The following is a 288,358-nucleotide window of genomic DNA, read 5'->3' as shown; positions in this document are numbered from 1 at the left end:
CCGGGTGCCAAACGTTAACCTTGATTAGATCCTGATTTAATAAAAGAAGAAAAAGCTATAAAAGATGGTCATGAAACAATTGGAGACATTTTAATATAGAATGAGTATTACATAATATTATGAAACTATTATTTTTCTCAGAGATAATGGTGGTGTGATTATTTAGGACAATGTCTTTATTCTTAGGAAATGTACCTTGCCATAGCAATATTTAGAGGCAGTATCATGATATCTGAAAATAACTTTCTATTGATTCAGTAAGAAAAAAGGTAAAGCAAATATTGCAAAATGTTAATATTTACTGAATCTATGTGGAGAGTAGTTAGGTGTTCTTTGACCTACTCTTTCAAGTTTTTCATTAAAAGTTGGGGAGAGAAAGCAATGGAAGAAGCCACAGGGGAAAATAGTATATATGACTATAAGAAAACTTTAATCCTCTTTAGCTGTGGTTAATTTGGACTATCTTTATAGTTTTCTGTATTTTCCACATGAGCAGATACTATATTTATAATAAAATATATTAAAACTTAAATCTCGAGATGAATCTCCAATACCTTTCTAGAAGCACAGTGTGGCAGGCTGTATTTTCTCAAGATACCTGCCTCCCTATATTTATCCCATCTGGTGGCTTTTCTTACAATGAGACTGACACTTCTCCCACAGAAGGGTGAGCTCTATGTTCCCTCCCTTTGACTCTTGGCAGGCTTGTGACTGCCCCAAGCACTAGAACTTGGGAGTAAGTCGTAAAGTATGCGACTTTGAAGGTTAGGTCATAAAAGAGATGCAACCTCCATCTCTTTCCCCCTCTCTTGGGATACTTGGCCTTAGAACTCAGCTGTCACATTGTGGGGAAACCCAGGCCACATAGTGGGGTCTACTGAGGACATTCTTGCTGACAGCCCCAGCTAGCACCCAGCCATGAGCAAGCATCAATTGCTATCATATCATGTGAGTGGATGATCCTTCAAATGACCCCAGCCTCTGAGTCTTCCAGGTGATGCTCTGGACGTTGTGGATCAGAAATCAGCCATCTGTTCCGTGCCTGGTTTGAATTTTTGACCATGGAAACAGTAAGCAATAACACAGGATATAATGCATGATATAATGCATGATTGTTATGCAGCCATAATAACACACAGGGACTGTGAAATCTTCTGAGGTAGAAGTGTGTTTGTTATTGCTTTAGAAAACTGAGTATGTCTTCTGCGGGAGAATGATCAAAATGCCTTGTACTTGCGTTAATCTTCCCGGCCATCACCTAATCAGATGTAGTCTCTCTTCAGAAAAAAATCATTTAAATGTTGAAAATGAATGTCTGGTTACTGCAGAGAAGCCTAAAAAGGACATTTTTAGAACTCAGACTACTGAGGTTGTCCTTTTTGTCACATCTCTGTGCCAATAACACAGGAAGGTAGAGGCTAGATTTTCTTAGTTCTCCCTCTCAAGGATGGTTCTGAAGATAGGCCGCAGAAGTAAAGTGTTTTCCAGGGCAGTAAAAATACTCCATTGTTTCTGATTCATTAGCTCCATGGCAACTGAATCAGTTTTCACAGCTATGGTTAGATATTTTGGTAGGCTGTTGTCCTCATGAAATAAACAATTTCACCTCAAGTCAATCCCTGTTAATGAGTGTATATTATATATTTCACAGATGGGCTCTATGAAACCAACCAAACTGCACCGAAAAGCCCAGTTTTGAACAGTCTTCACCTTTTTTCCCAGAAGTCTTTCTTTAAGAAGTTTCATGAAGCATTTGTAATTGCTTTTCCTGTCAGACTTCACACATTTTGCCATGTCATTATTGAAGAAAACGTCATCACATTGTAACACTTCCTCTTTTCTGTTCAGACAAAGAAATTGTAAACACATGAGCAAAAAGGGAACCATAATTTTATCTGAAACACTAATACATTTAGAGAGTGAACAACAATGCCACCCTAAAATTTCTCCGTGACCCAAATACATTCTGCTCTACTCATGCAGGGTTTATAAAAGCCCCAGAGAACAACTTACTTCCTTTCAATGATAAATCTATACAACATCTGCTTGGCCATTGCACGACAAGTTAGTTTCTTCATTTCTGCCCACTAGTTCAGGTCAATTTTCAATAGTTCAAGAAAGCTATCTATCCTCCAAAGAACAGTATGAATAGTTGCAAAAGAAAAAGATCTATGAAGATCTTTTGGGGTCAAATATTTTTATTTCATTTATCATTTTCAAAATGCTCATTATGAAGATGAGCCTCCTGACTTGATTCACTTATTGAAACTCATAGTAGGGTCAGTTGATGGCCAAGAAAATGATCTACTTCAAAACCATGGAAGAAAACTCTTAAGAGTATACACTTAACTCAAAATTGCCATCTTTAGCAGTATCATTAAAAAAGAAATGATATACATGTCATTCTTCTAATTATGCATAACACTACCTTACAAGTTCTGTACGTGTCAAAAGCCACCTCCAACTGCGCCAGCCTATAATCTTTTTAGTCCATTTATGTGGCAATCTTGTGTTGCTACCTATTGTTTTATGTGCACGGAGGTACTTAATAAAAGCTCTTTAAAGCAATGAGTACAAACATTCTACCTTTCTATAGTGTGCATGCCTTTAAATCCCAACCCGCATTTTTTCTGCTCTCTACCACTTCCATTCCATAAAATGTAGGGCCATTGTTGCATAAGCTATTTGTGTCCAAGTGAGTTGCTTTAACAGCTCTCTCCACACTCACAGGCAGGTTCTGCTTCTCTGCTCCAGACCCTGAGGGAATCTTTCCAAGATGCTTCCCTTCTATTAATGGACATATTCCCCCTTGGTAACTCTGCTTATGGTCCTTTTGCTTCAGACCCAATTTTCACCCATCGCCCTCGTCCCTCTGATCGGTTGAAAGATGCTTCAGACTCTCTTCTTGGCTGCAGTCCCCGGGTGCCACTCCCTGCCGCCTGCCCCATTTCTCTGTCCAGTCCCAGGCTGGGAGGGAACTTCAGACAGCTTGGATTTAGTGGTAAAGGCTCTGACTACTGTGACCACAAACTCCAAGGTGGACCAGCCTGGTTAGCAAAGTGTCTACCTCACCACTCCCCTCGCCACTCAAGGGAAAAGAACTTCTCAGGAAGGCAGAGGCACAAAGTAACATCTCAAGGGCACATGAAGTTAGTTTAGTCTCTAGCACTTTGCTTTGCATAAATATTGGTTGTCATGGTAGATGGTGGAAATGACGATCCCTGCTACCTGTACCTTTGCAACCTCAGGCAAATCTAAATTTCTCTCTCTCTCATTTTATTAAATTTTTGGGGGTGGTATTGTTTAATACATTTATATAGGTTTCGAGTTTACAAATCTGTAATACATCCTCTGTATATTGCATTGTGTGTGTGCTGACCACCCAGAGTCAGTTCTCCTTTCATATATTCAACCCCTTTCACCCTTTTCTACTTCTTCCCCAACCCCCTTTCCCTTTGGTGAGTTTTTGTTTGTTTGTCTTGTTTGTTTGTTTGTTGCTTTCAGTTTTATATCCCACATATGAGTGAAATCATATGGTTCTTAACTTTTACCATCTGACTTATTTCGCCTAGCATGATATTCTAAAGATCCATTTATGTTGTTGCAGATGGCAGTATTTCACCTTTTCTTATGGCTGTGTAGTATTCCATTGTGTATATGTACCACATTTTTATCCAATAATCCATCGAAAGACACTTTGGTTCTTTCTATGTCTTGGCCACTGTGAATAATGCTGCAGTGGACATTGGGGTACATATATCTTTATGAATAAATGTTTTTAAATTTTTTGTATAGATTTAAAGAAGAGGGATGGCTAGGTCATATGGTAATTCTATTCTCAATTTTTTGAGGCTCCTCCATACTGTTTTCCTTAGTGGCTTCTCTTTAGGGATACTCAAGCATATGAGGTCGGACAATTAAGTTCGCAAACTTTCCACCATGTAAGTGCAGGGTGGAAAGTTCACAAACTTAATTGTCCGACCTTCATAAGTTCCTTCTCCATTTACTTCATAGGGCAATCAGTGTGGGGCAAGAAGCCACAAAGCCCTGTCTACAAATTAAAGCAACACTTATATTACAGGCTTGGTCTTCACGACAGAAGGGAGGCAGCTGACTAATGGTGTTCAGGTCAGACTTCCTGCACCAGCTGGGCTTACACATACGGTGAGTGCACATGAATGGCTTGGGCTCTGTGCCCGTCATCCCTGGGGCCTGGTTGTCCAGCAATAGGAAAATGGTGAGGCCGTGTGACTTCTTTACATCTGTGTTCACCATCCCTCAAGTGCCCCCGTCAAGCTCTCCCTTCTTTTTCTCTGCAATCTACAATGGGCCCTCACTGGCTTCCCGAGTAGGCCCTTTTCAAATCTATTACCTACATTCCAGCCAGAGGAATCTTTCAAAATGCAGACGGATCCTGTCACTTCACCCCTTTCCCATGAGGGGAAAACCTTTCAGCGCTTCTTTTGTGTTAAGATGAAGGCCACGTTCCTTCAAAAAAAAAAACAAAAAAAAAAACAAAACCAGCCTGCTCTGGGCTCCTTCCGTTCCCACAGCCCGAGTTAGTGCCGCCAGCCTTTGGTTTCTCTGCTCCAATCTCACTGGCCTTGTTTTCGTCTCTCATATGCACACATATGTAATGTTTGCCATGTGGGAAAAGCACAAGAAATTTTTAGAGTAGATAGCAGAAGGAGGTCAGGGAAACTTTCCCTGAAGAAGTGACGTTTGAGCTGTCCTCTGAAGGGGTTTGGTCAGGAAGACTGTGATTGACAGAGAAGCAAAGTCCTGCACGCAGGAGAGAACTTGTCTTATTTGGGGAATTGAAAGAAGACCTGTGTGTGGGTGTGAGAGCATGAGGCGGAGTGGACACCAGACAAGATGTAGGGAGCTTGGTCTTAATCCCAAGAACAATCATAAAATCCTGCGTGATCGTAAGCAGGCTGCTATGGATTGAGGGAAAGGCCAGGAGGGAAACAAAGAATATCTTTAGGAAGAAAGCTAGGCAAAAGGGTGGTTTGGATTAGGGGAGAAGGAAGTGGAAATGGAGAGAAATGGGTGGATGGAAAGAGTATTTTGGATTTGGGAGAACTTGATAATGGATCGGAGGTGGAGAGTATTCCCAGGATTCTGGCTTGCACACGTCTCTCTATTGCATTTATAACCAATTACCTGTCATTGTCATCTTCCATCCTAAACCTCATCAAGTTCGGGGACGTCGTCTTCGGCCTCCCACATCTAGGTACACAATAAATGGATGAAGAATCTCTCTCCCATGACTGGCAGTTCTGCAGTTCCTAAGTCACCCAGAAGGTGGCAGCACGTGACAACGAGCCGGGCACTTTTTCTGTGACCTGAACTTTGTCTCCCCGCAGCCTGGGATTTTAACCCCCTTTGGGAGTTTTTTCCCACATTCCAAATTCCCAGAAAAGAGCTCTTTCTCCAGCCATTCTGAAGCTGCCTCAGTGGAGGGTGTGACTTAACCAGGGAACTTTTCATGTGGGAGCCAAGGCCTGAATTGACTCAGTCATTCTGTGGCTAGGGCCTCTTTATTTTCAGCTGCGGTGGTTGGGCACACAGGCTTCTGTCGTCACGGTTCTCCGCCTTTCACAGAGCACTCAGGCAAAGCCGTCAGGGCCAAGCCGGACATTTCTTCTTTCTTCCCGTTGCTCCAGCCGGGGCAGCAACGACCAAGGTCATCTAAGCTAGCCTGTCTCATTTACGTCAGGGGAAGGTGGGAAAAGCCCAGGGAATGCACCCCCCCCCCCCCCCCCCCCCCCCGAGTTAGAAGGTGGGTTTGGATCTAGGAAAGGGGAGTTAGGATGAGCATGGTCAGAGAGGGGAAGACTCATTCTGAAAGGAAACAGGTTGAAAATACGCCAGTGAAATCACTGATTTATCAAGTAAATATAACCCTCTGGGTAAAGCAAGAGAAAGACAGGGGCTAAGTGCCAGGGTGACAAAGGGTGTCGACTCCGATGAAGTATCAAGAACAAAAACCCAGTGAGGGACACAGCAAACTGAAGGTCAATTGAGGGGACACATTACCAGAAGGAACACAAGGCCGAATCCAGAACCTTCTCCCCAATGGCCGGGTCTGATTTCTGTAGACCGGTGTAAAGGTCTGTGGCCACATGTGACAACACGCTCAGGACTTTGTCTCCATTGCTCAGATTCTTGGTCACTGACAGAACGCCGTGTGAAGGGTTTTACTCTGTACAATAAATCACAGGAACTCCCATTCACATCAGCACTCTCCTCTGCTCAAAATCTGACTGCTTTAAACCCCTTTTGTTCCCCACCCTCCTACTTCTGCGTCTGACTTCTTGGTCTGTAGAGAGTAGAAAGAACTAGTGGTTCCCAGTTTCAGGAACCCCAATCTCTCCTGACTTCGTCCTATGTCCCTCAACCTCGGGCTCATTTCCTAAAGTGTCATAATTTCATTTCATAGCTTTATTAATATTATCGTATTATATTTTAGTGTATGTTATATATTTGATGATTTTTATTAATATCATTTTTATCTTAATGCTTTAGTCAGTTCAAATCAACAAATAAGGGATCAGAATCTGCTCGGTGAGTGGCCCATCCATCACTTAATTCAAACATGCATACTTTAAAAGTATGACATATGTATCTGGAATCAGTCATTTGTTCCTTCATTTTGAACGCTCGTGCTCATGGGTCACCCCTAACTGGTCTTACGTAAGTTCCATACTTGGGTACCCTGGCCAGAACTGCCTGCTAGACTCTCCTCCACGTCTGTTGGCAAATGTGTCCCCAGCCTTGTATCTGGTCATTGGTATGTCATGTGCTCCAGCCACCTAGTATGGGCCAAGCTCTATGCTAGACACTGGGAATCCAAAGATAAATAAATCATAGTCCGGAGCCTAAAAGTGCCCACAGTCTAGGGGAGAGGGCAGTGTGCTGAGTGCGATGGTAGAGGTAAACACAGTTTCCCATGGGAGGCTTGGGAGGAAGGGACCTAGAGCAGGTGACACTTCAACAGAGTTAGGCAAGCGAGGATGCAGGGGAGGGGAAGGATATACCAGATCAAGAATTCCTGGTGAGAGGAGTTGTAATTTTAACACATTTGGACAACGGCTAGTCATTCAGTATGAGCTCAAAAGACAAAGCCAGGAAGTGATAAGAGATAAGGCTTGAACCGAAAGATCTTGTGACCAAATCATAAAGGGCCAGGCTAAGAATTTGTTACTCTGAAGACTTTGGACTTTATCCTGAAGGCCTTGGGGAGCCCCCTGAAGGCTTGTAAACAGCAGAAGGAGCTAGAATTGTCAAGCTGGAACTGACAAGAAGGCCATGCAGGTCTCCAATTGGATGGATGGTGGTGGTATTTGCCGAGATAGGGAACACCAGGGGGATCAGGTCTGGGGCAAAGATTTGTTTGGGGCAAGTTGAGTTCAAGATTCTCTGAGATATTCAGGAGGAGATGTCCAGTAGGCAGTTGACTATGCAAGACTAGAGTTGATAAAATCCACTTGAATCTCACACCCATTAAGATGGCTAATATCGAAACACTAGAAGTTAACACATATGTTGGGGAGGATGTGGAGAAATTGGGTCCCTTGTGCACCGTTGGTGGGAATGTAAAGTGGTGCAGCCATTATGGAAAACAGTATGGCAGTTCCTCAAAAAATAAAAATAGGACTATCATGCAATCCAGCAATCCCACTTCTGGGTATATATCCCAAAGAATTGAAAGCAGGGTCTTGAGGAGATGACTTACCTGCCCATGTACATAGCAGCCTTATTCACAACAGCCAAGGGGTGGAAGCAACACAACCGTCCTTGACAGATGGATGAAAAAACACAGTGTGGTCTATACACACAGTGCAATATAATTCAGCCTTAAGAAGGAAGGAAATTTTAATACACGCTACATCATGGATGCAGCTTGAGGACATTATGCTAAGTGAAATAAGCGAGTCACAAAGGATAGATACTATAGGTTTCCAATTATATGAGGTACCCGGAGTGGTCAAACTCATAGAGACAGAAAATAGAATGGCGTTGCAGGGGCTGGGGGGAGAGGGAATGGGGAGTTATTGTTTAATGGGGACAGTTTCAGTTTTGCAAGATGAGTAAGAGTTCTGGAGCTGGGCCGCGGTGATGGTTGCACAATGTGAATGTGCTTAAGGCCACTGAACTGTACACTTAAAAACAGTTGTGATACAAAAAATAACCCAAAAATGGTTATGATGGTAGACTTATGTCATGTGTATTTTACCACCATTTTTTAAAAGGGCATTTGAGTCGCAGATAGCGGTTGGGGAATCTTTAGACTACATAGATGGCAATTGAAGCCGTGACCTCACTGAGGTGAAACTCTCATAGAGAAGAAAACTATCAGTTGTGGGATTGGCAGAGAAAAAGGAAGATGCAAAGGGGCCTGAGAAGTAGCAGCCAGAACACAGGTGGGACAACAGGAAGGAGAGGTATGAGGAAGTGGAGGGCGGGGACAGGTCTCCGGGTCAGAAGCCGCAGACCTGCCAAGAATGAGGATGGAAAGGAATCCTGTGTTCAACAACAAAGAGTATTTGTGACATAGGTGAAGGCAGCTGCAGGGGAGACGTGGGAGGAGGATCCAGATGACAAAGGGTGTGGAGTACATGGGCTGAGGAAGTAGAGAAGAGTTTAGCGTCCTGGAAGCTTGGCTACAGAGGGAGGAAAGAAGGTGGTCAGGCGGTGGATGCGGTAAGTTGAGAACGAGACCATTGGCTTTGCACCTTGCTCTAATTTCATGCTCACGCACCATCCCTCTGCATATATCCGGATTCCAATGCCCACATGAACACCTGGCCCACCAGCCAGAGTCACTCTGATGTAAGAGACTGGCACTCTAGTTGCTACGCCTGCCATCCTCTCTAGAATTTGTTTAGCTGAAGGATGCTTGCTGGTCTCCAAAACAGCTCTGACCAGATCAAGTGTTCAGAAGGGCCCAGCTCAGGAGATTGGTCTGCATGGCGGTCTCCACGTGTCCATGCTACATTGCCCCTCTGGGTCTTCCTTAAACTGTCCTCTGCCTGAAATGTGGTCCCCGCTGACACCCACAACTTGGTTTTAGTCTCACACATCCGTCTCTGAGACGCAGTTTGGGTTTCACTGCAGAAAGCCTTCCCAGGCTTTTCCTCTCCGGCCCGTGATGGGTGCCGGGCCCCTCCTCTGTGCACCCGCCACAGGGATCCCGTCTCATGAAAGACTGTTTGCCACTTTGTATGGTGGTTCTATATGCTCGTTCCCCGCACCGAGCTGTGAACAACCAGAGAGCTTCTTGTTTTTGTAGCCTCTGCTTATTGTAGGTACTCAACAAATGTTTATAGAATGAATGAATAAATGGCAATAAAAGATTAGGTGGATGTTGCCTGGTGAGCAACAGGGCAGGAAACCCATTCTGAGAAAGCAGTACATACTGAATGTTTGCCGCGTGCACCTCAGGTATGATGGGTAGACAAAAAGGTAGGGACTTTATCCTTAAAAAGCGTGTGCCTGGGAGCCCTTTTAAGCATGTCTTTCATGTTTGGAACAGGAATGGTAGTTATATTTGGCCTCTGTGCTCTCCAAATTATTTGTTCATACTTGAGGGTGGCACATTGTGCACAATAAATCTTTGTGGAGTAGATGAATGAGCCTTTATTACAGGACTTATAATACGATTTGCTAGTTTTTATGTGCGATTTCCTCCTCTAGACTGTGAGCTTCTGGAAGTCATGGATTGTGTCACACTCATGTTTGTTAACAGAACGTAGCACAGAGCTTTGCATATAGTAGGTGTCACAATGTTTATTGGCTACAAGAATTTCTAATCGAGATATGAGCAAGGCACTCACACCCACACACACATGTAGTCGACACTCTTTTTCCCGCCCCCAATGTGATGTTTTTCCATAGGAAAACAGGTGAGAAATCCATTTCTTGTTATTGGTTTTTAATGGGCCTGAATGCTTCTGCAGGTTTCCTTGGCAGTTGGCCTTAGCAGCAACGGACAGGCTTCCATTGCCATAGAGAATCTGGGAAGAAGCACCACCGGTGGGTGGGGTGGTTGGGGAGTGGGTGCCCCTGGTCCTCATAAAGCTTGTGTGTCTGAGCGTTTCTCTGAGAGGTGGGGCCCCTACGGTATTGAGACAGACCTGCCTGTGTGGGGGGCCGCCATATTGCATCACAGCTGTGTACCTGGAGGTGGGGGTGCAGGAAGGTCAGCTGAGGCTGCCCAGCCAAGCTGCATGCTTACGTTTATGAAATCCTCCAGTAGGTACACAAAAGCGTGCCCAGTGGGTATCCAGTCTAAATTCCCCTCTGCTGGTCCTCTTCTGCATCCAAAAGAGCTCCCCTGTGCCCCTCCATCTTTGTCCGGCCTGCAGGGGCAATGGGTTTGTCTCAGCAAAGACGAGGTTCTCAGGTGGGCTTAAAAGGGGAATATTTTATATTTTTCCTTTACTGATGGATGGAGTTTATCAAAAACAGAAGGCAGGTCTGCAGTGCCACAGTTTATCTCATTTTGGAGATTCTAAATGTTGCCACGGGGGCTGGATCAGAGCAAAGATGTCAGCCCCTCCTGCCTGCTCTGTGGCCAGCTCACCACCGCATGGCGTTGTCCTCTCTGGCAACCAGCCCTCCAGCCTTGACACCTCCATCGTTTCCCGACCCTAGGAACAAGCACTAGTGGCCCCTGAGCCTTACTTCAGCACATGTCCTTAGGCCTCCCAGCTTTGATGGGTGACACCAAGTACAGTCCAAGGTCATCAGGGAGGGGAGTGCCCTTGGTGATGGTTGTCTCTTCTAGGGCTTCCTGCCTTTGGCTCCAGTTCCACAAAGAGGGATGGGAAAGCCTCACACTTGAATGATCTAGAGCCTGATTTCTCTTGGACTAACTCGATTTCTTTCCTGCTCTCTTCAGAAGGAGGGTTGTCCCAAAGCATGTTGTGTTTATTCCCAAGGAAAGGAGCTGGCTTCCTCTTCAGCTAGTTTTCTGCTCTTTGTTATTTGTAAGTTCCAACTCTCCAGCCTCCAGCTAGGCAAAGTTATTCTTAGTAGCTACATGGAAACCTCATAGTCACAATGTTTTCTGATAAAAGAACGAGGGCATTATTTGTTTAAAAAAAAAAAGTGTTTCAGAAATACTTGCTTCTCTCTGTGCTAACTGCTCCCCTCTGTTCTCCTACCCTCTCCCAGCTCATTGCCATATGTAATCATTGCCCAGCATTAAAAATAAAACACCTTCAATAAACACATGAAAGGATGCTCAAAAAAAAAAAAAATAAATAAAAAAAAAAAAAATAAATAAAACACCTACCTTGTAATTGGACACAATGTGACCAGTTATTAATTTTAGGTGGTGGAACTATGGCTTTTCAAGTAATATTTAGACTTTTCAGTAACTTTTATATTTACCAGAAAAAAAGAAACCCCCTGCAATAAATTGCATTCCATGCTCTTTCCCGTGGCGGTTGGTGGTTCTGTTGCTATCTCAGTTCCCAAGCTGTGAGCAGGGCCGCACTGTTTCCTTTGAGCACAAGGAGATCTCAGTGTTCCAGGCCAGTGTTTCTCCCACCTAACAACCGCCACTTGCCAACCATTCTTGCTGGACCTGGAAGTGAACCACTGATCCTAAAGATTAAAAAACAAAATAGGGAGATATAGTGTCCCCAGGGACCGCTCTGCTTCACTCTACTGTGGATTACCAGCTTTGCTCCAGTTCCCAGGCTCAGGAGGGGGACAGACCCGCTAACGCCACTGGCATGGTTCAGACCAAGATGACATGGGCTTGACACTTGAGGGAGCTGAGGGTGCAGGATGACACAGGTGTTTGATTCCAGAACTTCCAGGGTTCACTCAACTTGGTCACACCCTCCTTTGCCATCTGTTAACTGGCAAACTGGATCTCTGAGTCTTCATTTAGAACAGGGGTTCTCAAGCTGACTTACACATGCATCAGAATGACCCGAGAATTTGTGAAAACACCGATTTCTGTACTCACCCCCAGAGTTCCTGATTCGGTAGGGATTGGAGCGGGGCCTGAGAATTTGCATTTCTAACAGGTCCCTAGCGGATGCTGATGACACTGTTTGGGGATAACACTTAGAGAACAACGGGTTTAGAAGAGATGGCTGGTGGTTTTATCTGTGTGCTGGGGTGAAAAAAAAAGGTCAGGTGAGCAAAGGAAGTGGTGCTTTGGTACAGGTCTGTGCTTCTAGGTGTGGTTATAACTTAGCAGCTCACCGTTTCCACTTCTCTGTGCTCCACACATTGGGGAGCGGGGCTGGTTGAGAGGGGGTGCATCAATGTGGATCTCCACCCAGAAGATATTTTCTCTGGTCTTATGGTGACGCCTGCTCACGTTGGAAGTGAACTTGCAGTTTGCATTTCCAGGGTGTTGCAAGTTTACCAAGATGTTTCTCAAAATGTTTCATAGCATAACTGGTGTTTGAAGCCATGTTTCAGGGTATCCTGATTCTACCTCCTCTTCCCTCTTCCTGTTTCCATGGCATTTTTGTCCCCCACAAATTGGTTGAGTATCTGGTTGTCATCTATCTATGTCAGCCATCCACTGCCATGGAGAACCCCTTTTTTGGGGTTCTGCAGTAAGCCTCGATGCACTGTGGACCAGCTACCTGCGTCCCCAGAATTCTTGGAGTTCAGACGGTTTTCTGCTGTGATTAGCGTTGAGTTATTGGTGACACTAATGGAACCAGGAAGTGGAAAAATCCCTAATATGTGTGTCCTGTGTGTTTGGAGAAAGGGGAGTACGTGGGGTGGGAAGAGGCAGTCTTTGTTTTCAATGCTCATTAAATTCCCAAAACAATCTCCACTTGCAACGTTTAGCACTGAGAGGAAAATCCCCAAGTACATTTTAATAATCTAAAAGCTTGAGCAGCAGGAGCAGAGGGCAAAAGGGTTGTTACTATACTACAGTTTTCTTATGTAGCAATAAAATTTAGTTTTTGTTATGGGACTTTATTTTTAGAGCAGTAGATAGTTTCTACATAGAGTTATGGTTTAATTTTTATACTCTGTATAATAATTCGCTGTACACATACTGTATTTTACAAATACTTCTGGGGTTACCAAATTCTCATATATTGGAAAGTTCAAACAGCGTCTATCTTAAAAAATAGTTTTCTCTTACTTTGCACACTTTGGGAGTGTTTTAGAAACCTTTTTGTCCTCCCTTGTGCTTTTTTCAGGTAGTCCAATTAGACACTTCATTACTTTCTCCCTACCAGGGATCTTAAATCTGGGGCCATTTTTTTTTTTCCTGAACTATGGGGACCATTTGGTAACTTATCTAGAGAAACAGATACATTATAACATTTGCCATGAAAAAAATTGAGAGTAGTGAGTGGTCCCCAGACTGGGTTACATTTGTGTTTTAATGCACCTTGCCATTAGATGGTAGTATAGTAATAGACATAACAATTTGGGGGCAGAGACGCGGTCTCTTTCTTCACCCATTTAAATAAACTCAGATCTAAGTTGATCTAGTACAACCATCAGGCCCTTCTCAGGCCCCACAGGGTGGAATTAGGCCCGAGACCTCTGTCCTAAGTGAGACTCCAAGGAAAGTGTGTGTGTGGGGGGAGTGCTGTAAACAGAATTTACTTTTGATTACAGGAAGCCCTGCTACCTCCAGATCTGGGATAATTATCATTTAAACCTAACAATGCTTGGATGGGGTTGGAAGTGTTATTCTGAGACTCCTCAGCACAGCTTTTGGCTTCACTACTTTTCTAAATTTGGATGTTGGAATATGTAATTCATCGTTCCTCTCTAATAGAACGGCTGTTTTTCCAACATTCAAATCAGATGCATTTCTTTAAATTAGAATTTAATTTCCCTTTCCTCGTGTTTCTACTCTCCTAAGTTGATATTTAAAAAGCAAGCTGTTTGTCAACTTCTCTCCCACATCATTTGTGACCTGGGAAAGAAAGAAATGGTTCTTCTCGGGTTCTGTCCCTCTTCAGTTTCAAGAGTCCACTGCCCTCTGACACTGGTGTCCTTCTGTCTTCTACAGTGAGTCATAAGGTGTCATTATCAGGGATTTTATGCCCCAGAGGACAAAAGAAAATCAGGTCAAGGGGACTTGCATGGAAATTTAAACATTTTTAAGAATGCCAAATTTGGCTTAATTTCTAACATAATTGAAAGACTCTCAAACAGTATTATACAAGTTAATGGGCCTATCCATGGTGGGTAGAAAAAGAAAAAAAAAAACCAATTAGACCTAGTTTCAGTGAAGGTAATGAGTCCAAGAAGAAAACAAACCTGGAGAAAGGGAAAACAAAGTGGAATTGATGTGTAAGTGTTCCTACGTTAGGAATCAAGGTGCTGGATTCTCGAACGGCCCTGAGGAGGGTAGACTCCTGCAGCAGTTCACCTGTGTGGGGGTTTCTCGCCCCCAGCCTGTCAGTGCTCCTCTAGGAACCTGGCATTTGCTGGGTCCTGGCCACGGGCTGCTGTCCCGCTGTTTAGTTACAGGCTTCCCTCTGTTCCCCTACTCTCTCCGGGGAACATCGCAATTGGCACAGTCAGGAGCTGGCCCCCCACACCCTGAGCCTGGGGCACTCCCCAACCCTGGCCTCGTCCTCTGAGTTTGGTCTATCCGTGCAACTCGGGGGGCGGGGGGCGGGGGGGAAGCTGTCCAGCCAGATGAGCCAAACCTACCGAACACCTACCAAGAAGGTTTCCACTGTCCCCAGGGGCTACTGAAGCCCCGTCTGTTTCCTCCCCGTGTAGTGGCCATCACTGTCCTCGATTCTGCAGCCTTCAAAGCCAGAGGGTAGAGCACAGCGGTGGTGCCACCGAGGCCACTCTGCTTGTGGGGCTGGCGTGCCCCTCCATGCTTCTGGTCCCTGCAGAAGACCTGTGGGAGCTGAGACTTCTCTAGGCCTGAGTGTGGGGGATCCCTGCCTCGAAGGGCCACTGTCCAGCCGCCCCAGCTGTGTTCCTACTGGAAGGACTACAGGCCACTCCTCGCCCCCGTCAGTTGGTAAATTACTTTTCCTAGAAAACAGGTGCTTCCTCAGGCCCTGAGAACTCTATTGTCCTGCCCTTCGGCACATCTTTGCCGGCCACTCCCAGGGATAGTCCTACGTGAAGGGCAGGCTTCACTCTTCTGCCCTCTTCTTTATTGTGGCTCTAACTGCGGGCCTTATCTGTCCGCTGTCACGTGAAGTCTCCAGATACAGAAAACTATATAACAGTTAAGATTTATTGCATTTTACGATCGCATGTGGTGGGTATGCTGGTAAATGTTTAATAACCAGCTTTGGGTGGGGAAGGAGGAGAAGACTCTAACTTGTGGCGTTTGCTCATGTCCATGGTGTAGATACTCTCACCGGGGCCGATTTCAAGCTTCCAATGTGATATCACGGAACTTGGGTGTTGGGAAAAGCTGGACACAAAGAACTTTCCCACGCAGACACGAGCCGACTCTACATACCACCGATGGCGCACTTTATCAGAACTTCTCAGCTCATCTGGTCCAAATCCTGAACCGACTTCTGTGAGGTGGGGAGGGCAGATATTATTTTCATCCTGTAGATAACCACTCTTATGTGTCCCACAGAGGTGCTGGGTTCAGTAGGACCGCAGGGCAGTTCCTCGAACAACGTCCTTTAGTTCAATGTAGTTTTGCGCAACACCCTTTTCTTGGTAACATTGATGAGATGCCGTGGGAACTTAACTCTTGTTTCTATCCATCAGCCTGGGGTAAAATTGACACTTCGTGATATGTCATGTCACTTAAAGTCACAGAACCCATCAACGTTAAGGGAGGATTCACTATGTATTCATTTGAGGCATGTGAGTCGAAACACCGGCCCTATGCAGATTTTCAAAGGAAAGAGCTGAAAACTGGTTTTCACAGCCCTTAAAAGCTTTCATCCGTGAAAGGATATAGAAGGATGAAGAAAACAAAGAAGGGGATTTGTGAGGAAAGTCGTGATTGCACTGCCCTCCCTGAGAGGGGTGGGGCTGGGAGAATGTTACCTCCTTGGCATCAAGTCTTGCAAGAGAAGAGCCTGCCTTTGGGGAACTGAGAAAGCTATGGCAGCCTTAGCAGAGGGAACAGGCAAAGAAAGAGAACATAGGGCTTCATTTAGGAAAGAACTGCCCTCCCATAGAGGAGGGACCTCATGGGGCCTCATGATGGCGGGAGCAGGTGAGGAAACACCCTAAATTTGACCCAAGAGTTGGCCTGAGAAGGTGAGGGAATGAGGGAATCATCAGAGGAGAATGTGTGTGGGGGGAGCAGCCAGGAGGAGGATGGATGGCATCAGGGTGCCTAAATGAGATGAAAACGAAAAAAAAAACAGACGCAAGAAAGAGAGTCCCTTTAACCATCTGCCAGGCCCTTCGCCTGGTACGAACCGTATTATTATCCCTTGGCTTCTGCTGAAGTGAATATGACAGTGTTAATATTCTGGATCCTTGGTCCAGACACCCAATTTCTGAAACGAGACTGTGCTTTGTGATTTAAACGTCTGCCCATAGAATGATCTAATACCCCAGAGTGAGCAGAAAAATTCTGGAGTCCATGGCATTTCATGTCATGGCAGGAAAAGAGCTTTCCTCGTGGAGTAAATTTTGAAGGTGCAGCGGGCAACAAAAATAGAGCTGCTTTTGGATCACATCCCATGAGTGGTGCTGGTCCAACGTGTGGATTTGGTGGTTAATGGTGAGTGGCAGTCCTCTGGGACCTGCCTGATCTGCAGGGTTCTCTGGGGTAGGGTTACTTCAAGGACTGAATTGTAATTAAGGCTGAATTTAAAAATGCATCTTTGAATAGGACGATACTTTTGTAGATGGAGTGATTGCCTGAGTCAAAATTCCATGGGACAGATTCCCACTCTCCTGTGTAGTCTATGCAAAATCTTCCCAGCCCCTTCCATGACTCAGAAGGTTGAGGATTGCCTCCTCACCCCACCCCTAGTCTCCTTGAGAAGCCAACACTAAAACTTACCACACTAACCAAATTTTATCGTGTGGTATTTCAGAGGGTTAGAATGAGATATAGCTGTGCTTGCAGGTGGCTACTGGTTCCAGTTTGGAGCATTTGCCCCCAGAGGTACATGTTGTCCGTAGAGAGTCTGATAAAAGATGGTAATGGAAAGCTGCATTAACATGCAACATCCTCATGCGTTCTGCCAGGATCAGAGGTTTGGAAATCTTTGATTCTGTGTCTTATCTGCAGCACAGTCCAAGAGCCAGAATTTTTGCCACTTTCCAGGGGGTACAGTGTTTGCACATGCAAACTTGTGCGTGCGTATGTGCTTGTGTGTGTGTGTGTGTGTGTGTGTGTGTGTGTGTGGCCGCTGTCACCACGGGCTGCAGCTGGTGTTGATGGTGTAGAAGCGCTGAGTCACTCTGGCTGTTCAGTGGCCCTTACATCACGTTCCATTGTCCTTTCTTCCTTTCTAGGCTTTTAAGGACTCTTTCATTGTTTTTGTTTTGTTTTGTTTTTCCCTCTGGCCTCTCCTCATTAGGAAATTGGGGTGTAAAAACTAAGAGGCACTGGGGTGTCTGAACAAAGCTCTCCAGAAGGACAACCATCCCTGCTGAGAACACCCAGCCCCCCCCAGATTCTCGCTGGGGAGGCGACCCCCCAGCACACAGAAGAGGTGGCCAGGGTGCTGCAGGGGGGACCCTGGCTCATTTTTCTGCAGCTCTCCCTGCTGTGCTAGTTTGAACTGGAGCTGATGAGTTTAACAATCTCTTTATACATTCTGAATCCAACCTTCTTCATGCCCCGTTTTAGCACAAGTGTAACAGGTGGTGCTAATTATCTGTTACATACATTCTTGGAGAGTGCCATGCAAATTTGTTTAAATGACGATTTTGACCCAACAAGCTTGTCATTTTATTGAAAAAAAAAAAAGGTTTTGGTTATAAAAATACCTATTATTATGGAAAAATTGGGGGGAAAAAACAGAAAAGCATAAAGGATAAAATAAGAGCTGGCTCAAAATGAAATGCCCAGATGTCCAGACTGTTTGTTAAAGGAAATAAAAATTATCCATAATCCATCACTCAGGAATGATCACTGTTAACATTTTGATGTATACTTTTCCAGTATTTTTATGTATCAATTGATATGTGCATATGTTTTTACATTTTATTTAAACTGAAGAATATTTTGTGAATATACTGTTAGGTCACCAAACCATATTCTAGAAGTGCTACAAATTAGTACAGTATCAGCAGATAGGGCTATATCTTTATTTTATTTACTGTCACTTCATTTCGATTTCTAGGATCTTTCTCTTGCATAGATAGCCTCATCCAGAGGTCCCCTCCCTTCCTCCCACTTCTGCAAGGTTCTGTAAAGCATTTTCTCCCATACCACACCATCTCTTCTTTGTTTGCCTTCTGAGAATCCTCAATGTGCATCTATCTGTGTCAGGGGTTCTCAAAGCTGAGGGTGCATGGGAATCACCTGTAAGGCTCAAAAGAGGGTGCTGGGCTCCATCCCCACCCAGGGTTTCAGGCTGAAACCCTGGGTGGGAATGGAGCCCAGCACCCTCTTTTGATTCAGTGGGGATGGCTGGGCAAGTTCCCGGCTCATGTGGCCTGTGTAGGTTCACTACTGGGACCACTGATACCGGGGAATGGATAAATAATTTGATTAAGCCTTTTCCTCTTGCATTCTTTGGCTCCTTGTTCTTTTTCCTTAGGGCACTTATCTCGTCTCCAAAGCCTTGTTTTCAACTTATGATATGTCCTCCTGGTGTCACTACAAAGGACAGAAGCGCTTTCTTAATGGAGGATTGGAATTAAAGGGTTTGAAGAAGCCCCCCAGAGCCCCTGAGAGTAGAAGCCAGAATGATATGTCCTTCGCTGTCACCCCATCACATTCTCCTAAAGAGCTGGCTCCAAAGGAAATGCCCAGATGCCCAGACTATTTGTTAAAGGAAATGACACATTATCCTCTTCCCAACATCTGGTAATTCCTGAAAGAGTCAGGCCCTGATAATACTGTTGACTCTAGAAGCCTGTGTCTTCTTTCCCGAGGGATGGGGGCGCTGAACCAAGGAGGACAGAGGCTATTTTCGGAGTCAGCCCGAGGGGCCACCTTGAGGAGGGGTAGAAGGGTCACCAGCAAGCTGTTCTTGAGCCGGGAACGCAGCTTCCTTCCTGTCCAGCCCTGGATTCTTAAGTTTCAGATCTGTCGTAGAGAGCCGAATTGATTTAAAAATGCCATCACAGGCCGGAATGGCTCGACACTGTGGCAGATGGACTGATGACATGGGGAGAAGAGATTTGGCAGAGCACGGTGTGTTGAGGTCGCAGCAAAGACGAGCTGTGTTGGCTGAGTGGCTGTCACAATGTGCAATGGTGGCTTAGTACGTAGTGTCCGCCTGCGCCTTGGCTGGGAAATGCACGTGTCTTTTCAGCCCTAAGACATCCCCTGGAGGCCAAATGCAACATGCAGAAAGAATAGGGGAGGGGTGAATGGGGTGCCTGGCTTCCCCAGGTAAATTGATTTCACACAGGTGAGGAGAAGCAAAGCATTGAACCGAATCAGAGATCTGAGGAATGGTGTCTCTGGACCAATGGAGCAACCTGAAGTCCAGGTCTGAGTGAAACAAGTCCTGTTCTCATTAAATTAGCACAGGGCTGGGGAGGGGGTGGGGAGGGTGGGGGGGTACCTCTGCCTCCGGATCTAAGGGCGTTTGTTGTGCCAGGCCTTTGTTTTGTTCCAACCAGGGTCCTCTGGTGAAAGCATCCTGGGAATTCGGCCTGCAAATAGAAAGGGCAATTCCTTGTGTGGGTTTCCTGTTTAGGTCTGCGTAGAAACCCAAAGGCTCGCTTGGCCTCATAAATCCTCTAGACACTACTGATGTAGATGCTCTGGCTGGACGCCATGGGAAAACTGCACAAAAATAGAAGAAGGGAGGAGCGCGCATTCACTCTCAGAATTCTGGGTAGGTTTCAGGCTTCATGGTTTGGGATCTGTAAATAGAGGGGGTTGGGTGACAGGAGATGATCATTAAGGTCCCTTCCAGCTTTGGCTTTCTCAGATTCCATTTCCCTCTCAAGGGTCCCCCAGAGCTTGTGCCGTCCAGCTCAGTGATGGGGGTTTGCTGAGCAACTCGCCAAACAGAAGCAGGAGGAAAGTTTCAGGCAAAAAACAGGAAGTTGCCCTAGAATGTCTTTTCGGCTCCTTCATAGAAAGAAGGTACTTTTGAACGCTGGTAATTCCCAGACTTTCCTAAACCCTTAGTTTATTCCAAATAGGACAGATACCAGGCTCAGGAGTATTGCGGGAGTCTTGTGGCTGGGTTTTTGGCACAAACCAGGTTCACAGAGCTGACCCCAACGTGGTAAATACAGTGTGTGTTAGGAGACATCACCCACGTCAGGATTGTTTTTTACTTCCTGTTTCCTTCAATTATCTATTTTGGCCCAGCAAGCTTGTTACTTTATTGAAAAAAAATGTTTTGGGTTATAAAAAATATCTATCATGGAAAAATTGGGAGAAAAAACAGAAAAGTATAAAGGATAAAAATTATCTAAAATCCATCACCCAGGAATGATCAAATAGACATTCTGACTTGTTGGCTTCATGGAAGAAGCCATGTTTTCGTACTTATTCTGTGACTGGACCCTCAAGTTCTGTGGCAGATTCCATTTGGAGTTTAACCAGACATCAGGTCAGCTGGGAAAGAGATGGGGCAAGAACAGGGTTTCTTACCAAAGTTTCTTGGTCAGCCATGCTTTGTTCCAGTGAGGACATTCTCATTGTCTTAAACTATACTTCCTGTGTTCTTCTACTTTCTCATTTGTCCTTGTTTGCATGATTTAAAATTTTTTTCGTGTAGAACTGTCCTTTTTACAGGGGAAGTACTGTAAAAAGGAATATTGAGTAACATGAAGTTAATCTCCTTAGTCTGTTCTAGTAAGTTAATTGGATTTTCTACTTGAATGTGGATAAACCCATTTATGCAGCAACATTTCTCAAGACAAGATTACTCCCTTATGAATCCAGCATCGCTCAGTTCTCAGTTCTCTCAGATATGAACTGGGATGTTTGTCTAGGAACTTCACTGCCTCGAACCTGTTCTTACAGGGGAATAAATCAGTGAAGGGAAAAAGTCCTTGCCAGGTCCCGTTCTGTTATTTCTTTTCCAAATTTTGCTTTTATATATCTGAAATGCATTCTCCCCCCACGCCCCAAACTGATACTGATCTGGTTCCTCAAGAATGAAGTGGGAAGATTAAACCATGTGACGTTCTAAGTTTTCTGGGTCAGGCTTCCTTAGAGCACTCGTCTTAGAAAATGTGTTTTCAAAGGGGATTCTATGGTCAGATGTGTTTGGAAATGCTGCCATCTTTGAAAGTTACATTGCCCTCTAATGTGTTAAAAGCTCTGAAAATTTATGCAGTAAAGAAACATGTTCAACTTTAACTCAGCATTTCCCAAACTTATCTAAGAAAATCTCTTTTTATATTGTATCTACAGCAGCTGTTAACAAATGGAGGACTAAGTATTCCATGGGACACATTTCGAGAAATTCTTCTTTCAACCAAAAAGAGTTCACCATTCTATATTTAGCAGCTGAGTATATATCTATATCTATCTATATCTCCCTCTCTATCTCTATACCTGTATCTATCTATAGCTATAGCTACACCTCTACTCTTATCTATCTATCTATCTATCTATCTATCTATCTATCTATCTATCTATCTATCACATGTAATGGAAATGTTTCTGTTCTTTTCAGAATTTTAATAGCATAGCTATGAAAAATTTTTATAGAAAAATATTAGAAAAGGCACACCAAAATTTCAATTGTGGCTATTGATGGCTCATAGAATGACATTTTTTTTTCTTCTTTCTAGTTTTGTTTCCCCACATATTTTCCACAAGAAACATAAATTATTTCTATATTTGGGTGAAGAAACAAAATAAACTTTATCTTTAAAAAAGAATCAATATACAAAGATCTTTTTATTTGTTTTTGAGGGAGAGTTTTTTTTTTTTTTTTTTTTAAAGAGGGCACAGCTCACAGTGGCCCATGCGGGGATTGAACCAGGAACCTTGTTGTTAAGAGCACCGTGCTCTAACCAACTGAGCTAACCGGCCACCCCCATTTGTTTTTAAGTGAACATATCCATCTCCCTACAGAGAAGACATTAGATGTATCCTCCCATTTCCAGTCATTTATCCTAATTTGCTTGGGGTTTGGGACACTTGTGTTTTAAGGTCCTCTGTGTCTGTCCTGGAAGGATGCAGCTCCTTCAGATTTAAGAGAAAGTAAAGCAATTCACACCTGACGGGAGGGTCATTCAGAGGGAAAGAAATGGCCCAACCAAGCCCACCAAGTTGTTACTGGATCACTTGTCCACAAAGGAAAGGTGGGCATACCTGTCGGAAACCTTGTTGCAACCAATGAAAATTCCTTCTCGTTGACTTGAATGGAAGATGAATTGATTAGAAGAGTATTGTACAGCTCACAGAATCAGTGGGAAGGCTGGGGAACCAGGCGATGGAAATGAATACAAATCCAGGGAGACAAGGCACGGCCAAGATCTTGCCACCAGGATTGTCTGCTGTGGATGCTGCCACTGGTGCTGTCACTACTGGACACTTGTCATAAGGCTGCTGGGCTCTGCCGCCCCTGAACATGCGTTGCCATGCTGCGGGCCACCGAAGTCCACCACAGCCGCTGCAAACAACTTCTGCCTCCCCAGAGGCCTCAGGTCTCAGGTGGGGCTTCCGATAGACTGAACCCAGTTGATGTGCTAGTTTCCTCGTTGCTGCGACAAAGATAGAAACACTGTGCCTTCTTTGGCTTCTAACGTTGGAAGTGGAGTCCCGCCTTCCCTCTGCTCTGGGGTTCTCCCCAGCTGGGAAGGATGTTTAAAGTCTCAGTAGCCAAAACGATAAATATGCACAACATTTTGATATTCTGTCAAAGGGCTGCTAGGACCTTGGAGAGTTAGGGGCGAATTGGGGGCAGCCGTGTTCAGGGGTGAACTCACCCTGTCGGAGCTGCATAATGTGTGGTTTTCCTTCAACCTGGACTCCTAAGATGGGAAGGCTTTTACCAGATTTCTTGATCTATTTGTAGAAAATCTGCCCCTCAGAATAACTGATCTCTCCTAATGAAAACCACGCTAAGTAATAAAATAAGAATTACCATTTTTCAGAGGAACCAGAATGCCCATCTGACTGTGAGGCTAGAGTTTGTCTCTTACTCTGGCAGACACCTGGGTTGTCTGTAGGGCACTGACCAAGAGAAATGAAAGAATAACAAAACATTAGAAAGATTTTTTTTCTGTGAAGAACTTACAGGTTAAGGAAGATGATTAAATAGATTGCTGTTACCTCAGAGAAAGACCCATGTGTAAACATGGATCTTTTATTGACTTTCTTATTCAGGAACATAGCTTTCTGCTTGCAAATGTCCAAATGTTGGGGTTGAGTCCAGAGACCAAACGGTGAGGTCCAAGGAGAGAGTCAGTGCTGCTGCGGCTGCTGTCGGATTCTTAGATGCCAGACCCAGAACTGGGCTGTGTAATTGGTGGGGTTGACCTCTTCAGAGTGCAGAGTCTTAGGAGAGGGACTAGAAATCAGTGATTAAAACTTGAGGAACATCCCTTTGGTTTGGAACTGATACGAATATGCTCACCTCAGACTAAGTGAGGTATACTTTGAGAACCTCAGGAGCTGACTGTATGTAATGTCTATGTTAGTATAATGTTCTACAGTGAGTTGCTCCTCTTTTGCTTCTCAATTGTCAGGACACTTGAACAGCTTCCATTGTTGACGGGGTCCTTTTGAGGGTTGTCAGTACGTTCATAGGGAAAGAGTTTCCAAGCTCAGATAATCAGACTCTTCATTCGGATCGGGACCAGGAATATGCCTCCCAGAAATGCAGCAAACAAGAACACCAACCAAGTTCATTTCTTGAGGTAGAATGCGTTCTTGCATGTTGACACTGGGGTTTTAATCTCCCTAGGCGTGCATGCTAGGAGAAGAGCAGATCTCTAGGAATATCTGCTCCACCTTCGGCAGGGTAGCTGCGTGCGGGCAGACAGCCACCCGGAACTGAATCCCCCGTAGAACTGAATTTCACTGATACAGGGGAGATTTAATGGTCAGTATACAAGAACATCAAATGGGTCCTGAAAACTGAAGACATGATTAAGAACTCAGGGGCTCTCTTGGCACTGGAGTCCCGTCCATTCCTAGGAATGTTGAGATGAACCCCATCGTGCCCCTTCTGTAACTGCAGCATTTTGCCAAGGAACTCTCTGGAGGACAACGGTCAAAAGGGGATACATAGAGGGATTTGAGTGGAGACCGTGAGGGATGGTGGAGGGATGTCTCACTTTCCCTCACTGGAGAGACCGTTGGGAATGGGTAGTAGGTAGAGTAGAATGGAATCTCTAAGTATCCAATGTAGGGACAGTGTCATTGCACCTTTGACTGTGTCCTTGGGTGACTGGACATTGAACAGTGAGCCTAAGATCTCAAGGAAGGGACTGATAGGGCAAAACTGCTAGAGACCAGGGAGGCTGGAGGCAGAGGCTGGGCTCGTGCTCTGTGCAGCGCTTCAGATCTCAGGCGTGGGCCCAAGAAATGAGTGGAGACCCCGAGGAATGTCTTTGTCCTCAGTTGCATTGGAAGGTGGTGTGCGGAACCAGACAACTTGTGTTTAATCCTAGCTCTGCACCTTTTACTAGCTCTGTGACTTTGGAGGAATTACCTCCCCTCTCTGTGCCTCAGTTTTATCGTTTGTAAAAGGGCGAGAAGAATATGACCTGCCTCCCAGGATTCTCAACGAGTATTAAATATGTTAATGCACGTAAAGTGCTTAGAAGAGTGCCTGGCACATAGTGACTGTAATCAGGCAATTGTGAGGTAGGCGTTAGGCTTCCATATGATCATTGATGGTCAACATGCACCAGAATGAAGGTGACATTCTTAATCTACAGAGCTTGTGGGTGACATCCAGGTAAAACTGTCACTTAGATTAAGCTCAGAAAATGCCACAGCCTTTTCCTTCAATGTGACTGAAGTTCATCAAGCGTCTCTGGGGTGGAAATAATTAACCTACATCTATAATATTAACAGATTGTTAGTGTAAACATCATAGCAAATGCTTTGTTTCACGAAAGCCTGTTCCAAGCAGCACAGCAATGTGGTTGAAATGCAGCCATCCTGGGTCTTACTATTAAGATCCTTGAAAATGGACTTCTCAAGAGGGGGAGTGCTGTCGTTTCTTGTAGTGTTTCTCACCCAGAGGTCCCCAGGATTTGGGGAGAACGTAAGAATTTTTTAATTTAATTTTCATGGAATATAACTTTAGTTCGTTAATTCAGTTGTTTCTCAAAGTAGGGTCTGTGAGAATTTTTTTCCCCTGAGGTATCAGAGTATTAATGAAATTTGAGGAATGTTGGTGTAGTGGAGAGGACATGGGCTTTGAAATCAAATAGGTCCATGGAAAATTCTGTCTTTACTATTTACTTGCTGGGAGACCTTGGACGAGTTCCTTGGCCTCTCTGAGCCTCGCTTTGCTCATCTGTAAAATGGTGACAATAGCTACCCACCATCTGGTTAAGAAGAGTGCATGTAGATTATTCAATACATAGTAGAGGCTCGTAAAGGTACCTCCCAACCTTTTGCCCATTTTTCTTCTCCCTAAAGAAGGAAGAGAGTAGTTATTCTGCCTTCTTGAAGGAAAGTAAGGAGAAACTCCATTGAGATATTGAACAGGTTTTGTACTGGAGACGCAGTGATTCAGACAGTGATGGTGTGGCAGGCTGAATAACGTTTGTCATCCCCGTCTTCAAAAAAAGATAGCTATGTCCTAATCCCCGGAACCTGTGAGTATTACCTCATATGACAAAAAAGGGCTTTACGGATGCGATTAAGGTAAGGATGTTGAGACAGGCAAGTTATCCTGGATTATCCAGGTGGGTCCTAAATGCAGTTAGGAGTTCCTCATAAGAGGGAGGTAGAGGGAGATTCGAGAATAGGCAGAAGAGGAGAAGGCAGTGGGACTAGGGAAGCAGAGATTGGAGTGATGTTGCCGCAAGCTAGTGAATACCAGCAGCCACGGAAGCTGGAAGAAGGAAGGAATGGGTTCTCTGTCGGAGCCTCAGGAGGGAGTGCTGCCCAGCCAACACCTTGATTTCATACTTCCTGTCCCCGGAACTGTGAAAGAATAGGTTTCTGTTGCTTTGAGCCACCAAGTTTGTGGTGATTTGTTACCGCCGCAGTAGGAAACTAGTACAGATGGTTGGCATGACTCTGTAAAGACAGAGTAATATGGAGACGGATTGGAAATGAATTGTACTCATGGCAGACATGTAAGAGCTCCCAAACAAGCATTTCAATTCTCCTGTCTAGTCCTTGACGTCAAGGCCACCAGATATGGAGAAGAGAAAATTCTTCTATTATTCATTTTCACACTGTGGGTTGAGACCTTAGTGGGCTGTGAACAGCATTTTTTTTTTAATGACTTAGGATAAAATAAAAAGTCTGACACTTAATGCCCTTGTCATTATAAACCACATGCTTTCCCATCCTTCCTGTGTGCAGCCATGGTCTTTCTTGTAGTCTCTTTCCATCCGTTGCCATCTTGCTTCCGTGTTCCCAGGGCACCGAGTGCTTTCCTTTGTTCTGGTCTTCACTCATCACGTGGCAGCACATACGGCTCATTTGTTCAAGCAGTAGGTTGTGAGTCCTACTGTGTGTCAGGCCCCGTGCTGTTAGCTGGTCCTATCCTAGTCTCCTCACTAGACAGCCGTTTCTCTGAGGAATAGTGTTTTAACTCTGTATGTCCAGTACCTCGCTCATTGCCGGGCCCTCTAAAAGGCACTCAATACTGTGATGAACTATGGTTTTAGTTTTTAGAATTAATCTTTTAAACAAATTCAAATGGTGGTTGGGGGAACATCATCTGGTGTGGTGCTGCTGGGCTTGGGACAGGACGTTGCTCTGTGGGGACAGGCCTGACAAGCAGAGACTTTCTAGAAGCGTGGCAGTCCTCCATTTGGATTTTGGTAGCTCCTCAGTAGAATTGGACACATTTCCCTCCTCTTCAGGTCATCCTTTGCCACAATCCTGACCCATTCTAGAGTAGGAATCACTGGACTGATAAAGAAATACAAGAAGTGCTTTGTGAACCTTGGAGGCAATCCCAGATGGAGAAGATAGCCGAAAACAAATTTCGGTCATGCAGAAGCATTTTTACAAATAGAGGATGCCTTACCTTCCCAACTTAGGCTCTTCTGCTAATTTAGTGTAACATCATCATGTCCTTAAAACATCAAACACGAGAGCCAAATTATATACAGCAGTGTCTTAGGCAACAACCATACGTGTAAAATATAGACGATGATATCACTGTAGACCCAATATAATTACACCCTTGCGCGTAAACCTTACTTATCTTTCCTTCTTGGCATTCAAAGCACACAATAGACATTATCTGGCTGTTTTCCCCATAAATTTTGTCAGGTAGGTAAGGAGCAGGAATCGTGACTGTCTTCATTTTATATATATATACACACACACACATACATATACATATATATATATATATATATATATATATATATATATATATATATATATATATATACCGGGAGTGCCAAAAATGTAAAATATATGCACATGACTTGTATTCATCTTTTGTTATTGGTATACATTGAGTATTACAATTTTAATACAGTTTTTTCCTTTCTTAAAATGTGTAAACATTTTTTGGAACCTTCTGTGTGTGTGTGTGTGTGTGTATGCAGCTTTTCTCAGAATTACTTGCCCAAAACTCCACTGGCAATAAGAGCAACTGGGAAGAAAGTGACTGGAGTCTTAATTTAAAAAACAGAACATCCTGTTGAGGCAACTTCAGGTCACAATACTGGGATATTTCTAATTTCAGGCATTCTTGGAGCACAGGGACATAAAGTGTTATTTCCCTTTATTTGTGGGTATATAGGAAAGAATGGGATAGCAGATAATTTAATTAAATGAATTCAGCTGTTGATGCTTTTAAGGGTTCAGCATCTATAGGGAGATTCATATATATTTTCTTTCCATGATAGCAGTGGCATCAAGCATAGCTCAATAAAGTAGGGCCAGCAACAAAATCTGGCACACAAATATGATTCTGTAGCAGTTTTTTGCTATTGAAGATAATTCTATAATAGTGATGAAAACATTTAGAGATGTAAACACTTAGGTCTGAATGGGCATACCCGTTCTGACATTAACTTGCTGAGTAATTTTTGAGCCAGTCTCCTAATCCTAATATCTCTGGGTCTCTCTCTCTCTCTCTCTCTCTCTCTCTCTCTCTCTCTCTCTCTCTCTCTCTCTCTCTCTCTCTGCAAAATTGGCACAGTATTTACCTTAATCTGTAGCTATGAGAATGAAAGAGATCATATATGTAAAGTGCTTTATAAATAGTAAAATGCTGTAGAAAAACAAGGTATTATGAAGATTGGACCACTGAAATTGTAGGTCCTAATACAGGTTATATTTTCTTCCAATGGGATCTATTTCCAATGGGTCATCAGTGCAAGGAGCATGGCTTTAAATCTGTAAATTATTATCTCCCTGAAAAATCAGGAGAAAAGAAAATGAAGAGGGGAAAGGAGGCCCGGAGCTATAGATATATCAAAATTTAAAGAATGTGTCAAGTATGAACTCTAGTCTATATAGTGGAATTCAAGTATATATACACGGTAGGGGGCAGGAAACTTGGAAAATAAAGCTTTCCTATGCCTTCTGGAATGTGGCCCTTTTGTTCAGGATCTAGGAGGTAAAGAATTCCATAGGAAGTATTTGTTTAATTAATTGTGGCCAGAACTTAGCTGTGGGTAGGCCAGATGCCATCATGCAATGTTATTGCTTCTCCAACCAAGATACATGCATACTTTAACCCAAGTGCAAACCCACAAGATTTGAACTCCTAACCTTTAAAATACAAGGCAGCTACTTTGGCCACCAGGCATCCCAGTTCTTGTTTACCAGTACTGGGAGTTCTCATCAGACAGAGCCCCATTGATTCCATGGCCCTGGCAGGGTAACATTGAGAAACTCAAAGGAATATCCATTTTAAATAGTGTCTGTGGCACCAAAAGGATTCTGGGCCTCTGCATCAGACCCTTACCTCATGGCAAAATGTATAGGCTTCCAGAATTAAATGACCGTCAGGTTGGAATGTACATGCTTCTATTTTTCTGTAATGATACATTGTGAGGAGAAAGAGGACAATTTTCTTGGATATTCCTCTATAACCAGTGTACTTGTAGTGGTTGGTTTTCGTTTACAAAACTATCCAAAACAGACCCAGGGTCCACTGCCCTCTCCGGGTGCCAGGACTCTGAGGGCACATAAGCCATTTGTCCAAGGACTGTAACTAAAATCAATTATCATTCTTTTCACTCGGCATGTGTTAGCCTCTTCTCAAAGCAGTCAGAAACTGGACTGCAGTACCTCATTCATTCTCTGAAGTAATGTAGTGATAATGTAAGACAATCAATCCTCTAAAATATAATCTTACACTTCAGCTCCACCTACAAGTTGAAAGAATTTCGTAAGGAAAGAAAGAAAAGGAAAGAAATGTGTCTGTTCCTCCCATCTGACTATGAAAAATCCATATACTGTAACTTGAAAAGGAAAAATAAACATAGTCCATGAAATTCTGTGGCAAAAAGGAATGAAAATGTTCTTAAAAAAAAAAAAAAAAAAGAAAAGAAAACGAACTTTATTCTCTGCAGGTTTAAAGGCAACCTTTGCCAAAATCTGCTTTCTGGAATCTTTCCTCTAGACCTGGCTCCTACCAGCAGGGTTGGCTGCAGGAGAACAGCTTGGAAGACTGGTTTGGAATGTGTGAATGTTAAAATCAGACATTGTTCTCTTTTCTTTCTAACAACAACAAGTCTTTGGTTTTGGCTATACATGTGCTGGGTTTTCCAGTTTCTTTTCTTGCTGCAGGTCAGAAGTACTGAGTGGATCTTGATATTATCAGTTCATTTTCTTTCTGACCACCACTTTGCCCTTCCTCGCCATGCCCCTGAGAAGCTAATAAGCACTGTTTCCGTACTGAATGAAGAAATGACTAAGTGAGTATGAAATGACTCGTGAAAGGCCACACAGCAAGTTGGAAGAAGATTCTGGATTGGAACTTGGAATTTCCATGTCCTCCCCAGGTCTGTAAACCAGGTCCACTAAGCTAAGTTTTTCTGAGACGTTGAGGCCCACAGATGCATGTTGATCCACAGGCATACGGTGAGACTTCAAAGTGGGGGTCAGCACTATGCAGAGTGACTAGCTATGGAATAGTGTAATAAAATAATTATCACTTGCTGGGACAGAGTAATAACTCAGAATTGTTTTACCATGGATTATTCTAATGTATAACATATTATAATTCTGGTAGGACTGGGGTACTATTTAGCCTAATCCCAGACACGAAATATATTATAGGGGCTATGTCTCATATCATGTATCATATGTCACCTACTTAAGAATAAGACACAAGAAATAACAGAATCAGTGATTATCGTATCATGGGGAACTATGTTTTCAGGAAGCACTACTATACAAAAATCATTGAACCTGTTGTTTTCCATGTCTTGTTTTTTTAGTAGATGAGATACGATATATAAATGAAACATAGTAGAAGTCTCATTGTAGAGATATAGGTCACATAGCAGCTGTTGCTACTGAAAAAGCTGTTCCCAGGAAAAAACTGTTCCCAGGGTGCATGCAGAATTCATTTTTTCTGGAACTTAGAGGTAAGCTGATCTCCTTGTGTGTCAGTGGCACGTAGAACCATTCAGGAGGAAATTGTGAATGTGCATCGCTAGAACCAGAGAATATGTTGAAGAGTCTACTTATGGGAGCTGAGAGGCTGAGAATTCTCTGAAATTAGTACAGAAAGTTTCTGATACCAGGAAGATTTACCGGTAGAGGAGGCCATGGGATGTGGGTCAGTGTGGCATACAATAAAGGATCACTAGATGACGAAGAATCACTGGGTGACAAAGTAGGTTAATAAATGGGCCAATGACCTTAACAGAGACCTCACCAGAGAAAGTATGCAAGTGGCAAATCAGCACATGAAAAGATGCTCCCCATCATGCCCTCAGGGAAATGCAAATGAAAACATCAATGATATACCACTACACACCTATTCGAAGGGCCAAAATCCAGAACACTGACACCATCAAATGCTGATGAAGATATGGAGCAACAGGAACTCTCGTTCCATGCTGGTGGGGATGCAAAATGGTGCAGCCACTCTGGAAGACAGTTTGGTGGTTCCTTACAAAAGTAAACATACTCTTACCATAGGATCCAGCAATCATGCTCCTTGGTATTTACCTGAAGGACTTGAAAACTTATGTCCACACAAAAACCTGCACATGGAGGTTTCTAGTCCCTTTATTCATAATTGTTAAAACTCAGAAGCAACCAAGATGTCCTTCAGTAGGGATGGCTATATAAACTGTGGTATAGCCAGACGATAGAATGTTATGTGGTGCTAAAAAGAAATGAGCTATCAAGCCATGAAAAGACATGGAGGAACATTAAATGCATATTGCTAAGTGAAAGAAGCCAGTCTGAAAAGGCTACATGCTGTATGCCTCCAACTATATGACAATTCTGGAAAAGGCAAAACTGTGGAGAAAAGAAAAAGACCAGTGGTTGCCAGAGGTTGGAGGAGGGAGGGATGAATAGGTGGAGCACAAAGGATTTTTTAGGGCAGTAAAATTATTCTGTATGATATTACAGTGATGGACACATGTCATTATACATTTGTCAAAACCCAAAGAGTGTACAACATCAAGAATGAACACTGATACAAACTGTGGACTTTGGGTGATGATGATGTGTCCATTTGTCAGTTGTAACAAGTATTCCATTCTGGTGGGGGTGTTGATAGTGGGGTCGGCTGTGCGTGTGTGGGCTCAGGAGGTATATGGGAACTCTCTCTACCTTCTGCTCAATTTGCTGTGAACCTAAAACCGATCTAAAAATTAAAGTCCATTTAAAAAAGAAATAAGAAAAGAGAGATGGATAAAACCCCTGCCCTAATTGAGTATACTTACTAGCATTCATTACTCTTAAAAAGCGGGGGGAAAATCCATAACTATTTTTAAAACTTTTTTTTAAAGTTGTTTCTAAAACTTGCTGTGCTGGGTGTGGGAAGACCAGACAGGTATCTCCTTACAGAATGGTGCCCACCTACAGCCACCCCTGCCCAGGTATACCATACAGGGCTCTCACAATGCAGTACCCTTGATCCACAAATCAACTAAGTAGGGATGGCTTTAGATCATTAAAATTATAAAAACAAAATAACACAATCTTTGCACCAGCATGGTCTTAAAACAAGTTAAGTATAAACCCATTGTTTTACAAATGAAAATACTGGGGCTCTGAGAAATTCAATAAATTAAGAGTAGAGTGAGTTTAGTGATAGAATGCATTCGCAATGTATCATCTCAAAATGCCTTAAGAAGAATGTGATATTAGGGTTCCTGCTTTGCAGTTGAAGAAAATGAGAGGCTAAGAAATTTGCTCAGGTTCCTACAGCAAGTTAAATGGCAGAATCAACTCAACTCCAGAGCCTGTGGTCTAATCTCTATACTAGACTTCCTCCTTTAGCACTTGACTTCATGAAAATAAATTTACTTGGTGGTAGTATTATTTGATCATTTGTTTTGAATTTTCATCATAATTAATAACTTAATGAAAAGGAAGTTCATCCTTTTCCTTGGATTTCTAGGCTCCCTGTTCAGGATAAAATATCCCAACTTTATATTGCTCTAAGAGTACTGTCATCAAAAGAAATGTGAATTTTTTCTTTTTTTTGTCACAGCATTCTAAAAGCTTCAGTGTCAACAGCCATTTGTGTCCTCCCTGTGTACACATCCAAAATGTATAACCTAAAGAGGTTTATCTGAAAATCGGATGTTTTGTTCATTCATTCATTTATTATTTCTTTCAACAAATATTCACTGAGCACTTACTATGGGCTAGGCCTTGGGTATACAACGAACATAACAAACATGGTCTTTGCCGTCATGGAGTTCACCATCTAATGGGCAAAGATAGACATCAAATAAGCAAACAGAACAATATTTAGAATTACAATATTCTGAAATAAGAGTGTTAAGAACCTAAAACAACTTGTGTGGCCAGAGGGTAGTAACTGAGGAAGACAGTGCTTAGAGATGAGGTTGGAGAATTCAACTGAAAGTTGATCGTGTAAGCCGTTGCGGGCCATGGAAAGATGTTTTCTATTAAATGCAGCGGGAAGCCAATGAAAGTTGTAGAGTGTGTTCTGGCCACTGTGGGGAGCATAAGAGCAAGGGGCAAGAGAAGAGGCGGGGATGGTGTTTAGGAGTTCAGCTGCAGAGAGATGGACAGATTTGAGAAATATTTTGCAAGAGGAATCAGTAGTGTTTGGTAATGTGTTGGCTGTTATAAGCAAAGGGACGGGGGCGTTTGCAAAAATGACTCTAGGTTTGTGGCTTTGGCAAACGAACAGATGGTACTTGCATTTATTTAGATAAGAAAGATGGGAGGAGGAGGATCAAGAGTTCAGTTTCGGACAAGTTAAGTTTGAGTTACATCTGAGGTATCTGAGTAAGCAGTTGGATATACAAGCCTGGAGCTCAGGAAAAAGGTCTGGGCTGGAGATAAAAACATGGGAGTTAACAGCATTTTGGTGATATTTAAAGCAATGAGACTGGATGAGATCACCCTGGGGGGAAATGTAGAGAGAAAAAAGCAACAGGCTCTAGAAAGAGTGCTGAGAGTCTCTAATAATAGAGGCAGAGGAGAGAACGAAGAGCTGGTGGTGACACTTAGATTAGCCTGAGCATGGGAGAGAGGAGAGGACAGCATGGCTCACCGGAAGGCCGAGAGGAGACTGTTTCAATTACAGTGCAAACAACTGTGCTGAACGCTGCTGAGAGGGCAAGTTGAGGTCTGTTAAGTATCTATCGGATTTTGCATTATTGCAATAGTGTGCTGAAGCTTACTCTTATCCACCCAATAAAAACCCATTGTGGGCATTTCCTCCCAATTCTGTGTTCAGTGATTGACATGTTGGCAGTGTGAAATCAGCCAGTGGGAGTATTTATACCATGGAAGCTGGCAAACACTATAAATTTGTTTTTCTTTTCTTGGTGAGCTGATTGTTAAACAGGTACCAACCAGCATGCCACTGGCATTGTGACTCCATTTGTAATAAGATGAAGGGGAAAATGGCCTTCTCTGCCCTCTGTGGTCCCATCAGAAAGTTTTCAGAACATTTTTTCATGGGAATGAATTATCTTCAAAGAAAGCAGCTGAGTTTCTGAATTTCCTTTGAAGTGGGCTTCTACCTTTGCCATAGGACTCTCTAACGTCTTAGCCTTTTAGTCACTAACCTTCCCCAATTTAATGCAGACCAACAGGAAAAATATTCAGTGTGGTCATATGAATAATTTCTTCCAACTCTGAGATGCTATAATTCTGAGTTGGCTGCAAGAAATTCCAAGAAGCATAAGCAGTAAACCACATTTCATTTACTCCTGGGTTTATTTACTTGGTTAAAAAAAAAAAATCATTAGAAGATTCCAGAATTCAGGGGCTAAGAGATGACATTTACCCCATCTTGCTTTTTCATTAAAGAGAAAACGAAAACAAAAAATCCTTGTTATTCTATGAAAATGTAGATAAGAAAAGTAAGTGAAAAGCTTGCAATTTTCAACATCATGACAACTGAATTAAATCATTTGATGATAAAGCTAATTATTAGATTATCAGGTGTTAAGATAAAATCATTTAAAGAACTATGCTTTTAATATTATTTTGGTTGTGACATGTAGTGACAGACTAAATCCTGTTCTTCTCTAAAAGTGAACTAAAGATTGGACTGAATGCATTGCAGTCTTCAATTCACTAAAGAAGTTGGCATAAGAACTTAGTTCAGACAGCTCTAAAAGTTTGTTCTTTTACATATCTTTCTTCCAAACACATAGCATTAATAAATGAAATTTATCAAGCTTAAAAACTAAATAAATACTTCTGTGGCCCAGAATTGGGACAGAAATACAAAGCTGAGAGCTAAGTGGAAGCCACAAGCTTACTGGGCTCTAGGTCTGGAACCAGGCAATATGAGCTAGAGTCTGGCTCTTCCAGGGTAAATTAAAATAAAAGAGTTCCGTGCTGAGATGGGAGACTGAAGCCAGGCTCACTGCTTGAAGCCAGAGTCAGAGACAGGCTCCTCCTACTCCTGAAAGGAAGCTGAAATAGAAGCTATGCCTGCCTGGGGCTACAGTTTAGGGGACTTACGGGAGATAGAGGACCCAGATATAACCGTGGGACTAGGTCCACCTTGAGCAGTCCATTGCCTGGGTTGGTGCCTGTGTCTGTGTTGTCCTCAATATTACTGTGGGCTGGATCTCTGAAGCTCTCAGGGGCCCAGGGAGCCAACTGCAGAGTAAAGGCAATCACAAAACCACCAGACGGGGAGGGGAAGGCACGCTGTGTGTTGTGGGAAGAAGAGAAAGAGAGACGGAGGGAATGAAAGCTTAGTCTCAAAATGAGCTTCTCAACCAAAATCCAAGGCTGGAAAGACAGCCAACAAAATAACAACCACCAAAATAAGAACATAAATTTCTTCCTGTTGAAACTAATTTTATGGAACCATCTTAGAAAAGGTCTATGTGTAGAATGCTCCAAGAGATAAACGAAGGCAATAACTTCCATGAAAAAAAAAAAGAGCAAGACGTTATGAGAGAAATGCCAGCATAAATGAAATCAGCATGTATGGATACTGAGAAACAACAACTAGAAATCTTGGAAATGAAAAATTCCAAGTAAGTAAAAATCCAGTAGTTGAAATAAGCTCTAGATTGGTAATAGCTAAAGAGAAAATTAGAGAATTGAAAAGGACACTGAGGATTTCACCCAGGTACAGGACAGAGAGAGACAAGAGATAACAAGAAATGTGAGAGAGCTTCAACACACATCTACAAGGAGTTCCAGAAAATGAGAATGAAAGGAATGCTAGAGAAGCAATTTGGAAGAGGTAATAGCTAAGAATTTTCCACAGTTAAAGGAAGATCTGCGATCTGAGATTGACGGGTCATATAGAGCTCCAAGCAGGATAAACATAAATTCACATACCTTAGTGCAACTGTATAACATCAGAGATAAATAGAAAACAAAAGTTATTAGAAAGAAGACATATCATAGGAACAAGAATTTGACTGAAAGCTGACTTCTCATGGGCAGAAACTGATGCCAGAAGACAATGAAGTCAAGTCTTTATAGTGCTGAGGGAAAATAGCTGAGAACCTAAAAATCTTATACCTCTTTAAAGTATTACTCAACAGTGAGAGCCAGTTAAAGACATTTTAAAAAATACAGTGATTCAAGTATTTCAACTCATAGACCCTCAGCAGGAATATATTTCAGGAAAAACAAAAGGAAACAGGTTGAAAATAACACAGAAATTGATAAACTAGATTAGTAAATTTAATTTTCTTACAAAACCCATGACATTTATTAAAAGGATGAACTCTAGACAAAATTTTAGACAAAAATAAAAAAGCAAGGGAGAGGGTGGCTGTTTAGCTCAGTTGGTTAGAGCGTGGTGCTAATAACACCAAGTTTGCCGGTTAGATCCCTGCATGGGCCACTGTGAGCTGCGCCCTCTTTAAAAAATAATAAATAAATAAATAAATTTTTAAAATGACTTTCAAATAAAAGCGGCCAGGGGTAAAGGCTGAGAAAAAACTGAGGATTATTCAATGGGAAGTGCTAAGATCAGTGTCATGTCAGGAAAAAGGATAAAAATACTGAATAACTTCAGATGTTCTTAGAAAATGGAATAGTTAAGTGTTATGTTAAAAATTTTAAGAAAATGACTAAAAAACTATGTCTAAACCAGCAGAAGAGGAAAAAGGGAACATAGAAAATATTTTTAATGCAAAAGAAGGCAAGAAAAGTGGAAAAAGTAAAAGGATGATAAACATAAAATGAAAAATGAAGAGGGTTAAATGGGGCTGGCCCGGTGGCTCAGGTGGTGGGAGCACGTGCTCCTAACTCAGAGGTCGCCAGTTCACTGACCACACAACTAGACTGAGAAACAATGGCTTGAACCAGAGTGGGGGAGCAGGGAAGCGGAAGAAAGGGGGGGAAAAAGAAATGAGAAAAGGCAATAGAGTACTACATTAAAGAATGGAGAAAGGTGGGTTATTTGTTTTCTAGGGTAGCCATAACAAAAGTCAATTTCTATTGACTTAAAACAATAGAAATTTATTGTTTCATAGTTCTGGAGGCCAGAAGTCTGAAATCAAAGTGTAGGCAGGGCCGTGCTCCCTCTGAAGAGGCAGTGGAAGGAACTGTTCCAGATCTCTCTCCTGGCTTCTGGTAGCCGTAGGTATTCATTCCTTGCCTTGGAGAGGCATCACTTGAATCCTGCCTTCACCTGGCGTTCTCCCTGTGTGTCATCACATTACCTTCCCTTTGTGTCCAAATTTCACTCTTATAAGGTACACTAATCGTGTTGGATGAGGGAACTATCCGACTCCAGTATGATCTCACAACAACTTAACTAATTACATCTGCAATGACTCTATTTTCAAATAAAGTCACATTCTAAGGTACTGGGGGTTAGGACTTCAATATCTTTTTTTGGGGAAAAGGGGGCCACAACTGGACACATAACAGAAAGCATTAATAAAAATAAGAGCACAAAAGGCTGAAATAGGAAACAAAGTCATAATAGAGTAAATAAATAGAACCAAAAGTTTTAGTGCTTAGAAAAAAAATCGAATGTGAATAGCAGTCTTTAACAAGGCTGATCAAGAAACAAAAAGGCACAAATAATATTTGGAATCGTAAAGAGGACACAACCACAATAGAGAAGTGAGTTTCAAAATCATACATCATTGTACTACGAAAAAGAGGACTGTAAGTAACATTAGGCCAACCCGTTTGAAAACTTAGATAGCATGGATAATTTTTCTTTAAAATATACATTAGTACATAATTTAATGCAAAAATTGAAAGCCCCATTTGACATGTGAGTTCTTATAGCAGTCTTTCACTTTGAATTGTTCCTGACTAGATGTTAAACTCTATCTTCTAGAGTTCATGTTTTAGAAAAAGAAAATAAAGCAAAAGTTGAACATGCAATTGAATTTTGTCAAACAAAAGCTAGTTCCACTCACTCAATTTTGGTGCCTAACAATTAACCTTAGCTGGTTAATTTCATATAGTAATGACCGTCGTCTATAGCCATAAATCAGCATAGAAAGAGTGACATCAGTCTGGATTTAAGGGCTCCTGTACAAATATGGGCATGGATTTCAGCCATATACTTAATACACATTTATTTTTAAAGCAAATTCTATAAATCTTGGAGAGAGTAGCACTTCAGTCTATTTAAAAAACTTGGATGAGTAGATGATCACATAATATCTTTTTATAATAGCTATGTCTCTTCCCTTGGTTTATATTGAAGTCTGTTTTCAGGTTGTTAGATGAAGAGTGAGGGATTGAGAAATGTGTCCTTAGCCAGTAGGGAACTGTGGGGTTAGAAAAACAATTTCTAGGGATTTTAAATTTTAACTGTTGAACACATACTTTAGGATATTTGTACACACAGAGCATATATTTTTACCTACTCTAATTTTTCTGTGTGGAAATATATGTCTATCTCTATCTATCTATATATATATATGAAAATGATAATGGAACTACTGACAGATGCTTTGGTGCAGCTGCAAAATGGAAATATTTCTCTCTATGTATCCATATTCACTCTAGAGAGAGATCCACAAACCTGCTGAGCTGGTATTTCACTTATGCACTATTTTCTATCTGCTTCTTAACAAGAGATTCCACATTCCACATATGATCTACATTTTAACTACCATGTTCTTGGCTTTGCTCTTTCCTCTTCAGCTTTAGCTTTTAACAGCCTGTTTAATAGTGATTTCTCAGCTTAAGACTTTGAGTTGCTTTTCTTCCCCCTCAGAGATGTCCTGTAATTTTATTTGTTTCCTGAAGTGTGGCTCTCATTCATATTTTCCATGAATGATAGCCTTTCCCCATAGGGGACCAAATTAGTAGAGTCATTCTGCAGCTCCACTTAAAAAACATATTTAAATGCAAATATAATTGCTTTCATTCCTTCTGCTTTGCTTCTCATATTTGATCTAGCAAGATGTTACCAAATGAAACCACAAAAAACTCTGAATAGCCAAAGCAATCCAGAGAAAGAACAAAGCTGGGGGCATCACACTTCCTGATTTCAAACTATCCTACAAAGCTATAGTAATCAAAACAGTATGGTACTGGCATAAAAACAATTCATAGACCAATGGAACAGAATTGAAAGCCCAGAAATAAATCTTTGTGTACATGGTCAACTAACATTTGACAAAGGAGCAAAGAATACTCAGTGGGGAAAGGTCAATCTCTTCAATAAATAATGTTGGGAAAACTGGATAACCACATGCAGAAGAATGAAACTGGAGCCCTATCTTATACCATTCACAAAAATAAACTCAAAATGGATTAAAAATTTAAACAGAAGACCTGAAACCATAAAACTCCTAGAAGAAAACATAGGGAAAAAGCTCCTTGACATTGGTCTTGGCAATGATGTTTTTTGAATATGACACAAAAGCACAAGCAACAAAAGCAAAAAATAATAAGTGAGACATCAAGGTAAAAAGCTTCTGCACAGCGAAAGAAACAAGCAATAACATGAAAAGATAACCTATAGAATGGGAGAAAATATTTGCAAATTATGTATCTGATAACGGGTTAATATAAAAAATTTATAGAGATCTCATACAACTCAAGAGAAAAAAATCCTCCTATTAATAAATGGACAGAGGAACTGAATGGACCTTTTCCCAAGGAAGACATACAGATGGCCAACAGGTACAGGAAAAGATGCTTATCATCACTACTTACCAGGGAAATGCAAGTCAAAACCACAATGATCTATCACCTCACACCTGTTAGAATGGCTGTCCTCAGAAAGAAAAGAAATAACAAGTGTTGGCAAGAATGTGGGGAAAAGGGGAAACTTATCCACTGTTGGTGGGAATGTAAATTGGTACAGCCACTATGGAAAACTGGAGGTTTCTCAAAAAATTAAAAATAGAACTACCATATGATCCGGCAATTTCCACTTCTGGATGTATATCCAAAGGAAAAGAAAACAGAATCTCGAAGAGATATCCACACCCCATGTACATTGTAGCGTTAGTCACAATAGCCAAGACATGGAAACAACATAAGTGTCCGTCAACAGATGACTGGATAAAGAAGATGCAGTATATGTAGATTATTCAGCCATGAGAAAAAAAGAAATCACAAAAGCAGAGACTAGAATGGTGGCTACCAGGGACTGGGTAGTGGGGAAATGGGGAGATGTTGGTCAAAGGGTCCATACTTCCAGTTATAAGATTAATAAGTTCTGGTGATATAATAGACAGCATGGTGAGTATAGTTCACGACACTTTACAGTATACTTGAAAGTTGCTAAGAAAGTAGATCTTAAGCACTCTCACCACAAAAAAGAAATGGTAATCATGTGACGCGATGGAGGTGTTAGCTAACGCTGTGGTGGTAATCATTTTACAATATAGAAGTGTATTATATCAACACATTGTATACCTTGAATTGACACAATGGTGTATGTTAATAAAAGCTGGGGTGGGGTGGGGGGCGGAGGACATTACCAAAATTTAGCTCTTGTTTCTGCGATGGTGGCTTTTCATTTTTGAAAACAAAATTTTTGGAGATGTCGTAAAATTATGTAATGTCCAGGAACAAGTTATGAGACAGCTGTATTGTGGTTGTACTTCAGTACTAACTAGACTATCCAATTTCCTGCACACACAAACACACCCGTCTATCCCTGTACTTTTGTTTGCATTGGTCACTCCATCTGGAAATTGATTTCTCCTTTGGTCCTCTTACTCAGTTGATAAACTGAGGCCGGGAGCCTGACTGACCCAAGGTCACAGTTAGTTACAACATAATTGAGCCTACAAGATTATCTCCGGATTCTTGGTTCCCAGGGATTTTTCCGTCATACTGCACTGCCTTTGCAAGGTTCAACTCAATGTCTGATTTCAGAAGCTTTCTTGAAATCTCCAAATAGACGTAATCTGTCCCTTATTTGAACGCCTACCTGCTATAATTGTAGCCTTGTTTGTTAGGATGCTCACCACTTTTTATTTTGTATTATGGTTATTTGTGTACACATCCTTTTTACCCTCTAGGTATCAAGCTCCCTGAGTACTGGAATCTGCTTTATTCACTCTTGTGTCTCTCATATCACCTAGACTTGTATATTAACTCAATGTATATTTATTACATCAATTAAACCCCTTTTGGATTTTGTACACCTTGTGGCCACAGAAAGACTATAGAAACCAACTGGCTTGGAAATTCTTTCATGCTTGGCTCACCTGCCTCTTTCTTTACGCTCCCATGGTTCTAGGCTGCCCTGTTTAAGAAAACATTCTGTAATGATGAAAATGTTTCATATTTGCACTGCCCAATGTAGTACCACTAGCCACATATGGTGCCAGTTTTATTGTAAATGTTCCATAAATACTGATCAGTTGATTGATTGAGGGTTGAGAAAAGGAACCTAGTATGAGCAAGACAGGACAGTTACCTGAGACACAGGGAAGGAGGCATGTTAGTATCTTAAGATTTATTTAGCACCCTAAAAACGAATGGACTTTTAGAAATTATTTCTCTCATTTCCCATAACGGTTTTGCATATACCCCTTAGTATTATTTTCCAGTCATCTAGGGAACTCAATTCAAGACCTTTTTGTGAGTACCTATGTGGCAAAAACTATGTTATCCATTTTGAATGCTTTCCTTCCTAATAGAGTCTTCTATCAAAAGAACTTGCTAAACACATTGATGAGCTTTATTGTAGAGAATTTACTGGGAAATTTTGAGAGGTTGCTAGATGCCCAAAACAGCACGTTTGGTGGAACCAGGGTTAGAATTTGGCTGTAGGTTTGTTTCAAACCTCCTCTAGAAGGTAGACTCTGGAATGTGTACAATGCGATCCCTCTTTGATGGAGGAGGACATGAAGGCAATGCCTCAGTGCTGTACCCAAGTCAAGGAAAGTACTTTGGTTCACCTTTCCTTCTTCCCTAAGTACCCAAATTACAACTTCAGCAAGACTGGGCTCCTGCAGGAATCTCGCTTATGGCAAAATTCCTGCTGACCACACCCTGTGTGAGACCACAGTGAGTCTTTAAGGGGTTCTGGCAAGAGGACTGAGTAAATTAATCATAGCTGCAAAGTTAGAAGGCCCAGCCCTGGAATTCTTTCTCCTGCTGAGCCATACTGCCTGCCCGCCTAGACTCCGACCACTAGTTCACGGTGCCCAAATTGTGAAAAGAAAATAAGGAGCCAGAGGGAGTTGTCCTTACGGGACAAGAATTTTAGCTGGCAAATGTTAATCCCATTTTTTCCAGCTATTTTGACATGTGTTATATAAGGGGCCCAATTCCAAGACAAAAATAAAATAAAATAAAATAAAATGCTTCTGACTACTGAAGTGCAAACATAGAGTAAATTAGATCTGACTTTTCCTTTTAACCTTTTAGTTTTGTAGGATGGATTTGTTGGAGCAATTTTTTTTTTTTTTTTTTTTTACTTCCCTTCAAGCTGCAAGTCTAGTATGCTATCCCCCTTACTATCTATTGTTCGTTTTTATTTCTACTAATTTCCATACATTTAAAATATGTTTTCAATTTGCTGAAAATACTTATGAATCATATGCACACATGCATATGTACAATAAATCACTTTTATGGGACCAATCACATCGCATTCTTTTGTAGCTCGCACTAGGGTTCAAATTTTCAATGCCTCAGCCCAGTTTTAAGCTGCAACTTCATGTTCACAAAATAGGTGGGTCAAAGGTCCAGGTAATGTTTACAGGCTCTTGACCAGATACATCTAGATTTAGTCCTGAGTAACACGGAGAAAATAACTTCTGTGTCAGCCCCATTTATATCAGGACTAATAATGAAAAGGCACTTGGTAGTCTGGACCTACACTGCCCAATATAGAAACAACAAAGGTGACTTTGTTGGCTTTGTGGTTATGGTATAAAAATGCCATCAAAATGCTGATGAAACTCAAATTATACTTCCATGTCTGACTTCTCTTAACTCCAAGGTCATGCATATCATTTCTACTTGAGTATCTAATAATCTTCTCAAACTTGACCTATCTGAAAAAGAATTCATGACTCCGCACCACTGAAATTAGTTCTTCCCTCAGTCACCCCCATTTCAATTAATGGCATCCTCATTCAGTGGTTGGTCATTCTGCGCGTTTTGACAAATGTCTATCGCCCTGTAAACACTAACTAGCACAATTAAGTTATAGAGTAGTTCTATTACCCTAAAACATATCCCTGTACTTCTCTGTAGTGACTCCTTCTTTCTACCTCTAGTCCCTGGCAATCACTGATCTATTTTCTGTCCCTATAGTTTTGTCTTTTCCAGCATGTGGTATAAACAAAATCACACAATATGTAGTCTTTCTAGTTCTTTCACTTATAGTGCATTTGAGATTCGTTCAGTTCATGTTGCTGTGTATTTCAGTACTTCGTTCCTCTTTATTGCTGAGTAGTATTCCATGGTATGGATGTACCATAGTCTGTGTATCCATTCACCCACTGAAGGACATTTAGGTTGTTTCCAGTTTTGGGAGATTATAAACAGAGCTGCTATAAGTGTTCATCTATGTACTTTTGAGTGAACAGATTTTCATTTCTCTTTGGGTAAATATTCAGCAGTGGCATTGCTAAGCTGTATCATAAGTATATGTTTAACTTTATAAGACTCTGCCAAACTGTTTTCCAGCATGGTTGTATTATTTTACGTTCCCACCAGCAGTGTATGAGAGATCCAGTTTCTTTCTAATCTCACCAACATTTGTATTGACATTTTTAATTTTAGCTGGTCTAGTTGATGTGTAATCATATCTGTTGTGGTTTTAATTTGCATTTCCTTAATGGCTAAAGATGTTAAACATCTTTATTTGCCATCCATATACTTCTTTATTGAAGAGTCCAAGTCTTTTTGCTATTTTCTAATTGGATTGTTTGTTTTTTAACTGTTGAGTTTAGAAATTTTTTTTTCCTTTTACATCATCTGGATATAAGTCCCTTGTTGGATATGTAATATACAAATATTTTCTCCCAGTCTATGCCTTGTCTTTTTTTATTTTTATTTAAATAAATCTTATTTCTTAGAGTAGTTTCAGGTTTATAGCAAAATTGAGCAGAAGGAACAGAGATTTCCCACATACTCCCAGCCCCAGCAGATGCATAGGCTACCTCATTATCAATACCTCCTACCAGAGTGGAACGTTTGTTCAAATTGATGAATCTACCGAGACACAACATGATCTCTGAAAGTTCATAGTTTACTTTAGCATTCACTCTTAGTGTTGTACATCTCATGGTTGTGGACAAAGGTATAATGACATCCCTGTCTTGTTCCTGGTCTTAATGGAAAAGCTTTGAACTTGTCACTATTTTAAGTATTTGTTATGTGTAGGTTTTATGTAGATATTTTCTTTTATCAAGTTGAAGAAGTTCCCTTCCAAATCTATTATACTTTCCTGAGAGTTTTTATCATGAATGGGTACTGGATTTTGTCAAATTCTTTTTCTGCCTCTATTGATGTGATCATGTGATTTTTCTTCTTTAGTCTTGTTGATGTGATGCATTACTTTAATTGATTTTCAAATGTTGAATCACCCTTGAATACCTGGAATAAATCCCACTTGGGGTATAATTCTTTCTATATATTGTTGAATGTGATTTGCTAATATTACATTAAGGATTTTCACATCTATGTTCATGAGAGATACTGGTCTATAACACTCTTTTTCTTGTAATGTCTTTGTTTGGTTTTGGTATTATGGATTAGGTATTAGGTATTCCCTCTGCTTCTTTCTTCTGACAGAGATTATAGAGAATTTGTAAAATTTCTTCATTACATGTTCAGTAGAATTCACCAGTGAACCCATCTGGAACTGGAGCTTTGGAAAGTTGTTAATTATTGGCTCAAGTTCTTTAAAAGATATAGATCTATTTGGATTATTTATTTGTGTTTGTGTGAGTTTTGACACATTATGTCCTTCAAGGAATTGGTCCATTTTATCTATATTATGAAATTTGTGGGCATAGAATTATTCTTAGTATTCCTTTGATATCCTTTTAATGTCCGTGAGATCTGCTTACTTTGGATTTAATTGGCTCTTCTTTTTCTGTTTTCCTAAGGTGGAAGCTCACATTGTGATTTTAGATCTTCTTTTCTAATACATGCATTCGCTGCTATAAATTTCCCATTGCACATTTCTTTCTATTGAGATATCCTCAAGTTCAGAGATACTTCCCTCAGCCTGTCCACTCTACTAATAAGCTTATCAAAGGCATTCTTCCTTTCTGTTACAGTGTTGTTGTTTTTTAAAATCTCTAGTATTTCTTTTTGGCTCTTCCTTAGAATTTCCATTTCTCTGCTTCCTTTGCTCATCTATTCCTGGATTCTGTCTACTTTATCATTAGATACTTTAGTATATTAATGATAGTTGCTGTAATTCCCAATCTGGGATGCCAACATCCCTGCCATGCCTGAGTTTGGTTCCGATGCTTGCTCTGTCTCTTCAAATTGTGTTTTTTTGCTTTGTATTACGCCTTATAATTTTTTTCTTGATAGCTGGTCATGATGTACCTAGTAAAATAAAGTGCTGTAAATAGTCCTTTAATAATATGGTGTTGAGGTATTGGGGTGGGGCGGAGGAGGGGAAGCATTCTGAAGTCCCATGATTAGGCCTTAGGCGTTAGTGAGCTTCTGCCTCGGGATGGTGAGCTGGCAAATGCACGTCAGTTTCCTCCTCCCTCCTTAGGTGAGACAGGGCCCCTAGCAGGGGCTGGAGGTGGGAACTCACTTCCCCGAGGTGAGTTGGGCTCTGATGGGACCCCAGCAGGTTAGGCTCTCATTCAAGTGTTTCTCCTGAGGAAAAACCTTGTGAAGAAGAACTGAATGCTCTGCTTCTATTACAAAATGGTTCCTTTTCTCCCCTCCCCCTGCCAGAAGCACGAGGGACTTTTTCTCTGCTATTCACTCTGAGCACCTTGTTGAGCTCCTGAAGGCACAATTCACGAAAATGTGGGGGCCTCCCTATGATTGGGTCGCCTTGGAGCTTTTGTCTCTCAGACTTGTTCACACTGAGCCTCCAGTAATTTGACAATTGCAGTTCAGGTTTCTCTACCGGGCACTGGTTCCCACGGAGGGGATTCTCAGTATTCTGTCTCTCCGATTTTGTGGGCAGCAGTTTGCCCTGTGACCTCACTTCTCTTATGGATCGAAGAAGACTAGTTGATTTTTCAATTGGCTCAGCTTTCTACTTGTGGCTGGGATGGAGGGGCGACTTCCACACTCCTTACGTGGGGACCTGGTTGGGCCGTCTTTTAATCCTCAAAACAGTGTTTCTCAGAGAGCTGAAATTCTTAATTTTCATGAAGTCCAATTTTTCAATGTTTTCTTTTATGGATCAAGCTTTTGTGTGTTGTATCTAAGAAATCTTTGCCTGACTCAAGGTCACAAAGATATTCATCTGTTTTCTCCTAGCAGAGTGATCTTTTTAATGTGTAAATCAAACCATATCACTCCCTGGCTTAAAGCTCTCCAAGGGTTTTCCCTCACATTTAAAATAAAATCTAAACTCCTAATCCTGGTCTACAAAGCCCTGCATGATCTCGCCTTCTGCTGCTTCTTTGATCTCAACCTCTTGCCCCTTTCTCCCTCATTCACTCTGCTTCCAGGCACATTTGCTTTCTCGGCTGTTCCCTACACTTTCCTTGGAGGCCTTGTACTTGCTGTTACCCCTGCCTGGATCACTCCCCTCTTAGATCACGACTCGCTTCTCAACCCTTAGGACGCTGTTCAAACACTACCTCCTTGAGGAGGCTCCATTTGGCCAAGCTATTTAAAATAGAACCCCTCATGCACTTGTGATCCTATCTGGGATTACTTTAGGTATTTATTTGACACCCCTTGCCCCCCCTCGTTTTTTTTTTTTTGGCTTATTTGCACCTTTAAAATGTAAGTTCTTCAAAAGCAAGGGGTTTTCTGTTTTGTTTACTACTGTATACCCCGAGTCAAAGACAATATCTGGCACAGAGCAGATGCTCAATAAATGTATGTTGAAAAAATGAATTACACATTACTGAAAACCACATCTAATACACTGGGAAGCTCAAAATAGGAATCTTGGGATAAGGGTGAGAGGGAGACTGGGACAGGGTAGGGCTTGTTTTGAAGCAAAAGAAGAATGAAAGGTTTCAGTGGGATTATTTAGATGAGAGCGAGCCTGCTGAGCCGGGGTACAGCCAGTTCCAAAGAATGGTGACCCGTGCATGATTCCATGTGCATGATTCCATCGTCTAATCAGAATCCAGGAATAGAGCTTCTGTACTTGAAGCCCATGGCTTTCTTCTAGGGCAAGATTTCTTTCAGGACCTTGAGCTGAGTGTAATTTCAGGAGCCCTTCTGAACTTCAAGTTTTATTGCCTCAATTTAATTATTGACAGGACAACATCTTTCAATCCACAAAGAAAGATAAAAAGTTTTTAAGGAGTATTGGCATAAGAATAGACATATAGCTCAATAGATAAAATTGAGACTCCACAAATAAACCCTTACACTTAATGGTCAGTTGATTTCACAAGAGCACCAAGACAATTCAATGGGGGAAAGAAGAGTGTTTTCAACAAATGGTGCTGGGACAACTGCATATTCACATGCAAAAGAATGAAGTTGGACCCCTACCTCAAACCATGCACAAAAATGAACTGAAAATGGATCATAGACCTAACTATAAGATCTAATACTGCACAACTCTTAGAAAAAAGCATAGTGGTAAATCTTTATGACCTTGGGTTTCTTGATATTATACCGAAGCACAAGTGACAAAAGAAAATATATATAAATCAGACTTCATCAAAATGGAAAACCCTTGTGCTTCAAAGGACATCATCCAGAAAGTGAGAAGATAACCCATAGGTGGGGAAAAAATTTTATAAACCCTATATCTGATAAGAAACTTATATCTAGAATACATAAGGAATTCTTACAACTTAACAATAAAAAAAAAATTCAATTTGAAAATGGGCAGAGGATTTGAACAGACATTTCTCTAAAGAACAAGTGGCCAACAAGCAAGATGCTAAAAATGATTAGTTATTAGGGAAATGCAAATCACCCACCAGGATGGCTTTAATAAAAAAGAAGGACAATAACAAATGTCAGTGAAGATGGGGAGAAATTGGAACCCTCATACATTGCTTGTGGGAATGTAAAATAGTGCAGATACTCTGGAAAACAGTTTCACAGTACCTTAAAAGGTTAAACATAGAGTTACCATAGGACCCAGCAATTTGACTTCTAGATATGTGTCCAAGAAAAAGGAAAACACATGTCCACAGAAAATCTTGTAGGTGAATATTTAAAGTAGCATTTTCCCTGTGCTGTACACCTGAAACTAATATAAAATAATATTGAATGTCAACTATAATTTTAAAAAATATATAGTAATGGGATGTAAAGTACAGCACAGGGAATATGGTCAATGGTATTGTAATAGCCATGTACAGTGTCAGGGGGTAGTAGACTTGGTGGGGTTATCACTTTGTGAGGGGTGTAAATGTCTAACCATTATGTTGTTTTGTACTCCTGAAACTAATAATAAAAAAAGGAAAATAAAAAATTGTAATATAAAAACATAAAGTAGCATTTTTCATAATAGCCGAAACGTGGTTTATTCATTCATCAGTTGTTTATTCATTGGTTAATCATCAACTGATGAATGAATAAACAAAATGTGGTATATTTTGTTTGTGAGCAATGGAATATTATTCAGCCATTAAAAAGGAATGAAATATTGATACCTACTACAACATGGATGGGTCTTGAAAACATTATGCTAAGTGAAAGAAGCCAGTCACAAAGGACCATATATTGTATCATTCCATATATATGAAATGTCCAGGATTGGCAAATTTGTATAGAAAGAAAGCAGATTAGTGGTTGCCTAGGGCAGGGAAAGGGTTAAGAGGGGGTTCGGGAGGTGATAGCTAAAGGGTATAGGGTTTATTTCTGAGGTGACAAAAAAAATGTCTGAAATTAGTTTGTGGTGATGATAGCACAACCCTGTGAACTTACTAAAAGCGATTGAATTGTATACGTTACGTGGACAAATTGTACGTTATGTGAATGATATCTCAGTAAAGCTGTTAAAAAATGTTTTTCTCATCGACACAGACAATAGTTTAGTGGTTACCGGAGGGTAAGGGGGGAAGTGGGTGGTAGATGAGGGTAAAGGGGATCAAACATAGGGTGATAGAAAGAGAACTGACTCTGGGTAGTGAACACACAATATGATATATAGATAATGTATTACAGAACTGTATACATGAAATCTATGTAACTTTGCTAACCATTGTCACCCCAATAAACTTTAATTTAAAAAAATGTTTTTAATTAGAAATACCTGGTTTCGGTATCACATTCCTCCACCATTTACCGATCAACCTCTCTGTGTTACACACTGCAAATGCCAAGAGAGAGAAAACCTAACGCTGCCCTTGAAGACCTTAACTCACGGTTAAGTAAAACACCCAAGCACTTAAACAGAGAAGTTGAAATTCAAACCAAGTGCTACAGGAAGGCAGGACAGGGTACTATGCCCAAGGTCTTGGAGAAGATTTCTCAGTGGAGGTGATGTTGAAACTGAGATAGGATGGATAAGTAGGAGTTTGCTAGACAATGAAAGAGGAATTGGGGACGGGGGATTTCAGGCTCAGACAACAGTGCATGTGAAGACGCAGAGTCACAGGAGAGCTTGGAGTATTCAGGGAATAGCAAATTCGTTTGTCAAGAGGGTGCGTTGACTGGGGGTGGTGAGAGATTAGTCAGAATGATAAGCAAACCGAGGTTGAACAAACCTTGTATACCATTTTAAGAAATCCCAACTTTACCTTTCAAGCAAAGGAGAGCCAAGCAAAAGAGATACATAATCAGCCTCTCAGAAGGAAGGTAACTCTGCAAACAGTGCAGTATGGAGCTGAGCAGGAGAGGCCGAGGGCGGGAAACCAGTTCAGAGGCTCTTGCAGATGACAAGGGCAGTGACACCAGGCATGGTGGCTTGGCCATGCTCAGGGAACACTTCTGAGCTAGATTACAGAATGTGTGCAGTGGGTTTATTTGGAAGAGAGGGAGGAGTCTGAGAAGACCCTGGAGTTTCTAACCCTAGAGGCAGAATGGCTGGAGACACAATTCACTCTGTAATGATGTGTAGGTGGGAGAGCAGGTTTGGCGGGGGGATAACATGTTCGATTTTGAACATGCTATGCTTCAGATCCCTGCGGGAAATCCAGATGGAGTGTCCAGGTGGTTGGAAGTCTGTGTCTGGAACTCAGGAGAGATATCTGGGCCTCAGACACAGATTTGAGGATCTTAAGCCTATAGATGGACACTGAAGCCTTGAAGTGGCTGAATCATCCAGGGAAAATATTTAAAGTCAAAACAAGAGAGGCCCATGTGTGGGACCCATTTAAAATGCAGGTTGATGAGAAGAGCTGGTGAAAGAGACAGAGGAGGAACTGTCTGAGACAGGAGGAGGGGTGATGAGTAGGGTTTGGAGCCATCCCTAAGGAGAGAAAGGAGGAAGAAACTTAGGAAGCTGAAAAAGTACATAAAAATGGGTATTGAGTCGATCAGGATGGGGGCGGGGATTGGGAGCAGGAGGGCACCAGCCATAGGGGGGCTGAGCCATTGCCAGGATGGGATAAAAGGGTATCCAGTGCAGAGTTGGGAAATCAGAGCACATCTGCCGTCTCTACTACATTGCCTAGTGTTGTTCTTTCTAAAATCATGTTTTGAAATTTTTTTTTTAATTTAAATTTATTGGGGTGACAATTGTTAGTAAAATTACGTAGATTTCAGGTGTACAATTCTGTGTTACATCATCTGTAAATCCCATTGTGTGTTCACCACCCAGAGTCAGTTCTCCTTCCATCACCATATATTTGATCCCCCTTACCCTCCTCTCCCATCCTCCACCCCCCTTACCCTCTGGTAACCACTAAACTATTGTCTGTGTCTATGAGTTTTTGTTTCTCATTTGTTTGTCTTGTTCTTTTGTTGTTTTTGGTTTATATACCACATATCAGTGAAATCATATGGTTCTCTGCTTTTTCTGTCTGACTTTTTTTGCTTAGCATCATACTCTCAAGATACATCCATATTGTCACAAATGTTCCTATATCATCTTTTCTTACCTCCGAATAGTATTCCATTGTGTATATATACCACAACTTCTTTATCCATTCATTTATCGAAGGACATTTTGGTAGCATGTTTTGAAATTTTTGTTACAAGAATCCTTAATAATAAACAAGCAGTCACCTTTTGGATAGTGTTTCAAAGATTGTAGGAAAAAAAAATGCCTTTGAACGTTTATAGACCCTCGCCCACGGAAAAACCAAAAAGTTCATTTAGGCTGAGAATTCTAACACAGACATGGAAATACGTTCAAGTATCCTTTCTCTTGTTGTTAACATTCATGTAGTTGTTTCTTTACTCCTTTTTCTGCTGTCTTTTTCTTCCTGCAGATCCCTCCGCACTTGGGGGGTTGGCTTTTATTACCTTTAATTGTGTGCAGCCCAGAAGCAGATGCTCCCCATGGAGGTATTTTGTCTTGTGCAGCCACACATGTGGGGCTAAACGGCACCAGATGACACGTGTCAGCACTGCTTCATGTGCTTCCTGAAGATCCACGTGACCAACTTGCTTATGAAAAAGCTTCATTTCCAGGAGACTAATTAATTACAGGATTAATGTAGCCTTATTTGTGGGATGAAGTAAAAGAAGTGGCTCTTTGTGGCCTACCTTAGGCTTAAACACAGATTGGCTGTGTGACCTTGGCGAAGTCGTTGCAACTTTTCTAGTCTCCGTCTACTTATCTATCACATTCAGTGGTTGGATAAGAATCAGTGCTTGTGGAACTTACCTGATGACAATCATCTCTGAAGGTTCTTTTTAAACCTATAAATTCTAGGCGCCACCCCAGACCCACTTGGCTCAGTCTTTGGGAGATGAGCCAGGAAGCTGTATGTTTGACAAGCACTCTCTAAAGTCCCTCCCAGCTCTGTGAGTTTATCTTTCTATGATGCTGGTTTACATCGGGGCAGGAGCCTGAGTGAACTGGAGTTTCACCTTGAGACTGTCCTGGGCATCACTGCTGGGAGGTTTGTTGGAGGTGGTGGGTAGAAGTATGGGTAAGGGTGCCATTTATATGCTGGCCATGTATATGCATGTAGGGCACTTCGGCTTAATTAAGGAAGAAGTGACAAAACAGTGGCTCCTGCATTTTTATCTCCACTTCCTTTGCTAACCCCAGAAGTGCCCCTTTGGGGAAATGGGCACCGTGGCCTGGGGGGAGAGACTGCTGAAGTAATGAGGAATGTATTCTAAATGACGGGCGTTGTGCTTTGAAAACACAGTGATGTCATTCAGTATTCTCCCAAAGAGAGAGGCCGTTCTTTTGGTATTTCAGTTCATTTAGAACGGTGTCACTCATTAGGGCCTCCCAAAGGCTCCACTCAGAATAGTGTCTTTAAGTCCCCACTTGAGGACCATGAAGCCATTGAAATAGGCATCATTTCTACTCTGTCTCAGCTTTCCATCAAACATGTCAAAGGGCAGACAAACAGAGCCACACAACATCAGGAGAAACATAAACGGAGACCCTGCCCAGCAAATGAACATAATTGGAAATATTGACATTCTGAACAAGGATTGGTACTTGTTCTTATGTTCTGGCTTAAGAGGGTTGGAGCCCATCCAGGGGTACAGGATTCACTACTCTGTGCCAACAGAGATTGGATTATTTCTTCGCTATCCATCTCCCTGTCTCCAAATTTGGGATTTCAAATGTATTCATGAACCCTTATTAAGTTTCTTCTATTTTCTAGGAGGTACACACTGGGGACACACAAAATAAGACACCTTCTTGCCTTTGCAGGGCTTGGCAATGAAAAAAGTTGGGAAAATGCAAGAAGAACTTTTCACTCAGAAACTATTGGGGATCTTTCTTATGAAATTGAAAGAACCAAACTCCCAAGAAGCATGCAAACGTTTAGACACTATTTAAAATCAGCGTGGCCTCCAAGCTTTTATCCAGGATTAGTTAAAAGCCCAAGCTAGCTTATTCCATGGGAATTGCCATAATTGTCTTACTGTAAATTAATTGGATATTTTTCTTTTTTTTTTTTTTTGTGGGTCAGATGAGTTGATCTCATTTTGACTAGAAGCTGTTCTTTCCTTCTCTTTGTATTTGTAGGAAGCTGCAGGCCTAAGTAGATCAGTACTGCAGCATGGATACATATGGATAGCTGATGTTTCTAAGGCATGTTTAGATATGAAAGATTCTGGATGCAATTCTGTCAGCGGGCACAGATGCAAACCTGCCCTGCGTCTGTGTTCAACTTTTCTGACTTTAGAGGTCATCTTTTAGGAACAGCTGAGTCTCCCGCTTATTGGTCTCTTAGAAGACCTGTTATGAAAATAGTTAATGAGCCAGGGGCAGAGAAAGTAGACCTGGAATCCTGCAAACATCCCCCAAGGACGTAACAGCTACCACAAACCAACATCTTTATACCATCTAACTGTGCTCATGGCAAGAAGCTGCCTACTGAAGATTGGCTGTATTTGGCCGAGGACATAATATAAATTTTTTCCATATGTTGGCTGAACCTTTATGGGCCTATAATTTGATTTTCTGAGATGTAATTTGGTTTCACTTGCTGCTTTAATTCTAGATTTGCCTCCCAGCAAGCAATAAGTTGGGTCTTACCCCAGCCTTGTCCAACGTCTTCCCCTAACCCCACCAAGCTGGTAAGATACCTCTTCTCAGAGCTCCCAAGATACCTTTTGCATTTCACTACTACTGCTTTTTCCTTATTGTTTGATAACCATAATTATCTTTATTCATCTGACTTCAGTACTAGATTGTGAGCTTCTTGAAGGTAGCAACGTTATGTTGTTTATCTCTTTCTTGCTTGGCACATGGCAAATGTTCAACAAATGCTTTTTAAATAAGTGATTGAATACGTGAATGAATGAATGAATGATGTAAGGATAAATACATCACCAGATACAGTGGATTTTAGTGGTTCTGTTTTGGTGCTAAAAATTCCGCTCTCTAGGGGCAACCAATTATCAGCTGTGGGTGTGTGTTGAAAGTGATTTAGATCCTATATTGCATGTGATACTCAATTTGAAATATAGACATACCAGCTAAATTGGTTATAAATTGAGATTCTGTGTCATGGATCCTATTTTGGGAAGATGAGTTCTGGAGAAGGTGTAGTGAAGGGAAGACGTGTTAGGACATCAAATAGAGGGTTGTCAGGTAGAGCAGGGAGAACACTGGGTCTCTGACCCAGTGGGGTTGAGACCTGGGGTTGAGAGAGTGGGGCTGAGGCCTTGGGAAGCAATATGGGAGGCAGGGTAAGACAGAGGGAAGGGGGTCTGGGAACCTTCTGGATTGGAGATTTATGGTTCCCAGGCATTTGTCAGGTCATTGGAAAAGAAGTAGTGTTTAAGGGACTGCTGGAAGTAGCCTAGAAGCACTTGCACTGGTGCCCGTGGGGACTGTCACAGCTGTCACCAGGTAGTGCAGAGCTGCGGCCACTCTGTAGCTCTTTCAGCCAGGAATAGGATAAGTGCCGGCCATCACCTGCCACACTGAACACAGCAATTTCAATCCACTGAATTTAATGAAAAAGGAATTTCTAAACCTGAAATTGAGAATCTCCAGGCAATTATTAGGGGTTTAATTCCCTGCTTTATTTATTTTCTAATGCTGAAATTTGGCAGACTTTTTCCTTTTGCCACAGGATGCAGAGTTCTTGTATTAAGAAAAGACTACACGACTACACACACACACACGCACACACACACACATACACACACAGAGTCTCTGATGTCTAGCTGCTTACAGTTGAAACAATGATTTTGACCCTGAAAAGAAACCCAATATGCAAAGAGCAGATATTTGACCCTGAATAAACTCTGTGTATGTTATGGTCAAGTCAGAACCGGAGAAAGAAGAATGAAGTTTACTTCTTGAAAAGGAAGTGGTTCCAGTGAGTAAAAATAATTCTGCAGGGAGTCCTATGAAAATGGCAGGGATTTTTTTTTTTTTTTTTTTTTTTTTTTTTTTTATGGTCAGGATTTTTATCCAAAAAGTAAATTATCAGGACAAGTTAAAGCAGACTAGAAGAATTATCAAACTTCTGTGGGGCCTGCCTGTGCGTGGTTAAAATATAATTTAACACAGAACAACGTATGTTTTCTTGTTGCAGAGTATCTAGATGACTTTGCTTCATGATTGTCCACATTTCTGTTTTAGATAAAATATTGGGAACCTTCCCTGCTGCTGTAGCCTGTTCAGAGGCAGCCGCCTGCTGAGTGGGATTGTGGCAGGAGGTCAGATTTTATCTGGGGTGGCTACCTGTCCCCCTGATCGGTTGTTCTTAGATCTCAGTGACCTCAGAACTTGAATCATTCCTGCCACTTTTACTAATAAATATCTGACCCTATTGTGCTTCCAGGCATCAGGCTATCCAGCCTGTTTTCTGTTCCATGTACTGAATGCTGTTCAGAAACCACACTGGGTTTGTTGCAGAGAAAACGGTCTTATTTCCTTATATTTTTAATGCCAAAGCATGGGTTGGTAAAAGAGGATTATGCCAGACGAATGTTATTTTCTTCTGTGCTAAAGGGACAGGATATATGGTGGCAGGTGGTGGTGGAAGGAAGCATACTATGTAAATAAGATGGTTGAGCCTATGTCACATCAGATTCTAAGCCGGAAGCTGAGATACTGGTGATATTATTACCCCACTGAAAATTCCTGAACAGTGATTATCAGTGACTCCTCAAGGACATCCTCAGGGGTTAGTTCTTTATCAGTAATTTAGATGAAGATATTGAAAGTGCTTATTAAATTTGGAGCGGGCCCCCATTTTCAGGGATGGGAGACTACCAACTTGAATATTAGGAATAGAATGCCACATAACTTAAAAAACTCAGAACATTTGTGTATTAAAAAACAAAATTGGCTTTCAATCTCAGCAGAGACCGATGCATATGGAAATCTTTAGGAGTCAGACATACAGAATAGAGGGGACATTTGTGACTCTAAAGAGTCACAAATGTAGGAAGGCCTGCTTCCATGTCAGAGGGGACCACCAACTAAATGAGTTAGTGATGTCCTCTTGTAACTGCAACAACTTATCGTGACTCAAGGATACATTAAAGGGAGCACGCCATTCAAAGACAAGACATCCTTTCTCCATGGTGTTCAGCATTATTAGTCCTTGGAGTTTTTTGTTTTGTTTTGTTTTTTGTGTTTGTTTATTTGTTTGTTTGTTTGTGATCCCACTTTAGAAAGAGCAAATACTCTAGAGAAATAGCGGTGATGACAGAATGACAAACAGAAGAAAGAGGAAACTAATAGCTACTCAGATTTAAAATACTGCTTTCAGTGTCCATTCCATGAGGTTAGGATCTTCCGTGTTATTTTGGGGTCTCCTCTGCAGGGCCACATTTTACAACTTTGGAACTGACTTTTACTGAATAATGAAAAAATAGGTAAGCTGATGGGCTAAAATTAGGCACTAATTATTTGCGAAGCACTCCTCTGTCAGGTTCTCCTCGTGCTTGCCCTACTTTTCTACGTCCCTAGCTGTGGAGACATTTATCTTTTTTTAAACAACTGCAGAATCACAACAGCACTTTCTTGGCCTGAAATTCAGGCTTCTTTTGTAGTGATTCTAGCGAATTACGGCTCCTCACTCAAGTGCTAAACCATAAATACGGGAGGTAGCAAAGCTGAGGTTCTCAGCCAATATTTCTGGCAATCGGATACGCCCAGCATCAGTGAGTTTGAGAGCGAAGTCGATGGGCCCAGTGGAGCTGGTTTGGGCGAGCGAGGGCTGCCTCTTCTGGCCTCTACAGTGTCTTGGGCTTCCCTTTATCACGTCATCTATTACCCTTTCCTATTGTGCTTTTCTGTGTATACGGTTATGCTTTAGATCAGTGCTTCTCAGTGCTTCTCAAACTTCAGTGTGCGTTCAGATCACCTGGGGATCTTGTTAAAATCCAGATTCTGGTTCAGTAGCTTTGGGGTGGGGCCTGCGAGTATATTTCTGGAAGGCTCCTGGGAAATTAAGGCTGCTGGTCCTGTGGAATGCACTATCCACTTCTCGATAGCTGGGTAAAGATCTTTTGATCATTTTTTTTTTTTTTAAACTTGCTATTGAAGTGTGGCATACGTTCAGAAATGTGCACAAATCAGCACAGTTCAGTGTATTTCCAAAAAGTGAACACACGTGTGTAATCAATTAGCCCCCAGATCAAAAATTAGAACATTACCAAGCACCTAGGAGCCCTCCTCGTGCCCCATCCAGTCACTACTTTTCCCCAAAAGGAATCTGATCTCTTTCACTTTAGCTGTTACCCACAGTACTCCAATAAACACACTTGCACGCGGCCTTTTAGTCATGTGTGCATGTATTTCACTAGGGGAGATACATAGCCCCATTCTGGTTTTAATGGTAGAATGGTGCCCCACAGAAACATGAGTGCCTTGTGTCTATATTAGGACAGTACAGTTTGGTCTTTGGATGGCTTTTGTCTAAGGAATCAAAGACTGATGAATGATTGATAAATGCTGCTAATAGCCTTAGGTTGTTTTGCATTGTTTTCTTGTTGCGCAAAGATAGAAAAACTGTGATCAGTGCCCCTCCCATGCCTGAAGTATCGTTGTTCTTTACATAAAGTCTACATTTAGAAACTGTGACCCTGTAATTTGCTGAAAAGAAATAGACCTGGAGTTTTGAAGAAATCTCCACTATACTAATTTATAACCTGAGGAGTAGTTTCTGAAAATGGGATGGACAAACTTCTGTCTACATTCTGAGGGGAAATATCCCTACTGTTAATTAGGGATAATAATTTGGTCAGGACTGGGGTTCAAAACCAGGATAGAGTCTAAATAATTCTGAAGCTAGAGCTCTTCCGGGACTTTTCCAATTGGGTAGCTGGTCAGCTATTAGGAGAGCGTTATAATGCAGGTCTCTAGGTAATCTACAAAAGATGTACCCACAGTTGCAGGATGGCACAGCTGAAGACAGAGACATGATTATCTGGTTAAAACATATTATTCTGGTTAAAACATGATTCATGCTTTGGTAATTCTATTTACAAAAGGTTTATAACAGACTCAATGTCCCAGAACCTAATTTCCCCATTATCTGTAACTCTGGTATCAAAATCTTCATGGGAGCCTTTCATCTAATTACTTGAGGTTGTAATTATAAAAACATGAATTTAATGTGTCAACAGTTAATTTTTGTATATGGCAATATTTATTACTTTGCCATGACAATGTTTATTACTTTGTCAGGTTGCTTTTGAGGGATTCAGGTGTTTTTTTTTGTATAATTGCTGATGTGTTTTTATCCGTCTCTAATTGTGACTGAACAAGAGATAGATAATATGTTCCTTTTTAATTCAGGCAGTTTCCCTGGAGATATGACCCAATCTAAATTCCCTAAATAATTTCTCAAAAATCTGCCGCCTTGGCAGAACCATTGCAAACTTTGCTGTCCAAGTGCTCCTAAATTAAGACCTTAGCTGGTAGATATTTAAAAATCCAGAATATTCAGAAGACCAGACACCTGAGGGATTAGTATGCAGATTAGTAAAATGATACCTGGGTACATTAAGGCATATTAATTTCATGTTGTCAGGAAGCTGGATTGGGATCATGAAAATAGTTTCTTTCCATGTGCATGTGATCACCGAGGGAAGGCGCTTCTGTTACTAGATGCCACCAGAGTTCATTTACTCATTTCAAAAGGTCCACTGAGTGCATATTATATGTCAGGTGCCATGGTGGTCACCAAAGACCCGGAGATGATTGTGAGAAGTTCCTGTCCTCGTGTGAGCCACAGTCTACCTGGGAGACAGACATAGGAGCAAACATTGGCAACTGGGGTAAGAACATTGAAGATGTTGTATCCTATTTGTATCAACAGAGATTAACCCGGAAACTAACAGAGTAAATACTCAAATGAAGAAGGCATGTCCTCTAGTACCGGAATGTCCTTAGAAGGTACAATGGTGATCCAAAAGTAATGTTTCTCAACTCAGCTTGGGGTAGGAAGGCCAGAGTCAGAAGTCTTCATAGAGGAGAAGATATATTGCTGGTGTGGTACGATGAATAATGTCCCCCCAAAGATGTCCATGTCCTCATGGCCAGAACCTGTGAATCTGTTAAAGGGACATTGCAGACGGGATGAAGTTACAGATCTTGAGATGAGGACATCACCCCTATGGGTCCAGTGTAATCACAGGGTCCTCATGACAGAGGCAGGGGGATCGAGTGAGAAGGAGATGTGAGAGAAGCAGAGGTTGGAGGGATGCGGGCGGCCTCCAGGGGCTGGGAAAGGCGAGGGGACGCAGCCTCTGGAAAGAACCAGCCCTACCGACACCTTGTCTGTAGACTAATGAAGCTGATTTTAGACTTCTGATCTCCATAACTCTAAGATAATACGTTTGTATTGTTTCAAGTCACTACGTTTGTGGTAATTTGTTACACTAGCAATAGGAAAGTAATGCACTGGTTCACGGTCACTATCTCCGGCATGGAACTCTTGGTGATTTCAACGTGCATGTAGAGCACTTAGCCAGTTCTCAGGGCTCTCCTTCCCTCGATGTTCCTTCTTTCAGGGACCTCTGTCCTACTTCGGTCTCCCACTGTCTTGGTCATAGCCTAGACTTAATATTACTAATAGCTGCAAGCCCTCTTGTCACTTTCACTTTCAAGGATCTCACTCTGACCTCCACTTCCTATTTCTCCAGTGCTCTCTTTAGTGCCCTAATTCCAGTCATCCTTCAACCCCACTGGATCCTCCAGTCCCCTGACCCTACCACCTGTTCACTGTCTTTGTACTCTGATGTCCTTATTTCCCTCCTAACCCGATTTAGATTTCTTGGACCATCATTCTAAACATTCCCTGGCCCACACTAGACTTCCTTGTCTCGCGCTCACTTTGACGTATCTGCTTGCCAAAATTCCACCCTTGTTTACATCCAGTTTTCTGCCTACACCTGGCCTCCATTGGACAGCTGAATGTGACTGAAGAAAAACACCCAGCCAAACTGTTAGTCGTAACTGAAACTCATAACCACCAATCTCAAGAAGCCCTGGTGCTGCCCGGCCTGTGTGACTCCTGCACTCCCGCCTCCCCCTCTCTCCCACACTAACAACATATCCTCACCTCTTTCACTCCCACCTTGCTGCTGATTTCACTGAGACTCCCACACGGTCCTCCCACCTCTTCCACCCACCTCCCTGCATTTCTACCCCCCACACACGCTCTTTCACTCCCCTTCTGGATTCTAGATACACTGCCTGTGCTCCTGTCTCAAACCAGCTTCTGCGTTTCTGTACTGGTTCCCATTCTCTCTCCCCGGCTCAACAACACTGCTCCTGGCATTGTTTTCCTCATCTCCGCTGTCATGATTTTTCCCTTCAGAATTTCACTCATCCTCCTGTTACAGCAAAGCTCCTTGAAAGACTTGCCTCTTTTTGCTATTTCTGTTTTCTTTCTCTCCTTCCATTCTCTCGTGAGCCTACTCCAGTCAAGTTTTCTTTCCCACCATCTTACTGAAATAACTCTTATCAAGGAGTCACTAATTCCAGGTTGCTGAACCCAGTGGTCAGGCCCCACCTAACTTCACCTCTCAGAAGCATTTGACACAATGATCACCTTCTTTTTTCAAACACTTTTTTCACTTCGGCTTCCAGGGTGTAGTTTCTTGCCTCTCCTTCTGTCTGGCTTGTTCTGTTTCCACCTGTCTCCCCTACCTGTAAACACTAGAGACCCCAGGGCTCACTCAGTCCTTGGAACTCTCTTCTCTATCTACACCCACTCCCCAGGGATCTCATCCTGACCTGTGGCTTTAGGTACGCTAACTGTTCCCAAATTTATATGTCCAGACAGCTCAAATCTCCCTTTTGGACTCTAGACTTTAATATCTAATTGCTGCTGCAATGTCACCACTTGGATTTCTAATAAGCAAATCAAAATTCACAAGTCTGAAGCTGAGCTCCTGATTTCCACATCTGCCTCCACTGCATACTCTCAAAACTGCCCCCACTGTGGGGTTCTGAACCCCCGTTAATGGCAACTCCATCTCTCTAGAGATGCAAGCCTCAGTCTTGACTCTCCTCTTTTATTCACACCTCACATCTAATCCATCAGCAAATCCTAGCAGATGTACCTGCACAATATGTTCAGAATCCCACCACTTACCATCTCTACTGCTGCAGGCGTGGTCCAAACTCTCTCCTGGATCATTGTATTGGCCTCATTACTGACCATCTTGTTTCTGTCCTGCCTCCCTGTCCCAACAAGAAGAGTCAATTCTCGACATATGGTAGAAGCTATTTATTTAACAAATGTTTATTAAGTGCACGTTTGCTCTGTCTGAAATGTGAGCTCCTGTTAAGTGTCTGCTCCATCTCTCCAGAGTAAATGCCAAAGCTCTCACAATGGCAGAAAGGCTGGAACTAGTCTGCCCCACCCCCACCCCTTTGCCCTCATTTCCTAGCAACCCCTCTGGCGCACTGTGCTCCAACCACACTGACCTCCTTGCTATCCCTCAAAGAAGCCAAGTATGTCTCCACCTCTAGACTTTGGGTTATTTGGGGTTCACTGTGCCTGGCTGGAATGTATAGCCCCCCACCCCCCGAAACTCTTATGACCTGCTTTCTCACTTCTTTGATGTCTCTGCTCAAATTTCACCTAATCAGCAAGAACTTTAGAAAACAGCACTGCCTTACCTGCAGCCCCAGCACTCCCTTTCCCCTTGGTCGTCACTTCATTCTTCTTGATGGCATTGATTTATGTTCTAACAATATAGTTCATCTTCTCCCTGTGCTTACTCCCTCTTCCTTCATCTCCTATTCATATTGATCTGATGAATCCCTCCCCCCATACATTTGATCTATGCTAATCCCCATCTCGGAGTCTGCTTCTTAGGAAACTTGACCTAAGATAGTTGGTTCCAGGAATGGTCTAGGATAGCCAACTCCAACATGGCTTTTGAAGCTTGATTACCCACAGGTCACTGGTGGTGACACCAACAGTGTAGTTGGTAGAGCGTGGATAGTGCTTGGCATGCTATAGTTGTGCTGCTGGTAAGAGTTTTATTGGTGGTGAATTGGTGGAAGGCAATGCAGGGGTAATATCTCAGGCATTCGAGAAGTTTAGGAGTAGTAAGTATAAGACCTATGGAAGTGGATGGCTGTTGCTGTGGACATTTGATGCACTGGAGAAAGACAATGAAAGGCTGAGGATGATTAATCAACAATCAGAGAACCAGTTCTTTTTGGCATTATATAAAAATACTCTTATCCTACAGCTGGAACACAGAAAAAGCTGAGGATCATGCCCAGGGTTTAATTGTCAGAGCAAGAGATCTCCAGGAGAGATTGAATTCATGTTACCTAGTTTGGTGTGTGGACGCAAGATGAAAGTGGAATGCGTCTGCAGTCCTGCTCCATTCTAGCCCTACAGTGGAGACCCTGAGAGACAGCAAAGGAAGTCCTACCAGTTGTCAGATTTCTGGGCAGTGCACCTCGTCATCAACTCTTGGTGATGAGCTTTGCTGATTGCTCAGAAGGCTATGAGTGAAAGATTAGAAGACTGGAGATAAAGACATTTGGGGAAGAGTCATGTTGATGAACCTATGGGCATGTCCCAAAGTGTAAAAGATCACGAATCCCATTGTTAATTCCCATCTGAGAACATCCACCATGGAAGACGCACTAGAATGAAGTAGACAGAATGATTTAACTGGTAGTCATCAGCCAGCCCCTGTCATCGGCCCACCTGGTGTTGGCACATGAACAGGGTAGTCATGGTGGCAGGGATGGAGGCTGTACATGGGCTAGAGGATGGACTCCCACTTACCAAGACTCGTCTAGCTACTGCACCTGCCAAATGTCCAACCTGCCAGCAACACAAACCAATAGTGGTCAGTGTCCCTAATATGGTAACGTCTCTCAAGGAGATGTGTTGACCATTTGGTGGCAAGTTAATTACACTGGACCCTTTCTACAATGAAGGTGGCAGCGATTAATCTTGACAGGAATCAACACATACAGATGTGAATTTGCCTTTTCTGCCCAGGGGGTCTCAGCCAGCACCACCTTCTGAGGGATAACAGAGTGTCTGACACATAAACATGGAATCCCATATGACACTGTTTCAGTCCAAGACACCCACTCTACAGCAAAGTAAAAGTAGACATGTGATCGTGGGATCTCCTGGACCTGCCAGCCCACTAAAGGGCTGGAATGGCCTTTAAGGGACCACTGAGGCTCATGCTTAGAGATGATAACCTGCAAGGATGGGGCATCACTCTCCAGGTTGCAGAATATACCCTAAATCAGACACCACGATGTGGTATGTGTCCCCAGTAGAAAGAATACATGGGTCCAGGAAATGAGGTGAAAGTAGGTTAGGAGTGGCTTTGCTGGTCATCACTGTCAGTGACTGCTGGGAATTTGTGCTTTCTCTCCTTGCAGCTCTGGACCCTTAGAGATCTTGTATCCTAGAGGGCAATCATTTCTACTAGGAGACACAGCAATCGTTCCATTAAATGATAAGCTGTAGGTGCTACCCAGTCACGTCAGGGTCCTTATTTAAGAGACAAGAAGATGAATCATTATCTTGGAGATGAATCATATTGGGGACACAGCAGGTATAATTGACTCATATCACCAGGAGGAAGGGAGGCTACTAATACACAATGGTGCCAGAGAAAAATAGGTTTGGTACACAGGTGTCCCCAGGGGAGTCTCCTGGTACGCCCTTTCCCAATTGTGATGGTAAATGGACAAGTTGCCACAGTCACAGCCTGAGAAGAACATGGCAACCAGGGTGTCAGACCTGTCAGGGAGGAGACTCTAGGTCCCCCACTCCAAGTAAGCCATCACGACCAACAGAGATACTGGCAAGGGTGAAGAGAATAGAGAACAGGCAGTAGACGAGGAAGATGATCTGTTGAAGCTTCAGGATCCGTGCAGTGACAGAGTTGTGGTTTTCCTGCCAAATTTCCTCTTTTAAATTTCCCAGAAAAAGCACCAACCAGAATCCTGGAGGAACTGCTTCTAGAACTGAACTTACAAAGAAAATAATCCAAGCAGAGAGGGTGGGCTGGAGTTGACGCTCTGCTACGCTGCCCAGATCTTCCCTTCAGCACGGAGATACCATTTTCCCAGCTGTTGGGAGTGTTGGCAGCTGCAGGCTTTCAGCTGAGTCACTCTCCAGGAAATGCTCTCGGTCCCTCACCCAAAAACATACCCTCCCTGAGGCCAGTTTCCAACTAAAGACTGATGGATGCAGGATACAAAGGTCTACCTGCCTTTGCGTCAAGGTGGGACAAGACAGGCTATGCTCACCTCCTCTCTGACGGCAGCCTGGCTTTTGTGGCTCCCCGTGCACCTCCTCCCTCTGCCCAGTCCTACTTCCTGCCCTCGCAATGTCTACTGATCGCTAAGACACTCCCCCATAAACTTCCTGCACACAAGTCTGTCTCAAAGCCTGTGCCTTAGGGGACATGACCTAAGAAACCTTTGTCATAAATGTATTATAATGTTTGACCAGGGAGAGGTCAATAATATGAGAAACAACCTGAGAAGAGTCATTATCTGATCATTCACAAAGGAAATTACAAGAGGTACTGGAGGAATAGTGCTATTAGAGAATAAGAGTATTGTCGTGTTCAGCTTTACAGATGGGGAAGGACTCCCTATTGAGATTGTTTCCAGAAGAGAATCTGAGTGATGATAAATGAAATAGAAGATTTGGGCAAAGAGAGTAATATGAGGCAATGTTCTGGGAGCAGAGGCATGTCAGAGACATCTTGTATCACGCCTGACATCCTTTTTGCCTATCTTTTCATTCTCGCCGTAGATGTGACTGGTGTTCCATGGGGCTGGCTTGCGTCCTAACAGTAAGAATTTTACCAGCAATGTCGGGGGAGGAGAGGGGAACCTGACAGCACCTGACCTCTGCCATATCACATTTCTCTCAATTTCTCTCACTTTCTGCCCTGTGGGAAGCCTGTAGGAAGCCATCCAGTCATTCTGACTCAACGGCTGTGCAAACCGGGCAGGGAGTTTCATTTCCTGGGGCAGCGCTCGACCAATGGGAGACACTCAGGTGGACGATTCTGAGGCACACTTTACATGGCCCCATAGAAAGCTCCCAGTGGGATGGAGTCCAATGGCCAGCTTAACAGGACACCTTTGACTGTTTTCCCTCCTTCTCTGTTTTTCTCTTCCTAGCCTCATTCCTGTCCCCTGGGATCACTTCCTCAAATACATCACCTGCATGCAAACCCTTATCTTAGGTTCTACTTAGGCTCTATCCAGGCTAAGACCTGTGGAACCAGGAGTGCCCTAGAGAGGAATCTTCAGAAAGGAGTCTTAGTCTTTCACCAGCCAGGGACCGTGACTAGTGTGGAGTGAGGTGTACTAACTAACTTTGGGCCCCAGCAGCATCCGGGTCATGAAGAATCTCACCAGTGATGGGCGGGGGTGGGAAGCAGGTAAACAGTGGAATATTGTCTCTGGCCACAGTAATGACACCTGAGTGGTAAGGGAACAGTGTGTATTGTAGGGATGTGGAGATGGCTGGGTCTTGTTAACAGCATGAGAAGTCGTGAAAAAGAAAATGACAGGCAGATTAATCAAATCACTGAGGACGTGCTGTGCATGTCAGAAAACCTTCATGGCAGTATTTTAAAAGCTTCTTATCTTTTGTACCTCAGGGCCAGGATTTAATTATAAGGATAAAGGGCTACAGCAGAGAGTGAGTATCTGGCCTTGACCAGTTTCCTGTGCCAAACTCAGAGCCCAGATTGGGAATGGGAGAGACCTTGGCACAAGGAAAGGGGACATCAGGATGGATGAGCTGAGAATCTTAAGCCCCCAGACCCCCGGAACTCTGTGGGCTGGCAGAAGTCGCTCACTATCCCATGCTGGTGGAAAGGCGCCTCTTCTTTCCCAGAGGCCCTTCAAAGCTCTCGCTTGAGGCAATGTCCTCTTCCAGATCTGCTCCTGCTTCCCTTTACTGCCGCCAGACCTGGCTAATATGTACTGGCAGGAAATGGGAAGGCGTATCCAGCCAAGATCTTGAGGGAGTTGGGCTGGATGGGTGGGGGCAGGAACTAAGGCTGGCTGGGTGAGAATTCATTGATATGAGAGTGTGCCATGTGTAGGAGTTTCATGTCCTGGCAAGGACGTCAGAATCAGTCTTAATGTGTGCTGGGATTGCTCCGTAAAAATTGAACATGATGATGACCTTCAGTAAGTGAGGTAGGGATGCTAGAACTGTCTTTCAGAGAATTGAGCGGGGGAGAGAGGAGGTTAGAAGGCTGAAGGAGATAGAAATATAAGAATGGATTTACTATGTGATACAGAGAGCCCATTCCCAACCTTGTGGTCCAAGGAACATACCCTCCACTGAAGGAATAAGGATGAACTAAGGAGGGGCACCGGGGTGGATGAGAAGCCCAAAGATGGTGATCTTCCATGGAGCAGAGGTAACGGTAGGAGATTCGGCCATGGAACTGGGCTCTCGAGTATCAGTGGGGGTGCGAGAATTCTGGAATAGCAGAGCCCAAGTGGTAGCACTTAACAGACAAGGGCCAGGTCGATGTAGCAGAAACAGGCAGCAAGAATCTCAAACAGGGTGACTTCTTCAACAAAGTTTTGTGACAATGGCGAACAAATAGGCCATAGTGATCCTAGGGAGGCAAGCTAGATGGGCAGCTAACTCAGAGGGTACTTCACTTATATAACCAGAAAAAACTCAAGAGCTTGGTAAGCACAAGGCAAACATCTACTGAAGAAGTGGAAAATCATGACCCCTCACCTAGTTTCCAGTTCTGAGCCAGTTCTTACTCCCAGGGGCCATTGGTGAAGAATAGGGAGGCAACGACAACTTGAGAAAGGACTGTACAGTGTCACAATAGGAATTTATGGTTATTATTTCCCCCATTCCTTTTCTAAAGGGATCTGTGGTCATGTACCACAATAAATATATAAAGCGAAAAATGGAATGACCAGGGCTACTGGATATAGGGGACTCACCATAACTATCCCCCAGTTATAGTAGACACTTACGAAAGCCAGGTGATAGACAGATTCCTGCCCAAGTCCATCTGATGGTGGGTGCAGTGAGTCTGCAAACCCATCTGTGGTTATTGTCTCAGTCCCCAAGTGCCTACAGGGGCTGAATATACTTAACTGCAAGCAGAAGCCTTACATGGGATACCTGATCTATGGAGCAAGAGCTATGATGGTAGGAAGGGCTCAGTGGATGTCCTTAAAACTCCCCTCTTCCAGCCAAGATAGTAAATCAGAAGCAACAATGTGTCTCCAGAAGGGCTGTGGAGACAGACACGCAGTGGGATGCAAGGGTAGTGGCTTCGTCCTATCCCCATTTGATCCACTTGTATGGCCCTCGTGAAAACCAGAAGGATCCAGTCCGGTCGTGCCTGGGGCTACCCAGCTGCAGCTGTTGTACCAGATGTTGCATCTTTGCTGGAATATATTAACACAGTCTGTGGCACTTGGGGTGGAACTATTGATGTGGTGAATGTGATCTTTCTAATTGCCATCAGTGAAGGAAATAAAAAACCCGTTTGCTTTTACAAGGCAGCAGGATGCACTCACCGTCTTGCCACAGGGCTGTGTTCATGCCTTTCTGTGACAACAGAGCCCACGGGGATCTCGACCATTTCCATCATCTGTGGAAGCAGAATATCACGCAGATCTATTGACTTAATGACATCATGTTCATTTTGATTCGGAGAGCAGGAATGGATACACATTTTAGATGCCCTAGTAAAACACGTGTGTCAAGGGTTGGGAGATAAACCCACAGGATTCATGGGTGGAAGTAGACATAGTTGCAGACAAGCTCTGACGTTTTGCAGCCATTTTCCACAGAAGTTAGGTCCTGATATTATTGTGATTCCCTCCTAACAGACAATAAAAGGAAAAGGTTCTGAGGAGTAGTTTACACTCTTTTGTGTGTTCACTGAGGTGCCTCCTGGTGTTTAGGCAAAAACCATATCGCTGCTGCAACTCAGGAACAAGAGTGAGAGGCAACAGAAAAGCATGAGGAATAGAGAGTCATTGTTTTTCTTTTCTGCAAAATTTTCTCAGAGGAATCTTGTCTTCTTGTTGGCACTGCCAGGAAAATCCAAATGACGGGTTCCTTAGAAGTAGACAAATAGCCACTGCGATTGTTGGGAAAAATAAGCAAAAAAGGAAAAAGAAAAAGGTGCATTAGGAGTGTAATCTGGTGTGAACACTGGCAGCATAGGATGGAAGAGAATGCTTGAGTCAGCACAGGGGCCGTGGGCATCCCAGGAAGCAGTGATGCCCGAAGGGGGGAGAAGCAGCCACACAAAGTAAGGCAGTGCCGGTGCATGCCAGGAGCGAGTGAGTGTGGGTGGATGAGATAAGAGGCATGGAAAAGAGGGAGAAACTGAGTCCTGAAAAGAAAAAATAGGGGGGAAAAATCAATGAATCTGTGATATTTAGAGGAAAGACAGCAAAACTGAGTGATACCAAAAGACTGATCTACCTCAAAAAAATTATTGGGGTGGCTGGTTAACTCAGTTGGTTAGAGGGCGGTGCTAATAACACCAAGGTTGCTGGTTCTATTCCCGCATGGGCCACTGTGAGCAGCGCCCTTCTTATTAAAAAAAAAAAAAAATCATTAAGGCCTTTCCCCAATACAAAATCAACCGTTTTTAGGAAAGAAAAATCACAAAACTCTCCTAAAAATTGTTGTCAAAAGTAGCTTATTACTTCCTTTGGGAAAAATTATGCTTTTTTATTTTAGATATTTTGTAAAATATAAATTAGTTTTAAAAAACACACCCATAATTCTACCAGTCAGAAATTAACACCATTAATTTTTGATGTTTACTGTCCAAAGGTTTTCTGAGTATGTATTCTATTTTAATAAAAATAGGATCTTGCTGCATAAAATAATTCCTTTGAAAAAATGCATTATTTTAATCTGTGAGAAGAAATATACTAGTGCTTCCCTATAATCATGTTCAATTTCTAAAAGGAATGCAATGCACGATAGAAAATCTCTTCTGGGATTATTTTTTTATTTGAATCCTCAACATCTTATTTTCGTCTTCTGGAATGTGCCATATCACTGTACCATGAAGCCAGGGCCAGGTTGGGCTCAGCCTGGGTTTTTGTTTTTTCCTCTGCAAAACTCCACAGCTTCCCTCATCTAAGTAGATTGCTACAGCTAGCTGACCCACATATTTAATTTATTTTTATGGAGCCTTTTTCTGGAACAATAATAAAAAAAAAAAGTGTTCTGGGATGTCTTCCACAAGAAATGAAGTGCTATTCGCCTCGAAGAATGGGGGATCACTGCTCCCACACACCATGACCCTCCCACAGCGGGGTCTGTGTCTTACTTACTGCCTGTACCTTCACTGGGGCCCTGTTTAAGATCGGAAAGAGTAGTTGAATAGAAGTTTATGAGGCCAGGTGATAAATGGGGTGTGCATTATGATTCGAAGTCATCTTGCCTTCTCATTCACCATAAGATTTGGGGCAAGTTACTTAAATTCTCTGCGCTTTGGTTTCCTTTCAACAGCTAATGGGAATAATACCTATGCCAGAAAATAGTGGCAAGACTGAATAAGACTAAATAGGCAAAGAACAGGTATTTCTGTACTGTGTGCAGAAACGACAAACCACCCATTCTGCAAACTTGCGCACTGAAAGTCAGAGGGTTTGTGGAAAAAAAAACAGGGTTGGGGCAGGTTGCTCAGAACCTGTGCAACTTTGTAATCAAAGCACCGATGACAACCGGACCTATCCTAATAACACACTATCGCAGTTAAACTTCTCCTAAAAAAGAAAATATTATGCTACGTAAATGTAAGACCTGCCTTTAAGAAATGTGATGGCTGCTTGATGGAAGAGGGTATGAGGAAGGGTAGATGTTGCCCAGTGATGGAGAAGAGGGTAAAATGCACCGACATCCAGGACAACTTTCCAGCGAGCACTTCCAAGAGGAAGGAAGAGGGGGGAATGGACTCCATGTTTAGTACTGGATTATTTCATGACTTCCTGTGGCTTTTTGTTTTTGTTTTAGTCTTATTAAACAGTGTGCATCGAACAGTAAAATATTTAGTGTGCATCGAGCTGCAAAATATTGACATGCTGGGGGAAATCACATGTGAATCAAAGCAATCGATTCTGTTGATATCCCCTGATTTACCATCCGTATATGAACTTTGCATTCCATACCGAGACGCTGTAGCAAACCAGACTGTGCCTAGTGTGGTGGTTGGCTCACAGTAAATGCTCTTAAATGATTGGGAAATCATCTGTATCATAATTATTATCATCATACTTATCATCAAAATGATCACTGCTCAGGAATTCAGAAGAGAGAAGAGAGTTCATGTATTTCATACAAATTAGAAAAATGATACTTGTTCATTTTGTAAAATATAAATTCGTTTAAAAAAAAAAAACAAAACCCTATAATTCTACCACTTAGAGATTAATGCCGTTTGTATTTTGATGTTGACTGTCCAAAGGTTTTGTGAGCATGTAAACATCAAAGTTAATAAACCAAACCAGCATACAAGGGATCATAAGGAAACTCATTCTACAGCAAAGATACTAAAGATTCTGATCTGAGCTAGAGACATGTGTGTATTCCTGCTAAAACAAGAACTGGTTCTAGGATATTGGCAGTTTTGAGTTCCAGTGGGTAGTAACAAGTGAGAGTAGGACCAGATGGCTTTGGGGATATCCACATGGAGATTTGGAATTTACCACTTCCTGGGTCATCTCCTTACGGCAAAATGGTATTGGTGGGCTTATTTAGTGTCCATCTGGAGAACAAAATGAAGCTCTCCTGATTTTATTTTTAACAATTATCTTCTACAATGGAATTGTGACTAAGAGTAACACAAGTCTAATCTCTCTGCAGTACAAAGCTTCAGGTTTAACATTTATCACGAAAGGTCATGGAAAAAGAGTTCATGTTTCCCCAAGATTTGACCTTTGTGTAAGAACCACTAATGTTTCTTTGCTTTTGTAACATCCTTCTGTCCTCCTTCATTGTTTGACAGAAATCTGTGGGAAGAGGCAATAATGATTTTTAAGAATTAAAGAACAATTACTTCATATAGAATCTTCTTCAACTATTAATAAAAGTTTGAATCTCAGAATCCATTGAGTGACACATTAGCTCGACTCGGCTTTGACAGACATAAACCCTTGTCCCAGGCTGTCTTGGAGAGCCAGCATGGTCCAGTTGGTGGAAGGAAGCATAAAGTTGAAAAGACAAAGCCTAGAATGGTGCTTGTTTTTATGAAACTGTCTATAAACGGTGTAACACAACAGTGTTATGAATTCAGACATTCAAGAACCAGGAAATTCCAAAGTTAAAGTTCTTATGTTTATATAGCTATATAGCATGTATAAATGGTTAATATATGCCCTTAAAATATAAACCATAATGTGTTATGATATTGTAAAACATTCGAAGGGAAAATGGGAAGAACCAACTTATAGCTGAAAAGATAAAATTAATATCACTATGAAAAATCTTTGGAATTTCTTATGCTTTAATCACATATGTTCCTAATGCATATGCTTCATTACTATATATTTTTTCAGGGTTTAGGTAGAAGGTATATCAAAAGAAAAAGTAATCATTTTGCTAAAGTCAAATCCCTAAATTACGTTATTTTGAATCAGGAAGCCGTATGTCAAAGTTCTTGCAAAACTCCATAAAATGTTCTATTTTGTGCTTGTTCTTAAATACATTATTTAAATCTTCATGACTTTAGATTGGCTTGATTTTTTTCCCTTCCTCCGTTGGGAGTATATTCCTGCCAAGTTGGAAGTTTCTAACAATCATTTTTGAATGACATAAATGCAAAAAAATCTCAACCGTCTGTCTGCAATAGGAAAAATTATATTTCTTTCACCATTGTTTTACTGCAGGCTCATGAAGCTATTTTTATAAAGCTATATGTTATTTTTTTTCCACGGGGGGAGAAAGTTCAATACAAATATGTTGAGTTAAAAATCCGAACTAAATTTTTCTAGGAAGGTCTTTAGTAAATGAGTGACTATAGTATAGTCTTAAATATTACTTTTAATATAATTACTTAAATATAATTACCTTTTTTGGTTTCAGTTTTCACTGACTTGAATGATTTGGGCAAGGTGACTGGTCTTTCTAAACTTCCTATTTTCAAAGTAAAATTGACTATAGTTTGTGAAATAGACTACAGTAACTTATTTGTTTGCCTACCAGGATTTCCCAATGCTTTTCTTTGGTGAACATTTCATGCCCTAGGAGTTCTTCTCTGGGATTTCTGGGGAGGAACAGTAGTGCCCCTAAGGTCACATGCTGAAGAGATAAGGTGTGTGTGAGGGCGGGGGAGGTGGCCATCTCCTCCACCATGAGCAAAAACCTGTCTTCTGTAGAAGAGGAGAAAATCGAGCAGAGACTGAGAGAAACAAGCAACACATGGAGCCAGCGTGAGCACTAGTGAGTGAGCACAGAGAGTGAGACATTCCGTGTCTTCTGTCCAGTCCCAGAAGCCCAGGTCCTGTAGGTCCAGTTCAATTCCTTTGGTCCTATGAGGTACCCCATTATCCTGAGCCTCATGAACTAGGGTATTCCCTTTTATGCAAAGCGAAATTTATAGATTTCTGATATCTGCAACCCCAAGAGTCATAATACAGTGTTCTTGTTAAATCTACTGTATGGGGTTGTATATTCTGATTCAGTCCATCGGGAGTGGAGGCCTGAGAATTTGCATTTCTAACAATTTCCCAGGGACCCCACTTTTAGAAACACTGATGAGACGTTTATACAACCGCAACTCTTGGGTAAGGAACAGCCTGCCTCATTAAGCAATGAAAATATTCAAGAGCAGCTGGGTGAAGATTTTCAGGGATGCTACAGAAGAGATTTTGCATTGTGTGGAAAGTTATATTAAACTTCTAAGTTCCCTTCTAGCAGTAATGTTTTGTGATTCTTCCTAATTTCTTCTGGTGGGAGCAAGAGAACAAAGGAACTCTTCCAAATAACAGAGAAACACAGAAAACTGAATGTATTCCTGTCACAAATTCAGACTTGTATGGTAAAGCAAGCACCATAGTGCATTTCCATACTGACTTCGGGAAAAATACATTGCCGTTGTTTATGAAGTTTTGTAGTAAATCGGCAAACACTAAGTTAGCCCCTATTCAAGGTTGCTACTAAAGCATGTTTTATGTCCTCCCTCCCCAAACCCAATGCAACAACTCTACAAATTATATATGTAGGTGACTATAGCCAGAGTTTATTTCATAATATACTAACAATTCTAACTTGAGGAGGCAATCAGTTTTATCAGCTCTGGAATTTCAGTTCTGATACTATTGCCAACAGCTCAAACTAGTGGTTAGTTCACTATTGAAATACCATATAGGAAAAAAAAACAACCCTTAGTTTTCTCTTTTAATTTTTGAAAAAGAAAATATTGTGTTGAACAAACCTGATAATGAAAATAGTTTTGCTTTACTGGGTATTGTTATATTTTCATTTTGTTGCAACTACCTCCCAGGATTTCTATAGCATTTTGCATTGCTTATGTTTGCGTAATACACCCACATTCATATGCAGCTGTTAGAACAGGACAGACACACCAATTGTTGCAATGCCTGTGCTGTACTATTGTTAAATATGTTGCATATCATCTCTGAGTAACCATTTCTTAGAAACCATTCTTAAAGGCATAAGGCTCCGTAGTAATTCTTTCATAAAGATATGAGACAATACAGGTTATTTTAGTTGTGTCTTGAGATTTCAAAAGTTTAACCAGGCTCTATTGGTCTTAAGGTACTTAAAAAAAAAAAGAAAAGAAACTAATGAAAATGAAATAAATATCAATATTGCATGCTTTTGAAATTATACAAATAAACACATACTATGTCTGTCTGCCACTTGTGGGACTCGTCATTTTGGGCAAATCTCAAGATTCCTCAAGCTCCCAAAAGCTCAGTTTTCTCATGTGTAGGATGTGGAGATTGGGCTTGGATATTCTCTATATTCCTTTCAAAGATAACATTCTAGTCTTAGGTGGTGGGGTAGCATGATGACTCATTAACAGTTTTCTTTAAACATCACAGTTTTTTGAAGTTCCTAGAATTCAGGAGTTGAATCATTGTATGCCTTTATTTAGGAACTAGAGACACTGAGAAAATGAGCAGTCCATGACTAAACTTCACAGGGAAAGGTTATTTCATAAAAGGAGAAAACTTGAAACTAGAACGAGGCAATCTCTGTATCAGAATTGTTGGCATGTGGAAGTGTTAGGAGGCAGACTGGTATAACCCATTACTCATGGACGTTCTCCCCTCCCCCAAAGCAGCATGTCATTGGGATTTCTCAGTGAATTTCGCAATATGCTCTGTGGTAGCTGCATTAATTCTGTTACATATAGGGAAATGGAAATCAAGGAAGAAAGTAATTGTTTCCAGGCTTATGCAAGGAGTAAGGGTAAAAATCAGATTTAAAAGCTTGAGATTTAGTGGGGGAGACAGTCAGATGAAGATACTGTATTACTGATTTAATAAAGTGTACAAAGTCAACATTAGCCAAGTTTTGTTTTCCCTCAACATGAAAACTAAATAACTTTAAAGGTCACACTTCATCATCACTATTTACAAAAAGAACCATCCAAAGTACTATGCCAACTCCGTTTCAACTGCTGTTGAAAACCAAGAAACAAACTCAGAATTGCAAATGATATTTGGTATTGGTCAGTATATGTCGGCACAATTTGTGTGAGCACAATTCAAATGAGGAATGGACTGTGTGTCAGTAAACGCAAGATATTGAAGATTTTGTGCAAAGGAGAGTCTCTGTATATTAAATTAGAATTTCCTGGTTTGAAAGGGATTAACCAAACTCAGTAGAAGAAAAGCCAAAGATAATACACACTTTATCTGTGGAGAAAATAGAAAATGCTTAACTTTCTCCTGATGATGGCATAAGGCTACAGGACAAACAAGTCCTTGCAAGGATCAGTTCTCACATATTTAGTTCATAATATAAAACACAGCATCTTTATCGCTCTGTTGAGCCTGCTGGCATAATTCACAGCAGACAAAAGAAATACATCCTTTGGCAACTTTTGGCTCGCCATCCAGAGAGTCTGCTGTTTGATATATTTAATAAAACAATGAAGCTTGATATTGCATTTCTACTGAGCAGAAATATCCCAAGAATGCACAGAGAGAAAATAAATAAGAATATGATTCTCGTGGAGAAATTGAAACAAATGTGAAGATGGAAGAACATCAAAGAAAAAAAATTAGACGAGTTTCATGTACTAAACATTTTAAGTGACTGGGAATTTATTATATGTTGGCATTAATTTGGAAGATCATACATCCATAAATCTATAATATAACCCAGAGTCTCTTATAAATCTTAAAATAGATTATTAAAATATGTTTGGATATAACATATTGCCATGTTTAGAAACAGATTCATACAGTAATTGTAGCTATAGCAACTGTTTCTATAAACCCTAGAGTTTGGGCATGACAAACAAGGCTAGAGGAAAGGAAAAGGAACTGCAGAGGTGGAAGGAGGTTCAACAGACTGTGCCTGTAGCATATTGGATGGTCGGTAAAATGGAACTTGGAATGGGACTCTGTAGGCTTCCTTCCACACTTTATAGCACTTACCTACAATCTTTATATCCATCCAAAGAATATAGTTGTATTAACTATGTTTTCTTATTTTCTGTATCCTTGATGCTCTGGCATTGGATATCTTAAAGACCTGGGGAGCTGCTCCTCTCCCCCTCCCAGAGTTAACTAATTCCTAGAGATAACAAAAAACTTGCCTGCAAACATCCCTTTGATATGCAAACAGGCCACTATAGTAGTTAGGTCTCTTATCCTCCCTGCATATCTTCACTCAGAACTTTAGTGATGCTGTGACTATGATATTACAGTAGACTTCTGGATGGCCCGACAACCTTTCCTATTCCTTTGAAAATTGAGAAATTAGTTCTCCTTCCCCAAACTAGTCCTTTGTTAGGTACCATGCCTTTCTCTGTCCAGTGGATGAGCATGCAATCAAACTAGGTCAATTAGGCATAGTTTCCCTGAAATTTGGTTTTGGCATCATCTGGTAAAAGGATCAAAAATGTTGGCACTGGTTTATCCTGTCATTGGCACCTGGAAGAAATGACCATTAGTTCTTGATGCCTGATCCTACAACTGTCCTGGTCGTTCTGCCTTTCCTGGCAGAACCCATACTCATGAATATAGGGACTGGAGACACTTTATGCAAACTTGACTGTGAAGTAAACTCACTGGAGTTCCTGAAAGTTCAGAATGTGTTAAGAGAGTTTGCGCGTGAAAGTATTTTGTAAAATATTAATTGGTACATAGCATTGACCTGTAGTCTTCTCTCTGCTCTTCTTCCTCACCCCACCCCCTACTCTACACCAAAGATCTATAAGTTGAAGGAGAATTTTTCGGCTACTATATATTTCCGTAGATGGAATCAGTGTGGTGAGCTGAAATGTTTGGTATACAAGGATGGGTTCCCTTTTAGACTCTTCTTTCTAGAAAGCTAGAGAAGTGAGGTAAAGCCTGATTTTCTTCCCTCAGAGTAGAAACTCCCCCAGGGCTCTCTCATCACTCACCAATGTGACACCATTATTGTCTCTTTAGATGCCTTTTCCCCCTCCCCATTCTGTGACTAATCTGAGAGGTCCTGTGCTTCTGACCTGATCCAACAAGGCCTGAGGTAGACAAGTTTAGCTGTGAGGCAAACCGTCTCTTTTGCTGTGTGTCCCTTTGGATCTTTGGTCTCACATGGGGTGGATGTGACCTGTCCATGCAGAGGAGTGAAACGATCGGAGACTCAAGTTCAGGGTTCCTGTGGAAAAACACAAAGTAAGTCTTTGGGCCCACTTTGGTCTGAGGCTATTCCGATTTAACTTGAGTTCTTTGCTGGAAATTGGGACCAAAACTCCAGCCAACAGTAAGGCGTCTTGCATCTTTTGAGTATGTATTTATCTTTGGAATCTAATGAATAAGTATAGAATTTGGTATTCATAGCTTTCTCTCCAAATATCATCCTTAATATCACCTTCTTCATGTCAGACAGTACATATTAATGTGGCCTTATCTATTGTTTACAGCTGTCATCTGTTTCAGATGGTTAGCGTTCATGCCTTCCTGGTTGTCCTTTTGCCTTTTTGAATATCATCTCTTATATGCTTAACATCATACCCAATGCCTCCGAAACATATTTTTTAAATTAAAGTTTATTGGGCTGACAATGATTAGTAAAATCACATAGGTTTCAAGTGTACAGTTGTGTAATATATCATCTATATATCACATTGTGTGTTCACCACCCAGGGTCAGTTCTCCTTCCATCACCATATATTTGATCCCCCTTACCCTCATCTACCATCCCCCTCCCCCCTTACCCTCTAGTGACCACTAAACTATTGTCTACGTCTATCCGTTTCTGTTTCTTTGTTTGTCTTGTTCCTTTGTTGCTTTCAGTTTTATATCCCACATACGAGTGAAATCATATGGTTTTTGACTTTTTCTGTCTGACTTATTTCACTTAGCACAATAATCTCAAGATCCATCCATGTTGTCACAAATGGCACTATTTCATTTTTTCTTATGTCAGAATAGTATAGCCTCCTAAACATTTTTTATGACATACGTGATAGGTGGCAAAAATGGTCACAATTTTTCATACTTCCCTATTCCACACCCTTTAAAATGTATCTTCTTCCATGCGGAGGCAAAGTCCATGCTCCTGCTCCCTGAATCTAGGCTAAACTTGTGATTTTTTTTTCCCCTTTGGCCAATAGAATGTGTGCCAATTCCAGCCCTAGGCTTTTAGAGGCCCTGTGCTGGACTTGCTTTTCTGGGAATCCTGTCTTCTGGGCAGGAGCGAACTAACCTAAGGTTAGGGTGTTGGGAGAGTGTGAGACCATGTGAACCGGAGCTGAGTCAACCGAGTTTTCCTCGCTGAGGCACTACACAAGTGTGAGAACCCAGCCAACGTTGACAGAACAGATCTGTAACTCGCCACAGATGCATTAAGAAACCTAGCAGAAGAAATGCTGAGCAGAGCCTAAACTTCTGACTCTAGTATCATGAGCTATATCAATGGTTGTGTTAAACCACTAAATTCTGAAGTGGTTTGTCATGCAACAACAGCAATTGCTAACTGGTGCAACATATTATTTAGTATTCATAAGGAAAAGTAGACTTACCTAGCAGTAAAGACACCTCGAAAAGCAATAAGATCCTTATCTCTGGAATCTGTAAGCAGAGGCTTTGTGATTCCTGTACTGGGTGTGTGAAATGATCCTGAGGAGAATTTTCAATTCCACCGTTCCGAAATTTGGCGTTATGATAGTTTTATTTCTCTATCATTCTGAAGACAAACACATTTAAAGACATGCTATTCTTTTCTCATAAGTAAAACTTCTGTACATTAGCATTAAAATATCCCAAGTTGATCAGATATTTGTTGAGAGTAGACTCAAAAAAGCCAACTGGTCGTGTAATGAGAGTGCAATAGAAGTGATAGATTCTGAAACACAAGCTTTGATTTCTAAGTCATGGTCATAGCTTTATATTATCCAACTCTTGTGGCTAGACCTCAGGTGAATTCCTTATGCTTTTGACTTTTAGTTTCCTGATCAGGAAAATAAACACAATAATCCTTCTCCATCTTGAGACTTGGTGTAAACTAATCACATATTCCTTCTAAAGAGGTGAGAACTCACAGTAGATCAAATATACATACAAAGTACTATCACATGAGGGCAATAAAAATTTTAAAGAGACTAGCTTAGTAAATATATCACCTAAGGCATGAATATCCCCAATAAAAGTATTATTGGAGAAATAATCAGGTTAGAGCACAAATGATCAACTTGAATTAATTGAAAGATATTAACTACTGTAAAAAATTTAAGCTTACATTTACAGAGAAGCCTGAAGAGAAGTATGAGTTATTAAAATGTATGAAAGAATAGATGTAAGACAGTGGCACTAACAGGATATCCAGCATAGTTAACAGCTAAGAGTCAAGTTTCCAGACAAATAGACTTGTTTAGTCATCCATTAGATTTTTTTTTCTAAAATAAAATGAATACATTATTTGTCCACGCCACCAAATTTCATGATGTATATTTCATGATATATGTGTATTTCATATACATAAATATTTATATTCTGATATTTTAAAATGTTTGATTATGAAAAACACAAAATAAAATGCACCATCTTACCCATTTTTAAGTGTACTGTTCCGTAGTGTCAAGTATATTGACATTACATACTGGTGATTTTGAAAGAATTAAGGACTGATGAAATTTTACAAATGTGGGGAAAATATTATAAAGCCTCTGTGTACATGGGAGCTTAAGGCTTTAAACTGTCGTCTCAAAAAATGTGGACAAATTGTGACTCTTATTTTGTAGGAGGATTATCCCCGGGAATGTTTACGCAGAGGTGGCATGACTCCTGAATTGGGTAAGATAATGATTTTTCCAGTTCAGAAATTTCACTGCTTGCTGCTCTGAATCCTGTTCATGCGTTCCATAATTACTTATTCAGCTCCAAATCTGTGCCAACGCACTGTGAGAGACCACAAGTACGAAGCTGAATGAGAGTGGTCCAGTGGGACCAGAAACCCTCAGAATATCTTACTCTGGTTCCCTTTTACGACTTGGCTTTGTTCTCGCAGACAGAACTATCAAGCTGGTGAAGTATCTCTTTGTTCTGTCACCATGGACTTTGGTATCAGACAGACGAGGTCCCAGTTCCAGCTCTGCCACTTACTGTCTACACCTGTTTCCTCATCTGGAGATAATAATGTTGCCTAACTCACAGGGCTGTTGTGAGGATCAAAGAAATGATGTGATAAAAATGTTCAGGACAGACTCCCTACTAAATGTTTGCTCTAATTTTTCCATTCTCACTGCTCTGATGGAGTGTCTCATGTATAGACCTCTTCTTCATCCCACTATCTGTCACCAATTGTCAGAACAAATCACATACCTGGCATTCTCTTCCTTCAGCCGTGGCTCTTCTAGGTAAGGCAGTTCATCAAAATCTATTTGAATGTGTTAAGTGCTAACTTCGTGTTACTTACCCCCAGTAATGTCCTTAACAGGAGCTTCCTTTTCTTTCCCTCTGAGACGGGTTGTATCTAATAAACATTTTAGAATGTATTTTCATTTATTATTATGACAAGTTAAAGGAAGAGAAGGCAGTGGGAAGATAAGGGAGAAAAAAGGGAGGGAGAGATGAGAGAAGGCTAGAAAGGAGAAAGGATACTAAAGGAGGAAAGGAAGAAAGAAGTTGTTAAACAAAAATTGCTACAGAAAGAGTCATTAGCAGAGCTTGAAGTGAGGGTAAGGTAGAAACAGGGAGAGAGCAAGAGAAAGCAGGAGAGGGAATTGCTTGTATTCTCAAACTTTACAGAGACTGGGAAGCATCTAGCATAGTGTCTGGCATATAGTAAGTGCTTAATATATGCTCAGTGAGTGAGTGTGTGGGAAAGAGACAGTATCCTCAATCACTAAAGTGTCATCAGGACACACTGTTACCACCTGACTGTTCTTTGGGCTGAGGATGTTATACCGTGGCCATCTCTTCTAATGACATTCCTTTAAAAGGCTAATTTGCTTTTAAACCATGGTTCATAGCTCCACAATAGTTTATGATTTAGCTTTCAGAGGTTCCCTCTGAATAGGATCCCCATCGTGGCCAATTAAGGGAGAAATCATTATTTGCATTTTAGCTCCAGGGCTCAAAGGAATAAGTATCCACACACTAGTGGTCAGGTCAATCTAAGCTTTAGATTGTATCCAACCTGGGAAAGACATTCCCCAACTTGACCTTAACCCAAAGCAATGTCAGGCTGTTGAATGTCAGGCAGTATGGTAGGGGAGTGAGGGAGATCGTTTCAGGCAGGTGGCATCCGTCTATGGCTGTTGTAGTCCTAACCAGATGCCAGCAGTGATGACTCTCAAACTCCACTCCATAGAGGCCCTCAGTACGGCCACTCTGGCCTTATAGTGCACACGGACAACTCTGACCATCAGGTAGCAAGATCTTGAAATAGGCCCTTGCTTCTACACCTGGGGTCTAGGGACCCAGAGTAATATTTAGGTCCCAGACCTTGGAGAGCTTCTGCCTAACCCATATTCTACGTGGTCAGCTTTTTGTCAGGCTTTGCATCTTGGTTTTGGGTTTCTGTTCCAATTCCCTGCTGAAAATGGAGTCCATCCTTTGTTGGCTGAGACCTGGAATCTCTCATGGGTTCCTGTCTATCTATCCTCTTCCCTCATCTTTAAGGAACCAATGCCATCCGAACCTAGAAACAACATCATCGTCTATAATCCTAGCACTCACCTGATGTCCATCACTGCCTCTTCTCAGAAGTGGCTCCACCCAAACCTGTCCCCATGGAATTGGCCACTTGAGTGGCCAATCACTCACATAAGAACTCATTTAGCCATATTTGGATTTGGTTATCTCTATCTCTGTCCCTTCCCCATGGGGCCTGATTCTTCTGTCCTGGCTCAGGTCCCACAGCACCGAAGTTGGCCTTTTTGTTTTTCTCTATTTGGAAAAAAATGCCCTCTGACTGCTCTGTTGTATGAGTAATCCAAAGCTTACCAAAAGGTAAGCTCTAACTCAACTTCTCAGGGAAATTTCTCTGCTTCATCGCCTCCTACCAACCAACCTTCCTCTTCCAACTAAAGAGACATTGGCAATATTGTGATAACTTTGCTTATAATTTATAAGTATATATTTAGGGATTAGTACAATGAAGGTCATCCTTCAAAGTACAAGTAGAACATCATCCACTTGTACTTGTTACTCTGTTCCTGATACAGATTGGGGGCTCGGTAAATGTCTGTTGATGAATGAATGAATGAATGAATGAATACAACTTTTAATGGTTTAAAAAATTGGGAATGCTGGCTCTAGTACTTGTGAATGATTAGTTAATACTTTTGTGAGATGGTTAATTCCATTTTCAGTATGAAGTATTAACAAGGACACAGTAGTAGTTTTATCATGGCCTAGCCAATGTATTTTTAAGTACAGAAAGTATTTGTTCCACAGTCATATGTGGTTCCTTGCACTGTGGTTAGTCATTAAATATATCATGCTCTTCTCACAAGACAGGGTAAGCAAAAGGATATGGATGGTTCTCAGAAAACTCAGCTACATTGCTGTGAAAATAATCCACCAATGATAAATTGTTTATATAGGATAACATGTTATCATTATGAGAAACAAAGTTTCAAAGAACAGGAAAATCTAATGTTACAGTAAAGAAAAGTACTTAATTTGTCTCTTCTAACATCATTCCCTAATATTATTCTCTAGCTTTTTATCCTGACCTATGCCATGTTAGTATCTGAAGAAGTGGTTGGAACGCGTCCCAAGTTTTAATACTTACAGTTTTTCATATTGTTTCTTATCTTCTTCATGAACTTTTGCTTATATTTTATAACGTTGGGGCATTCCTTGTTTGGGGAAAGCCCCTCTTGATAGTTCAGATTTAATTTTCTTGAATTTTCATTTCCCCTTTTCTCATGAATGCCTGGGGTGCTCCAGATACCACCCTCTTTATGGATTTATGTCTTGATTCTTTTTTATTATTGTTATTGTTATATTTTTTATCGTAAGGAACATTGCTGACAATGCCTTATTTCGTTTGGCCTGTAAGTGCTGAGGCTGCTGTCCTCTGGGTCAGAGAGAGGTCACAGTCTGTTCTAAAGCATAATCACTGGCTCTGCCATATGACCGTGGTTTAATGAGTCCCCCCATACGGATGTGGAAGCTCTGAATCTTATTGCTGAATGGAGCCCAGAGAGTGCATCTGTTGCGGTCCCCTTACCTTCTGGCAGGTGGATTCCAAACTATTCAGGAGAGATGGCTGTTGAAATTGAATGGAAATGATCATTTTTAAGACCTGCAGAGATTACAACTCCACAGTCTCTCTTTGTGTCTTATTTTGGAGTTCACCATCCTGATACTTAAGAGTTTCTCTTTTTGTCTATGTGAAATGAATCCTATTTTAATAAAGCTGTCTCTCTGGTTTTGCTCTTCTTTATATGGAAAACAATTGACCAAAACTCCTATGAGAGAATGTCTTCTATGCTGCAAGGTTAGAATGAAGTCATTTCAGTCTTCCCTTCTTTTCATTAGACATGAGAGCTTAGTCTAATTATTAATCAGTTAACTGATATTGGTTGCTCTTAGTTTTCTGTGAGGTAGGTTAGCAAAGCATTTCAGCGTACAGGCTTTAGAACGAGTCTCACCTGGGTTGAAATTCTAACCTCCCCCCCAAACACACACACCTTGAACATAGGCCAATCTTAGTGACTCACTTGTAGCAGATAGAATACGGCAGAAGTGACTGTTTAACTTTCCAGGCTGGGCCACTAAAGGTCATGCAGCCTCACCTTATCCTCTGAAATGCTATCACTGGAACCCTGCACTGCCATGTAAGAAGTTCAACTGCTATACAAAGTTCAGTGGTCCCAAAGCTGCCATGCTAGGAGAGAGCCCAAGCCATATAATGGGGCCACATGTAGACACTTAGAAAGCAGCTCTAGGTAGCACCAACTGCCAGACATGTGACTGAAGATGCCTCGTGATGATCCCAGCTCCCTGCTGTCAAGTCACCGCAGCTAAGACTCCAAGTCTTCCCAGCTGAGGCCCCACTTGTTGTGGAGCCGAGACGAGTCCCCATCATAACACCTTTCCCAAATTTCTGGTGCACAGCATCTATGAATCTAATAAAATGATTGTTAATCTGATACATTTTCAGGTAATTTTTTATGCAGTAGTAGCACCCAGAATGATATATAAATGCTGATAACTTCCAAATTTACATTTGGGATCTGAACCTTTCCCCTGACTTCCATACTTAGATCTTTCTAACTGCCCACTTGACACTTGTTTAAAGGCAATATATTCAAAACAGAAGTCTTTAACCTGCCCCTCCAAAAACAAAAGAATCTATGAACCTTCTCTGGAGTTCTCCATCTCAGCAAATGGCACCTTCGTTTTCCCAGCTCCTTGGCATTAACCCAAACTCTTCACTTTCTCTCACCCTGGGTGGCTAATCTACCAGCATATCCTGTCTACTCTATCTTGAAAGCAGGGGTAAAATTCAAAATAGTTGATAACCAGAATGGGAGGGTTTCCCACCAATCAAAACAGATGCTCGTCTGAATATCAAAACAGAGGTGACCACGCCTTACCACCTCCCCGCTACCTTCATACCCCAGCTCAGAATCCTCCAATTGCTTCCCATGATTCTTGAAATAAAAACCAAATTCCTACCATAGTTTACAAGGCCCGGCCTGATCTGGTCCCTGATTATCTGCCTGATTTCATCTCCTACCATTCCCCACCCTCCAACTCGGTGTGTCCCAGCGACACTATTCCCCTGTACCCTTTCCCATGTACTATCCACTCCTGCCTCAGAGTCTTTGCAATCTGCCATTCCCTCCGCCTGGAACATTCTTCCACCATATATCCAGAGAACAGCACACCCTCCCACTCTATTCAAGGCTCTGCTCAAACATCACTTCATCAGAGAGGCATTTCCTGGACAAGCTATTATAAATGCAGCCCTCCATCCTGCCATTCTCTATCCATTTATCCTGCTTTTTTATAACACGTATCTGCGTGGCATTGTGGGGTTTCGTTGTTGTTGACTTGAATGTTTGCTTATTGCCTGAATCTCTCCACTAAAATATAAGCTCCATGAAGGGAGAAATGCTGTGCCATTCACCCAGCATTTAGTATCAGAGACCACGTTCTACTTTCTTCCGGAGTTTGTATCATGTAAACTTCCTCAGAGAACTACCGTGTTTCCCCGAAAATAAGACCTAGGCTGGCCAATCAGCTCTAACATGTCTTTTGGAGCAAAAATTAATATAAGACCCGGTCTTATTTTACTATAATATAAGACCTGGTCTTATATATGTCTCGGCTCCACAAAAAGTGGGGCCTCAGCTGGGAAGACTTGGAGTCTTAGCTGCGGTGACTTGACAGCAGGGAGCTGGGATCATCACGAGGCATCTTCAGTCACATGTCTGGCAGTTGGTGCTACCTAGAGCTGCTTTCTAAGTGTCTACATGTGGCTCTATTATATGGCTTGGGCCCTCTCCTAGCATGGCAGCTTTGGGACCACTGAACTTTGTATAGCAGTTGAACTTCTTACATGGCAGTGCAGGGTTCCAGTGATAGCATTTCAGAGGATAAGGTGAGGCTGCATGACCTTTAGTGGCCCAGCCTGGAAAGTTAAACAGTCACTTCTGCCGTATTCTATCTGCTACAAGTGAGTCACTAAGATTGGCCTACGTTCAAGGTGAAGGAGTAAAGGCCCAGCCTCTCAATGAGAGGAATGTTGAAGAATCTGTGACATGTTTTTCAAACCATCATATATCGTATTTGAGTCCTTCAGACCGATTGAAATCACCTAGGGAGTGGGTGTAGAGAGAAAAGAGAAAAGGTTCAAAGACTGAACCCTGGGACACTCCGGTTTTTGGAGATCAGGAAGGCAACGAGGACCTAGCAAAGAAAATGGAGAAAGAGTGGCCGGTGAAGTAGTAGAAAATCAAGTGTGCCGAAGCCCAGTGAAGAAAAGTGTTTCCATTAAGAGGGGTGATCGGTGCTGTCAAATCCTGCTACAAGGTCAAATGAGACGCGGACTGAGGATTGACCACTGGCTTTCGAAATGTGGAAGTCACTGGTAACTTTGGCCAGAGAGATTTCCAGATTGTGGTAACTGGATTCTTCACATCTCACTTCTTTGGCTGCCAGCCCCTGGGTCCTGACTAGATTACCTCCAGCTCCACTTCAGGGCTGAGAGGAACGCGTTGGCTTAAATGGCTTGGTTTTTGTCAACCCACATGGCCATGGAGCCTTGCCAAATGTTTCAATGCTGATGGAATTTATAGGAGAATACTGTTCAAATTTACTAAATAGCTCTAGTAGAGGACAGGATCTCTATTAAAATGTTTGACTCGAAAGATAGTTTGGAAAATTCCATTTATAGTAGCGCTTGTATATGTAGAGCTTTAATGAGAGATTTAAACGAGAGATTTAAAGACAGGACAAGATGGGCAAGGTCCATTGATAAGCAAGTGAGAAATAAGAGTCTGTGAACCCGAGTCTGTTGACCTAAGTAAACGTGCCCTAGATGAGGAGGGTTTGTTTTTTTTCAACTTTATGAAGAGGGAGGAGTGAAAACCACTCCTATGTTAAAACCAATGCCACTTCAAAATTCACTGAATGGTTGTTCAGACATAAAGCATTTGGTTTATTGACTTTTTTTTAATACTTTGGATAAAAATTAAACGGTGTTTGTATGTGTGTCAATCCTTGGCCCATTTGCCTTGACAGCCACTCCTCACCCATGGCCTGCTTGGCTCTATTCTCTTTCACAAACTGTGTTAGCGGCAAGAGAGTCCAGGTAAGGGGATTCTCCCCTCACCCCTCCTTGGGGCAGCCTCCCGTGCAGCCTTTGCACCTTCTCTGTGGCTCCAGCTCCCACCAGCCTGGATGGGGAGGCAGGGGGTAGTGGCTGCTGCTGCCAGTCAGTGGGTCTCCCCTGTTTGTCTCCTCAGCTTTTCCATCACCTGTGTACCCATTTCCCAGAATTAATATTCTTCTGGTTTAAGTACACCGTGATTTCTGTTTTTCTGGTTGAACCCTGGTTCATCATATATGGGTTTTCCTCTTCTGCTCTGATGTCAATTTCTAATGCCCAAATATGTGAATTGACAGCAATATCCCACTGCTTCCTGGTACAACAGAAAGGAGGAGTTGGGTTTACAGAATTTCATGATGTTTCAGACATCACTTGTATGGTGGTTAAACCCATGGGCCTCGGCATGAGATAAGTTTGGTTTAGACTCCCAGCTTCCATGTCACTTGCTAGCTGTGTGGTTGTTCACAAGTTATTTAAGCTTTCTGAAGCTCTGTTTCCTCATCTATGATACGGAGATGATAATTTTGCTACTTCATATGGCGATCAGGATTGAATAGAATAACCTGTTCAAAGTACTCAGGGCAGTATTTACACATTGTAAGTGTTCTGTGAAAGAGGGAATTATTAATTACAAAGGTCTCCTTTTTCCATAACATAAGCCTTTGCAGTTGGTACTCATGTCAGGAGCCAGACATGAAGTGAGGACAAGCATTTGATGGTGTGCTGTCCTCAGAGGGTACTAAACCATGTCTTTCATTTGCAGAGTCAGGATGTGCTAGCTGGGCTGAAAGGGGACGTGGTGCCCTGCTGTGGCATTCACCTTGCTTTTTGCCCTGTTTCTGCAGTAAGACGTAGCCAAGTAAGAGTGGGGCCAGTTGTTACAAATATTAAATGGTGGATCCATCTTCCTGCTCTTAGGCCAGAGAAAGCTTCCATGGAAGACTTGCTCTAGTGACTCTTGTCCTGTCTTATTCCTTTCATTCTCCTACCTTCATGTCCTCTCCTGTCCTTTCTTTTCCAAACAGTCTGCATAATTTCCAGCACCTTCGTAAAACTTTCTCTATTTCAAACAAATTGTGTTTGCAGTGGTATGTATCTACTCTCCCGAAGCAGAATTTCGCAAAGACCTCCTCCAGGCTCTTTTCCCAAAGAACACCCAGCCATGCAGCACTGTGGGTGACTGGGGCTGCGTCTTTCTTTGGTTTAAGACCGGTTTCATTAACAAGCATGTTCACACTTCAACTGGAACATTTAAAATAACACGCGCACAATGTGTTTAGTGTCTAGTTAATGATTAAGTCTCTGAGCTTGAATTATTCAAGCAAAATTGATTGGGTTCAACCTTCTTCCTTCTTCTTTTTTCTTTTTTTTAAATAAAAATAAGTTCTCCCTGCTACTCTCTAAACAATGTGGTAAAGGTTATTATGCAAATGTCAATACTCTGGACTGTGGGTGGTACCCAAGTGCTAACAGAAAGGATTGACAGCATGACTCTTTTATTAAAAATGTATCTGTATCTCATATACTGCACTTCCATTGTTCATTAGCATTTATGGAGACCTAACATAATTTAACTTCTCTCTTTTAAACTCTTCTTTAGAGTTATTTACAAGCTGGGTAAGTAGGTAGCTTGGAGCCAGTTCTGTGGTATAAAAGTAGAAGAACTACCTTTTTCCTTTGCTACCCTACCACATGGTCAAATGGAAGTGTTAAAATGTCGGCTTCATGATTAAAAACCATGCTGTTGAAGAATATTTGATCTGAGAAGATATTCATAATATATTGCTAAGTGAGAACAGGAGGCTATAAAACTGTCTTTATTATGCATCATTTTTGTTAGAATGCATGAAAAAGACTTGTATAACCAACCCCAACATGTTAATCATTATCTGTGTTAGGGTTAAACTTTTATTTTTCCTTTTCTATTACTTTTATAATTAGAGAACACATACATATAAAGATGTCACGGCTAGAAATGATTGATCTTTTGTCTGAGTCTAAGCATCAATCCTGTGCCAGGAGCACGTGGAAATAATGCTGTCCTTATTTATGGCGTCAACTGTCAATTTGGCAAGTGTAGAGTTCGCAAAATAATTCACAGTATTTTGTGAATGACAGCAACTGGAATAATTTGTTAGCCTTCATTTTTCGACTTCTGGACCTTTAATTCTAGTGCTTCCTCAGCTTCCATATTAAGATGTAAAAAGATGCAACTATGGGCACTGACATAGAAAACATAACTGCCCCACGGGTGTCGGAAAGGACTAAAAAATAATTGTTTTGGAGAAAGAGTATAAAGGAGATGGCAATTTTGAGAGGAAAAGACAGGAATGCAGTGACCCAGTTTAGCGATATATTTAAATGTGGGACCTTGCATGAGAAATCTGTAAGAGCGCTCTTCTGAAACCAAGATCGGAAAAACCTGGAAGGCCCTAAAATGCACCAAGGGCGGTAACTATTGAATGACTTGTCTTCACTGCCCAGTTTTCTGCACTGTGCCATTGGGTCACGTGTGTGTGTGTGTGTGTGTGTGTGTGTGTGTGTGTGTCCACGCAAACGGGGGATGCAGGTTTGCTGATAGTGGTGAACTGTCTTGACTTGCTTCATCGGCTGAATCTCCTGTAGGTGGTAACCTTGGCTGGGGATAAACAGGCAGCAGCTAGAATAGTTCCGGAGGAGAAAACACTGTGCTCCACGCAGGGAAACTTTTGGGAATAGAGATGGGGAATTCTATCCTTCGCACACACACACTCATGACTTGGATGGTAGCACATACAAACAAGTCTGTCATTGTATTTGTCCTGGGAAATGACACAAGCAGGGGTGTAATTAGACACCCAGGAAATGATTACTCTGGAGTGCTGGAGAACTGAATTTGGGGGCGGGTGGTGAGCAGGTAGGGGGCGGTGAGAGAGGCACTGCCGTTTGCAGATCTGCCGGGAGCCTACAGCCCTTAACGAACGTGCGGGACAGGTGGTGTCACCGAGGGCGAGGAAGCACCCCCGCTCTGCGATCCGTACGAGAAGCGTCGGGAACCGGGCAGCGCGGCGAGGCGGTGGCGCAGTTCCCAGCCCGTGCCGGGTCCTCCCGCCTCCTCGTCCTCCGCGGCCTCCCGAGTCCTCCCGTATCCCTGCATTCCACGTTGCGGCAGCCGCAGCCTCGCCGGCCCAGGCGGTCCCCACCCTCCCTTCAGGGTGGTGCCGCCGCCCGCGCCCCTTCCAGGGCCTCGGCTCCGCTCGGCGCGGCCGCAGACCGAGCGCGCTCGGCTCGTGGGCTCGGGCGGGGGCGGGGCGGGGAGGGGAGAGGGCGCGCGCGCGGGCGGGGGGGGGCGCGGGCCGCCATATTGGCCTGGCCTCGGCGGCGAGCGTCCGCCTGCGTGCGGCGGGGACGGGGGCGCCTCGCGGAGCCCAGGGCGCGGGCGCGAGAGGACCGGGAAGGCGGGGGAGGGGTGGGAGGGAAAGGAAGGGAGTGGCTGCGAGCCGGGCTGCGGCAGCCTCTGCTCTCCTCCCCGCGCACCAGTCCCTCCTCCGGCGCCTCGGCCGTCTCCCTGCTCGCCGCGGAAAGATGCCCTCCACCCAGGGCTGTGAAGAAGGGGCAGAAGTAGCTGCTGGAGCCGCCCGCGCCGCCGCCGCAGCTGCTGCGGTCCGTGTCCTTTGAATCCCGGGCAGCACCCCCCTCGTCAGGGCGTCGGGAGCCTCCGGCGGGCGGCCGCGGTGCGGGTGTGAGGAGACCCGGCTCTCCGCCCGGCGCGGCCCAGGCCGGCCGATCAGCGACCACCGACATGGAGCGCGCTCGGGCGGCTAAGTAGCCGCTGCTCCCGGAGCCCCGCGGCCAGTGCCGTCCGCAGCCCGCGTTTCCAGCCCCGGCCGCGCCGCCAGTCAGGCCCCTGGGAGAAGCGGGGAGAAAAATGAAGACTTTTCCTCCCAGTCCGTTGGAAATGAGACTAACTGCAAAGCCTTAAAAAGCAGGAGCTCGGGAGGAGAAAGGAAAAGCCTCCTCCGGGCAAGACTTGGCGTGCTCCGGGCCGAGGGGCGCTTCAGGGACTCGCCCCCTCCCTTCCCGCTGGAGAAATTGCCGCTGATGCATCATCCAAGCGGTGGTTGGAAGGATTTGCAGCCGAATTTTTGGTTTTCCCTCCCCCTTATATACATTCTGGCTTTTTCCTCCTTTTTCTGTTTTCCTTCTTCCTGGGAAGTGAATTGCTGATGCAGATCGGACTTAATTCATTAATGATGCAACCGGATTCGTTTCAGGATTATGTTGCACGAGTTGAATTTTGAATGAAGGAGCAGAGTTTTTTTCCTAAAGAAGTGTTGACTCTTTGGTTCGTTGTACTTTTAATTATTATTTTATTTAAATATACGACTTAATTGTATTCTTTAAAAAATGTATCAAATATATATTTTATGGTAACTATCCCTCAAAATATATGTATATGTGTGAAATTGAAGACGCTTCAGTTAAGTGAGGGTCACCGGTGTGTTGGATGTTTAATTCAGCACCGGCATTGCATGACAGTTGTTTGAATAACAAGTGGTTTGTTTTTAAAACCACACCTTTTAAAATTTAGTTTCAAAGAATCATAGTAAAAATCGTTAATAATAATTTAAAGGAAAACCAGCAGAAATCGAAGCCAACATGTCTGGAGAAGTGCGTTTGAGGCAGTTGGAGCAGTTTATTTTGGATGGGCCGGCTCAGACCAATGGGCAGTGCTTCAGTGTGGAAACGTTACTGGATATACTCATCTGCCTTTATGATGAATGCAATAATTCTCCGCTGAGAAGAGAGAAGAACATTCTTGAATACCTAGAATGGGGTAAGTTTGTATTTTTTTTTAAAAAACTCTTTAGCTGGGCATTATGATTTAATTGTTATAGAGTTATAAGTAAACTCTGAGTATATAAACGTGTATATAATGTGTAATATAGTATATAGAATATATCACCATAATGTATTTAAATATATATACAATAAAAGAATAGACATAAATTATTCAATATTTTCCCCCCTAGTTTTTGGTAAATATTTCCCCAGGAGTACAAACAGGCTACAATTGTTGCCATGAGATAATGTGGAACTTAGGAGGAATAGCTTATATTTTTAGGTTAGCAGTAAGAGCTTTTGCATAATTATGCGATGGGCAAAAATGGATGCTTGCTCCAGTTGCCTCATGCCTGGTGGTATAACAGACATTCAATTGAAAGGTATTTATTAGTGGAAACATTCCTTCCCAGACTTTGGAACTCACTCTGGAAATGGGAGGAGATATTAGAATATCTTATGTCAACAGGAACTTGAAGGTAGTTACCGGTGAGTTTTATTTAATTTCTTTATAGTACAAGCAAAGGAACTACTAAACATGGACTTTCCGCAGATTGTCATGTTTGTAAGATAACATGACATAAATGTTTAAAAATGTTGTGATAGTAGCTGGGAGAGGATGTTTGGGAGCAGCTCCCGCCTGCAAGTTTGATTTGCTCAAATTTTAATTCAAATCTAAACCGGTTCGATTTTTGTCTTCGTTCTCCTAAATAGTGATGTGATTTAGAAGACTTATTGTACTGGATGGAATAGATCAATGATGGGAGGAAAAACTCCCCTGTGACCTTCAAGCTTCTGTAGCTTAAGTTCTTCTGTATCCCGTGTTACATACAAGTCCATTCGAACATCCAGCTGTTCTCTATTGGAAGAATATACATCATCACCTAGACCTATATTGGTACATTGGCTTTTGAAGGATATTAGCCAAAGTACTACTGTATTGTGTCCCTTTGGAATATTAATAATTTTAGTTTGTTGGAAAGTTTTGATACTAAAATGTCTTTGTTCCCAAGTAAAGCTTTATTTTCCTCAAGTACAAGTCAGTTGATGATTATTTTGGGGTCTTTTTTTTTTTTGGATTTGCCTACACATCACTTTAATTATTAAGGTTGCCAGTATCAGAAGTTTACTAGCAACTTGATGTCATGAGGTTTAAAAATTTTTTTATGTATATTAATGTGAATAGAATGCTTTTTAAAAAACAGACTGTCAGACTTTTCCTGGGAATGTAAGAATTCTAAACCATCTTTCAAGTGACTTCTCTCTTAAGAGTGAGACAATTTTGACTTTCGTATTGGCATTGTATGTCTTTTATTTTTATGTTTAGAGTTAAATATTTTATAAAGCTTATTTAGTTTTACATCCCATGTTTTATAAATTTAGAAATGTTTTAGTGTTTTTTCCTTGAAGATTCAAAGAAAAGATTTTAGTACTTTTAGAGTTTCAGTTCTAGAATTATGGTTCCAGAATGATACTCTAGTCTACGATTGTGATTGTCATGTAGTATCTTCTTTCTCATCTGCAAAATGAAGGGAGAACTATTTGTATGTTCCAGTAGTAAATACAATTTTAAAATTATGATAAAAAAACCATATGCTCAGTTGCCTTTTGGTAGTAAGAGTTTACATAGTAGTTTTATGCATGAGATACTTTTCTGTATAGTATTATCAGAATAATTTATGTATATTTTCCACTAAATATGTTTTCTCGGGCTTTGTTTCTCATACTATATATATTTAAAAAAACCTTTTTTATACGTATTTAAGTTAAGCCAAATAAGCCAAAAGTCAAATAAGTATTTGGCCAAATACACTTTATTTTTATTAATATATTTTAAATAATTTCAAACCAGGGACTTTTCACATTTTAAAGCAAATTAAGTTTTAGTAGTATCTTTCCTATTTGTCTTTTTAAAAGTCTGATATGACATAACAATGATGGACAGTCTTTTAAGTAAACTTCTGTTGTGTTTCTCAGTGACAGAGAACAAGAGAGTAGAATTTTAAGGAATTATTTTGCACACTTTGGGGGTAGGCAGTGTCAGTTAAGTCTCAGGCATTTTTAAGTTGGAACTATGAGGTCTTGAAAGTGGGAGTTACCAACTACAAGTTTGGGTAAGGATTAAGAAAAGAAAGGTAAGAGTGGAAAATCTGTCGAGATGTATCGTATAAGTCGTAGTATCTACTGTCTTTAAGTTATTTGAGAATTTAGGTTATTTAAGAATTCCGTCTCCTCATTTAAGCATTGAAATATATCAGCTGTTCTTCATGTATGGATTGATTACTACATTTTGGGAAATGCCCTTCCCCCCCCTCATTGCTTAACGTTACATAAAATAACAATTAGATTAAGGAAGTTTGCAGGTAGTGAATGGACCTCAATTTAATTTTTTAAACATTATTTATTTATTTATTTTGGTCTGTGATGGAAATTTTACAGGGATTGTTTGTTGGGATTAAATTTGGTAATTTAAATTTGCCTTCCTTAAGTGATACAATTTTTAGTTTGAATTTTAAAAGACCCACTATTTGCAACAGGAGAGCAGTAGTTAAATTCTTTGTAATATATGCTGTATATTCGCGTTTGGCTGTTTATATTCATGAAAGTGTCATCCAGATATGGCTTATTTTTATGCTGATGATAGGCTACTTTTAAATGGAGTCAGCCAGGATTCGGTCTGCCTTGCTGCATTTCCATCAGTTTTGCTTTATTCCTAGTTATGGTCCATTTCACGTTTATATTGGTACAGTCATTGTTTTGTTCATTACAGTATCATGACAGTAAGCAAACTGATGATTCAAAATGAGATATGTTGGACAGCATTCCCTGCTCTTGGTACTGACGTCTTGAGGGAGGAAATAAGCAGAGCTTTAGAGGGGAAGAGGGGATTAAGAGGGGATTAAGCCGGTAAGCAGTAGAGCAAGGGGATCAGAGGGCCTTCAGGTCATAGATCACTTTTATATTTAATAATATATATTTTGCAGTTACATCTAAGAAGATTTGAAAAACTTTGTTTTGTCTCCTTTGTTTTTTAAGTTGTTGAAATGATTCTGGTTTTTATGTTTTTGATAAAATTAGAGTTTTGATGTCAGTAGCATAACTCTAGAATAGTTACAATACAGTTGTAGAAGTAAAAATGACGTTTATATTATAAACTAATTGTTAGTAATGACTAAATGCGTATATTATTAATTGAATTAGCTTCCCTCTACTATGAAATGGGAAATTGGAATTTTAGGTAATTCTTTACTCATTTACTTAAAATGTAGATGTAAGATAGTATTACTCAATACCAAAGAAACATCTGAGCTGTCTGTATGTGAATAACTGGTTTTGATGCTTCCTGAATCTTGGATTTTGTAACATTTCATTTAAGTTATCCTTAAAATACAGTCGTTTTATAGCTTATTTAACGTATACCTCCCTCCACACACAATTGTCTGAATGATTAATAAACTTGTTACTAGAATACATCAGCAGGTACTGTGGATGTATTAGAGTAGTTTTAAAGATTATTCACATTTTTTTTATGTGTGGGTCAATTAGGTGAGGTGATGATGGCTTGATTAGAAGTATCTTTTCTAGGATACTTTGTTCTGCTGTTTCTCAGTATTAGCTTTTCCGGAGTAGAATTATTAATCATACCAAATTATTAAATGCTCATTTAATATAGATGATTAAGTTTATTTTTATTTAAGTCCTCAATTAGGATCTTTATGAATGTCATCAGAAATATCAGTTGGGCACTTTTTCCTTTATACTAACCACCTAATAGTCTATTCTAAGAACAATAGTGAATAAATATAATGATTTGATCTGACACAATGCTGGCACACTTAGCATGGTGTTCACTAAGTTGGTGGGTATTATTTTTCCAGTTCTTTTTCTTTTTTTTTTTTTTTAAGAATCTGTTGCTCTATGAGTGATAACAGGGATGTCAGGATTAAATATGAATTTTTGGAATTTATTTCATGTGGAAATGTAAGGCGTATCTTAGCATGGCAGTGTAAAAACAAATAGCATAATATGTTGCAAATTTTCTTAAATGTCCCATAATTCCTTGATTAATATTACATAGTAAGTCCAGGTTATTTTATGGTAAGAGAACTGAGCTTGGTACAAATTAATGTTTTATTGTACTACTTTTCTATGGCAGTCAAAAAATTTCCTCCAAAACATTTTCTCTTTCGGTATACTTATTTGCCAGTATGTTGTGTAGGTAGCTCATTGTTTTTCATTTTGTTGGTTTTGATAGGTTTTAAAAGCAATTTATTAAGTCTCACCAGCATTTGAAAATTATAGACTAGAATAGAAAATAGCAAGTACATCAAGTGTAGAAAGAAGTATTGTTACACAAAATTCTTCTGTTTTCTTGTATCTCTTTACTGTAGATTGGGCAAAAAAAGTTTGCAACTCTTTAGTGTAGATGAAGCTAAAATATGTTGATGAAAAGATTACAGACATACTTCCTTTTTTGAAAAAGCACACACATGATACAATTAGGGACAGGCTGAAGAATTTAATGAAGAGAGTGAGTTTAGGTAGGGACTTGGAGAGAAAGAGGGAGGATGAGAGAGGGAGTATGGGAAAGAGGAAGAATAAGAACGTGAGCGTGGATATACTGTTTCCCAGGGTTGCTTTAGTCTGATCCCTGAATGATTGGGTATTTTTAATTTAGAACTTAATGGGCAGAGGAATTAACTTCACTCCTTTGTATTATGTTTGCTGGTTCATTTCCCTTTCCTTTTGTCATTTTTCCTTTTCTGACTTTGGACTCTTGGATGTAGACTTCCATTGATGGTCAGAGTTGTATAAGCTTGAACATGAGGAAGAACCATATGACCTATAGACGTTGGTAGTAGTTTTTTGGTTATATCTTCCAGTTACTCCAGATGAACTCTAGAGTAGATGTAGGTGAGGAGGATTTGCTAGTTCTGTAGATTTCTCATCCCTTGTGACTCATGAAACTGCCAGTGAGAATGACTTCAGTTTTTGGTAGCAAGAATTGCTCAGCTGCTTTTACTGTATCTCAATGAATCAAGAAGTTCTTTCCATAATGAGTTTTGTTTCTGAATGACCCCATTTTTACTGTAGGTCATCCCAGACATACGAATGGCTGTCTTTTGTTGTCACTGTATAGAAAATTCCTCTCCAGATCTACCATGTTACCCCAAATAAAGACCTAGCCAGACAATCAGTTCGATGCATCTTTTGAAGCAAAAATTAACATGAGACCCCATATTATATTATATTACATTATATTATATTAATTTATTAAAGACCCGGTCTTCCATTACAGTAAAATAAGACCGGGTCTTATATTAATTTTTGCTCCAGAAGACGCATTAGAACTGATTATCTGTCTAGGTCTTATTTTGGGGAAAACACGGTAGGAGATTTCCTTTTCTTCCATTGATACTGATCAGAGCTCCAGGATCCCTCTTTCTAGCTAGTTGTTCCCTACTTCCTCTCTGCAGTGCCCACTCCTATTTCCAGTTAATAGGTGGGGAATGGTAGCCCTTGTTTGTCTAACACCCCCGCCCCCCATTCTAGTGCTTCTTCATCTGTTGCTATAGGAGAGCAGCACTGTGACTTTCATGGTAACAGGAGGCATGAAGACCTGGCTCCCCACTTTCTAATTTCGCTGTTTGCCCCTTAATTGTTCCTCAGATCAACTGTTTGCTTCTATTGGAACCAGGCCTTTCCACTCTAGCCCCCTCCATGGTTTCAAAATATGTCTGGAAATCCATGGGATATTAATAGGTGCTTTGGGGGAGGGGGTTAGGAGAGGGTTATGTGCTAAATAAATTTGGAAACTATTTTAAAATTGCACATTAAAAATACTGCAGATTTTCCTAGAATTTACAAAGTTTATATGGTTATGGAATCATATTTTTTTGCAGAATATCTGGAAGGTGGATGGTTACCAGTGTGTTCCAATGAACACCCTTTGGGAAATGCTCCATTAATATGAGGTCATGTGTTCCTTTTATTAGGGAGGGTTCTAAGAGATAATTTGAGGGACTCTTTGGGGATACTGTGTGGTTTGGAGAGAATCTAAATCTGAATAAGTTATATTTTACTTAGTGATTGTGGACTTTTAATTGTCTTCTATTTATAGTCATGTGAACTGAAAGATAAACACAGTAAGTACAGAAATTCTCACTTTATCTTTTGCAGCTTTAGTTACTATTATTATAACATATTACAAAACTACTGTCTATCTGAATCTTTATTCATTACCTTGTGATATTTAAGAGGAAAAGATCATCCATTTGCATCACTTACGCAATTTAAGAGTCCTTTATAGTGTTAAGTACTATTTTGTCTAAGGTTACACTCTAGCTAAGCCATTCTTCTCAGACTTTTGGACTAGTATGAGAATTTTACAATTATTTATAACATTGTATTTGTGAGGCTATGGTTTCAAGTGCCAGTACCTATTTATATGTAGCGCAAAGAAACCAGAAAATACAATCCTTTTGTTAAAGAGAAAACCATATTTAATTGGTGCTGCTTCAGCACTATGAACTGATTAGAACTCTGCGATCACTATAACCTTCTACTCTGGGTATGAGGGTGGCAGGTAATACTAGAGGATAATTCAACTTCATTATTTAAAGACAAATGGCTTATATGGGGATAAATTAGTTTTTTCCCCTCTCCTGATGTAATTTATTTTTCTCTTTAATTCTTCCCCATCAACACCATTCCTCTCACCCACAATCTAATTATGCTCAAAAGTACTACTTATGTGGATGAAAACAATCTTTCAAATACGTGTGAATTCATTTAGTCATGTGCAAGCATTTGTTAACTTGCAGTTTTATTTCAAATTGCTTACACATCACTGTAGACTTAATCAATTAAAACCACCTTCTATTCATTTTTCTCTATCATAGTGATAAAGCTTAATTACATTTACTTAGAGTTTCCATGGTGAAGATCTGCAAGTGGATGGAATACCTCAACCTGAAATATTCCTGCTCTAAACCAATACACTGGAAAGGAGCAGGGGCTTTGGATTCAGACCCATGCCCTTTGATTATTGGCCAGATGATTTAAGCAGGTTACTTATTCTCTTTCTTTTATCATCTGTAAAAAAATTGAACATAATAGCAGTACCTGTTTTGCCAAAAGGTTGAAAAACTTGGTTTAGGAATTTTTCTTTTCTGGTGATTTTTGGACGGATTTGATGGCTTTTTTCTCCAGTCTGTTTTTTAAGTTCTGTCTAGCCTTATGATAAAGCAAGAACCAAAATGCCATTTTTTGGGTAAACTTTAGTTGAAATGTATCGCTGTACGAATGCAAGGGTGTAGAAAATTTTGTTTTACCATTAACAGATCTTCATCTTACTGATAATATTTATTAAATTACATTGGCATTGAGATGTCTTTCCCTGTATGATTTGGCAAACAATCTTATTCCTTCTTTTAGGATATTTCACGTGTGGAACATTTAATTGTTATAAACTGAACTATTTTTCAGTAAATATTAAGCCAGTGCCCATTCTTTGCATCACCAACAGCAGATATTATGAGATGGCTAGTTGTGTTTTATTTTTAGAGTTGTATAGTTCAAATATGCAACTCAATGCTAGTATTCTGAACCTGAAACTCCGAATAAGCTTAAAATAATCATGAAAAATGATTGGTGTGCCCTTCACTTAGGACTTTATGGACTAAAGATTATGCAGCATCCATAAATGCATGTTGTGTGGTTTTACAGTAAGTCTGAAGAAAATTAACATTGCACACTGGTGTTTTTTAATTCAAACTATATTTCAAGAGATATAATGAATATTCTGAAAATTAAAAGTTCAGTGGATATGTAAGATGGGAAGCAGTGTTCATTACATCCCTCTTTGGATCCTGCAGAGCACATTATCGTGGTAAAAGTTTTAAAAGTTGTGCAGTATAGAAACCTTTAACTTTGTTTACATAGAATTGCCTAAGTCATTTGACTTTGGACCCTTTTTATGAGGAACATTGATTGAGCAGAATTTTGGACACGCTGGCATACTCACGCATTAAGAATCCATAGGCAGTGTCAGAGCCTTTAAGCTGGTTATGTGACAATAGTGGTTACTGAATTCTTCTACCACATTGTTTTTGAATGTTGTCATAATTTACATCAGACTCCAGAGGCATAGGTTTGAATTGACTTGCCTTTTTTAGAACTTCCATTTGCATCCACTTCGAAGCCAGTCGGCAGTATTCATTAGGCTGGTGTGGAGGTCTGCGTTGGGTGTCTCTGTGTTTATGGACAAGGGACAGTAAGACTTGATACATGCCTCTAAGTCTATGTTTATATGTGTCGTCCTTGGTTTGCAAAGATAAACCTGCTAATCTAGTGATTTTTCTTCCCCCATACAGCTTGATGATTTTCTAATCCAGTTACCTCAGAATTGGTACAGAACTTGAGAGGGAGACGTCGTGGTTGTGAAATAGAACATAGCTAATTAGATTTTATGAGGGTTTTGTAAAAGCAGTGGAGTTGTCCTGCTGCAGCAACAATCCCACCCTTAATACCTGGTTTACTGAGAGTGGCTAATGCCCCAGGTTGACTCAGATATTATTAAAAGCCGTCAAACATTTACTTAGAAGTGTTCTGTCCTAAGATTTAAAAAATACGTATTTGGCAAGATTAAGAGAAGCCCACAATGATTAAAACCCCATTTTGAGGTTGTATTGCTAGTTAACTACGGCCTTGCCCTGACCAAAAATCATAACTAAGAAACATTTAGAAACACACTAAAAGCTCAGGTATTGGTGAAGCTGAAATATTGATATGATTATCATAAAGCTTTTCCACATTCCATACTTACAAAGATTTTCCTAGAGTTTATAGTTAAAACCACAGGAATATTTGCAAGTGTGGTGTTGATTTCTGTTTCTGTCTTTTTGCTGCGTGCCTTTATAATGTGTCACCGATTTCTGACTGATGCATGCTAAGTTGACAGTTTTTTCCAGGAGTCCATCGCTGTATTACATTGCTTGAGGTTGTGATTAAGTGATCAGATTTGTTTCTTTTCCTGTGTTCCTGTGGCAATCCCAATGAAGTGCAGCAGCTCTTGGGTTATCCTGATTTTATTCAACCTTGTGTACATCTGGTTTAATTGACTTGTCTGTATTAAATGCCTCCAAATGGATTACATTCCTGGATCTTACTGTCTTTATTAATCATGCTTTTTTCTCTCAATTTAATGCTAAGTAATCTGTAACCTCATTATTACATGTGTTCCTACACTGAAAATATTGTGACTCCTACATATCCAGGGCCTTAGAGAAGGACTTTTAAAAAGGCTTACACATGATCCTTTGATGATGTCAACATCTTGCTTAATATCCTACAGTGACTACTGATAGCTTTCAGAATGACATTTTAAATTCCTTAGCACAGACATCCAATGTTCCGCCTCTGAACCATTTGAGAGTAAATTGCCTACTTGATGCCCTATCATTCCCAAACATGTTTGTGTGTATTTTCGACTTTCTATTCTTTGCATAACTTCAGAAATTAATACTGATGCGTTACTGTCATCTAATCCTTAGACCTCATTCAAGTTTTGTCAGTTCTGATAATGTCTTTATAGCAAAAGGATTCAGTTCAAAATCACATGTTTGTTGCATTTGGATATCATTCATTCTGGACTAGCTCTTCATATTTTTGACTTTCATGACTTTGACACTTTTGAAGATTGCAGGCTGGTTATTTTGTAGCATTTGTAGTAACCCTCAATTTGAGTTTGTTTATGATACCACATCTTTGGCAAGAATATTCTAGAAATGATGCTGTGTTCTTGTCATTGCATTTTATTAAGTGGTGCATGATATTTATGTCTCTCCATTATTATTGTGTTCATTTTATTATTTTTTCCAGCCCTATTGAGATATAGTTGGCAAATAATGGGTGTTCACTTTATTTTATTACGGTGGTATCTTTCAGCCTTCTCCACTGTCAAGTTAATTTTTTCCTCCTTGGTAATTAATAAGCATTTTCTGAGGAGATACTTTGAAATTATTTAAATATCCTGCTCTTTATCAAACTCTATTTTATATCAGTTTGGGCTCATGATTGTCTAGTTTATTCATTAGGTTATAATTCTTTACTATCATTATTTATTTTGAGGCTCAAATTGACCCAGATTTGGCTAGTAGGAGTCCTTTCAATTTGGTTTCTATGTTCTTTGACATGTCTTTCTCACTCTGAGCACTTTCTTGCTTTCTGGCACAAGAAGATGGTTTAGGCTTATCTTGCAGTATCCTTACTCTGGAATCAGCCATTTTTCTAAGGAGTCCTGGTTTCTTTTAGTGGAGGATGATATAGAATCCAAGATCAAGGCTCTGTGAGTGCTCATTGCTGTTTATATTTTTGCTCTGTTAGTGGATCTATGCTATCTACACAGTTACATACATACATATATGAGGTGTGATCAAACAATATGGTGAATGTTTAAATAAAATTTTTACAGTAAGAGTAACATTGCCATTAATCCCCCTCAAAATACTCCCCCTCGCTTCTAACACACTTAATCCCATTGTTCTTGCCACTTTCCGAAGCAGTTCTGGAAGTCCTCTTCCATGAATGTCTTTAGTTGCACTGTCGTGACTGCCTCGGTGTCCAGAATTGATTCAAAATGTTTACTGTTCGTGGTCATTTTGACTTTGAGGAAAGAGCCAGAAGTCACACGGTGTCAGCTCCGGTGAATAAGATGAATGAGGACACACCATAGTGTTTTTATTTGACAGAAATTACCATATACCAGAATCGATGTGTGACAGGGAATCTTTCCGTAATGATCAAAACATACGGTGAACATCCAACAGAAAGGCAGTGCCATCCAACAGAAAGGCAGGGGTCTTCAGTACGGAAAGTGGTGCGTTGAACCTTAGTAACAGTGTGTGGCAAGTTTCAGCTTGTTCAGTGCAGTCGGTTGTGAGCTGTGGTTGAGAGAAACTGTGCTTTAAAGTGTGCTGTCATGAATCATCCTCTATTGGGACAACTCTCTATGTCACACATCACTTCTGGCAATTTCTGTCAAATAGAACTATTACGGTGTGTCCTTATCTACCTTAGTCACCGGATCTGGCACTGCACAACTTCTGTCTCTTCCACAAAGACAAAATGATTCAAGACATCAAGGCAGCCATGACAGCGCAACTAAACACACTCACAAAAGAGGACTTCAGAACTGCTTCAAAAAGTGGCAAGAACGATGGGATAAGTGTGTTAGAAGCGAGGGGGAGTATTTTGAAGGGGATTAATGGCGATGTGTCTTTTACTGTAATAATTTTTTTTTTAATTTAAACATTCACTGTATTGTTTGATCACACCTCATATATATTTATTTCTCCATATATTTTCTCGCTCTATATTTCTACACGTATATATTGAAGACCGTGAGTTTGCATGGATACCTCTGATTCCAATCCAGCCCTATAGGATGCACTCTATATTTTTTCTTTTCCATTCTGTAACTCCCTTCTCCAACAGTGAGAAGCCTGGGTCCCATTATCCCTAATATATTTACTTATGAGATCAACCGCTCAGTGTGTAACCACGAATGTTGCCAGCCCCTCCCTCATGCAGATGACCTGCTCACCCTAAGCCGTCATGGGCTCCTCATGCCTAGCTGCCATCATCCCATTTGAGCTTTGATTTTGATGGCCAGGTTGCCATCTCTCTGTCCTCCCACAGATGTGCTCCTCACCTTGCTCAGATTCTGACTGCCCATAGCAGGCTTTCCTTCCACCCCCTGGATGCGCTCCTCAGGTTCCTCAGGCTCGGACACGCTCAGTGCCGTGCAGCTCTTGTATGTGGATATCCTTTCATCCAGCTCTGCCTTCAACACCCTACTCTGGTGGACCATGACTTCTGTCCGCTGTGCCTGCTTTGATTTACCCCACCTAATGCGTGTGTGTGTGTGTGTGTGTGTACACATACACAAGTTTGTTTATATTTACTTCCCACTCTCACCTTTAGAAATTTTTAAAAAATATTTTAAAAATCTACAAAAATCTGTTAAAATTTACTTTTTGGTGTACATCGTATGAGTTTTGACAAATGTAGACCACTAGCATAGTCAAGCTATAGAGCAGTTGCATTATCCCCCATGTTCATGTTCTCTTGTGCTGCCCTTTTGTCCCATACTCCCCTTTTCCTCCAGTTGTAATGAAGTACTGACTCTTCTACTGATTAAGTCATGTTCTTTGACTATTCCATGACTTTTCACGTATTGGTTAACTTGTTTGGAAACTCTTTTGGAACTCCTCCCCTATTTGTCTGTGCTCGTATAGTTGATGGCACATAGCAGGCATTTGGCAATGTTGGATGAATGAATTAACGCCATTGTACTTGTTACAGGCAAGGCTAAAAGCAATAGATTTGATCTTGAAGGATTGCGTGAAAATCATATTTTTGTATATCAGGGACTTCTTTCCTCGTTGATTTATCCTGTTTTATTTCAAAAGTGATTTCTTACAAGTAGTGGTTTATAAACCTGTCTCTTATTGTCTTCCACTTGGCTCTCAGAATGCTGCAACTAGGCCTTTATCACAAAGATTAGAAGAGTCTTCTCTGGACAATCTGACCAGGCCAAGAAGAAAGACCTAAAGATAAAGCTATCAGGGATTCCTCAGTACAGGGCTCAGGCAATCACACTGCAGTGAAGTTTATTATCAGTGGACCTCACCCAGGGGATCAGAACTTCAGATCAGCTCTTCATTTTCTCTTATCTAAATATGAATAGAAAACCAAGGATTGCCAGATATCTGAGGAAAGCCTCTCATGTATAAGGTACAGACAAACATACATGCAGACAAACAGAAAAAAAAGCTTGTATGAAGCTGACTCTGCAGGGAAAGCATAACTTCAAAAATAAATGTAAAACTATCATTAATATTCCCAGAGATAAGAGAAAAAACCATGAAGTAAATCAGGATGTCATAAAACTGAACAAAAGAGAATGAAAAAAGTTCTTTGCAATTAAAAATGTGACAGCTAAAGTTAAAACCAGTATAAAAATTGGCTGGTAAAGCAGAAAAAATTTCTCAGAAATATGGATCAGACGTCAAAAAGTGATCATTAATGATTATGGCAATAATTAATTTCAAACAGTTATGGAATGATTTGTGCTAGATAATTGAACGAGTTGTGGAAGATAAAATGATGAGAAGGAGACATTCCTTATAATAATGTTATTAAAATACTTCTTATCCTCATAATCCTCTTTTCAAGTAATTTTTTAAAAATTGAGAATTTTGATTTTAGAATTCAGTTGAAAATAATAAGATTATGACCAAATTATCTTAATACCTGTTGAATTACCACTACATCTCAGTAATAGAGACTTCAGTGAACTTTACTGATTCCTCATTTGTTAATAAAAATAAATTAAAAAATACTTGTTTTCCTGCCACTCGCCACTCTATCTGAAAATAGTTGGAACAAGATCTTTTTCATAATAATTGTATCTATTTCATTTTTATCTTTCAGGATAAAAATATGGAAACGTTTATCTCTAAATAGAGGTATATATTTAGTAAAATGTAGTTTTCATTTGAAAATTTAAAAATCATCTTGGCTGTATATTTCTTTTTTTAAACAGTTATATTTAAAAAATTATAATAGAGCCTGTTCATTATTTTTAACTTTAAAAAAATGAATTTAAATGGAATTTTGTGAACATTTGTACTTTATTTCTTGAATATTTGATTCTGTGGCAGAAACAGTTTGAATATCTGATAGTACGAGTTCTGACTTCAATGGTTGGAATGAAAAGAAACAATTTAAATGATAGTACAGTAATAAGAAAAGGTTGTTGATTGCATAATAAAAATGGAGGGTTTATAGTGTGCTTTTGGCTGTCAATAACTGAAAATCCAATGCACATTGGTTTTACTGGCTAACCTATGAAGAGCAAAGGTAGGGTAAGCTTCTCTGTTCTCAAGCATCCAGATTCTTTCAGTCTCCCTGCTGCTGTAGTGTAGGCTTTTCTTTTTTGTAGTTTTTTGTTTTGGTTTTCACATTCATTTTTACTGGGGCCACTGGAAGGTGGCCTCCTCCCCATCAGTGGAACTGCTCAGTTTCTTCAGCCCCTCCAAGCTTGGGCCCTGGGGGTCCTCAGGGTGGGCATGTTCCCTCTGGCATCTCGGATGGGCACTGGGTAGTTGTAGGGTGTGGCCTGGTTGATCCTGGCGGTGTAGGGGCTGAGGGGGGACAGAATTATAGCCCCGGCCATCTTGGTCAGGGCAGCAGCGGCCGCCTGGTGTAGGCTTTTCTTAACACTGCTTTCCCCCAAGGTTATGGGATGGCACTGAAGCAACGTGATTCCTTGTTCAGGTGGGAGGAGAGAGAAGTGGTTTCCTGTAGCCCTCTCGTGAGGAACAAGACTTGACTTTTCATGGAAATTCCCCCAACACCTGTCTGGTCGTAGTGTCCACAGTTAGGTCTCATGTCGGTTCCTGACCCAGTCATTTTATTGGTGGGATTTTTGAGGTACATGGGCTGTGTGAGGGACGTGTAACTTAACAATATTAGGATTCTATTTAGGAAGTGGGCATGGATTCTGGGTAAACCACAGTATCCACTCCAGTTGGCATTGCAGTCTACATTTTAGGACTTATTAGTGCTACAGTAAAGTTTTATGGTGTTGTTTGTTTTTTCCCTTTAAGTAATGCCTTCTCTAATATGTGGTTTTGATTTAAGGATTCTGAGCCAGTGTTATTGTGTGGAAGAGAGCAAAGGATGCATTATAGATATCTCTAATTAAATTTTAATTTTAAAATTGCAAATGGTCATTAAAAACGATACTTTTCTCAGCCATGCCATCTTTTGTTGGCTTATCCCTCTCTAAATGCCTATAAAATATTTTTATGGTCTTTGTTTGACAACCAGTATGATTTATCTTGGATTATTATTAATTGTCTTTTTATATGTCACATCAAGGGTCATCTGTCATTGTATCTCTAACACGAATTCCAGTATATTGGTGGCGGTATCTGCAGAAGTGTGGTTAGGAGAAGGTCTGCTTTCAGTCAACTCACTAAATAATGTGCACAATAAATATGTGTGTAATAGAGTGTGGGAATTATTATGTGTATAATGGAGTGTGGGAACAATAAAGATGAACAACATGTGGTTTCCTGCCCTCAAAGAATTAAGCAGAACGTAAGTGTATTGAAAGAGGCACAAGAGATTACTATTGATGAGGAGAGTGGGGAGTGGAAAAGGATCAATCACGGAGGAGACGTTTGAGCTGAGCCTAAGATGTTAGTGTTTTGTGAATTCAGCATAGGAGGAGGGCATTTTAGATGTAAGGGGAATGCAGAGTACGGAGGCAGGAGGGCTCCAAGGCCTGTGCTTGGAGCAGAGCGGGGGACAGTGGGAAATATAGTTGGAATGGTGAGTTGTGGCCGTTTCAGTTGGTTTTACTACATGATTTGAATTTGACCCTGTGGGCATTGGGAAGCCATTGCATATGTATTTGTTTTTACAGCAAGGAGACTTGGAAATTGCTTTCTATCAAAATATAAGTAGTCTTAAGATTTGTAGTCTTTTGTTATGACAATATTTTTGTAGTATACTTATTAATTCATTTTAACAAATACTTAATGCCTCCTATGTGGTAGGTGCCACTTTCTGGAGATACAGCACGAACAAGACAGGCAAGGTCTCAGCTGGCATGGAGTTTACATCATAATTTGGGGAAGTCAGGAAATAAACATGTAAATACATTATTTCAGGTATTGGTAAGAGCTATAAGGAAAACAAAAGAGTAGGACATGACAGTGTTTTGGGTGGTAAGTTAGATTGGTTGGTCATGGGATGAAGCACGTATTTTTGGCCAGAGCACCCAGATGAATAACTACAGCTAATATTTATTGAGTATTTACTGTGTGTCAGGTACTACCTAAGCAATTTTCATCTTATGAAGAAGGTAGCTTTATGTCTATTTTACAGATGAGGAAACTGAGGCATATGTGTTCAGTCTCATAGATAGTAAGTGGTGGTGTCAAGATCCAAAACATTTAATTTGATTTTAGAACGCACCCTCTTAATCGCAACTACTCAGTTGTACTGCCACCATTGAGATTGAGTGACATGATGGGGAGACCTGTCACTCAATGGGGCGAGAATTAAGAATTTTGTATCGGTCGTGTTAAGTGTGGGACAGTAGGCAGCTGATGTGCTACCCTGAAGAAGATATGTTAGTGATTGGAAAGTTTAGGACTGGATGTGTAAATTTCAGATTCATCAGCTTATAGGTAAAGTCGTGGGACGAGTAGATGAGATTTCTTAAAGCAAATGTATCAAGAGGAAAAGAAAAGGGCCAAGAGTTGATTCTTGAGGCATCCAGAATTTAGAGCTTGAGCAGCGTGGTGTGGAGGAGGCGCCAGAAATGGAGAGTGGCCTTGGAGGGAGAAGAAAACCAGGAGAATGCTTTGTCAGGAAGCAGAATCAAAATTTCAGAAGAAAGGAATATCACACGTTGTGAATGTGGCGAAAATGCAGGCAAAAGTCCAAACGGAGCCAGATGAGGGGAACATGGACGCAAAGGGGAAGCCACAAGTAAGGACCGTTCTTTAAAGAGCTTTCACTGTGATGGGGAGCACAGAAATTTGGTGGTAGCTGGGGGGACATGAGGTTAGGGAGGTTTTTAAGCATGAGAGAAAACTATGGTTGATAAAAATGATCCAACGGGAGAAAGAAATTTATGATGTAGGAAAGAGGGAACATAAAGACAGGGATCGGGCTTTGATTAGAGCAGGGCACTTGCTTTTTTTGTATGTTTGGTTGTTTTTGTGGTAGGGAAGCAGAGGACAGGGTTACAGGTACAGGTAAGTGGGTAGATTTGGTGGTGGAAGAGAAAACAGTTCCCTTCTGATTATTTCTGTTATTTCAGTAATGCTTAAGACAAAGTAATCAGCTGAGAATGTTGGGAGGTAATGGGATTTTTGGAAAACTAGAGAGGAGATGTGTGTCGGGTCCCCAAGAGCACCCCCAGTTTAGGTGCTTCACTAGAAGCTGAGGGGCTAGAGCTCTGAACCTATTATTAAAAATAATAATTTTCAGAAAATGGCTATTCTCACCCTAAGAATATTAATATTGCATTCCTAGCAATATTTACTCATTCACTCTAGTTTTTTTTTCTTTTTTTTCTTTTTTCAATCATTAGAACTCGTTTTCTGATCGACTGCTCTGGTTTTACTCAGAACCAGTGGGCTCTCTCCCTCCCCTTTTTTAATTAAGGGTAGGTCCTGCCCAGGGTTATTTATGAGTTCTGGCAGGTCAGAGCAGAAGTTCAGGTCTCGTGAGTCTCTGGGCAGTGCTGTGTCCCACTCCTCTTGCCTGCTTCAGGCTTTGTTCTCAAACTCGCAGTTGTCGGGTTGGAACACTTGCAGAAGTGCCAGCTCTGGGTGGAGGGTGGGAGGTGCTCAGACCGCATTGCTGCCTGGTGCTCAGGGCAGGGCCTCCAGGTCTCACTTGCCCTGGCTCTGCAGGCACAGGGTATCTGCCACAGGAGACTCAGCAGCTGGATGGGGGCAAACCTGTAAATTCTGGGCTGCTTCTGGGGCCCTGGGATAGCTGCTGCTGAGGGCGTCATGTCTTCTGGTCCTTTGGATCCAGGACAGGTGCCCTCACCCAGAATCCTAAGGGCTGGGACGAGGTGGTCGCCCTTGGCTGGCTGACTGCCTATGTCCCAGGGCGTGGGGAACTCAGCCTGGCGATGATACCCTGACGGGCCGTGTTCTGAGAAGCCCTGGAGTTCCCCAGGAATGCCTGGGATGGGACGTAGGGACAAAAACGGAGGCTGAGGAGCGAGGGCTCTGAACTTACCTACCCCTACCTGGTTCTGGGTCACACCAGAGCAGCCAATCAGGTAAAAGAGTTGTAGTGATTAAAAAGACTTCGGAAATGTATATATGTATATTTTTTTTACTGCAGCATGAAGGGGTTTTAATAGGGCAGCAGACTGACTTTCCTAGTTTGGTTTGGCCTAGATTCTCATATGGTTCAGCGTTCTCTGTGCTCACATGTGCCATACAGTTTTGGGGTGTGGAGGACTGGAGAATGCGGTGGGGGGCCGGCAGCAGGCCTGGCACTGTATCAGGACTATGGAACAGACACTAGACTACTGATGGAGCCTTGGCTACCAGGAGCAGCAGGTCTGTCCCTGGGACCCTCAGAGGCAGTTCCAGCCCCGAGAAACAGTTCCGTCACCCTGAATCACTGTGCTGAGATCCAGTGGCTGGCAAGCTTATCCTAGGGTGAGGAAAAGAGGGGGAGGGCTGAGAAAGTGATCCCCATCCCCAGCCAGGACAATCCTCACATAAGGCAGATGATCCCTGTTAGGAAACAAAGCCTCCAGATGGAGTCCGTTTTTAAGGTATCGCCATTCACTTCCACCGGAGAATCAATTAATTAAAATCAGATTAAAGTTTTTTGTTAAAATGCCGATTGTCAATTTCTACTAACGTCAGGATTATGATAATCCAATGTAGTAGTCTTCAAACTGAGGTATCGGTACCCAGAGTTCATGAAGACTTCCCAAGGGGTATGTGGTTGTATATAGTTTGATGGGAGTCAAATTCCAGATTCTCAGCTTCACTAAATATTCTTTTCTAAAATCCATCTGTTTGAGAACACTCTTAAGTCTGTTACTTTTCTTGTTCCTCTCCCATTACACAATTGCCCACCTCCCGCTTTATAAAATAAAGGCATACTTCTTACCTGTCTCAAATCTTGCTATGGTGCATTGCTTTGGATTGTGAAAATCTCCTGGGTGCAAAACAAAAAGGACTGTTTGAGAATGCATAGCTCCCAAGGGAGGGCAAAACAAAAAGGGCTTCAATAAAAAGTACTGAAGCAGGTGTTTTATTTCACAAGCTTACAAACTAGTGACAAAGCTCTATCATCCATTATCTTTCTGAAAACTTGGAAGCTAAATAGTTGATACTAGGCTATGTAATAAGCCATTCATTTGAATTAAAATTAAAGTCAAAATTTTTTATGACAGAAATAAGTCATATTTTGCTGATTGGTTTGACAGTGAGGATTGGCTTTGCCATTAGATCGTATGGTGGACGTTTCCCATAAATTTTCATAAATTCCAGGTTTTGATGGAATTCTATTTAAAGCACATACACAATATGAAATATGTTGGAAGTTACATCATTTATAACCATTAAACCTATAATTAAATATTTGAGCTATAATTTAAACTGTTCAAGGGAATACATTGTTTTTTCCCAGAACCTTTGTAGAGACAGTATGTGAACAGAAATATTTCATGACTACTGCTGGACTGTTGTGGACAAACGCTGGGTTTTAGAGTCAATCTTTGTGGTCCAGTTTTGAATCTTGTCTCTGGCAATGTTGGTTTTAGAAGTTAACTTAGAAACCACGTAACAGTTTTACCCAGTATATCTATTTCTAGTTTTCTTAGAGGTTTTCAGTTTTTAATTTTACTGCAAATTAGTATTGAATTTTATATATCTTTTGCGTTTGTTGAGATAATCATATAACTTTTCATCTTTATTCCATTGTGATTAACAATGAAGTTTGAATATTGAATCCATCTTGCATTCCTGGATTATACCTGGTTTAGTTGTATAAGTAATTTAGATGTATAACATATAACTGGATTTGATTTACTAGTGTTTTGATTATGATTCTTTTGCATTGTGTATGCAAGAGAGATTAGCCTATAGTTTTCTTATATTGTCTGTGGAAGGTTTTGGTATCAAGATTATGCTGACCTCATAAAACAAGTTGGAAAGTAGTCCCTCATCTAATGCTGGTATTTCTACCTTTGATATTTGAGAGTTTGGAAGAAATTTATCTCATTTTGGGGTTTTCTTGAAAGATTTTAAAGTCAGGATTTTATTTCTTTATTAAATATAGGATTGTTTCAGTTTTTTTATGACTCGGTCAATTTGACAAGTTGAGTCTTTATAGGAATTTGCTCAATTTTAAAATTTATTGGCATAAATTTGTTTAAAATAATGATTTTGTTTACTCTCTTAGCACCAGTTATTGTGTGCATTTTTTTGTTTCTAATATTGCTTGTCTTTTTTTGAACCTTTTTTTAGGCGTATATCAACCTTGTGAAAGAACCAATATTTTGTGATTTGTTTTCTCTTTTTAATTTTATTAATATCTCTGATCTATATTATGTTTTCATTTACTTTTATTCTTTTTCTATCTTTTAAAGTTTTATGATCAGCCCATTAATTCTTAGCATTTTTCTTTTCTAATGTAAGTTTTGAGGCGTTAGATTTCTTTTCATTTTTGTTTCATTTTAAACGCTTTCTAATTTCCTATTTCTGTTTTATTATTTGAACTGTGAGTTGTTTAGAGGTATGTTTTAATTTCCAAATACTTTTAAAAAAATGTAACTTAAAATTTTTTTTAACTTCTTTTTATCGTGGCTCAGTATTTGTTGTGTGTGTGTGTTCTACATATTTTCAAAATGTTTCTCCTGTCGTTGTATTTTATCTGTGTCCACTAGACCCAGCTTGTTAGTTAGATTGTTCAGATATTTATCTGCTTCATATATCAATTACTCAGAATGTGTATTAAAGTTACCTATCTTGATGGGGTATTTGCCAATTTTCCCATATAATTATGTCAGTTTTTTCCTGTTATATGCTTTGAGGCCAGATTAATTAAGTGTGTAAAGTGTAGAATTATTACAGTTTTTGGTCCTTTTATATAATGACAGTCATTATCTCTAGTAATAGGGCGTTTTCCCTAAAGTTCCTCCGTTTCTCTTAGTAATATAAAGAAAGTAGCTTTATTTTGATTTTTGTCTGGTTTATCTTTTTTCATTCTTTTGTTTTCATTCTTTCTGTATTCTTTTGTTTGGATTTTTTTTTTTGAAAAGCATATAACTGGATTTTTTTCACCAGTATGAAATCTTTGTATTTCAACTGTAGTGTGTAGCCATTTACATTTATTGTAAATTCAGATTTACTTTGATTAACTTTGACATTTTTTTCTTTCCTATTTTTTTTGTTTTAAAAAATTATTTTTCCATGTGTTGTGTCACTATCTTTAGGATTAATTCAGTATATTTCCTGAATCAATTTTCCCCTCTACTTATTGAGTGACATCCATTCCATTTCTGTTCCTTTGAAGGTTATTCAATTAAATCTTCCACTTGTCAGTTATCATAGTGTAAAGTTAATCACTGTATTTTATGCTTCTCCAAAGGATCCTCTCCTAGTCTCTCTTTCTTTTAATTGGGAGAGAATCTGATTGGGATAGCGTCAATCAGGTATCTCCTTCTGGTTCATAGATACTATAAGGTATGGGGAAAGAGGAGAATTTTAGTAGATATTTGGTCACTGGGTTCTTCTCTCTTCTTGTACCCCTCTTTCCCCTTCCTTGCGTCGTATATTATTGACTTCTATCACCATATATTAATGACTTCTATCAGAAAAACAGAATTGCTGTAACCCAAATGTATCTAATTCCATAAACATTCTGTAACACTTTTCCTCAAAAATCGTAGAGTGGGATAAATCTCCTCCGCTCCCCTTCCTTTCCCCCTCACCTCCTTATTTCGTCCTTCCTGTTCTTTTGTATATTTGAAACCTGTCAAAGCAACCCCCCTCACACCCTAACTGGTCATCTCTCCATGGCTATGCTGTTTCAGAAGCGCCTTGGGTCATTTATGTCGTTTTCCTTGTTTTCCTTAGTGCTTACCTGCTTGAGAATTCCTAGGAAACTGAATTGTCATTGGTGTTCCACAATTAGAATGAACTTTGCCTTAACAGTTGATGGAGGTTCAGGACCATGGACAGATGCATTTGTGTTACCTGTCTGTCTCACATCCAAACATTTTTAGCAGGCTAAGACACTGGGTATCTATCAATGGATGAATGGATAAAGAAGAAGTACATGTATACAATGGACTATTACTTAGCTATAAACAAGAATGAAATCTTGCCAACATAGATGGACCCAGAGGGTATTGTGTTGAGTGGAGTAAGTCAGACAAAGACCAGGGTCATATGATTTCACTTATATATGGAATTTAGAGAACAGGATAAATGAACAAAAAAAAAAAAAACAAGCTCATAGATACACAGAGGATTTTGATGGTGGCTGGAAGTGGGGGTGGGGCATGAGTGAAGGGGGAGGGGATTAAGAGGTACAAATTGGTAGTTACAAAATAGTCATGGGGATAAAGAGTACAGCATGGGGAATATAGTCAGTAGTATTGTAATATCTATGTATGGTGTCAAATGGTTACTGAATTTATCAGGGTGATCACTTAGTAAGTTATTTAAATGTCTAATCACCGTGTTGTACACCTGAAACTAATATAATATTGTATATCAACTGTAATTGAAAAATTAAAAAGTTAAAAAAAAGAAAAACCCACATTCCAAACCTGACTGTAATCGAATAGCTGTGTAATGATGGATAAGTTTCTTAATCTAATTCTCAGTTTCTTTATGGGGTTGAAATTATTTATTAACCCAAAGGTACTGGTAAGGTACTGGTCTTTTATGAGCAGATGAGATGAAAACTTCAAAAGGCAAGACCTAGCTATGAGGTGATTGATAAAAATGGGGAGGAGTTCAACTTCAAATGAAAAGAATGATGACCAGTGTATACTACAGAAGTTCTCTGTATTAATTATTTGGCCGGTCTACTTGTCCTGTGTATTCATAGACCCCTTTCCTATGCATACTTCAGTATATGTGCGATGTGTACCACTTTTTCTTTTTTTTTTTTTTTGCTTAAATGTGATAATTTTCTGCATGTTCTTGTGACTGCTTTTTTTCACTTAACAATATGTGTTAGAAATGTTTTCCTGTTATTTCACATAGGTCCATTTCATTCTTTGTATTGACTGCATAGTGTTTCATGGTATGGCTGTCCCATAATTTATATACCATTTCCCTACTTCTTTGGTAGTATCTAGATTTTTGTTTTAACATATAGTATTACAGGAATGTACATATATCTTTGTGCACTACTCAAGAGTAGATACTCAGAATGGAATTTTGAAAGAAATGGAATGCGCACTGAAAATATTTCACGTTGCTGCAATATTTCGTTCCCTGAAGTGGATACCAGTTTATACTCCCAGTAATGGTATATGAGTGTGCCTGTTTTCTGGAAACCAGATATTATCAATATATATATTTTCTTTTTCGTATTCCATGGTCAATAATTGATATTTGTTACTTTAATACATAAATCTGATTTACGTCCAGGTGTTGGACATTTTTTATACAGTTTTCTTTTTAATAAATTGCCCATTCATATACCCTGCCCATTTTTCTTTTCTTGTTGATGTGTAAAAACTGTATGTTCTATATATTAATTCTTGTTAAGTGTGTTTATTGCAAATATATTTTTTCAGTGTTCTTTTTTTAAAAGTTAACTTGATGTTATCTTTAACCTTACAGAAGACTTAAGTTTATGTGTAGGTAAATTTGGCACTTTTTTCTTATGGCTTCTGGCCATAAGGCTGTTTTGCCAAGAAAGTCTTTTCTACTTCAGGATTATAGGAATATGCTTCATTATTTTCTCCTAGTAGTTCTATAGTTTTTACAAATTTTATTTCTTCAATTATGCTATTATTTTTTTGAGTTGAGTGAATTGTGGATTAATTTTTTTCCTAAATAGTTCATCTTTTCACCACTCATCTGAAATTCCACTTTGATTTTACACTAAATTTTCATAAATTAGTGGACCTGTTTCTGAGCTTATTTCGATTTGAAGTGGGTCTCTTGTAGGCAGCATATGTAAGGGTTTTTGTTTTTCATTCAGCCACATTATGTCTTCTGACTGGAGCATTTAATCCATTACATTAAAAGTAATTGTTAATAGATATGTAGTTATTGCCATTTTATTACTCAATAGTTTTGATCTTTCTTCCCCCCTTCTTCTTAAAGAAGTCCCATTAACATTTCTTGTAATACTGGTTTGGTGGTGATGAACTCTTAGCTTTTTCTCGTCTGGGAAGCTCTTTATCTGTCCTTTGATTCTAAATAATAGCTTTGCTGGGTAGAGTAATCTTGGTTGTGGGTCCTTCCTTTTCATCACTTTGAATATTTCCTGCCACTCCCTTTTGGCCTGCAAAGTTTCTATTAAGAAGTTAGTTGACAGTCTTATGAGAGCTCCGGGATATAGTAGAAATCAAAGCTTTTAAGTATTGGAGATTGGTGTTACAATTGTTTTGAATTATATTTAGGCTCCCATTTTCAGTTCTAACAGGGCCTTTAAGCATCAGCCCACTTTGTCACACTTGTGTGTGTGTGTATGTGTGTGTGTGCGTTTATACCATATACAAGAATTAACTTGTCGAAATTAATTGACCATACATGTGAAGATTTATTTCTGGGTTCTTAGTTTATTCTATTAGTCTATATATGTATCTCCATTTGAGTACATGCTGTTTTGATTACTATAGCTTTGTAGTAAGTTTTGAAATCAGAAAGTGTGAGGCCTTCAACTTTGTTGTTCTTTTTCAAGATTGTTTTTGCTATGCAGGGTCTGTTGAGATGCCATGTGAATTTTGGGATGGGTTTTTCTATTTATGTAAAATATGCCATTGGGATTTTGATAGGGATATCGTTGAAACTGTAGATTGCTTCAGATACCATTGTCACCTTAACAATATTAAATCTTTCAATTCATGAATACGGGATGTCTTTCCATTATTTAGGTCTTCTTTAATTGTTTAGTAATATTTGTAGTTTTCAGCGTACAGCTCTTTCATCTCGTTGGTTAAATTCTTTTGATGCTATTTCAAATAGATTTTTAAAAATTCCTTTTTGGATTGTTCCTTGCAAGTGTATAGTCGTACAACTGACTTGCTGAAAAGCAGATTTGAGATATAATTTGTGTACCATATAATTCACCTATTTAATGTGTACAATTTAATGTTTTTAGTATATTCACAAGAGTTGTACCACCATCACTATAACTCAATTTTAGAACATTTTTCTTACCACCTCAGTGATCCCCCGGGGATAAGGGGCTACTATATACACTGCAGCATTTGTTTTCTCAGAATAAAGGCATTCTCTGAGATATTTCCACAGAACTATTACCAATTTAGCAAATTTAACCCTGATACAATAATAATATAAAGTATACATTTAATATTGAAATTTCACCATTTGTCTCAATAATATCCTTTACAGCACTGTTTATTGTTTGTTTTTGGATGCAATGTCCAATCCATTATTATACATTGTATTTAGTAGTCATGTCTCTTTAATCTTTTAATTTGGGCCGTTTTTCAGACGTTCTTTGTCTTTATTGTCCTTGTCATGTCTTGAAACTTTTCACACCACAAGGCAGTTGCTTTATAGATTATTCCTCAATTTAAGCTTGTCTGATTATTTCTTTATGACTAAATTCAGTTTTTGGTCTTGGCAGGCCTGTAGTCATAAGTGATATTCTGTTCATTCTCAGTGTGTCATACGAGGAAGCACATAATGTCGTGTTGTTCAATTATTGTGATGTTGTGCTGATCATATTAGCCACTACTCGCAGTGACCTAATTTCCTTTTTTTAAAGACTGGTAAACAGAAACCAATACGTATTTGGATGTTACACGAGAGGGTGTGATAAAAAAATATGGTGAATGTTTAAATGAAAAAAATTTATTAACAGTAAAAGGCACATTACCATTAATCCTCCTCAAAATATTCCCCCTCACTTTTAACACACTTATCCTATCGTTCTTGACATTTTCTGAAGCATTCTGGAAGTCCTCTTTCGTGAGTGTCTTTACTTCATCCTCCATCATGACAACGCTCCGTGTCACATCGCTTCTGGTACATGGCAATTTCTGTCAAATAAAAATATTACAGTGTGTCCTCATCCACCTTATTCACTGGGATCTGGCAATGTGCGACTTCTGGCTCTTCCCCAAAGTCAAAATGATTCAGGACACTGAGGCAGCCACGACAGCACAACTAAAGACACTCACGAAAGAGGACTTCCAGAACTGCTTCGGAAGGTTGCAAGAATGATGGGATAAGTGTGTTTGAAGTGAAGGGGAGTATTTTGAGGGGGATTAATGGCAATGTGTTTTTTACTGTAATAACATTTTTTAAATTAAACCTTCACTGTGTTGTTTGATCACACCTCGTTTGTGCTCATTGCTGCTGAGATACTTGTGTGTCATACTTCATTGCCTTCAGGATGTTATGATGTATGTGTGTTTATAATCATGAGTTTATATTGACACTATGTATTCGAACTTAACACCAGAGCATTCTTGCTTGACTCCCTCTTCCCCCCATATTTGTATCTTTTCACATTGAAAGCCCAGGCTCCCACCAACAGCCATGTATTAAATTACTCACTTGTTTAACTACAACATATACAAAATAAATAATTTCAGAATTGCTACCTCCTGTTTCAAACAACAAATCTAAGTAGAGTTCAGGTTTCTTTGTATTCTTTTTTTCATTAGGCTGAGGGTATATATTCAAACTACTTTGTTCAAAAGTTACGTAGATTAGTTCTTCATAAAAAAATTTTTGTGGTTCATTTAAAGGTCAAATTGATAGAAAAAAGGTATACTCAGGTGTCACTGTCACTAATTATCTCCCTATCCCTTCCACTTTATTCCTTCTGCTCACCCTCTGTAGGTAATCACTTTTAACTTTCTAATTTCTTTTTGTAGAAGTAAGGACATACTCGTGTATACATCATGTCCTTATGTGAAAGGGCATATGTAAAAATATGCGCATATATATTTTTAAAGTGTAGTATACTTTATATATCATTTTGTACTTTTTTTTTTTCACTTAACTATATATCCTGGCAATCATTCCATATCAGTTAGTAGAGATCTTCCTCATTCTTTTTCCCCCCTCTGTTTTTAAGCAATAACTGCATGATACCCCATTATGTGTTTGTGTCATAGTTTATTCAAGTATGTTTTTCCATGCCTTGGTATTTATTTTTAATATTTTGCAGTTATAACTAATAATGCATATATATGTATATATATATATTTTTTTATATTGTCGGAAGTATATCTTCACGGTAAATTCCTAAGAGTGAGCTAGTTGAATCAAAAAGTAAATGCATATGTAGTTTTGTTAGATATTGCCAAATTTCTATCAGCAGTGTAGAAGAGCGTCCCTACTCCCCCCTTCCCACCACATATCCTCGTCAGGGAAACATATTACAAAGCTGTTGAATTTTGTAGTTATAGATGAGAAATGGTATCTCAGAGTCATTTAAATTTATTATTAGTATGATTTCGGTGCTGAATTCTTTAAAACTTCTTTTTTTGTTTTCTTCAGAAATAGAAAATCCAAGACTGTGGTATGAAAAATAGAGAATTTTATGTGGAATTATTTTACTCAGTTGCTGCATTGCAAATAAAAATTATTCTTGATAAATTAGATATCTTAATATTTGCTTAAAGCAGTTCAGTGGAATGGTTGATAATATTTCAAATGTATTTCTGGAGAAGCAGGACCAGTTGACTACTTCTTGAGTTGGCAATCAGGTCCTCCAAAAATTAATATTTATTATTTAAAATAGAATGTGACAGAAGTACACTGTAATGGAAGTATACAAAAAAAAAAAAAAACTGAGGGTTTAAGTCTTTTTTTTAGCTTTTAAAAGTGTGTGTAGGTGTGATCTTCTTAATTATATTTCCCGCTTGAGATTCTCTGACTTTCTTGAATCTGTACATTTATGTATTTCACCAAATTTGGATACCTTTCAGTCACTATTTCTTCAAATATTTTTTTGCCCCATTGTCTCTATCCTCCCCTTCTGAGATTCTAATTACCCTTTGATATTGTTTCATAGGCACCTGTGACTGTTCGTTCTTAAAGTTTGTTAGATTGTTTATTTCTATGGATATATTTTTAAGTTTATGGGTCCTTTCTCATTTCATTTCACTTTGAAGCACATCTGATAATTATTTCATTTCAGATTTTTTTTTGTTCTAGAATTTCCATTTGATTCTTTTTAAAAAATACATTGAATGATTGATTCCCTTTCTTTGCTGAGATTTCCTATTCATTCATTCATTGGGAAATTTGAGCATAGCTATAGTAGTTGTTTTAAAAATCTTTGCCTGCTAATTGCTGCTAATTTCAATATCGGGGTAATCTCTGGGCAGATGATGAGTAACTAATCCAAGGAATCAGACACACTTTGTGGTTGTCTTGAAGATAAGGCAGTTAAAGATAGAGTTAAGTTGATAGAGACACTTAATGAGATCCGCTTCAGTTACATTCTTTGGCCTGTTTTAGATTCTTTGTTAGTGGTGGATAGCTCCGAGTTTAGTTATGTAAGGTTAGTTGCAATCAGAAGGAAGAGAGGTCCACAGGTGTACTGGTGTAGCTAAAGTAGGGTCATGAGGACAAGTACTAGAATAATGATAAGCTCTTGAGCAGTGCTTCTTAAAAATATGTAAATTGAAAATGGTTTTGACTAAGTATCAGTAAGATAGATTATCATTTTACTTGCGGGATCAAGTTGCTTGTATCATGTAGTAAGTTGAAGGACCCAGTAATCAACCAGTCATTTGTTCTTCTCAGAAACTTGTCTTCAGAGAACTTTTTTTGTGTGAGTAATGATGATGACTACTAATGGTTTGTCTTATTTCTCAAGTTGTTCAGGGTTCATTTTTTCATGATCAATTGTTTTTATCTAACTTGATCACTGAAATTAAAGTTGTATTGTCAGTTCTAGTTAAGAACATCCATAGTTTCTCAGATTTGATAGAATATTAAGTTGTGAAAAAATTCTGGCCAAATAAGTACATTTTTGAGCTAATCATATTCATTAAAATGAATATTGAATCATTCACATTATACAAGTTTAAAATTTTTATTAAAAATTTTCCTTATGAAGTTATATGTAAAAATGTTTAAAACTTTTCTTCACAGTTCAAAGGATGATGTTAATAATAAAATAAAATAAGCATTCCTGTACCCTTTGATCTAGCTTAAGAAATGGGTATATTGATAGGAACTTAGAAATCCCTTTGTATCTTACCACAATGAAATTTGCTTGCTTTTCTTTATAGTTTTGTCATCTTTATACGTAAGTATCCCTATAGAGTATGTTGTTTATTTTTGCCTGGTTTTAAACTTGACGTAAATGAAATCATACGGTGTTTTCTGTACTTTTTTCAAGTATGTTTTTGAGGTTTATCCATGTTGCTTAAAATAGCTATAGTTCATTAATTTTCACTTCCATATATTACTTGCTGGTATGAATGAACCACCATATATTTATTCATCTTCATGTAGATGGACATTGACAGGTTTTCATTATTATGGATAATGCTGAATAATACATGTTTTCCAGTTACCATAAGCAAGAGTTTCTCTAGGTGATGTTATATATATCTAAGGTGGAATCTCTGGGTTGTAAAATAGGTACATATTTAATTCAAATACCTAAATGACAAACTTTAATACAGTGGTTGTATTAATTTACATTCTCACTAACAGTAGACAAGATATTCTTGTCAACACTTGGTATTATTGATTTTAAATTTTTGCCAATCAGGTAGGTGTGAAATTGTATGTCATTGTGGTTTTAGGTGCATTTTTAAATTAGTGTCAGGTGTACAAAACAATATGTTGATTAGACATTTACCTGCCTCACAAAGTGATAACCCCAACAAGTCTACCCACACGACTAGGTGCATTTCTTTGGCTGTTAGTGAGGTTGGATATCTTTTGATATGGTTATGGACCGTTGGTATTTTCTTCTCTCTGAAATACCTGTCTTTTGTACTGTTTTTCAGTTGGCTTGTTTCTTTTCTTTTAAATTGGTTAGTAGGAGACGAGTTCTGGATACTAACCCATTTTCAGTTATATGTGTCACAGTTCAATGGTCCTAGTTAGTGTCTTGCCTTTATGGTGACTTTTGATGAAAAAAATTCTTAATTTTACACAAATTTATTATATTTATACTTTGTCTTGATTAAAATATTCTTCTCTAACCCAAAGTCACAGTGTCCTCCTATATTGTTGTGTTTTAAACAACCTGGAATGACTTTGTGTATGGTGTAAAATACCATTCCATTTTTTTCTTCCTTTTCAGTCCTGTGTCTTTTATATCTTTTCTTATTGCACTGGCTTGGATCATTATTACAATGTTAAATAAAAGTGATAATAATTATTTTAATAGACGTCATCCTTGTTTATTTCCTGATATTAAAGAATGTTTTTAACATTTTATCGTTAGTGTCATGTTTGCTGTTTTGCTGCTGTTGCTGTTACAGCTATCATTTGCCAGGCCATGGAAATGTCCTTTTCATTCCTCATTTGTTAAAAATGTAGTTTTTTAAAAATAGCATTTGTGCCTGTTTAATTTTATTGAACAATGTTTGCATTTAAATATATCGAGATATTTTTTCAAAATCTTTTTATGTGGAGAATTATGTTAATCAGTTTTCTAATATTAAAACAACTTTGCATTTTTGGGATAAACATAGTTTGATTGTGTTATATTATTTTATGTATACATTGCTTGATTAGTTGGATAATATTTTGCAGACACTTTTTGCATCTGTGCATTCATGAGCAAGATTGTCTATTTTTGGTGTGAGGTTAGGAAGAAATGAGGGTAGAATGAAAAGAGCTTTCCCTCTTTGTTTATTCTTTGGAAAATTTGGTTTAATGTTGGAGTTAACTCTTTCGTACATGTTTGGTTGAACTTGCTTGTAAAGCTGTTCAGAATTGGTATTTTAAGCTATTGATTCAACATATTTGTTGGACAATTCATATTTTCAGTTTTTAAAAAATCACTGTCTTTTTCCAGGAATTTGTTCACTTCTACATTTTCAAATTTATTGGCATAAGTTGTTTATGATATTCTCTTACTATGTGTTTAATCTTAGCAGCATATATAGTTTTCTGTAATTTCTCATTCTCGGTACTGATGTTTTTATACCTTCCTTTCTGTTTTATTTTATTAGTCTTTTCAATGAATTATCCTTGGGCCTTGTCGAAATTTCTATTATATGCTTACCTTCAAATTAATTTTATTTATTTTTCTTTCTTATATTTTTATTTTCTTCTATTTTGAATTTATTCTCTTGGTCTAACATTTTTTGTTGTGTTTAACACCTTAATTTCAGCCTTTTTTCTTTGCCAGTGTAAATATTGAAGGCTCTTTTTCTATTTTCTGGTAAATACTGTAAATTCTAAATTCTGGTTTAGGCTGTATCTGAGAAGTTTTAATATGTACTATTTTTATTATTATGTAGTTCTTTGTCTTTTGTAATTATCTTATTAATTTCTTATTTGAAATTGTTTTTGGATTTCAGAACTTATGGGCTGTCCTGATAATATTTCTGTTATTGATTTTTAATTGTTTTAATTGCACTGTATTCATATAATTTGGTTTTTATGTTCCCAGTACTTTGAATTTTGTTAGAGGTAGTTTTATGTCTTGTCATGTTATCAAAATTTGTAGAGGTTCACTGTGTGGTTGAGAATTATAGTCTCCAGCTCTTAGGTGGAATGTTAATGTTTATTCTGTTCAAATATATTGTTGTTTTTTTTTGTCTGAGCTATTAATTATTGAGATATGTAGTACGATCTCCCTCTATGAAGGAGAGTTTGTTTTTTCTTTTATGTCTGTCAATTTGGCTTTACATATTTTAAGGTTTTGTTTATGGGTCTATTCATGTTTAGAATCATTAGCGTATGTCCTGGTTAGTTCATTTGGGTTTTTTGTTTGCTTTTAAATCATTATGTATGGCTCTTTTTTATCTCTATTCTACTAATGCCTGTCTCCATAATACCTTTTTTGTCTAATATCAACATGGCTAGCTTCCCCCACCCCCCGGAGTGGGAGGGCGGAAAGTTAACATTAACCTTTGCTTTCTGTTTCTGAAATTTTATGTAAATTTAAGTAAGAACCTACTTAAAAGAAAAAAAAGCCACAGAATTTTAGAAAGGATCAACAAATCTAAATATTGTGTATTTGGAAAAAACTTGTGAAATATGCAAACATTTAACAATAGTGGTAAGGAAAAACAATGAATATAAACCCAAACCTACAATATTAACAGCTAAAAGGGATCAAATCTATCCATAGTAGTTTTCAAAATAAAATAATATTGTAGGTCACTTTATTCCAATAAATTTGAAAATTTTAATGTAATGTATAAGTTCAAGAAAGATACAATTATACACAATTGTCACAGGTAGAAATAGAAAACATTGAAATGACAATAATATGAAAGGGCGCACGCAGCTCAGCTCCAAGTCCAGTCTCCGTTTTCAATCTTAGTTGCAGGGGGCGCAGCCCACCATCCCATGCAGGAATTGAACCGGCAGCCTTGTTGTTAAGAGCTCGCGCTCTAACCGACTGAGCCATCCTGCTGCTCCTTGTTTTGTTTTTCACATTGGTATCTTTAAACAACCTGGAATAATTTTGCTTTAGAGAATAGAAAAGGAGAGAAAGCTACTCAACACATTTAGTGAGGTTGGTTTATCATTGGTGCCAAATCAGATGAAGACAGTACAGAGAAAAGATCATTATAGACCCACACTGTTTATGAACACAGGTGTAAAATTCCTAAATAAAATCAAAGCAAAACAATTTCATCTGTGTATCAAAAAAAAGTGCATCACAACCAAGTAAGACTTACCTCAAGGTATGCAAAGATGGTTAGCTTCTAAAACCTTAATATTGCCATGTTAAGAGAATGAAAGAAAAGCCAAATCTTCACAGAGATTGTAGTCATTAGTTCTAATAGCAATGTATTATTCACATTCCTGCAAACACTTAGAGGTTTTACCTTTTTTATATTTGGTCCATTTGGTTGGTAAATAATAATACATTCCTACTAAGTTTATTTGCATTTCTCTGATTTCTTATGAGCATTGTTTCCTGTTTATTAGCCATTTGTGTTCAACCACTCTGAACTTTTTAAATGGGAGAGGAACACTGCATAATTTACTTGAGGACAGGGACTATTTTACTAATCTTTGTACCTCTAACATCTTATGAAATGCTTAGCATACAGTGGTTACTCAAAGGTACTTCTTGAGTGAATTGAATAAATGATTAGTAAACTATGAGCCTTTTGAAGAAATTTGTGACTTAACTCATTTTTGAATGCCTGAAAATAGAATGGTTTTGCAATATCAAACATGATATTTTTACTAGCAGGTTCTAGGGAGTAAAGAATAGACCAGGTTATTTTAATTTATGTTAATGCTGTAGGCTTCTGTAAAACTTGGGTAACTAACAAAATCTTTAATACTCATTATGTATGCTTTTGCAGTACTCATTTGTGTGATGCTTTCAGGGTGTATGCTACTGCGTAGAAAGATACTTATTTTTTCACAGACTGTGTCATCCTTTGTACCTTTGCTAAAAGATCATTTTAACAGCCATTTGCTTACCTGAATTGTATTTAAATTACTCTAGTTTTTAAAAACAGTTTCTTTTCCTGTTTTGTAATAGTGTTTTAGAGGATTGAAATATCTAGATTTCTGACCTTTTATATAAGTAGGATGTTATCCAGAGAAAGGTATACACAGAATTATTCTTTAAGAACTCAACTGGATTATAAATAACTTAATCGTCTGTGATGAAATGCTGTTTTTGGATTTAGGGTCAATAACGAGACAGAAATATAATGCTTATACTTTATTTGAGTGACTGGTTATTTGGAAGCCTTGTGAGTTGGGGAATGTAAAGTGAAGTAGAAGATATACTTGAACTGCTAAGTGTTAACATTCGTAGGCTGTTTTGTGATGTTTTCCAGCTCTAGCTGGCAACTAGCCCGCACTAGTCTCACTATTCTCTATCTATCTCTACCCTTCTTAACCAAGTGTTTCTGATAGTCTGATATAGAAACTAGGAAAGGGACGGGACACTAGTCTCAGATCACTGCACTGTTCCTTATGGTTTCCTAATATCCCTCCTACACTTTTGTACATAGTCTATTTGTAAATAAACTTTCCTTAAATTAGGATAATTTATTTCCTCTTGGGACCCTGACTGATACACACTGGCCAATCTCACAGTTTGTCCAGTCCAATTTGTTCAAAACGACTTACTTGGTCATTTGATCAGTGTTCACTTCCATGTGCCATGGTTTTCTCATTTGTTATTTTACATTATTTCATGTTATTTGGGGTTTAAAAATACATTTCTCCACCAAAAATGTATTTCATATGTAATAAATAAAGGAAATATATTGTTTTCTTATGGAAATTAAATGATTTCTTTTCAATATAGTTTGATGAGATTATTAAATACTTTGGCATAATTCTTAATCATAATTTGATTTTTTATTGTTTAAATAATAAAAACCGTTATTTATATTTAATTTGCATCACATTTCATTAAGAAAGTAATTAATGTTGTTTTTTTGTTTCAGCTAAACCATTTACTTCTAAAGTGAAACAGATGCGATTACATAGAGAAGACTTTGAAATATTAAAGGTGATTGGTCGAGGAGCTTTTGGAGAGGTAAGAGAGAGAATTTATGGAAGGTCTGCTAATTGTTTTGAAAGCTATTTTATACAGTCTGAAAAAATTTAACTGAAATATTATTTACTTGCTGTTGTAATTGATATGATTGATCAGAAAATGTATTAAAGTTTTGAATGAAATATTTCTACATGGGTTTCTTTCCCCAAGATATTTCTATTTTTCGTATATCAATGTAAGGTTGAGTATGTTTCTAGATTCTCTTCTGTTCCACTGGTGTATTTGTTTCTTCTTGTGCCAATACCACATTGTCTTAAATGATCTATTTTAAGAGTCTTGATATTGGGTGGTTCATGTACTCCAGGTTCCTCTCTCTCCTTCTTTATTCTTGGCCCTGTATATTTTCATATAATTTTAGAATCAGAGTTTCAATTTGTACTTACTCTTAAAAACCTACACCCACACATGTGTTGGAATTTTGATTAGGATTGCACTGAAACTGAAGATCAATTTATGGATAACTGACATCTTGACAATACTGAGTCAGCCAATCCATGAACATAGTATATTTCTCTATTTATTTAGGGCTTTATAAATTTATCTCACTAATGTTTATAATTTTCATTTAGTAGAGAGGACTTTTACATCTTTCAGCAGATTTATTCATAGGTATGTGATATTCTTTATGTTATTTTAGAATAGCATTAAGAATCAAAATGTCATATGTTTAGTATTGTTTTGCTCATAATACAGTGTGATTTCCGATGTGATCTAAAATTTTCAGTGTAACTTTTTTGATCTTTAGAAATTTATTGCTAAATTTCTAAATATTTAGAAGGTTTTCTAGTTACATATCTGTTATTGAGTTATATTGTAATTCCAGAGCAGTCAGAGAAGATACACTATGTGGTTTCAATCCTTTGATATTTGCTGTGCAGTGTTCTATAAATATCAGTTAGGTCAAATTCATTAATGTTGTTTAAATCTTCCACATTCTTACTTTCTTGTTTTCTCTGCTTGATCTGTCATTTCCTGAGAAAAGCTTTATTTTTTTCAGTTTTTACTGATAACAAATGCAGAGTTATTCTATCTTCCCGGTGATTAACTCTTTAATCATAATGGAATGATCCTTCTTATCTCTAAATAATGCTTTTTGAACTAAATTTTCCTTAATCTGATATTAGTAGAATGATTCTAGCTCTTTTTATTAGTATTTGCACTAAATAGCTTATTCCATCCTTTTAGTTTCAGCTTTCTATAACCTTATGGTACGTTTACTGTTAAGGAGAATATAGTTTTTGTTTTTAATCCAGTCTGATGATTTCTTGACTTTTAATTGGAGTGTAGTCAGTTGACATTTAATGTATTTACACTATCTATTACTATTTGTCTTGCCCATTCTGGATTATGTTTTTCTCAGTTTATAGATTAATGGAGTATTTTAAATTATTCTTTCCCCCTTCTATTAATTTCTTAATAGAAATTAAGAAATTTCTATTTTTCTTTCTTTTATTGGTTACACTAGAGACTGCCACATGTATCCTTGGTAAATTTGTATTTTGCCAGTTTTCATTCTACCTTTTCTTGCTGCTGTCATATCTTTTAGTTGTACATATATTTGAAATCTCAAAAATATGATTACACTGCCCTAATTTATTTAGATTTACTCATATAGTCACTTTTTCTCTTGCTCTTCACATTCACATACTTCTTTACATTCACATACCTCCGTTTGATATCATTTTCCTTTTGACTTAAAAATTCCCTTTAGTATTTTTGTGAGGGGTGTCATAAGTCTAATATTATTCCTTTATATCTGGATATCCAATTATCCCAGCACCATTTGTTGAAGAGATTGGTCTTTTCTCCATTGAGTATTCTTAGCAGCCCTCCTCAAATATTTGTTGACCGTATTTGCTTAGGTTTATTTCTGGGCTCTCAATTCTGTTTCGTTGGTCTGTTTGTCTGTTTTTATGCCAGCACCGTATTGTTTTGATGACTGTAGTCTCATAGAATACCTTGAAGTCAGGAAGTGTGATATCTCCTGCTTTTGAACATTCTTGTACATGTCTTTGGGAGATAGAAGCACTCATTTGTGTTTGATATAAACTTAGGAGTGGAATTGCTGGGTTACAGGGTAGGTATATTTAGCCTTCACAGATAGTGCCAGATAATTTCCCAAGTGGATACTAATTTATACTCTCACCAACAGTGTAAGAAGGTCTCATTTGTTCCACAGCCTTATTAACACTGGGTCACTTTATTTTATTTTATTTTACTTTAGCTATTTTTTGGATGGATGAGTATTGGTATTGAATTGTATGTGTGCTGCCGAAGCGAGCACAATTGGTATTGAATTGTGATTTCATTTTTCATTTCTTGATAACTCATAAAGTTTAGGCCATTTTCATATCACTTCATATAACTTGGATAATCCTTTTTCAGGAAGTACACATGTTGAGGGAGTGAGAGCAGGTAGGTAGGTTGTCTGACTTACTGGTATATTCTGGATGCAAGTCTTTTTGTTGGAGGGGTGTGTGTGTGTGTGTGTATGTGTGTGTATGTATGTATTAAATAAAATGCCTCTTCCTTTCTGTGGCTTGGCTTTACCCTCTCCATATGGATCTTTTATTGAAGAGTTCTTAGTTTTAGTGAGATACAATTAGTTAAACTTTTTTTATGGTTAGTGCTTTTTGTGTTCCTTTAAAGAAATTTTTTCTAACCCCAAAGTTATGAAGATATTTTCCTGTATTATCTTCTATAATCTTAAAAAAATGTCCTTCACATTTAGGTGTGTAAACCATCTGGTACCAATTATTTTGTGTTTTCTGAGGTATAGATTAAGGTTTATTTTATTCTTTGTGGGTTTCTCAGTATCATTTACTGTAAAGACTGCCTTCAGTACACTTGATTGCAAAGGAAATTTTGTTGTAAATCAACTGACCCTATATGTGTTACTCTTATTAATGTTTTAAATAGTTTTCAATGCAGAAGTCATGTTTCGTTAAATTTATTTATGGGTTTTTGATATTTGTTGAGCTTGTAAATGATACTTTTAGAATTCTGTTTTCTAACTTTGTTGCTAGAATAGAAAAACAATTGATTTTTGTATCCTGCTCTTGTATTTAAGGACTTTGATATACTTCTAATTTATAAACAATTTTTTTGAATTTTTTATGTACCCAGTCATTTTTGTCAGATGACAACTTTTTCCCTTCCTTTCCAATGTTTATGCCTTTTATTTCTTTTTCCTGTATTACTGCAATAGAGAGGATCTTTCCATAAATTGCTGAATTCAAGTAGTGAAAATGGAATTTTTGTCTGGTTTGTGATTTCAGGGGGAAGCGTTCAGTGTTTCATGAAGTATGAAGTTTACTACAGCTTTTTTATCTTTTAAATTGTTACTCTTTTTTAGGTTAAGAAAGTTTCCTCCTACTCCAAGGCTGTTGAGAGCTTTTAGTGTGCATAGGAGTTAACTATCAAAAGCTTTTTGTATATCTGTTTTGATGATATGATTTAAGTTCTATATTTGGTTAATGTGGGAATGACATTGATTAATTTTTAAGTATACCGATATTGCATTACTATATAAATCCAGTTGTTGCTGATACATTCTTTTAATATATAGTTGGGTTTAATTTGTTGTTTCGTTTATGTGCATGAGCAAGTTTGGACTTTAATTGACTCATCTTTATAATTTTCTTATATTTTTTAATAACATGTTTGGCTCATAAGGCAGTTTGAGAAGTGTTCTAGCTTTCTCACTTTTCTGTAAGAGTTTGTGTAAGATTGGTACTGTGTTTCCCCGAAAATAAGACCGGGTCTTATATTAATTTTTGCTCCAAAAGACGCATTAGGGCTTATGTTCAGGGGATGTCATCCTGAAAAATCATGCTAGGGCTTATTTTCCGGGTAGATCTTATTTTCAGGGAAGCACTGTATTATTTTTGTATTTAAGTATCTGGGATAATTCACTAGTGAAGCCATCTACACTAGGAGTGCAGTTTGTTTGGTTGTTTGTTTACATCTTTTGAGGTAAATTTTATATATGTTGAAGTCCACTAATTATATATGTATAGCTCCATGAGTTTTGAGAAGTGGATTCACCCTTATCAACATATAGAACATTTATATCATCCTAGAAAGGTCCTTTTCCTGTCAGTTCCCTGTAATTTCCGTAAGTGGGCAGCCACTGTTCTAAATTTTAACTGTGGGTTCATTTTGGCTGTTTGAAAATTCCATATAAATGGAATTGTACCACATGTACTCTTTCGTGTCCAACTTCTTTCACTCAGAATAATGTGTGTGAGATCCATCCTTGTGATTGAATGTTTAACATGTCCTTTTTATTGCTGAGTAGTATACTAGTTTATTAATACATGGCAGTTTACTCATTCAGCTGTTGATGAACATTTAGGTTGTTTCTAGTTTTTTGGCTTTTAGGAATAATGCTGTTATGAATATTCTTATATGAGTTTTTATGGAAATACGTTTTCATTTTCCTTCATGAATACCTACGAATGGAACTACTGTGTTAAATGATAGATCATGTTTAAATTTTTAAAAACCTGGCACACTTTCTTTCTCCAATGGGATTGTACCATTTTACGTTCTTACCAGTTCCATGTTCTCACCAATATTTTTTGTTGTTAGTCTTTGTAATTTTAGCCATTCTAGTGGGTGTGTAATAGTATTTCATGGTCTTAAATTGCATTGTTGTTTGGATTTATATTATATATTAACATAATGATTTACCATTGTTAAATCTTCCTTTGTGAAATATGTGTTCAAATATTTTCCTCATTTTTAAAAATTAGGTATTTGTTTTTTTATTACTGAGTTGTAAGAGTTCTTTATACGTATTTATAAATGTCCTTTGTCAGATGCATGTTTTGTCAACATTTTCTCAGAAGCTGTGTGGCTTGCCAGTTAATTTTCTTAAAAATGTCTTTTGACAAGCAGAAGTTTTAAATTTTAGTGGTATAGTTCTATCACCTTTTTTCTTTTATGGTTATTTTATGGTTATTTTCTGTGTTAATTTTTCTAAGAAATCCTTGTTTATGTCCAGGTTAAAAGATACTCACCTATGTTTTTTCCTAAAAGCTTTATAGTTATAGCATTTATGTTTAGATTGGTGATCCATTTCAAATTAATTCATGTATGATGTGAGATAGTGATCAAGGTTCATTTTTAAAAATACAGATATCTAGTTGCTTTAGCACCATTTGTTGAGGAGGCTGTTTTCCCTCTATTAATTTAGTTCCGCATCTTTTTCAAAAAAATCAGTTGACTGTATAACAATGGGTCTGTTTCTGCTTTTTCTATTCTGTTTCATTGATTGTTTTGTCTGTCCTAATGCTAATACCACATTGGCTTGATTCCTGTAGCTTTATAAAGTTTAGAGCATGTAATGAAGTCTGAGTGTAAGTCTTCCTTTGTTATTTTTCAAATTGTTTTACCTATTCTATTTTGCATTATGGTATTAATTTTGGAATCGAGTGTCAGTTTCCATCAAAACCTGCTGGTATTGAAATTAAGTTTGCATTCAATGGATAGATCCGTTTTGGGCAGTCTGACATCTTAATGATGTTGACTCTACTTGTTAGTCCATGAACAAGGTACTTGTCTTTGTTTTTTAAAGTCTTTTTTTTTTTTTTTAAGAATGCTTTGCTATTTTAGTGTACAGATTTTGTTCACATTTTGTTAAATTTATTCCTAAGTATTTTATGTTATTTTATGCTATGGTAAGTGACCTGTAAAGCAATTTTATGTTCAAATGGTATGCTGCTGATATGTAGATACACCACTGATTTTTGTGTCTGACTTTATTTTCTAAATTCATTTATTATTTTTAAGTAGTTTTTTTGTATTGGTTGCTACTTTCTTAGTTTTTCTAAGTAAATAATCATTGTTTTAGTATAGGGACAATTTCCTTTTCACTTTGCAGACTTTGTATCTTCTATTTCTTTATCTTGACTTACTGCACTAGTTTGGACCTGTAGTACATTGTTGAATAGGTGTCATGAGGATAGATATCATTCATTACCTTATTCCTGAACTTAGGGAGAAAGGATCCAGTGTTTCACTGTTAAGTATGATGTTAATTGTAGGTGTTTCTGTATTTGTCCTTTATCTGATTGAAGAATTTGTCTTCTATTACTAAATTGCTGAGAATTTAAAATACTAATTATTAATGGGTGCTGAATTTTGTCATATGCTTTCTCTGCATCTTTTGAAACAATCATATAGATTGGCTCTTTTATTCTGTTAATATGATGGGTTACTTTGATTGACTTTGTTTTAATAGACTTTATTTTTTAGAGCAGTTTTAGGTTCATAGCAAAATGGATGAGCAAGTACAGAGTTCCCATATCTCTGCCCCTGCACGTGGGTAGCCTCTCGCACTATCAATGTACCCACTAGAGTGGTACAGTTGTTACAGTGGATGAATCTACATTGACATCTTATCACGCAAAGTCCGTAGTTTATAATAGGATTCACTCTTGGTGTTGAAAATTGTATTGGTTTGGACAAATGTTTAATTACACGTATCCACCATTAATGTATCATACAGAATAGTTTCACTGCTTTGAAAATCTTCTATGCTGTGTCTGTTCATCCCTCTCTCCCCACGGCCTCTCCGTAGTTTTGCCTTTTCCAGAATGTCGTATTGTTGGAATCACATAGCCTTTTCACGTAGCCTTTTCACATTGGCTTTTTCCATGCATCTAAGTTTCCTTCATGTCTTTTCATCATTTGATAGCTCATTTATTTTTAGCACTGACTAATACTCCATTGTGTAAGTATGACAATGTTTGTTTATTTATTCACCTGCTGAAGGACATCTTGGTTTCTTCTAAGTTTTGGCAATTATGAATAAAACTACTATATACGTCCATGTGCTGGTTGTTGTGTGGGTGTAAATTTTCAGTTCATTTGGGTAAATACCAAGTAGCATGATGAATGGACTGTGTGGTAAGAGTATTGTTTAAGTTTTGTAAGACGGCCAGAATATCTGCCGAAGTGGCTGGACCACTGTGCATCCCCAGCAGCAGTGAACGAGAGTTCCTGTTGCTCCACATCCTTATCAGCATTTGCTGTTGTCAGTGTTGTAAATTCTGTCCTTTCTATTAGTGTGTGGTGGTATTTTATGGTTGTTTTAACCTGCAGTTTTCTAGTGATAGATGATATTGAGCATCTTTTCATGTGCTTGTTTACCATGTCTGTATATCTTCTTTGATAAGGTTTTTGTTAAGATTGTTGGTCCATTTTTAGTGGACTTATTTTCTTATTGAGTTTTAAGAATTCTTTATTTTGGATAACCTTCCTTTATCAGATGTGTCTTGTGCAGATATTTTCTCCCTAGGCTTGTCTTTTCCTTTTCTTTACATTGTCTTTCACAGACCAGAAGTTTTTGATTTTTTTTTCCCTCTTCTTCCACCTCCTCCCCCCACTCCGGTTCAAGCCATTGTTTCTCAGTCTAGTTGTGTAGGACCCAGCTCCCTGGCCCATGCTGGTATTATGAGCCTTGCGCTCCCCCGGCTGAGGCAGTCGGTCGCTGATCATTGGTTGGCTGCTCACAGCAGCTCACGGCGGCTCTCGCCAGCTGCTGGCTGCTCATGCTGGCCCCTGGCCACTGACCTCTCATGGCAGGACACGGTAGCCCACAGCAGCCCATGGCAGCTCACACCAACCTCTGGCTGCTCACAGCAGCCCAGCTCCAGGGAGAGCCATTATTCACAATCTTAGCTGTAGAGGGTGCAGCGCACTGGCCCATGTGGGGATTGAACCGGCGACCTTGGCGGTGCTCTAACCACCTGAGCCACTGGGCTGGCCTGAAGTTTTAAATTTTAATCAAGTCTAGCTTATCATTTATTTCTGTCATGGAGTATGTCTTTGGTGTTGTATGATTATTCAAATATTTAAACTAATCCTTGGGATAAACTCCATTTGGTCATGACTTACTATCCTTTTGAGATACTACTCTATTCAATTCTCTGTTATTTTTTATTTTCATATCTGTACCATGGGGAATGTGACCTATGCTTTTTTTAAATAATGTCTATGTCAAATTTTGACATTAGAGTTATGCTGGACTTACACAATTAATTAGGGAATGTTTGCTCTTTTTCTGTGTTTTGGAAAAAAATTGTGTACATTTGGAATTATTTTTTCTTAAATATTTGATAGAATTTACCAGTCTGTACTTGGCTTTTTCTTTGTGGGGAATTTAATCCTAATAATTTAATTTCTTGATGGTTATAGAGCCATTCAGATTTTTTATTTCATCTCGTGTCAGCTTCAGGAGGTTGTGTTTTTCATGGAATTTGTCTACTTCATTTAAGTTTCCAAATGTATAAAGTTGTTCTTAATATCCCTTTGCTGTTTTTTTGATATCTATGGAATATGAGGTGATAATCCTTATTTCATTGCTGATATTCATAATTTATGTTTTATTCTAGTCTTGATTAATCATGTTAGAGTTTTTTCAGTGTTACTAATTATTGAACAAAACCACTTTGGGTTTGTGAATCGTCTATATTTTGGTTTCTTTTAAACTTAATTTTTATAAAATAAAAAGTTATTTTTTTTATCTTTGTTGTTTCCTTTTCTACGTTTTTTGAATTTAATTTGCTCATCTGTTTCTAGCTTCTCAAGGTAGAAAATTGGATCTTTGATTCTTTTCTATTCAACTAAGGCATTAAAGGTATAAATTTCCCTCTGAGCAGGATTAGGTGCATCCCACAGATTTTGATGTTATATTTTCATTATCATTTATATCAAAGTACTACTTAACTTCGTCTCTGATATCTTCTTTCATTGATGAGTTACTAAGTATATTGTTTACTTTTAATAATTTGGGAGCTATGTGAGTTATTGTTATTGACTTCTACTTTTTCATACTCTAACTTTTCAATAATTTTGAAGTTTATTGAAATTTGTTTTATGGTCATAATATTGCTTATCTATCTGAACATTCCACATGCACTTAAAAATGATTTTTATTCATTTTTTGAGAGAGGGGTATTGAAGTCTTCAAGTATAATTTTGAGTATGCCTATTTCTCCTATAGTTCTGTCACTATTTATTTCATACATTTTGAAATTCTTAATAAGAGCATACACTTTTGCAGTGTTCCCGATGCATCACCCCTTTTTTCATTATGGAATGCTTCCTTTTATGTGAGAGAATGTTCTTGTCTTGTAATCTAATTTTTCTCATTAACATAGCCGGCTTTCTTATGGGATGAACCTTTTACTTGTTTGCCATTTATGTTTAAAGTGAATCTTTTGGATTGCATGTAGTTAGGTTTTGCATTTTTTGTACATTCTGATAGTCTATGCACTTTAATTGGACTGTTTAGGCCATGGGTTGACGAGCTTTTTCTGCAGCGTGCCAGACAGTAAAATGGTTTGTGTGGCAACTACTCTACTCTGGCATTGCAGTGTGAAAGTGGTCCTAGACAATTTGTAAATGAATGGATTTAGTTGTGTTCAAATAAAACTTTATTTATACAACAGGCCATAGTTTGCTGAAGCCTGGTGTAGACCATTTATAATTAATACATTTATAAATATAGTAGACTTAGATATGTCATTTGTTGTTTCTTTCCTATTTGCTTCATCCTTGTACCTCTGTTGCACTCTTCCTGCCCTCTTTTGGGTTATTTGAATATTTTTAATGTTTTCTTTCAATTTCTCTGTTGACTCTTTTGCAAGAAATCTTTGCATTATTTTCTTAGTCATTTCTCTTTAATATGGAGCTTCCCCCCAACTCTTAGAATTTATCATCTTTTAAGAAGTGTCACAATATTCTTGTTCATCACAGAAACATCAGTGTCAATGTTCTTCTTGCTGATAACTTTGCTCTCTTTCTTCCTTTCTGCTAGTGCATAAGCCAGAGGGTAGTATCAAGTAAATTGCCTAGACTTAGAGTCAAACACAAATGAATTAGAAACACACACACACACACACACACACACACACACACTTTCTGTCCAAAAGTGTGTATCAATCAGGCATAAGAATTGGAAAGGAAGAGTTAATCTTAATTTGCAAATATGATATTACTTATCTCAAAAATCCAAGGTAATAACTGAAAACTACTGCAAATTAAAGAGGTAAGTCAATAATAATTATACATATACAGAAATCATGAACTTTTATGTATATAAACAACCACAGTTGGAAGATAAAAGTATTAATTATTTCTAAATTAATTGATTAAAGAATTCCAGTACATAACAGTAATTATTAGACTGATTCTGAAGTTTATCCATGAAAATAATTAAGAATCATCAGAAAATCTCTTAAAAAGTGGAATAATGAGACTCACTACATGTTAAAATATGTTATAAAGCCTCAGCAAATAACACATGAATAAGAAATTCAGAAATGGTCTCAAATACACATAGGAATTTAATATTTGCTAAAGGCAGCATCTCTAGTGCAAAAGAAATAGAATTTTTAGTAAATGGTCTTGGGACAACTGGATAGTCAATTGGAAAAGTCTTTTTGTGGATTTAAGTAAAATCCATATTACATATCAGGACAAACTACAAATGGGTCATATGTTCAAGGGTGAAAAATCAGACAAATGCAATACAAGTATCCAATTATAGCTTGAGTAAACTGTGCTATACCGGCACGATGGAATGCTGTACAGCTGCAATAAAGAAAAAATTTGCTGTACCCCAGCAGACAGACTCCAGGTTATATTGTAAAGTGAAGAAAATGAGATGCGGGATAATGTGTATAGTATACCATCTTTTGTTAAAAAGAGGTAGGAATTTTGTGATTCATACTTGTATTTTCATAAAGTAACATTTTACAGGGACAAGAAGAAATGGGGTACATGTAGACAAGACAGGAGTGGGAGTGACCCTCCTAAGTGGAAACCTTTTTCTTTTTGTTTGATTTTTGAAGCATTTAGATATATTATCTATTTTAAACATCATTAAGAAATTCTTCCAGGTTAAGATGATTTAATCTGTAGGTTTTCATGAATCTTTTAAGGAAAAAGTAATTCTAAATTAAACTTCCCCAGATAATAGAAAAAGAGGTACCACTGCCCAACTCCTTTTATGTGGTTAGAATAACCTTGTTTCTAAAACCTGACAGTATGTTGAGTAAAGGAGGAAACACAGGAAAGGATGCAAAGGATTTGATTTTATCACAGAAGTCAGGATATTGGTTATCTCTAGTGGGAGGGTGGAAGTTGTGGTCAGGTTGGGGGCACTTGCGGGGTGGAATAGGGTTTCTGGGTTACTGCAATGTCCTGTTTTTTGATCTGGATTTTAGTTATATGTTCACTTTATAAATGTGTTTAACTCTACGTTTGTTTTCTTCATGTTACAATCAATTCTAAATACCAAATTCTTTTTAAAAGAAGCTGTAATGTGGAATGTATGTTCATTTAGCAAATTAGCTTTAAAATGTATAAAGTAATAACTGAATAGAATTTGCATAGGGGAATACAAGAGCTTTCAACGGTTTAAGATAGAGCTTCTAACACTCTGTTCTCAGAAATTGGCAAGTCAAATAGATTAAAAAATGAAGTCTTAGAAGTGTTTATTTTTTGAAGGTGAAACTTTTTAATGGCATAGTTATTCCATTCTGTGTTAAAATGATTGGTAGAGTAAAACAGTGATTTTTAAAAATGGTAAAAATCGGTTTCTCCCAAACTAGTTTTACCAAGGAATTAGAGGCCAGTCAAATCTATACCTGGTAGGGACCACCTACTTTTGTTTTAAACTATTCTATTGGGATTTATATTCTGCAATTAGCACAGCTGTTTTAGCCAGTGTTACAATTGTTCATTCACGTGATCAGTTCATATTCATTGCTAATAAAACTTCCGTTAAAAAAATAAAAATCAAGCTACAGAAAAGAACAGAGAAAGTATGTAATGTGGGAAGATTCAACAGATTTAGAGACCCCCAGGACAAAATGGTTTTCTTCGTTTAAAGGACTGTCTACTGTGTCTCTTAACTTAAACCAAATCTGAAAAATAACTACTTGGTAAGAGGTACTAAATACATGTGGGAATTTAAATCCTTGCTAGAAATTCTGTTTTCCAGTCCTTTGGAAAACCTGGTCAAACTGTTCAGGTTCTCTCTCACTCAGTTTTGCTCTCTGCTGATGTTCTGGTTGGAGGTTGTTTGTAGCAGGATTTGGAGCAGCAGACGCTTCGCAGAACTCAGCTACGTGCAAGTCCTTATTAGGAGATTTAAAGGGCTCCCCGCCTTGTGAGCCGTGAGGGGCATTTCACTGAGGCAGCTGAGATGTAGCCGGGGTTTGAAATGATTCTCTGTGTAAGAGAGTCCTGTACAACCCAGAAAAGATCAACTCAAATAGTGTACACAGATTGGGCCTAGTTTGGTCTCTCAGGCCCTAAGGCACGCTAGCCACTGGCTACACTTCAATCTTATCCGAACTAGAAAAATACAGGGGAGTCCCAGCCCCACCCCCATCCCCACATTAACCAAACGTGCCATATATAAAAACAAAAACAAAACAAAACAAAAACATGCAGGGCTGGCTGGATAGGCTACAATAGGCTGAAAGTTTTTTCTAGTACAGATCTGTACATGAGATTCCAACTACTACCTCTTTGATTTCGCAGTAGCCCCTTTCTCAGAGAATTTCAAGAAGCAGTTGTTACCCTAGTCAGTTTGCTAGCTGACAACCATCCAGTAGTGGGTGGCACTTTTCACTCTGCCGCCCAGGATGCACATGGTGTGACTTCCCTTTGTCTGATTGGTGACATGTTTGTTAGACTTCAGGCTTGGACTGCAGGAAGTAGGCAAACCCAGGGAGCGCTCCCTCTCGGGCCATACAGTTGTGATGATGGCACTGGAATGGGCCAGGAAGCTAACTGTAGTGCTTGTCATCTTGGTAGCAAGGAGCGTAGCCAGGCTTGCACGTCCTGGTGCCCGGGGGGGCATCTCTGCACCTCCGTCACCTGGTGGCTGAGAAGCACTGATGAAGCTCACATTGGGGCTGGGAGGTGGGGATAGAACAGCTGCTGTAGCCCACGGGGGAGTCACAGAGGCCACCAGACAGAGACCTGGCCTTTCTTGGTCCAGAAATTCAGGCTCCAGCGGGAAGGCCCCGTGCAGCCACCCCGTGCTACATAGTGGATGAACAGGTTTTCCGCAGCCACCGCCACGTTGGCATCCCAAGGGGTGTGAATGCAGACCCTGTCAGAAATGGTTTTCATGGCCCCAGACGCCCAGGAAGAAACTCAGGAACTTTGCTGATGGTGTGTTTTTAATATTTAGACAGTTTGGCCACTGTTCCTGGTTATCAAAGTTTTTTAGGCAGATCTCTTTTCTTAGCAAACTGTACTCTGAGGCAGCTTGGGTCTATCCAGGGAAGTTGCAGGCAGCTTACTCAGCTCATGTCCTCGTGATGGAGACTGAGCAGTTCATCTGCAGGGGTATGAATAGGGCCTGCTTGGATGGTAGGCACCATCCTCAGGCAGAAAGGATGTTGGGGCCCACACACTTCGGGATCTGGACCCTGGATTTCCTGAAGGAAACCCTGTGCCTGCAGTGGCCATGTCCAGTCCTCCTCCCTGGTTCCTGGAACCCACATCTACCAGTGTTGCTACTGGGGCAAGATACAAAATATTTTAATGACGTGGTTATCATGCTGGACCTAATAGATAAATGTAGAAATATACATCCAGCAGAGCCTACACATTCTTTTCCTAGTGCATACAGATCATCCTTAAAATTTGCCATGTTCTAGGCCATAAAGGGGGCCTCAATAACCCCCCCAATCATTATGAAGAGCATGATCTCTGATCTTAGTAAAGAAATTAATATCAGACAGCTAAAATTGACCCAGATGTTTGCACACGTAAAAGCATAGATCATAAGGGAAATTATGAAATAATTAGATATGAATGGTGATACTGCATTTCAAAATTTGTGACCTACTTAAAGAGTGATTTATAGCTTATAATACATTTACCAGGAAACAAAAAACTGTCAACTGCTATGGGCTGAATTGTGTTTCTCCACCCCCTCAAAAAAATTCATGTTGCAGTCCTAACTTTCAGTGCTTCAGAATGTGACCCTGTTTGTAAATAAGTTCTGTTTTTCTTTCATGCTTCTCTGTTTTGACTAATGAAAGTAATACTTATTAATCATGTATCATAATCCAAACATGTCTGATGCCCTTGTTTAGTGTCTTGCTAATCAGCAAGAGGGAAAGGGACACAGAAATGACATCTATAACTTTGGGGTATTTCTTTTCCAATTTTATTTCTATTCGTAGGTAATAAAATTGGGATAGTTTTGTAAACATTACTATCTAACTAGCTCTCCATACCAAATATTTTGCCTTTTTCCCCATGTGTAGAAATATTTCTTTGTAAACCTGATTTCTAATGGCTTCATAAAAGTCCGTTATGTGGATGTTCCAATAATTTACTTAACAATAATGTTAAGCTAGAATGTACGCTCTGAATATAAGGATTTTTTCCCATCAGTTCACTGCAATCCCCCAGCATCTATAATAGTATCTAGTACGTAGTAGGTGCTCAATACATATTTGTAGAATGAATGAATGAATGAAATATTTAGGTTCTAGTTTTTCTGTGTTATAAATAATATACCAGCAATGCTCTACAAAGCATTTTTTTGTCTATTACTTTCACTGCACTTCAAATGATTTTCTAAGTCATTTCTTCTAAAAGAGGACCTTGATGGTTGAAAGGATATGGTCAAAGTTATGTGATTTCAGATTAGTTTTCTCTATGAAATAATGTTACCTGTGGCTCTCTATTTTTTTATACTCTAATTTTATAAATTTTCTATAATTATATTAGAACCAAAAGAGTTTTGTTTTATTTTTTTCCCTCTTAAGTGCATTTCTTTTTATTCAGGGAACAGATAGTGATCTTGTGACTGGAATATAGAGTGTTATTGGTGAAACACAAGGATTGAAAGGTCACTTGGGCAAAGCAGTTGAATGCCTGGGTATGCTGCGCTAAGGAACTTTGTTCTACAGAGGGGAGTCCTTGCAAATGTCACTACGCAGAGTAGTGAAGTGATGTAATCAGAATTCTTTTAGAAAGATAATACTGGTGACAGTGTAGAGGAAAGATGAGAGAAGAGACCAGAGATTGGGAGGTCCTGGATTTCTCACTCTCAGGTCCCCACATTTAATCAGTCACCAACTTTCATATCCTAAGTATTTCTTGAATTTTTCTCCTCTATTCCCTACTCAGGTCCTCAGTATCTGTCACCTCAACCACCACTGTAAGCTTCTCATTTCTTTCCTTGCCTAAGAACCATTCTCCACAGACCTATTGAACTGACCTAACTAAAGCCAACTGTGAAGAATGGTTCCCTGTTATCTGCATATTCAGGTTCTGGTTGATTGACATGACGTGCAAGCTCCTGCATTATTTGGAGGCTTCAGCCTCATTTCTTGCTATTCCCTGCCAGGAGGAAAACCTTTCCTGGAAAGAAAACTGCGCATTGTCCCCTTCCCCACATGGGTATTTCTTCTGTGCCTTGCTCGTGGTGCTCCCACTTCCCCAAATACCCCTCTCTCCAACCAAACCCACTTGGTCCCCTGTTTCTGGGGTTCACTCACAGGTCAGTCACCTCTTCCAAGAAACTTTAACATATATTTATATTCACGTACTATACACCTCCCTCCCCCACTCCTCTTTGGGTCAGAGTTCTTTCCTCTGTGACTTTTTTGTTTTTAAAGATTTTTATTGGGGAAGGGGAACAGGACTTTGTTGGGGAACAGTGTGTACTTCCAGGACTTTTTTCTAAGTCAAGTTGTTGTTGTCCTTTCAATCTTAGTTGTGGAGGGTGCCGTTCATATTCAAGTTGTCTGTGACTTTTATAGGACCTTGTTTTTACCTTTCCTTTCCATGTTGTTCTGTAATTATCTGTTAAGGTATGTTTCCCACACCGGACTGTAAGACTTTGAGATTTTTATTCAATCTTTGTATTCTCAGTAGTTAGCAGAGCATCTGCCATATAGTAAGGTGGTAAAAAAAGTGAGCCTCTTATCATTTTTCAGATGAAATAATGAGGTCTTGAACTGTGCCAGTGGTAATGGGAAAGAAGCGTGGGTAGGAGACACAGATGGGAAAGAGGTCACTTTGGGTGTCAGTGATGAGTTAAAGGTTGAAGTCGTAGATGATTGAAGTGTGCAACTTGAGTAAATGAGCTTTGTAGACAGATTTGGTTTTTGACTTGTTAAATTTGAGGTATTTGGTGCACATTCTAGGAATGACTAGTAGGCATCTAGAAATATGGGTGTAAATATTAGGAGATAAGGGTGTAGGAGTCATCAGCATATAGGTATTAATAGGGGCATTTGGAATCGGTCATCAAGTCAGGAAGGAGAGGACATATAAAAAAGGTGGAGTAGGGATCCTTAGGGAACAACATTTAGCAGGTTACAGAAAAAAGAAAAAGGAGGGGAGTGTACTGATTATCAGCAATGTCCAATAATGCAGAGAGGTTGAAGCAGATGAGAATTGAGAACAATATATTTTATTTGGAAATTGGAAGGTTGTTATTGATCTTTGAAAGAATTAAGTTCAGTCTAGTGGAGTGAAATAAAACTGTCTTGAAATAGGTGATTGAAAGAGCTTGAGAAGCAAATAAATGATGAGCAAGTGGGAAAAGCAAGCATGTACTACTCTTTAAAAATGGGCTTTGTGGAAAAATGTTGCCTTATGGAAAAGGGATTTGGTATCACTTCCTTTCGGGCAAGGTAGGATGGAGGTGAAGTTTCTGTTTTATTTTTGGATGGGAGGTAGTCTTGGGAAAGTTTGTCAGTTGATATTCAGGAGCCAGAAGAAAGGGAAACAAATCTTTAATGGGACAAGGGCAAGAAGGAAAGAAAAAGGAGAGTCTAGGATCAAGATTTCAAATGATATTGTTAGTCTTGAAAAGTGGTGGGGACACTTATTCCTTGGGTTCAGAGGAGAAGAAGTAAGGAGAAATGGAAATGTAGAAACATTTAAAGATGGTTTGAGAGTATGTGAAAGGTCTATTTTTTATGAATATGTGATCCGGTCATTAATTGCAGGTGAGGGTTGGATAGGACTGGTGGACAGATGGTGGTAGCAGGGTGACACAGGGTACTTTAGAAGATGAGTAAAAGTCAGAGAATTAAAGGTGGGACTGCAGGTGGATTTTAGGGCTCAGGTGAGATTGAGCTATGGAAAAAATGGAGGCAATAATAAAAAGACTTAAAGAATACCATTTTTTTAAAATAAAAGGGACTAAAAGAAGGATAAAGATAGGAGAGTTACTGTGTTTCCCCGAAAATAAGACCTCACCGGAAAATAAGCCCTAGCATGATTTTTCAGGATGACATGCCCTGGACATAAGCCCTAATGCGTCTTTTGGAGCAAACATTCGTATAAGACCCGGTCTTATTTTCGGGGAAACACGATACTTATAGTTACTCATTAGGATCAAGTGAGGCAGATAGTTAAGGATAGTGATATTTGCTCTACAGTCTTACTGCTGGGAAGAATTGAAGAATGGGGTGCAGGGTTGGGGAGTAGGCTAAGGAACAGCAGTCTGAACATTGTCCGTCTACTTGGAATTAGTCCTGTCTGGTCACAGGCCAGTGCAATTTAAATGTACAGATTCAACTCAGTTTTAATGCATGACTGATAATATTTGAGATTCAGTGTGAGAAGGTGTCTTTGTTTTTCTTCTTTCTTTTGTGGTATATTCTTGCTCTATATGTATATAGCTTAAAGATTGCAGATAATTTACTCTGTTATTTTAAGACAGAGTGAATTTTGTATAGAAAAGTAGTATTGGCTGGATTATGAGCTTTTGCTGCTTAATTTTTTTCATTCTTGATTAAAATATCTCTGGTGGCCTTACCCTGCAGTATTTATCAAGTAATAGATTTTGAAATGCAAATCCAACTCTAAAAATATAATCATTTCTTCCAAGGTATTTTGTCGCCTACTAGGAATTTATAAATAGATCTATAGGCCCAGTGGATAGGCTCACCTCTGGCACAGAAAGCTGATAGGAGCAGCATTTCTATCAATTATGCTTTTTCTTAAAAAAATAAAATTATGAAAATAAAAGCATAATTCATGTAACTCCTACAAGAAATGCATAATTCATGGGAAACAATAAAGGAGCAAGATAATAATTGAAAATCAACAGCTCTACGGATTAAGAACCTTCTCTCTACGACTCAATTGTTGTCAGTTACTGCTTAACTTAACGCTGGGTTTTCCTTTTTGCTTTCAGGAAAACCTTTAACTTACGCCCTGGGTGTTACCTGTCCACAGTTTCCTGGTGGCTCACCGCTTCTGCCTGCTCCAGCCTTGCTCCGGCAGCTTCAAGGCTTCTGGGCTTCAGAGCTTGTTGTGAAAGCTTGCTGCTTTGGCCTGCTACCCCTGCTTCAGGTGTCAAAAGCTTTTAATTAGCTTGCTTCCTCTAATTATTATAATTAGGCCCTATGTGTCTGCATAACCTAGTCCTGGGGTCTGAAAGGAGAATTATTTTTAGCCATTCATTCTTCCTTAAAAACTCTGGTACCCTGGCTCTCCTGGGATTCAAGGGAGAGTAAAAGAAGTTTGAAGTTACACTGCATGGTTCACCTTTGATAGCCCCTGCGTATGCAGGGCCAGTCTTGAGTCCCTGGGGCACGCTGATATGGGCATGCCATATTTTTATAGCCTGTGTCTGTTCTGATTGGTCAAGCCATGCTGTACCAATTTTTAAGTAGTTTTGACTGTTGCTACTGTATACGAGTATATAAATTGTGTCTCCATAGAGAGGCTACCTCTAGCTCTTCGATAAACTCTTTGTAGTATTTTTAGTGTGCTTATTAAAGAGACTTAGTATTTTTTTTCATTAAATATTTTGAATACAAACTGATCACTAACAGAACAGTGTATAAAAAACAAATACAGTGATTTCCATACATATTAACACTGATCACCATTCACGTGTCAGTAGGTATCGAGATCATAGGCATGACGAATGGGAAGCTCTCTTCAGGACGAGCCTGTAGAACTATTCAGTACTGACAGTGGTAAAGAACGCTAGCTCCGTCATGAGACAGTGAGGTCTTTGCTGTGGAGTAAGAGTTAAATAAGGCGGGATCTGCAATGTGCTTAGCCACGTGCCAGGCACAGAGTAGGAAGCTTTCTATAATAAGAGTTGTTTTTGTTATTTTATTATCCTTAATATTAAACAACGGTAGAAATTATCCAGGGGACATAAAAAGGCAACAAAGACATGAAGCGATAAGTAGCGAACAGTCAGACAAGGGATACTAAAGGCTAAGTTGTGAAGTCAAGACCTTAAAAGCCACGCATACTGTTCAGAGAGCAACGTGAACTGGAGTAATCTGCTATACACTTAGTAAATCTTACAATGAACAGTTGTATTTCTGTTATCATAATGCCTTCATTTTATCTGAGTTCCAGTATCAGTTTAGTAGCTGAGAGTATTGATGCCGTACAACTTTCCATGTAGATCCACCCATATAGATTCCAATCATCCACCATTTATTCAGCAAATGTTTATTGAGCACCTTTTGATTCTTAAGCACTGGGCATGTACTAGGAAACAAATGAGAATCAATTATCCCTGTCCTCATAGAGCTTATATTTTAGTGAATGAGGCAAACAATAAACAGAATACATAAATGGAATATATAGTTTATTAAATAATAAGAGGTAAGGGGAAAAGGAAGTAAAGAAATGGGATCAAAGTGGGAAAGAGCAGATTGACATTTCAGTGAGGGCGTGAGAGGGCAAACCATGTGGTTGTGAGGGCGAAGACTGTTCGAGACCTAGGGAAGAATAAGTACAAAGGCCCTGAGTTGGGATTGAACGAGGTGCCTAATATGTCTGCAGCAGAGTTAGCGAGGAGAGCGGAATGAGATCTGGGAGGTCGGAGGGCCAGAATATATAAGCCTTACAAGTTATTGTGAGGATTTTGACATTACTTGGAGAGGGATCAGAAACTGTTGGAAGTTTTGGAGCAGAGGAGTGTCATGATGTGAGCTATGTTTATGCAGGATCACTGTGGCTGCCATGTTGAGAATAGATTGTGGGGGGGCGGCTAAGGGCAGAATTGAGAGGCCAGGTAGGACAATCAGGTGAGATATCATGGTGGCTTGGAATGGGATGGACCAGAGGAGGGATGGTGAATGCTGGATATATTGAACGTAGACTAGATTTGAAGAACTGCATGGCAATCTTTTCTTGGATATTGAAATTCTATTTAATATAGTGTAACCATCCCTAAATTATATGTTGTAGCTATAAGTGATGATACTTAAAATTTATTTGAGAACTCATTCCTTTACATGTCCTCTACTGTTTTATTTTTGTGGTGGTTGCAATTTTTCTGACATCATAGGACTTTTATTATGAAGTCTTTAAAGGCATCTCTATATTTGGTGTTTTAAAAATGTATCTTTGTTCTGGGTTAAATTTATAATCTTTCAGTCCATACTGAATGTACGTTTCATTTTGATCAAATTAAGTAAGAAAGGACATTTAAACATACTACTCTCTTATATGTCAGTTAGCTGTGGTTCTTGAAATCTAGAACCTAACATTAGAGTTCTAGGAGAATCCTTTTTTTAAGTTTTCTTCTACTGAAATGAACATAAAAATGATCTGTAGGTTTAAAGGAGAAAAGCAAGATCAGTTTTTATTTTATCACTTCATGAGCTTCATATTCTTGTCTCACTATGTCATCAGTTTGATAAGTCAAGAATTATTTCCTGAACTGACATTTTTATTTTATCACACCCCACCTCATCTCAGGAAAGTTGTTTAGGTAAGTCATGAGACTGTTACAAGGCAGCATTGAGAATGTTTTCCACCCTCCAGAAACCTGGCGTTCCTGATTACCGTATAGATGTGTAGAGTGGGTCTCTCTTGGCCCTTATCAGCCACACTACAGTCCCTCAATAATCAGTGGTGATTTCATGACGAAGATGAGGCATGGTATTCACATATCCCATTCCATGCTTCAAGTTTGGCAGGTTCCATACAGAAAGTGTAGAAAGGTGAATAGAAGTACCTGATTTTCTAATATTTTAATGCTTATCTTTCTCAGTATACATGTGACATAGAAATTCATAGGTATACATTTCATGTGTGTATATATATATATATATATATACATATATATATATATACACAAAAAATAATCATAGCATTCAAACTTTAATGAACTTCTTTTAAACAGTATATTGTACTTTTCTCTATTAAATAGTATTCCTTAAAAGTATTTTCATGCATATGAATAATTTTCTATTATTTTGTAATATAGTTAGTCGGTTTCATCTTTCAGAAAATTTATATGTATTATTTTACTATTGGAAAGTACACTATGGTAAATGTGGCTTAATTTTTATTTGTATGTATTTTTCAATTGAGGGCATTTCTAGCTATATTTCTATGTATTTATACAAGTATGTATTGTGTATAAAATTATGGCAAGTTAGAAGTTGAAGAGATCAAATTCTTAACTATCTAGTTAAGAAATTGAAGTAATTGGGATGTATGATACAATGTCTGCCCTTAATGGTAAAGCAAATGGCAGTTAAGAGATTGAGCTATAATGTGCTTAGTGCAAGGCCTGAAACACAGTAATAGCTAATGCTTATTGAACGCTTACTAAGTGCCAGACCCTGTTGTAAGCACTTTATACTTGTATTACTTGTTTTAATCTTCTAGTTAATACAGTTTTCAGTACGACTATGGAAGGTAAGTACTGTTACTAACCCTGTCAGATTTTTAAGAAAACTCAGAAGTTGAAAGGTTAAGTAATTTGTCCAAAGTAACATGGCTCGTGACTGAGCCAGGATTCAAACCCAAGTAGTCTGGCTACAGAGTCCATACTATGTCCACCACCCTGAGCAGCACAAAAGTGCTAGCTCAGTGTTCAATAAATGTTAGTTTGTTTCTACTGCGCAGCTCTCTAATCCAGAGGTGGTTTTGGTTCCAGTATTTTTTAGGTATTTAGAAAGATAATTTAATGCATATACTCTATTTTATATAATACTCCTATTGGGGTTTGGAGCAGCACCTCATAAGCAAATGCATTAATGTTTCTGCAGTGAAGCATGTTTGTCTTTATAATAGCTAAGATTGAAAAAACAAACTAAAAACCACCGTATTTCCCTGAAAATAAGACTGGGTCTTATATTAAGGTTTGCTCCAAAAGATGCATTAGGGCTTATGTTTGGGGGATGTCATCCTGACAAATCATGCTAGGGCTTATTTTCCGGTTAGGTCTTATTTTCGGGGAACACGATATAATAGCCTTATGTCAGTAAAGGCTGCCAAATGGATTGTGAAAACCTTTTTACTTTAAATATTGCAGGTAAGGGATTGTGGATTTGCGTAAAACTCTTAGACAAGTGCCAGGCATTTATAATAGAATACACTCTGTATGTGTTGGTGGATACGACTACTACCACTAGTTATTATTGGATACTTATATACATTTATATGTGTAGGAAGTTGGTGAATCATATAGTGTTAAGCATACTTTCCTCACAACATGACCTGAGGAGGGGAAATTTAAGTGTTGGAGTCTTTCAGCCATTCTTCCCTACATCAGAATAACGGGGCTTAAGTGATAGCCTTCCGTGTCTCTTCCCTGTCCTCAGTGTAGGCAGGTCTGTCTCAGTCCTCCTGTCCTTCTGTCCCTTTGCACTCCCTATTGTGCAACATGTCATTTGAGTCTCCAGAGCAGCTTAACTGGTGTTTTCAGCCTTGTTTTAAGTTTTCCCAGCTCTGTTATAGTCCCCTTTCTTTCTTTCCATCTTTGTTGAGAAATAATTGGCATATAACATTGTGCAGGTTGAAGGTGTACAAAATGATGATTTGATACATGTATATACTCCAAAATGGTTATCACAGTAAGATTATCACCTCATACAATTACCATTTGTTTTGTGGTGAGAACATTGAAGACCTACTCTTGTAGCACTTTCAAGTATATAATACAATATTGTTCACTGTAGTCACCATGCTGTACATCAGATCCCAGAACTTATTCATCTTATAACTGGAAGTTTGCACCTTTTGACCAACATCTCCCTGTTTCCCTCACCCCCTAGTTCCAGGCAACCATCGTTCTACTCTGTTTCTATGAGTTTGACTTTTTCAGATTCCACATATAAGTGAGATCTGTACTATTTGTGTTTCTGTGTCTGGCTTATTTCACTTAGCATAATGTCCTTTAAGTTCATCCGTGTTGTCACAAAAGCAGGATTTCCTACTTTTTTATGGCTGAATTTTATATTAGGTTGTTACGTCTTGTACAGCCTCCTTTCTTTAAACCTGAGCCCACTGAGAGAACAGTGTTAACCCATCATTTCTGATATGACCAAAAACTAAAGTGATTGCATTTGAAATTGAGATACTTTCTCTTCCTACCATTTTAATTGATGAAAAACTGTAATCACAGCCCTTATAACCATTTATGATGATTACCAAGGGAATAGTCTAGTTCATACAGTTTTATAGTATTATACATTGATCTTAATTATGTGATCATGTTACTTTTATTGTAGTTTGAGCCAAATGTAAATTTTTTAAATGCCCCTGATTCTGTACGTTTGCTATTAAGATTTTTAAAATTTTGGCATTTGAGTTAAAATGTATTCTCTATCCTTGGAAATATCCCTTTGAACTGTTTGAAGATGCTATATATAGTTTGTTCTCTCCTTCTGCATATTAGGGTTGTATTTGTCTTCCCCTTCCGTACTACCCAATAACTGGACACAACTTTTGTTTCCTCTTCTACAGTTCAATCTCAGCCTTTTAGCGTCCCCAATAAGCTGAAAGGGCCCTTTGATATTACCTAGTCAAACTGATACAGAGAAGTAGAAAGTTTGTTGACGGTAAAAATGGGGGCTTATTATTTGTATTTGACAGTTTTTTGATCCATAACTAAAATATAAGATACTGAAATATCTGTACTTTTTCTTGTTGGAAAGGAATGTGTAAAGTGTACAATTTGTGGCACAGCTGTCGATCTTATTTGATCTTTAGGGGTATGTGTGTTTTGGGTTGTGGTATAGTATGTAAGAATATGTGGTGTGAAAATTAATATCATTTTCAGTTTATTTTATATTGTTTGATCCCACAAAACATATTTGACAGCAGGCATTCACTGTAGCATTGTGTTGTAATTTGGCGTATTTGGCAGTATTTAATAAGCTCTAGTTATTTCACCTTGGACATTTTGGTTACTTTCTTAGTTGTAGTAGATGTTGAGTTTAAATTCCAGGGCAGAAAACTCAAAAAGGAGGATATAATGTATAATCACCCACTGATACAGTGTTCAAAACTACAGTTATTTGTTTGGCACGTGTTCACTAATGTAACTTTTTCAACTGACAATATTATTTGATTTAGGATCTTAGAATTTGAACTGCATGGAAATCATTGATAATTTTGGTATTTATTTTTTTACAGAGAGGAAAAAGGAAATGGATGACTGTAAAGTACTATTTCTTGGATTTTAAAAGTTGTATTTCCTTTTCTAGGTTGCTGTAGTGAAACTAAAAAATGCAGATAAGGTATTTGCCATGAAAATATTGAATAAATGGGAAATGCTGAAAAGAGCTGAGGTAAGATTCTAATTATTGGAATATTTAAATACTATTTTAGAAATATTTTTAAAGAACTGTAAAATTATAGAGAGCCAGTAGATCCTTAAATATCATTTAGTAACATTTTTATCTGATGACATTACATTTTAAGGCCTAAGAGACAAATTCAACAATTCGCTATTGTGATATAGTTATGATAAAAGTTATAATTCACAGTACTAATTTAATATTGTCTGAAAACCAAATGGAAATCCTTGTAATGTGGGGCTTACACATTTATGTTAAAAGGATGTGTGTAAAACAGTTTCTTTTATAGGAAGACGTTTTGTAATGAATGATTTGCAATTTGACATAACTTGTTGATATCATTCTGTGTTTATCTATATTCTACTCAGTCAAAACTCAGCAGGTATTTTGAATATGCCATCTAAGACTTCTGTCTATTGCTGGTCATGCAGTTAAATTTGTTTTCTTTTATATCATTAAAGAATGATAGTAAAATCTGTTCTTGCAAAAATTGTCAGCATTTCTATGTTGGTGCTAGATTGGAGGGAGAGATTGACTGGAGTCATGCTTATGGCTAATAATTGGTATGGTGTGGTCAGAACTGACATTACACGTAAATTTGGGGTGGGGTTCGGGAGGTCTGCTGTGCTGGATTATAGTGAGTGGCTAGACGGGGTAGGGCACTTGGGCCTCAGGGAAGCAGAGCTCAATGGTGTGGAAGTATTTCAGTATTTTCACTTGTAGAAGGGGTCATACTGCTGAGTAGGCTGAGTATTAGCTCTGGAGATTAGTGAGACCCATAAGAGGATAATGAGAAATTAGCCCTTAGAGTCTTTCTTTATCTACCAGTATTTGCAGCAACCTGAAAAAGAATAGACACAGGAAAAGCAAAAAATATGTTCCCACGTGATAGATACGATGGTATTGAAAGTAAACACTTCATTATTGTTTTGTTTGGGATATTTGGGAAATACTACAAAACACAAAGAAGAAACTAATGATCACTTGTATTCCATCACCTAGAATTAATCAGTAACATGTTTGGCAACTTTTCGCTTTTTCAGATTTTTTTTCCCATGTGTCTACTGAAAAAACTGCACAAGTGAAATACAAATACAATCTTTGTAAAACAAATAATAATAGCACATAACAAATAAAGCTAAATACTCTTTGACAACCTCCAACCTAAGTCCAGCTCCTCTCTACCTCCCATAGATAATTACTATACAACGATATCTGTTTAAAAAGTATCTGGGAACTTTCTGGCATATGTACCAGTGCCCATAATATTCAGTCACTTCAACCTTTGCTTTTGAATTTTCCTCAGACTGAATTGCCTTCCTGGCATTGCTTGGATTTTCCAGGTTAAGCACTGAGATTGAGTGTAATGTGCAGTATATTTGCTGGGGAGTTCTTTTGAAATCGACAACTATAGAAGGGAAAAGAAATGAAACATGATTTGTCAGGGGGAAGTCAAGCTGTCCCAGTAGCTTCTGTGGATTCAGCAGGTAGCTGTGGAGCAGAAATGGTCCTTTGGACTTTTCCTGCATGGGGCCAATGACGGATCTTTATGCACCTGCCTCAGTCAGTCATTGGCTACCTCAGAAGGGCATGGCCTTGGGCTAGTCATAGACTTTCTGCAGCTGAGGCAAACCCTGAAGGGGCTGACAGCATCGCCAGCAGCTGGAGCAACAAGTCATTAAGAAATAGTAAATAATTATGCTCTAATTGTTTCACAGAAATCATAATTATAATCCACTTAGTGTTTCAGAGTTAGAGCTATTTTAAAAAATTGAGTTAAAGTTTGTACGTATTTCTTAGGAAATTGGATAGATTGGAGAAGAATTGTGAAAAGGAAGGATCACTGTGTTACTTTCATTACTGACTGGAAGAAGTGGCAAAATTGAAGATAAAACAAGGGATAATTGAGAATTAAATATTATTTTGTTGAATTAAAAAGCATTATTATATTCTGGGGAAAAATGGAATAGACATTCTTCTCCCTATTCCTCCCATTAAGTACAGCTAAAGACCCTGTATAAAACAAACATGAGAAGAATAAAAGGGAGAAAGAGGAAGGTGGACCAGCTAGGGACCTTGGGGCCCCTGGAACATTTATCGTGTGATGTCAGTATTATTCCGATGGAAGCATCAGACAAAGACCAGACAAAGAAAGTTCAAGACCAATATGCCTCATGAACAAAGATGCAAATGGGTGGTTCAGTATTTGAAAGGAGCTCTCCTCAAACGATTTGCAACTTTCATCTTTTAGGAAGAAATTCCACATTGAAACTTTAAAAGAGGAATCCATTATAATGTAGAATGGAATTGAATTTCTATACTTGAATTATCAAATTGTTTTTCTAAAAAAAAAACAACATTAAAAAGAAACCCACTCTGACTGTCACTTATTCAACTTTGGAAAACGGGGCCTACCAATGACACAGTAAATTACAGATGAGCAGCAGCCTTTTTAATTTGTTTAATCTGTGTATTGTTGATGCTTTAAAACAATTTTTTCAGCGATTTACCTCCATCCTATTTGCCATATTTATTTCTATTTCAGGTATATACCAAATATATAATTAGTGGGACAGGGATTATTTGAAGATACTAGGAAACCTTCTTTTTCCAAACCTGGGCAGCTGAATAATTACTAAATTATCTTAAAGAGATTGGTGTCTCTATAGGTTCATCATTACAAACTTTGCTAGTACGTTAACAATATCTTAAGTTAACCTCACCCAATCTGTTCTGTAAGTTTTATCTTCTCTTCAGATTTATTCAGCTCTTACTGACTTCACTCATATAGGAGATATCCTTACTTATTTCATTGTAAGATGCAGTATAGTTTCCAGAAATGGACTCCATCTCGAGAGTTAAACCTCTCTAATACTCAGTTATCTCATTTATTAACTGAAGGTAATAATGGTCTCTACATCCATTAGACCATTATGTCCATTAAGTGGAATAATAATAATGGACATAATGGTCTAATGGACGTAGAGACCATTAACTGCTAAATTACTGGTTTGTGTCTATTATTATTTTTGTTATTGTTATCCCTGTCTTATTATTTTTATAATTGTTGGTGCCAGTGGTGGTGGTGGTAGTAGTAGTAGTAGTAGTAGTAGTAGTAGTAGTAGTAGTAGTGATGGTGGTAGTAATAGTAATAGTAGTAGTGGTAATAGTAGTAATGAATTGGGATAATTAGACTTGATATGCCTCTACTTCCTGATCTGCTACCTGTATTAAAAAAATACAAGTACTACAGAAAATAAAAGGTAAAAAAATAAAATAAAAGCTCACTTTCTCCCCCAGATATCCAGTCGTTCTGTCCAAAGTAAATAATCATTAAGAGTTTCTTATTTATCCTTAAGAGAAAATTTTGCTGTAATGGAGTCATATTAAAAGACTGATTTTTCACATTGCTATGATCATTTAATGGTACATGTTGTATTTTTTCTATTTCCATATTTATAGCTTTATCTCATTCTTTTTAATAACTTCCTTATACTGAATGGATATATATTTTTAGTAGGTTGATTTTTAAAAAAACATTGATGGGCATTTAGATTGTTTTTACATTTTGACTATTTTGAACTATGCTTTAGTAAAAACTTTATACATGTACCTTGGAGTACTTTTGCAAGTTGACTCAAAGTGTGAATTCTCAGGAAGGTGGAATCAAAGTATCAGTAAGTTCAGTTATTTCACCACATCTAACTATGTGTGGTTGTCAAAGAGAATTTCACAAGAGAGAAAATAGTGCATCAGAACTAGTTGTGCCACCTAAAAAGTATGTGCGATGTAAGTAAAAATAAGAGGGCCTCTGAAAAGCTGTTCATCAGAGATGTTGCTTTTGGCTACCCTGAGGTATACTGTTTGTATATACTGAGGTTGAAGTGACTTTAAGAATAACTTTTGTACTAAGGGATATTCATGTTGTGCTGACTTAGAATTTATCCACTCCCAGATTAAACCCTCAGTAATGGAACTCCTGGGTATGAGGGGGGCAGGTATGCATTAAACTTGAGTAGCCATTGCCAAACTGTCTTCTAAAAACATTGTGTCAGTATATCTTTGCACTCATAGTTTGTAAACATGTTTGTTTTTTCACTCATTTGCCAATTGTGAATGTTATCAAATGATTTATCTTGAATTATGTAAAAAAAACCATTTTTACTAACAAATAAGTTAAAAAATGACCTATTTCTTCGTTGGTTCAGCCATCAAGTATAAAAATGGAGGTTTAAAAGTAAATTGATGTCTTGGTGTATAAGACCTAATGTTGAATTCTTGCATTTTGCAATTTAAAATTCCACTGGTTTATTTTTTAAAAATGAAAAAAAAAATTGGCTTCCCCCCCCCCAAATAGTAGATTAGAGAGAATGAATCAGTTACTATTTGAAAGAATATCTCTGTGATTATATTTTATGGGTGAGAGAAATCTTTATCACTAATAAAAGAGAAGCCAAAGTATATATAATCTGAGTGCATTTTCTTGTTTTAACACGATTTCCAAGTATTCAGGAAATGTTGTGTGCTGTATAGGAATGTATAAGAATGTTCTGATGAAGGCACCTCTGGATCTAGGGTAGAGAATCGTGACAGTTTTGCAGAATTATTATCTTTTATATCTGGTCCATAGTAACTTCTGTTTCAGCATATTCCTGTTGCTCTTTCTCTTAAGCAATAACCCATTAAGGATAAAATTTAAACAGTATGTAACTGAATGTTAAAAGTGTAAAACTGCAAACAAAACAATCAAAACCATCACTGTGCAAGCAGAATATTTGGTTGAATACAAACTGAGTGACAGAATGTGAAGAAGTTATGTAATCTCCAGTAACCCCTCCTACATGTTTATTGCATTCTTAGAGGCTCAAATATTCTGTTTTTAAAGGGGAAATGTTTTTTTAAAAAATCTTTATTTAAAAAAAAAGGTAATTGAAACAGATGTTATGACAGTCTTTTAACCATGTTGACTCCTTGCCTCAACTTGATGAACCCCATAGTAAACGTGCGTCATGGTTTGGTTAATACTGATCTAGAACAGTGTCTCTCAACAGTGGCACTTGTGATATTCCATGTGTGCCAAGTAATTCCTTGTGGGACTGACCTATGCATTTTAGGATGTGTGGTGGCATCCCTGGCCTCTTCCCACTAGATGTCAATAGCATTACCCCTTAATTGTGATCGCCAGCTGAGGATGTGATCTACTAAGGCAGCAAAGGAGACTGCGCTTCACACGTGTAAACTTAGTATCTGAGGCATTAAGACCTAAGTATTTATGGAGAACATCATATGAGGTCTGGGATTTGCTTTAAAAATGTTGTGTGTGAGTGTACACACACGTGCACACACGTGCATGGAGGGAGGGTGGCTGTAGATGAAATAAGATTGAGCAGTAAAATAATTGTTGAAGTTGGTTAATGGGTACATTGTGGGGAAGGGGCTTTTTTTTTTACTGTTCTCTTTTGTATGTGTTTGAAGTTTTATATGATGAATAGTTTATATATTTTTAAAAATTAATTTTTTCACTGAACAATTTAGAAGAGATTAGAATCTACTGAAGTTTAATATGTTCTGATGACAAAAAGTCTTTGGAGCTTAATTTAGTTAGGAGTCATCAATCAGATGTGTCTTAGATTCTATTTGGAATGTCTGTAAAATTCCAGATAGTTGTCGTAATAAGATGAAACCAGGAAAAAGGGGTCTCTTCGGCACCTTTACCACCTCTCTAGAATGTTTGCAGCAAACGACAACCTCAGGTCAAACTCTGAAACAGAATTTAGTGTTAAGTATGTCAAGTGATTCTATTTTTACCTTAAAATAAGCCAAAGCATAATGTTAATAATCTAATTGAAAGGTAAAACTGCCCATTTATTTGGTTTATGCTTTCATTGTTTTTAGTATTTCCTCTAGTGATGTATTTAATGCATGGTTTCAGAAATTCTATTTGATCAAATATAATTTATGAAAAATACATGGAAAAAAGTAGAGTAATCTAATTAGGGTAAATTAGGTAATGTTATTTGTTTTGTATATCATGGCTATTGAATTTACCTTGTGGCAAATAAATTATTAAGCACCTATATATAAAAAGTACTATATGATGATTTTTCAGTGTGTATGGAATATGGTATAGCCATTACAAAAAATTAGGTAGGTCTCTGTACTGGTATGAAAAGCTGTTTAGATATATTATTACTTGAAAAAACAACTTACGGAGCACTGTGATCTCATTTGTGTAAAGAAAAGAAAAGATGGGGGATATGAGATACCATTTGAATAGAGAGAGAGAGAGAGAGAGAGAGAGAGAGAGAGAGAGAGAGAGAGAGAGAGTGTGTGTGTGTGTGTGTGTTTGTTTACATATACACAGAAGTTTTCTGAGGTGATATTCAACAGAGTTCATATAGTAACCTCTGGATACAACAAGGGGACAATGAAAGTATGGGGGCAGGACCCAGGGAGACCTTCAGTTTCTACTTTACCTTTAAGTTCTTTTTGAACTTTGTGGCATAGTAGTTTCTTAAATTCAAAATTTAAAGATATATTATAGAATTATAATGTATCATATAAAATTATTTTTTATTTTTAGCCACACATTTCTAAGTTTCTCCAGGACATACCTCTATAATATGGAAATATTCTCAGAATAAATTAAAACTTTTACAAATCAAAAAGAAAAAGATAGTTCATTGGAGAAAATGGGCAAAGGGGAGTGAACAATGCAAAGAGAAGACTCAGATGTCTAATAAGCATGTATAAAGTTATTTATCTGCGCCTATAATTAGGATTATGTTAATAAAAGAACAATGAGATATTATTTCACACCCATCACATTAACAAACTCTTGAAAGTCTAATAATGCCAAGTGCAGTTGAGGATGTGGGTGAAATGGGAGATTTCATACTCTGGGGAAGTGTAGTAATTGGTACAGCACTTAGGAAAGAAAATTGGCTGTATATGGTAATGTTGAAAATGCTTCAATCTAGCATTTCTATTTCTAAATGTATACCCTATAGAAACTCTTGTACAAACATACTCTTTGCAACATTATAATAACACAGAAATGGAAATGACCTATGTTTACATGATTAGGAGGGTTGCATAAATAAATTTTGGTGTATTTAAATAGTGGAATACCCTAGCAATTAAAAGGAAAAACAAGTCATGATTGAGTAAAAAGTAATCAAGTTGAAAAAAAGGATAGATAAAATTATGCCATTGGTGAAAATTTTCAAAACACAAAACAGTTCTATTTTTGGATACATACATGTGTGATCAAAGCATATGATGTGAAGAATAAATACTAACCAGATTATTTATTATATCGGGAAGAAGGGGGAAGAATGTGATAGCAATAGGAAGGCTACTGTAGTTTGTATCTTATTTCCTTAAAAAGACCAGAGGTAAATGTGGCAAAATGCTGATATTTATATTATCTGGATGGTAGATTGGACCATGAGTGTTAAATGATTCTGTGTATTTTGCCTATTTTTAAAACTATAACAGTATTTTTTAGTGCAAAATATTTTTAAGTGTACTCTTCCAGTTGTCTAATTTCTGAGGGTGCTTTAAATTTGACTTATTGAAAGCTCACATTGATATTGGATGTATTTCTTTTTCAGAGCAGAAAGTGTAATAAACATATTAAGCAATTGTTTGCATAATATATGTCTTAGTTTTACATAAAGTGTCCTCTATCTAAAAATATTTCTTTTTCCTTTTCAGACAGCATGTTTTCGTGAAGAAAGAGATGTGCTAGTGAATGGAGACAATAAATGGATTACAACTTTGCATTATGCTTTCCAAGATGACAATAACTTAGTAAGAATCATTTTTTTCCAGTTTTATTGAGAAATAATTGACATGCATCACTGAGTAAGTTTAAGGGCTGTAGCATAATGGTTCGATTTACATGTATTGTGAAATGATTATCACAGTGGGTTCAGCTAACACCCATCTTCTCATATAGGTACACTAAAAAGAAAAAGAAGAAAAAAAGGAAATTTCTCCTTGTCATGAAAACTCTTAGGATTTACTCTTCCCAACTTTCCTATAAATCATACAGCAATGTTCTCTATAGTCACCATGTGCATTACATCTTTAGACATATTTATGTTATAACTGGAAGGTTGTACCTTTTGACCACCTTCCTCCAGTTCCACCTCCTTCCATCCTCCACCTCTGATAACAAGTCTGACATCACATAAGTCTGACTTTGATCTGTTTCTATGAGTTGTTTTTCCTTTTTTTAAGATTCCACATATAAATGAAATCATACAGTATTTATCTTTCTCTGTCTGACTTACTTCACTTAGCATAGTGCCTTCAGGTTCCATCCATGTTGTCACAAAGGTGGGATTTCCTTATTTTTTATTTATTTTTTGTTTTGTTTATTAAATTTATTGGGGTGACATTGGTTAGTAAAATTATATATTGTATTGTGATGTGTGTTCACCACCCAGAGTCAGTTCTCCTTCCATCACCGTATATTTGACCCCTTTAACCCTCTTCTACCACCAGCCCCGCTTACCCTTTCGTAAATACTAAACTGTTGTCTGTGTCTATGAATTTTTGTTTGTTGCTTTCAGTTTTATATCCCACTTATGAGTGAAATCATATGGTTCTTGACTTTTTCTGTCTGACTGACTTTGCTTAGATGATAATCTCAAGATCCATGTATGTAGTCACAAATGGCAGTGTTTCATCTTTTCTTATGGCTGAGTAATATTCCACTGTATATGTATGTACCACATCTTCTTTACCCAATTATCTATCAAAGGACACTTTGGTTGCTTCCATGTGTTAGCCATCGTGAATAACGCTGCAATGAACATAAGGGTACATACATCTTTATGAATAAATATTTTCAGATTTTTTTGGGTAGATATCCAAAAGAGGGATTGCTGAGTTATATGGTAATTCTATCCTTAATTTTTTGAGGAACCCCCATATTGTTTTCCATAGTGACTGTATCAATTTATATACTACCAGCAGCGTATGAGGGTTTCTTTTTACCCACAATCTCTCCAATAACACTTGTTATTCTTTGTCTTGTTGGTAATAACCATTCTAATAGGTGTGAGGTGGTATCTCATTGTGGTTTTGATTTGTAGTTCCCTGATAGCTAGTGAAGTTGAGCATTTTTTCATACATCTGTTGGCCGTTTGTATGTCTTCTTGGGAGAAGTATCTATTCAGGTCCTCTACCCACTTTTTAATTGGATTATTTTTTGTTGTATGAGTTCTTTATATATTTTGGATATTAGGCTGATATCTTTGTTTTTTTTTATGGCTGAATAATATTCCATTGTATATATATGTATGTACCACAACTTCTTTATTTATCCATTGATGGACACTTAGTTGCTTCTATGGCTTGGCTATTGGAAATAATGCATATGCATATGACAAAATAAGGAAAGGAGAGAAAAGTAGACTTCAGATATTATGTATTTAAGGCACAGTAGAGTGTGGATTATTTTGTTAACAAATTAAGTGACAGCATGGTATTTATTCTGCAACTCACTATAACTACTAAGTTGTACTAATAATACAGTAAATGTCTACATTGCCACACTGAGCATTGATCACAACATTTGTAACTCACGGGAAAGTAGCAGTCAGAAAAGTTAGGAGATTTAAAACAGAATATCTTATCAGAATTCCTTCATAAAAACAGAAAATGAAATTGAGGCTGCAACTGAGGTAAGTTCCTGAGGGGCTCATTTAGCCAAGCAAGGAAAGCCATTTACCAGTGTTGAGTTAATTAAATCATGTTTGATTGCAGGAGCCAAAGAAACGTGTCCACAGAAAATTAACTTGTCTAAGACTATTAGCCTTTTGGCAAGAACAGTTGCTCAAAGAATTGAGGATACTGGGAGCAACATCAGTAGTTGATTATAAAACCAGGGAAATGATTTTGAGGGGTTTTCTTTGGCTCTTAAGTTGAAAGATGTTACTGATTCTGCTTAGTTGTTATTTGAGGAGTCAGTGCTGAGTTTGAAGTAACTGAGGAATTAGCCTCTATGAATAGTTTGTGTGGAATAATTATAGTCAGTATTTTCAAAGAAGTTGAGAAAACACTAATTTGGCATAAGCTGAATTGGAATCTGCTAAGATGTATTACAGTTGAGAGTGATGAAAATATGTGTGGAGCAGAAAGAGGCTTATTTGGACATATGTACAAATCGTGAAAATATTAGGTGCTTAAAGCCTGTGGATATTTATTGTGTTACTAATCAAAAGGTAGCTTGCTGTGAATATTTGAACCTATTATACGTTATTGAACTAGTAGTATCAATGTTGAACTGTATTCAGTCTCATGGAAACAACTATTATTATTTCCATGAATTTTTGTCAAATCAAAGCTGAGTATCCTGACTTGCTATACCATACAACTGTTCAATGGTTATTTCCAGTGGTAACACTTTATTGCTATATTGTGAACAAGGGGCCAAGATTGAAATATTTCTGAACAGAAAACCCCACCTGCAGTCATTATTGTGAAATACTGAATAGCTTTGGAAAATAGCTTTTCCTATAGACTTCGTATGTTTTTAAAATAAATTTAACGTAGTTGGTGATATCCCTGAAATAGTATCTCCATTCTGTAATAAAATCACCTTAACTTTAAGGAGTTATAACTGACATATAAATATCTTCTATTTACTAGCCTTCATGATAAGTGATGCACTACAGAGAAGGTATCATTATTGTAGTTATGTCGATGAGAAAATAAAGCATCAAAGAGATTAAATAATTTTCAAAAGCCACTTAAAACCCAGAGTCAGAATTTAAATACAGGTCTCGCTGACTACAAAGCCTATCCTTCTGCTGTGCCTAGTACAAGCACACCTTAAAGCTTACCTTAAAAAATAATGTAACATAATGTAATATAATATGTAATACGTTTATGAAACAATCTAGAAGATAACAAAAAGCTATGACATTGTCTGTAGTTTCACATTTTGGTATATATTCCTGTGTCGTCTTTTTGGGCATATACACACACAGTCAAGGCAAAGTCTGTTGTTTTTATTTGCATTATACACAGTAATCTCTGAATACAACTTCATTGCTGACATTAAATGGGGGTTTTCCACACATCAAGCAATTCTGTGGGATGTCCTACAGTTTAACTGAATCCTGGCACTTCCTGGGGATAGGGTCAGATCTCACAGGTTAAGGGTTCAATCCTATAAGACTGTTGCCCTCACCACCCAGTCACAAGTCCAGTGTGTTACTTGTTCTTCTGGCCCACAAGTTATAGATGGGAGATTCCCTCTTGGGGTTCAGTTAATTTGCTAGAGCAGCTCACTTAACTGAGGTACAGCCTGATGAAGAGATGCATGGGGCAAGGAATGAGGAAAGGGGCACAGAGCCTCCCATGCTCTCTGCGAGTGCACCTCTCTCCCGGGACCTCCACGTGTTCACCAATTTCGAAGCTCTCTGAACCCCATCCTGTTGGGGTCTTATAAGTTTTCATTACCTAGGCACGATTGATTGAATCATTGGCTGTTGATGATTGATTCAACCTCCAGCCCCTTTCCCCTCTGTCTGGGGGTGGAACTAAAATTCTAAACCTTTAATCTTGGTTCCTCTGACAGCCAGCTCCCATCCTTAGGTTACCTAGGCATTTTTCAAAAGTCACCTCATTGTCATAAATTAGGTGTGGTTGAAAGGGTGTGTTCCAAATAACAAAAGACACCTTAATCTTGTCACTTGGGAAATTCCAAGGGCTTTTAGGAGATCTGTGCTCTGTACTGCAAAATATATATTTCTTATAAGTCACAGAATCACACACAAACCCATAAGAGTTCACATCTAAAATTACTTAGCTTCTGTTTATATGTACCAGGGAAAAGTTCATTCTGAAATTTCATACTATCAGAAATGGGAAGAGAAATATATATGGTGCGAATTACTGCATTCTATGCCACAGTGGTTTCCAAATGCTGATTCAAGTGCTGGTTACTGGTCCAAGATGAAATAAAGGACATGGAATGATGACGAAGATGAATTTACTCAATATAAAAGATTGTCTTATATTCTGAATTATTAAAATCCTTTTTGAAGAATTAAAATGTTCATTCTTCTATGAAATGTTGGTAAAACTGATCTGTCATTGTAGGTAGTGATGATGTTATTTTTATATATTGTTACTGTGCAAAATATAACAAAATAATCGTAATCCTATGTTGTTCCCGTCGCCTATTTTTAAAAATTTTATTTTACCACTTTATGAATTTACAAGCTTTGTAATGACTGGTGATGATAATCTTACACAGCTTCTTGTTAATTAACAACAAAAGTATTGGACCTAGTGCTATTTGACCTTGGGCTACTTTAAATATATTATTTTTCACCCTTATTATGTATTGAGTGCATTTTATTTTTTCATTCCCAGTACCTGGTTATGGATTATTATGTTGGTGGGGATTTGCTTACTCTGCTCAGCAAATTTGAAGATAGATTGCCTGAAGATATGGCTCGATTTTACTTGGCTGAGATGGTGATAGCAATTGATTCAGTTCATCAACTCCATTATGTACACAGGTGAGTACGATGCTCCTTCATTGACTATGGCTGGAAGCCATCATATTCTAGAATCGGAAGTCTGTTTGTACCAAATTTATTAATTATGTACCAAATTGTACATTTCTCATCAAAAAACTTAATTCTGAGATGCTTTTAGTTGTTGCTTTGTTGTTATTGTCATTATTTGTCAGCATTGAAGAATTGATGTGCCGGTTATACATCCATGTGCATGTATAGTATCTATTTTCACTTCCAGTCAGCATTTCTACAGGATACTTCTAAGAAAGCACTCTTATTTAAATGTACATGTAGTTTCCTTCTCAAAAAAACTATGCATGGGCCAATATTCTTATAGTTGAGTTTTATGTATTGATATCAACCAGAATTTTAGGCCATACAAGTTCATTTGCTAAATAGGACCCCATAATACATATTTTACATTTCTCAAGAAAATACTTTCACAGATTGTATAAATGTTAAAACATGTTTTTGTAGGAAAATGATGACTGGAAAAAATTATTTGTAAATTATTTGACAAGTACAATGATTTATTTTAAAAATTCCATACAGATGAGTGTTATGTTGTATGCAGTTTATGATGGAATAAAAAGAAAAAATTGGGCTTATTTACAAGATGATTTTCATACAGGATTGTTCTTGTACCTGCTGACATATTAAACATCTTTATGTAAACAGCCCATAATAATTTATGTGTGATTAAAAAAATTTTAAATGTATCGGGTGGTTTAAAAGCCAGTTTTACATTTTAAAAGGAAAGAAAGTAGGAAATCATCACAGAGTTACAGGAGAATTAATCATTCATATGAGAGAATTTTGGGGTTGTGTAAAAGTGAGAAAGAGTAAGGAGATAGTAAAGAGAAGTAGATAACCAGGATACTGCTAGGTTAGAACAAAATGGAACCATTTTCTAAGACAGTAGTCTGCAAACTTGAGCATGCATCGGAAGCTCCTGGAGGACTTGTTAAAACCCAGACTGTTGGGTCAACTCCAGAGTTTCTGACTGAGTAGGTTGAATGGGGCCGGGGAATTGGCATTTCTGGCATCTTCCCAGGAGATGCTGCTGCTGGTCCATCAACCACACATGGAGTACTTTGGTTCTAAGACAGCAGTGACTGTTCTTTTAAGTTGTGGGTGATGAGACTAATTCCATAATGGTATTAGGTAATTTAAAGGAAGAATGCATACGATAAATGATGGCAAAATATGTGGAGGACTAAAGAATCATGAGATTGATATTGTATTTAAAAGTAAAGAACCTAAACCAGGATAAAATAACTAATGAACAGACATTGTCAAGTTATGTTTTCATACTTATCTTTAATTCTTGTTTCTTGTTTATGTTGGTTTTGGATATTAATGTTAAAGGTTTCCCACAGATGTCAGAGATCCCTGGCTAGTCATTCACATTTATAGTAAGGTGTTAAAAAGCTGATGGGACACGCTGTATGGCTGGGTAGCTGTTTCATTGGGAGAATATCCCAATTTCAGAATTGTACCCCTTTTCACTTGCCCTGTTTAGAATCCCTCAGAAAAGAATCTTCTAATCTTCTATGTGGGGAGCAAAGCCTGGCTGTTATCATCCTTGCAGCCAAATGGGAAAGAGATCTGAGAAGTGGTCTCAATATTTTCAAAGCCCCACCATTAAAGCTTTTCTTATGAGCAATATGATGTTATACAAAGAACATAAATTCTAGCATTAGCCTGACTTGGATTTTAATCATCTAGGCTATGCTATTTCTGGTATAGTTTTTTTCATGTGAAAAAGTCCAAATTTCAATCAGTCTTAAGAACTTAAGGGCTCAGGCTCACTAGCTTTTGGTTGAGTAGAATCTCTTTCTGAAGGCAGTTAAGCTAGTTTCATGGAACTTAATGGCGTACTTTTGTGCTTTCCTGTGTTTGTTTTAAAGTTGAAAACTAGCTTGAATAAATTCTTAGGATGGAATGTATTTTTAGAAGTAATATCTCCTTACCCTAGTTCAAAAATAAACCAAAAAAACCAAAAACCTAAAAACAATTCATGGATTTCTTCATAACTCCTGTTTTTCCCCCCTGGAATTTGTTTCATATTTAAGATTTGTGATTACAGTTTTTATTAACCTAATCTACTTAATGTTAATAACATTTTATATAATGTGGTCAAGTCTAGGGCTAGAGACACATCGTAGGAAGTAGATCAAACCTATTTTAATAGAATTTGTTGGGGGAAATACCACGGAATTCAGTTCTAAAGAGTTTTTCATCCCTTATTTCATAAGAATTTTATTAAGGATAGGTATGTATTGAGTCTCCACCAGCTGGGCTTCAGGCTGATTTCATCTCTTTCAGCTTGGATCTGTGGTATGATTTGGCAGTTATCCTCTTGGTATATGTAAAATCATTACACTTTTACAAAAAGATAGAAATACTTTAAGACCTGAGGCTAACATAAAACTCCGTTCAGCCCCTCACAGGCCAGAGTTACATTTCAAAATTGGAATTTTTCATACTGCTAATGAAGAAAGTATTTGTATAATATCCTGAAATTATTAAAGAATAGATGAATAATGTTAGTTAAAAATTGTTAGCTATAGGTGAACTCAGGATGTGTATCATTATCAGAATCATTTTATATAAAGATAGTCATTATTGCAGTGCATTTGGTATTTCTGTAATTATGAGGAATTCAAAGGTAGAGGGAACAGTCCGAAAAGATCACCCTTACTTCTGACACCAATTGCAGGTTCGGGTGTTTCCCAGAACCACCCTCAGTTTCGATAATTTGCAAGGACTCACAGAACTCACTGAAAGCTGTTCTACTTACTGTTCATGACATGGAAAGGGTACAGATGAAAATCAGCCAAGAGAAGAGGCGCATGGGCAGAGTTCAGGAGAGGGACAGAAGTAGAGCTTCCGTCCTCCTCTCAGTGTGGCATTAGGGCAGCATTACTTTCCCGGCATCCCTGTGTGATGGTAGCAATGGAGTATTGCCAACCAGGGAGCTCACTTGAGCCTTTGCTTTACAGAGTTTTTCGAGGGCTCAATATACCGACCTTGTCTCTAGCCTTTCCCAGAGGGTGGGACAATACTTATAGTTTCCAGTACCTTCCAGGGGTAAAACTTAAACTACATGGCCAAAATAAATTCCATTGTTAGAGGGTGTGGTGGCCAAAGCCCCCAGGCAAACAAAGACATCCAGTCAGGTGTGATATTCCAAGGGCCTAGAGATCACCTCCCAGTAGCCCAGGGCAATGGCCAGACCTCTCTGTGGGTACTATTAGTTCTTCTCTCCACAGGCCTCCCCCTGGCCTGTAGTCCAGGCTTTCTTACAGCAAAATAGTCCTATTGGTCTGGGCTCTATAGTTAGCATAGCGTTTATGTGGTGGACAGAGCAGTGCAGGGTAAGGGTAGGCTTAAAGAAACCACTGAACCGTCCTCTAAAGCCATGATATATATTTTTATATTTTGTACTAAATTACTTGTTTCTCCCTTTGCTGTCCCACTGTTGAGCCATAAGATAAGGCGTGTGCAGAACTATTTAGCATAGAAACTAGCTGATGGCTTGCTAAACCTTCCTCAGGCTGGTTATTAGATCCTGTGGAGGCTTTAACTAAATCTCCCAGTATACTTAATTATCAAGATGAGTATTATCTTAAGACCCGTTTACGTAATATGGTTGCATCTTACCCACAAGCACAATATTGCAGTATGGCAGTAGATGTAACTTGAAAAATAAGAGTCCAAAGATACTGGCATGTTACCAGCATCCCATTGAGTCATTAACCAGCTAGTCTATCATCATATCACATGACTAAATTGTCTTCCAGAGTGATGCCACTCAGGTTTGCAGGCTTTCATTTGACCATGGCAAGTTCCAAAAGCGGGAGTGGTCTTTACAACGTATGGCTTCACTCCTTCAGGTGTAATTGAGCTTCAGGTATAATTGAGTTAAGAGACAATATCATCTCTTGCTCTGAGCCTCTCACAAAGCATCAGTGTAATGCTGGATATCCCTCATTGTAAAACCCAGTTATTTATATCTTTACCCTTAGCTATTCTTCCATGTCTTCATTTATCATTTATTTTTGTCCAAATTTTCCACCTTTGGAAGGGACGTTAGTTCGAACACTGTGCTGGTCCAAAGTGCCAACAGCAATACTAGTCTAGCAAGTGCCTCCCTTCCAGTGCATTTACACAGTGTAGGATGGCATAGATACAGAAATCGGGAGCTATGGCAACCGCTAGGCAGTCCAGCAGTATTCCCTGTCAGCCTAGGTTTTGCCACATAGGCATAACTCAGTCCCATCAGGCCCTTAGGAATTCTCACAGTAAGGTTTAAAGTCATAGAGTTTCTTGCTTAGGAATTATCCTTCTTTCCAGCAGTTGCAGTTGCAGCCCTGGATCTGGGACCCTGCATTGTACAGGGAGGGGATGTGTAGAAAAGAGAAAAAAGTTGAGGTGAGGAGGGAAGAATTATGTAGTCATACTAGCATCCTCCCTCATCTCTTTCCCCAAGAGAGTGGAGTATAAAATTTATACTTGTTAGATATTACTGGTGAAATTTTCTTTTAGTTATGATTTAGAGGTCCTGTTTACCACTAATAAGGCTTTTTTTGGGGGGAAGTGGCTTGATATTTACTTTACATGGTAAAATATAGGTACAACAGGCTTTTAATGTTAGTATCCGTATACCTCTGAATTTCTTTCATCTTATTTTTATTCTTTTCATTTTGAGCACTTCTTTTGTATGCAGCAATTCGTTGTTTTTATTTGTTGATTTAAAAAAAAATCTGTGATTGTCGTTAATGACGTTTCAAGAATTGTATGAAGTTTTTGCAATATATTGACTTATCAGAAGAAGTCAAGTGAATAAGTAAATTTTCGAAACAAATAGATTTCAATGAAGACAGGAGTGCCTTGATAACATAGCAGTAGATAAATACATTTTACAGTAATTTCATGTTAATATGGTAGTACCTTCCATTTGAGAATCACTTGAAGAAACTTTAGAAGAACCCAAAATATGACCAGCAATTGTCTCGTAAGTTGGTTGCTGATTTCATTATCAAACAGAACATGTTTGTTTTTAGTTAAAATGGCCTCACTCCTGTTTCATGATATCTAACGCCAATGTAGAGTTCTGGTAGATGATAAATGAACCTTGGAGAACACCATGAAATTTTGATATATCTTACTCCATTATGTGAAGTAAGAACAATTGTATTATCAGTAAACATGATTATATGTAGAGATATGCAATATAAACATCACAATATCAAGCCATATATTAATTAAAAAGAAAAATCTATTGAACTATTTATGAATATCTGTTAGCATTTCTTATATAAATAATTCTGTGGTATTTTAAAATTGATAAATTTTACCCTTTAACTTTTTTCCCCCTGTAGAGTGGGAAAAGTTTCTCATTATTCAGTTTAAGTAGTAGAAATGCCTTAGTTAATCTCAGACACATATTTGGTAACCCTAGCACCATGCACAATTTATATGGTACATAGTGAATATTCAGTTGTTAGTTGACTTAATTAATAGAACCTATAGAAGAAAATCAGCTAACTGTTAAGCATAAGCCTTTACTCAGAATAATTTAGGGCATGAGAAGGTTTCAAGGAATATTGCATTTGTTATGGACTCATGGTATGTGTCTCTTCAAGAATTCTTATGTTGAAGCCCTTAATACCCAGTGTGTCTTTAGGAAGGAACTAGGGTTAGACGAGGTCATGAAGATGGGCCCTCATGATGGGATCAGTGCCCTTATAAAAGGAGATACCAGAGAGCTTGCTCTCTCTTCATGTGTATATACCAGGGAAAGGCCATGTAAAGACACAGCTCGAGGCCGGCCCTCTGAGAGTCAGGAAGAGAGCCCTCAATAGAAGCCAAACCCTACTGGACCTTGGTCTTGGACTTTTTAGCCTATAGAACTGTGAGAAAGTCAATTTGTGTTGCTTAAGCTGCCTAGTCTTTGGTATTTGTTGGGGCAGCCCACGCTGACGTAGACATTGCCTTAGGGGAAAAAGGCAGTTTTTATAGAGGTTTAGCAAGACAGGTCAGATAGAGGGAATAGTTAGTCAAAGGTAATTCTCAGATTATTCTTGCAGTTTAGCAGCTGGTGTTTGGCCAGTTGGGATTTATTCAGAATAGTGGGGGTGAAGATCATGGACAAAAAGGGATATGCAGAACAGCTGGGTTGGGGGACAGTCATAGGAGGCCACAGATGAAAATTCTCTGCTTTTTAGTTAGGGTCTCGATGATTGGTTCTCAAATAAGACTATTGACAGTTACACAGTTTCCAAAGGGTTTTTTTAGTGACATATTGTATAAATGTTTGTTAAAGAGATTATATTAATATATAATAAGGTGATAAGAAGCATAAAATAAGTATAAATTTGCTCAAGATAATTTTCGCTTAAAAAAGCTTATTATTTTAAAATAATGATAGATTCACAGAAAATCGCCGACGGTACAAAAGGGTCTCATGTGCCCTTTACCCAGTGTCCCCCAATGGTTCCATCTCACTCCACTCATGATAGGACTTTTTCTTTTGGTGACGGTGGGTAGTAATTGAGTCTGTTCTATCATCCCTGGATTCCCTGCTCTTCTCTTCTTTTTCCCACGTCTCTTTCCCATGTCTTTTCTCTCACGTGTACTCTAGAGTTGCAGCTTCTGGATTTGAATATTCATTTCCATAATACATAATTTTAATTTTGTGGTAGACACGCTTTGAGTTAGACTGTAGGTGTGGGTCATAGATCAGTATCACTTGTTCCTCTTGTTGATTGTATTGTATATGGATAGTTTTTTGAAGGATATGTAGAAAGATTAGGATTTGGGCAGCCATCATAATTTTATAGTACCCAAAACTGTATAATCATTAGTTTTTTATTGTTCACGTAGAATTAATAAATATTTTCACTGTGCAGTGGTCAAGTTTGAGAAAATTTTATTGACAGAATTTTATGAATAACTGTTTTCTCAGTTGTAAGGTGAGCCTCAAATTAATGTTTCCATTAAGAATGCTAATGTATGACTGAACAAAAGGCAGTTTGTGACGTAATTTTACGAGCGTGGATTTTCTTTTCCTTATTGCTGATATAATATTTTTTGACAACATTGAGGCAATTTTAATAAACAGTTTAGTTGTAATATTACAATACAATATGCTGATTTTATCTAATGAAGTATATAAAGGGGAGGAGTAGGAAGACCAGAAAATAAAAGCATTCTTATGTGAAGTCTACTCCCCCACCCTATATAAATGTGGAAAAGGGAACCAAATGGGAGACATTGACATAATAATGTTGCTCGGAAGGAGAAATACATATCCTAAATTAGTAATTCTCAGTGACCAGTCCCCATGCAGTATTCTGATTTGTGGTTGTCTGGATTGGGAACTAGGTACACGTAATTCAATGATCTGTCTAGTTGATTTTGATGTCCAGCCAGAGTTGAAAACTACTGCTTTAAAGGTTGTTTAGCCACATTTTACTATTCTAGGCATAATATTTATAATAATCATTCTCTGATACTGGTGTTCTAGTGTAGTAATAAAGTGAAAATGACCTACAGAATGTTGCCCTTTCAGTATGATCATTGTTTTGGAATGCTTTTTTATTCTTGATGTTATAAATTAAAAAGCAAAATTGTGAATACTAATTTTGACTTAGAGTTTTAAAATAATACTGTTCCTTTTAAGCCATGTGTAATTTTCTTTTGCTTGGGGACAAGAAAAATTACAGATTTTGGAAACTTTAATTAATGATAATTGGTATGATTCGTAGGAAGAAACTTGGATAATATTTTTACAGTGATAATGTAGAGATTTTATCTCTTCTAAACATTTCTGTATCTTTCTCTGTTTCCATTGATTGTCAAGGTTAAAATTAATGTTTTGCCTGAATTTTCCCTTCACTCCCTTTATTGACAATACTTGGTATCTGGTTGGCTGGTGGCACCACTTTATGGTTCCCAATGCCAGATGTGGTTTTGCTTATATCAGAAAATGGAATTCACTGGCCCATTGTTCCATTTATCCGTTGCTGTGCAACATGTGTTTTCCAGAAGCAGACATAGACAAACAAAAACTCATAGACAAAGACAACCGTTTAGTGGTTACCAGAGGGAAAGAGGCGTGGGGGGAAGGAGGTAGAAAAAGGTAAAGGGCGTGAAGCACATGGTGATGGAAGGAGACTTGACTGGGTGGTGAACACACAAAGCACTATACAGATGATGTATTATAGAAATGTGCCCTTGAAACCTGTATAATTTTATTAGCCAATGTTACACCCAGTAAATCTAATTAAAAATAAATAAACAAAAACAGGTTTCAGAAGCAGGCACGGAAACAGAATGTGGAATGCAAGGTGAATTAGGGATTTACACCTGTGAAAGGGAGTTGGAGGAAACAGGATTAAGCAGAGGGAGAAGTCAGATTACACTGCAGGCCAGAGCCTCAGGCCTTCCCAGTAGGAGTTCTGGAGAGTCTGTGGCCCAGTTAGTTGAAATGGCCAAGTCTTTATATTTCTGTATCATCCTTCAGTGGACATGGGCTGCCAAGAAAGACCGGCCTTTTGAGGAAGAGGCTCTCTGTAACTTTGAATGAGCTGACAGCTAGGAGCTGTCTGCTGACGTCTGAGGCAAAGCCCTCCATTGAAGGAGAAGGCAGCATATCTCCGTGTCCACCATAGACCCTGCAGTACAGTGACTAATGTGAAACAACAGCCACCTTTTTGCTCACGAGTCTCCAGTTGGGGCACGACTGGGCAGGGCCTGCTGTCTCTCTGCTGTCTAGCATGAGCTGTCGTGACTCACCTGAGGTTAACCCGCTATGAAGATGGCTCACTCACATAGTTAGCCAGTTCGTGGGGCTCATCAGCTGGGACTTCAGCCAGGCTGTAGGCCTGGGGCCTTTGTTCTTTGACTGGTCTCCCTATGGGCTGCTTGAGTTTCTTAACAACAACATGACTGGGTTCCAAGAGCAAGTGTCCAGAGAGAACAAAGCGGAATTGATGACATTTTTATGACTGCTTCTTGGAAGTCATACAGCCTCACTTCCACCACACTCCATTTGTTGAGGCAGTCACAAAAGCCTGCCCAGGTTAGCAGAGAAGACATATACTCCCAGTCTTGATGGGGGCAATTTTTGAAAACTACAATCTGCCACATCCATGAAACTTAAAAGGCCAAGATGCCTTAATTAGAAACAGGGTTGGCTGTATCTTTTAGAAAACTCAATTTTTTTTTAAAGGTGAGTGCCATAATAAAGGCATACCTATATGAACCTCTCCTCGATGCATTACTGCCATTTAATTGCAGTTTATCTTTGTTCTTATAGAAGTAAAAGGAAAACATGAAATATTTGGATGAAACTGAACTTTATTTTGAATTTAAGGATGAACTTCACCCTTAAAGCATAAGATCAATATATGACAAGGTATAAATATGTTATTGGTTCCAGTTGTTTAAAGATTAATTGGCAAAGATGGATTAAAGATATAATTATTGTGACTTTGCCTAGAAAACTCAAATTAACAGTGGTTTAAATATAGTGGAAAGGGTAGTGACTCAGTAAGATCCTCTCGACCAAGGCCCTTGCAGAAAACAGCTATAAAATCTGGGCATAACACAAAACCCAGCATCTCAAAGGTACTCGAGAATGAACTGCAGCAGACAGAACCTGATTGGAAGTATACATTTAGACAAGGTGAGGTATATAATATGAGGTTTTCATTTTTGCAGCTTTTATCCTGGGGCTGAGTGAAGACAACATGATGTGCAGTGTGGCATGGCCTGCACCTCTGTGCAGAAAGTGCAGTGTGTGTGGCCTGTAGATTCAGAAAACTGAATTCTGAGAACTCTTTGCAAGAGAGGATATCCCAGATCTGTCTACATTCAGATCTGATTGACCCGTGAACCACACATTCACTCAAAGCTGCTCAGCTAAAGACAAAAGATATGAACCAAGACCAGAATGGCTGCCCAAGAACCAGAGTTTGCAGCTTAAGTGTGATAAGTCAACTGATAAAACAAAAGGGTAAAAAACAATAACTGGAGAAAAATAAAAGAATCCAGGGTCCCAACAATTTAACATTCATCATGTTCAGGGTACAATTCAAGATTATCCAATGTGCAAAGAAACAGAAAAATGGAACTGATTTTTAAGAGAAAATAAAATCAACTGGAACCATTTCTGAAATGACCCAAATATGGACACTGGTAGACAAGGATTTTCGAGTAGCTATTGTAACTATTCTCAAGTAAAATAAAATCTGCTCATGATAAGTACAAAGATAGGAAATCTCAGCAGAGAAATAGAAACAAAAAAATCAAATGAAATTCTAGAAATGAAAAATACAGTTATCTGAGACGAAAAATTTCATTGGCTATGCTTAACAGCCTTAGTGGAGATGACAGAATAAAGACTCGGAAATAAATAAGTAGAAATTATTGAAAATGAAGAACACAGAGAAAAAGATTAAAATAATAGTATCTCTAGGACCTGTTAGATAATTTCAAAAGGTTTTATATATATGTAATTTGAGATCCAGAAGGAGGAGAGAGAGAATGGACCAACAAAAAATCTGAAGAAACAATGGCCCCAAATAAAATTTGATGAAAGACACAAATTTATGTATTTGAGATGCTCAATAAATACTAATGGGAGTGACTATGGATAAAGCCATGCCAATGTTCATTACAGTTTAGTTGTTGAAAGCCAAAGAGTAAATTTTGCAAGCAGCAAGAGAAAAACGACACAAAGATTCCATTAACAGAAGAATTCTCAGAGACTATAAACCAAGACTTTTATATCTAGTGAAAATATCTTTCAAGAATGATAGTGAAAGACACTTAGGTAAATGAAAAACTAAAGAATTTGTTGAGAGCAGACCTGTACTACAAGAAATGCTAAAGAAAGTTCTTCACATGGAAGGGAAATGATACCAGGTGAAAACTCGGATATACAGAAAGGAATTCAAGGCACTAAAAATATAGATATCTGGATAAATGCAAGACTATGAAAATTTTACTTACTTCTTTCTAATTTCCTCATAAAATATATGACTGCTTAAAGCAAAAATTATAACATTGCCTTGTGGGGTTTATAATAAATGTAGATGTGATACATATAAATACATATGACAACGGTAGCATAAAGGATGAGGGGACGTGGATATGGATCCACAGTCACAACATTAATTCTGTGTGGACCCTGAAAAATAAGGATGCAACCACTAAAAAAAAAAAAAAAGAAGAAATTACAATTTTTCTTGAACCCTTCAGAGAGCTGAGGTCACAGGGCAGACAACTAACCTGAAATCTAAGAAAAGACATGCGCCTTCAAGGAGAAAACCACTGAGCTAGAAAAAGCGCAGAGAACCAACAGCATTAGGGGAACAGGGAGTATGCTTTTGGAAAAAGGAATCAGGAGAAGAATTGGTCTTAGTTGAGAGAATAAATAGAGGAAAAAGTGGTATAGTTGACAGAATAATCAGCAGTGTCAGATGTCATAGAGAAATTATTATGGGATTCAGAAAAGATTCTACTGTATTGGCAATTCAAAAGTCATTAGTTATTTTAAAGAGAATATTTGCTGCATAACGAAGAATAAAGGAAAGGCAAGTTTTTAAAATTCTTTTAAACACTCGAATTCCTTTTAAAATCTGATCATACAAGTACATTTCAGTGGTAATGTAAGAATAAGGATGTGCATTTTCTTGGGCAGGTATAATAATGATAGATAACTTTATAACTATGATTTTAATTATTTAAAAAGGTTTTGTCAAGTACTCACTGAATATTAAACGTTTTCTTCTTATATAGCCCTTTAAGATGCCAAAACCATGGTTCAGTGATCAGATTATTTGTAGAAAGAACAGATAGATGTTCACCTACTTTTCTTTGATCCTAGCTCTTCTGGATGACAGAAAAGAACTTTCTGGGTTTGAGAGCACTGCCAATACATAAATGTAACCATCTTTCTACGTAGTTTATACCTGGGATGTCTTTCCATCCTCTACTCCAGTGAGAACATTCTTATGAAGTAATTAAAAGCATTCTTTACTCAGATGATAGATGTTGGTTGGCAGATGCATCCACATCACTCTTGACATTTGTGGGGATTTGAATCTGTGGACTCTGTTTCACTTTGCCCACATTTCAAAAATCTGGAGTGCAAAAAGAACCAGGGCTTGTCCTACGTAGTTTAGGTCCAGTTCAAATTATATTTTGTATCCTTTCTTCCTTTTTTGTTCTGGCCACTATGAAATTAGATTTAGATGAAAATGATAGAGAATCCTGAAGGAAAAAGGAAACTGTGAAAGGTCAAGCTGTAGTCTTTGGTTGAAAAAGAAGGAAGGGACATATTTTCCTTTGAGGTCATAAAGTTCATGGACTTATACAAGTTTTAGGCCTTCCTTGGACCAGTAATTTAGGTCATATTTAACATTGGCTACATGGAAAAGTCATCATTTCCTCCTCCCTATGAATCCTTTTAGTTCTACCTCAAATCAGCATTGTACTTTGTTCCCAGAACAAAAATCAAGTATAAATATTTTCAAACCCAACAGGTGGCTAGGGGGCTAATTCATATCCCCCCGAGGTCCCATTAATTCAGAAAATTAGGAGAGTTCCCATCTGCTCATATAGTGACCATTTTAGGAACATAGAGACTTCTTTTTTAACCATGAAATAAACTGCCTGAGTATGTAGAGTGAGTCAATAGGCAACATATTATGTACGTGAAATGTGTAATTGTACTTCCTGTCAGACAAGTTAGTATTATCATTATTAAATTATTGTGTTTATGATCTCGATATCCATTAATGAACTGTTTTGACTGGAAAATATCGCTGACTGCTGATGATCATAATGGCTTCGTCAAAGTATTTTGTATTCTTAGGTAAAAGACTAACACATTATTATGCACATGTATTTTTGGTTTTTAATTAATTTTAGACAATAACTGCCTATAATTAAAATAAAACTCAACTAGTATCAAAAAGATTATATTGAGAAATAGTCCCTCCTCCATCCCTCTTATGCCTGCTTTCCAGTAGTGGGCACATTCATTTCCTTTAAGCTACCTTTTTTCTGTTGTTTAACCCCATGTCTTTAACATGCTGATATCTAATGCTGATATTTCGCAATATAAATTTTAGGCATATAGCATTTGTGTTTTAGAATTCATTATTTTTAATCAAGAGTTGTTGAATTTAGTAAGTACTTTTTAAAATAAAATCGGAGTAGATTGATGCTTCCTCTGTGTGTGTATTTCGTACCTCAAAAGTCACCATCATGCTTAATGGGTAAACATTACTACAGTCAGGACACAACAAAGATGACTATTGTCACCAATAATTTTTTACACTGTAGTGGAGAAAATAGCCAAACAGTTAGGCAAAAGAAAAAATTAGAAGTCTAAAAATAGTAAAACTATCACATTTATAGATGATATTTTATATATATGATTTTCCCAAGGCTTGCAACACTTTTCATTATTCAAATGTAAAAAAATTGGTATGCTTTAGTTGGTTATTAGTTAGATTTGAATGTCCAACAATCCATTGACTTATAGTTTTATATAATATAGATTACTATTAAGCAGTTGTTTTCCAAAATCAGCTTTATGAAGCAATTTCTTTGTTTCGTCATGAACTGCAGTAATTGAGAATTTATCTAAACTTATATTCAGGGTCTAGGAAGTATATTTTTTCCCTGTTCTATTTCAGGGGCTAGAGGTAGTATAGTTTGCCTACAAGTAATCAAGTAATTATGGTTCTTCTCTGTATGCAGAGAGTAGGCATACCATAGTCACATTGGAATATGTACAAATCTAAAGGAAGGATGGTAAGATTATTTATTTAACTGGAATGAAAATTACCACAGTACTTTTTATCTCCAGGAGAAGACTGAAATTACATATGTTTAAGAAAGTTTTAATGTGAATCAGATCCAGGATTTGAATCCATAAAATAGTCAAATAGATGTTCTTCGAGTATTAATTTTAAAAGAAGTTGAAATTTTCAGACAAAAAGATTATCTTACCAAGTATCTGATTATATTTGTTCTTCCCAACTAAAACTGGAATGTATTTATTTTTTTAGAGACATCAAACCTGACAATATATTGATGGATATGAATGGACATATTCGGTTAGCAGATTTCGGTTCTTGTCTGAAGCTGATGGAAGATGGAACGGTAAATAAAGATAATCTTAAATTATTTTACCCACAGACATTTTCCTTGCCACTTGTCTTCTTTATCTGTTTAGAAACCATCTATTTATATTAACTCTTCATCCATCCGTTTGCCTTTCTATGCATCAGGTCCTTCCACAAAGGCATTTAGGCAGACTTACTCATAATAGGACTTGTCTATAAAGTCATACGCCATTTTCAGCTGCTTATATTAATGATCTTAAGATTGATACAGTATGCCTTTTGAGAGACTTTTGTTTATTCTTCCTTTAGGTGAACTGTTTATTATTGTACTTGAGATATTTTTACATTTCCAAATGGGTAAAAAAGACAAATCCCACATGGAGAAAGAAAATGTGACTTTTTCTTCACTTTTATTTCTTTTATATTTCTTTTCTAGTTATCTAATTTTCCTGAGGGACAGTGTTCAAAACATGAATGCTTTTATTACAAAACCCTCTCGGTTGACTCAGTTTCATATTACCATTTGCTTTAGTTCTTCCAGCCCAAGGCCCCTTAGTTGTTTTCTTTCACTTATTTAAAAGTTTATATGCCCTAATTTTATTCCCTGGTTTGTTTTTGTATTTACTTCAATTTCCTGGCTGTATAGTAGAGGTCCAAATATATATCATTTTAATTGGCAGAAACTTTTTTAGAGAGCAGTTTAGTATAATACATTCCAAAGGCCATGAAAATGTCACATTATTCTGGACCAGTAATTTGACTTCTGAAAATTTATCCCAAGGAGATAAGTTTTTAAAAAAGATTATATGACTTCTGCCTCTGGACACAATGGAGGCAGTAAATGATACCAAATTGTCCTCTCATTAGAAACAACAGTAAAAGTGGATACAATATATGAGACAGGTATTTTCAGGTGGTGGACAGTGGGCACCACAAGACTGTTATGTCTGAGAGAAATAAATTCATGAGGTGTGCTTCACAATTTCCCTGAGTTGGGACAGTTTTCTGACTCTGATGCAGAAAGCTCGAGTTAGAGCAGAGTATAGAATTACTGTGGAGCTGAGGAGAAAGATCAGACTTTAGTTAGCTGAAGCAGCTGGAATCTGCAGGGCTTGACACTGGAGAGGAGGGAGTTCTGCAGAGAGAGAGCCTAAAGTATCTATGGGGGCGGTATCTCATGAAGGTTGGGTTGTACATATGCAGTATAAGACCATATGACGTGTTTGGGGAATATAATCAGTAATGTTGTAAAGATTTTACAGGGTGTCCAATGGACACTTGTTTTATTAGGGAGACCACTTCATGGACAGTGTAGGTGCCTGACCACTGCATTGTACACCTGAAGCTGAAGCTGAACAATAATGAATGCCAACTGTAATTTAATATATTTCTAGTCGCAGGATATGGAGTACAGCATAAGGAATAGAGTCAGTGGAACTGTAACAGCCACCATGTTTCCCCGAAAATAAGACCTAGGTGGATAATCAGCTCTAATGCATCTTTTGGAGCAAAAATTAATATAAGACCCGGTCTTATTTTACTATAATATAATATAGTAAACTTATTTTACTATAACTTATAGTAACTTATTTTACTATAATATAATATAATATAATATAATATAATATAATGTAATGTAATGTAATGTAATGTAATATAAAATAAGACCGGGACTTATATTAGTTTTGCTCCAAAAGATGCATTAGAGCTGATTGTCCGGCTAGGTCTTATTTTCGGGGAAACACGGTATATACGATGTCAGAGGGGTAATAGATTGGAGACGGGGTTTATCACTTTGTGAGGGGTATAAGTAACTATTACATTGTTTTGTACACCTGAAACTAATAATAATAAAATACATTGATTAAAAAAAAACAAAAAAAGACCATATGAGACTTACCAAATGGTAGATGATACTCATTTGAAGATCAAACAGAATACTGGAAATCAGGCAGTGCTGGGGAAGAAATAGTGCTAAGGGAACATTGGAATTTTGGCCCTGGAGAGGTAGTTGACACCTTTATAACATGTAAGACTTAGTCTAAACCTGTCAAACAGCCTTAATTCAAGCCATGATAAGATCCATAGAGTTTGAAAATGGTCCTCCAAATAAAGGAACTTGAGCTAATCTTAGACCTTCTGTAAATCTGCCTTGAAAGAGTGTAATCGTAAGCCAACGCATGTTTAAGGAGATCACTATTTTTTTTAATCTGCTTAAATAAGAATATTCTTCAGAGGAAGATAACAGAATTCATACTTTCTATGAATTTTCTATGAAATTTCTATGTCAGTAATGCCTTATTGACAATGACCAGCATTCAGTCAGAAATCACTAGATCAACAAAAATGGAGGGTAGGGTATAGATTGTGATACAGAGTTCAAAAATAAAAGTAGTCAGTAAAAACCTGGGTAACATACATGTTGGACTTAGCAGGCAGACTTAATGAAACTATCATAAATATGTTTAAAGTATCAAAGGAAAAATCTTAAAGATTACACAGATAAGGAATTTCAGCAGAAAAAGAAATCAGATGGACCTTTTAGAACTTGAAAAGCACAGTAATAGAAATATAGAATTTACAGGAGGAGATTAACAGTGAATTCGAGATGAGAGAAGAAAGAACCATTGAATTTGAAGACAGATCCATAGAGACTATCCATGCTGAAGAACAGAGAGAAAAAGATTGAAGCAAAATAAATATAGGCTCAGGGATCCTTATAATTGGACTTCTCAACGGAGAGGAGAGTGAGACAGGAGCAGAAAGAATTTGTAAAATTGACGGCTCAAGCTTACCAAATCTGATGAAAAACACAGATCTAAGAATCTTAGCATATTTCAAGCTTATAAAAAGAACCACATTTGGCCATGTCACAATAAAACTGCTGAAAATTAAAGACAAACAAAAAAATTTGAAAGCAGCCAGAAGAAAAAACACATTACATGCTGTAGAAAAATGGTAAGAATGACCACTGACCTCTCATCAAAAGTCATGGAATGGTATCTTTAAAGTGTTGAAAGAAGAAAAAAAATCTGTAAACCAAGAATTCTGTATCAAGCAAAAACATGCTGCAAAAATAAAGATGAATTAAAGACATTTTCTGATAAATGAAAGGAGATTAACTTCCAGCAGGCATGGCTGCTAAAGAATGCCTTTCAGGCCAATAATACCATTTGGATATTTAGATCTATAGAATAAAGAATATAAGATGGTAGTAAGTGAATAAAAAAAAAAAACCACTGTATTATCTTCTTAAATTTATACAAAAAAGCGTCTGTTAAAATCAGAAATAATAACATTGTAACGTGGGGTTTATAACATGTGGAAGTAAAAGACAGAATAACAGTCACACAGTGTAAGATGTGTATGTGGAATTATACTGCTACAGGATAACTATATGTGTGTGATACATAAAGTGGGAAGTGGATAGTGCCCAGTATGACATGAGAGGGAAGAAATAGCATGGCTGTCTTGCTGAGTTGAGAAAATACAGATTAAAGTCAGGGAGGCTGTGGCGTCAGGAAGTTGTGGACCACAATTCCAGAGAGGAGAGAGCTACACTGAAAAAGAATTCCAGGGGAAGAGCTAGTGTTTTCCCCAGTCCTGCAGGTTATAAGCCCTGTAGACTCCAACCTGAGGCTCTTCTCCTGGAGTCTGATGTCCAGTCTTCCAAGTCCCTGTACATTCCGAATACAGTGAGCACTCTTTCTGTCTGTATGAGTTTTCCCTGATCAGATTTATCCCTGAAATCCTGGTGTGTCTTCCTAGTAATTCATTTTTTTATTGATGATCTCAAAGTAATTTTGGGGGGCATAATAGCATGTTGGTCCTCCATTTAGAAAATCATAATGAAGAAACCTTTTTACTTGTTTTATTTCCATTTTATTTGTATTTTTTACCAATCTATACATATTTCAGGAAGACATCACAAAAAACAGCATTCCTTTGTTCTAGTTCTTCCCACCTCCAAATCTTTTTTTAGAGGCTGACTTAAAACCTTTCAGCTCTTTCTTCAATCATTTGATTTACTTACATATTTATTATTACCGTATTTGTGCTGCTGTCATCTCTTGATTATTTAGTTTTAGATATTTTTTCATTTCCTACCATGGAAGATAAGGATTCAGATCTCTTATCCTAATCTGACCCAACCCATATACTTCCTCTCTATCTTCTCAATGCAATTATCACACAGTGTCATTAAGTCCTGTTCAGCTCATAGCTATGCCATGCAGTTGATTTTAATTACATTTCTTTTCTTGAAAAACTTTTCGGTCTCCCTGGAGTAAGTGACCACTTTGCTTCGCTTAGTTTTCTATGTAATTCTCACAAAGTTATCCTCAAATTCTTCACCAGGTATTAAGTAATTTAGAAATTCCTCTCTCAGACACGCTAACTTCACAGTTCCCTTTTATCCTTTGACGATATCCATACCAAAGTCTTGCATTCTCCCATTCTAATCTAGAGTGTTCTATAGGCCGACAGCAGAATTATCATCCTAGGCCTACCTTTCCTTATCATCTTGGAATTCACTGTGCTGCTCTCTAGTACTGGATTCTCTTCATGTAGTTTTAACAGTAGGATGTATTTTGCTTTTAAAGTTTATGAACCTAGTTAGTGAACTCGTTAATGAGCTGGTATATTAAATTTCAAAGGTTAACATTTAGTAAAATTTTGCTTCACAAATTCTCTTAGAATGACAGGAAATATGTACAACTTAGATTGCATATTCAGACAAATGCCCCTTTCCCTTCTTCAAAATAAAAGCTTTAAAATGTTAGTATGGAAGTTTCAGATATGAAGGCAGCAAGAGTAGTGAGAATATTCTACGCTTAATTTAATGGAGCATAAGAAACTTTTTGAGGAAGGACCTAGCTCTCATCAAAGAAAAAGAATTTTTTGGTCCATTTAGTTAATGCATTCCTTTCCAAGATTGCTTTAAAAAAAAACTTATCTGGAAAAGCTATCTAGAATATGTCAACCACAAATATGCCTAATCTTATTCTGCATGAGTCTCAAGGGATACGGAGAAGAGTACTACATGTGTGAAAATATATATATTTCCAAAGTAACAACTTATCTATTATAATAAATGTACCCTCTCAAATCTACCCCACTGGTTTTATGTAAGTGCTGCTAAGAAATGATCTATGAAAACAATTTTAAAGAGTTAAGCTTACAATATTTGTATAAATTAATTTATTATAGTCTCCTATTCTTAAACTCAGGGAGTTTGTATCTGCTCTTGACGTGTTGAATTCACTGGGTAATGATGTGTGATTCAAGGAGTGTTCTGATGTACTAAACTGTTATAAAAATGAAAACCACAGCCAGAGGACTTATAAAGAATTAACCACATTTGTTATTATCTTAGAAACCAAACTGATTGCTATCAAACATTACGTGAACCGTAATAGTAACCATAGGAGGCTTCTAGATGGCCTGGGAAGTCAGATCCTAAAGTTCTTTGTAGCATATAGTTGACTTCAAATCCCTTCTAAGGACATGCCAAAAAAGAATGGAAATTCTCCCCTAAAATGAAACCAAACTGTGTTATTACAGGAAGAAACATTTTAGTTGAAGTGAACTTTGTTCTTTTGAAGGCCAGTAAAATACGGGTCCAAAGATGATTGTCCAAGAGGCTAGAACATTTTTACAACCTGGTCTAATGATTCATATTTCTTTATAAATGCTTCAATTATATATAGAGGAGAAGAAAATAATATATTTTTAAATTAGATTAGTTTCAGAACAAATAACACATTAGAGAAAAAACTGCTTAAAAATAGTTGTATTTATATTTCACAATTTGCTCAAATACTGGTTTTCTTATAAACGTTCTACAGCACGTTCTTGAAACAAATTCTTCACATTGTATGTTGACTATGACTTACGGAGTTTCAGGGAAATAGTTCTGTGTGTTTTTATAGCTGAATTTGTACTAGAGGGATGGCAGGTGGTCACATGCAGTCAGTGTGGGGTTCTAGCATGACATTTAGTGAGTTTCTGAAGTGCACCATCCCTCTGATGGTGAAAGTAATGCGCCTGTTGAAAGTTGTGATTGTAGATTTGGATGACTGCTGTCTGCATCCTCTAATTTTTCTGTTATCTTCCCAGTTAAGGTGGAATCTTGTGACTCTGGGATAAGATGCCAAAATATTCCTTTGAAGCTTAGAAAAGTCTGGTTTTACTGGCGGATTTTCCCTTAATTCTGTCTCGGTATATTTACTGTTGACATAATCGCCAACTCTAATAACTTCTTGACATTGATATGTGCATGTCATTAGCACAACTGTGACACCTACTGCATCTGTATCTGGAATAAGTCCTGGCTTAGGTGCATCAGCCTGAAATACAAAACTTGCCATCCTGCAGGAACAGGACCCACTATAAACGAGTCTAGAACGTGATCGTGTTCCTCACTTTCTGCAGAGCCCACAGGGATAATTTTCCATTCCAAGTCTTCAGACAGCTCCTCGACTCACTCGAAGGTGATGTGGAAAGGAGGAGGGTTATCTAGCACCACTAAGTTGTTCACCTGAACCTTTGACGTATTTTAAAAAAAAACACAAACAGTGGAAACCGGGGCTTGGTGCGGCACAATAAAGTTCAGTGCGCCTGCGCAGGAGAGCATGGCTCCCGCCCCACATGACAGTGCAGCTGCGGCCCACATTCTTCCATCTGGGTTAAATTTCTGGTTTTCTGAAGTGTGTCCTTTAGTGCTTCTGTTTATCTGAAAGCGTCTACATGTGATAGTTCACTCAGTCTTTGCGTAAAAATGTCTTTATTTAACCCCCCATGCCTATATCATAATTTAGGTTGGTAGGGAATATAATTTTGTCAATTGTTTTGTCTCATCACTTTGAAGAAATGATTCCATTTCTTCTGACTGCTATGTTAGAATTAATTCAGCTGTCAGTCTAATTGTCATTCCTTGCTAGGTAATCTGTCTTTATTCTTTAATGTTTTTAATAGAAATGTATCTGGTTTTATCTTTTCATATCTTTCACCTATTTACTATGTTTTTTATTTTAACTAGTTTTTCATTTCTAGAACTTCCATTTGTTTCTTTCTATCTCTTTTTTGTTATGCTTTTGATTTTTAAAAAATGTCTTTAATAATTATAAATATTTCATGAAGTGGAACTGATGTTAGGGCTCTAATTGTATTGTTTGTTTGGATTTCTTTTGTTCATAATGGGATGTTTTCTCATTGAGTTCATATATTGGATTGTGAGCTTATCTTCAATGGGCTGTTATGCATGGGAATTATATGTGGCTAAGTTTGAGCATGTGTCCTCTAGAGTAGTTTTGAATTTGTTATGTCAGGCTTTCTAGGGGCTCCTAACCTGCTGCCAATATTTTTGCCAGTTTCTTGGCTTGAGAACTTTTGGACCACAGAAGCACTGTGAATCAGAATCCCAGTGGGACTGTGTGACCTAAAGTTATGAATCTCCAGAGGAGGAATTTATCTTCACATATCAGCAATCAAGATAGACAAAATATCTCTCTGCAGAGTGGCAGTTTTGTAATTCAGCTTCTTGCTTACAATATACCCTTTAAGGGTAAAGGTTGTATGCGGCAGCCTCTCACTTCAAACCTCATGTAAGCCCAAGGTCTTTCCATTTGCCCTCATGTACATGTTAAAATCCAAGTACCTAGAAAATGAAAACCGGCAATTCCCAACCGCATTTCTGCTCTAATGCTTACCACCCCAGATTCTCAACCATTTCTTGATTACTGGCCCCTATGAGTTGTCTTTTTTTAGAAAGCTCATTTATATATTTATAAAAATGGTTGTTATATTTTATCTAGTATTTTTAAAGTTGTAATGGATGAGTTCTCAAATTATTTAATTTCAGTATTGCCAAAGAGGAAGCTTATTGTAATAATTATTAAGAATGGTAATTTAGTCTAGAAAATTCAGAGTATTAACCATTATTCTACCTTATGAATGTTCATCTTTTGATATAATCTTTTAAAACACATGGGGAACCTTTTTTTTTTTTTTACTTCAGAGCATCTTACAAGATTTGTGCCCAGGATCATTTTTAGCAATTGTTTCCAATTTACATCTAACTTGTCATAATTATATGCACAACTATTTTTCCCTATTGGGACTTTATTATTTCAAGGCTATAGCTTTCCTCTTTTATAATTTTTTAAATTAATAATTTGAAGGACATTGTTACTTATTTCCTTAAGTTTCCATTAAGGTGTTTTAAAATAATCTCCAGGTTGTTCATAAATATTAGCCAGGTTTGTTTAGGGCTTATTACCCCTAATTGTAAAAATTTTATAGTTCCAGTTTTCCATATGTACATGTTGATAATATCAATAATAACAGTGTTCTAAAGTAAATAATTTGTTATTAATTGCTGTGGTGTTTAAATCACTTGGTTAACCTAAACGTAGTCAATTAAGTAACCTCTATAATAAAGGTTCTATAGTGTTACAAAATTTTGAGAAGTGTTAGTGTGGAGATTATGTACAATTTAATTTATATTTACAAGGAAGCTAAATTCAGATAATGACATAGTTGTAGTTATGTCTATTGTGTATCTAATAAATGTAAATATTTTGATTTGTTTCTAACATATTATAGTAGATTACTAAAAATGTGAACTTCTTCAGGTCCAGTCCTCAGTGGCTGTTGGAACTCCCGATTATATCTCTCCTGAAATCCTTCAAGCCATGGAAGATGGAAAAGGCAGATATGGACCTGAGTGTGACTGGTGGTCTTTGGGGGTCTGTATGTATGAAATGCTTTATGGAGAAACACCATTTTATGCAGAATCTCTGGTGGAGACATATGGAAAAATCATGAATCACAAAGTTAGTACATTTTACTGTTTTTCAAATTAATGTGGTAAATAATACATATAATAAATGTAAAGTAGTGCGATATTTAAAAAGAAAATATTTTTCTAAAAACAGTAAACAGTTTAATTTCTATGCTAATAGGGGACAAACATGAATAATCAAAGTCCATTAATTATACCTAAAATTATTGGTTCTAACCTTACACTGTATTTTATTAGACAAATAGGAAATTAAATGGTCTCTCCAGTAGAAAAACAAACTTCATAAGCAGTTTAGATCATTACTATAGTATAGTAATTACTATATGATAGTATAAATATAATCATGATTAGGATACATTTTAAAAAGTCTCAGCCTCAGTAATAATAAATGAAATGCAAATCAAAGTAAGAACAAGATATGTTTTCCCTTGTCAAATTGGCAGACGAAAAGAAAAATAGTACCCTGTACTGTAAATAATCCAGTGAGATGAATATTGTTGATAGGAATATAAGTTGATATAACCCTTCTGTCAAGAAGTTTATAAGTATGCGTCTAGAGTGTTAAGGAATAGTTGAAACTTTTGATTGAGATCTTCAGTTGTAGAAGCTACCTTAGGGAAATCTTCAGTAGTACAAAGATGTACGTACAAGGATACTTACTCCAATATTATTTATGATCACAAAACATTGGGAAAAATCCAGATGTACAACAGGAATGAATAAAACTTGAGTCCATTTAGTACCAAGTGAAATGGAAATAGATTGTTCATAACAGGAAGAGGAAGGTTTTGATTGATTGGTCTCAGAAAATTGTGAGCATTTGCAAACACCTGGAATATGAATAGGAGTGTCCCATAAAGGGAGTGACAGTCTATTCTTTTTAATTTGTTCTGGTGACACAATTATGATTAGTTGCTTCAGATAGATAGATAGATAATCAGTTTGATAAAGTTAATGCTCTTAGAACCCAGTTTCAAAGATAATCTGCTAAATAGTTATGAAGAATTGAAAGTAAATAGCTACAAAGTTGTAAAAAGTATGTAAAGCGTTTCAGAGGGAAACCATTGTATGTAACATGGTTGTTAAGAGCACCGATTCTGGAGTCAGACCGTTTCATTTCAAATGCCAGCTCTATCGTTTTCTAGTTGTGTGACCTTGAGCCGGTGGCTTGAACTCTGTGCCTTTGTTTCCCCTTCTATATAATTAGGATAATAGTACCTACCTTAGATAATTGCTGTGAGGGTTAAATGAGTTAAATGAGTTACAAGCACTTCCAGTAGTGTCAAGTACATATTACATTCTTTAAAAATATTTATTATTGTTACTTAATCATTAGTATGTGGCTTATATAACTCATCTATGCTCTATTGAAATACTCAGTCATTCTCCTATTTTTAATGAATTCTCTTCATTCTGACAGCCATTTAAGGTATCTTTAGCATTTAATTCTTTCTATAGTACATGTATAAGCACAAATGAAATTAAAAGTTTTTTAGGAAGAGAGTCTTTTCTCATTTATCCCTGTATCTCCTTCAGAATCAGTTCTTTGTACCACTATATACACTTATTAGATATTTTTAAAAGAAAAGGTATTTTCAAGAAAATAAATGTTAATCAACTTACTGAATATGTTATATACTGATTTACATTTTGTTTCTATTATTCTCTGTTTAGGAGAGGTTTCAGTTTCCAGCTCAAGTGGCAGATGTGTCTGAAAATGCTAAGGATCTTATTCGAAGGCTCATTTGTAGCAGAGAACATCGACTTGGTCAAAATGGAATAGAAGACTTTAAGAAACACCCATTTTTCAATGGAATTGATTGGGATAATATTCGAAACTGTGAAGCACCTTACATTCCAGAAGTTAGTAGCCCAACAGATACATCAAATTTTGACGTGGATGATGATTGTTTAAAGAATTCTGTGAGTATCACATTGTGAAGTTCTGTCCCCGTTTCTTTTTAATATGGTTATAATTTTATGGACGAGCTTATCAATTATCAGACAGTTATGGCTTCTAGTATTTATTCTCTCACAAATTCAGGAAATTAAGAGAGTGTACTGACGTGAACACAGTTATTCAAATTCAAAGGTTTACTTCTGAGATTAGTTATGCCATTAGGTTTCCTAAGAAGACGACAAATTAGATGCTTAAAAGTGGACTTCATGATGGCAGAATGAAGAGGTTAAAAACCACCATGAAACTGGACAAAATTGTCAAAAACAACCATTTCAGGGCTTTACAAATCAACCCAAGGTAAATAAATTGAGAAGCATTTATTCATGAAAAACCGCTGAACTTTAGTTAAAATCCGCTCCCTTTTCTGGCCCACACCCCTGTTCCCTCAGCTTGATTGGCGCAGTAGAACTGCTAGCATGGAGCTGCTTCTAAAAACCAGCAGTTTTGCTGCACGAGGGGGCTGACTTGACCTGGAGAGCTAAATACCCACGCCCAGTGGTGTTGCCACTAAAAATAACAAACTTGGTGGGAAGTGAAAGAAAATATACAGCCTTACTAGCCTGAAGTTATAGCTGTGTTTGAAGTAAGTGGCAAACCAGCAGATTAAGCCAAATATTCAACCATTTTTAGCTTGTGGGCCATACTAAAACAGGCCAGCATAGTTTGTCAATCTCTGCTCTAAACTGTTAGGTTATATTAAATTAGAATTTAGGAAAATAGCATAAAATTAGATTTTTGCCTTCTTAATTTGAATTGTTGTTTTAATTAAATTATTACATTTCTTATGGTTTTAATTCTGCACTAAGAATTTTTATATTGTTATATCACTTTTCACTGTTCAGTAAGTACTATACTCAAGGCAGATAAAAACTTCTCTTATGTTTTCCTTTCTGAAACTTACGAGATAGAATAAAACGGACTTCCTTCATCAGTTGTTTATTACAAGAATTATATTTACTGTTAACAGAAATTGTGAGTTATTCCAAATTGAATACGTACAGTCAGTTCTGATGATTTGCAGTAGTTACATTTAATAAAGTCGCCGTGAACACTATTAGTTGTACCATTGCTGCTAGGGGACACATAGGGTTAGGATCCTGTGAGCCTGTGGTCAAGACATTTTCATCAAAACATAACCTTGTTTTATGTGTGATTCTATTTAAAGACACCTGTTAAGTAGAAATTGTTGATTAACGTTGAACTCACCACCAACTCATGCCTGAATGCCTGAATGAAGCTTAGCTAACTTTTTTTTGTGAGGCACATCACAGCCTTCTTGCTTAGGAACCCAAGATGGCACTTCACTATCCTGGAAGCAAAATCACCTGTAAAAAGCACAAAAGTGAGAAAAACATGGCACACTCTTAGACCTTGAGAAGAACACTTGTTTACAGCCTGAGAGCTAAAACAGGAAGGCGAGTGTCTCCTTGTTCAGTTCCAGCGGGGAACATGTGCAGCTCAGATTCTCCTTGCTCTGCACATGTCTGCAAAAACACTGTGAATATTGATTCTGAGTTACAAATCCATTTTAGCGACTAGGCAAATTTGCACATGTGGAATACATGAAAAATGACGGTACTCGCAATATCAGTCAGACTTTCCATCTTTATTTTCATAAGGTCATAGTTACTTATTTCTTACCAGATGTTTTTAATTCCTTTAGGAAACGATGCCTCCACCAACACATACTGCATTTTCTGGCCACCATCTGCCATTTGTTGGTTTTACCTATACTAGTAGCTGGTAAGTTTGCAAAGTTAACATAATTTAGACAAAGCAAATTAAAATGAATTGTGGTTTTAAAAAACATAAGGCATGAGAGGACTTTGTAAATCAAAAATTAAAGAAAAAACAGGATGAAGCTTGTCATGCAGGGTGTCAGGCGGGGTCTCCGGTCCTGCTCCCCACATAAGAACACAGGACATGGTGAGGCCAGAAAGGAACACCCACAGAACCATAGGTAGGGGAGTCATACCACTATAGTCTCGCTGGCTGCTGGGTTGGAGACCTAGGAAGCAGGAGTCACACTATCCGCAACCCGCCATCCACTTGTCTCTGCCAAACAATCTCACTTGCTAGCAATCCGCTTCTCTGCAATCTGCAATCCACACTCCGCCGCTTGCAGACTCAGCCACCATCTTCTCGCTAGCCCCCATTTGCTGCTAGCGTAGCCATGGCAGTTATATTAGTGTCCAGTGGCTCACTGGTTACAGCTGACGGCCAAGTAGCCACAGCTGATGGCCATTTGATCACAGTCGATGGCCATTTACTACCTGAGCCAGCACTTTTCCACATGAAGCCGAGAGCCTGGAAACTGCACTCCTGGCTCTGTCCCCACACTCCACCCCTACAGGGTCTCGCCTCAATCTGTGTGACAATCGTCTTCCATGAGGGGCCCTGTGGAGGCGCCTGGTGGTGAATGCAATATCCTGGACATAGCCAGGCTCTCTGGGCACAGCCAGGGTTTCTCAGGGCGCCACCAGTCCTTCTGGGCACAGCCAGACTTCCTGGGCTCAGCCAGGGTTCTCAGGACACAGCCAGTCTTTCTCACATATTCTCCATGGCGGCTGGTCGAGACACAAAAGCAAACATCTGCCAGTTCCACTACATGATGGTACGTTCCCAAGCAGTCAAGCAGTCCATTAAATTAGGGATGGAGCCCATTCCCCATAGTCCACAGTCATTCAGCGGGGCTGCGCGTTAGCCTCACAATGTGTGCCCTCTCCGCAGGGCGGGGGCTCCAAGTCCTCCCCAATCTGGGGGTGAGGGCCTCAGCAAGCACTTCCCAGCCCACAGGGCTGCAATGACCTTCGCTTTCTCCGGCCTCTGCTGGTTGGGGAACCGTCCATGTCTTCCCACCCCTCCGAGGGGGTCCAGCTCTCCGGCAGCTGCTCCTCCCGGTCTTCCTGAGACTGAGTGCTCATACGCACAAACTGCTCCACCGCCCTTCGGGGAGCTTTGGCCGGCACCGTACCCTGCTCACTGCGCCATTTGTCATGCGAGGCAACCTGCGGGGTCTCTGCGCCCGCTCCCCACATAACGCCGGACATGGTGAGGCCAAAAAGGAACACCCACGGAGCCATAGATAGGGGAGTCATACCACTATATTCTTGCTGGTGGCTGGGTTAGAGACACAGGAAGCAGGAGCCACACTGTCCGCAACCTGCCGTGCACTTTTCTCTGCCAACCAACCTCACTTGCTAGCTGCAATCCTCCTCTTTGCAATGCACAATCCACACTCCGCCGCTTGCAGGCTCAGCCACCATCTTCTTGCTAGCCCCCGTTTATTGCTAGTTCAGCCATGGCAGTTATATTAGTGGCCAAAGGCTCACTGGTTACAGCTGACGGCCAACTAGCCACAGCTGATGGCCATCTACTACCTGAGTGAGCACCTTTCCACGTGAGGCTGAGAGCCTGGAAACTGCACTCCTGGCTCTGTCCCCACAAAGCTACTGCTAGAATAAGTTAAACATTACAAAATGAATAGAACATATAAGAATCTAACTCATTTTGGAGGAAAAAGAATAGGACAAATAGAGCGCTCAGAATATAGCTATTAGCAGTGGGGCAGGAATTAGACGCGTCCCATGCTATTGAATAAATGCGTCTAGGTGTCAAGCATCAGAACTTTCGGCCCATCTTTAATCTTAACCGTCTTTTCACTGACCCAGTTTAAATTCCATTGAGAATGATTATAACACTCCTTGTGTGCCCCCTCAATTCCTTGATTGTCTCATTTTGTTACACTGGTTTTGCTACGTCAACATTCATTATTATAATTCGGTTTTCTGCGTGTATCTATGCAGTTCAGTGTCTAGAGAAAAATATCTGACTATTCTTAACCAGTCGCACTGTAAGTTCATGATTACCAACCTCACGTGTTCCTTTTTATTGCCTGGCAAATATATCATATTACCGAGTGTATTCATCTTCCGCTGTCTTAGGTAGCTATTTCATATTGTACACTTTCCTCTGAAACCTCTGTCATCCTCACTCTCACCTGTGATCTGGCTTCCTCTTTTACTGAGAGGTTGAAGCAAACAGCAGACAACTTCCACAAGCTCCCATCACCACATTTACTGCCTACATCCCTCTGGACTTGTATGCTGTTCTTTTTATGCATGAATTGTGAGCTAAGGCCGACCCCTTTCCTCCCCTTTTGCCTACTCTAGTGCCTGGGGTCCTCCAGCACTGGCCCCTGCACAGCCTCTGCCCCCAACCAGGTTTCATTTTGTGCTCTTTTGTCACAAATGCTGCACTATTGGGTTCTTAATTTTTTATCTCGATTCTAATTTATGCCTATGCAAAAAATAAATCGTGCCCAGGGGGGGAAAAAATCTTATGTTACATCATAAGATTTTTCTTTTCTGTGTCATTTGCATAATCACATCTTTTCCATCAACCCACAGACATGCATTTTTTTCTCCCATCTTAAAGCAAAATATAAAATCTCTTAATCCCACTTTCTTTACCTGCTATCAACCATTTCTCTGTTCCACATTATAGAAAAATTATTTCCAGCTGTTGCATATTTTGTCCATTTTTCTCATTCTCCTCTTTCTTGCCATTATTCCAGTCAGGTGTGTGTGCCCATCACTTTATGCAAACTGCTTTTATCAGTGTCACTACTGACCTCCATATTGCTACATTTCATCATCTTAGTCTTACTGATTTGTCTAGACTCGTTATTTGTCATGGCTCCTTCCCACTAAAGACGTTCTTCTCTTAGCTCCCAGGGCCCTGTCCTGATTTCTCCTTACCTTTCTCGCCATTCCTTTTCAGTCTCCCTTTTGCTGCCTCCTAATCTCCCTCGTTCCACCCTGAGTCTTTGAATCTTTTCCGTTTATACCATGGTGTTCTCCCAGGTCCTTGCTGATGACTCCTACTGTGTATCTCCAGCTGAGACCTCTCTCCACTCTTCTCCTTAAAATCTCTCTTAACCACCTACTTCAAACGTTCATAACTTTGATTCTTATTTTCTCTGAACCTGTCTGCGTGACCCTGCTATAAGTCAGAACATGTCATTGGTCCAGAACATGTTCAGGACCAATCTCCACTGCCCCCAAACTCTGCTGGCTTCGTATCTTACCTGCAAGCCAAAGTTCTTAAGGCCCTAAATGACTGGCTCACTTTATCTTTCTATTTCCTACTCCTCTTCCCCTTGCTCACTCTACTCCAGCCACGCAGGTATCCTTTCTGGCCCATGAACATGCCAGACATACTCTTGTTTTAGGGATTTTGCCCTTAAGTTCCATCTGTCTGAAATGCTTCTCCCTCTGATATTCCCTGAGTCCCCCGCCCTCTCTGGACTTTATTCAAAGTTATTGAGTGATGACTTTCCTTACCACTTTTTAAAAATTTTTATTTCCTCCCCAATACTTTATTTCCCGCTTTCGTGCTTTATGTTTGCTCCTTAGCATTTAACACTAATGTACTAATTATATTACATTTTTATTTTGTTTATTTTTGTCTCTGTCACTGGACTATAAGCGCTACACGGACAAGTTTTGTCTGTTTTGCTCACTGCTGAATGTCCAGCACTTCAAATATTTTAAATTAAATTATATTGAGTTAAAGAAAGCATTATACTTTTGGATTCCAAATTCTAGTTAAAGAAAACCATGGTTGGTGTTTTTGATTGTGATTTCACTTCAGTGGTCACAAACTACCAGTAATAATCCTTCAGCAAACTTCTTTTTAGAATTTATGGTTATTAAAAATAAAGTCATTTGGGCAATTTAAGTTTTCATTCTAAAAATGCTTCTGTAAAGTCTTTTATGGTGATTTTGCAAAAAAATTGTGTTTTATCATTCAAGATGGCTAATTGTAACGAGGTATTCAAATCCATGTTTTAAATGAACAATTGCAAAAAGTTATCTTTTTTCTTCAAACTTTTTGTTTCATTGTAAAACCGTATTTTTTCCCTCTTCAGCGTTCTTTCTGATAGGAGCTGTTTAAGAGTTACAGCTGGTCCCACTTCACTGGATCTTGATGTTAATGTTCAGAGAACTCTGGATAACAACTTAGCAACTGAAGCTTATGAAAGAAGAATTAAGCGCCTAGAACAGGAGAAACTTGAACTTAGTAGAAAGCTTCAAGGTAAATATATTATTGTAAAGATAATATTTTCCGCTTTTTTGTATTTTCATTTTTATAGTATTTTCAAAATTTATTTTTAATTATAGTTTACTTATAATATGATATTAGTTTCAGGTGTACCACATAGTGATTAGACACTTACTCATATAACTTATGAAGTGATTCCCCCCACCCCCGTAAGTCTAGTACCCATCTGACACCTTACATAGTTATTACAATGTTATTGACTATATTCACTATACTGTATTTTACATCCCTGTGACTATTTTAATGACTGGCAGTTTGTACTTCTTAATTCCCTTCACTTTTTTAGCCCATAGGAGTTTCTTATGTTCCTATGTATTTCTGTAGTATCAGTTGTAATGTCTCTTCTTTCATTTCTAATTTTATTAACTTTGTGTGTTTTCTCTTTTTTTTCTTAGTCCAGATAAAGGTTTGTCAGTTTTATTTATCTTTTTGAAAAATCAGCTCTTAGTTTTATTTCTCATCTCTATTTTATTTTATTTCTGCTCTGATCTTTATTATTTCTTTCCTTCTGCTAACTTTGGGTTTAATCTTTTTCTAGTTCCTTGAAGTATAAGATTAGATTGTTTATGAAGATCTTTCTAATTTCTTAATATATGCCTTTATTGTTATAAACGTCCTCTCAAAACTGCTTTTGCTTCATTCCACAAATGTGATATGTTGTATTTCTATTTTCATTTGTTTTGACTTAATTCTTTATTTCTCTTTTGGTTTCATAATTGACACACTGGTTGTTCAGAAGTGTGTTGTTTAGTTTCCATGTATTTGTAGATCATCTCATTTTTCTCTTGTTGATTTCTAGTTTCATACCGTTGTGGTCAGAAAAAATAGTTGGTGTGATTTTAATCTTCTTAAATTTGCTAAGATTTGTTTTGTGTCCTGTCATATGATCTATCCTGGAGAATGTTCCATGTGCACTTGAGAAGAATGTGTATTCTCCTGACGTTAGATGGGAAGTTCTGTACATGTCTGTTAAGTTCATTTGTCCTAAAGTATGCATCAAGTCTAATATTTCCTTGTGTATTTTCTATCTGAATGATTTATCCATTGCTGATAATGGAGTATTGAAGTCTCCTGCTATAATTATATTGTTATGTATTTCTCCCTGACGATCTGTGAGATTTACTTAATTTATTTCAGTGCTCGGGTGTTGGGAAGCATATGTATTTACAATTTTTATATTTTCTTGATGCATTGATCCCTATATCATTATATAATGACCTTTTTGTTTCATGTTACCATTTTTGGCTTGACATCTATTTTGTCTGATATAAATATGGCTTTGCCCACTTTGTTTTGGTTTCTACTTTCTTGGAATATCATCTTCCATCCTTTCACTTTGATCCTATCTGTCTCTTTCGAGTTGAAATGAGTCTCCTGGAGGCAGCATCTAGTAAGGTCTCTCTTTTTGTTTTGTTTGTTTTTTTTAATCCAGCCAGCCAGCCCCTTTGTGCCTTTTAATTGGTGAATTCAATCCATTTACAATTAGGATGGTTATTGATACGTAAGGACTTACTATTATTACTATTTTTTTCCTTCTGGTTATTTTGTATGTCTATTTTTTTTTCCTTCTGTTTCTTTCTACCTTTGTAACTTAGTGGTTTTCCATGGTGACATTTTACCTTTTTAAATGTTTCATGTCTGTGCTCTGTAGTTTTGCTTTGTGGTTACCGTGAAATTTACATAAAACATCTCATTGGTAAAATAGTCCTTTTTGTACTGATAGCAACTTATCTTCATACACTTATGAAGGAAGGTTCTATCCTTTTACTTCTCCCCTTTTATAATTTTGATATCACAAATCTTATTATGCTGTGAATTTGTTACCAAATTAGAGGGGCTATAGTTGTTTTTAATGCTTTTTACCTTTAACATTTATGCTATAATTAACACACTTCTAGAATAGAATTCCAGTTTTCTATTTATCACCTTAATCAGAGTTTTATGTACTTTATCTGTTGGTTCAGCTTGAAGAGCTCATTTCAGTATTTCTTATAAGGCAGATCTAGTAGTGAATTCCCTCAGCTTTTGTTTATCTGAGAAAGCCTTTATTTCTTTTTAATATCTAAAGGATACCATGTTTCCCTGAAAATAAGACCTAACCGGAAAATAAGCCCTAGCATGATTTTTCAGGATGACATCCCCTGAACATAAGCCCTAATGCATCTTTTGGAGCAAAACTTAATATAAGGCCTGGTCTTATTTTCAGGGAAACAACGGTAATTTTGCTGGATAGAGTATCCTTGGCTGGCAATTTTTTTATCTTTCAATACTTGGAACGTGTCATTCATTTCTCTCTCTCCTTGCCTGCAGGATTTCTGCTGAGAAATTTACTGATAGACTAATGGGGATTCCTTCATAGGTTACTTTTTTTTCCCCTTTAAAATTATTTCTTTGTCATTGACTTTTGACAGCTACGTTATAATGTGTGTTGAAGGTCTGGGCATTGAGATAGTAAAGTGTTCTATCAGCTTCATGGACTTGTATGTCCTGTTCTTTCCTTAGTTTGGGTAAGTTCTCATCTATTATTTCTTTAAATATTCTCTGCCCCCTTCTCCCTCTCTTCTCCTTTTGGTATATCTATTATGTTGGCTTTTATAATGGAGTCTGATAACTCTTGTAGGGTTTCTTCATGTTTTAAAATACTTATTCACCTCTTTCATCTGAATCATTTCTCATACCTGTCCTTCAGATTGCTGGTCTCTCTTCCATATGGTCTGCTTTATTTCCAGTGCTTTCAAATGCATTCTTCATTTCATTTCTTGAGTTTGTCAGCTCCAGAATTTTTGTTTGGTTCTTTTATATAATTTCAATTTCTTCAGGAATTTACTTCTTCTGTCCATTAATATTATTCCTGAGTTTTTTGAATTGCCTTTCTGAGTTTTCTTATAGCTTGTTGAATTTCTTCATAACAGCTATTTTGAATTCTTTATTAGATCACAATATTCTATATCTTTGAGTTTGGTTGCTGGAGAATTGTTTTCTTTTTGTGATGCTGTGTTACCATGATTTTTCAGTGTTTCATGAAATGTGCCTCTGCCGTCACATTTGAAGTAGCAAACATTTCTCTTATTTAGTGAGTAAGGCTTTGTTTACTTTGATTCTAAATTCTACAGGTTGGCAATCAGAAAACTTTCTTTTGTTTTCCAGAAGGTGGCGATATAACACAAGTTTTTGGTTTCTCTTACCGGAACTGACTCACTTCTCAAGTTTGGAGTGCACTTAAATATGATGATGGCAGAGTGGGGGGAAGTGTGTGCTTAGACTTGGAGCTTTGGGTATGTTTATGGCCCATTGGGGGAATCTTAGAGTGGGGGAGTCCCAGAGATCTGTGGGCAGACAGCAGGAAATTTGTTCTTCGATTGTATTTGTCTGCCTTCTTCCTGTTCTTTTCCTTCTCCCCAGTCACTGAGGTCTCTTCTCAGAAATTGGGGTATTGCTGAAGAGCCAAGGGGTCTGTCCAGCTGCAGCCCTCATGGTCAGGCTGACTTTTACTCACCACTCTCACTTTCCACCTTTGCTAGAGAGGTCGCTGCTGCTACCGCCTCTGCTGCAACTCCCTTGGCTCTGTAGCCTTCTCTGAGGTACAGTCCGACAACTTTTGGATGTGCAGATGGATGGATCTCTCGGGTGTATTGGTGTGCTGTACAGAGCACTTTGCTTGGTTATGGATGTCCAATTAGTTGTAAATTGAAAGGGATAGAAAAAAGGAATGACCCGTGTCACATGATGCTGACATTACTGCTTTGATTTTAAAATGGTGCTATGCATACAATAAAGTGTGCAAGTATTCTCCTTAAGTATAAGCCCCATAAATGTTTAAATATGTGTACAGTCATGTACAATCAATATATAGAACATTTCTAGCGTAGTATAAAGTTTCCTCATGCCCCTTGCCAATTTGTAAGCCACCACCCTGAAAGAAACACTATCTTAATTTTTTCACCATTAATTCATTTTAGCTGTTCATGAACTTCATGTAAATGGCATCATACAGTATGTTCTCATTTGTATCTGGCTTCTGTCACTCAACATGTTGTTTTTCAGATTCATCCATGTTGTGTATATATCAATAGTTTATTCTTTTTTTCATACTGCTGGTTAGTATTACATTGTACATAAATACAAAAAAGGCTTGTTTATCCAATATCTTAATGGATTCTAGCTTATGTAAGAAAATACAACAGTTTGGATGGCTTAACAACAGCAGAAATTTCTCACAGTTCTGGAAGCTGGAAGTCCAAGATCAAAGTGCCAACATGGTCAAGAGAGGGTTCATAGCCAGTACCTTCATGCTGTGTCCTTTCTCCAAGGGTTCTCTTTTATTAGGCACTAACTTCATGGCTGAAGCACCTCTCAAAGGCCCCATTTCCTAATAACATCATATTTGGGGGTTAGGATTTCAGCATATGAATTTGGGAGGGACACAAACATGCAGATCATACCATCCAGTCCATTGTTGTTGACTATTTGGGTTATTTCCAGATACTGTTACAAGGATAGCTTCTGACAATATTATCATTATTATTATTATTATTATTATTATTATTATTATTTTGGTGATCATATGTACTTATTTTTCTTGGATATCTACCTAAGAGTAGGATTTCTGGATCATAGGTTAGAGTATTTTCAGCTTTAGAAAGTATTGTCGAAGCATTTCCAAAAGTAATTGTATCGATAGTTCCACTAATAATGCATGAGTGTTGTTTGCTTTTTATTCCCATCAGAACTTAATATTGGTAGCTTTTATACTTTTAGCTCTTATAATGTCTGTGTAGTGGTGTCTCGTTATGATGTCAATTTGTGCTTCCCTAGTAAGTAATGACATGAGTATCTTTTCATATATTTACTATCCTTTTGGATAGTCAGTCTTCTGAAGTCCCTGTTCAAGGTTCTTGCCCATTTTTTTTCTATTAGGTTTTTATGTGTCTTTTTGAAAAATAACTTTTATTCTACCACTTCACAAGCAGTATAAAAACTTTACAAAAATCCTTTGTGTGATTGTTGTTTTATATTTGACCTCTCTGTTGTAAACCTATTGATAAATTTATTGTTTAAATTTTTGTTACTTACTAATTTTTTTAAAAAATGTCTTTTTATTTACCCACATGCTTACCCTTTTTTTCTCCCTAATGATTCATGTTTCCATCTGGAATAATTTTTTCTTTAATCTGAAAAACTTCCTCTAGTATTTCTTGTGATATATGTGTTTTGTGACAAAAATCTCTCAGATTTTGTTTGTCTGAGATGTGTTTATTTTGCCTTCATTTTTTAAGGATATTTTGCTGTGTTAGAAATCTAGCTTGGCACGTTTTTTTTCCTTTAATGCTATACAGATATTATTCCACTGTTTTTTGACATCCATTATATTTGAAAAGCCAGCTGTTAACCGTAGTCTTTTGAATGTATCTTATTTTCCCTCTTGCTGCTTTTAAGGTTTTTTTCTTTAGCTGCAGTTTTGCTATGATCTGCCTAGGTGTAGTTTACTTTGTATTAATAGAATAGAATTAATTAATAGAATACAAAGTATTCTATTAATATTTAGGATGCATTGAGCTTTTGGAATGTTTGGGATGCATTGAGCTTTTGGAATCTTAACTGGTATCTTTTATCAATTTTGGAAAATTCTAAGTTATAATCTCTGGATATTTCTTTTGCCCCATTTACTTTCACCTCTCCTTCTGTGACTCCATTGTGTATATCTTAGACTGTGTCCCAGATTTCTTATCCTGTTCCTCGCATTCTTAGTTCTGTTTGTGTTTAATTTGAATATTTTTAATTGACTTGCCTTCAGGTTCATTAGTTTTGTCTTCCACTGTGTCTATTCTGATGTTAAGTCCATCCAATGAGTCTTCATTTCATATATTTTCTCATATATTTTCTCTTAGTTTAAGAATATCCATTTGATTCTTTCTTCCAGTTTTCAGTTCTTTGTTGACATTTTTCATCTTTTTGTTTATCTTTTCCTCTGTTTTCTTTAATATACTAATAATAGTTGTTTTAAAGTCCTTGTGTGGTAATTCCAATACCTGGATAATCTGTGGGTCTGTCTCTATTTCTGTTCTTGTCTTCTGATTATTGATCACATTTTCATGCTTTTCCAAATGTATCATAATTTTTATTGAATGACAAATATTATGGATAAAAATAACAGAGAATGATGTTTGTGTTATTTCACTCCAGATAGGGTTTCCCTTTCATTGTCTAGTTAGAAATTGAGCTAGGACAGGCTGGTTTGCAGATTTAATTAGACTCAACCTCCTTCTGGTTTCAAATGTCATGAAGGGAGAACAAGATAGAGCTTGGTTGGGGCTCTTTCTCCTTTACTGCATAAACTGTGGGACTATTCTGCCCTTCACCCTCCTACCCCATGGCACTTCCAAGTATGGCAAATGTCTTGATGGGGAGACTGGCCATGTGTTTGAGACAGACCCTCTTCTTCAAGTAAGTCTTTGCCTCTGAATACTCCAATATCATAGGATATTTCAGTCTGACTTTCAGAAGCTCCTTAACTTCCATGCAGCCCCCAGATACAACAAATATAGTATAAGAACAAAAGCACCACATATTTAGGGATCCTGAGGTTTCCATATTGTTATACCAGCTCCACCTATTCTCCAGAAGCTATGTTTTATTTGTGTGTTTTTTCCTAGCCTAATATTCCTCAGTTCAGGGCAAACTTGAGCCTAAACCCCCTCACAGAACGGGGTAAGGTTCTGAGGTTATAGGCAGCTGTCATAGCCCTTTCAACTCACTATGGCTCATCCTTCTCTGGTTAATTAGTCCTCTTTGCTTTCCCAGATACATGATGTTTGTAAAAATAAGATTTTTGCAAATTATGTAGTATATTTTTACTTTTTGCAGTGGGAGCAATAGAACAGTAACCTGTTGTTTCCTACTCCATCTTATTCTGAATGAGAAATTTCTATGTCCCAGGTTTTTTTGATGGTTTGAATTATTCAATATGTTCTTAGAGAGTATTGTTACCTGTGATTGGTATAATTTGCATAAAGGAAACCCAATGAAAATATAAGATCATTGCCTTTTGGTATTAATACCTGTTTTATACAATGGCATAGATTAACATTTAAGCCAACTCAGCCATTTATGAGCTATTTATTGAGCACCAATGAGCCAGAAACTATTCTGCATATGACTGGGAATCTAATAACAGAAAAAGCAAAAATGCCTGCCCTTGCACTGCTTGCATTCTACTTTGAGGAGACAGGTGATATATCAAATACAAAGTAGGGGCATCAGCTGAGTATAAGGAAGATGGAGAATGTATTAGATTTTTGACAAGAAAAGATGTGGAATGGTCAGTTTAGAGAAGAGTAAATGGACTAAGGAAATATTTTAGGATTATCAGGCATCGATGACCAAGATATTTCAAGTTAGTAGACATGAATTTTAGATAACAGTGTTTTCTTCAGCCACATTCAGCTTCTTGGGGGAAAGCACAGTACAGGAGTTAGCCAAGATGGGGGCCTTCTAGGCGAAGCACAATCACGGAGAGCAGGGCAAAGAAATCACGGTGCACATGCGAGGCAGGATTGTAGTCACGGACCAAGGAATCTAACCTGCAAATAAGGAAGAAAAGAGAAAAGTGCTAGCAACAGTGGATTGACATTCTGGGTGAGAATGAGGACTTACTGACGTGGTCCCTCGCGTGAGCTGTAAGCATAAGACGTAGTCAGAGGGTGGTATATTCGAAATCAAGACTTTGGAGGCTGTACAGTTATTAATAATGACAAAGTATACACTAGCATTTCTCAAGTATTTGGGGCAGGGTAATTCTTTGATGTGAGAAACTCTAAGATAGAGTCCCCAGATACTTTGTCCCCAGATACTAAATATCTCTAGCAGTCTCCTAGCACTATGTCAGTACTACCCACCTCACCCCCACCACAAACACACAAACACTTTTCTAAGTTCACAGAGGTCTAGGATATGACCAATGGATTCGGTGGTTGTACTGGAGAGAAGTCTATCAGCTGGGTTGTTTTGGGCTGCAAGTAGTAGATTTCTTAAATAATATGGATTCCGGCTTAATCTCAACGTAAGCCGGAAGTGGACAGTTTTCAGTGCTGATGTCAGGGCTAGCGTCTCTGTGATGGTTTTGGCTTTCCCCTGTTGATTCCACGGTACTGCCAAAGTTCCAGACATCGTGTCTTCACACATCTACAACCCAAAAAACAGGAAGTTTCATTTTCTTTCATACATCTCTTACTTAATGAGAGATTAAAACCTTTCCATGAAGCTACGCCCCCCCGTGGACTTTTTTTCAAGGTACTATTAGTTGTAACCAAGTCACATACTAATTCTTAACTAATACTTAACTAATATAGGATGGGATTACCATGACTGACTTATAGAACCCTCAGTTTTGGCTGGGCCCACTTACCTGTGCACATTGTAGCCTGACACCTGAGTTTGGTTCACAAGCAAGAAGAGAGGAATAGCTGCTGGGTAAATAAAAACCCAGCAGAGCCTGCCATAGGGGATTTGTGTGCCGGAGAAGCTAGTGTATCAGGTAGATCGTCAATTTTTGTGTTAAAGTCACTAAGAATCATAAAAAGCGTTGTAATAGAAAGAGGGATAGTAAACAGTGTGTAAAATTGTTATTCAAAGAGAAAGAAAGATAGTGGATAACTATAAAGAACAGGTAATGGGCTTTGTAGCAGACCTGGGACTTACAGGGAGGACAGAGGTAACAGAGCAGCAAGGATACCTGCCCCACCTCTTCCTTTGCAGTATGTGGGGTGTAGGAGGAAAAATAGCTCCTACTGATGTCCACGGACTATTTTTATGTCTCCTCATATTCTACTCCCAACTTAGATGTCTTTAAAATAAACAAAGGATATTCTTTTAAAAACAATAAATAGAATAAGCACCAATTTTTAGTATGTTTATACTCAAAGAAATACTTATTAGGTGTAGAAGATCATGGCTGGATGCACAAGATGATGTATCTTACACCTTTAATTCAAATTAATAAATATTTATTGACAACTGTGCATGATGACAATGATGTTATTTCTCTACAGGTGGTGAAAATAAATTAGAAAATCTCCATCCTCTGAAGGTCACATTCCTTTGGAGTTTAAAAAACAAACAAACATATATATACACATATATATGTAATATATTTAATAATATACATTGTATACGTAATAAGTTATATAAAGCAATATATAAATAAGTACAGTTATGCGCTGGATAACATTGTTTCGATCAACAATGGACCACATACAAGGGACATACAATTAAGTTTGCGAACTCATCCTAGAAAAAGTGCTACATACCTCATTGCTGAATATCACTATGGTCACCTTCCAAGTACTCCCCTTGGGAAGCTATGCACTGATGCCAGTGTCTAGGCCACCCTTCAAAGTAATTTTGGAACTCTTTTTCTGGAATGGCCATCAGAGCTGTCGTCATATTACCCTTGATGTCCTGAGTGTCATCAAAATGTCTTCCTTTCACTATCCCTTTATCTTTGGGTAAAGAAGTTACAGGGGGCCAGATCAGGTGAGTAGGGAGGGTGTTCCAATACAGTTATTTGTTTACTGGCTAAAACTCCCTCATAGACAGTGCCCATGAGCTGGTGTATTGTCGTGATGCAAGAGCCATGAATTGTTGGCGAAAAGTTCAGGTCATCTAACTTTTTCACGCAGCCTTACTTCCAAATAGTAAACTTGGTTAACTGTTTGTCCAGTTGGTACAAATTCATATGATAATCCCTCAGTTATCAAAAAAGGTTACCAACATTGTTGCAACAAATTTGCGAACTTCATTGTCTGTCCTGGTATACCATAGTGGTTCAATAAAATTATATCGGAGTTGAAAAATTCCCATGGCTGTCGTAACGTTGTAGAGCATCTCATTATTAATGTGTTTGTGGTGATACTGGTATAAACACACATACTGTGCTACCAGTCATATGAAGTATAACGTGTATACAATTACAGGAGGAGGTTGTACCATCTAGTTTTGTGTAAGTATACTCTGTGATGTTGGCACAATGACATAATCATTTAACAATGCATTTCTCGGACCATATTGCCATTATTGAGCGGTGCATGACTACTATAAAGCATCAGTATTGATTTGTCCTAATAAAAACTCATGGTGAGGTAGAGACTTACTATTGGAGAACGCTCCATAAGACAGCAGAGTAACTAAACTGTTGAGCCAAAGTCACCTATAGGTGAGCCTCCGCTTTCATACCTGAAATTCTGAAGACCAGTGCTTCTGCATATTATAGATTCACATCTCTAAACCTCTCTGCATGCACCAGACTTAGTCTTTCATACATCATCTGACATACGTTTTGGGCATATCACATGGTGACACTCCCTACGAGGATAAAAGGGGCCAAATAGTTGACTAACTGGCAGCGTGCACCAGCAGTGTTTAAAACTTTAAATCGCACGTATTAGAAGGTAGATTCCTTCTTACATATATTGTAATTTTACAGACATACAATGGAGTTGTATAATTTAATTTTAGTGTGTTTACATGCTTTTTGTCATTGGGTACATGTTTTCACCAGTGGAATTACAAGGATTTCTCTAGAAAAAGATATATTGCTATTAATTTTAAAAATATGGCCATCATTCTTATTTTGTCTTTTATTATTTTTTTAAAGAGTCAACACAGACTGTCCAAGCTCTGCAGTATTCAACTGCTGATGGTCCGCTGACAGCAAGCAAGGATGTAGAAATAAAAACCTTAAAAGAAGAAATTGAAAAACTAAGGAAACAAGTAAGAGGTAAATTTCTGTGATTCTCTATTCAATTTAGTAGATTTTAAAAAATGTTTTATTCACACACAAAACATTTATTGAGTACTTGTCATGTCTTGTGTGATATGAGCTATATGCCAGTGAGGAAAAAGCAAATAAGAATTGTTTCTGCTCTCAAGAGCTCATTTTTTGTTATGGAAAAGAGATAGTTTTTACAATACATCTGAAAAGGCTATAAAAAAAAATAAACACAGGTACGTGGAGAGTACATAGAAAGAGGACCTAAGCCAGGTTTAAGTTAACAAATACTACTTTTTTGGAAGACCTAGTAGTTTGGGATGTTTAGTTGGAGTTTGTCTGGCAAAACATATATATGGGTAGGGGAAAGCATGTTAGAAGTAAGGATGGAGGACGGTGTAGATAAGGGAATGACATTATACAGGCATGAGGCATGTGAAAATTAATTTTTTTTGTAACAATTCATTTTTCAGTGTATTTATGAGATAGATTAAAATTAATTTTGACAACTTGATATACTTATACCCATTCATTTATTTATTTCATTCATTCAACAAATATTTATTGAGCACCTCCTATGTACCAGGTGTTGTCTTAGGCTCTTGGGATGCTAGAAGGTGACAAATGCTTAAAAATAGAGCAGAATAAGAGGAATGGGTTGAAAATGCAAGATGAGGAGTTTTAGCATTTTAAGTAGGGCAGTCCATGTGTAGGCTTCATTGAGAAGGTGACATGTGAGCAGAAACTTGAAGCAGGTGAGAGGCTTAGCCATGCAGTTAAGTAAGGAACTCATGTTCCAAGCAGAAGGACCGGCCAGTGCAAAAGCCAGAGAGTCAGAACGGGCCTCGTGAGTTCAAATAAAACACAGAGGACGGCATGGCTGGAGGAGAATGAGCAAGCAGGGAGAAAATGGAAGGAGAGGGTTAGAGAAGTAAAGGGGTGGAAAGGGCTTGTTGCCTGATCAGTGGAGTCTTACTGACTGTTTTAAGGGCTTTGTTTTTTCCTGAGTGAAATGTGAACCTTTTATAGGGTTTAGAGGCATCACATGATCTGAGTAAGTGTATAGAGAGCGCAGTCTATTTTTATGTTGATAACAACTATTTATTCTCCATGTTTATTATAGAATTGTTCTAAGTATTTCCTCTGCAGTTTTTGAAGGTTGTAATGTTCCCTTCAACCATGAAATATAATTTAGAAAACTTAAGATGAGAAAAGCATCCTATGGTATTCACTCATCTTTATATACCTTGCTCTTTCATCCTGAAATTGCTGAGTTCCTTGTTGTTTGCTTTTTGTTTAGAGAACTTCTTTAGCCCTTTTCAAAGATAGGCCTGCTACCAACAAATTCTCTTAGTTTGTCTTCATCTGGGAATATCTTAGTTTTCCCTTCATTCCTAAGGAATATTGTTGCTGGGCATGGGATCCTGGGTTGGTAGTTCTTTTGTTTTAGCATCAGAAAAACATGCCACTTCCTTTAGGACTCCATGGTTTCTGAGGAGAAATTCACTGTCATTCTGAGTTTTTTTCCCCCTTTATCTAAGGTGTTTTTCTTTGGCTCTTGCAAGGTTTTTCTTTTCTTTAGTTTTCTGATGTTTAATGGTGTGCTTTAGCATGGTTTTCTTTGAGTTTGTTCTCTTTAGGATTTCTTTACCTTTTTGAATCAGTAGGTTTATGTCTCTTGCCGAATTTGGGAAAGTTTTTAGACTTTACTTCTTTGAGTATTTTTATAGACCTGCCTAAATTCTCTTTTCTTTCTGGGACTGATGACACAGATGTTAGATCTTTGGTTATCATCCCACACCCCCACAAGTCCCTGAGTCTCTGTTCATTTTTGTTTTCATTCTGTTTTTTGTCTGTTGTTCAGATTGATTAATTTCTACTGTTATATCTTCCAGCTCACTGATTCTTTCCTTTGATCCCCCCTTTGTGCCGCTGAATCCATCTACTGAGATTTTTATTTTATTTTAAAAATTTCCACTCTGGTCTTTAATCTGCCATTTCTTTGCTGAGACTTCATATATATCTTTGCTCGGGTCTTCTGGTTGTGTATCTCTTTCATGTATATTTATAATTACTCACTGAACCATTTTTATCATAGTCGTTTTAATGTCTTGTGAGATAATTTTAACATCTCTGTTATTTCAGTGTCAGCATCTATGAATTTTCTTATCTCTTTCAGGTTGAGATTTGGTTCTTGGTAGGATGAGTGATTTTCAATTGATAACTCGGGATCTTATTTAAACCTTCCATTTTAGCTGGTTCTTCCTGATATTACCCCAGCAGTAGAAAATGGATTGCTGTCTCCTTACTGATAGGTTTGGGTAAAAGTCGAGTTTCCCCATTTGGCCTTTGTTGACAACCTAAAAAGAGCTCCTCCTTACTCCTGGAACAGGTTGGGAATTTAAGCCCCCCACCTGGTTTCCACTAATAAATACTGTGGTGGGAGTTGTCTTATTACCAGTGGGTGACAGTGAAAGTTCTTACTCTCTTCCGCCACCACCCCGATGGGGAGAGGACCAGATCCTGCTGGGTGGAGGGGGGAGTCCTAGTTCCCTTGTGGTTTCCACTGACACTGCCTGTGGGAAGGGGCTTGTTACCAACCAGTGGGTTTGAACATTCTGGCCTCTACCAGTCCTTCTCTGACTACCTCGGTGGTGTGTTTGGGCACTTCATTATATCCTCACGTGATTGGGAATCTAGTTCCTCACTCCCGCTTTGTTGAAACTGCTGGCTGTGGGGCCACTGGTTGGTTGGTTGGTTGGTTTGTTTGTTTTCCTGTGTATAGAATAGTTTAGAATTGTTTAGAATAGTTATTTTCTAAAAATTTTCTGTTATGCTAGTTTGCCCCTTTTCCTGATCCTCAGGCTAGAAAGAGTAGGCTTTTGTTGGGTCTTTTATTCTCCGCCCCTGTTGGTATTTGTGGGTTGCCAGCTTCTTCAGCTGTAAGTCTTTGAAATATGAACCCCAAAGAAAACCCAGGAAACTTACCCCTATGACATTCCAGTGTTCCTGACACCACTGTGTCAGGTTCCATTGTCCCTAGCTGGTCATCCTTTTTCTATACAAATTTCAGTTTTCTTTGCTTGGTTTTATGTATGATGTCTAGGGGCTTTAGTTTTACTTAATGGGGGCAAGAGGAAATAACATCTGTTCCATCTTTGTGGAAGCAGAAGTCCCCCAAGTAAGCTTTTACTGTGTGAATCTGATCACATCACAGATTCAATATACATGCTTAAATATCTTCCCATTGCCCCCAGGATTAAATTAAAATTTCTCAATTCTGGTTATAAGGTTCTTCATTACCTTGCATGTATTTGCTTCTCCAACTTCATCTGTTGTTGCTACTCTCTCATCCTCTGATTTCAGCTGTAGCGAATGACTTTTAGGTCCACCTGGTCACCTCTTCACGTGTTTATTGTTTTTTTCTTTTCTTTCCCCTCCCTTTTTTCCTCCCTCCCTTCATTTTTGTTTGTTTGTTTGCTGGAAACATTCTTCACCTGGCAAACTTCTATTCTTCTATAATACTTTTCACCACTGACATATTCTTTTGTTGGTATATCACTTTACTTTCCTCCTCTCATCATTAGACTATAAGCTCTTTGAAAACAGGTACTTTGACTGTTTTATTCACTGATATATATCCAGTTCCTATAATAGTAATTGGCATATAAAAAACCCTAAGTCAGTGTTTATTGGTAAATGAGTGAGTGAATGACTAAAGAAAACCTCACTCTTAGAAACCTTCTCTGATCACTTCTTAAGGTATCTTTCTACCTTGTGTCTTTATAGGCAGTGCTGTAATGTGCTCACTTTCATCCCTTACATACAAATAAAAGGTCCCTGGAAATAGTCACCCTAATTGGGAACACTGGTTACCATTAAACTCTTACTGATTGAGCTTTCTTTCATCTATTTTTACTGCTACCATTTCCCTAAAGTCAGTGCTTGTAGTACTGCTCTTTACTCATTATTTTTAGTGACTTCTCAAGGGCGGAATAGAAACAGTGAAAATCATGTTCAGAGAACGTTTCTAGTATTCCTCCCAAGCTCTCTGTTATTGATCATGGGCTAGTCTCAGTGGTGCCCTTGATTCCATTCCATCTCTTCAGTATCATTCATTCATTATTCTTATTGTGATAAAATATACATAAAAACTATCATTTGAACTATTTTTAAGTGTATAGTTCAGTGGCATTAAGTACATTCATGAGGTTGTGTATCCATCACCACCAACTCCAGAACCTTCCATCATCACAAACTGAACCTCTATATCCATTAAACAGTGACTCCCCATTACCCATCCAGTAGCCCTTGGCAACCATTCTACTTTCTGTTTCTTTGAAATTAACTACTTTAGGAACCTCATACAAGTGGAATCATAAAATATTTGTAAATGAATCACCTGGTGATCTTGTTAAAATACAGAGTGATTCAGTAGTTCTGGAGTGGGGCCTGAGATTCTGCATTTCTAGCAAGCTACCAGAGGATGCTAATGCTACTTGTCTGGGGCTGACAGTTAGTAACCAAGTTTTTTTTTTTTTTTTTTTTTAGTAACCAAGTTTTAAAGAACAGAAAATATCCTGAACAAAATTAACAGTGAATGTGTTTTGATTTCTCTGTTTTCACTGGCTTCAGTTTTGTACATTGATGCCAAGAACATTTCATAGCAATTTATTAAATATTATTTAAGCATGTTCTAAAATTAATAATTTTATTGTTTCATATTAACTCTTTTAAACTGATAATGTTAAACATTATTTAATAACATTACTTTTTGAGCAAGAATTTCTGGTCTGTAGTCTCAGCTCTGGTATTCATTTAGCTGTGTGACCTTATGCAAGTTATTCAACTCCCTTGAGCCTTAGTTTTTTTATCTGAAAAATACAGGAACTGACCTCAAGTAGGGGTTTTTAAATATTTACTTTAGAAATCAGAGTTTATTCTTCAAATCATCACTAGTGCAACCAGGCTGGGTGATGTGGAACCACAATATTAGAAGCAAAACCATCTTATAATAATTTGACTAACATCAGCACATGAATGCCAGCCAACAGGAGAGGAACACTTGTCTATTTGGTTTGTTTTCGTTCTTTTTTGTTAGTTTAAAGGCACTGTTTTTAGAAGTGTGATCTTTTTATTCTAGTAGATATGTAAGGCATTTGCACGTAAATTTTGTACATCTTCACACTGGCATTGGCGATTCACCGTCTTATAGTGAAACTGATCAGCATGTAGTGTTGTGTGGTGTTGTTCAGCCTAATACAAATTCAGAAAAATTTAGTTGTTTTAAACTTTGGTTTCAGGCATTTGTTTTTAAACAAATAGTAAAAGAAACATTGTCTTCTCTTTTTAGAATCAAGTCACTTGGAACAACAACTTGAAGAAGCTAATTCTGTGAGGCGAGAACTAGATGATGCTTTTAGACAAATCAAGACTTATGAAAAGCAGATCAAAACATTACAACAAGAAAGAGAAGAATTAAATAAGGTAAGGATATATGGATAGATTGTTAAAGGCTTTTCTGAATCTTCTTTAAATTGTATATTGAAAGCATTCATAACGAATTAAAGTAATAGTATATTTTATGTGTAAAAAGTTGGTTTAAAACTTTAAGAATTCTTTTGGTGTATGTCATTTGATTAATAGCTAGTAATGAAAAAACATAATCTTGAGGCTTTGAAGTTCACAATCTTGTTCTTTTGGAAAGTTAATCAAAGGACTTGGTTAAAAGTGAATGTTATTGAAAAAGAAATGTGAAGAAATAAAAGAATGGTAAAATCTGTTCAGTGTCTATGGAAATATTAAAAATACAGACATTTTTATTGTGTCTTGCTGATATTAACATTCTTAAACAATTGTAACAAAATTTCTTTAATGCTTTAATAATTTTTTTAAAATGTCATTTTTTCAAAGCATGGATGAACAAGCTAAACTTATTTTCATAAGAACTTTGTGTAACACTTAAACAGTATTATAAACATCAATAAAATTTATTAGTAGCTAGAACACTGTAACACCATCCAATAAGGTAAATAATATTCAAGCACTAGAGAAGAGCACTTTATTTAAACCACTCTCTGTGTATACTTTGCCTATCATTAACAAATAGAAAATTGTGGGAATTAATACTAGCCAATGAAAAACAGAAAGGAGTAGTTTATGGTGTAGTATAAATTACAATCAGTGATGTAGTATATAATATGTTGATAATACAGAATGAAATCCTTCTGGGGAATATTCGTAAGTATTGCTTTCAGTACAGAAATGGAGGTAATTAAAAATAAAACAACCTTTTGCTGATGAAGCAAATAAAAAAGACGAACAGGGAAAGCTATAAAGGTTAAATTGAATTAGATTAATATATTTTTACTTTTTTCTTGAAGTTTCAAGCAATGTTGTGTATAGATCCATTTAAATTTATGGTCAGTTTAATATTTGCAACATAGAACAGATGTTCTATTTGTTTCAATAAAGTATAGTAATATTAGTGGTTACTATTATGCATTTAAATGTAGGGTTACTCAGCCATGCTTAGTTAATATAATGAGGATGAGAATCTGATATCCAGATTTATAGTAACAAGTATTTTGCCGATTTTTAATGTTTTAATATTAAAAATCCTTTTAGTATATTTTGAGAAAAGGGTAATGCTGAAAAGAAACAGATTATATTGATAAAGAATTTTAAGTGATTTGCTTAATATCATACAGGCAACAGGTATTCTTTTAAAGATTTTTTTCATTTGATGCATATAAAAGAATAAATGTAACATTATGTAAGTTTTGACACAAATAATAAAATGAACACCTCTGAACCTACCATCTAACTTAAGAAATAGGACATTACCTATTTTGTGGCATGACCCTGGGTATCCCTTTCTCTTCACATACCTGAAAATGGTAATCACTGTTCTGAATTTTGTTAATCATTCCTTTATTAAAAAAAATTTTAATCACATATTAGTATCTCTAAACAATATAGTACTGTTGCTTGTTTTTGAGCTTTGTAAAATGGTACGTGCAATCTTTTGCACTTGGCTTCTTTCACTCATTAATATTTCTAAGATTCATCCATGTAGTATATAGATCATTCATTTAGTCACTATATAATACACCATATGTGAACACTCTACAATTTATTTATCTAACTTTTTGTTCACATTTTGGTTGCTTATAATTGAGAGCTACTATAAATGTGCTGCTATGAACATTCTTGAACATATATCCTGATGCACACACACACAAACATGAATAGAATAATTGGGTCGTAGGCAATGCAGCTATTCTATTTTTTGTAATGCCAAATTATTTTCCAGTGGCTTATACCAATTTATACTCCCAGCAATAGTGTATAGGAGTTTTTATATTAAACAATACTTCATATTACTACATATATCCTTTTTGGCCAATCTAGTCTAAATTCATATTTTAGGTCTAAAATGATGATTTATTGTGTTCTTAATTTGCATTTCTCTAATTACTGACGGTTGAGTATCTTCATGTGTCCACTTATCATTTATATTTCTTATTTGTGAAATGCCTCTTAATATTCTCTGTACATTTTTCTGTTGGGTTCTTTGTCTTTTTCTTATTGGTTTGTAAGAATTCTTGAAAATTCCTGGGCATTTTAACCCTTTATCAGTTATATATATTATAGATATTTCCCAGTAAGTGACTTGTCTTTTCGTTTTCTTTATGGGATCTTTTGATAAACAAAAGTTCTTAGTTTTAATGCAGTCAAATTTATTAATATATTTATGGTTAGTGCATTTGCTGGTTTATATAAGAAATCTGGGGTAAAAAAACAATTCTCCTTAATTTTTATCGTAAAGTTTTTAAGTTTGGTATTTCATATTTAAATTTTTAATGCATCAGAAATTTTTTTTGTGTATCGTAAGATAAGGATCCAATTTCACTTTTTCCCATATGGCTAACCAGTTGTTCATTTACTAAAAGGCCCACCTTTCACCAGTGATGTGCAGTGTCGCTTCTGTCATATATTAATAGGTTTTCTTTTATGCATTGGTTAAAAAAATTGTGGTAAAATACAAATAAATATAAATTTACTATGCTAACCACTTTTTAAGTGTACAGTTCAGTAGTGTAAAGTACATGTACGTTGTTGTGCAACCAATCTCCAGAATCTTTTCATCTTGCAAACTTTTTTCTTGATTTTTAATTGAGGTTTTTGTTTGTTTTCTTGTTCCCATTTTACTAGCTACTTGTTCTAGCAGTTACTCTTGAATTTTATCATGTATGTTTAACAGTCTAATTTTAATATCTTAAACTACTCCTCCCAAACAGTTTAAGGACCTGTAGTTCTATTACCTCTTCCCAACATCTGTACTGTCTTGACCAATATTTTAATTATATCCTTTTATTTTGTACAAACGAGATGTTTTTATAATACAGTCTTATACGTGTTTGTTTGCATTCACATTTGTATTTCCTAATTTCTTAACCCTCCATTTCCTCAGACCTTCCTTCTAAAATCATTTTTCATTTTCCTAAAAGAAATCTTTATAGAGGTTCCTTTAGTGCATATCTGATTGTGGTAAGCTCTGTCAGTTTTCTTAATGAATCTCATTATTTTAGCCTTATACTTGAAAAGTAATTTTTCTGGGTATACAATATTAATTATTTTCTCATTTTTTTAAGAATATTTCTCCTGTTTCTATTATTACTTCCTAGATGTCTGCTCTGATTCTTTTTTTCTTTTTCTTTTTAAGGATGGAGAATAGGTGATTTGTCATTTTTTTCTCTGATTTCTTTTAAGGACTTACTTTTATTTGGTGTTACACAATTTTATTTTTTAAAAGTTTCTGGGTTTGTTATTTCTTCATAAATGTAGAGCTTTCTATGTTGGTGACTTCATGTCTTTAATTTTAATACTTACATTTTTTCATTTCTAAATGCTCTATAAAGTTGTTTTATAAATCTGACTGGCCATTTTTAATAGTCTCTTGTCGTTTTCCCATTTTATGATTTCCTTTATTTCGTCAAACATTTCGTGCATACCAATTTTATGTCAATATCTAATAATTCTAATATTCAAGTACCATTGGGCTTTATTTTTATTGTTTCTGTTGTTTGCTTATGATTTTTAGTTCTTTGGGTGTTTTAGAGTCTATGGTTGTGAACTCAATATTTGTGTGCTCTTAAAAAACTCAGATTTCATTGAGGTTCATTTCTTCAAGGAAGGTTTGCATTTCCTTTTGCTGAGAGGCAGGTGGCTCTACTAAGCTGAATCTACTTTAGCCCCCTCTAAGTTTCTCAGTTTAATCAGGAAATTTAACTTTTCCTCTTTGCTTCTGGCCTAAGGTTTAGTCTCCATAGAACAACCACCGGTTTTTATAATTTGTAATCATTTGATACAAAATTTTTTTAATCACATATATCCATTAAATTTCATAAAATATTTATTTTGACCACCATATCTTGTATTCCTGTACTCTTTATTTGTAGAAACTAAGGTACTAGAAGGTTAAATCAGCTGTTCCTTTGCAGTTAGCATAAGGAATTGAGACTATGAACAGAATACCATGCTCTTAATATCTGTTCAAAAGTAGTTCATTTCTTTTAATTTTGTCCTGAGGTGAATAATTTTGGCCCTTCTTGACTTCATGATAGCAACTTTGATGGCCAAATTTGCTCCCTAGGTTGCATGCAGAATTGGTAACTTATATTCTTTTTACAAAACTGTAGGAACTAGTCCAGGCTAGTGAGCGATTAAAAAACCAGTCCAAAGAGCTGAAAGATGCACACTGTCAGAGGAAACTGGCCATGCAGGAATTCATGGAGATCAATGAGCGGCTAACAGAATTGCACACCCAAAAACAGAAACTTGCTCGCCACGTCCGAGATAAGGAAGAAGAGGTGGACCTGGTGATGCAAAAAGTTGAAAGCTTAAGGCAAGAACTGCGCAGAACAGAAAGAGCCAAAAAAGAGGTTAGTAGTCAGGCAAATTTTATAGTGTCCATGGGGTAGGGATTACAGCTGCTTTTTCAGATTAGTGAAATAATATATATTTCATTTTTTAAGTTTTGGAAAAGGTTATTTATTTATTTATTTTAGTTTGGTAACATTATTTAATACAAATTTCAACGTTTAAGTTGTCTTCCTATTACAAGGTAAATTCCCATGGGGAAACACATTTTATTGGAAAAACAATTATAACCGTGAAATCTGCTTTTTTCATTTTATTTTCAAGCTGGAAGTTCATACAGAAGCTGTAGCTGCTGAAGCATCTAAAGACAGGAAACTGCGTGAACAGAGCGAGCACTATTCTAAGCAATTGGAAAATGAATTGGAGGGACTGAAGGTATCGTTTGATTTCACATTTATGTAGTTGAATTAATTTTCTCCTCTTTAGCCTTAATAGGAATGTTACGTGCTCTCTTTGGTGTAGAGTAAAAATTAGCTCTCCTTCAAACCTAGCATTCTTAATACTCATTCTTACCAGTAGGAAGCTGATACAGACTTCCTAATCATGCTGGAAGGAATGGGGAGATTGTGTTTAGTGGGGAAATCTATCAGGAAGGCATTAAAATATTTATGAAGGACTGCATACCTGGAAGATGTGTTGGTAATTTGCATAGAGGGCATGGTTAGATATCCGACCCTCTCTCTTGTAAATGACTTAGGAGAGGCTCAGAGGTGTCTTTGTAGATGCTTCCATTAGGTAAGATGAGATCACATGGCGCCTGGGCTAACACATCTCAGCAGAAGTACTTAGCAAAGGAAATCCTGTGCCAGCCCTAGTGTTGGACTACCTGCTTGTAACTGCTAGTAGCCTCATCAGTTACTAGCTATGAAATGCTGGACAAAACATTTAACCTCTGAACCTAAATTTTCTCATCCGTGAAACCCTCTCTCATTGGTTTTATGTAAGTTTTATGTAAGACGTACATACATATGTATGTAAGCTGACACATAATAAGTGTTCGGTAATTCTTAACTTTAGTAATGTTATGTATGTCACAGTGAGAGAATTAGGATTAAATTGACATCATATTTTCTACTGCGCTAAATTATATTCTGAATATGATGTCTGTCTTTTCTTAACTCTAATCTTGATACATCTATCCTATTTCCTCTGCATTGTCTGCCAGCCCCCACCTCCACCCACTCCTTGCATAATCATACCTAGTCTTGTGTCTTACTTACCTAGCAAATACAAGAACCAAGTTGAATGTCATCTCAGGAAGTCTGAGTATTCCTTACTCTTGGCTACTATAGGATTCTGTTAATAACTTTAGCATAGTTCTTATTATAATTATTTATTCATAAAATGCCTCCCTATCTAAACTGTGACATAGTTTATTGAAAAGATAGACAGGTATATTATTAACTTGGCTCAGGGCCAGAATTTAATAACTTATTTAATAAGTACGAGTGTGTTACATCAGTGTGGTAGAATTGGTCAGAACTTGCTTTTTCTCTGATGATTGAGTATCAGTAGTTGCATGTAAGGTATCTCTGCTATAAATAAAAATATAAACTCTAGATTTTATTTTCTTGTTTTGGGGATTGGTTTATTTGTTTTGTTTCAGTTTTTGATTTATAGTAATTGCACAGTTTTCGTTAGTTTTCCAAAGTAGAGATGTTTCTCTATAAACACGTGTACTTACAGAGCAGGATTAGTGTATGGAGGTCATTACATTACCATCTCAAATGATTTTCAGTCAGGGACTGCTTTGTTTCCAACACTATCTTAGGTGATTTGGGTACTGAAACAGAGTCATAAAGTGCAAACTGAAATGAACCTTAGTAATTATTTAGATTTGAGGAAATTGAGACCCAGAAGAGTTAAGGATTTTGTATCATAAGTGACAGAGTACAATTTAAACCCAGGTTTTCTAGCTCTCAGTGCCATGTTCTATCCAGTAGTCTGTGCTTTTTTTCTTTCTGTAATAAACAATGCTGCACTGAAAAACTTTGAATCATGTGTCCTTACCTACTGATCAAACACTCATAATCTCTTGTATTATTTATAAATTAGGGATAATTTATAAAGAACTACTAGAACTACTTAATAAATAAGTTAATGCATTTTAAATGCTTAGCCTAGGGCTTGGCACAAAGTTAAGGCTCCATAAGTGTTAGCTATAATTATTACATTAATCTCATTTCTTAGGCTGTTTTCTAAAAGTGTAATTTATTGGTTTAATTTATTGGAATATTCACCAAGGTAGACCACATTTGGGGTCAGAAAACATGTAAATTTGAAACCTGTTTTTGGTCCTCTACAAGGTTGTAGAAAGCTTCCATCCAATGGATATAAGGGACCTCTACAGATTACTTCATCCATCAACAGCAGAATACACATTCTTCTCAAACTTACATGGAATATTCACCAAGATAGACCACATTTGGGGCCATAAAACAAATCCTTAATAAGTTTAAAAGAATAGGAATCATATAATGCCTGCTCTCAGATCACAGTGGAATTAGAGTAGATGTCAATAAGAGAAAGATAGCTGGAAAAATTCCAAATACTTAGAAATTAAGCAACATATGCATACTTCAAAATAACACATGGGTCAAAGAAGCTATCAAAACAGAAATTTAAAAATATTTTTATCTAAATGAAAATGAAAACACAACTTCTCAAAACTTGTGGGATACTGTGAAAGCAGTGTTTAGAGAGAAATTTATAGTATTGATTGCATATATTACGAAGGAAGATTTAAAGTTAATGATCTTAGCTTCCACCTTAGGGTACTAGAAAGAGGAGGGAAAATTAAATCTAAAGTAAACAGAAGAAAAGAAATAATAAAAATTAGAGCAGAAATCGGTTAAATTGAAAACAGGAGACCAATAGACAAAAATCAATGAAATCAAAGCTTACTCTTTGAAAAGATCAATAAAATCGATAAGCCTATAGCCAGGCTAATGAAGAAAAAAAAGAGATCCTTTTATCTGTTTTTGAGGAAATAATATTAAGCCTTCTATCATTAAATTATTCTTAAATTCTGGGAATCAGTTGCTTATATAGTATAATTTTAATATGGCAATATATTGCAAATGTTACCATTTTATTAACAATTTTTGCTGTTAAATTTATAGAGAGATGAATCTGTAGCTTTATTGTTTGTATGCTATTTTGGTCAGGTTTTATTTGGGTAAAGAATTGATATGCTAGACTTCACTGAAATTAAAAATTTGTGCTCTGCAAAGGACCCTCTCAAGAGAAGGAAAAGATGAGGCACTGACTGCAAGAAAATGCAGACACATACGATAAAAACGGTTATCCATAACATACAAAGAACTTTTAAATCCCAATAATAAGAAAACAAACAACCCTAGCATTGCAAGATCACCACACAATAGTTACTTGTGTTCCTGTATGCCAGCAATGAACAAGCCACAAAGAAAGTTAAGAAAGCAGTTCTAGTTACAGTAACATCAAAAAGAATAAAGTACTTTGGAATAAATTTAAGCAAGAATGTTAAAGATTTGTGCATTGAAAATTATAAAACATTGCTAAAACAAAGAAGACCTAAATGAATGGAAAGACACCCAGTGTTTATGGACAGGAAGACTTAATACTGACTAGATGTCATTGTTGCCCAAAGTGATGTATAGGTTTAATGCAATCCCTATTAAAATGCCAACAGCCTTTTTTTGCAGAAGTGGAAAATGCAGTCCTCAAATTCAGATGGAACTGCAAGTGGCCCCAAACAGCCAAGCAGAAAAAGAAGAACGGTGGAGAACTTACACTTCCCAATTTCAAAACTTATTATGAAGTTATAGCAATAAAACGAATGTGGTACTGGAATAAAAATGGAAATACAGACCAAAATAAAAATGCAGAATAAATTTTTATTTCAGACTATTAGAATAAAGAGTCCAGAAATGAACTCATGCATCTATGGCCAATTGATTTTTGATGTAGGTACTTAATCCACTCCGTAGGGAAAGAATAGGCCTTTGAACACATGTGCCAGGACAACTGGATTTCTACGTGCAGATAAATAGATTTTAACCTCTACCTCACACCATATAAAAACGTTAACTCAAAATGGGTCAACAACCCAAATATCAGAGCTATAAGTGTAAAACTCTTAGAAAAGAATACTGGGGTAAATTTTCATGACCTTGGATTTGGCAGTAGATTCTTAGATGTGGCACTGGAAGTATAAGCAACAAAAGATAAAATGGATGAATTGGACCTCATCCAAATGAAAACTTGTATTCATTGCATCAAAGGACATTTTTAGGAAAGTGAAAGACAGCCTAAAGAATGGAAGAAATTATTTGCAAATCAAATATCTGCTAAGGGTTTGATACCCAGAATATAGGAAGAACTCCTACAAGTCAACAGAAGACAAACTACCATCAAAAATGGGCAAATAAATAGACCTTTCTCCAAAGAAGATATTTTAATAACCATTAAGCATACGAAAAGATGTCTGACATCATTAGTCATTAGGGAAATGAAGTTAAAACCACAAGATACCACTCCATATCTACTGGGATGGCAGCTAAAATTGAAAAATGGAAGGAGGGAGGGAGTTTTCTTTCTCCCTTATTGCTGAGTGTATATATCAACCTAATTTCTAAAAGATGGCTTCCAAACCAAATTTCTCCTCCTTAATGCCCTACTTAAATGCAGAGACCTATCATTTTTTCTAGAGTGAATATTGAATATATTAGATTAGACCTTTGTCGTTGCTCCTTGAACTATTTTAGAAGCCCCCTTTCTTTTCTTTTTGTACATTCTAGCTCTATCATCCCCTCCCCCAATTTAATCTTTTAAAAACACAAAGTATTTATTACGTTTTATTGGTTCCACATCAGAAACAAGATTCACGTTTTTCCCTCACTCTCTATACCAACAATAATTGTGTATAATTAAAACTCTAAGTGTAAAAACAAGTAATTATATAAGTATCAGCAGAAAATATGGATAAATATATAACCTTGGTGTGAAGAAGACTAAAATACACAGTAAAGAAATATGCTCTAAGAAAAAATTGCAACATATAGAAGACAAAAGGTTAATAGAAAGTATTACTTTTATGTGATACACAAATAATGCTTACAATATGAACAGTCCTTTGTATTATAGAAAGAAGTTATTATTTCATATTTTTCTTATAGATGAACTAATCTTTTGTTATTATTTCTATAGCAAAAACAAATTAGTTACTCACCAGGAGTATACAGCATAGAACATCAGCAAGAGATAACTAAATTAAAGACTGATTTGGAAAAGAAAAGTATCTTTTATGAAGAAGAATTATCCAAAAGAGAAGGAATGCATGCAAATGAAATTAAAAATCTGAAGAAAGAACTACATGATTCAGAAGGTCAGCAACTTGCTCTAAACAAAGAGATTATGATTTTGAAAGACAAATTGGAGAAAAACAGGAGAGAGAGGTAAGAATCAAGTTATTTACTCCTTTAATAAATATTTATGGAATGCCTGTTATGTGTCAGGGACTGGGGATACATAGGCAATAAACATTCCAGTCCTCAGGAAGACCAGGTCAAGATGGGTAATAAATTACAGTACAGCATGATAGGAAAGCAAATGGGGTGTGTCAGGAGCACCCTTAGAAGAGGCACTAAAGTTACAAAAAACTCCATGTAACTTCAGTACATGTAACTTCAGTACACGAAATTATTTCTAAGTTGAGACCAAAGAAATATATGGCTGTGGTAGAGGTCCAAGCAGAAGTAGCAGAATGTGCTAACATCTAGAGGAGAAGGGGAGCATGGCAACATAAAAAGAAAAATGAGAGTGGTTAGAAATGAGGATGAAGAAGGAAACAGGCAAGATCATGAAGGAGTGTTAAGGAATTTGGATTTTATTCGAAGGAAAACAACGTAATTATATTTGTATTTTTAAAAGATCACTCTTGAAGCTGTGGGGAATGGATTGGAAGGAGCAGACTGCAGATAGGAATCTAGCTGTGGCAGATGAGGTTGCTGCGTCTTAGGTTGTGATAGTGAAAATGGAGAGAAGAAGTGTATGGATTTACAAGGTCTACTGAAAAGACCGAACTCAGAGGACATAATCCCCAGATGTGAAAAATGAAGAGCAGGAGAAATTATCAATGATACTCAGATTTCTAGTTTTTAGGCAACTGAATGTATGTTATTGTCATTCTCAACTTATATTGGAAACCTCAGTTTATTCAGTTTGGTATATTTGTTCAACAAAAGTGTTAGAACCTACTATGTGTAAAGCACTGTTTAGGCATTGGGAACATAGCAGTGAACAGACGAAAAAAACCTCTGTCCTTATGGAGTTTTTTTTTTAGTTATGATGAAAGACTATAAACAAAATAAGTAAAATAGAGAACATAGTAGATAATGATAAGTGCCAAGAACAAAAAAAGAGGCAGAGCATGGGGGCTGTGAAGCATTAAGGGAGAGGATTCAATCACATGTATAGGACGGTCAGGGAAAGTTACACTGAGAAGGTTTCGTCTCAGTGAGGACTGAAGACGGGGAGGTGTCTGTGGATGTATCTGTATGAGAAGCACAAGTCTCTTAAAAAATGAGAAGGCAAAACTATGGCAGTAATAACAGGATCAGTGGTTATCAGGGGAAAGAGGGTTGGATGAGTAGGCAGAGCACAGAGGATTTTTAGGGCCGTGAAACTGGCTCCGTATGACACTATGATGGTGGACACGTCATTATGCATTTGTCCAAACCCTAAGGTTGTACACCACCAAGAGTGAACCCTGATGTCAGCTGTGGAGTTTGAGAATGATGTGTCAGTGTAGTGTCATCGAAGGTCACAAATGTACCCCTCTGGTAGGGGTGCTGATGGTGGGGTGGCCGTGCCTGTGTGGAGGCAGAAGGCACGTGGGAGATTCTCTGTACCCTTCCGCTCAATATTGCTGTGAACTGAAAACTTTTCTAAACATAAAATCCTATCAAAAATAATAATGAGGGAGTAGACCAGTGTGGTTGAAGTAGAGTTAAGGAGAAAGAATAATGGAGTATGAGAAGTAATGGGGGGCCAGACCATGTAGGCTTTTTAAGTCATGTCCAGTTGACTTCCAGTTATTTTCTCTGATAAAAACCATTGAAGGGAAGTATTGCAGGACTTTGGCAAATTGACAACCACTGACTTTGTTGCAGAGGATGACATTGACTACTGGGTTAAGAATAGTCTGAATTAGATAAGAGAAAAGGTAGTGAGACCATTAGAAGGCTGTTGCAGTCATGCAGGCAAAAGGTGATGTGTCTAGGGCTCCGGAGGCTGGCAGAATTGATGGGAGGAAACGTTCAAATTCCAGTATTATTTAAAGGGAGAGAGAATGGTGTTTGCTGATGGACTAGATATGGAGTGAGAAAGAAGGAAGTATCAAGGATGATACTAAGATTTTGGCCGTAGCAATCAGGAAAACATAGTTACCATTTAGAGAGGAAGACTCCAGGAGAAGCAAGTTTGGGATGGGAGTATTATTAGGAGCTCATTTAAACAAGTTATGTTTTGTTGAACAAGTTATTAGATGTTCAGGTGGGGATGTCAATTTAGGCCATCATGTAGACCAGCCTGGATTTCAGGACTAGAAAGTAAATCCTGGGAGTATTTAGTAGGTCACATGATATTTAAAGTCGTGAGACTATATGAGATCACTTAGCAAGTGAGTATAGATAGAAAAGAGGCTTCTAGGACTGAGCCCTGGGGTCCTCCCATCTTTAGAAGTTGGGAAATACGGAAGAAACAAAAAGTAGGGAGAGAGCTGCAAGAGTGATAGGAAGAAGACCAGGCAGACTTGGTGCCCATGTGATGAAAACGTAGCAAAACTGTCTACGTGTCAAATGAGATGAGGTCTGAAATAACATAAAATCAGGTCCAAATCATGGCAGTTGAGTTTAACAAGGTGAAGATCATTGGTGACTTTGATAAGAACAATTTCAGGGGAATAGTAGGGGCCAACACCCCCCACCCCCTCACAGTGAGATCCAAAACTTGAAGGAGAGCTATTGGAGACAGAGTGTAGATAACACTTATTATTTGCAGTCTTTTTATTATAAAAGCAAACAGTGCAATGAGGTAGTAGCTGGAGGAGAAATTTATCTCAAAAGAAAGTTACTTTGCCTTCTTTTTAGATGGGAGAAGAATAACACCATGCTTTGTAATCTGATAGAAATTATCCAACAGGTAATTCGGGAGAGAGAGGAAAGAAGTGTCAGAGCAGAGTCCTTGAGCAGGTGCCTAAGTGGGGGATTGGCCTCAGCTGTGTTGTTTACCTACCGTAAGAGAAGAGGAAATAGAGTTTATGGGCACAGAAGGCAGAGAGGTGGTGGGAATTTGGTTGTGTGTCGTCCTGAGTTGGGCATGTTGAACTTGAGGTATTTGGGAGACATCTTTGTAGAGATACCAAGTCAGCAGTTTGAAGCCCAGAGCAGCTTCCAATGCAGGTTCAGAGTTCGTTGGCATAGTAAGTGATAATTGAAATCAGTGTGTAGTAGATGAGATAGCTCAGGACAAATGTGTAGAAAGGGCAAGAATCTGCATCCGAGACCATCCCTAGAACACTGGCGTCTCTGGCAGGATGGACGGGGAGTTCACAGAGGAAGCTGAAATCAGGAGCGTGTGGTATCGCAGTAGCCAAGACATGGTAGCATTTCAAGGGGAGGGAATGGATGACACTGTCAAAGGTAACCAGTAGATTGGATGTAATAACAAAGGACAGTGGTGAGGTGTTGAGAGGACAGTTGTTTTGAGGTGGTGGTGGCAGAAGCCAGATTTTGGTGTGGTGAGAAACGATTAGGCGATGAGAAAGTGGATATGGTCAACTCTTTATAGATTTCAAGATGGTCACTTAGCAGTGAATGGGAAGACATGGAAAGTGAAAAATGGAGCGTGATGTAGGGTTTAGGGAAGAGTTCATTTTGTTTTAATATGAGATAATTTAGCTTGTTAATGCTAATAGGAAAAAAGAATGGTTTTAGACAGAAACTTTACTCAGTTTTATTCATGTACATATTTTTCTGAAAGGAGGCTTCTTCATAATTTTTCATGTTTTTGTTTCTTTGTCCTTTGAAGTTGCTTCTGAATCAAGAAAAATTCTTAAACATAACAAAATTTTGCATTTTGACTGTAGTTAATAAAGAAAGTGGTACATTTACTTGGACACAGGATGGTTTATTTTCCAGGAATTTATTATTTATATTATAATGTAATTTATTTTCATTAATTTAGTGGTATAAAGGATTTTTAAGATTACATTTTTAAAATCAACCATTATTTATGTTCTTTTTGATTTGGGAGAAATCATATAAAGTTACTCGGAACTGACCCACATTGAATTTTGTTTTCTGCGAACATCCTCCTTAAACCGCTGTCGATATAAGCCTCTGTGTCTGCATTTCTGTATCATTATTCGAAAACTGATTCCTCCTTCTCTCTTAGGAGGTTTTTAAAAGTGTTAGAACTGTGTTTACCTCTAGGGGTGAATCAGTTCTGCCCAAAGAACTATCATTTTAAATAAGTTTTATAATATTAAAGTTGTGTATGTGCATCTATATGAGTAGGTAGGTAGGTACTTAGGTAAAAAGGAAGGAGCGAAGGAAGGAAGGGCTGATTGTATTGAGAGAACTGTTGGAAATGTAATTGTGAATTTTCTATGCAACCCAGAGCTGAGTATAAGGAATCATATTGTGGTCCATATATCGTCTTCCCCTAACCTTATTTCCCCATACTTTCTAGTTTATACATAACTAAATACAGTGAACACATTAGGAAGTCTACAAATCACAGATGTCTTCCTCAGATTTTCAAATGAAAAGTGAAGATGTTATTAAATGGGACAAATCTATTTATTATTTAAAAGAAAATGATTGCGAGTTTGAAGTTTAAAGGAAAGGATTGGAATTTGGGACAGTCAAGATCTAAGTGACTTTTCAGAATAAAGCATATGGTGCAATAGCCGATCTGGGACACCATTATTTTACCTTTAATTCAATTCCTTTTTTTTTCTTTGTGTTTTCGAATTGTGTTAGTCAAAGTGAAAGGGAGGAATTTGAAAATGAGTTCAAACAGCAGTATGAACGAGAAAAAGTATTACTAACTGAAGAAAATAAAAAACTAACAAGTGAACTTGATAAGGTGAGTAATTCAATCTCATTTATATTCATTGAGTACATGCTAGACGTTCTAAGTTTATAAAAATAAACATTACCTTTTCTTGCTAAAATTGAAAGATATGATGAAGTAGAACTTTGTGTAGAACTTTGAAAACAAATTCATATGGAGGCAAGTATTAATGGCAAATGATAAACAAGAAAGTATTCTCGAGCAATAGGGAAGGATTTGGGGTTTCTGCTTCTATTTGAACCTTTTCTCCATTTTTGCTCCTTTTATTCAGCTTTTGCTTCTTCTCTGCTTAAGTCTCAGTCCACCTAGCTGCACATCTTCACTGTTTCTTTCTCTTTATTCATTTTCTGGGTTGGTGTGAATTGGGTATTTTCTCCATGAGGGAGTAACTAAAGAATACCTTTGACACTGATATACCAACTGTTCCATTGGGAACCAGCTTGAAGAGAACTGAATTCCTTCTTAATAGAATTTTAGATACAGAAGCCAAAAAGCAATTATTATGGTAAATTTTGAAACTTATATAACGTTTGTAACTAAATACATTCTCACATTCATTCACATTTTTAAACTCCAAAAATAAAATTAAAAAGGAAATAGGAAAAAAAAAGGTTCATTGATATTTTCAGAAGTCTTAAGTTCTACTTTTAAATAAAAGATAACATTGCAAATAAAATTAGTCATATATTCCATGGAGTGAAAGTAAATGGTTTCTAGTAAAAAAAATATATCATTTGTATGTGTTTTTAAAATTATTTTACCAAAAAAGCAAAATTACAAAAAAATATGGAAAATATTCTACATAAAAGTTACCCATGATCTCATTACCACGAAACACTTTTAATTTTACATGTTTCTTTCCAGGTTTTGCTTATATACATATTATTACATAATTGTAGTAATATACACATTTCATTTTCAAATTTGCCTTTTCATTTAAAATGTTGTGAGCATTTTTCCATATTCCTTTGTAGTCTTATAATTATTATAAGCCAGATTTGTTACACAGAAATTTGTATGGATAAATTTATATGATGTCTGGTATTTGCTTCAGAATAATGCAGGAGGATGGTTAAGAGCACAGGAGTAGAAATGAATTAAGATTGATGTGGTGGCATACTTGTTGAGGTGGGGTGACGGGCTCATGATAAATCACCTACATAAGCTTGAAATTCTGGTGGTTTTTTTCTAAAGAGGATGACATGGAGACATCGTTACCACTAGAATTGGGGAGTTCTTTCGCCAAATGGAGAATGTTCACAGATGGAACCAATTCAGAGTATGGAGTAAGGGAAAGAAGTTAAGACAGAAGGAGAATTCAGAGTACTTGATGTTTCTAACTTCAGTGACCAACAGGGCATGAAATAATAAAAGAATCAGGAAGACAAGCATTTTTGAGTAGAATATGGTGAATTTAAGATTTAACAAGAAGGGTTTGGGCAGCTTGAATTGCTGTTCCTAAAATTCATACATGTCCTAAAACTACCGTGCAGCTTACCACTCTGTATGAGAACTTAAGTGTGCGCAACCAGCAGTTAGAAGAAGAGGTAAAAGATCTTGCAGACAAGAAAGAATCAGTGGCACATTGGGAAGCCCAAATCACAGAAATAATTCAGTGGTGAGTACTCTTTTACATGTGTTTTTGTGAGTGATTTTTGGATATATGGTCAAGTTGGTATGATTAACGGGAGGTGACTAACACGTTATCTTATTTTTTGCTATGAACCATGTTACCCTAAAAAGCATAGCTTTATCACTGTTATTTATTAACTTGCTATGCTTTCTGTTATGGTCCTCTGTTCCCTAACTCCAACAAATACCCCGTCAGCTTTTACACAGCACCATTGAACCTAGTATTTCCTTTCTAAGCAAAGAAAGTGTTATTCTCTCCTACGACAGTGGTCCTAAAGAAGTGAAGAAAGTCGTTCACTAGCTATAGATGTTCCTTTCTAAGATCAAATTAGCTGTATTTGTTGATAATTTTAAGAAACAGAAAGCCTGGAGAAACATTTAGAAGCTGAAAATGTTGTGCTATCACCTTTCTTAATTATAACAGATTGATTCACACATAGCATTTTAAAAACCTTAAATAGTTACAGTTTAGTTTTATTAACTGTTCTTGAAAGGAATAATTACCTTAATGGTAATAAAAAATTTCAAAGATTTAAGAAAAGAATAAATACCTTACTAATCTTTGTATTCATTCATTAAGTGATTATTGTGGTATTTGTAAAAAATTAGTATATATTTTTTATTTCTTTTTTTAGTTACAGTTGACATTCAGTATTATTTTATATTAGTTTCAGGTGTACAGCATAGTGGTTAGACATTTATATAATTTATTCAGTGATCCCCCTGCTTAGTCTAGTACTCAACTGGCACTATACAGAGTTGTTACAACATTATTGACTATATTCTCTATTCTGTACTTTACATCCCCATGACTATTTTGTGACTACCAATTTGGATTTCTTAATCCCTTCACCTTTTTCACCCAGCTCTATCCCCCCACCTTTGGCAACCATCCCTTTGTTCTCTGTATCTATGAGTCTGTTTGTTTTGTTTGCTTGTTTATTTTGTTCTTTAGATTCCACATATAAGTGAGATCATACGGTATTTGTCTTTCTCAGTCTGACTTACTTCATTTAACATAATACTCTTTAGATCCACCCATGTTGTCTGTTGCAAATGGTAAGATTTCATTTCTTTGGGTGAATGAAAAAGAAATGGGTGAGAAAATTTGTATATTTTTATAATCCATGAAGAAAGTAGAATCCAGTGGGGATTTTATTTTCTAATAAAAGTAGGTAGTTTAACATTTTAAATTTGCTTTTTAAGTTTTTTATGTTTTTTGGCAAATCATGGATGTTTGATTTATCTGAAAACAACTAGGTTCTTCATATGTTTATAGACCGATCATTTGGTGGAAATTTTAGTTTCTTGTGCTCTTATTTTGGTTCTTTAGCATTTTTTCCATTTTCCTTAACTTATACCAGATTAATGCCCTCCTTCTTAGATAAAATCAAAAGTGAATAAACACTGTCTTTTAAGTAATCTTACCCAAATGACTCAAGTATCTTGATATTGGCTTAACTGTAGAGATCTTATGTTAACTTATCTTTGGCTTAATAATGTGACTATTCAGTGAATATCTAAAGGAAAATGTCACTGTTGGGAAAATTTGGTTATGTTCCAAACAATATAGTTAATGTTTCGTTTAATGTTTAATTTATGCCCTTGTCATCAAGTCTGATGATGTTGCTAAAGAAAAACCATTTTACTCTTTAGCCAAGCTTGTATAAAAAATTATGACTATTTATTTGTAAATCCATTATTATATAAGCAAATTTATAACTAAGATGTTGCTGGAAATGACTTTCCAGAACACAAAGTTGATCTGGCCAAAGCCTGAGATTCTGGACCACTGATCTTTTCCAGTAACTGGCATGAGCATTTGGATGGAATGGGAAGTGGTCCTGGTAAAGGAAGGAAGCTTTAAATGTGGACTCTCTGTAAAGGTTTGGTAGAAAGGATGGAGGCGAAAGTTTTCATATGATGCCACAAAACACTCACTGTACACTTTTCATAGTCAAGTGAAATGCGCAAAAGAAGTCAGGAATACAAGGAAGCCACTTTGCATAAAAGCTGTTATTTAAAAATGGACTTACATTAGATAACAAATTGTTAAATACCTAATAGGCTAAAAGTAAAAGATATACTCCCTGTTCTCAGAGTTCTCACCTACTTGAAAGTTAACTCTCTGAGATATTCTGTCCAAACTTATAAAGGTGAAGAGTCTCAGGCTATTTATAGTTTTTCAGTCTAGTATATTAAACACTGAAGTAATGCCAAAACAAGGTATTGGAAATTTGTGATATTCAGTAATTCCCCCCTTTATCCGCGGTTTCACTTTCCGTGGTTTCAGCCACAGTCCAAAAATATTAAATGGAAAATTTCAGAAATAAACAATTCATAAGTTTTAAATTGTGTACTGTTCCGAGTAGTGTGATGAAATCTTGCATGGTCTCACTCTATCCCACCCCTGAATCATCCCTTGAGTCCTCAGGAGTCTAAATTCTAAAGATGCTAAAGCAAGGCTCAAGATTTAAACTTGCCTGCTGTATACATCACAGATACGTATTAATTTTCCTGAAATATACTTTTGCTCATAGCTATTCAGTGGCTTGAATTTTATCTTGAAAACAACCAGAGTGCACAAAGCAAATAGTCTTCCCCAAAGTGTATTAGAATATACTTTTGAGCATTGCAAATTTCATCTTCTTTGTGGAATTACAGCTTTCTGTATACCGATGGTTTTCATTCTTGAGAACAGTACCTTCGTCTGTAGATTTTCATACGTTGATGCTCCCCTTGTTTGGAGAAGATGTAACAAAATGCACACTTTCTCTTGAGAAATTCTAATGTGTGGAATTTGTCATAGTGAATATAATTTGAAAACATTTCTATCTAAAATCATAATATTTGCATCAGCAAGATAGTCCTAAAACAGTAAATAGAAACTGAGTTTCAGTAGACTTTAATTATTTGTCTTTGACTATTTACCATTTTAGAAAACAGAAGAGATTTATTACAATACAACCTTGATTTTTGCAGAATGTTCTACTTTAAACTTTCTAAATGTAGTGTCCTTCAGTTTTAAGAAGGGTGTGTTGTGTTTTCATAATATAAAATGGCAGAATCCAACTAATGAGAACTCTTAATATTCTTTAGAAATCATGGGGGGGTTAATCTAATATTAAAAGAATATTAATTCTATGGTTCACGGGTGAAATTTTACTAATTTATCAGATGTGAGTAATTTGGACTTTCCTAAGCAGGGCCAGCATTAATTTGTAGATAACTGAACAGTTCAATAAACCTCTTCCCCTTGTTGATAGATAGTGGTATGTGGTAAACCTTTGAAAGAAGGTATTTAAGAACGTCTTTAAATTTCTATCACTTTTCACTTATTATTTTTTTATGATGCTGTAAAATAATACATATCTCACTGAAGGTCTTCTGTTTGGTTTACTTTTGTTCTTTATCGCCCTCTTTCTGTATTGTAGGGTCAGTGATGAAAAGGATGCACGAGGATATCTTCAGGCCTTAGCTTCTAAAATGACTGAAGAATTAGAAGCATTAAGAAATTCCAGCTTGGGTACACGAGCAACAGTAAGCTACCATTCTGCACTGAGGCTTATCATATTAGAGGAGAGAAAGACTCAGGAAACACTATAATAAATCTGAGTACTTATGTCAATTTGTCTAGGCTTTATTTAGCCTGATTTCTGTTAAGTTTTTTTATGAGCAGTCAGTTAGTCCAAGTCTTTTCCAGTTTAGGAAATCATAACACATAGTTGCTTAACTATAATTTGTATGGCTAACCATTATTGGTAATAATGATAAAAAGTAAACTCGTGTGAGTCTATCGTTATTTCTGAATTTAATGAAAAAAAGTATTTTCACAAACAGTGCTTTTATCCTGTTACTAGAGAAAGATGATGCTTTTAAGTAATTTCCAAATTCATTTGGATTACTAAATTTAAATGTTACAAATGAAATGGGATGGAGCTGAAAACTTAGTTATATCATTTCATAGGATATGCCCTGGAAAATGCGTCGTTTTGCGAAACTGGATATGTCAGCCAGATTGGAGTTGCAGTCAGCTCTGGATGCAGAAATAAGAGCCAAACAGGCCATCCAGGAAGAGCTGAATAAAGTTAAAGCATCTAACATCATAACAGAATGGTAAGATGGAATAATATGGTCCTATGTGAATAATTTCGACGTTGGTCCAAAAGTATTTGGAGAGAAGTTACATGTTTAGTTTCCTACCTGTAATTTTTTTTTTAAGTGATGACCAGAAAAAGTTATGAAGATTTGAAAATGAATAGATACCCTCAAGCCTTGTAGGCAGTGATGGGGTTTTAATACAGCCTTGTTTTCCTCTGATTTGTCGGTAAAGGGGATTCAATATTACTAATTAATACTCTGTTGCTTACTTTTCCCCTTATTTGTAAAACCTAGTTGACTCTTAGATTTTACTCCATTAAATCCCAAATTTTTTCTTGTTCAAGGATCTCATATTAGTATTAAAATGTAACATGGAGTTAGAACAAGATATAGTCATCTGAAAATTCTGGCCTATACCATATGTCTTTTACAAGTGAAGGTTCTATTGATGGTAAATTGCATAATAGTATAATATATTTTAATTATCATTTTTTATGTTCCTTTATGTGTAAAAAAGTATATCCCCCACAGTCTCTGGGAAAGTTAGCTAATGAATACGTTCACTCAGTTCTTATCACAACAGTAGAACGAATTATACGCTGAATAAATAAATGATAAAATGAAAGTCACACTTGGAACGGATGTAAACATGGTTCAAGAATACATCCAGTATTTGTGATATAGAGGAACAATAGAAAGTTCATGTTACAAATCAAAATATAAATAGAAAAATCCTTTTGGTGCTTGGCCTACCTCAAGTTCCAAAGATATTCGGTCATGAAAAGAAATACAGGCCCATAAATTCAGTTTTTAATAGTGTGAAGCCTTAGTCTTAGGCAGCCATTACTGTTTTGAATCAAATCAGAGGCCAGACAAATGGCAGCCCAGTTGAACTATATTCCTGTTATAAATAATCTAGATGTAAATTAAGTATGTTTTACTTAAATGTGTTAGTGTGACGTTGAAAATGGAAAATAAAACCTTTTCTGGAGAATGTGGCTTGATCCCAGTAGAAAGAGCTACTTTCTTCTCGTGCCTAGAACATAGGAGTTTGTACATTTGTTCATAAATCAGGGATATGAGTCAAACTGAAAATTTCAAACATCTGTATGCTCCACTTTCATGGTTCTCTATGAAAGAAGGCTAATAGAATTCTAAAATTAATGTCTGATTTTATGACTTTTTAAAATTTAATAATTTAGCTCAGGGTCAGCAACTTTTTCCGTAAAAAGCCAGATAGTAAATATTTGGTGGCCATATAGTCTCTGTCTGTAGGGTGTTATGGTGCCAAAGCCGCCATGGACAATAAATAAATGGATGAGCCTGGCAGTGTTCTATAAAATTTCACACGGGACTAGATGACAGGCTGGATTTGTCCTTCCTGCAGTAGTTTTCAGTTCCCTAATTTAGTGTAAGTGACATTTGAAACCAAGTAAGTCCAACTACATACATGATGGCTCACTAACCAGCAATCAAAATAATGGCATTTTTTTTCTTTTTTCCCCTTATTTAAGTAAACTGAAAGATTCAGAGAAGAAGAACTTGGAACTACTATCAGAAATTGAACAACTGATAAAGGATACTGAAGAGCTTAGATCTGAAAAGGGTATGGGAGTGTTTTTTGCATCAACCAGGACTTAATATTCTGTTGTGAATACATTTAAGTACACAAGAATCAGCTTATTTTGTAGGTAGAAGAATTGTTTCCATAGGCAAATCTGGAACTTATTTATGGACATATGTATGTATATGTGATACACACATATTTGGTAGTCTAGTCTCTGAGTCCTTTTGTTTTACTTAATATACATCGTTTAAAGATTTTATTGTAACAGAAAAACTCACTTTGCCATAAACTTAACATTTTTCAGTGCCATGGACTATTTTGCAAATAATGTTTTTGTGATTGGAAAAAAAATATTATTTTATAATATACTTTATACTGTTCTCAAATGTTACAGGGAATTCGCTCCCTAGGTAGTTGGGGAAACAATGTATGAAATGACTAAAGCTTAATCTAACTCAGTATTTTAAAAGGGCAATTTAAAGGTGAAGAATTATTTTGGCGTTTCAGTGTCGTCTTCCATGTTTGATGATTAAATTGTTTGCCCCATGGGATTTCCCAGGATTTATTCCCGTTTTCATGAAAACATTGCTTGAACATTTTTCTATTAATGTGAAAAGCAACTCAGAGTACTTCATAGCTCTATTATATGAACTTCTTAACTTTCCATAATGTGGGCATTAAGAATGTGAAGATTTAATAAAAAGAAATTTAGAATGTCATTTTCTTAATGAAGGCATCTCTTATCTGCAGTTATTGGAAATTCACTTCCTGACACAGTCAGTATTGCTCACTGTGACCTAGTTAACGGGCTTTATGTTTTGCTTGCGTGCTTTCCTATCGTTTCCCAGCCCTGTGACATACAGTGATGTATAAAGGTAGTTGGGTCTCTGCATCTGCTTTAAAATTGTGGAGGAAAGAGGGTAATCATAAAAGACTTAACATGAAAAAGCCATTAAAAGTAGTAGATGTGCAATAAATGGTTGTTGATTGAATTTCCTAGTGAGCAGGAAGGAACCCAGAAAAAGTGAATTAGGAGCTCGAATCAGCACAAGACATCTTGCTGAAATGGGTTTTTATACATGAAAGATGGAAGGGAACTATATTATTAGTGAGTAAAGGGAAAAGAATATAAGACATGGAGGACTTGTGGCCCTAAAGACAATATATATAGAAAAGAGGCCAATGTACTGTATGACTTACTATATAACACACCAGATGACCTGACTGCATCATTTTTAGAATAGATGTAAACTTGCAAAAGAAAAAAACTTCAGTTTAATCAGATTGCTTTATGAAAGCATGTTAACCCATAGCTTTTTATTTAGATTTTGAACACTGCAGAATAAAATTTCACTCTATGTTGTAACATAATGTACTATACTACTTAAATAATATAATGTAATATTTACATAATGAAGGGAAGGGTTTTAGTTTTTGCTTTTCTTTGCATTATTTATATTATATCCCCAGTATCTAGACAGGGTTGGCACATAATAAGCTCTCAATAAATATTTATTGACTGAATGAATTTCTGAACATCCTGCCTTATCTGGCAACCATGGTACATTATTAGAGTAATAGGAAAAGCGTACAAATTAGTTGTTGTCAGTTCCTAAGGAAATGGAAATCAAAAATGTGTGCATGGTTACTTCTGCTTTTCCTCCCTAGTATTTATCATTATATGTATATTTTAAGAATTATTTTGGAAATTATTCATTTTAAAGTTAATACCATAGCCAAGAGATATGCAAGAAATTTTTAAAATTCATCTGAGAAAAGCTAAGTTTTTGATTCTTCGTTCTGTCGATAAAACAATACCTGAAACCAGATTGAGGCCTTGATAAGTGTTTTTCATAATTAAATATATTTGTTTTCATCACTGCATTATTTCCTTACCAAAGATTATTTATATTAGTGTATACTATATACTTGATAAGAATATTACAAAACAGAAACCTTGTTTGGTGATAAATTAGCTTAGAAAAATCAGACATAATCAGGGCTCTATTTTTAAAATTCTCTCAACTCTACCAAAATATTTAATGTGTTTTTTGTGATGTACTATACGGGGAAAGAAACAAATTTAAGAACTCAAGTCAAGAACAAGTGTCTCATGGAGACTGATGTAATTTAACTCTTCCATGATATTGCAAAAAACATTGTTGTAATTTGGTTTTTTAAATACATAGAGTAATAATATTGATCAGCTTTGACATACGGTAGTTTGTGAACTGCTTTTAATAGATTCAGAAAGGAAAGGTCATCCATGAAAATTAGTTTTAATTGTTCTAGTTTAAAAAACGTTGCTGCTGTCTTATAGGTATAGAGCACCAGGACTCACAGAATTCTTTCTTGGCATTTTTGAATGCGCCTGCCGATGCTCTGGATCAATTTGAAGTAAGTATCACATCTTTCACATATCTCTGTGGTCAATTTAAAAATCACTTTGTGACTTAAAATTTACTTGCAATAAAACTTTTATTTTATCTCACATAAGAGGAGCTAGAATCTTATATATGAAAAAAAAAACATCAGGAGAAAAATATGTTCTGCATTCTTATGGAAACTACAGTCACATTTTGTATTTAAGAAAACACGTAAGAAAGGTCTAAATATGAGAGTTATTATAATATATCAAGGCAATTTTACTTCTTCCCCTGAGAAAACAGTAAGTGCAGAACAAATCCTAACTTTTGAAATAATTTTGACACTTTCTTTTCCTGTAAAGCATAGAGCTACAGTAAAAAGCAATTGAAAATGTCAAAGGTCACAATAGGGCATTGCTGGTTCTAGGTTCAAATTTATTCAGTTTTTCCGAAGTATATAATAGCAATGGTTTTTAAAAACTGTATTCCATAGAGCACATTAGGTAGATTCCATATTAATGAAATAATGATTGTATGATTATGATTCTTTGGTACTTAAATTCTTTGGTTAAAAAAAATTTGTAATATAAAGTATATTTTTGTCCCAGAAAATTGAAGTTAGTGATTATATCTTTATTCAACAAGTGTTCGTATTTCTCTGTGCAAAGAAAGCACTGTTCTAGGTGCTAGAGATACAGTAGCGACCAAATAGACAAATCCCGCCCTCAAAGAGCTTACATTGGGAACAATTAGAGGCAGAGATTCTGTGTCTTCCATTTAGTTGTTACTGTCTAAAATGCTTACATTAAATTTGATTATTGATGATTTGTCTTGAGATTTCATTTTATTACATTTTGGGCATAGTATGTGAACTATATTTCATTACTTAGGGAAAGGGAAAAAGACTCACTCTTTAAATACTAATTAATGAATTTCTAAGTTTCTTGCAAAACAATGCCGTGACTACTTTTTTCATTTATTTATTTGAATTAATGTCATTTTGCCTTTCAATTGTTTTTACAAAATTTTTAATTTATTATTTGTTCTGATTAAATTGCTTCATCCATATTTTCTATTTTTTTATTGCTGTATTCGTTAAATAGGATTCCTTTTCTTCTTCCTCATCTTCACTGATTGATTTTTTGGATGACGTAAGTCTTTGATTTTCAAACCAATGCATCCTTCAGTAAAAGAGATCAGTGAATTGATATGAAGAATTTGTCTATCGCAGTCAGTTTTAGAAGCATCACATTTGATAATTTATTTGTGAGCCATAATTTCTTTCTTACCTTGAGTGTAATGAAGAGTTTATCATTATTAAACATAATAAAGTAAAAATGTACTTTGTAAAATTCTTTGGCCATCAGAGAAGTTCTATATTTCTATTCTGTGCAACAATTCTGAAAACTGTAATGCTTATTTGATTATTGTCACTATATAGATATACTGTATGTGTATATATATATATGTATATATATATATATATATATACACATAGATATAGATATAATTGCTCATTTTTGTTTTTCATGGTGATATCTATTTCACATTCCCCATTTCTTTACAGCACTTTACTATTTAATTTCTCTGTTACTTAAAAGTAAATCTCTGGAGGTATAATCAGAAAAAGTGACAAGTTTTATTTATTAAATCTTCCAGTAGATTTTATCATAACACAGTAATTGAATACAAATGATTTTTTAATGCTGACAGAATTTTTCTTTTAGTGTGGAAAGTGATTTTAGTTCACATATGCACTATATGCACTATAAATTGACTACATTATCATTTTCTCTCCTGAATTCTATACACTTAGTAATTTAAAAGTTCCTAATGTATATCATTCATTCTTTTTACAGAAATATCTGCCACATGCATTCTCTCTATTCTACATTAAATGGGACAATAATCCCTGTCATAAAGCATTTTATTGTCATGTTAAACACTTAGTCATTCCAAAAATTGGGAAATAAAATTAGTTTAAATGCAAATATTGTACATAGAACTGTTTTTTAAACCAGGGGAAATTCTTTAAATGTTTTTTTTTTTGCATTTTGTTAAATATAATTATTATATTCAGAAGAGAATTTAGCATAATTTTCCACTAAAGGAAAACTCTTGATCTAGATTTTTAAAAATTATTTTTAAAGTGACTTTTGATATCTTTGAAATACTTACACTGAAGTATGCAACCTTCCATTCTATATGGAAACTATTTTATTATTCTTGAGACAAATAATTATTCTAGGTAATTCTATAGTGTAATAAAAAGAGAACTCTCTTGATGTGCAATAGCATTTCATGTTCTAATCTGCTGTATATTTTACTATATGAAAATACTCAACATGATATTTCCATACAGATATCATTCACCTTAAAAAGAATGGGAAGTTTGAATAAATTATTTTAATTGTTCTTTCCACTGGAAAACCATTTTCAGTTTTGTTTCTAACAAAGTCTTCTCTGCATCCCCTTTTCTCCCCAAAATCTTTGAAAGTGAAACATAGGAGTAGTGTGTATTTTGGCACATAGGTTATCTCTTCCCAGCAGAAGAGACTGCAGGAACTCACACCTCAGCGGGCCCCCATCGTGGCCCTGCTCCTGCTCCGGTCCCCTCCCAGCTGTAGTGACTGCTCCTGCTTTCACTTTTCCTCCAGGAATACCCTTTCTTACCTTTCACATACTGTTCTTCAGCATTAACTCAATTCAAACATACAACTAAATTTTAAAGCAGTACAAAGGAACTACTATAAGATAAAAAGGAGTTGAGTTCACAAAGGCTGCTGAATCTTTATGATTCATGGTTCTTCCCCTCATTTGCTTCCTAAGGTCTCTTCTCCCAATTTATTGGTTAAGCCCTTACGTTGACTTAAATTCTACCTCTGCTGCTTTCCAGGTGTATGATTGGGAGCAAGTTATCTAACCTTTCTATATGCCACTTTGCTCATTGGACAAACAGGGATAACAGTAGTTCTAATTTCACATGGTTATTTGAGAATTTAAAAAAAAAACAACCTATGTATGTAATGCTCTCAGTAACACTGGTTATTATTTTCTTACTATTAGTAGGCCACTTCCCCTCCCTTCCTATATTCTCTTTAGCCTCCTTCCTTGTCCACCAATTCCATTTCACTTCAGGGTTTTCTTCTCTCTTTATCACTCAGCCTTCCTCAACACCAATACTAATCGCTATAACTTCCTCCAGAATTGTCAAATCACATTACCATTGGAAAGTGGTTTTTACCTGTCAGAGTAAAGACCAGCCAGCTGTAAACTCGCGTTATAAAAAATATTTTGTGTTCTTTCTTCATGTTTTATGGCATAAACCTCTTCTCTTTATAGTTTATGTTTAATGTTCACCCTTTCCAGAATTATCATCCAGTTCATCCTCAAACCCATAGTAGAATGATGTTTTAAATAATGATATTCAGTCTTTGGCATGCTTGGCTTAGCATCCAAGATATTTAGTATAACATTCAAGTTCTGTAGCTTCCTTTCTCTTAGGCGTTTGAATTTTTAAGGAATAAATCTTGATTGTTCTTTGTGCCAAAACTAGTTAGGTCATTGTGCATGATGTTTATAATATGTGACTGCCCTCTGTGGTGAGTAGACTCTTAACTAGCACACATCTTAACACAGAATACTTAACTCTTCACATAGAACACATCCTCTGATCATTCTTTTTTGTTTTCTGTCTCACTGCTATAGAAAAGTAAAAAAAGTTATGTTGAAGATCTAAAATTTTAATTGAAGCTACAACTTGTAGGTGTAGGAGGGAATAAGGCTAGTATTAAGGAAAATTGCAGAAATCAAGTTTTCTTTGGCGTCCTCACATCATTGACCTTCTTCATCTGCCCCCAGTAACCTAGTGCCCTCGTAGTACCCTCTGATTCTTTAGAACTTTAGCACCAGTGCCCTGCCTTCTCCAAAATCATCTCTACTTTTCCCCTTAACCCTCCCACACAAGTCTATTCCACTACCTAAAGCAGTACACATAACCACACTCCCAAGTCTAATTTTTCCTCACTGTGTTTTGCCTGTTAATTCAGAATTCAAGTGGCTGCTAGGATTTTGGGCAATATGAGAAGACATCTGGAGCAAGACGCTTTTCTTTTAAGTTAACACTATTTAGACAACTCTGTGTGTAAGAATGGCCTTGACAGAAGAGTATGCGTAACACCTGTCCCATCCTTCCCTCTGATTCAGGCAAAGCAGAATACATCCTCCACACTCTGCTTCTGTAACTCGGGGATATAGGCATTTGGGCTTTTCTATACGTAGAATCATAGATTTTTGAAAGAAAAAAGAACCTTAGAAAATATTTTATCCAGTGGTTTTAACCATTATTTATCACAATACTCTCCCATTAGTAAGAGTGACTTTTTAGGATTCTGTCTTTTGGGTATTAGGGAAGTAGTGATAAAGGGGTTATATATGATGTTCTTTAGGGCAGATAGAAAGGAGTTTGAGTTAATTTTAAAAGAAACTAGGACCACTTTGATAAGTGGTCTCATGGGTAAGGTAGTATTCACACGTGAGGTATTAAGACAGCAGTAGGACAGACACCAGGATCCCTTCTGCTGTGGAAATGTTTCCCTCTTCTACCTTCATCTTTTCTCTCAACCCTATATGCCCAGTCCTGGACTGCCAATGATTACTTCACATTAGGCCTCATCCTCCAGGTAACAAGCCGAGTGAGGGACAAATAGAGCTCAGCAACCTGGGTTTTCCCCATCGGTTCTCTTCATCCCAATGGTAACAGTTTCAGGGGTCATCAGACCATGCTTACAGGAATTTCCTATTTCGTTCAGTTCATTTTCTTTTCAAATGAACCCCCCAAATGCTTGGCTTGACTGTATTAATGGTAATACTAATTATGGTCATATAAATGAACTACTTGCTCTTTATATTTGATAAACATATTGTCATATAGTAAATATATGCCAGGTAAGTTTTCAGTTTTATTACAATTCTACACTCTGTTCATTTAGCTCAAGTTCACAAAAATGGAAATTGCCTATTTACCTGGCAAATGAGAATGTAGCAAGTTGTTTTTTGGAGGTTGTCTTACTCTAGTATACTGAGGAAAGAGTAAATTAAGGAATTAAAGCTCCAGAATGTAAAGGTCGGACATACAGGAGCAGAGGTGGTACCTGTAGTCCAACTGTCCGGCCCTCCTAATCCTGTTTTCTTGTATTCTGACATATTAAGAGAAGCAGGTGGGCTGAGAGTAATGTCAAGTTGAGTTTTACTCTTGGTTTTGGCCTCATATAAAATCTTACTAAGGTGTTCCAGAATATTTAATTTCAGTCTTGGTTTCTAGATTCCTTCATTCATCTCTTGATTTTAACATTGTTCTCTCCCTTAGCTTCTTTCATATTCTATGTTAAGTCACAGAAGTCTGAGGCTTAGCAGCTTAGTTTTAACTGTATTTGAGGAAAGTTGATCATATGTGAGAATCAATGGAAGAGAGGAATTTAAAACGTGTTGTAAAGATTTTTTAATCCTATGAGCAAAACTAGCCTAGATCCTCCTGAGAAATTACGGCACTCCTAAAATTTTCTTCCTTCAATTCTTATTTTTTAAAGCTTTCATCCAAATATTAATTAAGCACAACCTTTAAACTCTCACATTTCAGAATATTGTCATATGCAATCCTTCCGTAATTTAGAAATATGTTATATAGCATATTATTGTATTATATATTTTGTATTAATATATCATGCATTGTAATGTATGTAGGCAATCTAGAGGGAAAGAACCATGACTACATAGTCATTCACCTCTTCAGTATTTTATTAAATAAGACCTCTAGAATCCATTAACTGAAACTTAAAATCAGTTAGCCAAATGATGTGTCCATAAGATAAATTACCTCTTTTGGTTTCTGCTTGTGTGCTTACTTCCATAATTGGCCTTAAAGTTCTGGTGGCAATTTATAGACCTAAATATAAAAGAAATATTTTTAAATGGTATCTAATTGCATATTAAGAAAACATACTAGTTTCCAGTGTTTGCTTTGAGACTAGTTTCGGTATTTGTAGAAAACCATGGTGTGTGTGGGTGTATTTGAAAGAGAGAGAGAGAGAGAAAGAGAGAGAGTTTTCCTCTAATTATACTATCAGTAAATAAGTATAATTTGCCCTTTTCTTTTGAAAACATAAAAATAGTTGTCAGATTTGTAGGTAGACACTCCGGGAAGAACATTAATACTCTAGTGACTTAGCATCATTACTAGTTTTGTACAGCGCCAGCTTGGAAAATGTGTTGTCCTTCAACTGCAAAGATAATTTTGAGAGACATTTTGACTTATCTTTAGTATCACAGTAATATATTTACTTTAAGCTATTCGTGCTTCTTCATGGTTTTAGCGCATTCCAGACTCTGACCTAGTAGTAGATAAAAAGTGAAAGATGTTTCTATGTTAAACATTTTAGCACTTTTTACATGTTTAATACTACGATCTGCGCAATGGTAGATACTAAGACAAATCAGACATAGAACTGACCCCAAAATGCTTATTTTATTATTAGCGATCAAAGCAGAAGCCACATTGTATTGAGAAGTGAATTGAGAGGCTAGAAGTACAGACCCTGATTGTATACCTTTTTTTGAGAAGTCTGACTAAGAAAATTTGAATCCTAGCTCCACGCACTTACCAGTTTTGTGACCTGTGGCAAGTTAATCTGTTTTCTTCATCTTTAAAATAAGTATCATATTACCTTCCTTAAGGGTTTCTGTGAGAATTAAGAGTTCCTATATGTAAAGTATTTTGAGAAGTGCCTATGTATATTATACACATGATAAACATTAGCTATTGTCATTATTAAGGAAGAGGGGAGAGATTAAATGTTAGCTAGAGAAAGGTTTGGGGCTTGAGTTGTTTTATGTTTGGTTGGGGGTGGGGAGGATAAGACAGGTACTTCCTATTAGTAACTGATGGAATATAACCAGGTTTAAATTTAAGACTTGGACCTCCAACATAATGGAAGTCTGACTGGACTAAGAAACAAAAACTTGTTTAGAAACCTGCAGACCTTCTAATCCTGGTTTGCTGTTAACTCTTTGGGACAGTGTTCAAATCACCTTTCAGTCCAGTTTCCTATAGCAAGAAATAACAGTTCCTGTTTACCAACCTGCCAGTTACTGTACAAATAAAACTGATAATCTTGCATGATATTTCTTATCCTTGAAGTTTTCTCTGAAACCTTCCATGATTCCTGTCAACTTAGTTTATTGATTTCCTCCTCTCGGTCCCCCTAAAAATCTTGCACGTCCCTCCTCCAGGTTCCCACACAAACTTTGTCACAAACTTTGTACATATTTATGTTACAGCATTTATTACATTGTGGATTGCTTGATGTCTTCCCCACCCGTCTGTTACCTGCCATGCCTACTTTATCTTTTTAAGTACCTGACATATTGTAAACCCAATAAATATTAGGTTGAAGTAAGTATAGGAAATTGCCTGGGTAGATATGGTTCATATTTGGGAACTCTACTGCTTGAGCATCACAGAATTTCAAAAACTTGAAAAATGTTTTGATATAATTATTACCTACTTATTGTTACTTTTTCCTAATTACTTAATTCTTTAATGCCAGAATGGTGAAAGTCCCTCTTTTGTCTAAGCCTAATATCTAGTCAAGATGGACAATATTGTTGAAGTCACTGTTTTTGCTTTAATCCATTATCAATAATTCTGAAGGCCTAATTTAGCTCTTATCATTTTAAAAGAATCATGCTTGAAAAGAGTAAGAATTTGTTAGCTAAATGTCTGAAGCAAAACTAGTTAATTAAGTATTTTATTAAATGCTTACCAGCACTAAATCAGAATTATTTAGATCCTTTTTGTTCTGACATTTCAAGTTGCTACTGCCAGCCTTTCAAGAAATTGTCCATCAATTGATGCAGCGTTATGCCGTGAGTCACTGTACAAGGTCCAATGAAAACGTAATATCATTCTTAGACCTAGTCTGAACAACTACTTCTTTACTGTCCTATCCTCCAGTTTATCCTGAAAATACATGTCCTTTCAACGTATCAAGAAAATGTGTCTTTATATGTATGTTTATATACTTTGTTAATACGGTAGTAGTCATTGAGAGTCACGTGTGTAAATACTTGTAACGTGTAGTATTCTCCTTTCTTTGTTGAAGCGCTCTCCATCCTGTACTCCAGCTAGCAAAGGCAGACGTGTAAGAGACTGTTGCACTTTGTGTCCCCATCCTAAGCCCTCTACCCTCTCTCTTATCCTTGTGGCCTGTGGTTGCAGAACATGCTAATGTTTGTGTGCTATATTGTTCCATTTATTGCATGCTTTGTGCTGCTGCTCCTGCTGTCGCTACCTGCTTTTCTGTATTTTCTTTTCTTTTGACTTTGGCCGCAGAGCTTCAGGAATGTTCATATAAATTTCTGTAGTCAAACGACTAAAATGATAAGGTGTCTTTTTTACTTTGATTGGGGAAATAAGTGATCCTAAAATATGTTTTCTAAATTGATCCCACACAAAGTAAATGAGTTTATAATTAAGAATCTAATATCAGCAACTATGTAGAGATTTCTTAGAGATTTTCATTATATAGAAAGAAAACTTGATAATTCATATTATGCAAATTTCAAAGAGTGATTTGGGACATGTTATAGATCTTATTGACTATAATTTTATGTAAATCAGCCCTGGAGAAATCTTTAATACATTTTTTTAAATGTAGTTCAAAGGAATATCCCTAAATTCTTAGATTTATAGATTTGGAGCAATAATGTTAATAATACATCATTTATATTCTAAGATATATCCAAGAGTTTAAAAATATTTGTAACATTCTTTATCTGTTATGCTAAGTCTAGTTCAGTGTTTCTCAATCTGAAACAGGCCAGCTGCTACCTCTGTTCTGCAAGATTCTGATATGCCCAGAGTGGCGAACCTATTTGTGGAAAGGTCTCACATTTTTCTAAACCAGCCTCCACCCCAATACCAATATACACAGATTCTTCAGTTGAGAAGCAGTGGGTCAGCTGACATTATTGGCTCTGATTTTCATATACCATGTAAAATAGCAACATTAAAAAGGAAAGTCTGTGATAGATACACGTTTTTAACTTTCACCTGTCAGCTTCCTGATCATTGGTGTTGATCAACACCTTAAATCCAGAATCCTTGGACTTGGAAAGTTCTAGATCAGGGAATTCTCTGACTTATAGAGGGCATGGAAAGTAGAGTGGCCCACTGCTTCTTTCCTCTTATGTTTCTGGTGTGATGGAGAGTTGATTGTAAGATAAATGTGATTAGCCCTCATATAGCACATCTTTTCAAACTACTGGTTAATAATGAAGCAGTTCAGATACTGCTTCTCAACATCTGATACCAGTTCAACTGATACCTCATTAATTAAGTTTATGAACAGAGTGCTGGTTCAACTGATTTCTTGATTATTTTGACATTTGTAGAGAGTTAAAACCATTGGGTGTTTCAGGTTATCAAATTAATCTGAGTACATGTTAATTATATCGTATAACCTTGGGAAGGGAAGATCAAAATGTTGTGTGCCCAGTTGTATTAGGTTCAAATCATCAGCCTGTGAATTGACTAAACTTTTAACTGTTTTTGAATAAGGTTATAATTCAGAGAGGTTTTGTTTTTCTGGTAAAATTTATTACAGGTTATTTATTGCCTTGCTAATGTCTAGGGGCCTTGGCCACCTAGAACATTTCTGTGAATCTTGAAGTAAGGAAAACATTTTGAGGGGAAAAAGCTGTTATGAAGTCTCTGTTCTTTAGTCTATATCTTTATTCCGTAGGATGTGAATAAACCGCACTTAACCAGAACCCACTGACTAATGCCTATGATTTTTTTTAATGCAGATGTGATAGGCATGGTCATTTGCTTTCCGGGGTTCCTTCAGTTTTTGCTTGGTTAAGTAAGTGACAGATGAAAAGTCAGCCACTGAAAAGTGGTAATGTCTGTGAGGACGATGATTGAAGAATTACCAGTTATTCAAGTTACATAGAAACATCTCAGTAGAATAGTGAGGAACCTCAGTAGTCCCTGGAACATGAGTGTGTTACGTACCGCAGGACCCATATGTGTAGTTACCATTCGTAACAGAGGCCTCGAATCTAATAGTAGTATACAATCTTTTGTATATATCATGTTTTTAAACAAGCAAATACATAATACTTTTATAAATTTAAAATTATTAAAGTGACAAATATGAGGTATTACTATATAATTACTGTATTTTTGTTTCCAATGTGCTAGAAAGCCTCATTTACAGTCTGAATACTTGCTTTCTGTATAAGTGATGTTATTTAATTAAGCATAGTATAAGAAAGATTTGTTATAAATATTATTGTCTGAATACAAATGGTTATGGAAAGGTCCATATTTTTCATTAATACTGAGAAACACTGAGTGTTTCATTTTAGATGATTCCTTCAGAACTTGGAGCAGAGATTATAAATAGCCAACATGTGGCTTAACTTTATGTTTTCTTACATTTGAAATTCTCCAGAGTAGATATTCAAATCAATATATTGAAAATAACTTGAAAAGTTTTCATAAAGAGAAATAAGTTACAATATTTGTAACTAGGGAGATTACACTTACTAGTCATAACCTTCAGGAATTTATGATTTGTTTTAGAATGTTAAAATATTATATTTAAATTGTCCAAATGGTACAGTATTTCTATAATACTGTTTTTTATCATAAGCTCAATTAACAGAATTAATTATATAACTAAAAATTTGAGGTTTTAAAGTGTTTCTGAATACAAAAAATTAGATTAGTTACTACTTTGTTTCCAAAATATTTCTAGCTAAAGAATAAAGAAAAATTGATAAAAGTTGAATTTTTTGCTGTTAACTTAGAGTTTTATAATTATCAATACAAAACATGTTAGCTTTATGCTATTTTTAATCTATATCAAATCCATATGGTATCTTTTACTTTAAAACCAGGTTTCTTAATAGAATGTTTTGCTACTTGTATTTGTTCAAATCTGTAATAATTTTTGTAGTAAAAAAAAGGCCCATTCAATCATGTTCAATATGAGTCATATTCAATATGAGTAGTTTTAGTAGTTTTTATTATTTAGAAGAAGAACTGAATAATTTGAGGAATTATTGCTTATAGGTAATCTAAAAATTACATCTGATCCAGGGAGAAAAAAACTTTTGTATTTTACTGTACTACTCTAAAAATACATTTTGTGGAGTATTCATTAGGGAAATCCTAATGGATTCAGGAAACATTATGGACTTTTTGCATGACAGAATTTTGCATTGTGGACATTATTGCAGATACTCAGTTTTTCTGCTTTTTGTTCCAAACAGTAGAGCAACAAATAAAAATGACACTGATGTATAGTAGATGTTTCCAATGCCTGTTTATCAGAATAACTCTTTAAAGTATGTTTAATTAGAAAAAAGAATTAATTATTTTTTCAGTAGATTACAGGTTAGAAATATTGAGTGAATTGCTTATACTGTTAAGGTTTGTTTCCAAGATCTGTGGATAATATCTAAATATACTGTCTAATGTTAACTGTTTATTGTTTTTTAGTATTATCCAATTTTTATCATTCTTTCTGTAATTATAAACCCAATTATTGAATTAAGATATCTCTGCTATTGATTATATCATATTTATTAGCTTTTCCTGCATTATTTAAGTAAGTCATTGCTTACATTTAGTACTTAACATTAATTTGTTTACATTAATATTTTATAACAATTTTTTAACTTCTGTGGTTTAAATATATTGATTATTTTTCTTTTGAAGGTAAAAATAACTAATATGCTATTAATAGTTCCCTTGCTGCCATGTTATATCTGAATCATTGCAGTTTAATTATTTAAATTAACTTTAGGTTATCTGTAAATCCTACTATATGGTCATTGAGTATTATGAAAATTTAGTAAAATTAATTGCTTTTTAGTGGATTTAATAAGCCATTAATTAGAAATGCACTGGTAAATATTTAATTATAAAGTTAATAACATCTTGAAAACCACAGTCCTTTTGGTGATACTTAACATTTTGATAAAGAAAATATGTAAGTGGTATTGTATTTTTATCATTCTACTGTTAATCCTCTTTTGAGATATTATTTACATTGATAGTAATCCAGAAAGGAAATGAAATACTAAAATCTATTAATCTGATTAGTTGTTAGAGTCTTTTAAAAGACCTGGAAATTTAAAGTTTGATATTCAAAACATTTTTGCCATCAGTTTATTCATCTTTACCAAACTTTGTCTTTATAAGAAACATGCTTTTGGAAACTAAAGTGGTAATTTTTAAACTTCACTTATATATTATTATTTTTTTTTAATCAGAGTATCATTGTAAATCGCATAGTTCAACTTTTTAGTATGTTGAGTTAATGCCATCTCAAAATATTATTCCAGTATTTTTGCTTATTAAAAATTTTTTTATTTACAAAAACTAACTTGATTTTGTTTAATCTCTGGGATTTATTGTTAGTTTAAGAGCATACAGCTCCAAAAAGCTAATATGGTAATTTTCGTTATTCTATTTTATTATAGTTGGTATTGGGTTATTTTTTAAATTTAAATGTTTTCCACTTCTGAATAACCAGTTTTTAATTTAGCTAGGAAAATCATTTAAAAATCTATTCTCCTTTTTGTTGTTTTTTTTTTTATTGATGAGTTAAAAACTTACTAGGAGGAAACAGTTTTCATAAATGACAATATTTCTTCAGAAGGGCCACGAGATATGTGTTAAAAGCTTCAAGAGTTCTTTAAGACTCACTAATTCATGTAATCGCAAATTAAACTGTGATAGTGCATTTTTCCCTTCGCCCAATTTCGCACTGTCATAATGTCACATTTTCATAGGGCCATGAAACATGCTGGTTTTAACAACCAACTCTGGGACAAGGGCACGGGTTTGATTTTTGGTTTGATGATGTTCGTGATGTAAACCTCCCATTAGAGCATAGTGACAAAATGTCGTAAGGCAGTGTATTCTAATTTTGTACAAGAATGTATATAAAACAGTATGCTGACCTTCTGTCAGCATGTTCACGTGGCTCAAAGAGCAGACCTACTTTAAAATTTCTGCCAGGACTTTTGGAAACAGCAAGTTCTTGTCTTTCTCATTTTTGAAGTTTTTAAAAGTAATTGGATCCAGAGGTAAAAGCCCCTCTATTTAGCTATTCAGCCCTCTTCACAGCGTTGTTCTCCGCCTAGGAATGTCTGATTTCATGTCTTTCATTCAAGCTGTGGGATAAAGGCTTTTGTGTGGTAGGTCAGAAACTTAAATTTTCTTAAGATGACCCAGTTTTTTACATATAACAAGTCCCAAACTTGCATGCTTCTTTAAAACTTTATGAGACAGCTAAGTCAGTTTTCAGCTCTTATTAGTATAAAATATATCAATGCTACTTTGCTTATCAATTCCATTTTAATTGAACCCCCTTCCCTGTGGACACTTATTCAGCTTGCAATTTATATAATTGGATGAAACTAGAAGATTTTTTTTAGAGAGTAAAAGACATTTCTGCCCTATTCCCAAATCAAGATCAAAGATTAATAATTTAAACTGATTACCTTTTCCATGGCTGTCCCTAAGTAAAATTGTAAACTGGGTAAATTTGTCTTGAGTCCCATTTTCTTCTTTCTTTTATTTATCCCTGGTCAGAGTTCGTCAGGAAAGGAGATAATTCGGCCTCCATAGTCACTAAATTTCTTTGAGTACCTCTACTATGGAGTTGCCTGTGGTATAATAAAAAGAATACTGCATTTGGAGTCAAGAGATGGGGTTCAGGCCTGACTGTCCTACTTCATAAGGGATGCTGGTTTTATGAAATTAGCCACATCGCACACATAGAACATCATGACATACAGCTGCTATGCTTCAGTTCAGTCGTTCCAGTTTTTAAAATATCGGAATATTTCCTAGCTGTTGGTAAATAGCTGCTGCTCCTGGTCCCCAAATGCCCTCACTGAGACCCTTCTCTGCACTTTTCCTGACTCCAGTAACTGCAGGCTTACAGCCTGTTGGTGGCCATGTTATCAGCCCCACCAGCGTGCCTGCCCTGGAGGCCACAGGTGGGCACCAGCAGAGAGCTACTACAGTGTTTGCCAGCCCACTAGCAGTCAGTATAATAGTAACCATAATAATAAGAAAGAAAAAGAAAAAAATTTTAAGTACATGTTTAAAATCCTTGAGCCGATGCTCTTGTTATTGATTGTAACTTCTAATCTTAGAGAAGTTAGAAGTACATTGTTCCTGCTGTACAGCATATTTGAAACGTATTCCCTAACCTCCTCTACAAATTACCTTCATTTCCTTTCATTTTAAAAACCCAATCTTAGTAATTTGGAAAATCACCAAACTAAATATATCATCAGTGTGCTCCATAAGATCTTTTAGGGTAAGTTTTAACCCAAAGCATTTTCAGTTTCTAAAAATACTTGGTTAAAAGGGTGCAGCTGAATATGAGTGCTGATATTTCTGCTGCAAAATAAAAAAGGGGATTTACTTTAGTGACAAGCACAAAGCTAATAGGTTAGTCAGATTCTTTTACTTTCAAGGACAAAATTATCTCTAAGCTGTAGTACATATCTCTAGTAAATATTCTGTATTTATTTCTCATGTATGATTTATTTTGTGAAAAGTTGCATGTGGAATACAAGCGAAGAACATATAGTAGAGATCAGTGCTCAAAGTAAGAGATCAACAGTGAAAATTGGAGCATTTCGTTAAGTATTTTCTTAACCTTTGTTTGCATTAAAGCTAGTGGTTATGCCTTTGTATGACACATCCCTAACGTGAATATTCAAACTAAATTTGTTATCCTCCTTTCTCAAGAAATGTTATCATGATCATGCCTTACAGAAATTTGTTAAGAGCTGCTCGTTGTTTAAAAGTGATTTCTTGGGTTTTTGTTTTTCCTGACTTATTTTCCTAGACCGATCCCGTTGAGAACACATATGTACGGAATCCGAACGTCAAGTTTTACATCCAGTCACGGTCCACATCTCCTTCCACATCTAGTGAAGCTGAGCCAGTTAAGGTGCCTCATTGGAGCAGTGTTGCTCCCCAACTTTTCACTTGTGTCAGGAAAAAGGGAGTTGTAAAAACAAGTGAAATCTGATTCTCTTCTTTCAATCAAATATATTGTGTATTAAGTCACAGTATATTGGAGATCATTACATTTGACTGATAATGTAGCTAGGAGTTTAAAACTAAAGTAGAAAATTGTCCCCCAGAATTCAACCTGAAATATACAGAAAATTTATTGAATCATGAAGGTAGTCTTTATTTTAAGTAAAGAGCAATGTAGAACAGAGGACAGAGTTACGTAAATTTTGGAATTATCAGATACACTGTCGCCACTTGGCAGTGTCAGAGTTCCATTCTCATATTTCATTCTTCTAATAAATCTAACAAGACATGACATGACTGTTACTTCATAAGTAGAGCTTAAAATTAAAATTGCCAGTGCTGGCAACTGAACAGTTTATTCTAACTGCTAAATCAGTAATAGGCATTCAACTAAATCATGCCTTTTAATAGTGCAAAAACAGTGTTGTATTTGTACCTCATGTCAGTCAATGGTTTTAAACAGCCAATTGGCCGATTTTCTCAACAGAGATCATTTTTTTTCAACAAGTCCGAAGGATATGTTATACCTTGGTCAACACCATCCTGCCTCAAGATGCAGTTCTGGTCCTTCACTCAGCATTACGGTTCTGACTGAGCTCCTTTGCTTCCCATTTTATCTCCAGAGTTGTGTCTAGCATCCCAGTAGAAGCAGGTAGTTCTGTTTAGAAAGCTCTCTGAAGTGTGAGTTGTACTCAGATTCTGACTTGGTTTTTTCCAACCCTGTGGTAGACTACCTCAGACTGGTTAATGAGAACCTCTGCTTTTTTCGGTTTTCATTGTTTTACTATTTTAAGTTTTAATGTTGAAATATTTCCAGCATACAAAGAATAATTAACACCCATGTACCACTACCCACAAATTTAACATATATGACCATTTTATCCTATTTTTTACAAATTTGTATTCAAAGAAAGAATATTCCAGACAGTTGAAACACCTTTCCATATACCATTCTCTCTTCTCTTTTCCCAGACATATCTAAATACCCTAAAGTTGACATGCATCCTCTCCTTGGTTTCACATGCTTATTTCATTTGTATCCATAAAAAATACATGTTTGTTGTATAAATTTTAACAAAGGTTATCTGTATTTTTTTGCAGCTTTTTTCATTCACCATTGTACTTTTGAGGTTTACTCATACAGATACATGTCCACTTAATTCATTCATTATAACTATTGTATAATATTTCATTATATGAATATACCACAACTATTTATTCATTCTCTTGTTATTGGATATGTAGGTTGTTTCCAGATTTTTATTACAGTCAACACTGAAGTGAACATCCTAATAGCTATCTGCTTTTGCAAATGTGCAGTTTGTTTAGCATATATATCTGGAAGTAGAATTACTGGGTTGTGTGCCATGTGCATTTTCAACTTTTAACTAGATCTTGCCAAATTATTTTCCACAGTGTTTGGACCAGTTTTCACTCCCGTCATCAGTGTGTGTGAATTTCCCATTTTCCCACATCCTCACCCTGTCAGATAGTAACCTTTGCCAATTTGATGGGTATGGAGTGGCAGTTTTGTTCTAATATGCGTTTTCTGATTTCAAGTGTTATTCAGCATCTTTTTATATGTTTATTGGCCATTGGTGATTTGCCTGTTCATGTCTTTTGTCCATTGTTCTATTGAATTATTTTTCCTATTATAAGTGTTCTTTATATATTCTGGATATGAATCCTTAGCTGGCTATGTGCATTGCAGATATTTTCTTCTAGTCTGTGGCTTACTTTAAATGTTATTTGTGGTATCTTTTTGTTTTGCAATAGCTTTTATTTTAAGGTAGCCATGTTTATCTGTCTTTTTCTTTGCGACTTCTGCTTTTTATGTCTTTAAAACAAATCTTCCGTTTGCAGCAATTATAAAGATTTTCTTCTAAAAGTTAAAAAAAGTATTTTTACACGCTTAAAACCTTAATCAAACTAAAATTTATTGTTAGGCATTATGGGAATGGGGTTCTAAACTATTTTTCTCATATGAACAACCAACTCTCCTGTATTTCCCCCAGTGGTTTGTAAAGCTACCTCTGCTTTATGTAAATGGGTCTTTTTGGGGATTCTCTATTCTCTTCCATTGTTCTTGTGTCTGTTCTTGCACTAATATCACATTGTCTTAATTACTATAGCCCTCAAGTACGTGGTATGGTCAACCACTCCCACTCTTACCACCATATTCTTCCTTTCTTCTTGACTCTTTAGTTTTACATGTTACTTTTAGGATCAGCTTGCCATATTCTATGTGGGGCTTTCGATTTATTTGAATTTGTAAATTTATCAAATTGACATCATCGTGATAGTGGGTCTTCCCATCTATGAACAGGATATACATATTATTCAGCTATTCTTTTATTTCCTTCAATAAAGTTCCATTATTTTCTTCATGAATATACTCCATATTGCTTCTTAGGTTTGTTCCTGGGTACCTTTAAGCTTTTGTTGCTGGGATAAACGGGATCTTTTTAAAAATGCACTTTCTAAATCAGGCATTGCAGGTCTTTATGAACCCTGTTAATCTTGTACCCAGCGCTCTTGCTTCACTCCTTTTAATTCTAAAAACTTCTCTTAGACTTTCTACTTAAACTCTAATGACAATTTTGTTTCCTATGAATTGTTTTTTATTAACTTTATATAGGTTTTCAGTCTTCCTCTCATATTTATCTTTTTAAACATGAAATTATGAATTGGATTCAAAATATTTTCAAGCTATTTAAAAGTAAATTAAATTTAAATTAGGACTAAATGCACAATTAAGCAGAAATTCTGAGAAGCTCAACTGAATTCCATTTTAAGGCTATAACACGAGTATGTATAAAATAATCTGCTTTTGGAGGTTGTATAGCAACAAAGGCAATGAGAAACCATCCATTTTTCTCTTAATATTTTAGAATATTCTTTACCTTTATACAAAGCTGGCTTTTTCCTCGTTTGCTTACTTAGCATCCTAAAAGGAAGTCCTTCTTGTCCTTTTTTCACACTTTGCCAGTCAAGTGATGTCTCTTTTCCACAGTAATATCCAGTAAAATCACTGGTTCCTTTTATTCAAAAAACTGTCTTACAATAATACCCCATAAAATAAAGATGTTTCTTGTAACTAAATTTGTGTGTAAATTCTGGATTCCAGTAATATTAAATAATCTAACTCCATTCTTTGGAAATTAATTTCTGAACAAAAATCCTACTGATCTCTCTCTCTCTCTCTCTCTCTCTCTCTCTCTCTCTCTCTCTTCTCTTCTCCTCCTCCTCCCCCCTTCCCCCCCTTCTTCTTTACCCCCATACACATACACAAACATCGACGAAATTGTGTTCCATATATGTACTATGCATTCTGTATATAGAAGTCAAGGAGTTAAAAGAATCTTCTAAATATTTTGATTATAAATCTTGTTAAAAACTCAGATACTTTTTAGAATTAATGTGGCATTTTCAGATGAAAATAATATCCTCATTTTTATGTAGACTATATGCTATTACTTTTTTGTGTTCTTCTGTGGATTCTCTTTTCCAAATTATTTGTTTTTAAATTTCCAGACAAATAATTTTTTACTAATTGAACAAATACTTCATTTGTAGATATTACAGGCAGAAAATAAATTATCAACACTATGAGAATTTTAACTTCATTCAGATATATTTTGCCTTAGTGATGTTTTCTTTGGCTTTATTTACCTTGATTTATCTCTAGTGTGTTTAAAATAGATGGAGTTTTTCATAACATGTATTTCCTTTTTTGCCCCTGGATTCAGACTGCTGACTGTACTCCACTTCCAGTTCACACACCAACCTTAAGGAAAAAGGCGTGCCCTGGTTCAACAGGCCTTCCACCTAAGGTACTCAATCTAGTTATGAGCATGGTGTCTTCTGAAAATAAAAAAGAGAGAGAATGGATTTCTGCTTCTTGTATTTCCTGTGATCTTTATTATTGGTTTCCTTAAAATCACAAACACGAAAGCTTGAAAAGAAAATAAATTCTGTACGAATGGAAATCATCATCACTGAGCAAAGGCAGGAAGAGTGTAAAAAGTTTGTTTTGTTTCCATCTTCTTAAATTCAGTGTTTTGAGGTCTGTTCCAGTGAGGAGTAGTACTTGGAGGATGTGTTGTAAGGAAGGCATTAAAGTTGAGGCCGCTTGTGGAAGAATCTAAGGTGGAGGTTAATAAACCACTGAAAAAGAGAAATATTTAGTGAAAAATTCAGGTGAATTTTTTTTTTTTAATTCTTTTCAACACGACTGTGACCGAAGTATTATATATGGAAGAACATGAAGATTGAGTTGCTTATCTGAAGCTCCTACAAAGAAATTCTAGGAATTGGAAAACTGTAATAATCACTGTCTGCAGAACATAAATCTTGGTTAAACTACAGAATAAGAGAGAATGATGGATCAAAAAAACTAATAAAATATACAAAAGTATAACTGATATAAAAGAAAGCAACAAACAGAATATTGTATTTTGCCATGTGTAATGCACACCCATGTTTTTGGCCCAGACTTTCAGGGAAAAAACCTTTTAATTTTTTAATTCAAATTTTTATTTGTGTACATTTAGGTACTTGTTTTTGTATTATAAAGGAATTTTAGCATTTGTTTTTTTTAACATAGTATGATACAAGAAATTTTATGTAACAGATAATTCCAAAACACAAGAACATATACAAGGTACAAGAAATTTTGTGTACCAGTAACAAATTTACAATATTTACGCATCATAGAAGGCCAAGAACTCTTTGTCATCACAAGTTCGTTGTTAAGTTCAACAAAAACAATTATCGTATTCCAGAATATTTTGCATACAGATATCGCTATTGATTTCTAGAGTTATGCTTTTAACTCACAAGCATAAATAAAAGAATTAAAAATATGTATATAGATACAGAATTAGAGCTACCCATGTATAATGTGCATCCTTATTTTTCCCTCACAAATTTGGGCAAAAAAGTACACATTATACACAGCAAAATATGGTAACCTATGCCAGATAAAGCAAAACTTTGAGGTTAGATAGAATGTGAAAGAAAAGTAAACATAATAAATGTCTTCAAAGAGATAAGACAGGAAGTATGTTGGTTACATGGGGCAGGATAAAGCATTTATGAAGAAAAATAATTTGTAAGTGCTTGACATAAAAATATTAACAGCTGAAATAAAGAACTCAGTAGATGGCTTTATGCAAATGATATAGCAGAAAAAAAAGTTAATGAGATAGAAAATATGAAAGTTAAGCTACATGACAGAAATAGTAGTAATATCTACATAGTAGGGCTTTCAAAAGGGAGTAAAATACTTAAAGAATGCTTAAAAAATAATGACCTAGAATTAAATGAAAAGTCTCATATATAAATATATCATTATGTGCAAAAGAGAATAGATAAGAAAAAACACACACCTACATCCATTATAGTAAAATTTAAGGATCAAGAGAAAAACTCTAAAAACTTTCAAAGAGAAAGAGCAGAGGTCTGTAAACAAATCAAATTGATGTCAGGCTTCTCAACAGCAACACTAGATGCAAGAAGACAATTAAGAAATATGTTCAGGGCCAGCCCGGTGGCTCAGGCGTTTGGAGCTCCGTGCTCCTAACGCTGAAGGCTGCCAGTTCGATTCCCACATGGGCCAGTGGGCTCTCAACCACAAGGTTGTCAGTTGACTCCCTCAAGGGATGGTGGTCAGCGCCCCCTGCAACTAAGATTGAACATGGCACCTTGAGCTGAGCTGCCGCTGATCTCCCGGATGGTTCAGTTGGTTGGAGTGTGTCCTCTCAACCACAAGGTTGCTGGGTTTGACTCCCACAAGGGATGGTGGGCTGCGCCCTCTGCAACTAGCAAGGGCAACTGGACCTGGAGCTGAGCTGCGCCCTCCACAACTAAGACTGAAAGGACAACAACTTGAAGCTGAACAGCGCCCTCCACAACTAAGATTGAAAGGACAACAACTTGACTTGGAAAAAAGTCCTGGAAGTACACACTGTTCCCCAATAAAGTCCTGTTCCCTTTTCCCAATAAAATCTTTAAAAAAGAAATATGTTTAAGTGTTCAAGAAAAAGAGTTTTGAACCCTAAAATTTTGATTCAGCTGTACTATCACTTAAAGCTGAGAGCATGTTAAAAATATTCTTGGATATACAGGAATTTGGTGCGTTTATTATTTAAAAAAAAAAACTTTGAAAATACTCTTGAATATACTAACAACAAGCTATCAGAAATAGAAATTGAGGAAATAATCCCATTTACAGTTGCATCAAAAAGAATAAAATACCCAGGAATAAATTTAACGAAGGAGGTGAGAGATCTGTTCACTAAGAACTAAAAGACAGTAATGAAAGAAATTGAAAAAGACACAAATAAATGGAAAGATACTCTGTTGCTCATGGATTGGAAGAAATAATATTGTTAAAATACTAGTATCGATTTTGGGTCTGTACTGCCCAAAGCAGTCTGCAGATTCAGTGCAATCCCTGGCCCACCCCTCCCTCATAAAAGTGCAGGAAAAGTTATTTCACTTAAAAATTTGATTGCAGTCAAGTCTCACGCACAAAAAGAGAATAAAGAACAATGTATCTTTAACAAAAAGTGAAAGTATGCCATAAAGACATGTCTATAAAACCAATGAAAACTACAATCAATATTTCAAAAGAAATTAAGAAAAATGATAGAAGCTATAAAGTAACAAAATTTCTTTATAGGTGTAAATATGAAAATTTTTCACTTAACTCTTTGCTAAAGAATAATATGAAGAATTGATAAAAATCCTGAAGTCAAAATTTGTGAGCCACAAGAAAGCTCCAGTTTATTTTGTAACTTTTAAGTAGCCTTCAAGAGCAATTATCACTTAACTTCTTCTGTTATTTTAGCATAATCTCAGTATTGCCTAACAAAAATATTTGAAGAGTATAGATTATAGAAAGATGTGGTGAGAAATGAAAAGAATTCATTTTACTCCTATTGAGAAACATTCTAGTAGCTAGTGTGGGGCACAGAGATTCACATGATGAAAATCCTTTAAATAATGAATGTGTATGTTTCTATCGACTTGTTTTGTAGCGCAAGACGCACCAGTTTTTTGTCAAATCTTTTACTACTCCTACCAAATGTCATCAGTGTACCTCTTTGATGGTGGGTTTGATAAGACAGGGCTGTGCCTGTGAAGGTAAGAACAAAATGGTAAGAAAATGTGGCTTTAGAGTCCTAAAATTTACTACCTAAATTGTAATCAAATAACGTTATTCTGGTATATAAATGTTTGTTGTACTTAATCATTAGCTTTTCTTTGGATAACAGGAATAGAGACAATAAACTGAGCACCTTGCTAAAGTCTGTTGAATATTGCAGAAGCTAGACAGGTGGTCCCTAGAAACGTTTTTCAAGAGAGATATATTTAAGTATGTTTCATTCACCTTTGTTTTATTATTCAGATGATTTTGTAGTTCCAAACACCATTAACCTATGTGACAGAAGACGTGAAAGTTATCCTTGAATCTATTCATTTAATTTTAACCTTATTTAATTTATTAGAGAAATTATTATTGAAAAGAAGGCAGTGCAGTATCTTTTCAGAAATAATAAGTGTCTGCCACATGCCTCAAAAGACATTTTATTCCTGGTTTAACAGCAGAGGTTTTTTCCTATCATTCATTGATTCATCCATCACATGTTCGTGGAGGGCCCACTCTGTGCTTCTTGGCCCTGGGGATGCAGTTGTAGATGGGGAGACAGAGAGCCCGCCCTCAGGAGCTCATATTCGGAGAGATGAAAGGTCAGAGGTCATCTGAACAGCAAACATAGTATATGTGTTTGGGCACCACTTTATTTTTCCAAAGACTTCCGAAATGAAAATGATATAAGTTATAATGAGCTATATTATTTCTGTATATTTTAGAAATGTGCCATTTTTAAATCAAATGAGACTTGCTACTGTAACCGTGCCTTATATATAATTTACCAGTTTATCTCATGAAAAAGATGAGGAAATAGTTGCTAATTTAGATTCTAATGCTAGTTTCCATTTCTTGCTGTTAGGGTTGGAAGGGACCGTGAAGGAGGTAGTCAGTTTCCAGCAGGTGCATGTGTTCCCCTTGAGTATACACTGTAGTTAGCTCGCATTTGACTACTTTGAATAGAGGGACATTAACAGCACCTTAAAGCAATGCGTTCTATGTTTGGTTAGTTCTCACAACCAGAGTGTTAGATCCAGATTGCGTTATCTTAACTAGGTTGTTAGATGCATGAGTTTAGAGCCAGAGAAAATGGTCAGGGTTGGGAAGTAGAGATTTGAGAATTTGGAGTGTATGAAGTGATGAATATGAATGACATTATCCAGGAAGCACATGTAGAGTGAAAAGAGACCATGTATGAGGACAGAGCCTTGGGAAACATAGTTAAGGGAGGGGAAAAGGTAAAGATAACAATGTTATCTGAGATGGCATAGCCTATATCATTGACTGGGAAGGTGTTTGTAAAGCCAAAAGAAGAGAATTTGTACAGTTTTTAAGCTTTGCCTTATTTTGGAACTTAGCCAGTATAGTTGACACTTGAACAAAACAGGGGTTAGGGGCAGCAATCCCTACCCCACCCAGCACAGTAAAAATCTGTGTATAACTTTTGACCACTCAAAACTTAACTACTAATAGCTTACTGTCGACCTAAATGAAGCCTTACAGGTAACATAAACAGTCGATTAACACATTTCATGTGTTATGTTATATACCGTATTCTTAAAATAAAGTAAGCTAGCGAAAGAAAATGTCATCAAGAAAATCATAAGGAAAACACATTTACAGTATTTACTGAAAAAAGTTCACACGTAAATGGATCCTCACAATTTAAGGTCAACTGTGCTTATAAATGTCATTTTAAAATATGTTTATCAGAAAGAATCCTGGGCAGCTATTTGGCTTTAGGTTCCTTACCATTTTTTGTGCATCAGAATCATTTGCAATTTCTTAGTAGGAATTTTTGAGATATTCCCAACTCTGTCACCTCCTAGAGTCTCATGTGTCATGAAATTGTGCCTATCTTTTCTTCAAACCCTTTGAAGCCTACCCTATAAAGCTGTGGGGACACATTAAACTATGCCAGGCTTTCTTAAATGTTATGATAATGTAGTTGCAGCCTCTAAATATCCTGTCATTTTTATTTCTTCCTGGTTGATTAAAATTAGATCTAGTATAGGATATTTTGTTGCTTCCACTCCTTTTTGGAGGTAAGATTTTTTTTTGCTCAGTAAAACAAGTTATAACTTGTTAGACAATCTACTTATAAGTGACTGAGATGTCTTGTAGAAGTTCGGATAGTTTTTGACAGTCAGTACTACTCCATCTTGCCTCTCTGTTGGTTTCACAATACCCATTTATGATGTACAATCCATTGCCCCATGTGTTATCCATCATTGCCACAATGATATCCATTCAGTTCCTCTCTTATTCTTTCCCAAATACTCTCCAGGACCCCCCTTCAAGTAGGAATTTTCTAAATAGATACTCTTAGTGTCTTAACACCTCCAAAGAAGCTTGTTTTAAATATTTTAACCTGTAATTCTCACCCAACCAAATCTCCATAAAATTTGAGTTTATTTTTATTTATCATTTTGTCTTATAATCTCAAGTTCATCATGTGAGTGTCAAGAGGTACCCTCGCACTATTGTTAGTAGTTAGATGTGCAGGCTCTGCGCCAGATGGCCTGGGTTTGAATTCCAACAATGCCACAGGGCAAGGCATATGTAAATGGAGAGGTAGTTGTGCCTTTCTTACATCATTACAGAAAAATTAAAAGCACTCAATGAAGTACAGTTATTATCTATCTTAAGAGTAGTATAAAGTACGTATAATAACATCGGTGACTCCCAAAATTTATCCTTAATTGACAACTTTTTAATCATTGAACAATTTCATTTTCAAAAAGAGGGATGGGTAAGGTTTGCCAGATGTTGCAAATATGTCGGGTAATTTCACATCCATTAATGACTTGCAAGAGAAATTTCCGGGCATAGAACAAGTTGCAGTAAGATGAAGCGATAGAGAAAACTCCAGAAACTACTCTTTTAGGAATTCAAAGTTTAAATCAGCTGTTTTAGTCAGAAAGTTAGATGTTTTTTCCTTCTGTTTGCTTCTCATTTTGATCATTAATGTTAACACAGAATAATAATATTACAATAGTAAAAACAAAAATTCACTATTTCTCATTGAAATTCTTTTGGTAAGCAAATGAATCAGGTCCCCAAATAACAAAAACAGTTGTTTAAAATAAAATCAGAAATAAACATTCATCTAACATAGCACCTTGCATGTAAAGAATGCTCAGTGAATTTCTTTTTTGTAAAAATGAATTTGTTGAATGTTGTTTCTTCTTTTTCCTTCCAAAAGTGTGTGGATTCTCGTGTCATATAACTTGTGTAAACAAAGCTCCAACTGTGTGTCCAGTTCCTCCTGAACAGACGAAAGGTCCCCTGGGTATAGATCCTCAGAAAGGAATAGGGACAGCCTATGAAGGTCATGTCAGGGTAAGTATGATTAAGTTGGATTTAGATTAACCTTTTAAGGTTTATTAATGAATTAAAATAAAGTCCAGTCACCTTACAAACATAGTCCTTGACAGAAAATTAGGTAAACAAAATTTATCTAACAATTTTATTTCACCCAAAGTAATGATTTGAAAACAAAAACCTAGCTTTCGCTTGGAAATAAATTCCAAAATGTTTCACAATTTTCTGTGCTGTCCTTCTCTTGTAATGAACAATGTTGAAATCTCCATGAGAGTCTTTGGCACTTGGTCTTGCTAGAGGGAGAGTTGGCATATGCTTGGGAAGTATGATGTATTATCAAAGCATCATCTTACCTGTAATCTCGAGTAATATTTAAAGTGTAAGCTACATTTCATCTTACTACCAAATTTGACTTTTATGCAACTTAGAAAGAAATCCATGAATGTCATTTTAATGAATTGCTAGTGAAAATTAAAATCGTGCCATTTAAAAATTTTTCAGAATAAAAAGTCCTTCAGTGTTAGAATGTATTCTCAAGAACGTACTCTCACATTTTCTCATATGTTATTAGTGGTATATGTGTTCCTTCTGCTACTTTACCAAAGTGGCAGACTTCTAACACATGTACATTATCTTCAGGTTTTCACCATGTAAGTACATATGTGATTACAGAGGCTCTGGTTGACAGTTTGAATTGTTTTTGCTTGTTTGTTTGTTTGTTTGCCTGTCTAAGATCCCTAAGCCAGCTGGAGTGAAAAAAGGATGGCAAAGAGCACTGGCTGTAGTTTGTGACTTCAAACTCTTTCTGTACGATATTGCGGAAGGCAAAGCATCTCAGCCTAGTGTGATAGTCAGTCAAGTGATTGACATGAGGTAAGCTTTCAAAGGTGAAAATAATGTGTATCTTTGTAACATGGGAATAAAAGGTGTCTGATTTTTCTTCTAATTATATTGCTGTGTTTTTATTTAAATCTATTGTGTTAATTTTCTAGTTTACTAATATTGCTACAGTAAGATAATTAAAAATAGGAAGTAGTCGTAATAGGACAGTTTGTGTGTGTATGTGTTGAGTGTGTTGGGGCTAGGGTTCAGAGAAAAGAAGCTAATGTTTGAATCCGAAAGTCCCGCTTAAAGGTTGCTGGGATATTGGAGGCCTAACGTGTGGGATTTATATCATCACCGAAAATAAAGGCTTAGAGTATAATTCCAATGTGAGGAAAGGAAATAGAAATCTCAAAATCAGACACTCTCTTGGAATATATACTGAACTGGTAAACATTTAAGTAAGTGCATCTCTTGAAAGTTTCTGGTCTCATTTTTCAGACTCTTCCTCTGCCCCTTGGAGTGTTCTCCCTTACCTCTCGTAACTGGAGGCATTCTGGAGGGATCTTATTAACTCCCATAGCTTCAGCCAATCTCCTGCATTGATGACTTCAAAACATATACTTCCAATTCAGATCTTCCTCCAGCACTCAAAACTAGGATGGCTCACACTAGCATTTCATGCCAGCATCTCTAACATGTTATCTTTCTTATAAATATGGAATATGAAGGGATAAATGCAAGATACATTACCAAGGAAAATCTGACAGAGCCTGCTCAAGGACTAATTGTAGAAAGATAGGGAAAAGAATCAAAGATAAGACGTCAAATTTCCAAGACCAACAGAATGATGATACCAATAACCAAATTAAGGAAATCACAAAGAATAAATTATTGTGGAGCAAATCTGTTTTAGGTGTTGGAAGAACAGTAAAATATCAGATGAACTGTGTTGAGGGCACATGAGATGTATTATGGAAAGCAAAAGGGTCCAGTCTGCTGGAGACTCTGGAGCCCGACCAGCATTCAAATCCCAGTGCTACTTTTATACTTACTGGCCTGGGACTTTGGGTAAGCCAGGAATTGTTTCTACCTCTCATATCATGTGCCGCTGTTAAACTCTTGATAAATTATTAATACTTTGGGCACTATCAATTACAATGGAGGAAAAAAATCGAACTTTTAAAAATACTTAATTTGGATGCTTTATGCAATTAAGTTTTGAGGATTGCTTCATGTGTGTTATTTGGATACACACCTAAGACCACACACACACGTACCTGCATAAACTGACTTCTAATGTTCCACTTTTCCTTCAGGGATGAAGAATTTTCTGTGAGTTCAGTTTTGGCTTCTGATGTTATTCATGCAGGTCGAAAAGATATACCCTGTATATTTAGAGTAAGTATGTGCTATAATTTGATCACTGAATTATTTGTTTTTAATGAGTATGTTTCGCTTCTCCATATAGATCACAAGCTTACTGGGAATAGAACCAAATCCTGTATTCATTTATATACTGGTATCATTGAATACTTGTATGTGTAGACAATTAATGCTAAGTAAATATTTAATTACTGAAAGATCTGTATTTAATTAAATAATTAAATATTACTTAGTGAAAGCCACATGATTATATGGCTGCTAAAATAGGCTTCCCGTTGGACAACATTTTTGACTCACAATTGAATTTTCAAATAAATACTACCATGTGGAAAATGAAATAAGTGTGAGATTTCTCAAGTTTTTTAAAAATAGAAGTTTCTTCTAAAATCTCATTTAAAAAATTAAGGTGTGTTTCAGTTATATTGCTTTGCAGTAACCACTCCAAAACTTAGTGGCTTGACCGATAGTGATTTGTTTTTCACCATTCTGTAGGTCTTTTGTTGTTGACTGGAGTCTCTCATGTGGCTGCGTTCAGCTCATTTGGAGCTGGAATATCCAAAACGACCTTACTCTCGTATCTGGGGTTTTGGTGCTGGCTCTTTGCTGGGCGGTCTCAGTTCTCTCTGTGAACTCTCTCCATGTGGTTCAGTGGTCTGGCTGAGCTCTCTGGCTGGCTTCCAAGAGAGCCAAAGAAGCTGCCAGCTCTTTTATAATCTAGGCCCAAAACAGGCATAATAACCCTTTTGCTTTCTGTTAGTCAAAGCAGGTCATGAGGTCAGCCCAGATTTAAGAGGAGGAGAATAGACTCCACTTTTTGATAAGAAGAATGGAATTCCATAGGCAGAATTGTTGGCAGCCATCTTTGGAGGCTATCCACAGGGCAGTCTTGAATTGGTGAATTAAGATAACAGAGGCAAAATGAAAGGACTACCACCCGAATGTCATGCCTATATGCTTAGTATCTGTGAATCTTCTATGTGAGGAAGGTTATACGAAGACTATACTTAGTCTCAATTCCCATACAAACAACTGTTTATTCTCTCTGTAGCCACCAAGGGAACCTAAAGAGGACTTCTTATCTATAACATAAAATAGTGGGATTTTATTGTCACTGATGCTTAAATTACTTTTAATAAAAGATCCATGTATATAAAATTTAAATCTGTTCTAAGTGCTGTTTGCATAATGATAAGCTTTCATTTAAATAGTAACTAAAGTGATCTGATCTTCTCTAAGATAATGTGAGCTATTGTTATGAAATAACACAGCATGTAAGTATTTCTGAGCATTTCTGACTTTTTGAAACAAGTTGAAAATCAACATGGTGTAGTGGTTACAAGCATGAGCATGGGATCCCAGTCTGCTGTGTGCCCTTAGGGAAATTAACTTGTCTGCATCCCACTTCTTTCATGTATAAAATCAGGATGTAATAACAATACCTATCTGATGAAGATGTGGAGAGGGTTGCATGAGTTAAAGTGCTTTGATCAGTGCCCAGTAATGTCAATGTTAGTTGCTGTTACGTGAGTATATGCGATGCATTTTTAGTGATAGTATTCTAGCACTTCATAGCAAAGAAAATAAAAATGTTACTAACATTTAGAATGGTACCTGCTACCTTCGCTTTGCCATGAAAGCTAATGCTAAAACCGGTTATTCTTCTGATTAGGAACAGCTAAACTCGTTAAAGGAATCACTTAATGAATGCTCATTTTGTTGGCTAGCATAAGCATCAAACTCGCTTAAAGGTGTCTGTTTTCTAAAATCATGAATTTTGATTCACTTTTTCTAGGTCACAACTTCCCAGCTCTCAGCCTCTAATAACAAATGTTCGATCCTGATGCTAGCAGATAGTGAGAATGAGAAGAGTAAGTGGGTGGGAGTGCTCGGTGAATTGCACAAGATTTTGAAGAAAAACAAATTCAGAGACCGCTCAGTCTATGTTCCCAAAGAGGCTTATGACAGCACTCTACCCCTCATTAAAACAACCCAGGCAGCTGCAATCATAGGTATGAATTTATAACATTTATCATGTTAACGTAATTGTTTACTAATCGACCTTGTCAGCAAGGATTAGCTTTCATCTAGGAATCCCCAGTGTCCAGCGTAGTATGTGTCGTATCGCAGATGCTCCGTGTGTATTGAGTGAATGAGACCATATTAGAGTTTTGTTTCTCAGTAAACACTTTTCAGATATGTTTTCTTCTGAAAAAGTAACAGCGCTAAAAATTAACCTATTAAATATATTCTCTGCTTGCGTGAAAACAAGCTGTTTAATTTCTTAAAGCATAAGTTTCCTATGTAAAATATAGATACTACCTGCCTTGCACAGGTTATTGGGAAGTTTAAATAAGATGTAACACATAACACAGAGTGCCTTGCATATAAAATGCTCTCAAATAAATGGCAGCTCCTATGTCTGGAAGTTTAAATTTTTGTTATATTCCTTTGTACACATCCAACTCTTTTGTTACTTTCTAGTAAATAATGAAACACTTAGTGAACTGCAAATGCCTTTTACAGTCTTTCCCTCCCAAAACAAGAAATGGAACTGGACCCCGGGCACTAACAAACTAAGTTTTTAATTTTTTTTGCCTTTTATTAAATAAACATTTACTTCGTTTTTTAAGTATTGATATAGATTATTTTTAAATTATTGTCCTATTAAAAAAGACGAGATAATATTTACGACTGTAATCTAAAAAGAAATTTAGTAGTACAAATTGTTATTGCTATTTTTAAATTATTTATTTCAGTGTTGTTGTTTTTTTACCAAATTTTTAAATTATCTGTTCTATAAGTTTTACACAGTTTTTTACCTAATAGAAATGTTTCATATTTATATCTTGCATAGATCATGAAAGGATAGCTTTGGGAAATGAAGAAGGTTTATTTGTTGTGCATGTCACCAAAGATGGTAAGAGAACACTTAATTATTGTGGGGTAACTTTAAACCATATGTTCTTAGAAAATTTTAAACTCAAGATTCTAAATTCTAAAAACAGTAGGATTTGCTCTTATTTATTCTATAATTAACATTTTTCAGACCTAATTTAATAAGTCAAAAGATAATTTTTTAATATCTTTAATGATCCTAAGTTCTAAAACTTCCCAAGTGTGGATTGTCTTTCTTGTGTAATTTTATTTAATAGTTCTGCTGTATGACCTCAGATTGCATTTCTAAAGAAGGTACATGAAAGAAAATACAACTTGATTTTTCCATTGTTCTAATAGTACTAGAAGAGGTAATAGTCATTAAAATGTGTTTGTTTCCCACAGTTTATTACAACAGATTTTTCTCCTGGAGAGAAATTAAATATTGGATGAACTAAAAAGGAGCCAATTTAATTTAGCATTTTTGAATACAGTGTTCTATCTTTATATCAAGTTAGATCATGGGAAAACAAAGCATTTAAACTTCATTAATTTGTTACCCATAAAAATACCTTTAGTGAAATATGAGTTACTCATTTTATAAAAAATAGAAATCCTATGGTAAAGTTCCCTGGAATTTAGTGCCAGTAAAAAGGTTTGTTTTGTTTTTTGAAAATCTGGCATGCTTTTATCACACAGGAATTCTTTGCCTTGGCTGCCAAAAATCTCAGTGCTAAATTTAATACTTTACTATAGGTCAGTTAAATTATCTTGTAATGGGTGTAATTATCTTCCTTTTTCTCCATATGATTTCTGAGCTCTTGTTCTTCTCTGTGCATCTGTCTTTATAATAAATTGACGTATGTATATCCTTTTGACTGTAATTGGGATATGATTAATGAATAAACGACATTAATTTGCATCTGATTTATTACTGTTCCTTTGCATAGAAATTATTAGAGTTGGTGACAATAAGAAGATTCATCAGATTGAACTCATTCCAAATGATCAGCTTGTTGCTGTCATCTCAGGACGAAATCGTCACGTACGACTTTTTCCTATGTCAGCTTTGGATGGACGAGAGACTGATTTTTATAAGCTGGCAGAAACTAAAGGTTGTCAAACCATAACTTCTGGGAAAGTGCGTCATGGAGCTCTTACATGCCTGTGTGTGGCTATGAAAAGGCAGGTCCTCTGTTACGAACTATTTCAGAGCAAGACCCGTCACAGAAAATTTAAGGAAATTCAAGTCCCATATAATGTCCAATGGATGGCAATCTTCAGTGAACACCTCTGTGTGGGATTCCAGTCAGGGTTTCTAAGATACCCCTTGAATGGAGAAGGAAGTCCGTACAGTATGCTCCATTCAAACGACCACACACTATCATTTATTGCACATCAACCAATGGATGCCATCTGCGCAGTGGAGATCTCCAGTAAAGAGTACCTGCTGTGTTTTAACAGCATTGGGATGTACACTGACTGCCAGGGCCGAAGATCTAGACAGCAGGAGCTGATGTGGCCAGCAAGCCCTTCCTCTTGTTGTAAGATTCTCCTCCTTTTGGCTGTCGTACCTTCCTGTCTCTTTCTGTTCCTTCCACTTCGTCTCCTAGAAGTAGTCATTGTTAAGAGCAGGTTATTTTTTTAAGTCATCCTTAAGGTTTTTCCAAAGTATTATGTTGTTTATGTGAAGTCTCCATGTGTAGTTAGTCCAACAGTTCAACATAGTCATGCATATAATTAAAGGTAATCTTTCTATGGAATTATAATTTACTTAGAAAGATTTTTTTAACCCATGCTATTATTGTATTTTGAAATAACCCTAGTTACCTTCATGGTCCTGAAAAACATAGTGTTTGTGATTATTCATAGGTCATAAGACTTCTGGAGAAGTAGTTATCAAGTGAGTTATTTAATCAGTTATGTAAAGATATCGTCTAGCATCTATGAGAAGTGTTATTCACTTTTACATTTTTTATCTAGATAGGTAGATATTTAAAATTGCTTATTACAGGGGCCGGCCCGGTGGCTCAGGCAGTTGGAGCTCCGTGCTCCTAACCCTGAAGGCTACCGGTTCGATTCCTACATGGGCCAGTGGGCTCTCAACCACAAGGTTGCTGGTTCGACAACTTGACTTCCGCAAGGGATGGTGGGTTGCGCCCCCTGCAACTAAGATTGAAAGGACAACTTGACTTGGAAAAAGTCCTGGAAGTACACACTGTTCCCCAATAAAGTCTTGTTCCCCTTCCCCCCCAAAAAAACAAAAAATACCAAACCCTAAAAAAAATAAATAAAATAAAATTGCCTATTACACTATTTCAGAAAATATTAAGACATTAATAAATTTTGGAATATTCATTATGTGCCATTTCACTGACATAACAGTGAATAGTACGAGACATAACAATGAGCAGAATAGACAGTCTTACCCTCCCAGAGCGTAGAGTGCAGTGAATAGATTCACGACAAAGCAAGGAGTTGCAATAGAATGTAAGTGCTGTGATAGCAGAAGATTGGACTCTGTAGAGGCGCGGAGGAGGACTCTCTACTCCAGAATGCTTGGTTTTTAGTGGCAGGCACTTGAGCATGTTTAAATGCTGGAGGGAAATAGCCACTGGGAAACTAGGGAAGGGTTGACTCTGTGTAAATGTAGAAACTGGAGTAAGATCCCCCAGAAGACCAGAGAGGATGGAATTCAGAACCCTGGGGGAGGGTGTGGGGCAGGAGGAGGAAAACATCTTCCACTGGAACAGGATAGGAGGAGTGATGGCTGTGAGTACCGTCGAGTGTGAAGGTTCAGTAGAGGAAAGTTTAGGAGAGCCATACATGCTTATTATAGAAAAATTAGAAAATCTAGATAAAAAGAAAAATAATTCTGATCCCACAAACCCAGACTTAATTACACTTAATGTTTTGTTTCTCCTGAAATATATACTCTTATCTGTGGCATCATATTTAGAATGAATGCTGTTTTGTAACCTAGTCAGGTAATAATTCAGGGTTTTACTTCTAATGTGGAGTAAGAATTAGAATAGTTGGCTTTTATGAATAGCTCTGCCAAAAATTTAATTTGTGACCTTCGTTTAGATTAATCGTTTAATCTCTCTTTGCTGGTATCACCATTTATTGATTTTCATTCTTTCATTAAGTACATAGTGAGTACCTACCCTATTCAGGTAACTACGCCAGGTGCTTTATCAGACATTCATAGCTGACTAAAACACTTACCTAAAGATTTCTCTGCTCTGTAAGTTTGTTTCACTGTCAGTAGCTTAACTACTTTAGGAATCAAATACTTTAAAAATGTAAAGTAGTTCCTTTATAGAACTAGTGTTGGGCAGGGGAGTACTATTCTTTTGGTGTTAACAGAATCCTTCTGTATTACAGTGGCTATAAAATCTCTTCATTTATATATAATTCATCTTCTGTTTACTTCGAAAAGGTTTTGATGTGGGTACTATATGATAACAGTAGGATTTAGGTGGGATTCCACTCTGTAGTTATTTAGCATAGATCTTTCAAAATGTTTTGGGTTTAATAGTTAAAAGCAACCAGCCAACTGTTCTCTATTCCCTTCTCCCAGGTTACAATGCACCCTATCTCTCCGTGTATAGTGAAAATGCGGTTGACATCTTTGATGTGAACTCCATGGAATGGATTCAGACTCTCCCACTCAAAAAGGTAATTTACCATTGAAATATGGCTAAGCAAACTAATGAGTGTAAGTAACACTAATAGGACTATTTAGCTGTTTTGCACTAATTCACCATTTTCTGGCATATGTAATTGATAACTTGGGACTTAGTTTAAGAGTTAAAAAAAAAAAATCAAGCTGGTTAATTTTATAATTAGCTCAACATTACACTTATTTTTTTTACATTGAATTTCAAATAACTAGAATACATCCTACAACCGAAAATGCCAGTGTTATCTTCTACTGTATTTTAAGGAGCTCTGAGGGAGTGTGTTATTCTTAATTATAAGTGTTTTTCACATAATGGTATGCAATTTGAAATCCTGTGAGGACAGATTTACAGGCTAGAAAAGTGATTAAAATTAGAACCAAACTGTGTATAAGCATTTCATAATTATAAAATAAAGGTTTCACATATTTTCACATATGGGAAAATAAAACATATTTTCCCATAATATTTCCCTATGATAACATAAAGAAAATTTTTGCAAGTAGTATAGAACGGTTTTGCAAAAGTGAAGAGTATTAGTTTCATAAAGATATATGTAGCATGTATCATTAGTTGGGGGACAGGGTTTAAAAGAATAGGTAAAAGAAAGTAGCCAAAATCATATTTCAAAATCTTCCCCAATTTTAAACTGCATCAGCAGTGAATAAAGCTCTTGTAAATACTGCTGCATTATATAAAGCAAAATTTACAGTCCTCTAGTTTGTAAATTTGGGCTGATTACAATTAGTTTTTCCCTTTTATTTTTATTATGTAAATTTTCCAACGTATATGAAGGAATATGTGACCTGTATGAAGCTTAATAATAAACTGATCACTTACGAACCTACCTCCTAACTTAAGAGCCAGAACATTACAAAAATACCTGTGTATTTTTCCCTTATCCATACTCCTGCCTCTTTCCAGGGAAAATCACTATCCCTAATGCTGTGTTCATCATTTCCTTGCCTTACTTAAAATCCAGAACTTTTTGTGTATTTAAATATTCGCAAACAATACATTGTTCAGTTCTTCCTGCATTTGAGATTATAAAACGTTATGCTGTATGTCATCTTCTGCCCTGCTTTCTTCGTGCATTTTCTGTGTTTCTAAGATTCCTCCATGTTACATGTACCATGTTATGTGTTGTTCATTGCTTTCCACTATATAAAATATTCTGTTGGGTGAATAGATCATAAATTATCTGTTCTCTGGTTAGTACATTTGAATTATTTCCTACCTTTTTAGTGTGGTGAACATTGCTGCTTATGCTTTCTGGGGCACATGTGCAGCAGTTTCTTTAAGTCATATGCCTGGATGGAACTGATGGGACATGGGGAATGCACGCATTCAACTTTACAAGATAGTGTCAAGTTATTTTCCAAAGTAATTGTACCAGTTGACACTCCCACGCACAAGCAGTATATGAGTTTTTACTGACTCATCCTCTCAAGACTTGCCATTGTTAGAATTCATAGTTCTAGAGCCATTATATATGGTTATGCAGTGGTATTTCATTGAAGTGCTCATTTGAATGTCCTCTATCAACTGTATTGTTTATAATCTTTTTATGTTTATTCAGTATTTATATTTGCTCTTCTGTGAAATGCCTGGTCATGTCTTTTTGCTCATTTTCCTGTTTGATTTGTCATCTATTTCTTACATATTTATTGAAATTCTTTATATGTTACAGATACAGGGTTAGTAATGGGTGTGGTGAATCTTTTCCCTGTTTGTGACTTATCTAATAATTTTTATGGTGATGAACACTTATTATAAAATAACAATAAATTACGCTGTTTTGCTGAAAATTTATTGTTCTAAATTTAAATGTAGTTAAATATATCATTCTTATCCTTTAGGTTTATCTCTTTTCTGTTTTAAGAAAGTCCTACCTCAAGGTCATAAAGTTATGACCTTAATTTTCTTTCAAAAATTTGAAAGTTTTGTCTGTTACATTTATGTCTTTGATCCTTTTGGAGTTGATTTTTTTGTGTATGTTGTGAAGTAGGGATTCAGTTTCATTTCTTCCATGTAGATAACCAGTTGCCCCATCACCATCTATTGGCAGTTTTTCCTCTGTGTTGTACAATTTTATCTGTCTCATATATGTACATTTAGTTCAAATAAAATTCTAAAAGTATCTGTGTTGATGTATTAGTATAATCACTTGGTATTCTGTCTGTATAAGCAAATGGTTTTAAAAAGTCAAATTTAAGGTTTAACTGTATTTCTACTTTTTTTTTTGCCCAGAATAGTCTTCCTTTAAAATGTTATTATTATAACTTTGTTCACATTAGAAATTTTGTACCTTTCCAGTCAGAATTAATGTTAATCTTTTGTTGATTTTCTGAGAATGCTATATTTTGAAGAGGAAGAGGAAGGATAAATTAAATTAGGTCTTAATGGTTTGTGCTTTGTATATAGACCAAAAGTCTTATGTTTAATATTTGAAGGTTTTGTTGAAATACTGATTTTATTTTTTATTGTTTTAGGTTCGACCCTTAAACAGTGAAGGATCATTAAATCTTTTAGGGTTGGAGACAATTAGATTAATATATTTCAAAAATAAGATGGCAGGTAAGAAAATACACATGAATAGGATAGCTTCAATGGAAATATTCTCTCTGTGCTGACTGCCTGAAGATAATAAGTGGCAGAGCTCAGATTTAAACTCAGGTGTATCTTACTCCAAAGTCTGTGATATTGGCCTCTTATCATACTCTCTATATATATTTCGATAAACTACTGGACAAAAAGCCATTCTGTTTAGGCTGGTGTTACTGTATATGCAAAATATTTGTTTCTAACCTACCTTGTTATTCTTTTGTGGAGTACTGAGGTAAGTAGAGAAAGTATAGCTGAATATTTCTTCTGTACTTTTAATACTGTGGAACCTAACCAAGATTTGTAGCACTAAAATTATGAAAATTCATCAAGTTCTGATTTGGGACTTTCGGAATAAATCTGCCAGTGCGTAGGGATTAGAACTTCTGAAGTGCTAATGACAACATGGGCGACAGATGACAACAGGGAAGAGAGCAAAGTCACAGGAGTGCCAGAGTCAGGAGAGGGAATGGGGACTCTGGGCACTACAGAGAGGAGAAGGGTAGTGTCCAAAGCAGTGAGGTGAGTCCCAGCCAGGGAGACTGTCCACAGGCAACTAAATAAGAGAGCTGCTTGCCAGTCAGTGCACCTGGACAGTTAAAATCTCACTTTCAACAGATACAATGCTCTCTTCTATGTAATAATTATTCTCATTTCTTAGCAACAAATTTCTGTGTAACAGAGAGATTCATAAATTAACAATCTTTTTTGGTGGATCTACTTAATGAAGATGTCCTCATGGTACAATATGTACTTAAAATCATTTAAATTGTCTTAAATGTAAGTAAAAACATTGTCGTCAAGAGAACACGTTAAAATGTTTATACCAGTTATCTCTGAGTAGTGGGATTATCATCTTATTGTTTATGCTTTTCTTGTCCCCCCCCTCAAGTTCCAATAACTTTGTATATTCTGCTATCAAAAAAAATCCATCAAAAGTTTATTTCTTATTTTGTTTGTTTTAATACTAAAATACACACGTGAAATTGCTTGGCTTCAGATTTGATGCCCTTGATATGCAGACTGGTGAGTGTAGAAGTTCTTCACTAAGAAGATATTCTAGTGCAACTTGAGAAAGGATAGTCAGATTTTAGAAATGATGGCCATTTGTGAAGCCAATGAAGCAAGCTTAGGGCCTTCATTTTCAAGACCCTGTACTTAAGTTTGTATTTGTTTCTTAGATTAACTCCAGATATTTGCACAGGACTGAAATCTACCCTGTTCTCACTGTGTGTGACCCTGATAATCATAAAATGTGTCCATTACCCAGTTTGTGTCTATAGGATAAAACCTATTCCGACTTATCTTTTCCTGTGCTTTCATCTTTCTATTCTAGGCTATGGGTAAAGGTGGAGCTTGGACAGGAAGACCTGACAGAATTTCAGTATAGTTGTCTTGTCCTTTGTAAAGGGAAGGAAATCCTATTTCCTAGAGATCCTTTCTTTTTCTCTGTCTTGCTTTCTCCTTCATCTCTTCATCTCCTTCATCCCAAAGTGCTCCCCCAGCCTCAGGCTCTCCAGAATCTCCCATCGCCACCGTAACTCCCCAAGACCTTCTTTATCTGCACAGTGCTCAAGTTCCAAAATTGTTTCATGTTCTCGTCTACTTTAAAAATGTCCTTTTTCACGTTTGTTGTTAGGAAAACGATCTCATTAAACTACGTTACTATGATAATGGGAAAATGTTGCTTTTTTTTTAACCAATCATCTTACTTTGGCCTGCCTTGCAGGCCCTTTTGGCTTCTTCCCACCTCCTTTTCCTCACTTCAGCTTTTTGGGTCTTTAAAAACTTGTAAAGATTGACATTTCTCTTTTTCCTGATCTTGTTTAGAGAATGGTATCCATCATGTTGTGGGTACAGTTGTCTATTTTAGAGTACGTTCACATATCACAGCATATTTTGGGAGCCGATGGCTGATAGTTTTGTTTATTTCTAGGTATTAAAATTGAAATAGAATAAGATGGGCACTGCGTTGCTAAATATATATGATTAAGTATCATCCCCCCGACGATCACAAGAGTAGAACTAATGACAGATTCTTGCCTTTAGTAGAGGAAGCTAGTCTAGTGGGAACACAACTCCTTTTCCTTACTGTGCATCTCGAATTGTGGATCTTGCAAAGGGAATGTTTGAATATGTAAAAATACTTTTAATTATTATTTACATGAACAATTTACCATGTATGCCTGATTACTATGCAAGTTAGCTATAGGAGCTTTCTAACACCCTGAGCCATTTCTAACACCCTGAGTACCTGGAAAAGAGAGAGAAAATAGTGCAGAGATATTGGGGGTGGGGTGACCAGAGTGACAGGACACCAAGGCCACTACGTTTTTCTTTTTTCTTCTAGAGAAATTGTGCTGTTTTATGTTTATAATCAAATAAAAGTGATAATACACTTTGTAAGCTATGTTTAATTTCAGCATATATCTGTTTATATGGGTTCTGTTGAAAATTATTGCTTATTTACTATGATCACACAACTTTTAAAAATCAGAATAGCATATACTGTACTTGCACAATTGATTAACATTTATACTGTCTTAGAGATTAATGGATAAAAAGCATTTTAGCAGTTTAAAGAATGTCATTGTTCTTTGCATTTTTTTAACAGAAGGTGATGAACTGGTAGTTCCTGAAACATCAGATAATAGTCGGAAGCAAATGGTTAGAAATATTAACAATAAGCGGCGTTATTCCTTCCGAGTCCCAGAAGAGGAAAGGATGCAACAGAGGAGGTAGATATTTAGTTGCTACGATCATCCATCCATGCTCGGAGCGTCGGAGGACTGTTTGGTGATAATACTATATTTGATCTGGGAGGAAAATTGGGTCTCTGAAAATTTGTCATTCATCTGTGGGGTTAAAAACTGCAACAGTGAGCATGCTTCTCAGTGTCGTTTTAATGACCGCTATCCATGTTGTGAGTATGATCTAGATAAAAAAGTACCATAATTTGATTCACTTCTCTATGTATATGGAGTTACAATTTTTAGAATGTGAGCCTTTTATAATATAAACATAGAATGTATCTGTGCATTAAATAGTAAACCTGTGTATGTTTATGAACTTCAGATTAATTATTCCCTTTATGGGCAAAGAGAAATAGGCTTGTAGTATTTCCAGTTATATATAAAAACATTTCTAAAGTGTTATCAATTATTTTAAGAGACACACATAAAATGGTCAGAATTATCTGTGAAATAGAGAAGAGCTTCTTTAACATCTATGTGCTGAAAGAACCCTCTATTTTCCTTCCAAAAATCATAAGGTCTTTTATTTAAAATGTAAAACTAATCTTCTAAGTAAATTTTTAATTGACTATATTCTGTTATTTTAATTCTATCCTTACTAACATGACTTCACAGTTAATTTTTATGAAAAAATAAAATATCCTTAGTTTCTAAAGCTATCTAGATTGATCACGAAAAAAGTGTCTAAATAGGTATTTTCTTTTACAGAGAGATGCTACGAGATCCTGAAATGAGAAATAAATTAATTTCTAACCCAACTAATTTTAACCACATAGCACACATGGGTCCAGGAGATGGAATACAGATCCTAAAAGACCTGCCCATGGTAAGAGAAATTAAGAGTGAATGTTAATATGAATTGGGGTTAAGAGTAAGTGGGGTGGGGGGAGGATGCTGTGTGAGCATGTGCTGAAATACATATAAGACTTCAAAGGATGTATTAAGATAATGAGGAATTGTTTATCTCAGGAGGTTATAATATGTGTAAGATGCATGAAGACATACCTGATGAGAAAAACACAAAATTTAGACATGTATCAAAAATCAAACATACCAAGTTCTCATTTAGTTTCATACCCTATAAACTTCTCCTGTACCTTGATTACTGTTGTTGGTGGAATAAACTGCCAGGTTTGAAGAGTATCTGTACCAAGATTCAGAACTTCGTTACCAAATCACTAGAATTCCACTGACTTTTCGCAGTGTGATACAGGTATTTGGCTTTTCCTCCCTCCCGGAGACAGGCATTAGCTTGGTCAGTCACGGTAAGATCTCTCATCTGAATGTAAAATTAAATCTCTTTCCTTTGGCTGGTCAGCCTTACAGAAACAAATACAACATAGGAAAACTTGGTCTTTTAACAACATAAAGAGTGGATTCTTGGACCTGTTATGTTGAAATTTAGAACATTAGTGGAATTAGCTAATTATCCATGCTATGTTTATATTTAACATTTTAGTATCATAGAACTCTCAAAAAAGTATTGAAACCGTAACATGACCCTTTTGATCATAGTGATAACATCTAGGTTTTGCACAGACTTTTAAGCATAATTTGTGTACTGTGGCAATTTAGAAGATGATTTGTGACTTTTGAAGCTTGTTCTAAGGAAGTCTGTGTTAACTATCCTCATTACTAACTCTAGAAAATGTAAGCACACTGCCAGAAAAAAATGATAGGTAATAAGTTTGATGTGTAGTCAAGTTTTTAAAATAAAAAATTTAAGTCGTTAAAGGTAGTTTTGCATTTATTTCATGAGAAGCACAAAAACATGTGCATTCATTTGAGTCTGAGTTCCTCATTATAAATATCCCAGTTGGCCCTGCTTATGAATGAATGTGACATTTTTACTATCATTGATTTCTCATTATCATTAAGACACTGTTATATGATTATAGTAATATTCCTTCCTTTAAGGAGTTCAAATCATTCATTACAATCATTTATCCTTTTGGAATGGAGATTTCTATTAACTGTACTGGGTAAATATAAATAAATTATACAAAAATTACAGCTAATCTTGATATAGTAATTAAAGCTAAGTAAAAAATTTAAGGCCGAGCATAAATATTAAGCTGAAAATACTGGGCATAAATAAAGGCTGAGGTTAAATATTAAACTGTTATCTGTCATGTTTAAAAGCTATACTATTTTTTCAGCTTTTGCCTGGGAGTAAGATTTAGATTTCTCTCTGTTCTTTTCCCATTCTGAACATTTGCTTTAGTCCTCAGTCTGGTTTTCCTTTATTCTTAGAAGTAAACATAGCATAACTACATAGTCCAAAGCCTCTGTCATTTTTCCTTGTGGAAGTTACCCTGTCATGTCAGGTAGAAAGCACCATAAGAGAGAATTTTTTAAATTACGATAAGCAATTGAAATGTGAACATATGTATAGTTTATATGCGATAGATAATTGTTATATAGTACTTTAATGAAACTTTTTGAAACTTACTTAGTAAATAGTTTTTCAATACCAATATGCACTTAGCATTAAGGAGGGCTAGAAGGATACAGATTTCAAACACATGTGTTACAAAGCAACACATTAGCAAATACAAAATTATTCTAGTAGTTAACAAGGTTTCAATGGCTAGTATCCTTTTAAAATTAAAATTTTCTTTCACTTTTGCTTCATTTTGGTGCACAAAAAAGAATATAGTTTTCATCTTATATATCCTAACATCATAGCAAAAAGAAAAAAAAATAATAAATTCTATTTTATCCCACATATATCACTATCTTCCTTAAGGTGAAATCGTTTCAGAATTTAATAAAATGTTTCTCTGCTTTGTATTTTTCTGCCATCGGATTAAAATTCAATTTGCTAATGTTCCAGAATTCTTTAGACCTTCATACACAATAAAACTTGGTCTTCATACACCCTGAATAAGCACACTGAAGCTAAATACCAAATTTCAAATGTGGCAAGAATTTTCATATCACAGCACCCTCCTCGCTCTGCTTTTCCTCCTCTCACCCACCCATCACTTAAAAGAAATGTCTGCGTTTTTGTTCCAAGTAAATCAAGGCTTTATTACTAAGCAAAACAATGCAATAAGCTGATCAAGTTTAGAAAACATTCCCCAGAGATTCATCCCCCACCTGATTCTGTGACACACGGCCTTCTGTGCTGGCTATTTACTTCCACTGACGATAGATTTTTAGTCTTGGTTCTCACTGATTTTGTTAACCCACGACCAACTTGTTGGCTCTTTTTGTCCTAGCTTTTTTGCCCAGTTTTAATATTCCTTCCATTCCTTTTATATTTTCTTACCATGTAAGTAGTTTCTATTTCCAGGACAAGAAGTGGGTGTAAATTTTTAAAACCAGTTCACCTATACATGTAGTATTGTATCAAAGGTTTCATGTGTCTGAATTTCTGTTCTTCACAGTCTTATTTTATTTTCCCTGATTTTCTTCCTGTCACGAGCAAAAGACATACAAGCTGGGGTTTTTCATAGGCATCCATTTAATCATCTGGCAAATATTTCTTGATATTCTGTCTGCCCAGAACCGCGCTTGTCTTGGGGTAGACATTGGTAAACAAAACAATAATGTGCATGTCTGAAAAAAATAATAATATGCATGTCTATACCTGTGTGTGTGTGTGCGTGTGTGTGTGTGTTGAAAAGCTTGTGATACTTTAATATGTTCTCAAATTTGGTATGTTCTTTCCACTGAACGGAATTATTTGTATTGAACTATTTCCAAAAATAACGATGAGTTAAATTCATCTAACATTAAAATATATAAGAAAAGCTTTTAAATACCAAAGCCACATGTTGTCATCTGAGCAAAGAGCATGTACCCCAGACATTTTTGTTTTACTTACTCAAATCAGTACTGCTTCCCTGTGAAATACTTGCAAGCTTAGAAAGTTTATTGGATGTCTTTGGAAGCTTAATTCTGTTTCCTTTGTACCAAAATAATACTGAAAGGGTTGTTTGCCTCATGAATGTGGAAGATGGAAGAGATAGATAGTAAGGATAAGGGAGTCATTTTTTTTCTTTTTATCTCTTTATCAGATATGAACCTTTCCTGTGTATCTTAGTGAGCCAAGAGAATACAAGCATTATATAAAAGCACGTATGTCTTAGAAGTACATACTGTATTCGTTTTCTTGAACCCTTTTTGTCAGTTACCTTTTTTCATAAGTGGATACTGGTAACAAATGATTTGTGTCCAATTGAATACAAGAATAATATTTTACCTCTAGAAGATTTATTTTTAGCATATAACATTTTTTTCCTAGCCTTTTACCCATTCCTAAAACTGCTAATAAAATTTCTAGCTCAGTGATTTCTTAGAGCTTTAAGAAGTAATTTCACCTCTTAAAATCAATGTTAAATTTACATCAATATTTTTTTTCTTTTTGGAAATAATCTTAGAAAGTACTAATTTCACTTGCATTTCTAAATTTAAAATAATGTCCTATATAGGAGCCTTTTTTTTAAGCCTACATAATTTACCAGATTTTTATTTTGTAACAAAGCAAGCTCATCTTAACTCACGAGAACATAAATTCAGTCAGCGGTCTTTACAGCAAGTCATTCAACCTCTGCCTCTAATGACGGGATCATGAGATGTTTTCTGGAAACAGTTGTTGTTCAAATCCTAAACCTTGAATATTTCCACTAGAAAAGGTGACTATGTACTGAGTGGCAGTTCCCAAATATTCAGAAGTTATTTTATCTCAAAAACTAGAGTTTTTGACATCAAAGCTTTTTTTTAAAGCTTTACATTATTATTTTTAATACGCCCGAACATTGAAAGGAAGATTTTCCACTTGTTAAAAACAAACGTGTTCTTTTGGGTGTCTAAATGGAGATAAGCTTGAGCTGCTTAAAGGTAAATCAATAATTAGTATTTTCCATAGTTACTATTTTTATTATAGGAAAATAAGATCAGTAAAAGCAAACAGGTAACACAAACCTATAAATACCAGGAAATAGTTTTAGGTTTCTAAAGAAACAGTTTCATAACACTTCTGAGAATGGCTGATTGTCGGTTCACTTATTCTTTAATTATTTCTTGCTTCTTCTATCCTTAATGTTTGTGGTAGATTTTTGCCATGTTTTGATTCTGTCACATAAGAAAATATGAACTAAACTCTAACAATCTCTGAAAGTCCAGTTTCTACTCATTTGACGATAATAATAAAAGGGAATAATCTTATAAGGTGGATTTTTTGCAAATTAGCTATTTTAAGTACCTGGCCAAGAGGATTACAGAATTTAACTTTCTAAGACCTGAAAGTATTTCATTAAGGATTCAGTTCTGATGTGAGATGCTTACTTCATTTTTTCCATGTGCATGTTGTCTGAAATGTCATGCGTAACCGGTGAATCCATTTTCATCATTACCTTTTTTCTTCTTTCTGTTGTTTTCGATAGCCAGGCTTCCCTTATCCATCCCCTCAGCATCATTCCGGTCCGATCTCCTCTCCGATCAACTTTGAGCACATCTATCACATGACTGTTAATTCTGCTGAAAAATTTCTCTCTCCTGATTCCATAAACCCTGAATATTCCCCGTCTCTACGCTCTGTCCTGGGTACACCAAGCTTTATGACTCTGAGGGTATGAACAGCTGAGTCAGGTGTTAACTTTACTAACCCTGTGTGGCTCTCCTCTGCCTGGCTTCATAAGTTACCCTGCTGAGGTGGGGCGTTTGGGGACCATTTTCCTTCGGCCTATTTCTCTGCTGCCAAACTTCTCTTCTTCTTCCTCGTCTTTCTTCTAGTTCTTTTTTGTTTCTTCTTTTAAGGAAAAAGATAAGGACTGAGGAAGATGTCCATTTTATTTTTGAAACAGTACTGGAGGACTTTCTGTATTTAATAAAATATTTCCCGTCGGGTATTTTCAATTACAGATGCTATGATGCCCCTAAGTGGGTCTTTATTCTGTTGAAACAAAAAAGGGATCCCATAATTTCTGAATTTTTTGTAGCTCGCTCTCCTAGAACCAGTTAAATTCAGAGAAATTTTTTTTTATATTTACTGAAATTAAACTCTATAGTAGGGCCTAGCCACAGGCCTTCTAGCTGTAATAAACCCCTTCTGGCAAAGCTTAAAAACCTCCGCAATAAAAAGTAATATTAATAATAACAGGAAAAATTACAAAAAGAAGATAGTCTTACTGATCTTTGAGTTGCTGATGTGCCGTTCATTCCAGCCGGATCCAAGATCAGAGAGAAAAACAGAACTTGTGCTGCCTGCTGAAGGGCCACGGCACCTGCTGTCAGTCCCATGCATTCAGTCCTTTGTAACCAGTGCCTTTGCAGTGGGATGGAAAGCTGGGTATCCATATTTCCATCAAGAAATCCATGCTTATACTAACTTCAAGGGGATATTTTCTCAAGTTAGTTTTGCAGATAATAAAATACTTGAATTGTACCATGCAAACCCATTTCCCATAGTGCCCTCTGGGTTAGGAAAATGGTGGCATCAATTTTTATTTGTATATATAATAAAATAATTTTCCAATAAGAAAACTAGCTATAGGGTGAGAAGCATATTTTTGTACTTCTGTTTGTATTATCAAATTATTCTAAATTACAATGTTTTCAATGTCATTGTCACTGACATTAAACTATGTCATTTAAGTGTCTTATTTGACAAAATAAGGTTACTTATGATAAAATAAGCCTTAATTTGCTTGGTAACAGATTGCAGGGAGTGGATGCTAGAGGAATGTTGTATAAATCAGTCAAGAATTGTTCATATAAAATATGGTGGAAATGTTGCTTAAGTTACTCTTTTGTAAATAGACATGCTACTGTCAGTGGAAGTTTAACCCTAATCGTCAGCGTATTTGTCCATGAAAAGGACCGGTGGCTCAGGTCTCATAGCACGTTATAATGAAGTTGAACTTTAGCTGAATGAATAATAAACTGTTGGGTTGTTTTTTTCTTAGCCAAACATATCTTCTGTGTATCATACTTTTTGTTACTTCAACTGATGTATTTTTATAGGCTTAATTTTTGCCATTTATTCTAGGGTAGGTTTGTTTTGTAGAAAAGGAAAACACGAAAGTATCTTAAGGTTTATAGCAAAAGCAATACAAATGTAAAGGTTGAAGCTGATATGCCCACGTCTCTCTGGAGCTTTCCTTTGCTGCATTGTGCGCATGTCACTGGTGTCTCCCAGGGTTGCTCCTGTATGCGTGAGTGTTGAAATGCTAGCACTGACTGTTATAATTTTTTATTTTCTTAGAGGAAAAAACAAAGGTAAAGCATTTGCTTTAAGCATATAGCACACTAAGAATTACATGGACTTTGCAAATTTTATGTATATGAACCAAAATGGCAGTGGTTGAACATGGGGTCAGCCAGCCAACTTTCAGTATGTCTGATTCTTCAAAATGTATGATTTGGAGTTTTTCAAATGATGCTGATGTGTGTTTTCCCAGTGGCTAGCTTTAGCCCTGCAGTGGTTGTTTCTGCCATAATCTTCTCTCAGGTGTCAGCCCTGACACCCTTTCTTCTAGTCTGAAAAGGTTTGGGCCAAAGGGGAGGCCACGGGCTTGTGTTCTCAGCCATGTGGAGACAGCTTGTCCCACACAGCTCTTCTCTAGGTGTGTGTGACTTTCAGATCACTCCCTGACCCATTTTCCTATCTTGGACACCAAAATTACTAAATAATTAGATGGAAAACTTCTCACACCATTGTTCTCAAGTTAAATTGCTTCCCCCAGGCTATGATTTTTGCCAGCATCATATTTATGACTCTGTACCGGTCTGTTTCTATGAGGCAGTAATGATGCCTGGTGACTGGGGACATGAATGTGCGAATAGCACATGTGGTATCGTGCCAGCAAAACATTTACTTGAAATAATATACTTTTAATTGATTTTTCCCCTTAAATGGGTTTATTCAGTTATTGAGTTATCCTAAGGAAATAAGAATCTCATACATAGTGAAAGCTTTGTTTCAGTTACCTGCAAATGTCCATGTAATTCTACCCTTCACTGTCACTTCTAACCATGTAACTATTACTTACTGTTCTCGCAACAACAGAAGTATTTCAGGAAGCATAAGGATGAGCACCTGTGTGGGGGGAGGGTTACTTCTGTTGGTTAGGGCGTTAGTCCTTTGCGGGCAAGAAGGACTATGTCATCTCCTCCTTGTTCCGTATCACTCTGGTCAAGATCATTTTATTAATATTTCTTACAATTGTAGTGAAAGTAGACATCTCTGCAGAAAATCACTCTCTCCAGCTGAAGAACTTTTCTTTCTCTTTCGTTTTTAGAACCCTCGGCCTCAGGAAAGCCGGACAGTGTTTAGCGGTTCTGTCAGTATTCCATCCATCACCAGATCCCGTCCTGAACCCGGTCGCTCCATGAGCGCCAGCAGTGGCCTGTCGGCAAGTAAGTAGCCCCAGCTGCAGAAGGCACGGCAGTGCTGGTACTGCCCCAGAAGGCCCGGGAGCTGACGTGTCATGTGGACCCACTCATGCATGCATCCGTGCATTAGCACGTGGCTGCAGGCCTTGCTGGATGTGCCGCATAAACCCCAGTGCAGTTGTTGGGAAACTGAGTCCTCTTAGGGCTTCCAGTGCACTGGGAGACAGCCCGGTCAGACTGCAAAGTGATGCTGGCTACGCGGGCGGAAACGACAGCGTAGAGTAATAGAGAATAACCAGGGGCAGCTGTCGGATGAATTCAGACAATCCCATGCTCTTCAGGGGTGAGGTCACGTTTGAGTCATGTTGGATCATTTGACAGAAGGCCGTGTGTCTCTCTGGGGGTGATTGGGGAGTGACAGAAACTAAAGCGCAAGAGGTGGGCCAGGGACAGATCCCGCAGGGAATTGGAGACCAAGATGAGGCATGTTTAATCTTTTTAAAAACACAACGGGAAGCTGTTGAGTTTTAAACAGGGAAGGACCTGTATCCAGTTGACATTCTTAGAAAGCTCCCTTGGGCTGCCAAGTGGAGAATGGACTAGAGGCTGCAAGTGTGCATCCTGGGTGTGGGGGGGGTCGGGGGCTGTAGAGGGGTCAGGTGAGCTGCTGGGGGCCTGGGACCTGGCGGAGGAGGAGAGAAGGAGAGTGTCCAGATGCACGGCCAGATGCGTTGGGTATGGCAGTTAAACATGCCTGAGGGTGATCGTCTTCACTAGCACTGACCCAAGTCTGAGGGGACGGCCCAGGCATGTACAAAGGTCCCAAGGTAGGAAAACCATTAGCATGTTTGTTTTGATTAACTGAAATAAGGCCGGGGACAGGTTCAAGAAGATACCCCTTTGCCACAAAAGCAAGCTAACACTCATCATGCACCCAGTGAACATTTTGAGGACCCATGAGACACCAGCTTTTCTGCTGAGGTGCAGGGGCTCACGTATATGACCGAGCCCCTGTTTTCAGGCTCACAGTTTTGATTATTAGCCTCTCTTGTTTTTAACCCTGAACTACAGCATCTCTTTTCTTACACTTCTGTACAGATCCCTGAGCTAAGGGACCTGAGGGAGAAAACATTGCTCCGTGGTCACTTAGGTCCGGCTGTAGCAGGTCAGGGAGGAGGAAGGGAGGGAAGTGTGTCAAAAGATACTGTTTCCCTGAATAAAGTACACAGGACGCTAAAAGCGGCTTACCTCACGAGGAGAGCACTGTACAGACGGAATATTTGACAGATTTACACATTAAACGTGAGTCTCAGGGTCACTGACATATTTGGAAGTTCCCAGATTCTAAGCAGGAAGCCTGTTCGTGGCCAAGGGCTGCTTTCTGTCGCCGGCTCAGAAGTAGCATGGCACTGGCTTAGCAATCAGAGGGGCTGTGGCCAGGGAGCAGGCATGCCCAGCCCAGAACGTATGGGTCGTAACTTCAGGGAAACCTCTTCATTTCCCTGCACTGACCTGTGAGGGAAACGGACTGCACGAATCCAGTTTCACAGGTAAAAGCCCTTTGGTCCAAAGCCGGATTCGTCGCCTGGTGTTCTTGAAGGACACCTGATGGAAGCCTCCTGGCACGGACTGAGCTCGTCCTCCATTTGTCAGTTCATCTGCAAACATTAATATCCACACGTGCTTTATGCCCCGCTGGCCAGGAAGCACCAGACAGGTGCCTACGCAGGTTATGGGTGGTCAGTCGGGGCATAGGCTTATTAAACAGTCATCTTTTGACAATTTCATTGAATTCCTAAGGTGGAAAAGCTAAACTGGGATTTGGTAAATCAGCACGAAGTTGAAACAATCACAGTTTCCATCTTATAGTTGTACAAAAACCTCAGCACAGTATTTTTGGACCAGTGATCTTAATATTGAAGTTCAGCAAGATTAAAACATTGTTTTAAGCAAAAGCTAAAGAATTAGAGGGAATGCTAAGAGCTCTAAATAGGTACTAACAAGTCCCCAATGTTTCCTCATGGTGCTAGGCCCCCTCTTACGGACCCCAACTCGAAGATCAAAATACAGTGTGATTATAAAGAAACTTATCTCATTTTCCAATCAGGCTTTTTGCCCTGTGTCTCTTCTGTTCCTTTGTTTTTTATAAAAATTATCTCGGAGTTAAGTGGCAGTTATGCATCAGGTGGAAAGTTCTTTATTTCTGGGAACTGTTCTATTCTGCGCTTCATCCAGCGTATGTGTTTTGAGCACCTGCTATGTGCCAGGCCCCGTGCTGGGCCCAGAGAGGCAAAGAAGTCCATCCATTAGGAGACTGCAGGCACATAGTTGTGACGGCATAGATTCTGGGAAGGAGACGGGGAGAGGCTGGAGGAGCTCCGGGCGATGGAAGGAGTCAGTGAGGCAGTGGCGTCGGATCCTGTGGGAACTGTGCAGCGAGCAGGGCCGGCCAGTGAGTGCGGGTGGCTTTGAGAGCGCTGCCCGCTCACCAGGCGTCCCCGATGGCTGGCCTGCCACAGGCACAGCTATGCAAGCTGGCTGGGCTCCGGGGCGAGCTTGGGAGCCCAGGTAACACAGCTGGACTCACTGTCCGTCAGCGAGGGGCTCTCACCGGGGTGGGAAGGATGGCTCGTCCCCTTTCGTGTATATAAAGTTGTACCTGAATGGTGTACTGTAGGGTCGTCTGCACAGAATGGCAGTGCGCTGAAGAGAGAATTCTCTGGAGGAAGCTACAGCGCAAAGCGACAGCCCCTGCCCTCCCCATCAGAGGGCTCCTTGTCCTCTGGAGGCATGGATCAGGGAAGTGATGCCCCAGCCAGGGAGTACGACGGTGAGGTGAGTGGGGCGTGAGGAGCAGCTGTGGAGACGAGGGCTCGGAGGAACCCTGTGTTCAGCAGGCCAGTGCCTTCTGTCGCCAGGGGTGCCAGCGCCATCACGTGGGTGGCAAGCTCCAGTTTCCCCACAGGTGTTCAGACTTCTCATAGCTTTTGTATGAACTTGACCTACATTCTAAAGGACGGAGTGTGTGTTATACTGTCAGCTCAGAAAGGGGGCGTTATCCTGACAGGAGACAAGTCTCTCGGGTCATTGGGTCAGGGTGGCTGGAGGGGACCTGTGGTCGCCCGAGGCCCACCTGCCCCTCTTCTCATTGCTGTCTCCCTTGGGCCTTCCAGGACTCTGACTCTCCGAGGCATTCCACAGCTTCCAACAGTTCCAACCTGAGCAGCCCTCCCAGCCCAGTGTCGCCTCGAAAGACCAAGAGCCTCTCCTTAGAGAGCACTGACCGCGGGGCCTGGGAGCCGTGAACTGTTCCGCCCTCCGACCAGAGGCCAGGCCGCGTCTCTCAGCACCCTCCCCTCCCCTCCCCTCCCCGCTCCGCTCACTTTCATCTCTTCCCTCCACCTCTGCCTGAAAGCACCCAGAGGGGGATTCAGGAACTCCAACAGTGACTCCCACGCCCGCCTCGACTTCACAGCAACAACCAGAAGGTCACTTTCATTGAGCAGCTTAGATTAATATTGATTTCATTTCATACACTTAGAGTTGCTTTCCATGGTATTTTACCCCTTCCCCAAAAGGTAGCTTACGTAGACAGATTACAGACGTTCGCACTAAGAATAAGGTTAGACAGACTTTGTTTTCACAGTAGTCGCTCTGCAACCCTGAGGTAGCTCATGGTCTCCAGTCGTCCTGCCAAACCCACACTGAATGTCGACCTGATCGTTGCCAGTAAATCCTTATTAATTAAAACAATGCATATTTTACTACAATACAGAGTTTAAATACACAAATGTAGAGGTTAAATACTGAATGTATATAGTAAAAAGAAGCATCTTGTATTCAACAAAAGATGGATGCATATATGAGAGAGATCATTTAATTTAAAGAAATGTTTTGTTTCTTGTCTGTTTCCCAGCTACATAATTTAAAGGGTAGAAGGGCCTCAAGCTGACACTTAGAGGGACAGCGAGAGGAATCAGGGTTCCCTTCAGTGCCAGCCTCACACTGGGGCGGGTCCCAGTGCCCTGGGAGCTTCAGGAAAACGTTTGGCCTTTGGTTTCATTGGTTTGGGGTATGGCCTGGGCACCAGACTTGTAACAGTTGAAGCCTTTTCAGCAGCAGCATCAAAAGGCAAATTTACTTCTATCCAAGACATTTCTTTTCCTAGTACTAGAGTTTGAGCCACACTTTTCAGTGTTTATTATATTTTCGTACCTTCTGCAGATGAATGTAGAAATGTAATTTTGTCACCTTTTGATCCCTTCTGTCACAAGGAATGCCGTGGCTTCTGAAGATCCATAAAAGGTTCATAAAAGTGCTTTTTTGCTGGACCACCATCCCTCCGGAGGTGCAGTGACGTGTCTGTCCTCTAGCTCAGCTGGCTTCTCAGGGAGGAGTCTGTTCTGAGGGTGTATGAGCTTCCTCAGATAAGCCTGGGAAAGGGGTTAATTACCAAATAATATAAACCTCACACGCAAGGACTTGAACAGCCTTAACCAAATATTCTTTCCCAAGCCCAGTAGGAAATGAGCGTGTTCCACCCCAGTGCGCAGGCAGGAGGCGCCTGGCTGGGCCGGATGAGCTTTTCCTCCCGCAGCTGCTGTACTTGGTTGTTAGTTACATTTCCATTTGAATTCCTGCTGTTTTAATTACCACACAGAAATGAGGGGCAGAACCAGAACTTTATTTCTCCAGTTGGTTCACCCGTTAAACACGTGAGTAGAGAAACAGAAATAAAAATATGAAAGGAAAGAGAATCTGCCTCTCTCTTACTTTTTATCTGAGAACTAAAAAGGGGATTTTCTCCTGTTCTTTAAACTCAGCTAAAGCGGAGGAGTTTTCCTGCAGTTGCTGGTCTGCACTGCAGTGTTTGCGCTCTGCCCTTTCACCCTGAGCTCAGTTTATCATCCTCAGCCAGCAGCACCTCGACCTCCCCACCCCTGGGCGCAGGCAGCTGAGCCCACTTCCCAGTTGTGGGGTCACTGAAAGGATCCTGTTTGGGGATCATATTGCAAAAGGTTCCAGTAGAGAAGTGAAACAACAGCTTTGGCACTGAGACATTCTGGACTGGCTTCTGCTCCAGTTTGGATGAGCAGCGCTTACTGCACGGTCCTACCTCCGACATCTTGCTTCCCCCGCCCCCCCCCCCCCCCCCCGTAAAGGAGGGGCGTGTAAAAATACTTTACACATCCGGACCCAGGTCGGACCGTGAGTTTATCGCCATGTGACTGGTAGCTCCTTAAACTTGGCACTTGCCAGGAGAGGAGGGAACCATCTAGCCAGCCAGTGGCTGAGTGCCTGTGGCCAGCTCCCACCCACGCCTCCTGACCCTCCCGCTCCCCACTCCCCTTTCCTCTCATCCCCCCTCACCCCCTTCTCTTCCCAGGACTCTGTTCATAGCTTGGACAACTAA

At 37.5% G+C, this 288,358-nt stretch overlaps 1 protein-coding gene and 1 pseudogene across 12 annotated transcripts; one reads left to right on the top strand and one right to left on the bottom strand.

Annotated features, from left to right (window-relative positions):
- Window positions 1-90,220: 90,220 nt before the first annotated feature.
- On the top strand, window positions 90,221-288,086 carry CDC42BPA (CDC42 binding protein kinase alpha). Of its 12 annotated transcripts, XM_033099445.1 has the most exons (40): window positions 90,399-91,204; window positions 91,493-91,696; window positions 126,077-126,168; window positions 150,681-150,764; window positions 158,493-158,588; window positions 163,173-163,321; window positions 177,418-177,511; window positions 186,108-186,308; window positions 187,952-188,200; window positions 189,901-189,980; window positions 194,170-194,336; window positions 205,015-205,137; window positions 210,482-210,615; window positions 214,833-215,075; window positions 215,338-215,448; window positions 220,264-220,511; window positions 225,102-225,207; window positions 226,689-226,813; window positions 230,262-230,367; window positions 230,795-230,943; window positions 232,443-232,534; window positions 234,816-234,892; window positions 235,965-236,012; window positions 243,021-243,059; window positions 249,804-249,908; window positions 253,750-253,833; window positions 257,044-257,149; window positions 260,362-260,498; window positions 261,214-261,353; window positions 262,622-262,703; window positions 264,481-264,697; window positions 265,543-265,605; window positions 266,513-267,106; window positions 269,146-269,243; window positions 271,738-271,822; window positions 274,464-274,587; window positions 275,311-275,428; window positions 282,852-282,969; window positions 285,623-285,780; window positions 286,119-288,086. In XM_033099445.1, the coding sequence occupies exons 2-40, from the start codon at window positions 91,519-91,521 to the stop codon at window positions 286,248-286,250; spliced, it is 5,352 nt and encodes a 1,783-aa protein (XP_032955336.1). In that variant the 5' UTR covers window positions 90,399-91,204; window positions 91,493-91,518; the 3' UTR covers window positions 286,251-288,086. The 12 variants fall into 12 exon arrangements, with proteins under 12 accessions (XP_032955342.1, XP_032955345.1, XP_032955343.1 ...); XM_033099456.1 differs by lacking the exon at window positions 249,804-249,908 and adding an exon at window positions 279,996-280,181 and having other exon boundaries at window positions 90,397-91,696; XM_033099453.1 differs by lacking the exon at window positions 214,833-215,075 and having other exon boundaries at window positions 90,398-91,696.
- On the bottom strand, window positions 183,435-185,522 carry LOC117018417 (histone chaperone ASF1-like; annotated as a pseudogene).
- Window positions 288,087-288,358: the final 272 nt, after the last annotated feature.

This window comes from Rhinolophus ferrumequinum, chromosome 27, assembly GCF_004115265.2.
Source record: "Rhinolophus ferrumequinum isolate MPI-CBG mRhiFer1 chromosome 27, mRhiFer1_v1.p, whole genome shotgun sequence".
NCBI classification, from domain to species: Eukaryota; Metazoa; Chordata; class Mammalia; order Chiroptera; family Rhinolophidae; genus Rhinolophus; species Rhinolophus ferrumequinum.
This window is presented reverse-complemented; position numbering and strand designations above follow the sequence as displayed.

Bases quoted from the DNA above. Each gene is read 5' to 3' on its own strand.
- CDC42BPA (XM_033099456.1), top strand. From the start codon at position 91,519: ATGTCTGGAGAAGTGCGTTTGAGGCAGTTGGAGCAGTTTATTTTGGAT. The intron at 215,076-215,337 runs GTTAGTAGTCAG...TTTATTTTCAAG, and splicing joins CAGAAAGAGCCAAAAAAGAG to CTGGAAGTTCATACAGAAGC. The intron at 269,244-271,737 runs GTAATTTACCAT...TTATTGTTTTAG, and splicing joins AGACTCTCCCACTCAAAAAG to GTTCGACCCTTAAACAGTGA.